The following is a 287,001-nucleotide window of genomic DNA, read 5'->3' as shown; positions in this document are numbered from 1 at the left end:
CTTAAATCTTCCCAACAACCTCGACTTTCTGACACCATGGATTTTCCTTCCTTGGTGGATCCTTCCCAAGTCTTGGATCCCCCCGTGAATGACCAGGTGAGAGAGCCCCCTCCCCTTCCTCCGACGGCTGCCTCACTGCCACTCCCAGTTTCGCTTGGTTTGGACAATCCACAAGTGGATGATCAGGATACCCAGTCTAGCCCTGTTCAAAATGAGTTACCATCTCCACTGTCTCAGTCAAGTAAAAAAAGTGACGAGAGTGATGAAGAGCTAGATGGTAACCTAATCATAGAGACATCGGATGGTGAGAATAAAAGCGATAGTGACGACGAAGAAATTGACAGCGAGCAGACACCTGATGACGACGGAGATAGCGAGGACCATGGATCCTTCCCTCTCTCAGAGGCGGCATCTCTGGCTCTTGCTTCGCTACCTGGGGAAACGAAAGTAAAACGGAAGACCTTCTTTAGTGGAAGTCACCCAGCCCTCAACGAGCTCGTCAACGAGGATACGAGAGGAAGCAGAAAAAGGAGCGTTTCTGCTTCTAGCTCTGGAAGAGATAAGCGGAAGGATAATAGACCAAGTCCTCCGTGAGTAATATTTCTGAGATGGTCTCTCCTTTAGTCAACCTATGAGTAACATCAAAATAATAACATTTAATGTCAGAGGTCTCCAATCAGATAAGAGCAGGAAAAGGATGGTTGATTTCTTAAAAAGACTTGATTATGATATTTTGTGCCTTCAAGAGATGAGATTAAAGACACACGTAGATGTATGTGAATTAAATAAAATGTGGAACACTGCTCATTCAATAATATCGATAGGGGAAGACAGCTCTGATGGAGTGGGTATTTTCTTCAAAAAAGATGCGGTGAATATAATCAAAAGACGAGACATAATACCGGGACGACTCCTCCTTGTTGATTGCTGTTATTACGGGCAAAGGTTGCGTATTATTAATCTTTATAATGCACCGGAACGAACAAATAAGATACAATTATTGAAAAAACTGAAGTATCTATTAGAGATTTGTTTTAATATAATTATATGTGGAGATTTTAACATTGTTACTGAAGCAACTGACAGAATATCTAAGGTTGAATTTAGAGAACTGCGAGAAAGCAAATTGTTGGTTAAAGTAAGGAAGCAGCACTTCGTGATTTATACAGGCACTTGCATCCACATACCGTCCACTACACTAGATTCGATTCGTTAACTAAAACAAGGATTGATAGAGTCTACATATCACATAATGTTCAAGGTCTGAAATATGACACTCTTTTAACAGACTTTTCTGATCATATGGTGGTTATGGCAACAGTATCGTGTTGTCCCCATGAATTTTTGAACTATTGGAAATTGAATACATCCTTGTTAGCAGACGAGTTGCTTGTGTCCGAAGTTAAATCTGAAATTAAGAAAATATTACATCTTAAGATTTTTACTACTTCTTCCTCTGAACTTTGGGAGCTTCTTAAACGACGTATGTGTCAATTTTTTAAATTTAAAGCGAGAGAATTAAATCATGCAAAGAATGTAAAATATAACGAAGATGTGAGTAGATATATATATTTAAGAAATAAGAAGGAGAAGGAGGAGGAAAATCAAATGATGTCTCTTAAAGAGGACATTGATCGGGTCAATAGAGAAGTTTTATTTAATATGTTGCGACGTACTGACTTTCACGGGAACAGCGATTATATGATTCTTAATAATCAAAAGAAAAGTCGAAATGATTTTATTGTCTCAATTAAGGATAAACATGGAAAGTCAGTTTTTAAAGAAGAGGGGAAAAGACAAGTAATTAGAGACTATTGTTCAGAGATGTTTTCATCCATAGTTACAAACAGCGACGCTATTAACAATTTTTTGAGTGAGGTTGAACCATTAGATTCTGTCATTTATGAAACTTTGATTGGAAAAATTAAAAGAGAGGAAGTAGAGTCAGTAATTAACCAACTTAGTACCGATAAAACACCTGGTCTGGATGGACTCCCCTCTGAATTTTACAAAATTGTGAGTAAAGAACTGTCTGAATTATTAACTCAGTATTTTAATGAAGGAATAGAAAGAGAAACAATGGGTAAATCGTTTTATGAGGGAGTTATGTGTTTATTATACAAGAAAGGTGATAGAGAAGATATTAACAATTATAGGCAACTGACAATAATGAATGTAGATTATAAGATTTTTGCTAAAATAATTATGTCCAGACTAGAGGATGTATTAGATATTATCATTGAAAAAGAACAAACATGCGCAATTAAGGGACGATTGATGTGGGATAACTTAAGTACGTTAAGAGAGATTATTTATAATGGAAAGGATTCAGAACTCTGCATTTTAGGCTTAGATCAAAGGAGGGCTTTTGATTCTGTTTCCCACTCCTATTTATGGAAAGTAATGAAAGCTTATAATTTCCCGGACCAATTTATTTCTATTATTCAATTGATTTATAAAAAGTCCTTCGTGCAAGTTAAGGTAAATGGAAAGCTCTCACCCCCTTTTAGTGCTGAGTGCGGGGTTAAACAAGGATGTCCTTTGAGTGCTGCGTTATATGTCCTTGCAATTAACCCCTTATTGAAAAGGATAAATGATGACAAACGGATTAAGGGATACGTCCTTGATAAATCCCATAAAATCGCAGCTTTGGCGTATACAGATGACGTGACGGTGATAATTAGAAACCAAAACGAACTGTCTTCAGTTATGGAGATATTACACCACTACGAACAGGCATCAGGTGCCAAGCTGAACCAAGACAAAACTGAGGGTTCGAGGGAAAGAGGAATTGTGGCAAAAGAAAAGAGGCAGGGCCAGAGCGGGCGTTCCATACCCAGAGCGTTCTCACTCCCGAGGCGTAACATGCCGACGTTTTGTCACGTCCCGCGGCGTTCCTGAGGAACGCGAAAGGAGACCTTCGGCGTTCTTATGGTACGCGGTGGGTTATGGCTGGAATCCAGTGCAATGACGCTCCCGCGGTAATAGACGTTCCAGCCCTGTATTCCAGCCCTAAACCTAACCTTATCCCTAGCCCTAACCATAACCTTATTCCAGACCGTAACCAGGACTTTAATGATGTTAAATAGCGTGTTTCTAAGCGATTTGAAGAAAAAGAGCGAACATGTGTAGGTTCAGTCCAGACGGTTCTCATATTTCCTCTTTTTCCGAGGTCGTCATTTAGGAACGTGGTGGGTAGCCGAAAACGTAATATGGTGACGATTTGTCACCTAGCGTAAAATGTTACGCTTTGGGAGTGAGAACGGGTTGACCATACCACAGAATTATGTTTGGTGACTTATCAAGTCAATGGGAACAATATAGTTTAAATATTCTCCAAGATAATACGAAAAATATCTATAAAAAAATTAATGAAACCAAAAATGAAGGTGTAATTCAATACAAGTATGCAAATGAAGATGAAAATCTTTCAATAGTTAAAAATATACAAGATAAATTATTATCTGAAAGCATGAGAGACGTGGTATGGCTCATCTGGCTCGGGCGCCTCCCTGTGAGAGCAGTGGTACAATGGAGTTGTTTTGTTACCACCATGAAATGCCCTATGACAGGCTGTGATGAAGATGAGACCCTAGAACATCTTCTGTTGGCTTGTTATAGGACAACTGAGATAAGACAGAAGATGACAGAGATTGATATTAACATCAACGTCATAGCCAAAGCAATTAAATATGGTTTGTTTAAAGAAAAAAATGGGTGAAGACAAAAGGAGACTCTTTTGGTTAGTAATGTGTGTTATAAACACACATATTTGGAAAACCCGTGCCAAAGGAGTGTTGGAACAAAGGATGATAAGTAGTGATGTGGTGAGTAAACATATCATTACAGATCTGCAGAGAAGACGAACAATGGACCTGAAACTTGGGAAAGTTTTCCCCTGGAACGAATTGAAACTGTAAGTTTTAAAAGCGTTTTGTGGACTCAGATGCTAGATTTTCCATCTTGTTCTCCTTTTTCATTATTGAGTGGTGTGTGATTACGGTTTTGTATATGTAATTGTATGTGTAAAAAAAAAAAGAAAAAAAAGAAAAAAAAAAAGAGGACCTTTGTTGCCGTTGTTGTTGTCAGTGCAGTAAGCTTAACCACCAAAGCCGTACAGAGTGCGGCCCTGTCTCTTGAGAGCGTACACCACATCCATGGCGGTGACGGTCTTTCTCTTGGCGTGCTCGGTGTAGGTGACGGCGTCGCGGATGACGTTCTCCAGAAACACCTTCAACACGCCACGGGTCTCCTCGTAGATCAGACCAGAAATACGCTTCACACCACCACGGCGAGCCAGGCGGCGGATAGCTGGCTTAGTGATGCCCTGGATGTTATCACCTTACGGTGACGCTTTGCGCCTCCTTTGCCGAGTCCTTTACCTCCCTTTCTTTTTTTGGGCCAGGGTCACAGGGAGTGCAGAGTCCCACTTACTTTTCCTCTTCTGGGTATCTGTGGATGTAGTTGTGGTGTTGCTGGTGGTGGAGGCTGCTGTGCTGGAGGGGTTGGTGCCCTTCTTAGTCCCCGTGACAAACTCAATCTTGGTTCGTTCCTTCATGGCTTTCTCCAGTTTGTCCATCTCCACCTTCTGAGCTTTGGCGAGAGCTTCATAGTAAGAGTCTTCCGACCAGGCATGAGGATCGAACATATCTTTTGGGTAGTTGGTTCCCAGTTCATCTATGGCGCAGAACTGAATGAGCTTCTCGTAAATACTTGGGTTTCTAAATTTCTTCTTTTGCTGGATATGGGCGTTTGTGTCAAAATCTCCATGGAGCTTCCTCTTATACAGCTTATGACCCAGCCAACATGTATATATGGGCCCCACCTGGTTTTTGCTCGGGCTGGATGGGTACCATATGGGCATGGGCTCAAACTGGGCTTTTTGTATGGGGCCTACTTGGGTTCTTCACATTAAACCCATATGGGCAATGCCAAGTGGGCACTTTTAGTAGGTCCTAGCTGGGTCAAACATGGGAAACACTTAACTTGGTCCAAAATGGGAAACACATGTAGGACCCACTTGGGTTTTCCACCTGGGATAGACATGGGCAAACACAGTAATTTAAGGATAGGCTGTTGTTGTGTGCCCCAGGTGGGGCAAAGTGAGGTAATCAATATATGTTTTTAGCACTGATGACACAGGTGGGGCCCACCAGGTCAAACTATATGGGTCACACATGGGCAAATGCAAGTCAGACCCTGAAAACATGTCTATGTGGGCCCCAAATGGGTTATGTTAAATTAATATGGGCATATATTTTACATGGGCTCAAGATTGTTTAGTATATATGGGACCCACTTGGGTTTCTCACATGAAAGCCATATGGGTGGGTATCCAATGTAGGTCCTAGTTGGGTCAGTGATGGTAAATGTGTACATGGGTTTAAAATGGTAGCACATGCTGTGCATTTTGAATGTGAGGATTCTTCTTCTGTGAAGAGCCTGAGAAAGTGTTATTTGAATAAAGGAGGATTTATTCCAAACAAGCCCATCACAGATTGCACACAATCCAGGGAGTTGTGAAAGTCAAATTTTAAAAAGAATCTCAAAAGGAAGTAAGAACATAACTCTCTTTTATAACCTGCAGACGGCACCCATGAGTACCATTCTCTAACAAATCACCCTAACTTTAAAATATTTGGCACAACCTTAGTCTATCACTTCTGATATCCTTAGGCACAGTCAAATATTCTTTACTTTTCATTTTTGACCCTCTCAGTTTTTAGCCTCAGTATTTGAACTTTCAGTGCTCTGCATGGTCAGGCTCAGATAAGATAAAATAAGAACTTAATTGATTCCTCTTGGGGATATTCACTTGTCACAGCAGCAATAAAATGTGATGAAAACGGACATAAGAATAGAAAAAAAAACATTATAGCATGCAATATCAAGAAAAGCAAAAAAATACACATTAAAACCTAAGATATAAGTGAATTATACAGAGAAAAATACAGATTTGCCATTTTGTGCAAATTCAGGATTTCCAGTTGTTCAATTAGGACTGTTCACATTAGCAAACATGCAGTTGACGATTTCCAGTAAATCAGACACACTATACTGCATTAGAGAAAAGACCATTAGCTATATTACATATGTGGAAGCATAACTCACTTGAAAAACTAAAAAGACTGTAGAAGTTGAAAGTTTTGGTTGATCAGATCCAATATGTAAAAGCTCCTCAGTATAAAGCTTACTCTTCAACTTGAGTCCACAAATTATATAACCAGAAATAATTTATATTTTCTTTGAACTAATGCAAAGGGAATGCAGCCTTTCCAGCAGTCACGCCTCAACTGTATGGTGTATTGACACTTGAAACTTTTCAAAAGAACTTTTCAAAAACCTTTCTATTGTTTATTTAGAAGAGCTTTTCACACCACCTCCTCCCACCACTACTCTTCATATTCATGAAGCAGATGTGAGGAAGCAGTTTAAGAGTCTGAATGCTCGAAAAGCTCCTGGCCCAGACGGTGTGTCTCCTGCCACCCTCAGACACTGTGCAAACGAGCTGGCCTCAGTGTTTTCTGGCATTTTCAACTCCTCACTGCAGGTATGTCATGTGCCTGCCTGCTTCAAGTCCTCTACCATAATCCCTATCCCCAAGAAACCTAGGATCACTGGAGTAAATGACTACAGACCCGTGGCTCTGACATCTGTGGTCATGAAGTCATTTGAGCACCTGGTTCTCTCCTACCTCAAGACCCTCACGGCCTCCCTCCTGGACCCCCTGCAGTTTGCATACAGAGCCAACAGGTCTGTAGATGACGCCATCAACATGGCCCTACACTTCATCCTGCAGCATCTGGACTCCCCAGGAATCTACGCCAGGATCCTGTTTGTGGACTTCAGCTCTGCCTTCAACACCATCCTTCCAGACCATCTCCAAGGCAAGCTTTCCCAGATGAATGTGCCTGATCCCATCTGCCGGTGGATCACTGACTTCCTGACGGACAGGAAGCAGCAGGTGAGGCTGGGAAAGAATGTCTCGGACTCCCGGACCATCAGCACCGGCTCCCCTCAGGGCTGTGTTCTTTCTCCTCTGCTCTTCTCCCTGTACACCAACTGCTGCACCTCCACCCACCAGTCTGTCAAGCTAATCAAGTTTGCAGATGACACCACCGTTATTGGACTCATCTCGGACGGGGATGAGTTTGCCTACAGGAAGGAGGTTGAACGTCTGGTGTCCTGGTGCAGCGACAACAACCTGGTGCCGAATGCCCAGAAGACAGTGGAGATTATTGTGGACTTCAGGAAGCACACAGCCCCACTCCCCCCCATCATCCTGACTGACACCCTCATCACCTCTGTGGACTCATTCCGCTTCCTGGGTACCACCATCACCCAGGACCTGAAGTGGGAGCCCACCATCACCTCCGTCATTAAGAAAGCCCAGCAGAGGATGTACTTCCTGAGGCAGCTGAAGAAATTCAACCTGCCAACACGGACGATGATGCAATTCTACACCGCAATCATCGAGTCCATCCTCACCTCCTCCATCACCGTGTGGTACGCTGGAGCCACTATCAGGGACAAACAGAGACTGCAGCGTGTTGTGCGCTCTGCTGAGAAGGTGATTGGCTGCAGACTCCCATCTCTGCAGGACCTGTACACCTCCAGGACACTGGGGCATGCAGCTCGGATCTCAGCTGACCCTTCTCACCCTGGACACAGTCTGTTTGACCTGCTCCCCTCAGGCAGGAGGGGAGCCATAAGAACAGTTTCTTCCCCTCTTGGACACATGAACAATAACCGTATGACTGTTCCCACCACTAACACATGACCCTACTGCATCACTGCATCATTCCATGTTTGGCATTGATCACCACCTGCACTCATGTATATATCTATCTACTTAGCACGTTTAATTCTTATTCTTATTTTTATTTTTATATCTATTTAAGCATTTATGACAGTATGTTTGCACCAAGCACTGCAGCAATTTCCTAATGTTGTAAACCTGCTCAACATTTGGCAATAAAACCCTTTCTGATTCTGATTCTGATTCTTTTAAGTGAGGTGTTGATATTGTTATCATTATGATATATTCTGTCAATTATGCTTTTATTATTATGTTGTTTTATTTTTATGTTATTTGACAATAATTACATATGATTTTTTAAAACATATTAACCATTCCTATACTTAAAAAACTAAGCAAAACTAAAATTTATCTTTTTAACTTGTGCATGGTTTGCCTTTTAAAATGTTTGTATCAGGCATAAAATGACTTTTTATTTTTATTTTTTTTATTTTTTTTATTTTTATTTTTTTTTGGCCTGTCCCGTTTGGCTCTTTTGCCCTCAGAATCGTTGTCTAAAGGCAAAGAAAGATGCCCAACGGATTTACTTTACCAAACTGACCATCCCAGCCTTGCCGTAATGGTCCATTTGATTCACCTTTTATTGTTTATTTTATTTTCACTTACTGAATACGGGACAGACTTGACTGGGGGAAAGAAGGGGAGAAAGAAAGAGGGAAAGAGAAACAGCTGAGAAGAGGGACGGGGGAGAAGGGCAAAAGACAAAAACCAACAGAACGGGCAGAGAAAAAAAATGCATATATCAATCACCTGGATCACCTGCTGAGAAAGAAAAAAGAAAACAAGCAGAAGAGAATAAGAGTAATAGAATAAACAACATCCCAATGATATATGGGAATATGACAGTAAATACTAAATATTAAACATTATTGTGCAGCACATAAGATCAACAGAACAGTGTGCTTTGAGGTAGGAGCCAAAAAGGGTGTAGTTTGTGGGTGTGATCACCCGTGTGTACACCTGTGAGCATGGACGCGCTTGTTTTTTGTTTTTTAAAAGGTTCCTTCATGTAATGATCTGCTAGAGGGTGTGGAGGGGCCACAGCCCCGTCCTCCAGGGCGTGAAGCAGGTGTGGAGGAGATCAAAACTCCAGACATCCAGAGGCCCCCAGAACACAAGAGACCAAGGAAGACCAACAGAGGGGCAGCTGCGCCACTGTCCCGGAAAGAGCTGAGGAGAGTCCCAGATGAGGGCTCACTCAGCAGCCGCGGAGCAGAAGCCAGGGAGAGTTGCAGTGACGCGCCCGTGAGCTCCGCCGGCAGCCAGCTGCGCCTGAGTGACCGAGCCCCAGGCCGAGAGGCCGGGGGCACCCCACCTCCGAAGTGGCCCGAGCGAGCCCCAGGCTCCAGGCCCCGATAAGCGGCCGCCAAGGAGTGAGCCGGTGTGTACCTGGACGCCCATCCCCGGACACAAAGAACCACCAACGCACCGATGTCTGAGGGGGTCCGCCACTGGCAGGGGAAGTGGTGGTAGGGGGAGATAGGCCTCCAAACCTTGGAGGGCCTGAGATGTCCCCAGAGAGGTGGCGTCTGACACCCAACCTGACATATAGACACAGACATACAGGCACACACAGACACAAACATCCATTCCCACCCTCATGCTCTCATATACACTTACTCCACACTCAACCAACGTGGAGACAGACATAAAGAGACGTTGTACACACGATCACACTCCCCAAGCGTACTCTACAAACCGGGTCTAGGTGCCCCCGCCCCTGGAGGGGGGAACTGCACCCAGACCCAGGTGGTGTTTCCCTTTTCCCTGTGGTGGGGGGAGGCAGACCGCCCCGACTCCGCAGCAGCAGGAAGGCTCCACACTCCAGACCGCAGTCGGACGGCCAACTCCTCCTCCTAGTCCTAGCCCCCCTGCTCCAGCAGGTCGCAGAGAACGGGGGTGAGAGAAGACTCCAAACCTCCCTCCACCCGCTCATTGTAATGTTGATGCATGTGTGTTCTAAGGTGCATTTAAAACCCAGGAGGGCATGGAGCTACCTGCCAGAGAGCAGCAGGTAAGCGCATAGTCCCTCCTGCTAGCCCTCAATGTCTACGTGTATTTAAAATTGAGAGGTGGGCAACGACGCCGGGGTGAGGTGTACACCCTGATGGTACTTTGGACTCCGTGTATCGTGCCCACCCCCAAGATCCTATATGTATGTGTAATGAGAGTGTGAGTAATGTGAATGTCTAAGTTGTGGGATAAAATTGAGGCAGAGGCAGCCAGAAGGGGACAGGGGGGGGGGGGGGGTAGCCTCCTCTGCATCCTGGTGACATACCCCTACTCCAAGGCCCTGCATGTGTGGGTGGTTGTGGTGGAGCGGGAAGAGGGAGGCAGCTGGAGATGGGGAGGGAAGGAAGGGAGGGGCAAGTGACCCCTCCCTGGGGCCAGCTCCCCCGCTGACCCCAGTAGGCACCCCCATACTCCGCGACCCGCCAGGGAAAGGGGGCCCAGGCCCATCCAGACCGGGCCCAGTGCAGCAGCGCCGCCCGGCCCCACAGAGCCCGGGACAGTCCACCCAACCCCACCACAGAGAAAACTGCACCCACCCCACCATCCACTCATCTTCCAGACTACATAAGACAATAAACACCCAGGCTGAGATCTTCCTCCACCTCTCCTGTATCTCCCCCTCCTGCAGACAGTTCCTGAAGAGAGGAAAGCTCCTGCAAGATGTGACAACCTCCCCCACCAGTTGAAGAGCCCCCCATAAAATGACTTTTTAAATAAAGTTGTTTTTTAAAGTGAGCGGCAACCAGTCTTCGCGGTCTTTTTTGTTGAAATGAGGGAGGAGCAGATTGCGCCGCCTATGGACTAGTGTGGTCTGTCCTCAGTTGTGAGCAGATTTTTGACTTGCTGGTTCCTGGAGTACATGGAGGACATCGATTATTTAAAGGAATTTAAAACTAACACCAAGGTAAATACTGAAGGTTTGATAAGTTATCATCAATGGTTATTTTAGTTGCTTTCTATACTTGTCCTAAACGGTATAAGGGAGAGAGGCATATAACATCCTTAGCTAGCAGGTGAAACTGGGTTAATTTACTGTCATTGTCTTTGGCGAATATAATTAAAAGTTACTCACAAAACTCCTACTGCCTATATTCTACTCAGTAAAGTACATTTTATCTTATCTTATTCTGTTTCCATCGCACCAATATCTCTATACAGTTTGTGAATTTAGGTAATATAATGTACACCGCGTTTTTTCTCCCTCTGTGCATCTGCAACCAGCTATTTTTAATTAATTCAAAAAGTAATGATTTTTTTATTTTTTTAGTACTGTGCTTTAGTGGATTCCCGCTCAGGTAATGCGGCCATTATGCACTACTCAGTAAACAAAATGGCAGTTAGTGTACGTGACATACATGTGCAATGTGGCAAGCTCACTTTATAGGGGTGTAAAATATGAGATGATTAAATTACTGCAGTACATGCCTGCAGCTTAAATGGTAATGTTATCAGATATGCATTTATGGTGTGCAAAAAGAAGGGGGGGACAAACACAGCTTTTTCAGCCTAAACACTGCCTGGATCACTCTCTTAGGCTACGTCCACACGTACATGGGTAATTTTGAAAACGGACATTTTCTGTTTTCGTTTAAAAAAAAAAAAAAAAAAAAAAAATCCCGTCCACTAGTAAAAGCCAAAACGCTGCTAGGAACATGCCAAAGCAGCAGGTGGCGATATATTCCTAACGTGTAGAAATGTTGGCCAATCAGAAGTCATGAAGCCTCGGTGGGAAAGAGTAAACAAAGATGGTGCATAGAAGCAGAACTGAGTCCTATGTGTGGAGGGACAGTAACTGTGTATATGTAAGCATTGAAACACTGCATAGAGTAAAATTAACAGTAATGGTATTTTTTCTAAGTCATTGTAGAAATTCATTTCACCGAAGCAATAACCTGGCACATGGTGTGATGTCAAAAAAGGCACAGACCTTTGATGCTGCGTTTCCTCTGTTTCCCTCATCCACACCTAAACGCAAAAACGGTTTTCGAAAATCTCCACCCTGGCATGAATTTCAAAAAAGTCTCCGCTTTCAGTAACCGTAAATGCCGTTTACGTGTGGACGAAAGGTGAAAACGCACAGAAAAATCAGTTATTGGTTACTGAAAAATGTCCAAGGCAGTTATTAATTTAATAAGTAAGTGCAGCTGTTCAGATCAGATGGTGATGTAGGAAAATGCAGAACATGTTACTATAGCTGAATGCTGTGTAAAACACTAGTATTAAATCTAACTCCCATTGATGGCTTAATTAACTATTTAATAAAATGAAGTCTTTCACTAAATATCCCCCTATGCATAATTAAGTAGTCTATGTAGCAGTCTACTGCAGGATGTCCAAAGTGCAGCCTGCAGGTCATATGTGCCCCCCTAAGTGATTTTGTGTCATTCAACTGTAAATGAAACATGTTAAAATTTTATAGTGCTTGTACAGCACACAGTTGCTGAAGATAGACAATTAATAATATTTTTATGTTCAGATTTGTTCTGGGATATGTCACCATTTATATATATATCTTCCCGTGACTTTAAAGTCTGTCAGCTAGTTAGGTACATTTTTGCACTGCCAGTGTTTGCTGTTGGAGTTGATCAGTTTACCATATAAACACTTGCAGTGCATTTCAAACTTATAATTACACTGTTCATTTTGTGCATTAGTAAGTAAATCTCCTATATTGAATTATCCTGGAAAAAATGGAAACGTTTGCAACTTTTTCTTTCTCATGTACTTTCTTTTATTTCCTTATGACATTTAGATTCTTTGGGATCTCAAACACCATCTTTGACATGTAAGTCATTTTCATATTATTTGTATTACTTATTAGCCATATTCAATAGCTTGAACGGATTATTTTGAAAAGTGATGGTTAATGGGACATCTGTGAAAGGAGTGCATTACTATTTTTTTTTCTTCTGGTAATCGGTATAAATGTTTATTTAGCTGCAGGAGTCAATGACCAATTTCATAATTAGACATCTATTGAAATTTCAATGTTTTGTGCTAACATAATGCCAACAGTGCTCTCTTCACATGTCCCACAACTCTGACAGTTTTGCTCCTCCCCTCACAATTGGAGTTCTCTCTGAGCTGCTGCTGTCAGGTGCATCAAAACATTTTACATTCCCTTGTTATTCTAATCTCTGAGTTTAGGACTCCAAACATTCACACCTGCTGTCAGTAACCAGAGCTCACAGGACTGTAAGTAGTGCAGCTCATTAAGGTGAATTGAATTGAAATCTATACTTTATAGGAAGGTTTTTACTGATAAAAGTGGTAATAAACATGGTAACCAATAAAAATGCAGTGCCGTTTTAAAAAAAAAAAAAAGAAATTACTCCTGTAATTTCTAACAGTTTTTTAGCAGCAGGTGTGAGCATCCATAGTTGTTAAGCTTTGGTAAAGATTTAAAAATAACATAACATTAAACATTAAATAAGTTTGATGGTGTTGACAGCAGCAGCTCAGTGTTAATCAGCGGATGGTGAGGGGAGCAGGAAAGCGTTTTTCGTCATAGTTGTTGGAGTTGTTTAAGATGCTGGTATTCATAGGAACAAAAATTAACTGAGTTGTTTTCCATTCTATAGAAATTGTGTATCTACTTTTTAATAAGTCTTGATAATTAAGAACATCAGCATAATGTATTACAGATTTTATTTTTAAGCAACAACATTTTAGCATGCAATCAAAGCATGCCTTACAGTACAGTTTTGTAAGCTGTGCACACAAACAGACTGTTAATTTACAAAATTGATCATTCAACAAATGTAAATCACTGCAGATTTTTTGTTTTAGGTGCACTGTATGGGCTCAAAATGTGGTCATAAATATTTTGTACTTGTAAATCAGGATTTGTGTGTGTGTAAAAAAAAGATTTGTGTGTGTAAAAAAGATTTGTATGTGTAAAAAGAATTTGTGTGTGGCCAAAAAAACCCTGCACGTTACAAGTACGAATTTTGACCCTATTTTTCTTCCTTTCATCTGATTGGTCAATGTCATGTCAATCACAAATGTAACAATCCAATCAGAGAACAAATGGGTTTGGCTGTCGGAGGGGAGCTTTTTCGAACTGCAGGTCCTTGAAGGGTGATACAGTTTGAAGCTGGAGGATCTCTATATAAATATCCGATAGCAGCTAGGTCACCTAACTTTCAGCAGCTGTTGAAAGGATAAAGTTGTGGTATATCACTGGTTAGAAATACCATTATTACTTTAGGATTAGTTTAACACAAATTCAGGGCTGACCCGGGACCATTGCTGTGAGTCACAGTGCGCAGCATAAAAGTGCTTTCATATCAGACACAGGATGTGCTGCTAATGCTAACTGCTAACTAAAAGCAAAGGATCCAGAATTTGTAGCGCTGGCTGCTGGGCTCTGTGGGTTTTTGCAGCAGCTCTACCTGTACTAGATGCACCTGCTCCTTGTCGTTTCTATCTCTGACTTTATGTCCTCTACAAGAGTTTCTGGTTTTTTTTGCTAGTTCTTCAAATGTTCAATAAAAACATGTATGCTAATTCATAATGGAGAAAGCTTTGTAATGAAGACTGTCATTTCCAAAACACTGCCCCCCCCCCGCAGCGCTGTTGAAAAGGCTGTGGAAGTCCCTGTATTAAGCACGTAGACCTGTGACACAAAAATCACCAAAGTCGGACGACCACAGACTGTTTTCCTTCGTGGTGATGAAGGAAAACGCTGGGTTGGCATGTAAAAGGGCATTTATTCCCTTCAAGGACCTGCAGTTCAAAAAAGCGCCCCTCCGACAGCCAAACCCATCTGTTCTCTGATTGGATTGTTACATTTGTGACATGACATTGACCAATCAGATGAAAGGAAGAAAAATAGGGTCAAAATTCATACTTGTAACTTGCAGGGTTTTTTTGGCTAAGTCAGCACACAACTCTTTTTTACACACACACAAATTCTTTTTACACACACACACACACACACACACACACACACACACACACACACACACACACACACACACACACACAAATCTTTTTTACACATACAAATCCTGATTTACAAGTACAAAATATTTATGACCACATTTTGAGCCCATAGCACTGTAACAGCTAGAAGGAACTCCTCAAAATTAAAGGCAGAATAGGGAAATACATGGAAATAACCATTTTCCTTCAAGCACATCAGCAAAGTTAAATTGGTATACTTGATAACTGTTGTTATAAGTATCACATGAATATGAATCCCCACAATTATAGATTTTAATTGGGAAGCAACATGCAGATGTACAGAAGGACTATAAACAGCAATTTCTATCACATACAACTCTTTGAGAAAATACCAGCAACAGTGATAATTTATCACTTGCTGATTTATACATTTTACAGTGTAGATTGATGGAAAATCTCCACTCTGGCTGAAGTGTTTTTTACAAACAATGTTTCCAAATACAGTGGCTTGCAAAAGTATTCGGCCCCCTTGAACTTTTCCACATTTTGTCACATTACAGCCACAAACATGAATCAATTTTATTGGAATCCCACGTGAAAGACCAATAGTGGGGATGGTGTGTTCAGAGTGATGTGTAGTGTTAGTTTTCCGCCACACAAAGCGTTTTGCATTTTGGCCAAAAAGTTCCATTTTTGGTCTCATCTGTCCAGAGTATCTTCTTCCACATGTTTGCTGTGTCCCCCACATGGCTTGTGGCAAACTGCAAACGGGAGTTCTTCTGGTTTTCTGTTAACAATGGCTTTCTTCTTGCCACTCTTCCATAAAGGCCAACTTTGTGCAGTGCACGACTAATAGTTGTCCTATGGACAGATTCCCCCACCTGAGCTGTAGATCTCTGCAGCTCGTCCAGAGTCACCATGGGCCTCTTGGCTGCATTTCTCTCTTTCTCTGCAGCGCCCTCCTTGTTCGGCCTGAGTTTAGGTGGATGGCCTTGTCTTGGTAGGTTTACGGTTGTGCCATACTCCTTCCATTTCTGAATGATCACTTGAACAGTGCTCCGTGGGATGTTCAAGGCTTGGGAAATTTTTTTGTAGCCCAAACCTGCTCTAAATTTCTCAATAACTTCATCCCTGACCTGTCTGGTGTGTTCTTTGGACTTCATGGTGTTGTTGCTCCCAATATTCTCTTAGACAACCTCTGAGGCCGTCACAGAGCAGCTGTATTTGTACTGACATTAGATTACACACAGGTGCACTCTATTTAGTCATTAGCACTCATCAGGCAGTGTCTATGGGCAACTGACTGCACTCAGACCAAAGGGGGCTGAATAATTACGCACACCCCACTTTGCAGTTATGTATTTGTAAAAAAATGTTTGGAATCATGTATGATTTTCATTCCACTTTCACGTGTACACCACTTTGTGTTGGTCTTTCACATGGAATTCCAATAAAAATGATTCCTGCTTGTGTCTGCAATGTGACAAAATGTGGAAAAGTTCAAGGGGGGTGAATACTTTTGCAAGCTACTGTATTCCTCTTCAGAATATCTTCTGCAATTTTTTGGATTGCTGTATGTGTGAAAATGGCTCACACTTCTATTCTGCACACAATCTTCTGTGTATTTTAGTGAAATGGATTACCTTCTTGCCAAATCACGGACGAGGAGAAGGAGAATTAAAGTTATAGTTCAGCAGCATTTACAGAGCCTTGCTTTAGATGCTGTGGAACTTGCAGAGAAGGCTGTGGACCAGGCTTTGCAATACACTGAAGATGTGGCGAACAAACATTCGATTGTGGATGAAGCAGTGGAAAATATTGAAGATATAGAAAATAAAGATGAGACTATCAACAAGGCAGAGGACAATGTAGAGGAATATTCGAGTAACAGCTTGGATGAAGATTTACCTCTGGATTTTAATAGTAATGACTTTTACATGGATAGTGAAGCGGATGAAGAACAAAACTGTGACTTTCCTGATGTGGAGTCAAACTCTGATGCTAAGAGGAAACTTGCTGAATGGGCAGCAAACCGAAATGTGTCTCATTCTGTGTTGTCAGAGCTCTTAACCATACTTTTGGAGCTTGGTCTAGATTTGCCAAAGGATCCCAGAACTTTGCTCAGTACATTAAAAGACTGTGAAGTGAAACAGATTGGCAGGGGAAGTTACTACCATTTTGGTCTTGAAAGTGCAGTATTGTCAGAACTGAAAATGATAAATCAACATGAACTGAAAACTGATACATTAACCATTCGTGTGAATGTTGATGGTTTGCCTCTCTTTAAGAGCTCTAATATGCAACTGTGGCCTATTTTAGGTAAGATAGTTGAACTGCCACAAGCAAATGTTTTCATGATGGGTATATATGCTGGTCCCTGCAAACCTGAGTCGGTGAACGACTACATGCATGATTTTATAGAAGATGCAAAAAATGTCACAAATACTGGTATTGTTTTCAATGGAAAACACTTCAATGTACCCCTTCCAGATGCTTTTATCTGTGACACCCCAGCTAGAGCTTATTTAAAATGCATCAAAGGTCATGGTGGCTACAGTTCTTGTGAGCGCTGTACACAGTATGGTGTTTATGTTGATGGGAAAGTTATTTTTCCAGATATGGATTCAAGTCTCAGATCAGATTCTCAGTTTGAAGAAATGTTAGATGAAGATCACCACAACTCCAAATCACCTCTTCAAGAGCTAGGCATTGGCATGGTTTCAGCCTTTCCCTTAGACTATATGCATTTAATTTGCTTGGGTATTGTACGTAAATTACTTGCCCTGTGGATTAAGGGACCATTGCAGTGTTGGGTTCCTACTTCTACTCTGTCTGCCATTTCAGATCACTTAAAACAGTGTAGGCAAAGTCTGCCACGCACGTTTTCCAGAAAGCCATGGTCCCTAATGGAGTACAGACAATGGAAAGCTACAGAATTAAGACAATTTTTGTTGTATACTGGACCAGTTGTGCTTTTCCAGAAACTGTGCAATCCACAGTACAAGAACTTCCTGGTTTTGTCATCTGCTATGAGGATACTTTTGTCTCCTTTGTGTAAAGAGTACTGTTATTATGCAAAAAATTTATTGAGATGCTTTGTTGCCAACTTTGCTAAGATTTATGGGACTAAATTCTTAGTTAACAATACACACAGTCTTTTGCACCTAGCAGATGATGCTACAAAGTATGGCCCTCTGGATTTGGTTTCATGTTTTCCATTTGAGAATTATTTGGGACAGTTAAAAAAGATGGTGAGAAGACCACAGGATCCTGTACAGCAAATTGTCAGACGAGTTTGTGAAAAGCAATTGTATCCTCACAGGTCTTGCAAAATGCCAGAGGGTGTACTCACACAGCCACATACATCTGGACCTATGATGACTGAATTTTTTGTCCATCATTCTTTTCAGTACAAGATGTACAGACATGGAAATCAAATAATCTCCACCTCCAATGGAACAAATTGTTTTGATCTTGAAGGCAAAGTTGCAGTTGTGCGGAACATTGTGCTGTTCATCGGAGAAATACATGTTTTGTTTGAACTGTTTGAGACTGTAACAGCGTTTTTTAACTACCCTATTGATTCAACATCTCTGGGTGTACATTTGTTGTCAAAACTGTCAGGTCATCTTGCTAGTGCTCCTGTAACTAAATTTACAAAACCAATTATTTTGTTACCTTTTCGTAATGCATTTGTAGCTTTGCCTCAGCTACACAGCATGTAACTCAATGGCGTTTACAGGATGTCTTCATTCAGTGTGGTCGAGTTTGTGGATGAAGTTGACTCTGATGGCTGCAAGAAGGTAGACATCATTCCATCAGAGTGGTTCCATGACGCAGAGAGAAAATTATGCTGGTGGCCTCCTGCCTCATTGGTGAATGTGACAAAGGCTGTAAAGGAAGGAACACCACCAACCAGCAACTGGATACTCTGCAATGTCCGTGTCATGGGAAATGCAGGTAAGTTTGACTTTATTTGTACACTACATCTGTATTTCCTTTTCTTTAAAAGTTTATACATGAACTTTTTTTTTTACTTGGAGGCTTTTGAAAATGTAAGGCCCTGTATTACTGTATTATTGTATGTTTCTGTTCTGTGTCCTGTGTACTGTTTGTTTGTATATGTGTCTTCCTGGCTGCTGTTACAACCAAATTTCCCCTTGTGGGACAATTAAAGGATTATTCTATTCTATTCTACTGGAAACCATTTTTTCATTGTCATTGTTTTTGCAGATTTATTTCTTCTTTACATTGTATCTTACATGTTGTATTCTGTACAATTTATGTTATAGCAACTTATGCAAATGCCAGGGCAAAGTTGCATCAAGCAGAGTATTCATCAGACTTGACGGACAATGAGAATGGCTTAAGAAAAAGAAAGTAAGTGGTAATAGCATACAAACAAGATGAAGTTTATTTCCTGCAGTGTCATAAATGTTCTGTGCTTAACCTTTCTAGGCCAAGTGTTAAACCGATCAATCAACTGAGCAGCCACACTGAATCAAGTGAGCCTTCTGATTCAGATGAGGAACTTCCACCCACGCCTCCAGAACAACTCCTTAAGCGACCCTCTGGAAAAAACAATAGTGTAGTCGCCAGCCCCGCTGCCCGGAGTGCCGCCAGCCCCACTGCCCGGAGTACCGCCAGCCCCACTGCCCGGAGTGTCGCCAGCCCTACTTGTGAAGCCATGTTCTCGAAAGTACTTGCCATTTTAGAGGAAGTGAAGGAGACTCAACTGGTTCATAGCAAGATGTTAAATGCCTTGCTGAATCAGAAAAACGGTTCAGTTACGGAGGTCCCTGAAGGGGTTGTTTTACCTCTTAAAACCCAAGACGATGTTGAGGCTCTTAATGGAAAACTGGAGGACTCCAGTCGCATGTCTGCTGTAGTAAGTTTTTTTTCCCTCCCCATTCTGCTTGCCACTGTTCTTTATACAGTAGTCAGAAAACATTCTTTGATATATTTTCTGAAAGACATTCTCCTTCATGATTTTTTTTGGTATACAGCATAATTGGTTTCATTTAACACAGCAAGTCTTACTGGTCCTGAGGCAGCAAAGCAGGCCAGAGACCATCACATCTGCTACCATGTCTTTCTGTTGCTATGATATATATATTTTTTTTCTGAGATGTTACTTTTATACCACATGTTTACCTTCCAGAAAGTTACATTTTTTTATTCTAATGAAGCATTTGATTCTGATTTTGATAACGGGTAGATTTCTTATATTTGTTCTGCTATGATAGTTTATGCAAATTCTGGCCAGTTCCTATTTATTTTAACCTTTTAGCCCCCAACCCGTCGCCGATGACAGGTTTTTCCAACCTGTCTCTTCCAACCAGAGCTCTACCAGGGGCCCAACACAGCTGGACTTATTTAGAAGAAAAGAGATGCCCAAAAACAAACCACAGGGCCAAAGGTCACAAAATTGTTTTTGTTCTGTTTTACAATTAATAATTCAAATTGCCTATTCTAAATCTTTTATTCATGTACATTATGAGTCCCTTTTTCAGTTAAAAAAACAGTAAAATTTCAAGTTTGTTTTTTGCCCTTTTCTGTTATTAATCCCCGATGACACTCTTATAGTATACAGTAGAGAAAAAAACCTAGCAGATGTGGAAAGTAGAAGTAATCCTGAAAAAAGGGATAAAAGCACACACACTCACAGCTGATTTTATGACACTTTTACAGCTAAAACAACAAAATATTCACAGGTGTCCTGCTTAACATTATGGATAAATGATAAAGGGGTAAGGAATAGGGGTGGGTTTTGATTAGAGATGGCACGATACCACTTTTTTATGTCCGATACCGATACCGATATCATAAATTTGGATATCTGCCGATACCGATATGAATCCGATATAGTGTTTTTTAATCAACAAAACTTGTTTTTTTTAATATCTTGCTGCATTTTGTATAAGTTCATACTCAAGTTTAAAACAACAACTACACTAAAGCTAATCTGTTATACCTGTATGCAAAAAAAAAATGTTTCATAGTTCAGCAATACTGATCAATCTAATAAACTTAAACCTACACCATCCTCCCTATTCTGGTATTTTAAAGAGTACTTAGCGTAGATATTAAGCAACCTAACTAATAGGGTTCCAACTCCCAGCAACAACAATAAATAAATAAAAAATGGGGAACCACCCCTCACGCTCCACCTCATGATGCTTAATCGACGTAATCAACCTTAATTTGATGCAGTGTGAAAAAAAATGCACAGAAATCAATTATTTTTCAAGAAATATTAAATAGATTCAACATCTTTCTTCAACAAAATTGCAGACTGCACAGATGGTACCTTCCCAAAGGAAAAAGTACTATAGCTTACTAGGGTATATATATTAGACTTAATAGTTACTATATACAGTAATTGACTACTATTCATTTTACATCAAATTAAAACTTTGGGTGTCAGATAATTATTTATTAAAAGCTAGACATTTTAAATGAGAATAAGAAAGAAAAGTATGTCTTTGTGCCCCCTTTTCCCTGTTAATGCCCTGTCGGCCCCCCTGGCTAAACTTTGCTAGATCCGCCCCTGCACAGTTACCAGCGTCAGCTACGTAGAAAAAGATCCTCGAGTAGAAAGTAATATTAAATACATTCTAACAACAGCTGATCAAGCTTAAACGTGCTGCTGTTGTTCAGCCGCTGGTTTCCTCTTTCTGGTGCAAAGTGGGCCAAAAACAAACAAAAGACACGGACTCCCGACAGAAAAGCCGATCAGCTGATCATTAACCAGTTTCATGATTGAAGTAGCAGCAGGAGAGGCAGTCGCTCCATATATCGCTTGTTAAGCTTAACGCAGGAATGCTTTACAAACATTCAGAGATGGGCTTACACACTTGCTTTACTTCTCTCGGGGATAACTTTGTCGGAGATGAAATGCCGGATTGCTAGCGAAGCTCCACATGCTATCCAGACCACCGACAGGTCCTACATGCCACAGCCACTCTATCACGTGATGCATACTGCTCAGACGTGCTAACGTTCTGAGGTGAGTTACGGCGTGTTGCAAGTTTTGTGAGGTGCTTTCGTGATATTTAATGGATCGGATTACATTTTTTATTTTTCTCCGATATCCGATCCAGTAATTTAGGTCAGTATCGGACCGATACCGATACGTAATATCGGATCGGTCCATCTCTAGTTTTGATTATAGATTTATCAAATAAAACCTATTTTAGTTTGGAGAAAGTAAATGAGAGCAGGCACACGCATTCTGCACAAAAATGTAAACACAAAGCGCGGACCCGCCGACAGATCAGAATCAGTGAGATGTGGCCTTTCTCAGCCGACGGCACTTTGTGTTTTTTGTGCTAGATTCTGAAGCTGCAGGTTTTATCTTTCTCCAAACAATATTGACTGAACCAGCAGCAAAAGAAGATCCAAACTACACTGAAAATTTCGCTTCACGTAAACATCGTCATGAATTCCCTCTTACTTTTGCTGTTTTGGTTTTCCACCATGGTGGTTGTCCATGACGGTACTGGAATATTTCTAACATTTTGAGTTATTTTCCAGTGTTAGAAAATCAGCACTGCTCAGTGTTAGCCATTGTTAATCTTCAAAACTGACTAGGTTACTTTTAAACATATAACACTGTCAAAAGTGTTAATTTAACACTCAACAGTGTTGTATTTAACACTCAGAGGTGTGGACCCATATAGACACTCTCCAGTGTTAATTTAACACTGGAGATTTTGCTGTGTAGTATTTTTTTATCTCCACACAATTAACATTAAGTAATATGTAAAGCGTCCATTTATCCTCCATTCCTGGTCCATTATCTTAAGCTTAGGCTGCTCCCCCTGTGACCCAATCCGGTACTAAGTAGAGAGGCCCAGACTTCGCTCTCTCCAGTCACTTGGCCCTGCTCCTCCAGCGGAATCCCAAGGCATTTCCAGGCCAGCAGAGAAACATAGTCCCTTTAGCATGTCCTGGGTGTTCCTCTGGGTCTCTTCCTGGTTGGATGTGCCCAAAACACCTCCCCAGGGAGGCATCCTACCCAGATGCCAGTATCTAATCTGTCCTTTTTGTATGTTCCCCTCAGGTTGCCATGGTAGCAGATATAGGGGGAACAAGTGTAGATGATGCTACAAGGAGAATGATGAAATTCCTCATATCACCCGAGCTTGCCGTGGAGTACAACTTGCTTGGCCGACATGGGAAGAAAAAGTTCCGAGATTTGCGCCTCTTTAATGTTGTGTACGGTAAGTTAATTTCACGTGAGACACTTTTTTAAATAAAGTGTTTGAAAGTGTAAGTGAGATTGGTTATTGTGCCATCTTATATATTTGAGGCAAGAAAGTGAAATAAACATTGTTCTTTGTAAATCATTACCAAAGGAAGTAAGCTACGGTTACCTTTACTTTGGCTTACCCATTTTTCCTCTTCATTTGCAGAGGCACTGAAGAAGAATTCTTTGACTGCAAAAGTCAACCTGCAAGAAGCAGAGAAAGCTCTCTCCAAATGGTTCACTGGAGCTAGAGACAGAGGAGGACTGAGGGCTGCTAGGGGACAAAATAGACTAACGGCTCTGTAAAAAAACATAACAGACACCCCTGCTGATTCAAGACAAGGTTCTGAGTTTCCCTTCTTATTTTTTCCCATGTTGCTACAGTTCCAACTCTAAGCAATTTGAATGTAGTTTGATATTTCTAGTTTTTTAAGTTCACACTCCTTGGAATACAGTTACTTAAACCCACAGTTGTGTGACAAAATAAATGTGAACAAAATGTGTTTTGTGTCCCCTCTTGATGTTTCTATTTGCAGTCAGCTTTAATATATTTAGTGTCTTTGCGTCACAGAAGCCGTATTGGCCGTCTGTTAAATTGATTTTGTGGCTGTTTTTCTACATGGGACCCGCCCAGTGCCAGAAATTAGCCAATTCAAACAAGAAGTAAGATGCAACTACAGAACCCACTGATAATGCCATTCCAACTTTTTAGCTCATGTTTTCCTCATGTTGTACACACTAAGAACTTGAAAAATGGGGCCCGGGTGGGTTTCTGAGTACTTTGCCCAGTTGGGGTCCATTTAGTTCCCAGATTTTACCAATATAACACCAAGATGGGCATTTAACATGGGGCCATTATGGAACCCGCGGACAATCCCACTTAAAACCCACTTTTTAGCCTATGTGGAACCCACATGGTACCCACAAAAAACTTGAAAGATGGGGCCCGGGTGGGTTTCTGTGTATGTTGCCCAGTTGGGGCCCATTTAGTTCCTAGATTTTACCAATATAAAACCAAGATGGGCTTATAAAATGGGGCCATTATGGAACCCGCGGACAATCCCACTTAAAACCCACTTTTTAGCCTATGTGGTGCCCACATGGTACCCACAAAAAACTTGAAAGATGGGGCCTGGGTGGGTTTCTGTGTATGTTGCCCAGTTGGGGCCCATTTAGTTCCTAGATTTTACCAATATAACACCAAGATGGGCTTATGAAATGGGGCCATTATGGAACCCGCGGACAATCCCACTTAAAACCCACTTTTTAGCCTATGTGGTGCCCACATGGTACCCACAAAAAACTTGAAAGATGGGGCCTGGGTGGGTTTCTGTGTATGTTGCCCAGTTGGGGCCCATTTAGTTCCTAGATTTTACCAATATAACACCAAGATGGGCTTATAAAATGGGGCCATTATGGAACCCGCGGACAATCCCACTTAAAACCCACTTTTTAGCCTATGTGGTGCCCACGTGGTACCCACAAAAAAATTGAAAGATGGGGCCCGGGTGGGTTTCTGTGTATGTTGCCCAGTTGGGGCCCATTTAGTTCCTAGATTTTACCAATATAACACCTATATGGGCATTTAACATGGGGCCATTACGGAACCCGCGGACAATCCTATATGGGGCCCATTTTTCAGCCCATTTCCAAACCATATGGGCCCCACATATAAATGTTGGCTGGGGAATCTTCTCCTGTAGATGGCTGGAGCAGCGTCCGGGGGGTTCGGGGGGGATCTTGATCTCGTCAGGTGACATGTTTCTCACCTTTTCTGAAAACGGAGCAACTAGCTCCTTGGGGTCCTTTTTTTCTGCTTCTGAGATCTCAAAGTCATCTGCGTCCCTCCCCTCGTCAGATTCGTCCACTTCCGAGTTGTTTTCTCTGCCGTCTTCATCTGCAGACTCTGGGTCCACAGTTTGGTTCAGGTCATCCTCATCATAGCGATATACAAGGCTTCCTACACGCCCCCCTGATTCTTCTTGTTCAGGGTCAGAGTCAGGCTCCGAATCATCTCCATAGACCGCTAAAGAGGACAGCAGCATACTCTTTTTACCGCTCGCCATTTCTGTGTAGTATCGCATAAAACCTCCCTTTCTTTTTTTTTTTTTTAACTTTATTTAAAGTAAACAAGTTTACATATAAAATGCACATACACATACAATTACATATACAAAACCATGAGCACATACAAAAAGGAGAAACAAGGAGGAAAATCTAGCATTTGAGTCCACACAACGTTCACAAGACTTACAGTTTTAATTCGTTCCAGGGGAAAACTTTCCCAAGTTTCAGGTCCATTGTTCGTCTTCTCCGCAGGTCTGTAATGATATGTTTACTCACCACATCACTACCTATCATCCTTTGTTCAAGTACTCCTTTGGTACGAGTTTTCCAAATATGTGTGTTTATTACACACATTACTAACCAAAAGAGTCTCCTTTTGTCGTCACACATTTTTTCTTTAAACAAACCATATTTAACTGCTTTAATATTAACATCCACATCATAGCCAATCTCTGTCATCTTCTGCCTGATCTCAGTTGTCCTATAACAATCCAATAGGAGATGTTCTAGGGTCTCATCTTCATCACAGCCTGTCATAGGACATTTCATGGTGGTAACAAAGCAACTCCATTTTACCACCGCTCTCACAGGGAGGCGCCCGAGCGAGATGAGCCATACCACGTCTCTCATGCTTTCAGATAATAATTTGTCTTGTATATTTTTAACTATTGAAAGGTTTTCATCTTCATTTGCATACTTATATTGAATTACACCTTCATTTTTGGTTTCATTAAATTTTTTATAGATATTTTTCGTATTGTCTTGGAGAATATTTAAACTATATTGTTCCCATTGACTTGATAAGTCACCAAACATAAGTCTGTGGTATGGAACGCCCGCTCTGGCCCTGCCTCTTTTCTTTTGCCACAATTGCTCCTTCCCTCGAACCCACGGGGCACCCCGAGAAATTGCGCTTTGAGTAATTTTTATAAAAGGAATTCGCAAAACAATCTCTAAGTCTGGGGCTCCCAAACCCCCGTGCTTCCTACTCTTGTACATAAATTTTCTCTTAGTCACTTCTCGATTGGATCCCCAGATAAATTTAATGCACATCTTACTTATTTTCATTACAGTTGTTCTCGGAGGAGGAAAAATTGCGGCAAGGAAAAGAAGTTTCGAAATTATGTGTGTTTTTACAATATTAATACGTGTTTTATAATTTGTATCTTTGTTTTCCCATTTCATAATTTCCATTTTAATTTCATTTTCTTTCTTATTCCAATTTAGTAAACTAGAGTCAGTATTATCAATCCATATACCCAAAATTTTAATCTCCCTACAAAGAGAGATCATCATTTTAGGTTGTCTGGTCGGATGTCCAAGCCACACCCCTTCAGTTTTGTCTTGGTTCAGCTTGGCACCTGATGCCTGTTCGTAATGGTGTAATATCTCCATAACTGAAGACAGTTCGTTTTGGTTTCTAATTATCACCGTCACGTCATCTGCATACGCCAAAGCTGCGATTTTAAGGGATTTATCAAGGACGTATCCCTTGATCCGTTTATCATCATTTATCCTTTTCAATAAGGAGTTAATTGCAAGGACATATAACGCAGCACTCAAGGGACATCCTTGTTTAACCCCGCACTCAGCACTAAAAGGGGATGAGAGCTTTCCATTTAACTTAACTTGCACTAGGGACTTTTTATAAATCAATTGGATAATAGAAATAAATTGGTCCGGAAAATTATAAGCTTTCATTACTTTCCATAAATAAGAGTGGGAAACAGAATCAAAAGCCCTCCTTTGATCTAATCCTAAAATGCAGAGTTCTGAATCCTTGCCATTATAAATAATCTCTCTTAACATACTTAAGTTATCCCACATCAATCGTCCCTTAATTGCGCATGTTTGTTCTTTTTCAATGATAATATCTAATACATCCTCTAGTCTGGACATAATTATTTTAGCAAAAATCTTATAATCTACATTCATTATTGTCAGTTGCCTATAATTGTTAATATCTTCTCTATCACCTTTCTTATATAATAAACACATAACTCCCTCATAAAACGATTTACCCATTGTTTTTCTTTCTATTCCTTCATTAAAATACTGAGTTAACAATTCAGACAGTTCTTTACTCACAATTTTGTAAAATTCAGAGGGGAGTCCATCCAGACCAGGTGTTTTATCGGTACTAAGTTGGTTAATTACTGACTCCACTTCCTCTCTTTTAATTTTTCCAATCAAAGTTTCATAAATGACAGAATCTAATGGTTCAACCTCACTCAAAAAATTGTTAATAGCGTCGCTGTTTGTAACTATGGATGAAAACATCTCCGAACAATAATCTCTAATTACTTGTCTTTTCCCCTCTTCTTTAAAAACTGACTTTCCATGTTTATCCTTAATTGAGACAATAAAATCATTTCGACTTTTCTTTTGATTATTAAGAATCATATAATCGCTGTTCCCGTGAAAGTCAGTACGTCGCAACATATTAAATAAAACTTCTCTATTGACTCGATCAATGTCCTCTTTAAGAGACATCATTTGATTTTCCTCCTCCTTCTATATTTTACATTCTTTGCATGATTTAATTCTCTCGCTTTAAATTTAAAAAATTGACACATACGTCGTTTAAGAAGCTCCCAAAGTTCCGAGAAAGAAGTAGTAAAAATCTTAAGATGTAATATTTTCCTAATTTCAGATTTAACTTCGGACACAAGCAACTCGTCTGCTAACAAGGATGTATTCAATTTCCAATAGTTCAAAAATTCATGGGGACAACACGACACTGTTGCCATAACCACCATATGATCAGAAAAGTCTGTTAAAAGAGTGTCATATTTCAGACCTTGAACATTATGTGATATGTAGAATCTATCAATCCTTGTTTTAGTTAACGAATCGAATCTAGTGTAGTGGACGGTATGTGGATGCAAGTGCCTGTATAAATCACGGAGTGCTGCTTCCTTACAAATTTTAACCAATAATTTGCTTTCCCGCAGTTCTCTAAATTCAACCTTGGATATTCTGTCAGTTGCTTCAGTAACAATGTTAAAATCTCCACATAGAATTATATTAAAACCAATCTCTAATAAATACTTCAATTTTTTCAACAATTGTATCTTTTTCGTTCGTTCCGGTGCATTATAAACATTAATAATACGCAACCTTTGCCCGTAATAACAGCAATCAACAAGGAGGAGTCGTCCCGGTATTATGTCTCGTCTTTTGTTTATATTCACCGCATCTTTTTTAAAGAAACTACCCACTCCATCAGAGCTGTCTTCCCCTATCGATATTATTGAATGGGCAGTGTTCCACATTTTATTTAATTCACATACATCTACGTGTGTCTTTAATCTCATCTCTTGAAGGCACAAAATATCATAATCAAGTCTTTTTAAGAAATCAACCTTCCTTTTCCTGCTCTTATCTGATTGGAGACCTCTGACATTAAATGTTATTATTTTGATGTTACTCATAGGTTGACTAAAGGAGAGACCATCTCAGAAATATTACTCACGGAGGACTTGGTCTATTATCCTTCCGCTTATCTCTTCCAGAGCTAGAAGCAGAAACGCTCCTTTTTCTGCTTCCTCTCGTATCCTCGTTGACGAGCTCGTTGAGGGCTGGGTGACTTCCACTAAAGAAGGTCTTCCGTTTTACTTTCGTTTCCCCGGGCAGCGAAGCAAGAGCCAGAGATGCCGCCTCTGAGAGAGGGAAGGATCCATGGTCCTCGCTATCTCCGTCGTCATCAGGTGTCTGCTCGCTGTCAATTTCTTCGTCGTCACTATCGCTTTCATTCTCGCCATCCGATGTCTCTATGATTAGGTTACCATCTAGCTCTTCATCACTCTCGTCACTTTTTTTACTTGACTGAGACAGTGGAGATGGTAACTCATTTTGAACAGGGCTAGACTGGGTATCCTGATCATCCACTTGTGGATTGTCCAATCCAAGCGAAACTGGGAGTGACAGTGAGGCAGCCGTAGGAGGAAGGTGGGGGGGAGTAGAGGGAGGGGGCTCTCTCACCTGGTCACTCACGGGGGGATCCAAGACTTGGGAAGGATCCACCAAAGAAGGAAAATCCATGGTGTCAGAAAGTCGAGGTTGTTGGGAAGATTTAAGTATATTCACGTAGGACTTGGGGCATTTAAAGAAAGTGTGCCCTTTCGCACCACAGAGGGAGCACTCACTTTCGTTTTGGCAAATTTTAGCCTTGTGGCCCAACTCACCACATTTCCAACATTTGACAGTGGGGCATTCTCTCGCCTGGTGGTCTGGACCTTGGCAGATGAAACACCTCACCGATTGGCCCGGATAAATAATCCTGCCATTGTAGGGGCCCAACGAGATGGAATTAGGGATAGAGATTATATGTGCAGCTTCGTCTCTACGCATCCGAACTTTGTATTTTCGGACTCCATACCAGAATCCGAATTTATCCACTGGCTTTACTGGGGGTTGAAGAATCTCGCAGTACCTTTTAAGATATAACTCGATATCTTGGTCTGGAATCCTTCCAGTCCAGAACTTAACAACAAGAGTCACTACCTCTACCTGGACAGAAGACTCCACTTGCCAGTCTTTCCATTTCGGATGTGATGCGTTGGAAAGAGAGATCTCTAAGAAGCGACGTAAGGGCGCCTCTTCGGTGAAACACAGCTCAAAATCCCGTTTACTGGGGAGAGCAATGAAGGAGTATATGTCCTGCACATTCAGCCATGATGTTTGCAATATCAGCTCTTCAGCAACATAATCACGGGTCGGGGGGTCCCCGTCTCCGATGTACTTAAGTCTCACCCATAAATTGCTGAAGTTTGAAGCAAACGATAATGGGGCATACGGGGGCATGATTACATAACTAATAACCAATTACTCCGGTCTTTCTGCGCCCACTCATTTTGACAGGTTCTTTTCTTCGTAGTATCGAGACTAAGAGAAAAAAAACCCATAACTAACAGACAGAAACAAATGTGAGGGGTTGCTTGAAGGACTCCTGAATTTACATCTGATTTGTGGACGTAAAAGAAAACAGGAGTGCTTGCAACTACGCCATCTACTGGCCTTTGGCGGAAATGAGGAACAGCATGACTGTGCCTGGGGTGCAGTAGCTGTGTACTGTACACGATATGAGATTGAGTACTACATGTGTCACAGAGACAATCCAACAGTTTATATCCAGTTAATATCTTTATTAAAGGCCAATAACCAGTGGTGCCTCCAACGGAGCCAGATAGGGGGGGAAGGTCATGCCATGAAATATTATTAGTTGTCCCCAGATCAAATAGGTTGTTAATGAGGTTTTACCTTGAAACTCTGAATACCAGAACGTCCATACTTCCAGAATCAATGTAGTTTTAGAAGTGTGTTTATATTGGCTTTAGTACATGCAATAGCATTCACAGATGATCGCAACAGATTATTCAGAATGTCAATACTATATTTTCTGACTTGAAAGCGGCGGGGAGTCATACTGTGGGAGCACTATATCTATGATCTCTACTTGACTGGACTGATCTGGACAGCTTCACAGTACAATTTTTCTGTATGTTATCAATGTTAGTGTCAAAGTCTGAACACAGTTTGTGCAGTGAGATTAGTTTAACAGAGTTCCCAAAAGTCAGCTTCAATGCAACATCAGCGATGTGGCCTAGGTATTGGATCAACGCCAGCGGAACATGACGATGCTGTGTTTCCATGCTCAAAGTTAGTTCAAAGAATTGTGTTAAATTGTTAGTTTTTTATACATGTCTGGAGTTTTGATCTCCTCCATACCCGCTTCACACCCTGGAGGACGGGGCTATGGCCCCCCCACACTCCCTAGCAGATCATTACATGGAGAAACCTTTGGAATGCAAGCATGCTGATCCACACAGGTATGCACACATGGGTATTCACAGACGCGGACTAAAGCTTTCTTGGCTGCTGCCTCAAAGCACACTGTGCGCTGTCTATCTTGCGTGCTGCACAATATCGTTTATTATTTAGTAAATATTGATATCTATGACTAGCTAGTTTATTGTGATGGTGCTTTGTTTTCTCTATTATTATGTTGCTCTTTGTTGTTTGCTGTCTCCTCTGTTTGTTTTTTTTTGTTTTTTTTGTTTTTTTTGTTTTTTTTGTTTTTTTCTCCATACAGGTGACCCAGGAGTTCTTTTTTTTTTTTTCTCTCTCTTCCCCCCCCCTTCTCACCGTCTCTTCTCCCCTTTGGTTTTCTTTCTTTCTCTCCCCCTCTTTCTCTCATTCATTCCCCCTGTCCTATTTATTTAAAAAAAAAAAAAAAAAAAAAATGACAAAGGATGAACTGAAGCTCTGCCATCACGTAATGTCGCATACTGCTGTTTCTGATGTCATTAGAAAAAAGAAAAAAAAAGAAAAAAAAAAAAAGAATTGTGTTAAATTGTTAGTTTTTTATACATCTTTGGGGAGTGAAAAAAAAAAAAAACAACCGCACCTGTGAACTGAACATGAACTGTGAAAAATATCTGATCCATGTTAGGCTTATTGTTATGTACATTCATAGTTTATAGCCAATTTAAACAACTCTAAAGGTACTTTAGAGCAGGGGTGTCACAGTCTTCTTCTACTGTAAGTAATGTAAACTTATGTGTAGCAGGAAAGAATTGGAAGTACTGGTGCTTAGATCAAGTTACTGGATGCCACCTTCATGCCAAGCATATGGCTTCTATTATATAAAAAAAAAACTGTCTTGTACTGTCTTGTATGAGGTTAATGTTATTGTAAGAAAGGAGCGCGCTCTCTGTGTGAGTGTGTTGGCTCTGAAAAGAGCCGTTGTTTGTAGGAGGGCGTGCAGACAGCTTAAGCCCTCTCTCCGCGGATGCGGCGAGCCAGTTGAATGTCTTTGGGCATGATGGTGACCCTCTTGGCGTGGATGGCGCACAGGTTGGTGTCCTCGAAGAGTCCGACCAGGTAAGCCTCGCTGGCCTCCTGCAGAGCCATGACAGCTGAGTTCTGGAAGCGCAAGTCGGTCTTGAAATCCTGAGCGATCTCGCGGACCAGGCGCTGGAAGGGCAGCTTGCGAATGAGCAGCTCGGTGGACTTCTGGTAACGGCGGATCTCGCGCAGAGCCACGGTGCCGGGCCTGTAACGGTGAGGTTTCTTGACGCCTCCGGTGGCCGGGGCGCTCTTACGAGCGGCCTTGGTGGCCAGCTGCTTTCTGGGGGCTTTGCCGCCAGTGGATTTGCAAGCGGTCTGCTTGGTTCTTGCCATTCTTTCTCTCTTTGGTCGTGTCCAAATTCATGGGCTGCATCCTCCTGAGGCCACATTTGTAGACCGATTACGTCACAGCGACGCGCCGAAGGCTGTCCAAATTCGTAGACTCCTCCGAATGCAGCCGACAAATGCGTCCTCCTTTTCCCCGAATTTGAAGGATGGGTCGGGTGTGTCCTTCGTGGCCTACCATATCCCAGAATTCATAGCGCCCAGCCAAACTCCAGTTTCCAGCAATGCTACTAAGTTTTAAAATTACTCATACTAATCTTTCTGGGTCACCAAATAAACTTTTAACATATTTTCAGGCGAAAAAGTAGCTGTGTAAACATCAAATATCTGCTCGGTTTATCAAGATATCGCATATTTGCAAAAGTGCTTCGACGTTTTCGGAGATGTCTGCTACCCACCAGCTCGACAGCTAACCGGGAGCTCGAGGGTTAGTGATGCGGCTGAGAACGGCACAACTCCCGGCACATCATTTTCAGATCACCGCGGACTTTCGCTGCTCGGGTTAAACGTAATATATAAGTCACTTAGACAACCTAAAAATGTTATTGTTGGGCTTTTTTCAGTGTTTTGTTTGTTCGTAAGTAAATCGGTTTGGCTGAGATTAAAGTTATTAGATTAGATTAGATAAAATAAAACTTTATTAATCCCCCGGGTGGCATTTACCCTGGCATTTGGATGCACCACCGCGGGAGTTGCTGTGTGCCCTGACGGAGGACTACGTGGAGTATTTGCGTCACGGCGCTGTGCTGAAAGGACTCGAAAAGGCTGTCGCTCGCTCCAAATATGAGGAGGACGTGCTCATCAACAACCACACTTGTATTTGGGGTTCCTACTGGAAAGACGGCTTCTAGGGGTACAAGTGTTGCCACTCCATGGTCAAACAGAGTTACTGCACAGGATCAGCTGGAATTGGAATTAACAACTCAGAGTGCACTCCATTTGAAGAGGCAATAACTGAGCCACAGGAGGAGGAACAGCCCAAGACTCTGCTAGAAATGCATCAAGATAAGATGAAAGAGAAGAACAGAAAGAACAAGAAGCTCGACTCCGACAGCAGTGATTCGGAGGATGAGGAGAAGAAGAAGGAAAAGCTGAAGAAGGCTCTAGAAGCAGAGGACAAGCAGGTGAAGCAGGTGGAGATGCTAATGCAGCTGGATGAGGGGAAGAGGCCGTACAACAGCTTGTTTGAAGTAAAGGCGCCCACTGAGGAGGAGATGGTGTTACGTTCCCCTGGGGGGGTCTAGGCGGTGAGGGGGAAGTAACAAAAGTGACCGGGTCAGAAAAAGGAATCAAGGAGGCGAAAAGTTAAATAAAACAGTTTTATTGAAGTAATTCAACTAAAAGAGACGGACAAGCCGCTATCACCATAAAAGTAACACAAACAAAACTCAGGCGTTGGTCAGTAATGCAAAAAGTCAAAAGGAAAACGCAGCTCACTAGCTGAAAACCACAAAACACAGCTCACCAGCTGGAAACACCGAAAAGCCACTCAGCTCACTAGCTGTACCCACACAAATGGCACTCTGGCCCAGAGCTCACCCTGCTCTGGGCTTAAATACCTTTAATTGCTGATGGGAGTCAGCTGTACAGGAGGGAAAGGTGGCACCTCAGGCAGAGGAGGTAGTGGGACATGCCCACACAGGCACCTTCAGGAGAGAGAGAGAGGCCCTGCTAGGGCCGTAACACCCCCTCCCATAAATGCAAACCCATGGTTTGTCAAATTTACGATAACACAAAGTGACTCCATAGCCGTTTCATGAAGAAATTGCAGGTTTTCCACCTACCAAACCCCATAGCACCGGTTAGGCATTGCCTGCGGAAACTGCCAATCCCATCTCAGTGGGTTCACAACATTCCCAGAGAGTGGCCCCAAACCCTCGAAACAGTGTCCCATGGGATAGCCAGGGCTTCGAACTATCACGTGTGGAGAACCCAGCAGGCAGCTAGCGGGCTTCACTGAAACACAGACATACTTGTTAGCAAGGGGTGCAGATCTGAAGGGTGGTTTTGAACATGAACCGGAGAAAGGGTCAACCAGGGGCAGCTCAGGGTTAGTTGGCCTCGTACCCTGATTACGGGGTGCTACCGAGCAATTGTGCTCCAGGTTTAGCCTTTCAGTAGGCCTGGCAAGCTTGTCAGTTTGAGAGCCACGACTGACTTTTCTCAAAACAGGCCCCTTTTGTGTTGAGTGGGCTTTCTGTTTGAGTGCCAGTTTGACACAATTGGCAACCACATGACCAGGCTTGTGACAGAAAAAACACAGTTTGGGCCTAGGTCTTAAAACCATAACTGCATTTTCCTTATTAGCTGGCCCACTCTTACCTGTCCAGGATGCGCTATAGTGCAGATGGATATCCTATCCGACAGCACTTGCTTTATGAGTCAGCTTAAACTCATCTGCCAGGGTGGCAGCTTGCTGTAAAGTTGTAGCCCTCTGTTCACTTAAATAAAGGGCAACAGACTTAGGAACAGAGTTTTTAAAGTCCTCCACCAGCATAAGCTCACGTATGGACCCCACATCATTAACCTGGCTTGCAGAACACCACCTATCAAAGAGCTTTGCCTTCTCCCTAGCGAAGTCAAGATAGGACTGTCCCTGTGCCAACTCCAACCCTCGAAAATGCTGCCTATAGGCCTCAGGTACCAGTTCATAGGCTTGGAGGACGGCACTTTTGATCTTTCCATAAACTAGGCCATCCTGCCCAGACAGAACAGAACAAGCTTCTTGAGCCTTACCTGTCAACCTACACAGCAACATCACCCCCCACACATCTTGAGGCCACTGCAGTGCAGTTGCTAGGTGTTCGAATACACTGAAAAAGCTGTGAACACTGGATTCGCAGAAGACTGGAACCAGGTGAATATTATTGCTCACAAACGAGCCTCTAGACACCTGTACACTAGCAGCTGTGTCATCCATTTTGGGGATGGTGAAGGGTTAGAAAACACACCCTTAATTAAGACAATTAACAGCCAACTACACAACTTACTTTAGCTGACCAACTTACCTCTCGCCACGCACCCGTTAACAAAAACAACTTACCCAGTTCCAAAACCTTGCCCTGCCTATCTTCCGGAGCGTGCTGGGCTCGAGGCAACTTTAAAGGCAGAACTTCAGCGACCGGAGCCCTGAATTGCCTACCCCCAACAGAGAATTAATCCCCACCCAGGATTACTCCAAAAATAACAAAGGCAAAATAACAAAAGAGTGCCCGAAGGAGGAACTTAAAAAGCTCAGCTGGACACTCACCTACCTTAACTGGGAAGTTAGGAATCTCTAAAAGGTGCCAAAGCGAGATAAACAACAAAAACCAAATCCAGCACAGAATTCCTTGTTCAATTATCCCGGACGAGCCCCCACTTGTTACGGTCCCCTGGGGGGGGGGGGGGGTCTAGGCGGGGAGGGGGAAGTAACAAAAGTGACCGGGTCAGAAAAAGGAGTCAAGGAGGCGAAACAATTGAATAAAACAATTTTATTGAAGAAGTTCAACTAAAAGAGACGGACAAGCCGCTATCACCATAAAAGTAACACAAACAAAACTCAGGCGTTGGTCAGTAATGCAAAAAGTCAAAAGGAAAACGCAGCTCACTAGCTGAAAACCACAAAACACAGCTCACCAGCTGGAAACACCGAAAAACCACTCAGCTCACTAGCTGTACCCACACAAATGGCACTCTGGTCCAGAGCTCACCCTGCTCTGGGCTTAAATACCTTTAATTGCTGATGGGAGTCAGCTGTACAGGAGGGAAAGGTGGCACCTCAGGCAGAGGAGGTAGTGGGACATGCCCATACAGGCACCTTCAGGAGAGAGAGAGAGGCCCTGCTAGGGCCGTAACAATGGAGGCCTTCCGCATGAAACGCAGCAGGCCAGATGATCCCATGGCTTCCTTCTTGGGACAGTGACCTTTTCAGTCACGGCAGATTCCCCTAAACTCTCCCCAAGGACTCTACTAGAGCAGCTACTCAGTAAAATATAAAATCCCACATTCACTCAAGTTTTGTGTTTTGGAAAGAAGTGCTGGAGAAACTGTACAGTATTTTGTAAAAGTTAATGTTAACACATTGTTTTGAAACTGCATGTCCATAAAATGTAGAACAACAATAAAAAAGGTGTTTCACTTCAACAGGAGACATTTAAATACTTTCAAACCTTTCAAATTCAGTCTTTACAGGAAACATGAGAAACGTAACTGCATTTCTTTTTATAATAAAATCCATGAGGAAAAAAAAAAAAAAAAAAAAGCAAAACCGGAGACAAAGCCAGAACTAAGGCTAAGACCCGTTCATCCCGTGCCGGGCTCCAGTTCCACGTGGGTCGTGTCCACAGACTGCTGCGCAAAGGCAACTATGCGCAGCGCGTGGGTGCCGGCGTCCCCGTCTACCTGGCAGCTGTGCTCGAGTACCTGACCGCTGAGATCCTCGAGCTGGCTGGCAACGCAGCCCGCGACAACAAGAAGACTCGTATCATCCCACGTCACCTGCAGCTGGCTGTGCGCAACGACGAGGAGCTCAACAAGCTCCTTGGCGGAGTCACCATCGCCCAGGGTGGTGTGCTGCCCAACATCCAGGCCGTGCTGCTGCCCAAGAAGACCGAGAAGCCTGTCAAGGCCAAGTAAATGCCAAAGCCTCTGCTTCACGCACGAAACAAATAAACAAAGGCTCTTTTCAGAGCCACACACTTCTTTCTGAGCAAACATCCTTGTGTATATGGAAATGTAGTATTACCTTATTCTCGCCGACTTCCGTGTGTGTGTAAGATAAGATAAGATAAGATAAGATAGAACTTTATTAATCCCTCGGGTGGGTTCCTCTGGGAAATTCGATTTCCAAAAAAGCACAGCACCGACAGAAGTTACAGAGTTATACACACACACATATATATAAATACAGAGACAATATAAATAAAATATACGAAGGGGATAAATAGAATAAATAGGAATAAAAATAAAAATACAAGTGAATTGCACATTTCAAGTATTGAGTCTATTGCACCGTTGACTATTTACAAAAGTATTGCACAAAAGGTATTGTACAGTGAGGTGAAGAGGCACTACAGCTTAGTTGTTCCCTCCTTTGTCCTCCTGTTTCCCCTCCCTCTCCCCACCAGAGAGGAGTTAAACAGTGTATGTATAATCATTACCTTTTAGTTACTTACCTCTTATTACTCTTTCAAAATGATTCCAGAAAATATTTCTTTTCAGCAACTCATGTAATACTGAACACTTCTTCTTGGATCAAAACCACTTGCAGTCTCTCTCGCAGCGTGACCGATGCCCGTGCCTTTTTGACCTCTGTTAGCTTGTATCTTTCAGAAATCTGTCACCTATTCTAACAAACTTGCTCAGGTCAAAAGATCACGTTCAACACAACTGACTACATCACATTTTTACGGTCTTAACAATTCGGAGCTACTCATTACTGACATGCTAACTACGGCCGTAGAAATGCATCATGGTTGACATTAAAAGCAGATCCTAAGCTCGTGGAAACAGACACGACGTGGTTCATGACCAATGTTCCCTCTAATTTTTCATGTGTCTGAGCGAACACACAAACTCCCTGAGCGGACACTTGGACCACTGTGAGCAACAGCAGACATGTGCACTGTGGTCACGCAGGCATCAAATCCATCCAAGTTACATGGTTTAATAAAGTAATCAAATTACAGCATTTACATTTATGTTAGACTACTTTTAATTAAGTGCTTTAGCCCCACTTACAATGAAAATTAAAAAAAAATCTTGTTCATGACCTGTGTAGTATGCTAACACAATTGGAAGTAAAAATAACTTGAACTCCAACTTTGAAAACACAACTTTTTGTTTTTTTAATATAAAGCTCTGACTTGTATTATGAGTCTGTGGTCTGGGAGAGAGTCCTGTAACTCTCTGTCTGCAAAATACAGCATACAATGACCAATGTTGGGCAATTAATTATATAGTTACTTCTTCAAAAAAGTAACTGAGATTTGCAAATTTTTTTGCAGCTGTTTATCTAAAAATGCAGCCAAGGCGTTTTTTTAAAATAAACATTTCAAACTTTCTACAGAACAATCAGCTGTTCTGCATCAAATCTGAATCCACACAAATTATTTGTGCCACTCCAAAAAATAATTTCTGTCCACTATGAGATGAAGGAGAACAACAGCCTGATACCTGCAGGCCTGACAGCAGCAGATGTATCACTGCTGTAACACCTGTAACATTCAGCAGTCGCCTCGTTGTTCTGACACACACAACAAAACTATTGACTACACTACACACTACACAAGATTTGCGCTAAACATCGCAAATCTCTCACATCTCAAAACATTCCTAAAACTTTTCCCCTTCCTAAACAACTGTTGCCATATCATTTTTTCATTGGTTGACACGGTACATTTTTTGACCAATAGGAAAGGGGGTGTTTTGTTTTTGCTCACAGGCTTTCAAGTGTTTTCCTTATAAAACGCCGTTTTTAACGTTTCTTCCCGCAGTAAATATAAACAACGACAGTATTCAGGAAGAAAACCAAACATTGCAGATATTTTATCATAACTGGTTTTATGTGGCCGATCAACACAATTTAAAAACTGGTATAAAGTCCACACTTTTTCCACCAATTGTTCCGTCTGTCCTGCTCACATCTCCAAAGATTGTACATGTTGTCATGACCGTGGCTTCACTCCACATCAGCCACGCCGCTTTGCTAGCTAAAACACCGGTGTCAGCACATAAGGACGCTGTCATAGCCTGTCAACAACGTTGATTAGCTGCGTATATACGAATGTGAATCACATTATCGGCTGGACTATGGGATAAGGTGGCATTGTTCTAATCCCATACGGGAGCAGCCAGTCACTTACTGACTAACACTGCAAAACAGAATTGTTAAAGTTTTAATTTTAATTTCAATTCAGGTTAGATTTTTTTTGTGCGCAACGCAGATTTTCTGTGCGCAGAGACTGTGCCAGCAGTGCGCAATTACGCATGCGCGCAGCTTAGAGGGAACATTGTTCATGACACATGAGGCAAGACCACAAACTTTGTCAAACGCAAAAGCCATAACACAGAAGAGGGGGAGGGGGACGTGTGGTGGACGTACTCTGGTGCTGCAGGAACTATCCAGGTGCAGAGGGAGGAAAATGTGGAGCCATTTGCGACGTGTTCAGCGCTGCTGCTGAATTTGGGAAATTTTGGAAAGTCACTTCCGTCTAGGCTTAGGTTTTTGTGTCTATATTTTGAAATAATGGGAATTCCCCCGCATCCTTAACGCCAAGGAAGCCCATTTGTTGAAATGTGCATTAATCAAAATGGTCATGACATTAGTCATGAAATAAATACATGCAACAACAAATAGCTGCATGGGTTCAGCTTGGAGTAAAGTGTGTGCTTGAAATCACCTAATATCAGTTCAACTGGCCTAGATTTAGTCAGGTCGGGTTGTAGAGTGGAGCATTTAATTTGATTATATTGGCTCGGTATTCTTAAAATATACAGTGTGTTTCCACTAAAACAGCTGTTTAGAAATAAAAATAGAAGGGAAAAATATTCCATACGTAGATGATAATAACATGCATCTATTAATTTATTTCCAGTCATATTTGTTGTTTATTAAAAAAAAAAAGATGTAGGTGATGACTTTTAAAGGTTTCTTGTATTATAATGCTTCATAGTAAGAGATAAGAAGTGGTTTGATGTATTGACTATGAAGGTGTGACTGTAAACATAGTTGTAGATTTCTGAAGACACAGCACTCGTGTACATATGACCGTTCCCACCACAAACACGTGACCCTATACTGTGTTCTCTGCATCTGTTCCATTGTGGCGCTGATCATCACCTGCGCACATGTACACACACACACACACACACACACACACACACACACACACACCTCCTGAGCACTTTTAATTTTTAAGGGTTGTTTTGCACCAAGTATGGCAGCAATTTCCTAATGTCATAACCCCCCCCCCCCCCCCCCCCCCCCCAATTTGGCAATAAAACTGTTTCTGATTGTGAAATGTGAGCCATGATAGTAATACAAGCTGCAAGTGTTATGAGAAAAAAACAAACCCAAAGAGTATCTTATCTTGCTTTGACAATAATGCTATTATGCGTGGCCGCCTTCTTGGCTTTGGGTTTGGCGGCCTTCTTGGCGGGGGCTTTCTTGGCTGCGGGAGGCTTCTTGGTGACCTTCTTGGGGCTCTTGGTGGGCTTCTTGGCCGCCACAGCGGGCTTCTTGGCCTTCTTGGGGGACTTCTTAGCGGCTGCGGGCTTCTTGGCTGCCGCTGGCTTCTTGGGGGACTTTTTAGCGGCTGCTGCCGGCTTCTTGGCTTTGGCAGCGGCAGGCTTCTTGGCTTTGGGAGCGGCTTTCTTTGCGGGCTTCTTGGCTTTGCTCTCAGTAGCCTTCTTGTTCATCTTGAAGGATCCGGAGGCCCCGGTGCCCTTGGTCTGCACCAGAGTGCCCTTGGCCACCAGGCTCTTGATGGCGGTCTTGACGCGGGCCTTGTTCTTGTCCACATCGTAGCCTCCGGCAGCCAGAGCCTTCTTGAGAGCGACTGTGGACACGCCGCTGCGCTCCTTGGAAGCGGCCATGGCTTTCACAATCAACTCGCCCACGCTGGGGCCCACCTTCTTCGGCTTGGAAGCCGTCGTCTTCTTCTTGGCCGCCTTGGCCGGGGCGGCGGCAGCAGCAGGTGCGGGTGCTTCCTCTGACATTTTCCTCTTTCCTTCTGATCGAGTCACGGTGCAGTGATGGCAACTCGGAAGCGTCACACTGCACTTAAACGCACCATGAGAACCGTGGAGAGTGAATGTAGCGCGCGCCACTCTCGCGTGCGCCACGCAATGCTTCAGTTTGTGTTTCGTGTCTCGGGATCAAAGAGCTCAAAGTGAGTGTGTGAGCAGCACTGCAGGCCGACAGTGGAGCAGTCCACAGCGGACTCGTGTCGGGCTCTGGTGCTCTCTGCTCTTGCTTTGTGGAGCCTCCAAAGCTCAGCGACTCAGTGCGGAGCTCAGCACTGCTCGGCGGCTTTTTGCGCTCTTTTCTTTCCTAAAACAAAGGAGCCGCAGCACAGCTCCGTGAAAAGCCCTTTTCCAGCTCAGACACATGTTCGTTCGCGCACTCTGACTTAAAAGCAGCATCTGGTGAGCGCAGCTGTGGGACAAAGTGACGCCGCGAACTCCCAGCAAACACACCGATGCAGCTGGATGCCCACGGTGCAGCGAGACGTCTGTGAGAGCTGCTCACTTCTAACCAAAGCACAGCGGCCTCGAGTTTCACTCACGTTGTTGTATATCAGAAATCACCATTAGTTAGTCACCTTACGGCAGCTCACTTCCACACTTTGGCCCTGATCTCTTAGTCTGCATCAGTCCGTTTCCTTCCAGCTACAGTTACCGACTCTACTATAAACAACAACAGCGAATGAACACGTGAATACACACATCCACCAACTGATCACTAAGTATCTCAATGTGCAATACTCAATACCTGCTAATACTTGGCTCTTGGTGAAGGCGGTCGCACTTTTCTCCTCTCCTCCTTCCCCTTATCTTCCCTGCTTAGCCTCTTGTGTCCTTGTCTTGTCTCGTGTGCATTACTTTCCCTGGAACAGTCTCTCACTGTCGTTCTCTAAAACCTAAAAGAGAATTATGGATTTGATCAACTGGTCTCTGAATGCTATTGACACCCTCTTCTCAACGAGAAGTCTGGGCTCGGGAGAGCCTGAGTGCCCTGGAGGGACTTTCCCTGCCGGATACACGATGGATAGGTGGCAGACCTGGAGGATCTTGTGCCTGGCGGGACTGTCTATCGAGGACGCTGAAGACATCTACCTATTCGGAACCATGATAACAGGGTTCTTGCTGATCGGAGCTGGCTTGGCCCTGACCTATCGGAGAAATAAGAGAGCGGAACCAGCTGTTTAAACCCCCCCAAGGCTGACCGCTGGAATTGAAGCGACGGGACGAGGCGCGACCTCTCACAACGAACGCAGCATGGTTAACACCTTGGAGACGCTTACAGCTGCCGTGAAGACTCAAACTAACACCATTGAGCGTATGATGGGATACATCAGAGAGGGGCCTGCTCACAATGACACCCTTGAGCGAAAGTTGGAACACATCGCAGAACGGCTCACTGCAGTGAGGTCTCAGAATCAAAAGAATGACAACACCACGGAACAGAAGTTTGATACCATCATGGGGAGGCTCGCGGCTCTCCAACGGGAGATCGAGAGACCAGTGTCAGAGTGCTAAATTCGCTGCTCGCATAAAGGAGAAATCAACAATATTCAACATATGGACACCACGGCGCCAGCTGCTCAGGCCCAAGGCTGGAGCCCACCAAAACAACTCCCTGATAACGACTGTGTGATGACTATTCTTCCCATCCCATGCAAGGCCACCTGGGTTGGCTGGAAGACTGTTTACTTAGCCTGATAGGGCGAAGGACACTGTCTCAGCTGAACTATGGACACGCACACACTTACACTTACACTGATAAGCACGCACTCATCCCCCTCCCTTTCCAAACGCCTTCGATGCTTGTTTCCTGCGGGGGAAGACGGCGGGTCTGCGTGCCGCGCTGAAATGGTAGCGCTGTGTAGGACGACTGCTGTGTTCCTTCGGATTACCTCCCACCCCCCTATCCACCCCTGTGGCTAGTCACGTGCTCTAATGTTGTGATGTGGACATTAATGTGCTCTCTGTGCAGAGGAGTTTTTTTTGTTTCCTGTTCTCATGCTGTCCTCCCATAGGTGCCCAGCGTGTGAAGAGGTCTCTTTTTTTCCTCTTGTACTTTTTCCCATTGTTGTGTAATTTTTCAGTGTTTTCTCTGCAACGCTGCTGATCTCCGACTGTATTCCCATGTGATGTCTTTGTTGTGTGTGTAAGTCGGGGGGGGGGGGGTCCTATTTCTCTGCGGGGCAACCTGCATATGGCCAATAAAGCATTCAATCAATCAATCAATCAATCAATCAAAAACCATCCAACATCTCACTATTAAACATTCTCTTTTTGTCGCTACTAGTCAAACGTATTTTTATATCTATTTCATTTATTTAATCAGAGTAATATTGCTCTTATTTTTTGGCATTTAATAAAGGGACTAATAAACTAATAAAGCTTATCTTATGTCCTGGATAGCGACCTCAGTCTAATCTAGTACAGTGCATTTAATTATGCCCAGTATATCTGTGCTCCTTTTTCTGGAGGATTCTATTATTCTTCCACCCACTAAAAAAATGTAACCACAGATTGTTGTCCAAGATAAGTAAAATGCTGCACAATACCTCCCACTCTCCCATCGTGTGCTTGACCAGTCACAGAAGAGCATTTAGTGAGAGACTGAGATGACCAAAATTCACCTCTGAATCAGAATCAGAATGGGTTTTATTTCCTAATGTTGAGCAGGTTTACAACATTAGGAAATTGCTTCGGTACTTAGTGCAAAACACACTGTAAGACAACACTTAACTAAACATAAAAGACAAAAGTGCTAAGCAGATAGATATATCTTATTCACAGCACTTGCTACAATAGTTGTACTATCTAAAGGCATATAGAAAGGTGGCTACGGAGCCAACAAATTATGAATTAGATTGAAGATAGCTTTGACGGAAATTCCTCTTTGAGCATCGCTAGGAAAGCTGGATGCGTAGGACACAGCAGAGCCTGCCTGTGGGATAGGCAGTATAGGCAAATGGTAAAGATGCCTTCCATCCAGGGGTACCACAAGTGGGGGAAGAGAAAACACATTGGACTCCTTTTCTTATAATAATAAATACAAAAACATATTAATAATAACTTAATATAAAAATATATATTAATGGTAGTAATTCATACCTTTCCTAGTATCCATTTGGACATCTAGGGTAGCTAATGTTTGCCCTCTAACAGGCCAAACAAACCACGCCTTTATCATAGTTGTTAGTCTAGTTGTGTGATTATAGTGTTAACGAGCACATAAAGTCAAGTGGCTTTGTGATTTCAACCATGTGCAGTGCTACAGTACACAGTGAAGCAAGTCAGCGTTCTTCCGTGGTGCTACATAGGACAATCAACACAGGACCACATAAAGTGCAAATGTACAACATAAGAAAAACGGCGCAACCCCAGATCAGAACGATACAGACAAATTGATACTAAATTTTAAGTTTACTGCTTCTTTGGATTCTGCTATGCAAATTTTTTGTGAAATGACAAACTTAACTTTGGATATCAGAAAAAAAAGAAAAAAAAAACACCCAAACACTTCCATTTTACACACAGTAAAGAAACTGTCAAAATGAGTTAACTGGCCAGAGCAACACTTGTGTTCAGGTATTTTGTGGAAAAAGTACTGTTTTCAATTTGGGTTTTTTTTGGAATTTTCTTTGTATTATATTATAACACACACACACACACACACACACACACACACACACACACACACACACACACACACACACACACCCCTTATCCCCAAGGGGCAAATAAGATACAATGGAGCAGCATGACGTTGAAGACAAGGACAGGGCATAAACAGGCAATAAGAATGAGATAATAAATACACAGCATATACAGTTTTAAAATTAAAGTGACTGAATAGGTGAATAAATAACTAAGTGACTAAAAGTGAATAAAGTGGCAGCACAAAAAGAGCGTACACTGAAAAAAAAAGTTCTTTCAATTTACTTGATTTTATTGTGTACATCGGTCCCACATAATATGAATAAGTATGACTGATTTAATTTTCCACTTTCCCTCAAGTAATTAATGCTTGTCAAATCAAAGTATTTTATTTACATCAGATTACTTTAAAAAATCATGTTTGATGTACTAATATTAATCTGTTATCATAATATCAATGTATTGTATAATGTCAATATATTTTAATGTTTAACACCAACTTATTTTTATTCGCCAGTGGTATGCAATGATATTATGTAATGTAAACACATTGCAATTATGTTCCTGCAACACAAATTATGGCTTTAAATCCATCCATCCATCCATCTTCATCCGCTTTATCCGGGGCCGGGTCGCGGGGGCAGCAGCCTAAGCAAAGAGGCCCAGACCTCCCTCTCCCCAGCCACCTCCTCCAGCTTATCCGGGGGAATACCAAGGCGTTCCCAGGCCAGCCGAGAGATATAATCTCTCCAGCGTGTCCTGGGTCTTCCCCGGGGCCTCCTCCCGGGACATGCCTGGAACACCTCACCCAGGAGGCGCCCAGGGGGCATCCTTGTCAGATGCCCGAACCACCTCAGCTGGCTCCTTTCGATGCGGAGCAGCAGCGGCTCTACTCTGAGCCCCTCCCGGATGGCCGAACTTCTCACCCTATCTCTAAGGGAGAGGCCAGCCACCCTTCGGAGGAAGCTCATTTCTGCCGCTTGTATCCGCGATCTCGTTCTTTCGGTCACTACCCACAGCTCGTGGCCATAGGTGAGGGTAGGGACGTAGATCGACCAGTAAATTGAGAGCTTCGCTTTTACACTCAGCTCCCTCTTCACCACGACGGACCGGTGCAGCGTCCGCATTACTGCAGCTGCAGCCCCAATCCGTCTGTCGATCTCTGGCTCCCTTCTCCCATCACTCGCGAACAAGACCCCGAGATACTTGAACTCCTCTACTTGGGGCAGGAACTCATCCCCGACCCGGAGTGGGCACTCCACCCTTTTCCGGCTGAGAACCATGGCCTCAGATTTGGAGGTGCTGATTCTCATTCCCGCTGCTTCACACTCGGCTGCGAACCGTTCCAGTGCGAGCAGTGCGGGTGAGGGCTTTAAATCCTACTTAATTTTTTCAATTGAAATATTAACTGATCATTATTGACAAAAAAGGCAAAGACTGAGTGCTACTGAACAATTCACCTTTATTAAACTGTAACAGCAGTGAAAGCAGCAATTCTGCCATGAACAAGTCCAAAATCACATCCATGTAAACTTGTTAACACATTTTTAAAGATAGCCTGCAGAAATAACTAAAAAAAAAAGTTAGAGAATATATTTGCAAATATTTCACAAAAAACTGACCTTAGCAGCAAGTAAAAGAAAGTGCTTATAGATGATCCTGTCATCTCTTACATATAACATTTGTATTAATTACACAATTGAAAAATGTAAATTAAATTAAGACTACCTGAAAAAAAAAGCAACACACTTTTATGAATAAACAAAAATTATACAAATATAACTGTATTATTTGATAACAGTTTCAGCTTCTGTACAAGTATTTACCTATACAAGATTTCAACTAAGTTGAGCCTTAAATGACATTGTTACATAACTAAAACACCTACATGAATTTTAATCTTCATTTTAAACATGTAAGCAGGACATTAAGGTTGACTTAGAACATATTGCTAAAAATTGTCAGTAAAAATTTCTTACAACATGATACCAAAAGGAAAAATCATCCTGCATTGCAGTCACATGAGGGGAAAGCAATAAAAAAATGAACACAAAATGAAAAACTGCAAGGAACTGCAGAAGTGCAGTCTTTGACTTCTCAATGAAACAGATGGTTTTTGAAAGCAAGAACTCTAGAGAGTTTAGCTCCATCCAGTTCCATGAAAATCTTCTAGAAAACGTCAAAGTTGTAGCGAAGGTCAGCAGGGTAGGCAAGGTTTAATGCATCCATGAGTCCAAATAGCATTATCACAGCAAATGCTACATTATCCAAATTCTTCACCACCCTGATGCCTGCAAGGACAACTCTTGTTCATCTTGCTCTTTAAGAAGATAAATTTGAACAGTGGTGTCTTCAACAGTCTCACTGATGGCACGTTCTTCCATGCCCTGTAAAAAAGAAGCCATGTTAGTCATTTCATGCCAAGTAAGTAATATGACACTGTGGAAAGTCCGAAAAAAAAAGACAAGTACATACCACATACTCCTGGATAAGCCAGCGTCTTCACCCATGTAGATACACACTTCCTTGACACACTCAGCATCAACATCAAAGTCAAAGTCAAGTCAAAGTCAACTTTATTTGTCAATTCTGCCACATGTACAGGACATACAGAGAATAGAAATTTCGTTACTCTCAAACCCTAGATGAAATAGCAAATGAACATTTAAATATAAGAGAGTGATTAAAAAATGCAAATAAAATAATTAAAAAGTAAAAATTTAAATAAATACAATACAATTTAACAAGAAAGCTATGCAATATACAATATACAATATTCAGGTAAGGGTAAATGACATTGAGTGTAAACCAGGCAGAGTAGTGCAAATAGGCAAATAGTGCAAATGGAGATTTAGTAATGTACGGTAAGAGATAGTGTAACAACAAAGTCTTATGAGGTAATGGCAGTCCAATGCTCCACAAAGTGACTGGTAACTGGTGCAGGCCAGTGAGTCAGTCAGAGAGAGAGTTGTCGTACCATAGGCACGAGGAGTGTGTGTGTGTGTGTGTGTGTGTGTGTGTGTGTGTGTGTGTGTGTGTGTGTGTGTATGTGACAGAGTTCAGTGAGACCATGGAGGAGAAGAGGGGAGGGAGTTAAGCTTCCTGACAGCCTGATGGATGAAGCTGTCCTTCAGTCTGCTGGTCCTGGCCTGGAGACTCCGCAGTCTCCTCCCTGACGGCAGCAGCTTGAAGAAGCTTTGCATTGGGTGCGTGGGATCAGCCGCTATGCAAAGGGCTTTTTTAGTGAGACGGGTGCTGTAAATGTCCTGGAGGGAGGGGAGAGAGACACCAATGATCCTCTCTGCAGCCCTCACTATGCGTTGGAGGGTTCTATGACAGGACGCATTGCAGGCTCCAAACCACACAGTGATGCAGCTCGACAGGATGCTCTCGATGGTGCCTCTGTAGAAAGTGTACATGATGGGGGCTGGTGCTCCTGCTCTTCTTCACACTGAAATGAAATTCATGTAATTAGCATCTTCATTCAGCCCTTGTCCTTCATTTAAGTTTTAATAGTGTACTTTACATAAATGTTTTTAAAGTAAAAGGCACACAAATTAATAATAGGTTTCCTGGCAATTAATAATAAGTTGACAAAGTGAAGGTTAAAAAAAACAAGCAGATGTAAAAATACAAATACAAATTTATCATGGGAAAACATTTGAAATCTTCCACAATTATAAAGTTTCATCCAAAGAGGATCATGTTAAGTGAATGTTGAGGCTTTATCACTTACATTATCCATTTATGCAACAATTCTTTTCAGTATTAATCCAAGCTCTCCTCTTCTGTTGACCAACTTCACCAGTTTGTCCAAGTGGAGAGCCAGCCGAGCCACGAACTTTGTTTGAGGGGGGATGGTGGCAATTCTCTTAAACTCAGCCTTGATCTGAAAACATGAGCACAGAGGAATGAGCTTCAAAGGTTTAATACCTGGAAGAAGGCTGCAATCACTCATGCTGAAGAAATGGGCTGTCAAATAACAACTGTGCCTTAACCATTTAGGCTAATACCACAAGAACACCGTGTATGAGGCAAACCTTACCTCATGGAAATCAAATAGAGCAGGCCATCTTGCCATGAAAGCCTCCACCATTGGTGCATCACGAACAACTTCATGTCTTCTGTATGAAAAAGTCTTTTCCATCTTGAGTTTCACCAACTCTGTTACTCTTTTTTATGTTCATGTGGTGGGCTTTGACATGTCAATAGCTTTAAGAGTCCCCTTGTCTGCTACTTCTGAAACTGAGGTAAGGTTAAGAAACTCATTCCCAAACAAGGAATCCATAAACTGAAGTCTGAAACTGCCCTGAAGACAACACTGTCTCTTGACTTCAACGATGAGATCCTCAGTTGATTCAGGCGCTCCATTAGAGAGTGAGCCTTCGACAGGTTCCATCAGCCAAAACAGTCTTTAGGACCATAGGACTCCCCATAGGACTCTGTAGGAAAAAAAGAATTACATATCAGACATTCAGAAAGAATCATTTCAGTTTAGTTTTCATGAAGCTATCCATACCCAATAGTCAAAGTTATAAAGATCAGACATAAAAAAAGAAGAATTTATCTAATGAAATACATGCGACTGAACCTATTACACTTATATGAACACCTTTTATTTCTATATGCCTTTTTAAAGTCACAATGTGGACTGATCCAATCTCATAGTCAACCAATGGATAAGTATCAAGGAGTTCACAGAGTGAAGCGAGAGTGAATATTCTTGTGGATACTGGGCTGAGCTCAAACGCTCTGTGGTGCTCTCTGTACCAGCCACCAAGCTCTCTGACAATGTAGAATATGCTGTGGTACAATGCAGATACGGTTTTTCAGTATTCTGGCAATCCACCTGCTGCCCGCCCTTTGGGCCAGTACCATTCCTTTTCTATAAGTTATGCCCTTTAATGTCACACACTGTGCAAGGTCAACCTCTAGAATGTCAGGGAATACTGTATGTACCTAATGAGTTAAGCTATCTCCTCTTTAAGCAAATCCACTAGAAAGGCCGATACAGCTGAGACCTCTAATTCAGACTTGCCAAGAGGTGGGGAGTTTAGATGGTAAGCTATCATCATCTGATGTTTTGACTTCTGTAATCATAAAGGTAAAAATTCCACCATCACAAAAAAAATTAATTTTAATTGAAAAAAAGTATTCCAGTCCAGAAGAGCATCAATGGTTTCTTTTAAGTACCAATCTTTCTCATTTATCCACAATGTTTTGAGAAGCAGCTCACATATGTTCTACACAAAGTAGAAAAAAAAGGGGGGGAGGGTCCTAATTTTTGTTAGGATGATGTTGGAAAATTCACAATACATCACTTAATAAGACATACTCTGTTGAACCAACTTATCTCCTTGTAGATATCTGCTGTATTATTTGGGCGTGACCAATAGAATAGTCAAGTAAGTTACACTTCACCTAAAACAACTAAATGGAAAAATGATTTGGCATTTATGGGTACAGGTTCTCAAACCCACGTCTAAGGTGGCAGGATCCTTAGTATAACTTGAGTGTGTGTCAGCAGCAAGAATTAAGGTATGGCACTGTGGGGCTCCCAGCTTCTTAAACTCTGACGGTTACAGCCGGACTAATTAGCCACTGTAGCCATAACTAGCACGAATAACACAAACACTATTGCGCTCTCTCAGTGACGTTTTAACTTGCTAAGCCATCAAAAACGTCAGTGCTCTCTGTCACATGCATAAATTCCATATCTGACTGACAACAGCTGCTTTCTCCCGACTATGTGCAATTTGTTACTATTTTTCAGCTTTAGCCACAGAGCTAATACCAACTTTAGCTAGCACTGTAAAAACAACATGCAGATGCATTACAGATTACTTTTCATATAGCATGCACTACAACAATTCTGTGAAAATGTACCCAACTAAAACAAATGTATTTAAATTACTTACCTTCTCAGTATGCCTGACTCAGTGCCAAAGGTTGCATGTGGCTAAACAGTCTTCCAGAATCTGGAGGTGAATTGCGCTCTCCTTAAATTATGTTGTTGTCTTATTGGATAAGACTCTAGGTCTTATTATCCAATCATATTTAGTTGTTGTCTTTGAATATATTGCATCATTTCCGGTTATGGTCAAATATGATTACAATGGTTTTAGTATTCTAATTTAGTCACTTTAAATCAATGCAAGAAAAATGAGTAGTCTCAGTATTGTTTATAATCAAGTAAATGGTACTTTATTTAATCATGTAAATAAGAGAAACATGAAAGGTTTGTGTAGCATTAACTAAATTCATTTGTGCAAATTCAAAAGCCTGCCAATTCCCATTTTTTCAGTGTAGAGTAGTTCATGTTTACAGGTGTGGGAAATGGTCTTAAGGGCTGGAGTTAAAAAGCAGAGTGGCTTTGGGGACAGAGGTGGCTCTCCTCCTCTCAGTCCTGCAGGAAATGCAGCGGAGGCGCCGCCCACAGGGGAGCCATTGAAATGCACTGAAAGACTGTCAAACATAAAGTGGCATTAATGTTGTATTTGTAGTTACTTTGTCATCGTTCCACAACACACACAAGACATTTCCTGAGTCTGGGTCAATGTAGCGGATCAATAGCACCTAGTGACAAAGAAGCATTTCCGCGATTGCAGTAGTTGGCAACATAGTAACTGCACGTTTGAAGGTAGAACGTATGCTCTTCAGGACAGAGTGGGTGGCTCAGAAAAGAGCCGTTGGGTTGACTGACAGCAGGATCAGTTTACTTGGAGCTGGTGTACTTGGTGACGGCCTTGGTGCCCTCAGACACGGCGTGCTTGGCCAGCTCACCGGGGAGCAGCAGGCGCACTACGGTCTGGATCTCCCTGGACGTGATGGTGGAGCGTTTGTTGTAGTGGGCCAGGCGAGAGGCCTCGGCAGCGATGCGCTCGAAGATGTCGTTGACAAATGAGTTCATGATGCTCATGGCCTTGGAGGAGATCCCGGTGTCGGGGTGGACCTGCTTCAGCACCTTGTACACGTAGATGGCGTAGCTCTCCTTCCTGGTCTTTCTCTTCTTCTTGCCGCCCTTGCCGGCGGTCTTGGTCACGGCTTTCTTAGAGCCCTTCTTGGGCGCGGACTTTGCGGGTTCAGGCATTTTGTTGAGCTAGTTAATAGGTATGCCCTCGTTGTCATCTGTTGTGATTTTATTTTGAAAGGATGCTTCCTGTTATGCTGCAGAGTGCACGCGAGAGTTCAATAATAAAAACTAAGTGTTGTTCCGGTGAAAAGCCGATGCCCCACGTGTGATTATTCCTCCGTCTAGACAATATAAGTATCTTCAATATTCATGCAGATTCTGCTGGAAGACCCGTCTCTGCTAACAGGTTATGGGCCCAGGAAAACATTGAAGGTACGCCAGGGGAAAGTTTACCACCAGAAAAGTCGCAAAGTACAGCGTGTTCGGTGAGGACTAGCGTGCTAAGTTAGCACCATGAATAAGCGTGCTGGTGAACCCAGTGGCCGATGGGCAAGGTTGGTTTTTGACGGAGATGAGAAGAATTATGAACTGTGGGAGACAAAATTTTTGGGACATCTTAGATTACAAGGTCTAAAAGACACAATATTGAAAAGTGATGACGAAGATGAGGATGACGAAGATAAAAATGCCCAGGCCTATGCAGAGTTAATACAGTTCCTGGATGATAAGAGTTTATCGCTCGTGATGAGAGAAGCTGCCGATGATGGACGCGAGGCACTGAAAATTTTAAGAGACTATTATGCAGGAAAAGGTAAACCAAGAATTATCAGCCTTTATACCGAACTGACTTCTCTGAAGAAAGCAAGCAGTGAGAGCGTCACGGAGTACATCATACGCGCAGAGACATTTATTACAGCCCTGAGAAATGCTGGAGAGACACTTAGTGATGGTCTGCTTGTAGCGATGGTGTTAAAAGGTTTACCAGAAACATTTAAACCTTTTTCCGTTCACATTACGCAAAGTGAATCAGAAATCAAGTTTGCGGAATTTAAAACGAAACTCCGCAGCTATGAGGACACTGAGAAAATGCGCTTAATGGAACAAGAGGATAACATCATGAAGGCGAGAGTGCAACCCAGCACGAGACCCGCAGCAGCTGCTAATGACCACAGGAGAGACATGTCAGACATAGTCTGTTTTAAGTGTGGCCAACGGGGACACAAGGCCAGAGCATGCCACTACAGACAGTGGTGCGGTCACTGTAGGAGCAACACCCATCGAGAGTCGACTTGCAGGAGACGACAACGGAATGATGAAGCACGCACAGCCTCGGAGGAGGGCGACAACGCAGAGAGCGACGACACCTATGTCTTCCGGATGAGCGATGACTACGCGGCACCTCAACAGCCACAAGACATCAGGACCAAAGGCCTGATGGTGGATACTGGCGCAACATCACACAATGATAAAACAGCGTTCAAGAAATTTGATGACGACTTCCAGCCGGGAACGCACTGTGTGGAATTAGCTGATGGCACCAGGTGTAAAGGAGTGGCTGAAGGCAGAGGAGATGCAGAGGTGTGCTTGATTGACAGCAGAGGGAGACAGTGTAAAACAACACTGAAAGACGCCCTATGCATTCCCTCATTTCCACAGAATATCTTCTCTGTGAGAGCGGCCACCACGAACGGAGCCACTATCATCTTTAAGAAAGGAAGGAACGTCCTTCAACACAGAGACGGTACAAAGTTTCACATCCATGAGCACAACAGACTTTATTACCTTGAGACTGTAAGTGAGTACGATGATAAGTGTAATAATTGTTTTGATATGCAGACATGGCATGAAATTTTGGGACATTGCAATCATAGTGACATTCTGAAGCTACAAAATGTGGTTGAAGGTATGAAAATCAAAGGGAAAACTGACAAAGAAAGTTTGAACTGTGAGGTGTGTATTCAGGGAAAATTTGTCCAGACTAGGAATAGAAACCCTGACAGGAGAGCTGAGAAACCTCTCGAGCTGGTACATACGGATCTAGCAGGGCCGATAGATCCAGAATCACGAGATGGACACAGATATGCATTATTGTTTACCGATGACTTTTCCGGTGCAGTATTTGTATATTTTCTCAAAAACAAAAGTGAAACAATGCAAGCAACTGAAATCTTTTTGGCCGATACAGCCCCACTCGGGAAGGTAAAGTGTATCAGGTCAGACAACGGCACAGAGTTCATGGCAAAGAGTTACCAGGTATTGTTAAACAAACATGGAATAAGACATGAAACTTCAGCCCCATATTCCCCTCACCAGAATGGTACAGCGGAACGTGGCTGGAGAACACTTTTTGATATGGGAAGGTGCATGCTTATTGAGAGTGCCATACCAAAGGAATTATGGACGTATGCAGTTCAAACAGCGGCTATCGTGAGAAACAGATGCTTTAACAACCGGACAGGGCAGACACCTTACTTTTTGCTGACTGGGCGGAAGCCCAATCTATCCAGAATGCAAAAGTTTGGGTGTGAGTGTTATGCTTACAAGCAAAACAAGGGTAAGCTGGATTCTAAGTGTACAAAAGGGATTTTTGTAGGCTACGACAAAAACAGCCCAGCATACAAGGTTTATTTCCCAGACAGCGCCAAAGTGCAAAAGTTTAGGCTGGTTAAGTTTGTAACCAAACACAATGAGGAAAAGCAAACACAAACTGATACGACATCTGAGGATGAAGACATACAGGTGAGGGAGAGACCAAACGTGAACAGGGAAAGCCCCAGTACCAGTTCACAGGAACCAGATACTGACAAACAACCAGAAGTGAACAGTCAGATGCCACTTAGTGATGAGACTGAAAACTCCAGAAGGTATCCTTCTAGAACAAGAAAGAAACCAGATTATCTAAATGAATATGAGTCAGAAGAAGACATTGATGATCAAGTGCTGACTAACATAGACTACTGTTACAGACTGATAAGTAACTCACCCGTGACATTCAGTGAAGCTGCAAGGTCACCCAACTCTAGAGAGTGGAAAGCAGCTATGGATGAGGAAATGCAATCCTTAAAAGAGAACAACACCTTTACCCTAACAATCTTACCTGGGGGAAAGAAAGCAGTGGGGGGTAGATGGGTATATGTGAAGAAAAACAGTGGTGATGGATCAGAAAAATATAAAGCACGGTACGTAGCTAAAGGTTACAACCAGTGTTTTGGGATAGACTATGATGAAACTTTTTCTCCGACTGCTAACCTGACAAGCATAAGAGTATTGATGCAGTGTGCAATACAAGAAAACCTGATTTTGCATCAGATGGATGTAAAAACCGCATACTTGCATGCACCAATAGATTTTGAAGTGTATGTTGAGCAGCCAGAAGGCTATGAAGTAAAAGGAAAAACAGATGAGAAACTGGTCTACAAGCTGGAAAAGTCACTTTATGGGCTTAAACAGTCAGGCCGAAACTGGAACAGGACATTACATGACTATTTGATAGAGAACAGTTTCATGCAGAGTCCTGTAGATCATTGTGTTTACATAAGGAAAACCGGAAAAGAAAAAGTGATCATGGTCATATGGGTTGATGATATTATTATTGCAGCCAGTGATGAAAGGGTTTTGAAAACTGTGAAGGAAATGCTAACTGCAAGATTCAAAATGAAAGATATGGAGAAACTCAAACATTTTCTTGGTATTGATTTTGAGCAAACCCAAGATTGTGTAAAAATGTCACAAGAGAGATATGTAGAAAACATACTGGAAAGATTTCAAATGCAAGACTGTAAACCAAGATCAACTCCTTGTGAACAAAGGTTGAACTACAATGATGATGCTGAGAAAATGAACAATGTCAGAATGTACAGAGAGGCAGTAGGTAGCCTTATTTACTTGACCTCTTGCACACGACCAGATTTAAGTTTTGTTGTAAGTAAGCTGTCACAGCACTTCAAAGAACCAGCTGTGGAACATTGGACTACTGTGAAACATGTTCTAAGGTATTTGAAACAATCAAAGGACAAGACATTGTGCTACAGGAAAAGTGCAAATTACTGACCTCTGTCATCATTTTAGGTGGGGGAACTTGCACAAATGGTGGCTGACTAAATACATTTTTGCCCCACTGTAAATGGTAAACGGCCTGCATTTGTATAGCGCTTTACTCAGTCCCTAAGGACCCCAAAGCGCTTTACACTACATTCAGTCATTCACCCATTCACACACACATTCACACAATGGCAATGGCAGCTACATTGTAGCCACAGCTGCCCTGGGGTGCACTGACAGAGGCGAGGCTGCCGGACACTGGCGCCACCGGGCCCTCTGACCACCACCAGTAGGCAAACATAACACATACACATGTAAAACACTGTCAATATTTTCCATATCTACTTAAGTTTTGTCTAATTTCTTCATCCATCTGTTTCCTGTTCATATCTTTTCAGTAATCTACAGAACTATAGCCCTCACGTCTGAAGTCATGAAGTGTTTTGAGCGGAAAGTGTCGCAGCACACCAGAAACTCTCTATCCCCCTCCCTCGACCCCTACCAGTTTGCTTACAGAGCAAATAGGTCAACCTAGGACACCATCACCATCACCCCACACAGAGGCTGAGCCATCTGGAGAACAGGAGGAGCTAAGTGAGGATGCTCTTTGTGTGCTACAGCTCAGCATCAACACCATAAGCCTATATTTATTTTGTTTCCCCTCACATAATGAAAAGCAGAAACATGCTGTTTGATAAGACTCACTTATAATTCTGCACTGATTTCTTTTTGTTGCTCCCATCATGAGCAAAACTTGACAGAAAAAAACCATGAACAATAGCTGCTTTTACTAAAACAGAGGAGACACAAGGTTTCAGAAACAACTGAGGCAATGCACAGACTGTCAGAGTTATGAAAATGAGTCTACATACAGCAGAATTCTAGTCACTGTGGGTTATTGGATGTTGTTTATTGTAGGTCTTATCCTTGTGTTAATCAGTGTATTCTGCTTTTATGGCATATTATGACCAAGAAGTCTAATAAGTGTTTTGAGAGCAATTGTCAGGCGTTGTGTGGACGCGAGGAAGAAGGAACCCAAACGCAGGACTGGCAGGTAGGTGAAGGTTTATTATAGGGAATGGGTGAACAGAGGGTGAACGGACACTGACTGGCTAGACAACTGAACGGCTGACTGAACTGAGGGAACACACGGGAAGGACAACGTAGCATCAATGACACGACAGTGAACGAGTAGAAACAGAGTGCTTAAATACACAGACTTACCTGTTCAAGTCACTTCCCTCCTGGCAAAGCCTGCGATTGGAAAGACAACACGCAACAGACGAAGGATGGAAAGATCTGCAGATGCACAAAGACAAACAGACATGTGGGATAACTCTGACAGCGGTTCTGAGAGTGATTGCTCGGGGTACTGGCTAAGAGCACCTGTTGAAAGGACTGTGAGAAGGAACCTGGACCATGAGCAACACCCTGCATCTCAGTCATACCAGACCAAAGAACCTATTAGAGTGACAACAAACACAAAAAATGGACATTCACCTGTGCAGACGATGGAAGACATACTGACTATGCCTGAGCATTCACCATCCGTCAGCATTGAACAATTCGAAGAGGAAACTGGGAGAGAATGCTCACACCTGCCATGTTCTCTGAGAGAGGAGATGGAAGAAATGGAAGTGGGTAGTGACAACCTATCTGAACCCAGAGGGTCTGGTGAGGAGTGTGAAACTCATTCGCAGTCTAACGTACAGGTTCAACCACCGGGACATACTTGTACGGACATTAGAAGATCTACCCGTCACAGGAAGCCACGACAGTTTCTGACTTATGAATCACTGGGTAAACCCTCAGTGCAGTCACATGCGGCAGTTAATCTAGTTGGGGAACGCACAGCACCACAGTTACCTGCCACAACCATACCATTATACACTGTATTTCCATACCCACCATTGGCAATTGTGCCGCCCGTGTCCATGTCACAGTCACCAATGTACTGCACCCCAATACCATACTCACCATACCAGTATCACGCATCACTGACCCCATCTGCATACACACCACCCCCACTGCTTGTTTCATAACTAGTTCTTGGACTGATAAGAGTTAATAAGAATTTGAGAAGCAAAAGTTTAAAATGTCATGATTTTGTGAATGTTGGGAGCCATTTTATTTTTGTCACGGAGTGTGTGATACCCACTAATGTGTGATCACATTTATGTGAATTAATTTAAGTAATTTCACTTTCAATGTAAGTGATATTTCCATTTGGAAATGCCCTAAATAACTACAGTAATTGTAACAGGAAACTTGGTAACTACCCTGGGATATTTGTAGCGGACGCTTCATTTTTATACCAATAGGTGGCAGTGTGAGACCATGGTTTGGCCTGTTGTTAGCAGCCTGAAGCGCATGCTCCGCGCTGTTTTCTCATAATGGCGGAGTATTCAGGAAACGGCAAGCCACATCTCCCTGTCTGATCATTTCTTTCCTGTTTACAGGTTCGTATTGTGCCCGAAATAGAATATAATAGCAATCACATCCATTATATAGCATAGACTAACCATTACAGTTGGAAAGTGAAAGCGTACAACATTGTGTAGTACAGTAAATTACACTTTTGTAAGTATTTGCAGGGCTCGCAAAATCGCTAGCCCGACGTCCTGGGGCTAGCGATCTTTCCAGTCGGGCTACCAAAATCTATCTCTGCCCTGCCCGTCGGGCTATTGTAGGAAGGAAAAATATATGTCAATGCTTTTGCATTCTTTCGGAAATGTAGCTGGGTAATTATGTCATTGGCATCGATGAGCCACTGTCAATATGTGACATATTGAAATCGCGTTTGAATTTGCGCTTGTTTTTTGCTTTCACTTTGCAATCGCGCGAACTGTGTATAGAGAGCGACAGCACTGATCTGTGAGTGATGATAATTTGTGCACCAATTCCTCTGACATCGTCTTATCAATCGTTAGCTTACTACGCAAACATGACAAGTGAAATCTCCCGCAGCTTAAACATGTGAGAGGTTGATCGTGCAGAGAATCGCTGAGCTTATGTGTGTGTGTGTGTGTGTGTGTGTGTGTGTGTGTGTGTGTGTGTGTGTGTGTGTGTGTGTGTGTGTGTAAAAGCAGCAGGATATATATTTTAGTTCTGCTGAGCCAAATAAGACAGGTCAGGGTGAAGAAGTGACAGCCAAAGAAAAGCTTACCACAAAATGGAAAAGTTATGACAAATCAGACTATAAGGCAAAAAGAAAGTGCAGCTTTATGGTTTCATGGACAAAATAATTTCTGTGGCTGCAATATGACGAGCTAAATAACCAGGGCTGCACATAAGTGGTCCGCAGGTGCGCATTCGCTGTCAAAATAAAAAAAAACGCGCACAAGATATGAAGTTGCAACGGCTGTTTGCATACATAAGATTTTCTGGAGGAGGACAGACATTTGTTTAGAACTCTTAAAGATGTCGAAGAAGCTCCTTTAAGCAATTACTTTGGTGTTCCTCCACCTCCAAACGAATGTCAGAAGGAGTCCGAACCACAAAAGAAGCGCGTATTCTCAGAAAAGTGGTTGCAGGAGGTGAGCTGGCTTCAAACAAATGATGAACGCACAGATGTGGTGCGGAATGTGCCCTGAAAATCCCACTCTAGCGGACAAAAACAGTGCTTTTTATATGGACGCAAACGCGCGTTGCAACTTCTTATCTGGTGCGCCTCTTTTATTTTGACAGCGAATGCGCACATGCGGACCACTTATGTGCACTCGTGTAAATAACATAATGTTCTGCCGGGTGTGGTGTTGGTTTTCCCTCGATTTCTGAGTCGACAAGCGCCTTTGTTACTGGGACCAGTCATTTTAAGAAAGGCCCCCATTAGAACCCATGAGAAATGCAAGAAATGCATTATTGCTCAGTCTGCAATATCTTTCCCAGAACAAACACCAATTGCAAATAACATACTAAAAATAAACCTGAAAAATCTGTTTAGAACAGCGTACTATGTTGCAAAGAGTGAACTACCACTGGCACAATTTAGCAGTCTTTGCAAACTTCAAAAAGCAAATGGCCTAGATCTTGGTTCCACTTGTCTCTTACCCGTGACTTCAGTGGAAATTTCAAATTCAGGATCTGACACAGGCTGATTCATGTCCTACACAGTTCTTACAAGTTCATAGAAATTTCTGTTCAATTAGAACCAAGTATTTGAGTTGATGATTGTAATTTTTATACAATGTTGTAATTTGTTTTTCAACAATTTTTTGATTAATGTTTTGTTTCCTTTACAATATTATACATTAAAGTATAATATTGTAAAGGAAACAAAACATCAATCAAAAAATTGCTCTCTTTTTTATTCGGGCTGCTTAAATTTATTTTGGGCTACCAAAAACTGAAGAGTCCCTGCCCAAAGGGCTACCAGGGATTTTGAAATTTTGAGACCCCTGATTTGTTTACGGCTTTAGCAGCATGCTAAGGTTAGCATGTTAGTTTGGGTCGCACACCTCCTATGCTCTGTGATGTTAGTGATCGGCTCCACCGTTATTCTGTATTGTTTTAGTATCTTGTTTCTGCCATAAAGTGTTTCCGTGAATTCAGTGCACATGTCAAGATGGTGCTGATTATACCATTCTTTCAAGCTATTTGAGATTTATAGATTTGTCCTGTTGGAATTCATTTTGAACCAAGTCTTACAAGAAAATTGGTCATGTTTATAACATTGGAATGTGTTATGGAGAATGTGTGTGTGAGCTATGTTAAGAATAAGTAAATACACAGTTGTAATACTGTAAAAGTAATGAAAGGAGTGCATAATTGTGAATTTTAATAAATAATGGCGGAGTATTCAGGAAACGGCAAGCCACGTCTCCCTGTCTGATCATTTCTTTCCTGTTTACAGGACACATATATAGCTGTCTACAGGTGCTGCCACCCGGTACCTGTAACACTTACCTGCCCGTTGGTCTGGGGGTGGTATGGAGTGGAGACGGCATGTTTAATATTCAGCATGCTGAAAATGCTGTTGTTGAGCTGCAGTGAAATGAGCAAACTTGGCCTAAATACATCATATCATATCATATCAAGGTATGAATAACACTTTCACAAGTTTTACATGGTTCACAAACTCCTTTCCTTGTTCAGTGATGATTTTCCTGACCATGCCAAACGTGTATAACTTAGAGGTCATGATTGCAGAGACCTCAGCTGCAGTTGGACTTAAGAGGTTCTGCAATCACCCACTTAGTATACACATCGGTCATTGTCAGGACATATCGGTTCCCTAGACGTGATTCCGGGAGTGGTCCAATTAAATCCATGCCCAGCTCCTCCCAAGGTTCTTTTACCTGCAGGTCACAGAACTTATCAAATTAAAATTTAAAGCTACCCTGCAGCACAAAAGCTAGCATGAAAATAAAATTGGTGTTGGGGGATCTTTATGAAAATAGTATATTTAAATCATATGGAAAACTTGAAGAAGAATTTGATTTACCTAGACAGGAATTTTGGAAATATCTGCAACTAAGACATTTGATGGCCAATACATGTGGTTCATTCGCAAAGTTCCCTTTAAGCTGCGACATTCTAGAGGAAATAAAAAAAACCTTTGGGCGTGGACAAGAGGCATCAGCTTATTACAAAATGCTTTTATTAGCTTCTGATCCTAACACACTGTCCCTCAGAAGAACGTGGGAAATGGACTTAAATCTCAACTTTACAGTGGAGGAATGGAATGGCATCCTCAGGAATCTGAAAAAAATGTCACGCGAATTACGTTCAAGATTGGTCCAATTTAAGATTTTAAATAGAGTATACTGGACACCCTCACGGTTGCATAGGGTGGGTCTAGCGACTGATGATACATGCTGGAAATGCCAGCAAGGAAGTGGCACACTTTTACTTTTGCTTTGGGGGTGCTCCAAAGTCCAAGATTATTGGATTCATATTCACACTGTAGTAGAGAAGGTTGTAGGTCAAGGGGTCCCATTTATGAACAGTCTTTATGTATTAGGAGACCCTTCAGCTTTGAGTCACTTATCCACTTCTCTTGCTCATTGGGTACAAACGGCGATTATGCTGGGGAGGAAGCTGCTGATGAAAGAGTGGAAGGCCTCATCAACTCCTACCTATCTCTTTGGGACAAGTGGCAGCTTACAAAAGATTATCATATAGACTGCTAAATAGACTGGACGACTATAATGATAAGTGGGCTAATTACTTTTTACATACAGGTCAGTGACGTATCCGGCTAAAGTAGTTAAGTTTGGACTAAATAGGATAGCTGTAATCTGGTCTATGTGAAATGTTGGCATCACTTTTTTTTTTTTTTTTTTTTTGGGATGGAAATATGCATTGATGCTCAATTTGTTCTGTTGTTGTTACTGGGAATGTCCATTCTGCTATTTTTTGGGTGGTTTTTTTTTTTTTTGGGGGGGGGGGGGGGGGGTCTGGGTGTTTTTTTTTTTTTTTTTTTTTGTGTATATTAAAATCTAATAAAGTTTGAGTCATAAAAAAAAAGAAAATGAAATTGGTGAACAGGCTTTAAGATGTACCTTGATGGGATCTAATGCTGGTGCCACAGTCTTGATTGGGTCATTCATCTGGCAGCGATGACAGCATCTGACCTGAAAGATGTATCCCAAAAAATATTTCAAGGATACCGTAAAACAAGTTGATGTAAATTAATAACAATTTTTAAAAAAACAGACACACACACACAGAAACTAATGTTGATATGTAAGTGTGCAAGTAAAGACATGGTTCTGATTTATCTTGTTAACAGAAATAAGGACATACCCATTCACCGATGTCCTGGTTCAATGTTGGCCAGTAATAGCCAGCAACTACCCTGTTCCGGGTACCTCTGACACCATTGTGGTTCCCGGTACCAGGGTTATTGTGGCATTCCATCAAAACCGACTTCTTCTCCTCCTCTGACTAGAGATGGCACGATACCACTTTTTTATGTCCGATACCGATATCATAAATTTGGATATCTGCCGATACCAATATGAATCCGATATAGTGTTTTTTAATCAACAAAACAGTTTTTTTAAATATCTTGCTGCATTTTGTATAAGTTCATACTCAAGTTTAAAACAACAACTACACTAAAGCTATTCTGTTATACCTGTATGCAAAAAAAAATGTTTAGCTTACTAGGGTATATATATTAGACTTAATAGTCACTATATACAGTAATTGACTTGTATTCATTTTACATCAAATTAAAACTTTGGGTGTCAGATAATTATTTATTAAAAGCTTTTAAATGAGAATAAGAAAGAAAAGTATGTCTTTGTGCCCCCTTTTCCCTGTTAATGCCCTATCGGCCCCCCTGGCTAAACTTTGCCAGATCCGCCCCTGCACAGTTACCAGCCGTCAGCTACGTAGAAAAAGATCCTCGAGTAGAAAGTAATAATACAGTTTTTTCTGAATGCTTAAACCCTAACTGTGATTCCTGTAGCACAATCTCTAAAACTATTCAGACTTATAGCAAAACCACTCACTGAGTTTGAAAAACTAAAAGCACAAAAACTGCTTTGCACTCACTCAGTTTGCAATTTTGTAACACACACTTTGCAAAACTGTAGGCACAATTCACTGCACAACACTCAATTACCAAATTTCCAACACACTCCTAGCAAAAGTATACACATGTATGGCTATCATTAACACTAATTTGCCAACTGTCTGGCACACTTTCACATGTGAAAACTTTTTTAGATAATTAGTTCACTTTGCAATCAGCCTAAGCACTATAATACAGGTAAGCTGTGTGTGCGGAGTACAATGGAGGGAGCAGAAAGAGTGAGAAGTAGAGGAGGCCGAGGAAGAGGACGTGGAGGTGAAGAAGTAGGATGAAGAGGACGACAAGGACAAGGAGGAGCAAGAGGAAGACGAGGAGGGAGGAGAGGAAGATGAGGAGGGGTGAGAGGAAGGGTAGGAATAGTAAGAAATAGAATCACTGATGACATCAGAGCTACAATAGTGGACCATGTAATCAACCGTGGAATGACCCTGAGGGTAGCTGGCCAACGGGTCCAGCCTAACTCGAGCCGCTACACTGTAGCAAGTACCATAGGGACATCTTGAAGTGAGAATCGGTGAGTACAGTCACTTCGCACAAAGATTTGTAGCACTGCCATATGCCAATGAGAAACACACCAATACCATTGATGTAAAAATACTGAAATTGTTACTTTACAGAATTGCTAGATGACCAGATGCTGGGGCAGAGGAAGCATGTTCACTGCAGACCAAGTAACCCATATAGTCATTATGGCGGTTGCAAATAATCCTATACTTGGAAATAAACACTTGTGTTTGTTTTGATGTGTTTGAATAAACACCAGTACTTGAAGTTTGGATCCCTCTATGCTTATGGATCTATGACAGAAGTATGAGCTCAAACTGACATAGCCTACCTTGTGCACAGGGAAAGCAAAAGCCAGATGTGTTTTGTATTCATACCATCAGTGTGCAGTTGGCGCATTGTGTGCTTAGTAGATGATGGCTTGTGTGTACTGTTTGATACGGAAACACCATTTTTACGAAGGTGTGAAGAGTTAATCTAGCTGTGTTTGCTTTTGCAAGAGAACTACAATGTTTTGATTATTGGGTGACAGGTTTTCTTATTTGTGTGAAGAGTTTTGCAAAATTAGCCAATAGTTACAAAAAATGTGCTTAAGCAATCAGAAAAAACTGTAAATAAATTCTAACAACAGCTTATCAAGCTTAAACGTGCTGCTGTTGTTCAGCCGCTGGTTTCCTCTTTCTGGTGCAAAGTGGGCCAAAAACAAACAAGAGAGACGGACTCCCGACAGAAAAGCCGATCAGCTGATCATTAACCAGTTTCATGATTGAAGTAGCAGCAAGAAGAGGCAGTCGCTTGTTAAGCTTAACGCAGGAATGCTTTAAATTCAGAGATGGACTTACACACTTGCTTTACTTCTCTCGGGGATAACTTTGTCGGAAATGAAATGCCGGGTTGCTAGCGAAGCTCCACATGCTATCCAGACCACCGACAGGTCCCGCATGCCACAGCCGCTCTATCACGTGATGCATACTGCTCCGACATGCTAACGTTCTGAGGCGAGTTACGGCTTGTTGCAAGTTTTGTGAGGTGCTTTCGTGATATTTAATGGATCGGATTACATTTTTTATTTTTCTCCGATATCCGATCCAGTAATTTAGGTCAGTATCGGACCGATACCGATACGTAATATCGGATCAGTCCATCTCTACCTCTGACATGACTACCAGGCGCATGCACTGCATACTGGGGCCAGTGTAGAAGAGTCTGTTGTCTGTTATAAGATGAAAATGAAAAAAGCTAAGAGAGTTGCTGACGACATTAAATAAAATGTCTGATAAAGTTTGGGACAATGTATCGTACTGCTACTAGCTAGCATGACGGAGTTTCTATACAGCTGGGTGGGTGCTATGATGTTACTGATGTAGAACTTTATTTTGTTCATAAGGTTAATTATTAGAGTTGCCAACCATCCCGTAAAAAACGGAATGGTCTCGTATTCAGAGAAAATATTACGCGTTTCGTATTGAGGTGAAAAGGAATGCAGTTTGTCCCGTACTTCAGCTACAATGAAAAAGACACAAAGCTGGAGTTACTCTGCGTCTTTACGCTGCACAGCTGCCTCTTCTTCTCTCATTCTCTCCCCCCTCCCTCTCCTGTTGCTACTTCAATCATGAAACTGATCAATGATCAGCTGATCGGCTTTTCTCTCGTTTGTTTATCGCCCACTTTGCACCAGAAAGAGGAAACCAGCGGATGTAGCGCTAAACAGCAGCACGTTTAAGCTTGATCAGCTGTTGTTAGAATTTATTTAATATTAATTTCTAGTATCAGCTGATGTTTGCTGGAGCCACAGCTGTAAAGCTGCTGGTCATGATATCGGTTTGAATATGTGGTGAGAGGGAAACATGAGGATGAAACCAGGAGATGTCCTTACTGAATCATCAGAGCTGAACAGGTGATGGAGAAACAGGTTTACCTTTTAGGTGACATGAATGAGTTGAAGGGAAGTTATGAACTGTTTCTGAGAGACAAATAACACCAGGATCCTTTTTCCGATCGGGTTTCTGGTACGGATCGGGTAGCGACACCCGACACAGGTATCGAAGCTTTGACACACAGGACACATCACTAACCGACTGTAATTTAACTTTCTCAAATATCTAGGAGTTTGTAGCGGCGTTGTATAGTGAGGAAATCCGTGTGCCTGCTGAACTTGCAGCGGGACTTCCAAGCTGTGCGTGTAATTTAACACTTTTAGTTTAAGGCTGTTTTTGCATCAGCAGAAATTGTTGTGAATGTGTCTCAAGGGATTCACACATACACACAACACAAGTGGAGATCAAACAATCACCGGTGTCACGTCTGCACAGCTGTTCTATATGTGAGCTGTGGGGCGTAGCCGGGCGTGCCGGGGTGTCTTAAAGAAATATCCACACGCCACATATGGAATATGTAACGGTGTGGAGAAATAGTCTCTCACTAAGAGAACTAAGAGAACCAAAGTTACTCCGTAACCGTACGATTAGTTCCTCAAAGTTTGGTCTCCCTTGCTTTTTTATTTGCCAGATGAATTGTCCCAATTGTTGAGAGGGGCCAGTTGTCTTTAGTGTGCCTCCAGGTAAATTGGAAGTCAGCACAAAGGATGGGAGTTCACTTTTGTCTCTTATTTTTTGAAATCTGTGGGGGGTTTTCACTCAGGTGGGGGTGGGGGGGGGGGGGGGGGGGGGGGGGTCTTTCTCTCCTCCTTTTCCCATATATGTGTTTTGTTTGTCTCCTTATTTATGAAGAAGGAGTCCTTTTATGATCTACAACGTACTTTTATTATTCAATCTTAGCCAGCCGGAAGAACAAGAGTATCTCACCGCTTCTTAGCTCGCATGCCCATGTTAACAGATAGGGCCACCTTGTGGTATGGCATGAAACTACATTAATTTACAGCAACAGCTGCTGATCATTACAATATGTATCTGTAAATGTACGTAATGATTTGAAATGTATGGGATTCTGTTTGTTTTTCACTTTGTGCTGTTAATGAATAAAAACTGTTGAATCATAAAGGGGTTTGGATAATTAGCACATTCCCTAGAACTGTTTCAGCTGCTCGACAGGCTTAATTCAGTGCAATGTACAACAAAATGAAAAGAAGTGTTTTTAATGTTGATAATCACAGGTTCCCATCTGTTTTGCACCAGTTTTTAATCTTTCTCAGAGTTCGTGTCATCAGAATTGTCAAGGCTAGAAACTGTTTTCAGTAAGTTCAAACGTAAGTATTTAAATAAGAGACTGTCTGAAAAGGTAGCATTCATTAAATTAGCGCAGGCTTCTTCTGACCTATCGCAACAGTCCACTTCACTGTACACTGAAACGGACAGAGCGGCTGCTCTCGCACTGCTGGTTGAGTCATTGGAGCCTCAGGCAGAAGTCATCTTTATGGCAGTAATCTTTTGAAGAAGCCTGTATATAATTACACTTTATTTAAAGTAAACAAGTTTACATATAAAATGCACATACACATACAATTACATATACAAAACCATGAGCACATACAAAAAGGAGAAACAAGGAGGAAAATCTAGCATCTGAGTCCACACAACGTTCACAAGACTTACAGTTTTAATTCGTTCCAGGGGAAAACTTTCCCAAGTTTCAGGTCCATTGTTCGTCTTCTCCGCAGGTCTGTAATGATATGTTTACTCAGCACATCACTACCTATCATCCTTTGTTCAAGTACTCCTTTGGCACGAGTTTTCCAAATATGTGTGTTTATTACACACATTACTAACCAAAAGAGTCTCCTTTTGTCGTCACACATTTTTTCTTTAAACAAACCATATATAACTGCTTTAATATTAACATCCACATCATAGCCAATCTCTGTCATCTTCTGCCTGATCTCAGTTGTCCTATAACAATCCAATAGAAGATGTTCTAGGGTCTCATCTTTATCACAGTCTGTCATAGGACATTTCATGGTGGTAACAAAGCAACTCCATTGTACCACTGCTCTCACAGGGAGGCGCCCGAGCGAGATGAGCCATACCACGCCTCTCATGCTTTCAGATAATAATTTGTCTTGTATATTTTTAACTATTGAAAGGTTTTCATCTTCATTTGCATACTTATATTGAATTACACCTTCATTTTTGGTTTCATTAATTTTTTTATAGATATTTTTTGTATTATCTTGGAGAATATTTAATTTATAATTACCATCTCCTTCCTTTAATACTAAATATTTGTTACCCACGTGGTACATTGAGCTTTCTGCAGTGAAGTTCTTGACAAAAATAAGTTGCAAACACATTCAGAATTTGTGTGCTGCATGTCATGAATAGTTGCTGATTTGGATGCAGGTCACGTGGAAGCCAGACGAGGGAGATGTTACGCAGAGAATAAAGCGGTGACAGTAACCTGAGAATATGGTGTCAGACACACACAAAAGAGATAGGATCAGCTCTACAGAGGAGATGGGTGGTCCTGAAAAGGACCTTTGTTGCCGTTGTTGTTGTCAGTGCAGTAAGCTTAACCACCAAAGCCGTACAGAGTGCGGCCCTGTCTCTTGAGAGCGTACACCACATCCATGGCGGTGACGGTCTTTCTCTTGGCGTGCTCGGTGTAGGTGACGGCGTCGCGGATGACGTTCTCCAGAAACACCTTCAACACGCCACGGGTCTCCTCGTAGATCAAACCAGAAATACGCTTCACACCACCACGGCGAGCCAGGCGGCGGATAGCTGGCTTAGTGATGCCCTGGATGTTATCACGAAGCACCTTACGGTGACGCTTTGCGCCTCCTTTGCCGAGTCCTTTACCTCCCTTTCTTTCTTTTTTTTTTTTTTTTTTTTTCTGTTTTACAGGAATTTATTGGCTTTTTCAAAAAGTGACAATAGCTTTTGTCCATAAAACTAAAGAGTCACAACATTGGCTTGAATTAAAGCACAGCTTGGAGTCTGAATACAATACCGATGAGCAACATGTACTTAACCCCTGATCTAGTAGTTCAAATACATTTTGTAAATAGGCAAAAAATATAACTGTAGCAAATTCTAATCTTAGTTTTCAGTATATGATACATGTACATGCTATCAGCATTAATTACAAAAAGCTAGGATTGTGGGGAGATTAAAGTAGCATTAACTGCAGAGGTAATAAACAAAAGATATTCATAGTGTTAGTTTAACAATACAGTGAGTGAGTCTAACTTCTGTGAAGAAAGATACAAAATAGTCAGATCACATGATTATAACAAAAAGATGAGTACACTGTATACTACACCATAACCGACAGTAGCTTTGTTACTGTTATTAGCAGGCATAAATGCTCTTTTAGTGACATTGCTTAGCCAGTAGTGATGCTAAAAATAAAAATAACATATATATCAAATGTGCTCCACAAAAAGGTTTCGGATAAATGCCCACAGAGCATTAAAGGCTCTCTTGTTCCCCATCACCAAAACACCTGAATATTTCTCTTCCAAATACAAAAATCAAGTTTTCAGCTTCGCACTCCTGGGCAGCCATACAGTCGAGACACTTCTAGGGGGAATATTGCAAAGAGGAAAGAAAAAAAGATACCACAAACACAACGGGTCCAATTGGAGCCAAATGCACAAAATACTGGAGATTTTTCAGGGATTCGTAGCACTGTTGGTGTCAGCAGACCTTTTCCCCCAGACTCAATTTTTTCTCTGTGCTTCAGGCTTCATTCGATCCATAAGAATGAATTAACATGAATCATGTTAGGGCCAAAATTTAATTACTGGCAAAAAGGTTATGGTACATAAAAAATGGAGGCAATTAAATTTCACAGATTGTTACTTCAAGGTGTTTGTTGATAGCAAGGAGTGACGACTGCCTTCATAAAGAGAAAGTGAAGTTTTTGACTTTTAAATGGTTGATATGAACAGCAGGGAAACAGCAGCAGACTGTCAGCTGTGTTTTAAAGGTTTGAGACGACAGAACAAAGGATTTCTTTTCGGCTAAAATACAGCATGTGTGCAGAGTGTATTTAGCAAAATTTCTTCCACTTCAAACAAACTACCAAGACTGTAAACAAAAAACAAACCAAAAAACTGGACAACCAGTGGAAGAAAAAGTTGAAGACATTCCACGGTCCGTTCTACAAAACATCCAATCCGTTTTAGAAGGCCTCAAGAAATTCAGTCTCGTCTATACAGTATACATTGTTAGGAAATAACTAGGGTCTAAAATAGTCCACACTCTTTTACCCTAAACCTGACCCTATGTTGGAGTTTTCATGGAAACGGTTGGTATAACTGTTGCAGCTACACATATAGAAGGACAGAATCTGAAATACATTGTTTTTGTGTGTCTGTGTGTGTGTATACTGGTGTGTTTCTCCTGTGTCGTTAGCCACCCTCACCACTAGCGGTCATGCTCCCCTGTAACTGTTCCAGTGAAGGAAGTCTTAGAGGAGAGAGCACTTCTTCCCCTTCTTTTTCATAGGTGGAGGGCACAGGACGGCCCGGATGGCCTCATCGAACACAGTTTTAAGGCCACGCTGAGTCAGGGCTGAACACTCTAGGTACTTTACAGAGCCAATCTCTTTGGCCATGGCCAGTCCTTGGGGATAGGTAATGGGAGAGAGTTTCTTCTCCTTCAGCTTCTCCATGGTATCCTTGTCATTTCTCAAATCCAGTTTGGTGCCCACGAGGATTATTGGAGTGTTGGGACAATGGTGTCTCACCTCAGGATACCACTTGGCACGGACGTTTTCAAACGAGGCAGGACTCACAAGCGAAAAGCAGATAAGAAACACATCTGTCTGTGGGTAGGAAAGTGGGCGGAGTCTGTCGTAGTCTTCTTGTCCTGCTGTATCCCAAAGACCCAGGTTCACCGGCTTCCCATCCACCATAACATTGGCGGAGTAGTTGTCGAACACTGTGGGGATGTACTCTCCAGGAAAGGCATTGGTGGTGTAGCTGATGAGCAGACAGGTCTTACCCACAGCTCCGTCTCCGACCACAACACACTTTATGGCCTGCATTGCTACGCGGCTAGAGGAATGCTAAGTTAGCCCGGGAGCCAGCTAACGTTAGCTAGAGTCTCTTTTCCTTTGTCCGGGATTGCTCGCTGGTGAAAAGTCCCAACGAGCGTCTTTCTCCGCCGACCTGTGCTGCTACAACCGAGCTCCTGGGACGCGAAACAACTTAGGGGGGACTTACACTAACTTATATCAAATTCACAATTACAAATACACATAATACAAGCACCATGCACAAATTATTCACATCTTATTTTACATATTACAAAAATAAAAGCTCCCACGGCAAATCATTTCCTAATTTCATATCTCTCGTTTTTCTTCTTCTCAACTCAGTGACAATGTTTTTACATACGGTGAAACTACTTATCATTTTTTGTTCTATAACACATTTAGCTCTTGTTTTCCATATGTGGACATTTATAATACACATCACCAACCAAAACAATCTTCTTTTATTTTCACTCATCTTTTCTTTAAACAAACCATATCTTACTGATTTTATATTATTTTCAATATTAAAACCTAGTTTTTCCATCCTCCTTCTTATTTCAACCGTCCTGTAACACGATATCAAAAGATGATCAAGAGTTTCGTCTTCATCACAATTCTCCATAGGGCATTTCTTAGTGGTAACGAAGCAACTCCACAGAACCACAGCTCTTACTGGGAGACGTCCGACAGAGATAAGCCACACTGTATCTCTCATGTTCTCGGATATTACTTTGTCATATATGTTTTTAACTATTTTCTGATTTTCTTCTTTTTCCACAGCCTTATATTGTATCATACCTTCATTTTTTTTTAGATTGATTTTATTATATATCTGTTTTGAATTTAATTGTAAAAGATTTAAGTCATCCAATTTCCACTGATCCACAAGATCCCCAAACACAAGTTTAAAGTATGGCACTCCCGTTCGGGCTCTCCCTTTCATTTTTTTCCACAAAGATTCCTTCCCTTGGATCCAGTGGGTGCTTCGCTCAAATGCGCTATATACATTTTTTAGAAAAGGAATCATCAAAATAATGCTAAGATCTGGCGCTCCTAATCCTCCATTTTCTTTTCCTTTATACATTAATTTCCTCTGTGTTACTTCGCGGTTTGTCCCCCAAATCAATTTGGTACACAATTTACTTAATTTAATAACAGTTTTGTGAGGAGGGGGAAAGACAGTAGCCAGAAACAACATCTTTGAGACTACGTGTGTTTTCACGATATTCACACGCGCTTTATAGTTTGTATTTTTATTGTCCCATTTAGCTACTTCGTTTTCTATTTCACTCTCTTTCTTTTTCCAATTCAAAAGACATGGATCATTTTTAGTAATCCAAATACCTAAAATCTTCATCTCCTTGTTAGTTTTTAAATCAATTACAGGTTCTTTTAAGTTTTGTACAAACCAAACTCCTTCGGTCTTTTCCTGGTTTAGCTTAGCACCAGAAGCTTGTTCATATTTTGTTAGCAAATCCTTGAGTATTGATAGCTCCTTTTGATCTTTAATAATTACAGAGACATCATCTGCATAAGCAAGGGCTGTCACCTTGTAGGTGTCATTTAGGATGTATCCAGTAAAACGGCTATCACTATTGATTGTTTTAAGTAACGGATTTATTGCCAGAACATATAAGGCTGCGCTTAAAGGACATCCTTGTTTCACTCCACATTCGACATGGAAGGGTTCGGTCAGTCTTCCGTTTACTTTAATCTGGACAAGGGATTTTTTATATAATACTTTAATCATGGAGATGAAGGTTTCAGGCATATTATATGCTTTCATTACTTCCCACAAATAAGAGTGGGAAATGTAATCAAAAGCTTTCCTTTGGTCGAGACTTAAAATAAAAAATTCTGTGTCTTTTCTACTGTAAATTATTTCACGCAGAGTACATAAATTATCCCACATCAGACGACCTCTTATTGCACATGTTTGCTCTTTTTCTATAATTTTATCTAATACCTCTTCAAACCTATTCATAATTATTTTAGCAAATATTTTGTAATCAACATTCATTATTGTCAATTGTCTATAATTATTTATATTATCTCTTTCCCCTTTCTTATATAGCAAACACATTAATCCATTATAAAAGGAGTCACCCAAAGTTCCCTCATGCATGCCTTCATTAAAAACAGTGGCTAAAAATTTGGATATTTCATTCACAACTATTTTATAAAATTCGGACGGAAGCCCATCTAAACCAGGGGTTTTGTTTATGTTTAACTGACTGATCGCACATTCTACCTCCTCTTTAGTAATATTTCCTAAAAGTGAGGTATATTGGATGGAGTCCAGAGGCTCTATTTTACTTAACAAATATTTTACTGCACTTGTTTTTGTAGATAACGGAGAGAACATATGGGCACATAGCCTTCTGATAACTCGCCTTTTATCTACTTCTTTTACGAAGGAGTTTCCTCCCTCATCTCTTACAGAAGAAATGAACTCATTATTACGTTTCTTTTGGTTAGCACCAATCATATAATCTTTATTACCATTTATATCACCTCCCATTGATTTTTGTATGTTAAATAATATTTCATTATTTACTTTTTCAATACTAACTCTAAGTTCTTCAATCTGGTTCTCTTCATCCTCCTTTCTAAATATTTTATTCTTCAACAATATGTATTGATTTACTTGTTCGTTATACTTTATATTTTTTGCATAATTTATTTCTCTACATTTAAATTTAAAAAAAATTTCGCATCCGTTCTTTCAGTATCTCCCACAATTGTATATCAGATGTTGTGAGTTTTTTAAGTTGCAAAACTTTCACAATTTCTACCTTTAATTCTGAAACTAGTGCCCCGTCACTTAGACAGCTCGTATTTAATTTCCAATAAGTGGAAGGGGGGTCAGTGCCACACAAAATCGTAGCTCTGGCTACCTTATGATCAGAGAAATCTGTTACGAAATCATTATATCTTAAAGCTACAATCTCGGAAGATATATAAATCCTATCTATTCTAGTTTTAGAGGATGAGTCAAACCTTGTAAAATGAATTGTCTGAGGGTTTAAGATCCTATATAAATCCCTAAGAGATGCGTCATTACATATTTGTGTAAGTAATTTGCCTTCCCTGGACTCTTTGAAAATTGTACTAGCAATCCTATCATTCTCTTCCGTAACCATATTAAAATCCCCACATAGAACAGTATTAAACCCACATTCCAACAAATGTCTCATTTTCTTTAGTAATTGCATTTTTTTTGTTCTTTCTGGTGCGGTATACACATTAATTAACCGAAATTTTTGACCACCATAATGGCAATCAACAAGTAAAAGCCGTCCTGGTATTATATCTCTTTTCTTTATGATGTTCACATGAGTGTTTTTGAAGAAAAAGCCCACCCCATCTGCACTATCTTCCCCTATTGAGACTACTGAGTGGCTTGGACCCCATAATTTAATCAGTTCTTCAATATCTTCCTTAGTTTTCAATCTTAATTCTTGTAGGCATAATATGTCATAGTCCAGTTTTTGCAGAAAAAGCACTTTCTTCTTCCTTAGTCTTTCTGATTGTAACCCTCTAACATTCCATGTTATTATTTTAAGAATGCTCATATTTATGTAGTAGGAGGGTTATTCAGTAGAGGGAGGGAACATTGTAAATTCAACAGTACCTTGCGGAGGGCTGGATCGATCGTCTTTTCTTTTATCTCTGCCATAAGACGCCATCGAGACACTTCTTTTCCTTCCTCCTGTCGTTGTTTCATTGACCAATTCCTCCATCGCAGGATGCTGTTTGTTAGAAAAAAACCCTATTTGTGGATCTACATCATCTTGTCCTGCAGGATCATCTGTAGGAGAAATCTCCACAGGAGTCGAAACGGGTGATTCTTCACTATCACTTGCACTTAGATAGCTTTCAGATGAATTTTCTTCCTCGCTTTCTCTTCGCTCGTCATCGCTCTCACATTCCACATCAGAGGTTTGTGAGAAGGATTGGTCTCCCGGTTCCTCTCCACCTCCAACTGCCATTTCTTCGGGTTGTCTTGAAAGCGTCAAATCCTCTTTTATGTTGTTATTGTGTGTCTGCGGCTCCGTTACTCCCGGAAGATTTGTTGTTTTACGACTGCCTGGTTCTTGTCCTGAGGCAGCATCTGAGACAGCCAATGGATTTATCAAGGACACATTTCCATGTGCGGGCCTTTCCTGTAGCGGGGCTGGATTTGAAGCCACTGACAGCGCTGAGATGGTTGGAAGGTTCGTGCGAGAAGCACCCGTGGAGGGCTGCTGGGAAGCTTTAGTTATATTAGCAAAGGATTTGGGACATTTAAAGAAGGTGTGTCCCTTCAGTCCGCATAGAGAACACTCGCTGTCATTTTGGCATTCTTTAGCTTTATGACCCAACTCCCCGCATTTCCAGCACTTAAAGGTAGGACAGTCTCTTACTTGGTGGTCTAAAGCTTGGCAGACGAAACATCTGTTTGCCTGTCCAGGATATATGACACGCCCATTAAAAGGGCCCAAAGAGATGGAGTTAGGGATGGAAACAATATGACCTGCTTCATCTCTCCGCATTCGTACTTTGAATTTTCTTACTCCGTACCATAAGCCGAATTTGTCAACCGGCTTCACAGGAGGTTGCAAGACTTCACAGTACCTTTGTAGATAGAGCTCAATGTCTTGGTCTGGAACTCTCCCTGTCCAAAATTTCACCACAATTGTTGTGACTTCTAGCTGGACTGGAGATTCTACAGACCATTCCTTCCACTTCGGGTGATTTAAGTTGGTATGATGAATTTCCAAGAACCGTCGTAAGGGGGCTTCTTGAAGGAAGCACAGCTCAAACTCTCTTCTATTGGGTAACGAAATGAAAGAATAGATGTCCTGGGGGTTTACCCAAGAAGATTGGAAAAGGAGTTCCTCCGCCACATAATCGCGGGAGGGTGGGTCGTTACTTCCACCATATTTCAACCTTACCCATAGGTTGCCAAATTTAGAGGCATAGGGCAAAGGCACATAAGGGGGCATGTTCAAGAACACAAGGGCTACAAGCAGAAGGGAAGGGATAAACTCAGGCAACAAAACCTCCCTTTCTTATTTTTTTTTTTACATATAAAATGCACATACACATACAATTACATATACAAAACCTTGAGCACATACAAAAGGGAGAAACAAGGAGGAAAATCTAGCATCTGAGTCCACACAACACTCACAAGACTTACAGTTTTAATTCGTTCCAGGGGAAAACTTTCCCAAGTTTCAGGTCCATTGTTCGTCTTCTCCGCAGGTCTGTAATGATATGTTTACTCACAACATCACTACTTATCATCTTTTGTTCTAACACTCCTTTGGCACGAGTTTTCCAAATATGTGTGTTTATTACACACATTACTAACCAAAAGAGTCTCCTTTTGTCGTCACACATTTTTTCTTTAAACAAACCATATTTAACTGCTTTAATATTAACATCCACATTATAACCAATTTCTGTCATTTTCTGCCTGATCTCAGTTGTCCTATAACAATCCAATAGGAGATGTTCTAGGGTCTCATCTTCATCACAGCCTGTCATAGGGCATTTCATGGTGGTAACAAAACAACTCCATTTTACCACCGCTCTCACAGGGAGGCGCCCGAGCGAGATGAGCCATACCACGTCTCTCATGCTTTCAGATAATAATTTGTCTTGTATATTTTTAACTATTGAAAGGTTTTCATCTTCATTTGCATACTTATATTGAATTACACCTTCATTTTTGGTTTCATTAATTTTTTTATAGATATTTTTCGTATTATCTTGGAGAAAATTTAAACTATATTGTTCCCATTGACTTGATAAATCACCAAACATAAGTCTGTGGTATGGAACACTCGCTCTGGCCCTGCCCCTTTTCTTTTGCCACAATTGCTCCTTCCCTCGAACCCACGGAGCACCCCGAGAAATTGCGCTTTGAGTAATTTTTATAAAAGGAATTCGCAAAACAATCTCTAAGTCTGGGGCTCCCAAGCCCCCGTGCTTCCTACTCTTGTACATAAATTTCCTCTTAGTCACTTCTCGATTGGATCCCCAGATAAATTTAATGCACATCTTACTTATTTTCATTACAGTTGTTCTCCCCGAGAACAACTGTAATGAAAATTGCGGCAAGGAAAAATTGCGGCAAGGAAAAGAAGTTTCGAAATTATGTGTGTTTTTACAATATTAATACGTGTTTTATAATTTGTATCTTTGTTTTCCCATTTCATAATTTCCATTTTAATTTCATTTTCTTTCTTATTCCAATTTAGTAAACTAGAGTCAGTATTATCAATCCATATACCCAGAATTTTAATCTCCCTACAAAGAGAGATCATCATTTTAGGTTGTCTGGTCGGATGTCCAAGCCACACCCCTTCAGTTTTGTCTTGGTTCAGTTTGGTACCTGATGCAAATGTGAGTCGTTGCTTGACGGACTCCTGAATTTACATCTGATTTGAGGACGTAAAAGAAAACAGGAGTGCTTGAAACTACGGCCATCTACTGGCCTTTGGCGGAAACGAGGAACAGCATGACTGTGCCTGGGGTGCAGTAGCTATGGGGCGCCGTTTGTAAAGTGAAACATGCTGAAATTAACGGCAACATTTTTCCACATTTAGCTCAAAAACAAGTAATTTTTTACAACATTTAGTAAAATATTTGTAACTTTTCATATTTAAAACAGAATTTTAAATGTTAAATCTAAATGTTAAATATTCAATCTAAATGTTAAATCTAAATATTATATTTAAATCTAAATGTTAAATCTAAATGTTTAGGCTAACATGCAAATTTATTGCACGGATCCGCGGAAATACCAAAATAAAAGCTTTCCGAAAACCTCCAGTGCAAAAGTGTGCCGGTAGTGGTCAGACACGTTCTCACTCCCAAAGCGTAATAATTTTCTCTAGGTGACAAATTGTCAACATGTTATGCTTTTGGGTACCCAACACGTTCCTAAATTATAGCATCGGAAAAAGGAGAGCTCAATCTACACATGTTCGTTCATTTTCTAAAGATCGATTTGGAAAACACTATTTTACGTCATTTAACTGCTAGTAAAGGTTATGAATAAGGTTATAGTTAGGGATAAGGTTAGGTTTAGGGCTGGAACACATGGCTGGAACGTCTATTATGGCGGGACCGTCATTCCACTGGAATTCAGCCATAACCCGACCATGAGAAAGCACGTCCGGCGATTTAGCTGAAAACATCGGAAGATCCGTTTTGTCGGCCATCCAAAGGTTCAGCAGTAGTGCACTCTTAGCAGCTGCAGTCTCCACTTCACAATCGCTGCAGCACATGTCCAGCAAAATCGCTGGACATGCTCGTAGGCAAGAAGTGAAGCAGCACATGGCGGGGAGAAGTGAGGAGGAGAACAGACACAATGTTGCACCGGAGGTTTTCGGGAAGCTTTTATTTAGGTATTTCCGTTGATCCGTACAATAAATTTGCATATTAGCCTAAACATTTAGGTTTAACATTTAACATTTAGATTAAGATTTAACATTTAGATTTAAATATAATATTTAGATTTAACATTTAACATTTAGATTTAAATATATTTAGATTTAATAGTTAACATTTAGATTTAATATTTAACATTTGATGAAAAGTTACAAATATTTTACTAAATGTTGTAAAAATTACTCGAAAAAATATGTTTTTGTAAGGTTTTGAGCGAAATGTGGAAAAATGTTGCCGTTAATTTCAGCATGTTTCACTTTACAAACGGCGCCCCATAAGTAGCTGTGTACTGTACACGATATGAGATTGAGTACTACATGTGTCACAGAGACAATCCAACAGTTTATATCCAGTTAATATCTTTATTAAAGGCCAATAACCAGTGGTGCCTCCAACAGAGCCAGAAAAGGGGGGAAGGTCATGCCATGAAATATTATTAGTTGTCCCCAGATCAAATAGGTTGTTAATGAGGTTTTACCTTGAAACTCTGAATACCAGAACTTCCATACTTCCAGAATCAATGTAGTTTTAGAAGTGGCTTTAGTACATGCAATAGCATTCACAGATGATCGCAACAGATTATTCAGAATGTCAATACTATATTTTCTGACTTGAAAGTGGCAGCGAGTCATTCTCTGGGGGCGCTATATCTATGATCTCTACTTGACTGGACTGATCTGGACAGCTTCACAGTATAATTTTTCTGTATGTTATCAATGTTAGTGTCAAAGTCTGAACACAGTTTGTGCAGTGAGATTAGTTTAACAGAGTTCCCAAAAGTCAGCTTCAATGCAACATCAGCGATGTGGCCTAGGTATTGGATCAACGCCAGCGGAACATGACGATGCTGTGTTTCCATGCTCAAAGTTAGTTCAAAGAATTGTGTTAAATTGTTAGTTTTTTATACATCTTTGGGGAGTGAAAAAAAAATATGCACCTGTGAACTGAACATGAACTGTGAAAAATATCTGATCCATGTTAGGCTTATTGTTATGTACATTCATAGTTTATAGCCAATTTAAACAACTCTAAAGGTACTTTAGAGCAGGGGTGTCACAGTCTTCTTCTACTGTAAGTAATGTAAACTTATGTGTAGCAGGAAAGAATTGGAAGTACTGGTGCTTAGATCAAGTTACTGGATGCCACCTTCATGCCAAGCATATGGCTTCTATTATATTAAAAAAAAAACAAAAAAAACTGTCTTGTACTGTCTTGTATGAGGTTAATGTTATTGTAAGAAAGGAGCGCGCTCTCTGTGTGAGTGTGTTGGCTCTGAAAAGAGCCGTTGTTTGTAGGAGGGCGTGCAGACAGCTTAAGCCCTCTCTCCGCGGATGCGGCGAGCCAGTTGAATGTCTTTGGGCATGATGGTGACCCTCTTGGCGTGGATGGCGCACAGGTTGGTGTCCTCGAAGAGTCCGACCAGGTAAGCCTCGCTGGCCTCCTGCAGAGCCATGACAGCTGAGCTCTGGAAGCGCAAGTCGGTCTTGAAATCCTGAGCGATCTCGCGGACCAGGCGCTGGAAGGGCAGCTTGCGAATGAGCAGCTCGGTGGACTTCTGGTAACGGCGGATCTCGCGCAGAGCAACGGTGCCGGGCCTGTAACGGTGAGGTTTCTTGACGCCTCCGGTGGCCGGCGCGCTCTTACGAGCGGCCTTAGTGGCCAGCTGCTTCCTGGGGGCTTTGCCGCCAGTGGATTTGCGAGCGGTCTGCTTGGTTCTTGCCATTCTTTCTCTCTTTAACTTTCCTGCGTTTAAAACAGAAAATGTAACAAGCGGAGGAGACTCGCCGCTCTTAAAGTGTGTGACTGGCTGTGACGCGGTGCCGCTGCGGCTCGTGATTGGTGAGGGGCTCCGCGTGATGCTCAGCACCGCTCAGAGGAGCCCCGCCCCGCCTAAGTGTGCGCTGCTCATTGGAGGAAGGTGCTTTGAAAAGGCGCGCTGCCGCGAGCCTGTCTGCGATTGGTGTGTGACGAAGCCGCCCGCGCTCTGCGGAAATATAAGCCAGGCTCGGCGCCGATCGGGCCACATTTCCTTTGAGTGTTGACACTGCGAAGAGAAGGTTCAAAATGAGTGGGCGTGGCAAAACCGGAGGCAAAGCCAGAGCTAAGGCTAAGACCCGTTCATCCCGTGCCGGGCTCCAGTTCCCCGTGGGTCGTGTCCACAGACTGCTGCGCAAAGGCAACTATGCGCAGCGCGTGGGTGCCGGCGCCCCCGTCTACCTGGCAGCTGTGCTCGAGTACCTGACCGCTGAGATCCTCGAGCTGGCTGGCAACGCAGCCCGCGACAACAAGAAGACTCGTATTATCCCACGTCACCTGCAGCTGGCTGTGCGCAACGACGAGGAGCTCAACAAGCTCCTTGGCGGAGTCACCATCGCCCAGGGTGGTGTGCTGCCCAACATCCAGGCCGTGCTGCTGCCCAAGAAGACCGAGAAGCCTGTCAAGGCCAAGTAAATGCCAAAGCCTCTGCTTCACGCACGAAACCAATAAACAAAGGCTCTTTTCAGAGCCACACACTTCTTTCTGAGCAAACATCCTCGTGTATATGGAAATGTAGTATTACCTTATTCTCGTGTGTGTGTGTGTGTGTGTGTGGGGGGGGGGGGTTCTTTCGCCTCCCAACCAGATCTTCAGGTTGTTTTAATTTATTATTAACAATAATATAAAATTATGCACAATGAATTACTAATGTAAAAATAGTTCAAAAGTTCAACACTGCCCCTAGCATCCTGGAGCACTTGTGTTGTCTTTTGTAGGTGTTTTGGAGTTTTTACGTGTTTTGTCTGTAGGGGCCACCGTAAATATACTTTTATTTATTCACTCCACATGAAATGTAATAAATCAACTATAATAAAATCCAACTATTCACATTTCAACTTTTAACTATTTAAATTTTCAGCTTTTTCCTTTTACAAATTTAAAGTGAAACAACACAAAACACTGCAAACCACAACACAATTAAATAGAAATTATAATATGAAAATAAAAAGAAGATGCATATTCTCTGTCATATGGACCTGCATGAATAAACTTTGTCCCTGGCTCTCTTTCTCTCTGTCCCTCCTGCTCTGTTCACTTTCTGATTGTGAAATGTGAGCTATGATAGTAATACAAGCTGCAAGTGTTATGAGAAAAAAAACAAACCCAAAAAGTATCTTATCTTGCTTTGACAATAATGCTATTATTGTGAATAAGAGAATGTTGCGTGATTGTGAGGAAGGAGCTCTGGCGTGTTGCTGTGGTGGCTCTGAGAAGAGCCGTTGTTGAGTGCGAGAGTGTTGGCAGCTCACTTCTTCTTGGCTGCTGTGGCCGCCTTCTTGGCTTTGGGCTTGGCGGCCTTCTTGGCGGGGGCTTTCTTGGCTGCGGGAGGCTTCTTGGTGACCTTCTTGGGGCTCTTGGCTGCCGCCTTCTTGGGGCTCTTGGTGGGCTTTTTGGCCGCCACAGCGGGCTTCTTGGCCTTCTTGGGGGACTTCTTAGCTGCTGCGGGCTTCTTGGCTGCCGCTGGCTTCTTGGGGGACTTTTTAGCGGCTGCTGCCGGCTTCTTGGCTTTGGCAGGGGCGGGCTTCTTGGCTTTGGGAGCGGCTTTCTTTGCGGGCTTCTTGGCTTTGCTCTCGGTAGCCTTCTTGTTCATCTTGAAGGATCCGGAGGCCCCGGTGCCCTTGGTCTGCACCAGAGTGCCCTTGGCCACCAGGCTCTTGATGGCGGTCTTGACGCGGGCCTTGTTCTTGTCCACATCGTAGCCTCCGGCAGCCAGAGCCTTCTTGAGAGCGGCTGTGGACACGCCGCTGCGCTCCTTGGAAGCGGCCACGGCTTTCACGATCAACTCGCCCACGCTGGGGCCCACCTTCTTCGGCTTGGAAGCCGTCGTCTTCTTCTTGGCCGCCTTGGCCGGGGCGGCGGCAGCAGCAGGTGCGGGTGCTTCCTCTGACATTTTCCTCTTTCCTTCTGATCGAGTCACGGTGCAGTGATGGCAACTCGGAAGCGTCACACTGCACTTAAACGCACCATGAGAACCGTGGAGAGTGAATGTAGCGCGCGCCGCTCTCGCGTGCGCCACGCAATGCTTCCGTTTGTGTTTCGTGTCTCGGGATCAAAGAGCTCAAAGTGAGTGTGTGAGCAGCACTGCAGGCCGACAGTGGAGCAGTCCACAGCGGACTCGTGTCTCCTCGGGCAGGCCTCGTGTCGGGCTCTGGTGCTCTCTGCTCTTGCTTTGTGGAGCCTCCAAAGCTCAGCGACTCAGTGCGGAGCTCAGCGCTGCTCGGCGGCTTTTTGCGCTCTTTTCTTTCCTAAAACAAAGGAGCCGCAGCACAGCTCCGTGAAAAGCCCTTTTCCAGCTCAGACACATGTTCGTTCGCGCACTCTGACTTAAAAGCAGCATCTGGTGAGCGCAGCTGTGGGACAAAGTGACGCCGCGAACTCCCAGCAAACACACCGATGCAGCTGGATGCCCACGGTGCAGCGAGACGTCTGTGAGAGCTGCTCACTTCTAACCAAAGCACAGCGGCCTCGAGTTTCACTCACGTTGTTGTATATCAGAAATCACCATTAGTTAGTCACCTTACGGCAGCTCGCTTCCACACTTTGGCCCTGATCTCTTAGTCTGCATCAGTCCGTTTCCTTCCAGCTACAGTTACCGACTCTACTATAAACAACAACAGCGAATGAACACGTGAATACACACATCCACCAACTGATCACTAAGTATCTCAATGTGCAATACTCAATACCTGCTAAAAAACATCCAACATCTCACTATTAAACATTCTCTTTTTGTCGCTACTAGTCAAACGTATTTTTATATCTATTTCATTTATTTAATCAGAGTAATATTGCTGTTATTTTTTTGGCATTTATTTAATCCTGCTCTGTCCACGTTGCTGCTGTAACAAGGTGAATTTCCCAGCTCTGGGACTAATAAAGCTTATCTTATGTCCTGGATAGCGACCTCAGTCTAATCTAGTACAGTGCATTTAATTATGCCCAGTATATCTGTGCTCCTTTTTCTGGAGGATTCTATTATTCTTCCACCCACTAAAAAAATGTAACCACAGATTGTTGTCCAAGATAAGTAAAATGCTGCACAATACCTCCCACCCTCCCATCGTGTGCTTGACCAGTCACAGAAGAGCGTTTAGTGAGAGACTGAGATGACCAAAGTTCACCTCTGAATCAGAATGGGTTTTATTTCCTAATGTTGAGCAGGTTTACAACATTAGGAAATTGCTTCGGTACTTAGTGCAAAACACACTGTAAGACAACACTTAACTAAACATAAAAAATAAAAGTGCTAAGCAGATAGATATATCTTATTCATAGCACTTGCTACAATAGTTGTACTATCTAAAGGCATATAGAAAGGTGGCTACGGAGCCAACAAATTATGAATTAGATTCAAATAGGCACAACTTTAGTTTTTTTATTTCTATATGATGAACTCTGCATTATTAAGTGATAAGAACAAGTAATCTTATGTCCTGTAATCATTATGACGCTATAATTTGAGATACAATAAATAAAATACGTTTTTGTACAAAGTATCGTATCGGATCAGTATCGTCGATACCACCCTGAATATTACTCGTTATCGGATCGGAAAGGAAATCAGTGGTATCGCACATCACTAGTGATTATAGTGTTTACGAGCACATCAAGTCAAGTGGCTTTGTTATTTCAACCATGTGCAGTGCTACAGTACACAGTGAAGCAAGACAGCGTTCTTCCAAGACCGTGGTGCTACATAGGACAATCAACACAGGACCACATAAAGTGCAAATGTACAACATAAGAAAAACGGCGCAACCCCAGATCAGAACGATACAGACAAATTGATACTAAATTTTAAGTTTACTGCTTCTTTGGATTCTGCTATGCAAATTTTTTGTGAAATGACAAACTTTGGATATCAGAGGGAAAAAAAAAAAAAAAAAAAAAAAAAAACAACAACACACAAAACACTTCCATTTCACACACCGTAAAGGAACTGTCAAAATGAGTTAACTGGCCAGAGCAACATTTGTGTTCAGTACTGTTTTCAATTTGTTCTTTGGAATTTGCTTTGTATTGAATGTATTTGGAAATCAGAATATATATGTAAAAAAATAATATAATAATCAGCCCTTATCCCCAAGGGGCAAATAAGATACAATGGAGCAGCACGACATTGAAGACAAGGACAGGGCATAAACAGGCAATAAGAATGAGATAATAAATACACAGCATATACACAGTTTTAAAATTAAAGTGACTGAATAGGTGAATAAATAACTAAGTGACTAAAAGTGAATAAAGTGGCAGCACAAAAAGAGCGTAGAGTAGTTCATGTTTACAGGTGTGGGAAATGGTCTTAAGGGCTGGAGTTAAAAAGCAGAGTGGCTTTGGGGACAGAGGTGGCTCTCCTCCTCTCAGTCCTGCAGGAAATGCAGCAGAGGCGCCGCCCACAGGGGAGCCATTGAAATGCACTGAAAGACTGTCAAACATAAAGTGGCATTAATGTTGTATTTGTAGTTACTTTGTCATCGTTCCACAACACACACAAGACATTTCCTGAGTCTGGGTCAATGTAGCGGATCAATAGCACCTAGTGACAAAGCAGCATTTCCGCGATTGCAGTAGTTGGCAACATAGTAACTGCACGTTTGAAGGTAGAACGTATGCTCTTCAGGACAGAGTGGGTGGCTCTGAAAAGAGCCGTTGGGTTTACTGACAGCAGGATCAGTTTACTTGGAGCTGGTGTACTTGGTGACGGCCTTGGTGCCCTCAGACACGGCGTGCTTGGCCAGCTCACCGGGGAGCAGCAGGCGCACTGCGGTCTGGATCTCCCTGGACGTGATGGTGGAGCGTTTGTTGTAGTGGGCCAGGCGAGAGGCCTCGGCAGCGATGCGCTCGAAGATGTCGTTGACAAACGAGTTCATGATGCTCATGGCCTTGGAGGAGATCCCGGTGTCGGGGTGGACCTGCTTCAGCACCTTGTACACGTAGATGGCGTAGCTCTCCTTCCTGGTCTTTCTCTTCTTCTTGCCGCCCTTGCCGGCGGTCTTGGTCACGGCTTTCTTAGAGCCCTTCTTGGGCGCGGACTTTGCGGGTTCAGGCATTTTGTTCCTTCGATACTCTGCAGCAACGAATGAGCTGTGTAACAGAGAGTAGCTCCTTTTATACAGCCTGTATGCTAATATCACTGCGCAGGCCCTCGGCTCTCATTGGCTGAGCTGCACAGTGGGCCGGACATTGCATTGGAGGAAATCTATGAATTGTGCTACAACAGGCGCGCGTCTAACAAAGAAGTGGTCTGTGTGATCGTTTCCTCATTTGTTGGAACGGTCATTTGTATTAAATGAGCAGTAAATGTAGTGCTCTGTATGGCAAATATGGAGGATTTAGGGAGACACAGACTGAAAGCTAGAAAATGCTTAAGATGTGACTACAGTCTACAGTAGTGAATTGGGCCTCAGCAGCAGCAGTGTTTCTTTGGGGCAGTGAGCTTTGTTATCTTCACACCATGCTGGTGTTTTCAGAGTGATGATGATGACGACATTTACAGTTTTTTCTGATTGCTTAAGCACATTTTTTGTAACTATTGGCTAATTTTGCAAAACTCTTCACACAAATAAGAAAACCTGTCACCCAATCATCAAAACATTGTAGTTCTCTTGCAAAAGCAAACACAGCTAGATTAACTCTTCACACCTTCGTAAAAATGGTGTTTCCGTATCAAACAGTACACACAAGCCATCATCTACTAAGCACACAATGCGCCAACTGCACACTGATGGTATGAATACAAAACACATCTGGCTTTTGCTTTCTCTGTGTACAGATGTCAATTTGAGGTCACACCTTGTCATAGTGTCATGTAAACATACAAGGATCCAAACGTCAAGTATTGGTGTTTATTAACACTCATCAAAACCAAGACAAAGTCAGAACACAAAATAGGAATTCCACAAATAAAAGGGGAAAAAAAAAAAAAAAAACAAAAAAAAAAAAAACAAACACACACCACCACACACACACCACACAGACAATCAGCCTACATCATGTCGTCTTTCTGGGTCCGGCCACGTCGCCTGCGATATCCTCCAGTCCAAGGCACCGGGGAAAATATCTCCTTGAATGCTGTATCCAGGCCTGACATGATGCCTGGTCAATATCTCCACATGCCTCCTCCATTGCCTGTAAAAGGGCTACCTGTTGATGAGGATGACGGTCATACACTTTCCAGCGCCAGGCAGAGAAGAACTCCTCGATGGGATTCAAGAATGGAGTGTATGGAGGGAGGTTGAGTGCCATGAAGGATGGTTGGTCTGTAAACCAGTTGCGGACCAAAGCAGCCCTATGGAAACTAACATTGTCCCATATGATGACATATCGGGTCTGCTCTGGTCTCTGAACAGTGAGCATGTCATGCAAGGTGTCCAGGAATGCAATAATGTGTGCAGTGTTGTATGGGCCTATGGTTGCATGATGGTGAACAACACCATTTTGGCTTATAGCTGAACATGGTTATGTTACCACCACGTTGTCCTGGGACATTGATGATGGCACGGTGTCCAATAATGTTCCTGCCACGTCTCCTGGTTTTACTGAGGTTAAAACCGGCCTCATCTACAAAAAGTAGCTCATGTCCCATTGCATCTGCTTCTAGTTCCATCACTCTCTGGACAAGACAAAACAAATGCAACACATCAGGCCCATGCACAGCACTACAGTATGCACCTCCAAATTCAGAACCAATGACACTAGCTTACCTGCACGTAGTCATATCGCAGTTGCTTTACACGTTCTGTGTTTCTCTCGAAAGGAACTCTGTAAATTTGCTTCATTCTTATTCTGTGGCGCGCAAGTACACGACTTAGTGCAAGCATTTCTGCACTGTGTATATTACTCTTACTGCTCCTTCCATTGTACTCCACATAGACAGCTTACCTGTGGCCTGTTTATAGTGCTTAGGCTGATTGCAAAGTGGACTAATTATCTAAAACAGTTTTCACATGTGAAAGTGTGCCAGACAGTTGGCAAATTAGTGTTAATGATAGCCATACATGTGTATACTTTTGCTAGGAGTGTGTTGGAAATTTGGTAATTGGGTGTTGTGCAGTGAATTGTGCCTACAGTTTTGCAAAGTGTGTGTTACAAAATTGCAAACTGAATGCAAAGCAGTTTTTGTGCTTTTAGTTTTGCAAACTCAGTGAGTGGTTTTGCTATAAGTCTGAATAGTTTTAGAAATTGTGCTACAGGAATCACAGTTAGGGTTTAAGCATTCAGAAAAAACTGTAAGCCCTCTCTCCGCGGATGCGGCGAGCCAGCTGAATGTCTTTGGGCATGATGGTGACCCTCTTGGCGTGGATGGCGCACAGGTTGGTGTCCTCGAAGAGTCCGACCAGGTAAGCCTCGCTGGCCTCCTGCAGAGCCATGACAGCGGAGCTCTGGAAGCGCAAGTCGGTCTTGAAATCCTGAGCGATCTCACGGACCAGGCGCTGGAAGGGCAGCTTGCGAATGAGCAGCTCGGTGGACTTCTGGTAACGGCGGATCTCGCGCAGAGCCACGGTGCCGGGCCTGTAACGGTGAGGCTTCTTGACGCCTCCGGTGGCCGGGGCGCTCTTACGAGCGGCCTTGGTGGCCAGCTGCTTCCTGGGGGCTTTGCCGCCAGTGGATTTGCGAGCGGTCTGCTTGGTTCTTGCCATTCTTTCTATCTTTAACTTTCCTGCGTTTAAAACAGAAAATGTAACAAGCGGAGGAGACTCGCCGCTCTTAAAGTGTGTGACTGGCCGTGACGCGGTGCCGCTGCGGCTCGTGATTGGTGAGGGGCTCCACGTGGTGCTCAGCACCGCTCAGAGTAGCACCGCCCCGCCTAGGTGTGCTCATTGGAGGAAGGTGCTTTGAAAAGGCGCGCTGCCGCGAGCCTGTCTGCGTGTGTGACGAAGCCGCCCGCGCTCTGCGGAAATAAAAGCCAGGCTCGGTGCCGATCGGGCCACATTTCCTTTGAGTGTTGACACTGCGAAGAGAAGGTTCAAAATGAGTGGGCGTGGCAAAACCGAGAAGATGACCAGAGAGGATTGGCATGACAGTGAAGATGAGGATGAAGACAAATATGCAGATGACATCGACATGCCCGGTCAGAACTTTGACTCCAAGAGACGAATCACTGTCAGGAATCTGCGTATCAGAGAAGACACAGCTAAATACTTGAGAAATCTGGATCCAAATTCAGCGTACTACGATCCAAAGACGCGAGCAATGAGAGAGAACCCGTACTCCAACACTGGCAAGAACCCTGATGAAGTGGGGTAGGCTGGAGACAACTTTGTTCGCTACAGTGGAGCCACAATTTCCATGGCTCAAACACAATTGTTTGCCTGGGAGGCTTATGAGAAAGGCTCCGAGGTGCATCTGCAGGCTGACCCCACCAAACTGGAGCTGCTACATCGTTCCTTCAAGGTCAAGAAGGAGGACTTCAAAGAAGAACAGAGGGAGAGCATCCTGGAGAAGTATGGAGGCCATGAGCATTTGGATGCACCACCGTGGGAGTTGCTGTGTGCCCAGACGGAGGACTACGTGGAGTATTCGCGTCACGGCGCTGTGCTGAAAGGACTCGAAAAGGCTGTCGCTCGCTCCAAATATGAGGAGGACGTGCTCATCAACAACCACACTTGTATTTGGAGTTCCTACTGGAAAGACGGCTTCTGGGGGTACAAGTGTTGCCACTCCATGGTCAAACAGAGTTACTGCACAGGATCAGCTGGAATTGGAATTAACAACTCAGAGTGCACTCCATTTGAAGAGGCAATAACTGAGCCACAGGAGGAGGAACAGCCCAAGACTCTGCTAGAAATGCATCAAGATAAGATGAAAGAGAAGAAGAAGAACAAAAAGAACAAGAAGCGCGACTCCGACAGCAGTGATTCGGAGGATGAGGAGAAGAAGAAGGAAAAGCTGAAGAAGGCTCTAGAAGCAGAGGAAAAGCGGGTGAAGCAGGTGGAGATGCTAATGCAGCTGGATGAGAGGAAGAGGCCGTACAACAGCTTGTTTGAAGTAAAGGCGCCCACTGAGGAGGAGATGGAGGCCTTCCGCATGAAACGCAGCAGGCCAGATGATCCCATGGCTTCCTTCTTGGGACAGTGACCTTTTCAGTCCCGGCAGATTCCCCTAAACTCTCCCCAAGGACTCTACTAGAGCAGCTGCTCAGTAAAATATAAAATCCCACATTCACTCAAGTTTTGTGTTTTGGAAAGAAGTGCTGGAGAAACTGTACAGTATTTTGTAAAAGTTAATGTTAACACATTGTTTTGAAGCTGCATGTCCATAAAATGTAGAACAACAATAAAAAAGGTGTTTCACTTCAACAGGAGACATTTAAATACTTTCAAAGCTTTCAAATTCAGTCTTTACAGGAAACATGAGAAACGTAACTGCATTTCTTTTTATAATAAAATCCATTTGCCTGGAAAAAAAAAAAAAGCAAAACCAGAGGCAAAGCCAGAGCTTCATCCCGTGCCGGGCTCCAGTTCCCCGTGGGTTGTGTCCACAGGCTGCTGCGCAAAGGCAACTATGTGCAGCGCAGGCACGTGCAGAGGGGGGGGGGGGGCTAGAGGGGCTTGAGCACCCGCCCCTTTCCTGATGGGTACCCAAGGTGCCCTTTTGTTGAGGCAACTTTTTTTTTAAAAAATTCTTTTTTTTTTTTTTTATGTATGTGTGTGTGCGTGCGGAGTCCTGTCTGTGCCCCTCAACAATAATATTTAACTAGTAATCACAGTTTTGCTAAATAAAAGGATCTGGCTTGCATCAGTCACATGATCACATTTAACCAATGATCGCCCTTGACGGCAGAACGCGCTGGTTACGAGCCGGGAACGAGCTCACTAAGAGCACGCGCATTTTTAGCGGTCCGGAGCTGTAGGAGAAACACAAGTTAACTCAGAGACACAGACTGATGCGACAAAACCAGTAAGTAGGTGTGTAGCGTAAACTGTAGTGTGTAGCACCCAGGAGTATTGGCTTATTGGGCGACAGTATGCCACGGAGTATGTGGCACGGACTACGCACCATTACGGACTACAAAGCCAGGGACACTGTGCCGATCAACGCCGACTCTGCATTCACCAACGAGCTGAATCGGTTCTACGCCCGTTTCGAGGTTAACCAGGCGGCTAATGCTATCTACCGCCTGGCTACCGAGGACAGTGACGTCATCAGCGAGAGACCGGTGACCAGCATCGCGGAGCATGACGTCCGAGCGGCACTGAGGAGAGTGAACACAAGGAAAGCGGCGGGGCCAGATGGCATCACCGGCCGTCTGCTGCGCTGCTGTGCTGACCAGCTAGCAGGTGTGTTCACTTACATCTTCAACGAGTCCCTGGCGAAGTCTGTGGTCCCCACATGCTTCAAAAGATCCACCATCATCCCTGTGCCCAAGAACAGCAAACCCTCATCTCTGAACGATTACCGGCCAGTTGCACTGACCTCGGTAGTAATGAAGGTGTTTGAGAGGCTGCTGAAGAACATCATCTCCTCCTCCATCCCAGACACCATAGATCCGCTGCAGTTCGCCTACAGATCCAACAGATCCACAGAGGATGCCATCGCCCACGTCCTACACACCACTCTCAGCCACGTGGACAAGAAACAGGGTAACTATGTGCGAATGCTGTTTGTTGATTACAGTTCAGCGTTTAACACAATAGTGCCCTGCAGACTGTTCACAAAGCTGAGGGATCTGGGACTTAACAGCCGTCTGTGTGCATGGGTGTTGGACTTCCTCACTGGCAGAACTCAGGTGGTGAGGGTGGGCAGGTGCTTCTCCAACAACATCACCATCAACACAGGAGCACCTCAGGGATGTGTCCTCTCGCCACTGCTCTACTCCCTCTACACTTCAGACTGTGTGGCCACCCACGGCTCCAACACCATTGTGAAGTTTGCTGACGACACAGTGGTGTTGGGTGCCATCTCCAACAACAATGAGGCGGCCTACATGGATGAAGTGAAGAATCTGGCATCGTGGTGCCAGGACAACCACCTCCAGCTGAACGTCAGCAAGACCAAGGAGCTGGTGGTGGACTTCAGAAGGGGTCAGCACAGAGACTACAAGCCCATTATCATCAATGGAGCTCCAGTGGAGAGGGTGCAGTCCTTCAAGTATCTTGGTGTCCACATCTCCTCAGACCTGACATGGGCTGCCCACATTCAGGTCCAGACCAAAAAGGCTAGGCAGCGCCTGTATCACCTTCGACAACTGAGGAAGTTCAGGGTCTCTCCAAAGATCCTCAGGATTTTCTATACAGGCGCTGTGGAGAGCATCCTCACACAGAACATGACATCGTGGTTCGGGAACAGCTGTGTGAAGGACCAAAAAGCTCTCCAGAGAGTGATCCGTACAGCAGAACGCTGCTGCAGGATTGCTCTCCCCCCGCTTCAGGACACCTACACCAGGAGATGCCGGACTAGAGCAGCGCAGATACTGAAGGACCCGTCCCATCCTGGCAACAAACTGTTCCAACTTCTGCAATCTGGTAGAAGGTTCCGCATCTTCCGGGCAAGGACAGAGAGACTCAAGAGGAGCTTCTATCCCCAAGCCATTCGTGCCCTAAACACACACACCCGCCCTCTCACATCATCTATAATTGACTGAGACAGGACTCTCTTCCAGACACTAAACCAAGGCACAATGTACATTCCAAATTCCTTTAATTTTAAATATGTTTATATTGTCTATCCTGTAAAATAGTCAGATGTCTATTCATATTAATGTACAGAATTCACCTGCTTGCTGCTACTACTGCACATTCACCCAGTGTATATACTATATAGGGTGGCTGTAGCTCAGGTGGCAGAGCAGGTCAGCCACTAATCAGAAAGTCGGTGGTTCGATCCCAGGCTGCCTCCTGGCTGCATGCCAAATATCCTTGGGCAAGATACTAACCCCGTGTTTGCCTACTGGTGGTGGTCAGAGGGCCCGGTGGCGCCAGTGTCTGGCAGCCTCGCCTCTGTCAGTGCGCCCCAGGGCAGCTGTGGCTACAATGTAGCTTGCCATCGTGAATGTGTGTGTGAATGGGTGAATGACTGAATGTAGTGTGAAGCGCTTTGGGGTCCTTAGGGACTAGAAAAGCGCTATACGGATGTCATCCAGGGAAGGACGGACGTTGTTTTGCTGTGCTGTATTTTAATGTGAAGTGTACATATTTATTTTTTATATTGCATGCATTGGTTATATTTTTGTGCAGTGTTTTATTTAGTTTGCATGTTTTAGTTGCCGGCAAATTGTCCTGGAGAGACTCCGCCTTTTCCCCCGTTTTTACTAATTGGACACACCTGAGAGAAAAGAAAAGGTAATTTACAGAGTGCTCAAGGACACATAAGAGGTTTGGAGCCGGTGTTCAACAAAAAATGTAACACGGAGAATGCGAGACAGACAGAGGAAAGACACAGACGATCAGAGAGTAGAGATGATCAGATGGAGCAGACGACCAGCGACTGGGAAGAGAGATTACCAGCGACTGGAAAGGGGAAACGATCAGAGGAAAAAAAGGCAGATGACCAGCGACTAGGGACGCGTAGCGGCAGTCTGGTGGCAATAACGACAAGAGCCAGCTCGTGCACTGCGGGAGAACAGAAGCAGTGAGACCGCGGTGCCGATTGTAGTTTGAGGAAGCGGCGGGCGGAGTTGAGAGCTCTGCCCACCCGGGTAAGTCTTTGACTTATCCTTTTTATAAAGTAAACTGCCAAAGGAATAGTGACTGCCGCTCCCTCCCTTTCTTCAGTGCATCAGGACGTGGAATGCGGGGAGGAAGGCGAGGACTCCGCTGGGTTTCCCTCTTTTAATACTACGCTGGACCTCTTAGTTTTCTGTGACTTTTAGGCCGTGGTGGATTCCACTGGACTTTTAATGTTGTGTGTTATTGATTTTTATTGTGTCTTCCCTTGGCCAAGGTTGTTTTAATTCATTTTATATTTTTAACTATTTAAACATAATAAATTATATTTTTAATTCTACAGTTTTGTTTCGTGTGCTTTTCCCTCGGCGGCTCCACTGCTCTGCCCGCTTTGAGGAAGGTTTCCTTCCTTTTAAAAAACACAAATCACCTGTGGAAAGAAGATAAGAGAAAGATAAAACTCAGCCTTTCCGCACCGGTGTCACACAAATGCAGGATATATATATATATATATATATATATATGTTCTTCCTCTACACCCCCCCCCCCCAAATTTTTGCACATGTCGAGGAGCGTGTCAGGCCACATTTCACTGTGTGTTATACTTGTATAACTATGCATGTGACAAATAAAGAACCTTGAACCTTGAACCTTATTACGTACACGTTGGTAAGCTGTCTTGTTGCAACTGATGAACTGAAACAAACGAGCGTGCTGTGTGTGCAACAGCGTGACAAACATTACCTGTCCTTTTATTAACTGCACAAGTAGTGCTGGTCATAGCTGCTGGCTACCTGTGTAAGGCTGTCATGGGTCTGCAGCTCTGTCACCGTTTTAGGGAACATATTTAGTTTTAAAGTACGTTTCCGGGCTTTTCCTGCCTTTCTGGAGGGATTATATTTCACTAAAAACGATCTAATATGCATGTCCACATAATAATTATTATAATTATAATATATTAAAAACACACGCTGTATTTTAAAGAACATACATTAAGAAGCAGATTATATCAGATTTATATTTTAAATAAGACAAAATTTGGATTTTACAGCAGTAAAATTATTGTATCTCTAGAGTTTAAACATGTAATAAGCTTTGCCCTGCACAGAGTGGATAGTGAAACAAATTGAATCATCATAATGACATTATTTCATATTTATTACTTCCCCCTCCTCATTGCTTTATTATTGTAGCTCTAGTAATAAATAATAATGTAAGGATTCTGGATCAGCACCATGATGCCCATAGTATATACAGTATTCTGAAGAAGATCTAAAATGTCACTGTGTGTGCATGTGTGTGTTTTATTTAGATGGATTTAAAAAAAAAATCTCTCTCCCACAATCGATATATGATCCATTGTTGATCTGCACACAGCTGTTGCCACCAACGGCGCACTCGCTTACGTCACTGTCGTGAGACATTCTCGCAAAAAAATCATGGTTTTAGTAACACAGTAACGCAGCGTTCCTACGGGAAAGTAACGGTAATTTAATTACCGATTTTGCAATAGGCAAGGCAAGGCAAGGCAAGGCAAATTTATTTGTATAGCACAATTCAACAACAAGGTGATTCAAAGTGCTTTACAGAGACATTAGAAACAAAAACAGATAAAAGTTTGTTCCAGATATAAGGAGCATAAAAGCTGAATGCAGCTTCTCCGTGTCTGGTTCTGACTCTGGGAACTGATAAAAGACCGGATCCAGATGACCTGAGGGATCTGGAAGGTTCATACTGGGTCAGGAGGTCACTGATGTATTTTGGTCCTAAACCATTCAGAGCTTTATAGACCAGCATCAGGACTTTAAAGTCTATTCTCTGACGGACAGGCACCCAGTGTAAAGACCTCAGAGCTGGACTGATGTGGTCCACTTTTTTGGTCTTAGTGAGGACTCGAGTAGCAGAGTTCTGAATGAGCTGTAGTTGTCTGACTGATTTTTTAGGTAGACCTGTTAAGATGCTGTTACAGTAATCAAGCCTACTAAAGATGAATGCATGGACTAGTTTTTCCAGGTCCTGTTGAGACATCAGATCTTTTATCCTTGAAATATTCTTGAGGTGATAGTAAGCTGACTTTGTTATTGTCTTAATGTGTTTTTCTAAGTTTAGGTCTGCATCCATCACTACACCCAAATTTCTCGCCTGGTTTGTGGTTTTTAGATGTATAGATTGAAGTTCTCTGGTGACCTGTAATCGTTTTTCTTTGGCGCCAAAGACTATTACCTCAGTTTTGTTTTTGTTTAGCTGGAGAAAATTGTGGCACAACCAGTCATTAATTTCCTCAATGCATTTACCAAGAGCCTGTACAGGGCCTCGGTCTCCTGGTGACATTGTGATATATATTTGTGTGTCATCTGCATAGCTATGATAGTTTATTTTGTTGTTCTTTATAATCTGTGCCAGTGGGAGCATGTAAATGTTAAACAGAAGGGGTCCCAAGATGGAACCTTGGGGAACTCCACATGTGATACTTGTCTGCTCAGATGTGAAGTTACCTATTGATACAAAGTATTTCCTGTTTTCTAAGTATGTCTTGAACCAGTTTAGTACAGTTCCTGAAAGACCTGTCCAGTTCTCCAGTCGTTTGAGTAATATGTTGTGGTCAACTGTATCAAATGCTGCACTGAGATCCAGTAAAACTAGGACTGACATTTTTCCACTGTCTGTGTTCAGACATATGTCATTAAACACTTTGGTCAGAGCGGTTTCAGTGCTGTGGTTCTGTCTAAAACCTGACTGGAAGGCATTGTAGCAGTTATTCTGTTTTAAGAAGTAACTGAGCTGTTGAGAAACTGCTTTTTCAATGATCTTACTTAAAAATGGGAGATTTGAGATCGGCCTGTAGTTGTTCATTTGTGTCTTGTCAAGATTGTCCTTTTTCAGTATAGGTTTTATTACAGCAGTTTTTAGTGATTCTGGAAACACACCTGATAATAAAGAAAAGTTGACGATCTGTAACAGGTCTGACTCTAAAGTCTTTGAGACCTTTTTGAAAAAACTTGTTGGCAGGACATCTAAACAGCAGGAGGAGGAGTTCAGTTGACCTAAGATGTCCTCCAGGTCTTTGCTGTTAATAGGTTGAAACTGTTTCATGGTGTTTAAACAGTTTTTTGGTGGACACAGTACATATCCTGGATCTGCTGTTGATGTACCAATTGCTTGTCTAATTTTTTGGATTTTTTCTGTGAAGAATTTGGCAAAGTCATTGCAGGCCATGGTCGAATGAAGTTCAGCTGCCACTGACACAGGAGGGTTTGTTAGCCTGTCAACTGTAGAAAATAAGACCCGAGCATTATGGCTGTTTTTAGTGATGATGTCAGAGAAGTAGGACCTCCTTGCACTCCTCAGTTGTAAATTATAATTGTGAAGTTTCTCTTTATAGATGTCATAATGAACCTGGAGGTTTGTTTTTCTCCATCTGCGCTCAGCTTTCCTACACTCTCTTTTTTCATTTTTCACCAGTGTGGAGTTTCTCCATGGAGACTTTTTCCTTTCAGAGATAACCTTCACCTTAATGGGAGCAATAGTGTCCATTACATTTAACATGTTAGCATTGAAGCTATTGACGAGCTCATTGACTGACCCTCTGGACAGGTCAGGTGTTAATGGGAAGACCTGGTTAAAAATTGCACTACTGTGTTCAGTTATACACCGTTTTGTGATTACTGCTGTTGATATATTTGTGTGGGCTGAGATTTTACTTTCAAAGAAAACACAGTAATGATCAGACACGCCCACATCAGACACAGTAATGTTTGAAATGCTCAGGCTCTTGGAGATCAGTAGGTCAAGAGTGTGTCCTCTATTATGTGTGGCCTCTGTTACTTGCTGAGTCAGCCCAAAGTTGCCCAGAGTGTTACTCAGGTCTTTAGTCCCTTTGTCCTGAGGGTTGTCCACATGGATGTTAAAATCCCCAACAATAATTACACAGTCAAAATCAACACAGATCACAGACAGCAGTTCACTAATGTCATTAAAAAAGTCTGTGCAGTATTTGGGAGGCCTGTAAACATTAAGAAACACAACTTTGGATGGGGCCTTCAGCTGTAAAGCCACATATTCAAAAGACTGAAAACTTCCAGGAGATAGCTGCTTACATTGAAATGATTCATTAAATAAGACAGCAACCCCTCCTCCTCTCCTGCTCACCCTGGCCTCACTGATAAAACTGTAGTTAGGAGGGGTCGTCTCGATGAGAACAGCTCCACTGTTACTTTGGTCCAACCAAGTTTCAGTTAAAAACATAAAATCAAGGCTGTGCTCAGTGATTAAATCATTAATTAAAAATGTTTTCCCAGCTAGAGATCTAACGTTTAATAAAGCCAACTTAAGTGTTTTAGAGGCATTACTTGTCCCCTCATGTTTGGGAGCAGTCTGTGGCACACAAGGTATGTTTACTATGTTTAAAGATCTTTTAGAGTGCACCTCTCTGTGTTTTGACCAGGCCACATGTCTCCTGTCACCTAAAAGTACAGAGATTTTAAAACCTTCTAGTAAACAGGGTCCCCGCTTCTCCTGGGAAAAGTCACCACTGCCATAATCCTCGCAGCCCGGACCCTTCACACATCACACATCAGACTGCGGAGACAGAGCATGAAGGTGGTAAGGAGGAACTAAGGGGGGCGAGGCTGGGCAATGTGACTTCGATTGCTCTGTTGAGGGTGGGGCTCGATGGCGAACCTTTGGCCGCTCTGGTGGGGGTTTATGGGGGACAAAAAGGGATTGGGCCGGGGGGTAGATCTGAGCCCAGCATTGACCCGCTCCATCATCTCCTCAGTGAATTTCAGGTGTGGGGAGGAGGGAGAAAGGGAGGGGGAGGAGGGTGATGGCCTGTCAGGGGTTTGGGGGACTGGGGAAGATCGTGGTCCCTGGTCCTGGTCGTTGGTGTTGTTGAGAGAGTTGGAGGCAAATAGGGACCCCTCTTCTTGCCTCAGATGTCTCTCCTTTCTGAGGCTCTTCCCAGGTGGGGGCAAATGGAGCTCCTCCTCAAGGTTTCTGCTGGGCTTTGTCTGTTCTTGGAGTACTGTTTGTTCCTCTTTATGAGATAACTCCTCGTTTATCTCAGCCTTGGCACCAAGCACAGATGGATGACGTATGGAATAAAACAAGTTGGAGGTGAACAGTTTCACCCTTGACTTGTTAAAATTAAATCCATTTGCTTTGAACAGATGCCTGCGTTCCCAAAAAATATTAAAGTTGTTGATAAAATGCACCGAGTGGTCAGTACATGCTGATATAAGCCATTCAGTGTAAACAACCTGCTGAATCTCTCGTCTCCTCCTCTGACAGGTCCACTGATGAATACAGCTGCATTCAGAGAGTTTACAGTATTTAGTAATCCAGTAAAGTCCCGTTTCAGAACCTCCGATTGTTGTTTGGACACATCGTTTGACCCTGTATGCAGAACAATGTTTGTCACAGTTGGATATTCATCTGCAATTTGAAGAATTCTCTCCTTCAGGTTGTTGACCATATCCTTAGGAAAGCAGAGGACTTTAGTGTTCTTACCGCACATCCTTTGTACATCCTTTACGGCAGAGTCACCCACAATCAGAGTTTCAGGCCTAGCCTTTAGATTTCCCTGTGGTCTTTTACTTTTCAACAGATTTTCAGACCTTACTTCGCTGCTTTTAGATGGATGGTTGTCCGATATAGATCCAGGGTCCTTTGATAGTGGAGCAAATCTGTTGTGCAGTTTCACATTCAGTTGTTTTGGAGGTTTGTTGTTAACCTTCCTATTCACGGTTGTCCAGTCCTGTTTCCTCTCGTATACAGGGGTAGAAGAGCTTCTCTGTCTCGTAGGAAGTGAAGGCCAGTCGGTTTCAGAGATTTCAGCTCGCTGTGCTCTGCCCGTGATACGTCCTCCCCCTTCCAGGAGACATGATTTATGTCTTGGTTTTGCACCAAGACAGTCCAAGGGGGGGATTATCACTTGAGGATTTATAATAATGCACAGAGTCTACTTTCTTGGTCATGTTATCTGTGCTCCTTAGCTGTGTACTAGCTTGCTCGTCGCCATTGTTTTGAATCAAAGGCAAGGTTGTTTCATTTCCACACAGTCCATTTACCTCCACGTTTACTTCTAAGCGATGAATTTTTGTCTCCAGTACTACAATCTTCTGCAGGAGGCTGTGGTAGTCATCTGTGGAGAGGGAAGGCATCTTGTTGCTAGTTAGCCTAGCGGTTAGCACCTTTCCAGGCTATAGAGGCTGTTCGGTGCCCAAATGCTGTAATCAGGCTTCAGCTGTGTCTAGGCCACAGACACACGGAGCGCTGAGGATAAGGTAACTATAAAAATGTTGCTGTTTCTGTTAAGAACACTTTAGTCCTAATGATCTATAAGTGTCCAGAAGCTATCGCAGGTAAGCTCATACGGAAAAAAGGGAAAAAATCAGCATAAAAATCAATAAAAGAAGAAAAGAAGAAAAGCATTTAAGGAGCAGAGAGATGAAGCGTCCACATTCGCAAAAGGGGAGGGGCAGTTGTAATAGTAATCCCTTACTTTACTCGTTACTTGAAAAAAGTAATCAGATTACAGTAACGCATTACAAGTAACGCGTTACTGCCCATCTCTGCTAGGGAATAAGGAAATACATTTTACTTTACAAAAGGAAATTGAGGATACAAAATAGGGCTGAACGATATATCGCATTTGCGATAATATCGCGACATGATCAAGTGCAATTTTCTAACCGCAAAGGCTGCGATTATACTGCGATTATATTATACAATTCATGGGCTGCATCCTCCTGAGGCCGCATTTGTAGACCGATTACGTCACAGCGACGCGCCGAAGGCTGTCCAAATTACTACCATATCCCAGAATTCATAGCGCGGCCCAGCCAAACTCCAGTTTCCAGCAATGGCGGCCGCTACTAAGTTTTAAAATTACTCTTATTAATCTTTCTGGGTCACAAAATAAACTTTTAACATATTTTCAGGCGAGAAAGTAGTTGTGTAAACATCAAATATCTGCTCGGTTTATCAAGATATCCCATATTTGCAAAAGTGCTTCGACGTTTTCAGAGGCGTCTGCTACCCACCAGCTCGACAGCTAGCCGGGAGCTCGAGGGTTACTGATGCGGCCGAGAACGGCACAACTCCCGGCACATCATTTTCAGATCACCGCGGAGTTTCGCTGCTCGGGTTAAACGTAATATATAAGTCACTTAGACAACCTAAAAATGTTATTGTTGGGCTTTTTTCAGTGTTTTGTTTGTTCGTGAGTAAATCGGTTTGGCTGAGATTAAAGTTATTAGATTAGATAAAATAAAACTTTATTAATCCCCCGGGTGGGTTCCTCCTTGGTTTTCACACAGCTGACTAAATGTCAAACAGAAAACTTATTAAACAGAAGTATGAGACAGTCGAGAATTTACACCAGTGTCTGGTTATATTTTAGATAGCAAGAAGCAGACGGCCGAGTTTATTAAACTCCACCGAGACAGCGGTGACGCTAATCAGAACTAGACCGTCCAATTTCACGCCTTTAAACTTTAAAGGCGTGTTTGTGTGTGTGTTTATACAATTGCTATTATGTTTGCACTTTATGTGTAATGTTACTGACTACAGAGATCAGTAAGATGTGTGTATTTTTTATTTATTAGTTTTATTTATTTAATATTATTTTTTAATTGAATGACTGTCTAGTAGTTCACAGATGTCGAAAAACTGAGTGTGGTAAAGCCACTGATTTTTTTTATGTATATTTCTGCAATCTGCACATTGTACTGACTTTCATTTTAATGTTTTCACCAGGGTTCCTTGCCAGCACTTTATGCTCAGATGTTTGTAAGCTAAAAATAAACTATTGTGTATGTTCAAATATACTGTTGTGATTGAAGAAGTTAAATAAAAATGTCAGTCATCAATTCATGCATCACCTCATGTCATCATAACAGAGGTCTGTCTTCCAGGAAAGAACAGTTTAAAATTAATGTAATATAGTATTGGCCATACTATATGATGTATTGCTTGTCTTTGTTTAATAATACAGAAGACAAAGACCTTAAAAAATAATCGCATATCGCATCGCAATCGCAATATTGGGGCAAAAAATCGCAATTAGATTATTTTCCATAATCGTTCAGCCCTAATACAAAAGGTCAAATGATATGTGTCCAATAGAAGGCTTACACGTAATATTATGCAATATCTATGCACCAAATAAAGAAGATTACAATTTATTTATTTTTTTATGAAGTGAATAAAGTGTCAGGGGATATAGATCAACAAATAATACTGGCAGCATGAATACATCAGTGCTGCAAGACAAAAATGTGAAAACATTTGAAAATAGGCCCATTTGGGAGCCCTTCAAAGTATATATAAGAGGGAAACTGATTGCCCACTCTGCAGAAAAAAAGACAGCACGCTATTGGGATTAAGATATTAGACACTGAAATCATAATAAAAGAGAAAAAGATGGTGGAACAGTTCTCCCTATCACAATATCAAGAACGATAACATCTAGTTATCGACCACTCTCACTAATGAATGCAGATATCAAAATTATAACCAAGACATTAAAATCAGAATTGAGAGAGGAATTGGGCATGGAAATAACAGAATCAATGTGGGACAAATGCCTATCAAAAATTCATTCCTGCTCTGTTAACAGCAGACATCAATTAATACAATTTAAAATTGTCCATCGGCTACATTATTCCAAGGTTCGGCTACACAAAATTTATCCTTCAACTTCCCACATAAGTGACAGATGTAAAACACCAGAGAGTACGCTTTCTGGCATTGCCCCTCATTGACTAATTTTTGGTCCAAAATATTTGATTGGTACTCTAAAGCTTATGGAATTTCCATCTCACCCAATCCAGAAATTGCAGTTTTTGGCTGTGTACGTTCCAGAACTATCCCCGTGACTGTGCGGGTGCCAATCGATCTCGGAATGATGATTGCGAAAAGACTTATTCTAAAGGAATGGAAGTCCACTGCTCCTCCCCCCTTCAGTGTCTGGCTCAATGACATGTTATTCAATTCAATTCAATTCAATTTTATTTATATAGCGCCAAATCACAACAAAAGTCGCCTCAAGGCGCTTCATAGATACAGAGAAAAACCCAACAGTCATATGACCCCCTATGAGCAAGCACTCTGGCGACAGTGGGAAGGAAAAACTCCCTTTTAACAGGAAGAAACCTCTGGCAGAACCAGGCTCAGGGAGGGGCGGCCATCTGTTGCGACCGGTTGGGGTGAGAGAAGGAAGACAGTTATGTTATCAGTCATTCAACTGGAAAAAGTTCGATACCTGCAAACACCTGCAGCAAATGTTTTCTCAAAATCCTGGACTCCGTTTTTTACTCATCTTGAGAAAGCTTACGTTGTATAAACATGTACCATCCATCCATTCGCTTCCGCTTATCCTTTTCAGGGTCGCGGGGGGCGCTGGAGCCTATCCCAGCTGTCATAGGGCGAAAGGCGGGGTACACCCTGGACAGGTCGCCAGTCTGTCGCAGGGCCAACACACAAGGACAGACAACCATTCACACTCACATTCACACCTAGTGGCAATTTGGATTATCCAATTAACCTATCCCCACAAACTGCATGTCTTTGGACGGTGGGAGGAAGCCGGAGTACCCGGAGGGAACCCACGCAAACACGGGGAGAACATGCAAACTCCACACAGAAAGACCCCGGCCTGATGTTGGAATTGAACTCAGGACCTTCTTGCTGTGCGGCAACAGTGCTAACCACCGTGCCACCGTGCTGCCTAAACATGTACCATGGCACTGCAATTTCCCTGTTTATTACATATTCATGACATTTAATTCATCATGGATACTGGTAGTTTCTAATTTTAATGTTTTCTTTCTTTTCTTTGTTTTTTTTTTGTCTTTCTCTATTGATTATTATTATTGTGCTATTTCTTGTCCTATCATCTCAGCGCCGAGCAGTATTTGTTCGGCGATGGGGTTTTCTATGCTGAAAAAATTAAAATAAAATATTGAAAAAAACAAAAAAAATCAGAATTGAGAAAGTCATCTCTTTCCTATTTCACCCTGATCAAACACATAGATCTTTTAATTTAATGGTTTCAATACGTCATAAAAATTCAGCCATTATAACTTTAAATGCAGAAAAAGCATTTGATAAAGTAAATTTGTCATTCCTGTCCTTGATATTAAATACATTTAAATTGGAGATTCATTCATAAACTCGTTTAAACTATTTTATACATGACATTCTTGACCTCAAAGAACTTCATCTTACAAGGAGGTACAAGGCAGGGATGTTCACTTTCTCTGTCCTTTTTTTCCATTTTCATTGAACCTGCAATTCATCAAAACTCTACCATAAAAGGAATTAATTTAACAGAACATGAAATTTTGTTTATACGCTGATGATGTTCTCCTATATCCCATATCCCTCAAGGATATGGTTCTTGAGCTCAACTCACACGGAAGGGCAAGGGCTGTACTAAAACTTTGATGCTTTACGATGTTTTCGCTGATGTCAGCCTGTAATTGCTTCAGCTCAAGCTGTTATTGGTATCTACCATCACATAAAATTTGAAAATGATATCTTGAAAACTGTAGACCCTAGAATGCTATCAAACAGACAGACAAACAGAACCAAACACAAACTCACTCACTTCAGGGGATGGATTACATAAAGAGTACACAAGTCACAGGTGAACAGAATCAAACTAACAAGATAGGGATTGTGAGGGAGTAAAACTAAATATAAGGCACAAGAGATAACAGAGTACCAAAATAAAACAGGAAGTAACAAAACAGAAAAATACACGCTGAGTAACTAAAACTTGAAAACAGACTACAAGAAACAGAGGTAGGTAAAATCAATTGAAAATCCAAGGTGTCATGTAGACCCAGGACCATGACACAAGGACTTAAATATTACCTACAATGAAAGTAAAAAGCAAACCTGAAATACAAAACTCAAAGAACCATAAACTTTACAGAAATTAAAACAACAGGTCAACAATCCAGGACGGTGACAAAAGCAGAAACTCATAATTAGTTAATGTATGTAAAATAAAATACACCTGCCCAGTGAATACACTTGTCTAATATTTGTGTTTTAAGCAATTCCGTTTCAACCATGTTAAGTTTGAAAAAGAAATGTTTAAATGGACCTTTTAATATGACTTACTTTTATTGCATTATTTAGTGTCATTATATGTTAATTAATGCCATGTTAAACTGATTTTGATCACAACACAGTTCACCAAATACCAAACATTTCTCTCAACTCCTTCTCATATAAGTTGAATCTAGTTTGGCTGTATAACAACAAAGGAAGTAAAATGTTATTCCTTTGCACTGTTGATAAGGAGAAATGAAACTCGTACTTTGGCCTGATCCACTATCAATAAAACCTATAACCCTTTACAACCTGCCATAAAATAATATTACTGGGGACAAAAGAGGGCGAGGTAAACAGCAGGTTCCTCTTAACACCTGTTGTTCATGTGTTCAATTCAGTGTCGGTTTTCAGGTTTGGGGAAGAACAACTGTGCCGACATGGACACGTTGAATAAGATTTGTGTGGTCCTCATTCTATCCATTTTTGTTTGTGTCATCACTGGAAGTCCAATAGGTGAGTGCAGCCTGAATAGATGGAAAGAATGTTATTTTGTACCATAAACAGCTGGAAAAATGATGATGATTGTTTTCAGTCTATGCTGAATATCTTATTTTTACTATATACATATATTACATTATACTGATAATGGAATCATTAATCGGTTTTTCCAATAGTTACAAAAATCAAACAGAAATACATGGTATTTGTGTAGTTATAGATGATAAATTCTGACAATGGGATACCTGGATTAATAGTAAACATTTTGAGCTATCATTAAGTCCTGCAGGGTATCAGGCTATGCAGTGAGTAATCCATAGGTGACACCTTTTTCTACCCCATACTAAATGTACCATAAAGCTTTTTATTTCTGCTTAGACTATAGCAATGTCAAATTGTGCTGATAATGCTTGATTTCAAACTCATTTCACATTTCAGTATTTGTGTTTCAAAGTCCAGTTTAGACAAGATTGTGTTGTAGTGTGTGAGAGAAAAGCTACATTGATCATTTTAATGCCCATAAAAAAAAAATCTAGACTATTTTTAACTCTCACTGGTGCCTCAGTTCTTGTTTGTTTGTGGGAACTGAAGTAGCATTTGGATCCAATATAACTAACAACATTAAGCTTAATTTAGCAGTAAGGATCGATTCTAATTAAGTGCTTTTATTTTTCATATGTATATTTTGTTATTAATAGTATTTGTTTTTTGTTGGATTGTTTGTTTGTTTCTTTTATGTTTGTTGTCTAAAACCATGAACGTGATATTAGGACCGGAGTAGGCTACTAACAGATTTTGCAGTTTTGTGTTGGAGTAAATTATTCACAGATTTTTCCCTGTCAGTGTGTCTTGTTTGTGTCATGGAAGTTTGTTTAATAAAACACAAGCACTTGATGAGTGTCTTTGAAATGGGTTTAATTACAAGCTGCAGCTTCCCCCAGGAGGCCCCCTTCCTCTTCAAGGGTGAGACAGGGGTCTCGAACTCCAGGCCTAGAGGGGCAAAAAAGTATTTAGTCAGCCACCGATTGTGCAAGTTCCCCCACCTAAAATGATGACACAGGTCAGTAATTTGCACCAGCGGTACACTTCAACTGTGAGAGACAGAATGTGAAAAAAAAAAAAAAAAATCCATGAATTCACATGGTAGGATTTGTAAAGAATTTATTTGTAAATCAGGGTGGAAAATAAGTATTTGGTCAATAACAAAAATACAACTCAGTACTTTGTAACATAACCTTTGTTGGCAATAACAGAGGTCAAACGTTTACTATAGGTCTTTACCAGGTTTGCACACACAGTAGCTGGTATTTTGGCCCATTCCTCCATGCAGATCTTCTCGAGAGCAGTGATGTTTTGGGGCTGTCGCCGAGCAACACGGACTTTCAACTCCCGCCACAGATTTTCTATGGGGTTGAGGTCTGGAGACTGGCTAGGCCACTCCAGGACTTTCAAATGCTTCTTACGGAGCCACTCCTTTGTTGCCCGGGCGGTGTGTTTTGGATCATTGTCATGTTGGAAGACCCAGCCTCGTTTCATCTTCAAAGTTCTCACTGATGGAAGGAGGTTTTGGCTCAAAATCTCACGATACATGGCCCCATTCATTCTGTCCTTAACACGGATCAGTCGTCCTGTCCCCTTGGCAGAAAAACAGCCCCATAGCATGATGTTTCCACCCCCATGCTTCACAGTAGGTATGGTGTTCTTGGGATGCAACTCAGTATTCTTCGTCCTCCAAACACGACGAGTTGAGTTTATACCAAAAAGTTCTACTTTGGTTTCATCTGACCACATGACATTCTCCCAATCCTCTGCTGTATCATCCATGTGCTCTCTGGCAAACTTCAGACGGGCCTGGACATGCACTGGCTTCAGCAGCGGAACACGTCTGGCACTGCGGGATTTGATTCCCTGCCGTTGTAGTGTGTTACTGATGGTGACCTTTGTTACTTTGGTCCCAGCTCTCTGCAGGTCATTCACCAGGTCCCCCCGTGTGGTTCTGGGATCTTTGCTCACCGTTCTCATGATCATTTTGACCCCACGGGATGAGCTCTTGCGTGGAGCCCCAGCTCGAGGGAGATTATCAGTGGTCTTGTATGTCTTCCATTTTCTGATGATTGCTCCCACAGTTGATTTTTTCACACCAAGCTGCTTGCCTATTGTAGATTCACTCTTCCCAGTCTGGTGAAGGTCTACAATACTTTTCCTGGTGTCCTTCGAAAGCTCTTTAGTCTTGGCCATGGCGGAGTTTGGAGTCTGACTGTTTGAGGCTGTGGACAGGTGTCTTTTATACAGATGATGAGTTCAAACAGGTGCCATTCATACAGGTAACGAGTGGGGGACAGAAAAGCGTCTTACAGAAGACGTTACAGGTCTGTGAGAGCCAGAGATTTTCCATGTTTGAGGTGACCAAATACTTATTTTCCACCCTAATTTACGAATAAATTCTTTACAAATCCTACCATGAGAATTCATGGATTTTTTTTTCACATTCTGTCTCTCACAGTTGAAGTGTACCTCTGGTGCAAATTACTGACCTCTGTCATCATTTTAAGTGGGGGAACTTGCACAATCGGTGGCTGACTAAATACTTTTTTGCCCGACTGTAAATATTTTTTTTCCAGGTAAGTGAAAGATTAACTTTGAACAAGGAGGATTTCACATAATATCAGTCACTATTCCATCCATTCCGTTCCGCTGTTCCGGATATGTGGCGCGGGGGGGGGGGGAGTTTGGCTCCTATCCCAGCTGTCTTAGGGTGAGATGCAGTGTACAAACACCCTGGACAGGTCACCAGGGCTAATCACAAACAGATAATTGGCACTCACATTCATCTATCTACTGGCCTATCCCCACTGAAATCAATCAAATCTGACAAAATTTTCCACCTGCTCTATTCCAAATCAACTACTTTTTGGTTAAATAACTTTATCATAGCTAATAAAATCACGCAAAATATTATGTTCATACTATTAAAATTACAGTTACATGCCCTCAAATTATATCAAATTATATAGTTATTTTATAATATTTGTTAAATATTAAATGTGAGATTTATTTATTTACTGAAGGAACTAAAAACCTTTATAATGATGATTAAACCTCATACAGCACGTACAAAGGGTGGGGTTTGTACGTTAAACCTTGGCCCTTTGCTGATATCAGGAGCAATGTGCCCTGTTCTAATAGTCATGATGTCATGGAAATAGAAATTTCCACTTGGTCATCATGAGTGTATGAATTTTAATTGGTAACATAAAGTCACTATACATGGGAATATAATGGAAATATAATGTGAAGAGTCAATTGACAAACTAAATCATTATGGAGTTCTACAGTTGGTGTTTTCACAAACATGTCTCCCACAAGCTAACTTGTGGCACATATCCTAAACAGCCATAGCAAAAGCTTTTGTGATTGAAATGGAGGAATGATTAAACACCTTGTCATACAGCTAGTGATGTGTCAGTCGTGAACGAAACAGCTCTTAGTAGTGATGGGTCGTTCGCGAACGAAATGGCTCTTAGAGCCGGCTCTTTGACGTGAACGACGCGAGCCGGCTCCTTATCGCGAGCAGTCACGTGTTTTGTTTTTTTTTTCTTTCTCTCACCCTCTCTCTCGCACTTTTTTTCCCGCTTCACTCTGCACGCGAGCCTTGTGCTTTACGCTGGGCAGAGGGGGGAGGGGCGGTAGTTACACTCGCAGTAGCACAGAGAGAGAAAGAGAGCAGGGACAACAACGTCACATTAGAAAGGTATAGTAATCATCCACAACTATTTTCGGTTGCAGATGATAAAGGATTCGGAAAGTGCGGATTCATGCGGGCCCATATGACAGAGAATGTGCATCTTCTTTTTGTTTTCATATTATAATTTATATTTAATTGTGTTGTGTTTTGCAGTGTTTTGTGTTGTTTTCACTTTAAATTTGTAAAAGGAAACAGCTGAAAATTTAAATAGTTAAAAGTTGAAATGTGAATAGTTGATTTTTGTATTATATGATTTATTTATTACATTTTATGTGGAGTGAATAAATAAAAGTATATTTACGGTGGCCCCTACAGACAAAGCACTACAAACTCCAAAACACGTACAAACTCCAAAACACGTACAAACTCCAAAACACGTACAAAACACAACAGAAGTGCTCCAGGATGGTAAGGGCAGTGTTGAGCTTTTGTTACCTAGTGGCTACACAAGCCAGGAAGTACCAACGACCAGATTTGGTGTGTGGTAGTAACAGGTAAATGAACATTTTTTTTTTTTATTTAAATATATATGAGTGCTTGTGTATAAATACACAAACAATGCGCATATGCTTTCAATTGTGTAATTTAAGTGATCTAGGTAGCTCTGTTTTGAAGTTCAGTTAATGCTAGAAATGTGTTTGGGAGGTTCTTTGTCTCTAGGGGCCACCGCATATATTTATATATAAACATATATAAATTAAAACATGTTTTTTTTACATTAGTAATTCCTTTTGTGCATAATTTTATATTGTTGTTAATAATAAATTAATTAAAGCAACAAAACAACCTGAAGAGCCGGTTGGGAGCCGAAAGAGCCGGTTCTCTAAAAAGAGCCGGAAATTGCATCACTACAACCAAAAGTGTTCATATCAAAAGGAAGACAGAGTAAGTGCAGTAAATCCAAGGAGCCAAACCAAACTGAAAATCAGGAGGGTGTCAGGCAAAGAAAATACAACCATTGTCCATATCTGAAATATTACTGCAGCAGCACCGGTGGTGCCTTTTAAAACAATGCATGGTACCTTGTAAGAGATTAGAAGTTAACACCATCAGAGAGAAGAAAGTGTTAAATAACAATATTGGCAAATCATTTTAGCACAGAAGGAACCACAGATAAAAGAAAAGCCTGGTATCAGAATGTAAACAAAGCAAAACAAAACAAACAAAATGGAAAAGAAATCTCAGTGAAATGGACATGCCCAGTTACATCTGCATATCAGCTGTTAGAAATAGTGTTTTTATGTAATATCGATAATCTGTTCACTCGGTGCTAATTCATCGGTTTTGTTTCTGAAGGTTCTTCAACCATAAATTGTGAAGCGGTGACTCCTTCTAAAAATATAGGTGAAGTCAATGAAGGATATTCAGGTAAAGTGTCTTCTTTCATCTTTACTTTATAATTTTTTAATAACACAATAATCAAACATAGTATATTCCTGTGCCAACAATCATTTAGTCTGGTATGAAATGAATAAATGCGTGATGGTAGTAATACAAGTGTCAAGGATGCACTGTGTGGCAGGCTGGGTGAGGACCCAAAAAAGGAGTGAAATGAGGGAGGCAGTTTTATTCCTGTATCAAAAATATTAAAACATGTACAAGTACAAGTATTATTAACCAAAAACGCAAAAACTAGAAACAAAGAACTAAACCTAAGAAACTGCAAAACTAAGACTGGACCAGAGAACTAGGGAGGTAACGATAGGATGAGAAACAGGAGGGAAACACAGCTGGAACAGATCTAACACGATGAGAGAGGTAGGAAGCAAAACAAAAAACAATAACACAGGACACGAGACTGTCCAAGTAAAACAGGAAACAGGAGACACACTATAAGACACAGACTGAGTGAACATAGGGGACAGAGGAAGTGAGAGACACGACTGGGAAACAGATGAATAAACACGGAGACAGAACTTAAATTCACAAGAGACATGGCAGACTCCCTCAGGGGAGGCAAGGAAACAGAACCAGGAAGTATACTGAAGAATATAACATTAACCGGAAAGCACACACACTGCGTCACACACCCAGGATTGTGACAGGAAGACTATGGCATGAAAGAAACAAGAAATACAATGTTTTTTTTCTCCTGGTCTGGAAAACTATCCATACTTACACATTTAGTGTTTATCTTGTATTCTTCATAATTCTCCATGATGCTGCAGGGGATGTGGAGAGGATAGATGGTATCGTGCCAGGAACCAGTGTGAAGTTAGTGGACTATGTCTTTCTTCCCCACCTTGAGTTTCTGGAGCTGAGTTTCACACCTGGGGACAGCTTTGCAGTTGTTCGCACCAAGAAACCTCTAGATGCAGATGCTCCGATGTCTGTAAGTTTGGGCAAACCTATTTCCCAGAAATTCCATATGTATTATAAATACAGCTTATTTTAAACATCAAAAGAAAAGGAAACATTTTCAGTAACTGCCAAATTAAAGATCTGCAAGCATACTCCTATTGATTGCAATACAGTATCTTCCCATTGCAGCTGAAGACCAATATACTAAACCCTTTAAAAACTTAATGGGAGCCTTTTGTAATAAAATGCCAAAAACATATGTAAAAAAAAAATATGTAAATCAGTGCACTAAATAACCACAGCAGCATATAGTCTTACACATCAAAACATCCAAGTGAAATTCTGCTGCACACACAATGGGCAACACTTAAGAAATTCTACAATTATGCAACATTTTATTATAATCAGCTGCAGTTTTTATTAGATTTCATTATCTTTTTTTTTTTTTTTATGCTGTTCGGTTTAGTTTAAACATAAATGACTCATTTGAAGGTAATCCACTGTGTTCCTGTCTTACAGAGTCCTACCACCCTGTATTATTCTGTCATGTGTGATGGTAATATTAAGGTGGGTGATATTCTGTGGTTGCAAAGTTTCAATATTTATGCATTACAAATATACATTACAAATGAAATATGTCAAATTATTTTATTTCATTTTTTATTTTACAGTACAATAACACTCGGACACTGAAAATCATAGATCTCAATGACAACGCTCCGATATTTGAAAAGAAACTGTACTCCAAAGATGTCTCTGAGGTTAGCCACTAAAATCTGTTAAAAAATGGAATGTAGACCAGTTGCATGATACATTTCTATAAATGTGAGAATCACACCTGTACTTAAGAGGAAAATTAAGAAGGATAGGATGGAACTACAAAACGTGTTTTTCTCTGGCTGTATATGATTTAACTTTTTCTTCTTTCAGACACTTAATCTGAATGCTGAGGTTATTCGAGTGACAGCTGTGGATGCAGACGCCACCTCACAAAACAACAGAGTGACATATTCCATTGTAAACACATTTAAAATTTCTTGAAAAGCTAGTGAGAGTATGTGTTTCTTAAGTAACGTGCAGTTCTATTTACTTGTCACTTCAGTGTTAGCTGAGAATAAAGCTCTTCACTAATTTTTGTGTTTCTTTTTTTGTGCATTTTTCTATGTAAAAAAGAAACATTTTTAATGCAAATGTTAGTGAAAATTATATAAATAATTAAGCTTTCACATAAGGTAATTCATACTGGTCGTCGGTAACGTGTCTGTATTTAATCTGTCATTATAAAAAGTAACAATAACAACATGGTGATGATGTTTTGGGCTTTTGTTGCTTTTTCATAAGACACCAGCCACAGAAGACTTTGAAGTTACTGACTCAGGGGCGTTTATGTTGAAAAGACGTTTGAACTACAACGCAGTCCAAAACTACCACTTTACTGTAACGGCCAAGGTGAGTTAAAATTATTTCGAGCAACTGAACTACTTCAATCAAGAACATCTATATGATTATAGTCTTACTATCCTTCGCTGCAGGATAACGGAGGATTGAATGACACAGCCTCGGTGGTGATTAATGTAGAGGACTTTGATAACTTGAATCCCTATTTCAGCCACAGTCTGTACCAGGCCTTTATTTCAGAGAACCAAGTAAGTCTCAAAATTTTAATTCTGTACACGTAGTGTTTTAATCACAGTCTTTAAATATTAATTCTGGAAATTTTGTTTTTTCCAATATGTTTTATGTTCCTTCTGAATTTCATGTCTACAAGACATGGGGTTTTTTTTTACAAACAGATTTGATTTGATTTTATAGCCATGTTTACATGATGAACACAGTGCAGTAGTAAATGCAAATAAAACTATACAAAGACAAAAAAAACAAACATGAACAAGATTCAGAAATGCTGATGCTTTCTGAGAGGATAAACTCAGCCAAAACCAGCCAGAAGTCCAGAATTTTCTTCTTCTTTTTTTCTTCTTTTTCCTTAAATTTTCAAAACATCTAGACTAACATCACAAATCAGATTTCATTTACATATCTTCACTTTTTAAATTAAACATGTCAAAATCTGTTAGTTATTTGGGGCCCATCCTAGCTGTTATAGAGTAAAACGCAAGCAACGCTCTGGAAACGTCACTGCGGCAGCTTTGAAATACAGAATGTAACTCTCGTGTGTGTTGTGTACTTCAGCTTGGATTATTCCATACCATTCAACCAGAGACAATAAAGGCACAAGATGGAGATATTGGGATCAACATGACTTTAACTTATACCATCAGTGCTGGTAAATGCTTAAAAAAATGTGTTCAGTTTTTTGTTTTACTAATACGACATTAAACCTGTGAAAACCTCTAAATTATTTATGTTTGTTTAGTTTCTCCAGACAAATATCAAAGAAACTTCAACATTGACCCCTCCAGTGGAGTTTTGTCTGTGATTGCTGCCTTCGATAGAGAGGAAATGAACAGCAGCATGATCTCTATCAGCATCAAGGTACTGACATTTTAATCTATGCATTCATTAAGAGTAAAAAGGTCTGTTGTGTCAAAATGGTTCAGTCTTAGCTGAAGGCTCATCAAAATTTAACACACTTTTTTTTAAACACACAATTTTCACTTGTGTTACATATAGAATTTGCACAAAAGTTAAGAACGTGGCCCATATGAACAAACACTGCTATTCGTTATCTAAATCTAAATATCGCTCTGCTTTAATACTCTTCAGGCAGCCCAAACAGACGACAGTATGAAGACAACTGAGACAGTAGTGTCTGTCACTGTAGAGGATGTTAATGATAATGCTCCAGGGTTTGATGAACCCAGCTACTCTGTGACACTTGTGGAAAACTCGCCTGTTGATGCTGTTCTGTTCAAAGCTCCTGTCACTGATCTCGACCAGGTAGTCTACAGTTACAATACACATATGATTTCGAGATATATTCTGTCAGTTGATGCTGTTAATAATATATAAAAACTGCATGTATATTTTCATTCACTCTCTTCATTTTCATATTCACTCCTAGGGAGGGTTTGTGGGAACCATGAGGATCATCCCAGAGTCTGCTCCTTTCTCTATCAGCTCTGATGGGACAGTCAGAGTGAAAAACTCTACAGCTCTCGACCGAGAGACCACTGAAACAATCACATTTCAGGTCATTTAGATTTAAGATAAAACAACTGTCAGTATATACTGGGTCTTAATTCATGTTTAAAAAAAACTTGAAAACTCATTTTGAGCCATTCAGTTTTAAACAGATTAAAATAATTGAAACGTGGGAGAAAAACTGTGTTTTTCAAAGAGTAAAGTTTGTCCCAACTTTCATCTCAACTTTGTTCTTCGTACTAATTTTAAAGGTAGAAGCAAGAGAGCAACATGAACCCAACAATGTTGCAACAGCACAAGTTACTGTGACTCTTCTGGATGAAAACGACAACATTCCTAAATTCACCAGCGGCGTGTATGAGGGAAAAGTGTTTGCAAATCAAACAGAGGGATTGTTGCTGGTCCAGGTTAGTGAGTTCTTCTCAATAAGACATATAACTGCATGTGTATTTTTTTAATCACTTCAATTTACTCTTTTGCTTGCATTGCATTCAATCATACCAACTCAGAAAAATATTTTTTACAACTAAAAAAGATAATAACTTTCTCATGGCATTACTAAATCATATTTTATGCATATCATCCAAAGATATTGTTTTTTGTTTTTGCTGTTATCATCTTGTGTTTTGTTTTTTAATTTCCGTGACATTTAAACTGTGATTTGTATTATGTGACTCCAAGGTTAGGGCAGAAGATCCAGATGTCGATGCAAATGGGCAGATTAAATACTCTATTGACTTTGGGAACAGTAAAGGATACTTCACAATCGATGAAAACACCGGAGAAATTACACTAGCTAAAACCATTCCCCTGCAGGAAAACCAGATTTTGGAGTTCCCTCTCTATGTAACAGCAAAAGATGGTAGATTTTTTTATTATTATTCTTATTATTGTTGTTGTTAATATTGTTGAGGTTGTTGTGGTTGCGGACATGGCTTGCCAGAATAGGTTATTCAATTTCAGAATCACTTATTCTGACATTCACTAAATCATAACTTACACACTGTGATTATTTGGCATGTATGCAGCACAACTGCAGCATATGTGCACAACTTCACCGCCTGCTTTCTTAGTTGCTATGCCTAAGTGTAATGTCATAGCAATCAATCCACTTTAGCATCATAACATTGTTACCTTGCATGTGCCAAGGTTTTTAATCTCATATGACTAATTCATATTTTTCACAGAACTTCATTGCTTTCAACAAGGCATTTTACAGTCAGTTCTGTCACCTGAGTAACTTTAAGATGGAAGTAACTACTGTTACATAATCTTAAAGTAGACCAGCTGACCTCTTAATGCCTGCCATCATTAAAGTAGCATAATATTCTTCTTCATCTGTCCTCTAGGTGGCGTCATACCTCGCTCCTCCTCAGCACAAGTGAATATTTTTGCTCCTGGTGATTCAAAACCTCAGTTTTTACAAAAACTTTACCATTTTACCATAGAGGAGGAGCAGGAGCCAGGAGTTGCAGTTCTTAAGGTATGTTTCCCAGTGAATTTGTGTGCAAACCAGTGTTTTTATCATCCAAATGTTCCTGTGTCAAATGCCAAGTTACATTTAGCTACTCACTGTTGTTGCTATAGTTAACTTTAAATGTCATAGTAGGATTTTGTCAATTCTGTATTTCTTTCAGGTTCACTTCCTTGCAGTACCTCCAGCTATTCCAGAGTTTTTAGTTACAACAGAAGGTGACAAATTCGAAATCTCCAACAGTGGTGAATTCACCACCAAGGTTAAGCTTGACCATGACGAAGGCCCTCAAAACTACTCAGTAGAAATTACCATCACTGACGGAACAACCAGTGACAGCGCCGTGGTTGAGGTCCAAGTCACTGACATCAATGACAACAGTCCAGTTTTTGCCTCCAGCTCAGTCACCAAATCTGTTCTGGAGGATGCAGAGGTAGGATTCAATGTTACTGCAGTTCCAGCTACAGACAAAGACAGTGGCTTCAACAAGGAGATCAGATATTCACTGAGAGGAGGAGAAGGGAGCTTTTCTATTGATCCTGTGTCTGGGATGGTCAGTTTGGCCGGCGCACTTGACAGGGAGACCAAGGCAGAATACAGCCTGCTGGTGGTGGCTGAAGATCAGGGTCGTCCAGCCAGGTCAGCCACAGCCACTCTGACGGTACAAGTATCTGACATCAACGATAACGCACCAAAGTTCTCAGTGGCTGAGTATCAGGTTGAAATCTTAGAAACAGAGTCAGTGGGTGCAAGCTTGCTCACCTTATCAGCTCTAGATCCTGATGAAAGTGTAAATGGAATAGTTACGTACAGCATTTTCCAGCAAAGCCCTTCATCAGACCCTGCTGTTTTTGATTTGGAGTCATCCACTGGGATCCTGCGACTGGCCCAGCCTCTGGACTACAGTGAGGCAAATATGTATACCCTAAAGGTTCAGGCAACTGATGGGGGAACACCCTCTTTAAATGGGAATGGCTCAGTGGTGGTGAAGATAAAGGACGTGAATAATAACCCACCTGAGTTCAGTAAGGAAATCAATCACATACTCATCTATGAGAACCTGCCCGGTGGTGCATCCATCCTGGTGCTGGAAGTTACTGACAAGGATGAGGTGAGTTACATGACCGGGTCCAGCTATGATAAGTTTTGGTTCTTATTTGGTCTACTGTGCAAAAAGACCAAAGTGTTTTTCCACAGTTGTACTGATATATCAGTATATGCACCTGATTTGTTCTTAATAATTACCTTTGGTTATGAAGACGTCTTATTTAACATAACTACCTTCCTTTTTAGGGTGGCTTCTCCAATGGCTACTTCCTTTACAACAATGACACTTTTGAGATCAATAAGCAGGGAGTCGTCTCACTGAGAAGAGATGTAGCCTTGGACAGAGAGACAAAAGACAGCTATTTGTTACAGGTAAATATACAACATATGTATCGATACTGAAAATTGTGATATTATATTGTCTTGCACTATTGTTTAAAACGTAATTAATACATGGCATTCTTAGATTGCCATGTATTAACGTATACACACATCAAATATTTTCTGTTTTTAAAACTTAAATACTTATAACCCAATGGTGAGCCACTGAACCATTTTTGAAATTATTACATTGGGAATAGAAGAACGAGAGGCACAGAATCAGTTCAGCAATAGTTTTCTAATTTTTTCATTATTCAGTCCTCTTTCCATTTTCTTTTTATGTGTAAAAATATAACTTTACTGTAGTTAATTTGTGCAATGTTAAAAAGCAAAAATAACAATAATAATAAGTTAAAGGGAACAAATACTATGTGCCCAGGCTAAATTTTATGTTTTTTGGTTAAAAAAAGTAACTTGGTGTCTAAGAGCTAAAGTTAGTAGAATCCTGTGGGGGAGGTTTCAGTAACTTTCTGTGTTTTCTGTGTCTCTATTCAGGTTGTCGCAGTGGATCAGGTGACTGATGGTCTGAGTTCCACGGCTCAGCTGAATATCACAATCCTTGATTACAATGACAATTCTCCACAATTCCCAAGCATTCCTGACCCACTGATGATCATTGAAGGCGATTACTCAGTGGAAAGCCCAGGAGAAATTTTTACTATCACACCCACAGACGCAGACCTTGGGCTAAATGGAGAGGTCACCCTCTCCCTTATCTCCCCCCACCCAGTCTTTAGATTCAGAGAGGTGAGGCAAAAGGGAAAAAACAGCTGGGAACATTTTCCAACATGCCAGAATTCCACTTTTTGTCTATTATAGCGACTGCTTTACCTGACATGATGTTATATATTGCCACACACATATTAATTCTGTTCATTTGTATTAGCGCAATCTGAAGTCTGAACCTTTGGCACAAAATGAGCCTTATTTAGTATGCAGTATAAGAGGACATAAACTTCTAAAAAAAGAAAGAAAAACAAATAAAGGAACGCTTAAAACACATCACATATCCATGGATACACCTCCACAGACAGGTATGCCGTTGGCTAGCATGGCGTTATCCATGCTTCTCCATACCCTTTCTTGTTAGGCTCAGGGTGAATTTGCTTTCAGCAGGGTACAAGTGGTGGACCTGCCAATTCTATGGCAAATTCTGATCAGGCTCCACAGACAGTGCCAGACAGTGAGTACAGGGCCCATTAGATAATGTTGGGCCCTCAGTCCACCCTAATGAAGTCTGTTTCTGATTGTTTGCTCAGAGACATTCATAGCACTGGCCTGAAGGAGGTAATTTTGTAGGACTGACAGTGCTCATCCTGTTCCTCTTTGCACAAAGGAGCAGATACTAGTCCAGCTGATGGATTAAGACCTTCTATGGCCCTTTCCACTTATGTAGAGTAACTGCCTGTGACCTGGAATCTCCACCATATTACTGAGACTTTATGAGACACAGCAAACCTTCTGTCAATGACACATGTTGATGTGCCATCCTGGAGGAGTGGTAATACCTGTGCAACCTCCGTAGAGTCCAAGAATCACCTCACACTGCCATGCTACTGATACAAGCTGAATGTAAACCCAGTGAAAAAACAGTCAGAAAATATGTTGAGGGACAAAAGGTCAGTGTCCCCCACCTGTAAAACCATTCATTCATGTTTTGGGGGCTTCTCTCCTTGTTGCTCCTCTAAAGCACCTGATGATAATTCTGTTAACACCAAAGCAGCTGAAAATGATTAACAATCCCCTTTGCTACTTAACTGACCAGATCAATATCCTACTCTGATTGAAAAAGTTTTCCTTTATTTTATTTTTATTTGGTTTTATTTTAGTGTATATGACAGAAAATAAGGAAAGTCATACTCACAATAGAAATGTATAATAGGGCCTTAATTAATTAATCAATTACAGTAGTTGTGGGCTCTACAATGCACTGTATTGGGAAGCAGCAACAAAAGTTACAGTATAGACATTGTTCGCAGTGCTGCATATTTTAGGATTGGATGGAAAAATCTGTCCTAAAGAGGGGCAAAATGATTGTTTCACTATTATGTGAGTGCTCTTGGGCTGGTTGTAGTTATGTTGTAGGTATAGTATAATTATGTTGGATGTGTGTTGCAGTTTCATGTGTTGTGTTACAGGATGGGACATTGCTGGCTATTGGTCCTTTGGATCGGGAGAGCAGGGAAACATATGACCTGACTGTGACGGCTTTAGACAAAGGCAATCCTCCAAGAGAGGTAACTACAGAAAATGCTTACAGACCCTGAAACAGCCAACATTCCAAAAAAGTTCTTGTATTTTACAAAATTAGGTCTACTTTTGGTCCAGTTGAGTATTTTCACATCAGAAAGGCACTCTTAAGTTGTACTTGACAATTACTATTGTAATTGAACTTTGGACTTTGAACACCAGAACTTCACCTCGATCAGAGTGAGCCTAGCTGACCTGAACGACAACAACCCCGTTTTCAGTTCCAGCGACTACGTCAGCACCATCCTGCTGAAAGACGCAGAGGAAGGAAAGCTTTTGCTCACGCTGTCTGCTACTGACAGAGACACCGGGAACAATTCTCTCGTCACCTACAGGTCAGTTCAGATGGACAGGACGCTTTTGGAATGTGACTGCAAAGTCATTTCACCTTCATTATGTAACAAATTGAAAGTTGGAAGGCTTTGGGAAATTTCAGGGACTCTGCAATTATGTTTTTTTGTAACACGATAATACATTACAAACTATAAATACTACGAGTGTTATTCTTTTTTGGGCTGTTTTTAAACGAACTCCTATCTTTATGATTCTGACTTTTCTGTTTGATTCTGGTTTCCTTATATCATTCTACTTCTCAACAAAAACGACTCTACAATATTAGAGAAAAAACACTCAAACAATCAGGCAATCCCTGATAAGCAAGCACCTGGTTATGGTGTAAAGAACACATTCAAGGAGGTGCAACCATCTGCTACATAGGAAGACAAGGACAAAAAATCATACTATGGGAGAGAGGAGTTAAAAGTTAATGACATGAGGTAGAAGCATGTAAATGCATCGTGAGTGAAAAGAGGAGAGGAGGAATGCTCAGTGCATCATAGAAAAGTCTCCCAACATTCTAGCAACTCTGCAATGGCAGAGTTCAGGGTTACCTGATCCAGCTCTAAGTATAGGTTTAATTGTCTGTGTAGTAAAGACCTGGTACCACCAAAGTGAATGCTGTTGCGTTTTATTGAACAGGGTTTTGACGCAATTTCTCGCAGTTTCTGCTTTCCAACATTCACATTGCAGTCACTGCAATGCAGTGACTGCATCGTCACGCCAGGGCATGTTTCAAAATGGTGCTCTATGTGAGTGGAAAGACCGGGCAGGTGAGAAACACATCTCCAAAACGTTGTTGCAATGCAGCAACATCTGCTCTCTGAGCCTGTGTGAGATGGTTGTCACAATGGAGTGAGGATGGAAGCTAAACTTGGCACTTCTGGCCCCAACTTCTTTCTTTCCTTAAATCGGTTCGCCAGAGATGGATTCAGCCTGTCTTTATGCTTTCAGGAGGCTCAGGTGATATGATTTGTGTGGCTTGCTTGATTTGGTCACAAATCTGACGCAGGGCTAAGAGCAATTTATCTCCCAGTGAAAACTGTCTGAGTTGTAAATGTTGTAAAGTCACTGCTGACATTCCTGGGCCTGGAACAAATTCTCCCGTGACAACCTGCGCAACACTGGCGCACATCCCCTCAGATGTCCAGCTACTAAAATTGGGCAATGATTTACTCCAGATTTTTATCATAACTCTGGAGTAAATGGAAAATAGCCTGGAAAATAAATTCCCGCCTGCTTTTAGGCACCAACAACTAGGCGTGCTCTTCCTGTGTATGAGTCTCATGACTAGGGATGGGTACCGGTGTCCGGTGCCATGATGGCACCGGTTCTGACATAAACGGTAGTAACCAGACCGAAAAGCAGTGCACATTTCGGTGCTTTATTTCTGTGCTTTTTTTTTCCTGAGCTGTGATACACTTCTAGCCAATCATTTTACGTTTCCGAGGATAGTAGGCGGGGCCAGGTACGTACGTTCTGTTAGAGCAGAGCTACAGATTAAAAATGTCCAAGGCGAAGCGGTCAAAAGTCTGGCTGTACTTCACAGCAAAATATGCAAACTCAGCAGCAACAAGTGCTTTAAGCTGATACTGTCAAAGGAGGTAACACCTCAAATCCGATGAAACACCTGGCGACGCATAGCGTTTTTTTTAAAAGCCGAGAAATGCACCGTATTTGATGGCAGCAGCAGCCGTTCTTCTCTGTTGTTCGCGTGTAATTTACGCTGAGTAGGCTAACCACGTTATTACATTAATGCATGTAAGGTGAACTAGCAAACAGCGTTGTAGTTAGATGCGGCTGTCTTCTTGTTTGATGGCAGATGCTCCCTTCACCCTGGCCAAAAAGGCTAAAATGACCAAAGAAAAAGAGGGAAACAGCTAAACATGAGAGGTTTTTGGACAAAGTTTGTATTTTTTCCATTGTTTAAGCACTGCTTCCAGCCAAGAGTGATACCATATATGCCCCATAGCTGCAGAAAAGGCTAACATTGTTATCTTTTTACATAAAACCAGCTGAATATGAGAGGTTTTTGGACCAATTTTGTGTTCTCCATTCTTTAAGCACCGGTTCGAGCACCGTTTGAGCACCGGCACCGTTTCAAAAGTACCGATTTGGCACCGGTATCGGATAAAACCTAAACGATACCCATCCCTACTCATGACTCACTCAATATAAACTGTCACTCATTACAAAATACAGAAATTTCAGTGCTACATCAACTTTGATCACTTGCTGAAAGGCTGAGCTCAGACTGTCATCACTGCTCTTGTGGGAAATCTTTTGTGGAGCAAATCACCGGAGCCAGTGGGCTCTCACGTGAAGGCCCCACCATTTCTTCTTCCCCAGAGTTGGTGTCTGATGACTTCGAGGTAACAACTGAGCACAGCACAGGCATACATACTTCTGTATGTTTCTCCTGGGCTGGGTGAGGGTGTCAGAAGGCTGGTGGTGCACATCATCTGCGCAGCTTCCACGAGTGGACATTCTTGGCAAATGTTTCCTGGCCACCCACACGTCCAGCACTCCTGCCCTAACTGTCATGCTGCTCCCGGTGGGCAGGGCACAGCATCCATAGCCACAGCAAAACATATGTGTGCAACCAAAGTCCACAGTTGAATTAAGTAGATCCAGCATGTTCTTGTTTTCAGCTGAGGGAAGCATGTATTTTTTTTCTATAGTATTGTATAGGCGGAAGAGTCATTGTGTACGTGAATATTTTTTTGTTTGTTTGTTTGTATTTAATTTTTTTATCTATTAAAATGCATGGATTAAACATATTCCAAGATAGTTTAGTGTTGTTGTATGTTGTTGTAGCAGGAGTATTTATTAAGGTTCCTTAAATGTATTTTTTTCATTTTTGCTGTTTTAGTTTCTCTGGAGAAGGTTCTCCATACTTGGACCTAAACACCCAGACTGGGAATGTGACTTTGACCTCTAAATTTGCTGATTTAACAGAAGATACCGCACTGGTGCTGACAGCTGTGGCCACAGACCACGGCCAGCCCCCTTTGAGCACCACGGGTCAGTCTAACGGCTCTTGGCATCATTTGGTTATTTGAGCTTTATTTTTTGATTTAACTGTAAACCATAACATCATAGTATGCATGCATTTTAACCTTCCCAAGTTTAGAAATAAATGCATTCCTGCTTTGTATTGGGAACAGATTGATAGGAAAGGAAAGAAGTAAAACTGAAATGTTACAGCCCTGCATGGGGAAAATGTGAGGCATAAACAATCTAGAGTTGTGTTTTTGCGGAAAATTCATCTTCAAAAACAGACTGTGAAAAAAAGGAAGTTGACATGAAGAGATAACAGTCTAACGTTACAATTTACAATTGACATTTAAAGTGACCTTGAAGTGGTTTAAAGTGACCAATGTAGCAGCTTTAAAGTTTACAGTATGAGTGAAATAAAGTGACCAACATGAGCAGGATTCCTGAGTGTAGGATTGTCTATAGAGCAACATCTGTATTTACAAAGGCAGTGGTATCAAAGGCTGTTGAGGTTGTTGGGCTTGACAGAAAAGTGTAACTCTGTGTTATCTGCATAGTAATGGTAGGAGATTCCATTAAAACCATTAAGTAGGTGACCCAGTAGTCTGTCAAGGGTGGATTGGACCACCCTTGACTGCTGCCTAACACACATAGCACCTGACCCCTATGGTGCCTCGTGCTATTGGTGGAATTACAGAAGGGCAGGCCCATGACTCCTCTAAGGCTGCACCCAGCCAGGCTCCATGAGCAAAGGGGGCAAACAGACGCTCTTCCTTGAGCTCCCTTCTCAGCTAATTGTGCCTCCACTCTGGGGGTGGGGACACAATAAGCTTATCCCTGGCAGGGTAAACTGGTTCCTTGGTTAATATCTTCTCATAGGTGTCATCTGCAGTATGTAGAAATGTGTAAAAATGTTTATGAATAACTCAAACACTGGACACATTTGAAAAACGTATGTTTAGACATAATGCTATATTTTATTAGTCTTCAGTTCCAGTCACTGCTTGATCAGGATTAGGAATAAATTAATAAATAATGATTTATTGGAAGTTAACATGATTTGACTTTAAAAGCATCTTTTCACAATGTTAACCAATTCAGTTCAGTTCAGTTTTATTTCTATAGCATGGAAAATTATTCGACTCAGCTACGAATTACACAAAAAAATCGACAGAAATTTCAGTATGTACTAAGAAATCCTAAATTTTGTATGGACCGTTAAGTTTCTAAAAATTAACAAATTAATTGTTCATGTGAAGATCCTGTTCGATGCATTTAAAAAATTAGCTTCACCTGTGTGGGAGTTTAACCCATGAGCATTCTGTGCTATAATTTCCCTGCAGCTCGTGTTGTGGTGAATCTACACATTTCCAGTCTGACTGAGACTGTGGCCTTCCTGAGCTCCTCCTATAACTTCAGCCTGCCTGAGAACCAGGAAGCAGGGGTTTTGGTAGGCAAGGTCACTGCCTCCTCAGGAAGCAACCTTTACAATGTCACGTATTCGCTGAATACACACAAAGACCTGTTCTCCATAAACCTCAGTGGAGCTATCTTCACCAAAGCACAGCTCGACAAAGAACAGCAGGAATGGTACTTCTTGGAAGTGGAGGTTGTGGACACACGGAATCCACCTACATCAGCAATGACGACGGTATTGACTTTAACAAAAATGAGCTATTTCAATTCAATTCAATTTTATTTATATAGCGCCAAATCACAACATAAGTCGCCTCAAGGCGCTTCATAAAATTCACTGATTGCAGAGGAACAGAGGAAGGGAACAGAATTAGATAGAAGGTATGTCAAGATGGCACAGCAAATGTGATCTGGTGTGTCTACAACAGACTAGCATAAAGTTTTCATGAAGTGTTACTAGAGCTCCTTGGCAATCCAAGCATGACCAAATACGTGTCCTTGTATTTTAAATTTTAATTAATTAATTGTAAAGTAATCCTTTGAGTTTACTTGTAGTGTTATTAACATGAGATTAGTCTCAAAGTCAGGAAATTTATTATTACAGTAGCAGAGTGAACACAGCAGGGATAAATACATACAGCATAACCTAACTACAATAATACTATACCAAAACAATACTGTAGTACTGTATTGCAGAGTTTTGTTTTTTGTTTGGTTCTGTATATCTGTGCATATGTATATACACAGATATGATACAAAATACAGTTGATGGGAGAGAGAGAGAGAAGTCTAGCAAAAACTAAATGCTTCATAGTGCAGTGGACAGTGTTGCACATTGAGATATGTACAGACCATGTGTGTATCCTCATGTTCATTTCTGTTAGACATAGTAGACTCTGGAAAAAAAAGGCATCCAAAATCTCTCCTGGGTACGGCAACCTGTCACTGAAGGAGCTTCTTAGTGCTGCATGAGGTGGGAGGTGTTCTCTAACAAGGATGGTAGCTTAGCTACTGTTCTCCTGTTGCTCACTGTTTCCATTGAATCAAGAGGTTATCCCAGCATAGAGCTGGCCTTCTTGATCAAACTGTTTAGTTTCTTTCTGTCCCCAGCAGAGCTACTGCTGCCCCAGCAGACTACACCATAAGAGATGGCTGATGCCACCACAGAGTCATAGGAGCTATACCTGCACTCCAAAACACCCAAGTCTCAGTAGGAGATACCAGCTGTTTCTGTAGATGGCATTTGTGTTAGTCGTTAATAACCATGTACTTATGAGTCCATGATCTCAATATCCGTTCCATGGATGGTTTCTTCTGAAAGTGGAGGATGTTTGGCGCCTGCAAAAGTCCTTGTTATACCCATGGGGGACATGGCCAACAAATGAGTCATCAGAGACTCAAAAGCAGTTAGCCGAGTTGTAGAAGTATCCGGTGCATATAGTGAAAAGAAACGGATCCAGGACTTCTGCTTGTTGGTCATCTATACTGCCGGGGAGCCCATCACCAACACAATTCTCGATCTATATGTACTGAGGCCTGTTGGTAAGGTAGTCCAGAATTCATGTGGTGAGGTGATGGTCCACATCTTTGTACTCCTGCCATGATTGTGGGTATGATAGTGTTCAAAGCAATAGGAAAAGATATACTCAGTTATGCTGATATACTCAGCTATGTACTGGAGGTCAGGGGCAGCACACAGGCAATGTAGTGGATAAGTGTGAAAGGAGTTAAGGTGGGATGGGCAGTCACTAGAATGCCAAGATGATGATGGTTGTGGCAGTAGTTGCTGCACTGGGAGCAGACCCGGCAGATGATGAATCTGCCTTATCTGAGTTTACTCACCGTAATCCAAACAAGCAACAGAAAATTCTGTTTCTTAAAGCCCGAGATTGAAGGTGTTTTCCCCTCCCCCTCTCCTCAGCGATCTCTTTACAACCTTCATTTCTTCCTTGATTCCTCACTTGAGCGTGGACTTGATTCTCCTTTTCTGCTTAAGGGCAGCCTTGATATTATGAGTGATCCACAGTTTATTGTTAGAGAAACAAAGTACAGTCCCGGTGGGTATGGCATTATGTACACAGATATTAAAGTAGTCCATAATGCAATTGTAAGGTCAAATACCTACAGTCATTCAAATCATGCTTTACTTATCGCCTTGTTTTTAAGCTCTAGGCAAGGTTACCTAAGCATTAAGATAGCCAAAGACTCTCATTGCCGTCTAATCATTTTACAAACTAGAGGAATGTGACATTGAAATGCTTTAAGCATTGCACAGAAATTCTCTTCAATGTTTCTTTCTGTCTCAGGTTAGAGTTCAGGTGAAGGATGTGAACGAGTCACCACAGTTTCCCCCAGAGGTTTATAGTGCCTCTGTATTCAGCATCGCCCCCTATAAAACTCCCGTCATCCAAGTGAAGGTAAACACACCCAACTTTTTCAGTTTCCATCTGTCTGGAAATAATATAATGGTTCTGCGAATGTTTGCCTCCTTTGATTTTATGTTTACATAAAAGGCATCTGCTATCATGCAATGTACTTTGAACTGAAATCCACTCAGTAATCTGTTCATGGTTAATGTGTCTGTGAGTAGCAATGAAACACACCACATCACCAGGAATCAGAGAAAAGCATTCACAGAAACACTTCCTACATCTTCCAGTATGTCAAGTGTCCTGGCTGAGTAATCACCAATGAAAACACTAAATCAGTCAGTGTGACGTGTGCACTGCCAGTAAACACAGCGACAAGAAACATCTAGTGAAGTTAAAAAGATAAAACTAAAAGCTGTTTCTCCTAAGTGGAACGAGTATTAAGCTTTTATTGTGTATTAAATGAAAATACAGCAATATTATTGGCTAACTGTGCTTAGAATATAAAAAGAACAATTTGCAAAAGAATGACAATTATTACAAATTTAAATAAATTACATTGTTAAAACTGAAGCATAAATGATTAAGCAGCATTATACTGCTGTCACTCACTGATGTGCAGCTAGTTTGGATAACTTAGTTTTAGACTTTTGGTTTAATCCAGTAGCTCACAAATTAGTATCAACTACAATCGACTACATTAGTTCATAAAGGTTTTAAGTGCTTTTTTTGCTCTCTACCTCCAGGCTTCAGATCCTGATGTTGGAGATGTGGGGCAGCTGGTCTACAGTTTGACAGCAGAAAGTCCTTATTTTGACATTAACCCATCCTCAGGTCTGGTCTATGTGATCTCAGCAACAGAACTGGCTGGACAGACAGCTAAAATGGAGGTGAAGGCCACTGATCCCCACGATCTTCATGCTACCGCTGTAGTGGAGGTGAGTGTTTAAGACCCCCCCGCTTTCCTGTCCACTCTGCTCCAACAAATAAAGGCAAAAGTCTTTATTAATAATAATTACACAAAAAAGAACTGATAGCTGATTTTCATATGCATAAATACAAAGTATTTCCTTTTAATTCATCTTCTTGTTTATTTTGTTCAATAAAACAGGTTAATAAGAAGTTAAATTCCAAGTTAAATTAATCTCTCTTCTGCCCCCAGGTGATGGTTCAGGCAAGTGCAAGCAGCTCCAACGTTGTGACCATCTCACTTAATCAGCCTGCTAACATTGTGGAGAAGAAAGTTGAAGATTTATCGACGTAAGACAGGTTTAGCTGGTGTTAAAGATTGCTTTCTATAATCCACTTCTGTTACTTCTAATAGATTTTTGTGTCTCCCAGGTCTTTGGGCAAAGTTCTGGGCTGGACTGTGAACATCGTTCAGGTGTTCAGCGCTAACGATGGATCCACTGGCACCCGAAACCTGAGAGTTTCTGTGAGGACTTTGGTCCGTTTCTTTGCTGTAGATGGAGGGGAGGTTGTTTCCTCTGAAGCAGTCATAAAGTAAGAGACTGACTTCTAATGTGTTCTACATCAGGCCCATCTGTTAGACACTCAGTATTGTTTTGCTTTGGTTTTTAGCAAACTTGCCTGAAATTCATTAGTCTGAGTAATGTTGATTTTGAGTAATTTTCCACAGGCACCTACCATTTTGACCAGTTTGAAATCTAAACCTGGTCTCATAAAAATTAACTTCTATATTTAGATATAATCAGGGAAAGATCACCTTGGTGAACTGTGTAAAAAGGTCATGTGACAGATTTCTTTTGACCTCTTGCTGTCTGATCCACCAGGAAACTGCAGAGCCAATCAAATGCTGTGAATGCAGAGCTGTCTCAGTTGTTTGGGGAGGAGCTTCATTTTGATGTTGAGATGGTGGACCCTCAAGGGTCCACCTCCAATCAGGCGCTGGTCATTGCTCTGGGCGTCCTGTTTGGGCTGAGCACCCTGGGATTGATTCTTGCTGTTGCGTTTCTCATCAGGTGAGATTGCAGTGTTTCAACTGTTGCTACACATTTTCTTCAAATTGGTTAAATTGTTTTCTCGGCTCAAAAGCAGACAATAATTGTCCAAGTGGACAAAAAAGAAAATACTGCCGCTTCAAATTTGTAATTTAACTCATTATTTCTATACTGTTGTTTTTAAAAATGGTAAAGTTTACCAAAACAATTTGTATATCATTCAATTCAAATCAGTTTTATTCATATATTGCCAAGTCACAACAACAATCGCCCTAATGTGCTTTATATTGTAAGGTAATAACCCTACAACGTTAGAAAGAAACCCCAACATTCACACGACCTCCTATGAGCAAGCACTTGTCAACAGTGCGAAAGAAAAACGCCCTTTTAACATGCAAGCAATACCAGGCCAGACCTCAACTGGTTTGGAGTGGAGAAAAGACACACAGTGATTTAAAAAAAAAAAGTATGAATATATAGAATAAATTAACCTTATGTTGAGGTTTTTTTAATTCTCTGCCTGGCATCAGCTGAACTATTTCAGTACTTTGTAGAGTTTGATAACTGTTTTGCGACAGCTGTTCAAACTGCAAATAGTACAAATAATTTTGAGTCTATATTGCGTCACCTTAAAGATCATATTGAAGATCCCCCCTACCCAGGGGGAAATTGCACCCAAAAGCATAGCTTCTGGGATCACTGGAATGTATTAAGCCCTCTACTGCAACTTCACAGTGGGATTGATTTATGTGTTTATCCTGACAGGTTCCATAGGAAGGGGAAACATCAGAAGAGTTCAGACAAAGAACATCTTACCAAGAACAAACAGTCTGAGAGTTCCATGTAAGATGTCTAAGAAATTAATTTTATATCACAGTTGTGTATGTCAAGCATTTTTTAAATGTTGACTTCCTGTTATATTTCAGAAATAGTTCTCGAAAACCTTCACACACCTCTGAACAGGTACATTTTACCCAAATGTAATCCAAAAACCACAGTTTGCTTCAGCTGCTGCTGATCGGTGATTTGTGTTACAGAAAAGCTCACATGAGTTTATTGATTGATGTGTTTATCCTGACAGGTTCCAGGGAAAGGGGACACATCAGATTCCAGACCTTCAAGTCCGTCGTCTGAGTCTATGACCAGCAGCCACCATTTCTGAGCTGAAAGTGTTTCTACATGACATAAGAATCAACACCATAAACCAGGGGTGTCAAACTCAAATACACAGTGGGCCAAAATTCAAAACTGGAACAAAGTCAATATTTATTGAAAAAAAAATCTTCCTCCAGATATAAGAATGAATCTTTTCTTATGGACTCAAATAAGTTTTGCTGGAAAACTGAATATGGAACAAGCAAAGCTTAATACTAAACAATATATATATTAGCTGTATAATACCAGTAGGCCAGCTCTGATAGTCATTTGGTATGGCTTCGCGGGCCAAATGTGATTAGGCTGCGGGCCAGAGTTTGACACCTATGCCATAAACACAATAACTGAACATGTATTTAATTTTTCCACTTGTCTTGATATTTTATTTTTTAATGAATGAACATGAATGAAAATGAGAGTGAATAAAAGTTGAGAGGCACTCGGTGTATGCACAAGATGTACAGAAATAAACTACAAGAATGATTATTATTTTCTGAAAGTTATTCATAACACAAATGCAAAACTTTGGCTATGAAAAGTTTAGCCTTTCTGAACGAGAATATTCTAGATATGCAAAGGTTTTAGTGCTCCCTTTTAAACACTCACACCAGACAGAGCACATACAAATAGATAAAGAGACACTGACATACAGAAAAGCCTATGAAGAGACTCAGGGAGGGCCGACTCTGTCTGTTCTAATTCTTGAATAGGAAAATGAATCAAATTATAGTAGAATTTGTTTTAAATAACACTATGCATTATGTAAACAGAGTTCAGAAGTAAAGCAGCAATGAAAATATGCACAGGCTCATGGAGAATTTTGTTTTATCCAAGTAAGGCACACACTGATTAAAGCAGAGTATAAGAATATATACAGTAAAAATAATCAAAGTTACTGTAACTGTTGAACACCACGATATCAGATCATCCCTCTGTTCCTGTGCTACTGCGAGTGTAACTACCGCCCCCCTCTGCACAGCGCAAGGCACAAGGCTCGCGTGCTGAGTGAAGCAGAAAAAAAGTGCGAGAGAGAGAAAGAGAGAGAGGGTGAGAGAAGGAAAAAAACCCCACGGCTTGCAATAAGGAGCCAGCTCGCGTCGTTCACGTCAAAGACCGGCTCTAAGAGCCGTTTCGTTCGTGACCGACACATCACTATACTGTCGGCATCAGGACCAGCAGAGTCAACCTGATGATCTTCATTATGACTGAACTCAGTAAAAATAAGACCACACACAGCAGATCTGTGTAATGTACAATTTGGTCAACACATTAGTTTTATTTGCGGTGCTGTGGTGGCACAGACTTTGTATGTTAGTTCACATGACTGTATAATTTATTTTCATTGACTTAAAATGAGCAACATCCTTTTTTGTTATCCTTTTGTTGTTACTTTTCCCTGGCACACTCTCTCACAGTCTGTTCTCTAAAACCTAAAAGAGGAATTATGGATTGGATCAACTGGTCCCTAAATGCAATTGACACCCCTTTCTCAACGAGAAGTTTGGGCTCGGGTGAGCCTGAGTGCTGAAGATATCTACCTATTCGGAACCATGGTAACAGGGTTCTGATTGGAGCTGGCTTGGCCCTGACTTATCGAAGAATTAAGAAAGCAGAACCGGCTGTTCAAACCCCCACAAGGCTGCCCGCTGGGATTGGAACATTGGGAAGAGGCGTGAGTTTCTCAAAATGGGCTCATTGAGTCAGCACGGATAAGATCTTGGAGAGGCTACGGCTGCTGTGAATACTCAGAATAAGATCTCTGACTGCAGACTGGATGACATCTCGGAGGGGCTCGCTCGGAATAAGATCTCTGGGCGCAAATTGGATGACATCTCGGGGAGGCACACTGCCGTGAGTTCTCAGAAATCGGCTCCTTGAGCACAAGAAATGACAACATCACAGAACGCAAGTATGGAGAAGCTCGCGGCTCTCCAACGGGAGATTGACAGACCAGTGTTGGACTGTAGAACTGCTTTGAAATTCATATGAGCTGTTCTCAAAAAGCCATCTCTAGACCCAGCAGTCTTAGCTAATTATAGGCCAATCTCCAACCTTCCTTTCATATCAAACATCCTTGAAAGAGTAGTTGTCAAACAGCTAACAGATCATCTGCAGAGGAATGGCTTATTTGAAGAGTTTCAGTCAGGTTTCAGAGCTCATCACAGCACAGAAACAGCTTTAGTGAAGGTTACAAATGATCTTCTTATGGCCTCTGACAGTGGACTCATCTCTGTGCTTGTCCTGCTAGACCTTAGTGCAGCGTTCGATACTGTCGACCATAATATCCTATTAGAGCGATTAGAACATGCTGTAGGTATTACAGGTACTGCGCTGCAGTGGTTTGTATCATATCTATCTAATAGACTCCAGTTTGTGCATGTAAATGGAGAGTCCTCTTCACACACTGAGGTTAATTATGGAGTTCCACAGGGTTCAGTGCTAGGACCAATTCTGTTTACATCATACATGCTTCCCTTAGGCAGCATCATTAGAAGACATAGCATACATTTACACATGCAGATGACACCCAGCTCCATCTGTCCATGAAGCCAGATAACACACACCAATTAGTTAAACTGCAGGAATGTCTTAAAGACATAAAGACCTGGATGGCCGCTAACTTTCTGCTTCTTAATTCAGATCAAACTGAGGTTATTGTACTCGGCCCTGAAAATCTTAGAAATATGGTATCTAACCAGATTCTTACTCTGGATGGCATTACCTTGGCCTCCAGTAACGCTGTGAGGAACCTTGGAGTCATTTTTGACCAGGACATGTCCTTCAACGCACATATTAAACAAATATGTAAGACTGCTTTCTTCCATTTGTGCAACATCTCTAAAGTTAGAAATATCCTGTCTCAGAGTGACGCTGAAAAACTAGTTCATGCATTTATTACTTCCAGGCTGGACGGCTGTAATTCATTATTATCAGGAAGTACAAAAAACTCACTGAAAAGCCTTCAGCTAATCCAAAATGCTGCAGCAAGAGTCCTGACAGGGACTAGAAAGAGAGAGCAGATTTCTCCTGTTTTGGCTTCCTGTTAAATCCAGAATTGAATTCAAAATCCTGCTCCTCACATACAAGGTCTTAAATAATCAGGCCCCATCTTATCTTAATGACCTTGTAGTACCATATCACCCTATTAGAGCACTTCGCTCTCGCTCTGCAGGCCTACTTGTTGTTCCTAGAGTATTTAAAAGTAGAATGGGAGGCAGAGCCTTCAGTTTTCAGGCCCCTCTTCTGTGGAACCAGCTTCCAGTTTGGATTCAGGAGACAGACACTATCTCTACTTTTAAGATTAGGCTTCAAACTTTCCTTTTTGCTAAAGCATATAGTTAGGGCTGGACCAGGTGACCCTGAATCCTCCCTTAGTTATGCTGCAATAGGTGTAGGCTGCCGGGGGATTCCCATGATGCATTGAGTTTTTCCTTTCCAGTCACCTTTCTCACTCACTATGTATTAACAGACCTCTCTGCATTGAATCATATCTGTTATTAACCTCTGTCTCTCTTCCACAGCATGTCTTTGTCCTGTCTCCTTCTCTCACCCCAACCGGTCGCAGCAGATGGGCCCGCCCCTCCCTGAGCCTGGTTCTGCCGGAGGTTTCTTCCTGTTTAAAGGGAGTTTTTCCTTCCCACTGTTGCCAAAGTGCTGCTCATAGGGGGTCATATGATTGTTGGGTTTTTCTCTGTATCTATGAAGCGCCTTGAGGCGACTTATGTTGTGATTTGGCGCTATATAAATAAAATTGAATTGAATTGTTCGCACTAAAGTAAAAAGCACCATCACTTCATGCGGATACCCCTTTGGTGCCAGTGGCGGTCTCGAGGCTGGAGCCGAAAAACAACACCCTGATAACGACTGTGTTTAGTCTGTTCCTTCCCATTCCATGCTAGGCCACCTGGGTTGGCTGGAAGACTGTTTACTTAGCCTGGCAGGGCGAAGGACACTGTCTCAGCTGAACTATGGACACGCACACACATACACTTACACTGATAAGCACACACTCATCCCCCTCCCTTTCCAAATGCCTTCGATGCTTGTTTCCTGCGGGGGAACACGGCGGGTCTGTGTGCCGTGCTGGAATGGTAGCGCTGTGCAGGGCGGCTGCTCTGCTCGCTTCAGATTACTCCTCACCCCCCACCCAATCCTGTGGCTTGTCATGTCTTTCACAAAGTTGTGCTGTGGACATTTATGTGCTTTTTGTGCAGAGGAGTTTTTTTGTTTCCTGTTCTCATGCTGTCCTACCATGGAAGCACAGCATGAGAAGAGGTCTCTTTTTTTCCTCTTGTACTTTCCCATTGTTGTGTACATTTCAGTGTTTTTCTGTAACGCTACCGATCTCCGACCTGTATCCCCATGTGATGTCTGTGTTGTGTGCGTAAGGTGTGTGTGTGTGTGTGTGTGTGTGTGTGTGTGGGGGGGGGGGGGGGGGGGGGGTCCCATTTCACTGCAGGGCAACCTGCATGTGGCGAATAAAGCTTTGATTGATTGATTGATTAGTTGCCAGGTAGAAATCCCTGTTCTTACATTGTGAAAGTTTCAGTTTAGATAGAAAGTGTCAAACTAACTAGCCATAGCAGTCAGATGTCCTCTTATGTTGTGGGCTTTGCAATAATAACTCCCACTATGTCAAGTGTGAAGTCAGTGAAGTTTCCTCATGATGCTTCTGCTGAAGTCTTCATTCTCCTTGTACCTGGTATAATTAGCTGCTTTGTTAGTATTGCTAAAGAGTCACTGAACTGTGTGTGGGGAAGCTTTGGAGCATCTGTGGGACAATGTGAGGAGAAACAAATTAATATGAGATAAGAGTTTGTTCTCTTTTTTCTTTCTAGATGCCAGTTATGCTTAAGTAAATGCTGTGGAGGACCAGGAGTTGAGCTCATCAAAATAAAGCATGTATGGATTAATAATTATTTGTACTGTAAAAAATGCATTAATGACTTAATTTACTATAATTCTCTTTATTTAGACATTAGTAAAATAACTAAACTATGTAAATGATTAGCAAAGATTTAGGGGCGCATTTATACATAGAATGATAAAGATATCTCTCAAACATCTGTTAGGGTGTTAATAAAACCTGTCCCTGGATTAAACTGGGATGTTACTGCATTACATTAAGAAGCTCCTAAATAACTGGCTCATCCTTGATGTAACTCTTCATTCAGAAACTTGGATAAAAAATGCTGTCTTCATTGTAAAATGCATCAACTAATTATTTATTGGTAAGTATTAATTCATGAAAAGCTTTATCTCAATGAATACAACTCTCCTGGCCACCCAATCAAAATTGCGCTGCGAAAAAAAATGAAGCAAACATTTGATCATCACAGTACAACACCAAATCATTTAAACTTTAGAGATATCATTGTGTCCAGTTACAAAAAGCATAAACCACTGTGAATCCATAGTGGTGTACAGTCGTGGCCAAATGTTTTGAGATTGACACATATATTGGTTTTTCCAAAGTTTGCTGCTTCAGTTTTGATTATAGCAATTTGCAGATACTCCAGAATGTTATGAAGAGTGATCAGATGGATTGCAAAGTCCTTCTTTGACATGAAAAAACCCATTTCCACTGCATTTCATTGCTGCCATAAAAGGACCCGTTGAGATCATTTCAATAATCTTCTCGTTATCTCGAATGTTGATGAGCACAAGGCTGGAGATCATTATGTCAGCTGATTGAGTTAGAATAGCAGATTAGATGTGTTAAAAGGGTGACGCCTAAGATCCTTGTTGTTCCTGTTAACCATGGTTACCTGCAAAGAAACACGAAGGAGCATGCCAGGGCGAATTGGAGAGGTCAACACTGCACGTATTGACTCTTTGCATAAATGTGATGTAATCGTCAATAAAAGCCTTTGAAACCTATCACGTGCTTGTAATTATACCTCAGTACATCACAGAAACAACTGACACAAAGATCTAAAAAGACTGAAGTTGCAAAATTGGTGAAAACTAATATTTTTGTCATTCTCAAAACATTTGGCCACAACTGTAGTAGTAGTGTTATACTGTGATGACTGCAGCAATTTGTGTAATATAACCCAAAGCAGAGAAAATACGCATAAAGATGTCCAAAAAGCTCATGAATATGGCAAAAGAATCTGTTGGGCCTGGGTACTTTTACCCCTCACCGTGAATGTTTGAGTGCGGTTGCTTAAATTTGATCTGAAATTACTTTTCTATGCTTCGCCCTTCTTCCTCTCAACTTTTGAGTCAGTTTCTTTAGCAATAAAGTTTAATAAATTGGTTCATTTCATACACAAAAAATGTACAGAAGGGTTTAGTGTTTTAGCAGTTAAACTCTCCAGTTCAATATGTGAAATTGTCATTAAGTCAAATTGGTGATGGAAACATTTAAACATTTTTGCCAGTTAGCAACAATCTGCCGACATCACTTGAAAGAAATACACAGATACACCTGTGTGACTTCCCTTTAATGAATATTAACATGAAGTTTTTTGTTCCGTTTTCCATCCCAAATCCATTTCGAGTTTCCCTACATCAGTCTACAGTTGCTTATAAGCAGATGTTTAGTTTATTATACTTTTAGATGAGAAGTTCAGGAAAAGATCAACAAAACTTTTTCTCTTAAAACAGATTAGTCGTGAGCTAAGATTACCAGCTTTTCCCCCTTTCAGAACAAATGCAGAAATCCTTCGTCATCAGACCATCTACAGTGTTAGTTTAACAAAACAAACAAAAAAGCCTTTTCTGAGTTTTAGGAGTCAAGATAACTACATACAAAGGTACTTTTGGCTGTTTCCTTGGTTCTCAAAGGATCCCAGCAGATGGATCTGCATGTTTAGTTTGGCACAACCATCCTTTAAATCTGGATTTGGGACCAGCATGAGTACACTAGCAATAGCCGCTGAATTTCATTTTTTTTTATCTTTTATGTGCAAGACAAATGTGTTAACTCCTAAACTATGTTAACAATGTACACTATTGACACAGTGATTCTTTAATAACGAAGTATTGATGTGAATAAATAATTCTTTTTTTGAAGGCTTTGTACAGTTACGGTGCCAGACTCAAACCCAACTTGCCATTAAAGAAAGCGGTCACAATTTTTTTGGTGGCTTGGTTGCCGTTTTCTACATTATTGTGAATTTTTCAAAATCACAATAATTATGAAGAAAACAAACCCAAACCTAACCCCCACTACTGTACGTGCATAATAAACACACAGTTGAGCTTGCCATAGGCCTAGATTCTGAGCACAGCCTGAAGAAATTGACGAGCTACATTTATTTTGGATATGATGCAAAGCAAACAAAGGCAAGAAATCAAACCTCACAGCTCGAGAAGAATTTTAGTTCATAATTTTTCATATTAAAACTGTCTTTATTAAGTTAATCTCTAATAAAATAAAAGGAGGAAAACCAGAACACAGCAGAAGCCAAAAAACAAAAAAACAACGAAACAAATTGGAATGTACTTCAGTAAAGAAAATAAAAGCTCCAGCTGGTCCAACAGGGGGGCTTTATTTCAACCACAGTCAAATAAAGCACCGCTTTTATTTATATATTTTTATATATATATATATATATATATATATATATATATATATATATATATATATATATATATATATATATATATATATATATATATATATATATATATATATATATATATATATATATATATATATATATATATTTATGGTTTTCATATACACCTTCAGGCAATGACTAGAGAGGATTCTTTACAGAATCAAGTTTCTTGTGGTTCTCTTCATTTACAGGTAAACTTAGTTTCTGGATAATTAAACCACAGAAAAACTCAAGGCAACTTTTCTTGCCTTGTTCATAAAGTACAAAACTGGCACAGAGGACAACCTTTTTTTTTTGTTTTTTTTTTGTTTGTTTGTTTTTATACACAGTAAAAATGCAATAAAATTAAATTACATACAGAGGAGACAAAAGTTCTGTAAACCTTTCCCCTTTACAGCAAAGCTCAAATAAAATCAGTATAAAACACACCAAGAAAAAAAACCAAAAAAAAAAAAAAAACCCCCACCAAGCCCACTCACCCACCCACCCTTTAAAAAAAATGTGCTGTAGTCTGTACTACTTTTTCTGCTTTTCTTCTTTATTTCTCAAAGGAGATGTTGGCTCTGCGTGGAGTCGCAATCTTATAATGCGAAAAGAGCGGCGGGAGCTGCTGAAGCTGGAGAAAGCGTCCGACTGAACATCGGCAGAAGGCAACAAACAGCAGCACAAAACCAGCAGAAGAAGAAGAAACATAATGAACAGGAGAAAGTTTGTTTCCTCTGAGCTGAAGTCAGACGTCCATAGCAGAGAGAAAAGGGGGGGAGGGAATTCAAGATATGGCGGTGGTCAGTTGATGATGTCATGAAGAGGGCTGGCCTTTAATAGAAAGTTTGGTAACAATGGCAATGGTGGCTTCCACCGTCCTGTACAGCATGTCCAGCGTGTCAGGTGGGGGGCCAACGCTCTGGAACATCTGTGAGGAGGAGGAGGAGGAGTGGCTGCCACAGCCATCTGGACCCTCCCCCACCAGCCCTGATGGGAAAGCAGCATCCTCTGAAAGGGGTGGGGCCGGGCTGCTGCTGGTCTTAGAGCTCATCTCCTTCTCTTCCTTCACCTCCTCTGAGCAGGTAGACACGGCCTCATCCCTTCTCCCCTCCCGTTGATCTCCCACCTCGTCGTTCTCCTCGCGTGGCACCACATGTTGCTGCAGCTCAGGCTCCTCCCCCTGGACAAACCCCTCTCCCGTCTCCTGCAGCAGGGAGGAGGAGGAGGAGGAAAACGAGGAGGATGACGACGAAGAGCCCTCCATCTTTTCCTCTTTGGGAGAGGAGTCCAGATTTCTAGAGGAGGTGGGCATGGGGTCAGGAGAGGGCGGATCCTGCTCAGTGCCTGGGTCGATCAGTGATGAGGAATCTCGTGTTTCCGTGTCTGAGGTGCTTGTGGGTGTTAGCGCCTCCTGTTGGTCAGGCTTTGGATCACTGCAGGGCGGAAGAGTTGAAGAGGAGGTGGAGGCGGCGTAGAGCTGGGCTCCTCCATCTCCGGCTCTGTCGTCATCACCGCTCACCCTCCGCCGCTTCACCGGGGTCGCCCCTTCATCCTCAGCTGACAACAAACAGACTGTTACTGAAAGGAGCCACTATTCTACATCATTTACAGCACTGACTTTAAATTTTTCACAAAGTCTACTTTGTTGAGTCATACTCCAGATTATTCTGCCTAAATGGTCAACCCAAAGAAATGTGCTCAAATTGAGGTTGTGTTTTGGTTTAGTGATTGAATGGCATGTTATACCTTTGCATTTGTGGTCTTTGGCCTCCAGCTCTAGAGTGCTGCGTTGCTGGAGACAAGCACGACAGCAGCTCAGAAGCTCTTGCAGGGCTGGGAGGAAAGCTGGGTCAATGGCCTGAGAAGGCTGCACAGACAACAGCAACATCAATGCCCTCAGGTCCTGACAAAGAGAAGAGAGATCAAACAATGAGAAAACAGTGGCACCATGTATCAGGAGGACTGTTCTATGAGTGTGTGCATGCATGCATACAGCATTGAGCAGGCTGCTGGTCTTGTTAAGCTCCAGGCGATGAGCTGCCAGTTCAGGCTGCAGACTGCTCCGTTCACTCAGCAGGTTTGTCACCAAAACACCAATGAGGTTGGAGCAGCTGGGACCAGACAAAACCTGGACCTACACATACACAAATTTTTATTCTCTATTTAATTACAAATTAAAATGCAACATCATTTGGACAATCAGTACAAACTGGGTACAACCTTGATCAAATGTAGTGACTATTTAGGATTCCTACAAGAAAAGCTGAAACTTTTTATACCTTGTGCAAAAAGCAGTTAAGGAAGGTGTAGGCCACGTTGTTGTTCAGAAAGGTCCTCTCGTCCATTAGGATACATTTAATGTACTCGCTGAAGGCTGGGTCTTCACAGAGCAGCTTCACACACGTTTTAGCCATAACAGACTGAAAGAAGAGCGAGATGAGAAGGATTTACCATTGTGCTGCTGTCCATATCCAAAGAGCCCGAGTCTATTAACAAGGCCTGACCTTAAAAATGGTTGAAATGAGTGAAATCAGAGGAACGCAGCTGTACCTGTGACTGACAGAGCTCTGTCCACAGTTTGGGGAAAAGCGCAAGATGGAGGGGAAGTCCTTCATACGCTATCAACACACCTGAGAGGGAGGCAGAGCATTAACATGGAAACATCTATGTTTCTGTGCAAATTCATGTGTGCTTGCAGACAATTTACGGTTTGATCAGTATGCTATAATGATAACAGTGGAAATACAAACACGTACTTAGCTTGACAAGTGTATCTGTGAATTTCTCACAGTTGATGGCAACGCGACACAGCAAGTGAATGAACTTATGGTAGGACAGGAAATAATCCAGCAGCATTCGATCGTACACCTCATCTTTACCCTGAGATGGACACAAACAAATATTACCACCAACACCAAGCCTCTGCAGGTACTGAAGGTTTTCTGTTGAGGTTTCTTTTACTGCTGACACAAAACGATTTGGAGCAGGAACAGATAACCGTACCTTGCTGCTCTCCACCAGTGAAGGCAGCAGACACATGTTCAGCTCTGGTCTTGGAGGTCGGATGTTGTTTTTGGCTCCCATAAGTTTGAGGTTCTCTCTGCATGGCAGGTAAGGACCAAACGACACTGCACAGGGACAATTAAAAGTCAGTGAAAAGAAAGCCAGATTTTTAATTTAATCTGAAAGAGTTTAAGTAAAGATGAACCAGAGATTTTTAAAAGTCGAAACCACTGAAGGTTTTACTTAAAAACCTTTTGGATTATAAAAGCTTAACTTGAAGAACATCAGACAGTATATTTGTCAAATATGTACTGTTCAAACGGTGGATGATTATCATTAAAAATGGCCCAAGTTTCAAACACTGAGACAAATGTTCATGTAAGTAATCTCTGTTCTACTCTTTGGTTACCGTTTGATGTCACTGTGAGACAACAGGCCTCATATACTGATGTTTACCATTAATATTTTGTTGTTACCACGGTGCGTATGCTAGTAAATCAAAATTGAAAAAAGAAAAGAAAATATAGAAAAAGGTTTGGAAACAAAGCTGATATGAAAATGACTAACAGTCAAAAAGAAAAAGAACATTCAAGGAGAAGCTGTGACATCTAGCAATGAACGGCATCATGCAAAGCTACCATGTTCTTGGGGATCCATTTTAAGCTATAAAACAAGAATGCAAACCAAAAGAGGACAATCAACATGAATAATGAGGAGAAGACTTACTGGGGATATTGCTGTGGTGGTATGTGCAGTGGTTGTGTTGTAAGAAGGGGACTAGAGTGTGCAGGAAGTCATGAGGACTCAGCAGAACGAGTTCCTTCAGCACATCTGCAACAAGAACATCACGTTACAGGACACTTTCTAAAACTTCCAATTATTTCTACATCTGACCCGTTACATTTTTAGAGAGACGCAGATATGTATTCTGCTAGCCAAATTCTACTCTGTCTCAGCTGGAACAAAGGATGATTTCTGTTTTCTAGAGTTTGGCTACAATAGTTGCCAAAAATGTACACACAATCACACAGAGTCAAAAGTGTTCATAATACTCAATTCAATGTGATCACTGGTCTTTAAATTGTAAGGCAGAAACCCTTCAAAAATCAGACAATCCCCTGTGAACAAGCACTTAGTGAAGATTAAGAAGGAGCGCAGTAGTTTTTCCTTCCCACGCTGAGCTCTTTGGACTTTCCCATTGTTCTGAGCATTGGTGAGTCCAATGAATGCTGTCAAACAAATCTTTCTCATCCTGGCAAAGACAAACTACCAGTTGTAGCCAATCACAATCACTAATGAGATCACAGGACTTGGCTTTATCAAGTTAGCACATTGTAGGAACAGTTCAAATAAATGTTTAAAAGCCCCAAATTACCAGGACATACATGTCCATAATAAGTGTATATAAACATCTGACCTAACTTAATATACTTGAATGTTAGCTGGTGGGTTATCAAAGGTGAGTGTTACCCAAGCAGGCGTTGCGGAGCTCAGGTGGGCTATAAGAGTTCAGCAGAGTGAGAAGCTTGTGGGCAAAGTCAATCCTCTCCTGCCACTGGATCAGAGCCTGTTTCACATCTGGGTAACAGGAGAGAGAAAAAACAAAAGATCAGCACAAATACGAGAACACACATCTGCAGATATTTTACTCTAATACAGCCCTTTGTAACCAATGGAGTTGGTACACTGTACCAGAGCTGCTTCTTGGATGTTCAGAGTCAGATTCAGGGACATTTCATGTTCACTGGTTAAAGTTTGTGTATCATAATTTCTAAACACAAAAAAAATTGTCATTTTATAGGAGCTAAAAATACAAAGTGGCTGAAGTTAAAGCTATCCAGAGATCAGAGCCAGCTGTAAGCCAGCAGCCTCGGCATGAGCAATGGAAGAAAAGAAAAAAACCAAAGCAGTTATGGGAAAAATGAAGACTATTAAAACGGTGAAGTCTGGTGAAATGATGCAAGTAGTTAACATTTGTATTTACTATATGAATCTGTAGCTGTCAAATAAAGAAGGATGTACAGCAACTCATTTTTTCCAGTATCAGAGCACTTTTGTTTCACTTGTATCTACTTGTTGAGCAGATACTAAAGTCACTGCTCAGTTTTGTTATGAAAACAATATTTCACATTTGCAGCAGTAACTGCCCAAGAAAAGTGCAATCAGTGCATCTCCAAATATGTTTCAGGCATTCGTTGTTTTCCTGACATCGTTGTATTATACTCAGTCGTACATAGCATTTGTATTTTATTCTATTCTATTGTGTACAGTTGATTCTTATCCTATTCCAGTGTTTTTCTAATTTTTGCTATGTAACTTTGCACTGTCCACTTTCTGCTTTAACAAAACACATTTCCCACCAATAAAGGTTATCTCATCTCATCTCCCCTAAGGTCACATTTTTTGCACATTCATTTACTTCATGCCAGACAGATCAACTCTTCTGTAGTGTAATGCTGTCCTGGGGTTTTATGTCTTAGTATGATTTTTGCCATTAAAAAGGAGATGACCAAAGTAGTGATCGCACAACAATCATCCAACTAACCACACCTCTTTATGAACAAGAGCACAGCAACTTCAATTAATAAGACTAAAAAACTACCGGATCCAAAGTGACACTCCTGTGCTATGAGTCAGTGTAGCTCACTGCTGCACTATTTCAAATCTGGCAAAATAACCACAAACAGCTTCTAGCTCTGCATACGTACTATCAACAAATTTCCCACGTGTGGGACTAATAAAGGTTATCTTATCTTATCAAGTGAAAACTGGAATTCACCTACAGAGCCTAACTTCTTGCTAACATGTTGCATTAACTACAGTTTCATTTTACAGCGCCACATCACAACAGCAGTGGCCTCAAGGGCCTTGATATTGTAAAGATCCTGCAATTATAGAGAAAACGCCCAACAATCACATAACCTTCTTTGGGCAAGCACCTGGTGCCAGTGGGAAGGACAAACTATTAGTTTTAACTGTTTAACCTGTGTTACTATTACATGTGTTCGCCCTGTTAAACAGTAGGGGATGGTGCACACCTTTGCGCTGCAGGTATGGCCTGGTGGCTTTGAGGACAGAAAGAAAGATGGAGAGCAGCTCCACCAAGTCTCCAGTGACGTGGCATGCTGTCGCCTCATGGTACATCATGTGCAGAGTGTTGAAGGACTGCAGGGAACAAACAAACAGTGCACATAGCTTTACTTATTAGATTTGGAAGGGTTTAAAAAAAAAATGTAGTAAGCAATGAAATGCAAATTTTATTTTCATGTACATATACATATTTTAAATGCACTTGTAATATACTATATTTAATTTTATCTTTTTAAATCCAGATATTAATGATTCCCTTTGGCCTGTTTTAAATATAATGCCAAAAAAGGCAGATGATGCATGAAAATGAATTGGATTATGGCAGCATAGAAAGATGAGACGATAGCTTAATTTAGCAATTCTTTTTGTAATATTTAGAAGAGACCTGGATTGTACCTCAGTCATTAGGATAAGTCCTCTGTTGAAGACTACCAACAGTCGGTCCTCGTCATTCTCCAGCAGAACTCTGAAGGCACTGAGAGGAACAGCACAGAGAAAGGTCAACTTAGAAAGTAACGTCAGTAAACTTTCCAAACTGATACAAAATGGACAGTTTCTGTGACAAACATCTTCACCAGGTTACAAAAACAAGCTTCACAAGACCTTCAGTGATAAAAGTGTGTGTGTGTTCTTACCTGATAAGTGTGGTCCAACAGGAGCGCCCATCCAGACAGCGGAGGTAGCAGCTAATAGTGGTCTTCTTAAATTGTTTAATGTCCTCCACTTCCTCTTCCCTCATCTCAGCTCGCTGCGCCACAAACAGCTGCATCAAATTGAACAGTTCCTCCACTGCCTGCAGGGAGAAGCACATCAGCGGTTATGATTTTTACATTATCACAAATAAACATAACCAAGGCAAGATCTTTAACCCTTTAAGACCTACCATAGAACCAAGTCCGCCAGAGCTTACTTTATATTTTTACATGCTGTAGTGCCATTTTTGGGAGCATTTCAAGTTGCTATACATCAATACAACTGTTATAGCCCAGATTTTAATAATATGTATGCATTAAGTCCATAGTAACTACATTAATTACAAAAAAGTGCAATAAACTACAAAAAAATTGAAAATTGTTTTTGTTTTTTTTACATATATTTCTACTTGGAGAAATTTAAGAGGCTTATCCCTCAAAACTTTAAATACAAAAAAGTTGCAAAAAATAGAATAGAAATTTATTTTTAGTGTCTTCATAGTTTTATTTTGGAGATACACCATTTTTTATATACTGCAGGAAAAACGAAAAACAATCCTATGATGCAAATTTGCAAAGAAAACAGCAGGTGCATCAAAATAAACTATTTCCAGCAGTGCAATTCGAGTTCTAAGCATCCCAGCAACTATTCAGAAAAGTCAAACATGACTTATAAAAACACCAGTATAGGCTCTTAAGGCCTACAAATAAAAAACTACATTTTCCGCGAAAATGACGTCACTTCTGGTTTCGGCCAGGAAATGGTGGACATGCGATAGTTCGCGCTGACGTCTGTTTCACTGTGGGAAGTGTTACGAACAGCTGATCGGATCGGCAAAGCGTGTTTCTGGAATATTGTGTTTTTGTTCCTGCAAGCGCTTTTTATGCAATTTTTGCAAAGCTTTATGTGGAAGGAAACCGTGACCGAGGACAAGCTGATGGCATCAGATGTAAGTACAACTCCTCCGGTTTCATATGCAAAACAAATTATTGCGCTAGCTTACACGGTTGCAGTGCTACTGGGATTTAAAAATAGTTACGCAAAAAGGAGCGTGCCCGCTCCAACCGGCTTTAAAGGGTTAACAATTAAAGACTTCCTTTATGTTTTGCTTTTAGGTGGGGAATTTTCAAAGTGCTATGGACAATAAAGTCACATCACTGCTAGAAGTCTGACTGTCCTCTCACCCCTGGATACTGGCTGGCATGTGGAGTCAAGTTCTTGAAGGCCCACTGGATGTTTTGGTGTGATGCTAGTTGGCGGGTGAAAGCAGTCGACTGCTCGCAGCACATGCGCAGGATGCCATAGTAGGCAGGGAGCATGCCGCGGTTGAATAGCACCACCTCCTGGTCATCGTGGTCAGCCAAGATATAGTTGAAGGCAATGTTTTTGGTCACCACAGGGTTCTGCACCACTAGCCGGACGTTCTCCGGACAATCCACACAAACGTTGTACCAGAAGGACAGCAGTGCCTGCTTATTGTGGTTGGTTGCAATGGCTGGCTCTGACAGTTTCGGCTGAAAACGTGAAAGAAAAAAGTTCTAAATTCTGCACCTAAGACTCGGACACGCACATTGAAGTGTACAATCGGTACAAATCTTTAAAAATATCTTCGCAGTCAAAGAAAGATGTACCTGGAAGAGGTTCCAGAGGTCCATGAAGTAGCCAGAGAACATGAGTTTCTCCGTCTTGGAGATGAGGCAGTAAGTCATGAAGCTGAAATACTGCACCAGTTTGGTAGTACCATGAACACTGGCATCCACATACAGCTTGGCACGTCCCAGCAGCCCTAGCAACAGGTTGTAGACCTGGTGGAGAACCACGGTGGTGTCGGGGGACAGTGGGAGCTCACGGGTCGGCAAGTGGAGGGAGCGTGTGGAGCGGAACATCTGTCGAAAGGAGTTGCTGGGGATGAGGGAGACCAGGAGGTATGCAGCAGCTAGAGGGAGAATAGAGAGTTAACTGCTATCATAAACAAAGGACTACTGTGGCTGCAGTGGTACCTCATGTTAATTTAAACATGTTGTTTTTAAAGGTGGTCTTTTCATTATTGACAGAATGCTCTGCTCTTATTAAACAGGCTTGAGTTTTTTTGGACTTGAATGGTCTCATAGTTTGCAGATATTTTTTTTGGTCATCTCAGACATCGCTCTGGTAGTCAATACAGAAGCCCAATCAGAAGAAATTTAGCTTACAGGGAGCTAAAACCGCTCATTTCGACAATGGATGAACTTAGTGCTGCAGCAACAGCCACTGTAAGACTAATGAGGAAATGTGAATCATGCAAATCTCTTTAACCATCTTTATTTAACCATCATATTTAATCTTGAGATTCTTTTCTGTGAGAGCCCTGGCTATTTTAAGAAGCAGGTTACACTATTAGTAAAGTTCTATTTACATTAACAATAAAGGAAGAATGTATATCTATATAGTCAAAGTAAAAATTGGGTTGTGTACACTAAAGGGCTGTTTAATTTAATAATTAGCATTTTTTTAAAAAAACTTAACGTTATATTTGTTTTGGCTTCTAAAGTTCTCAGTTTTCAGAATTTAATCCACCTTTTTAAACACTGGCACAATGTCTTTTCATTCGTAGTTGGTTTAACTCCCTGTTGAGTGTTTGTTAAAAAAAAGAACATGAAACTAAATACAATGAGACAATGCAGAGGCCCTTACACGTGCGGACTCGGGGATAGTTGTGTGCCAGCAGGAAGCGTTCTACCCAGTTCTCCATGTTCTGCAGCACCCAGCTGTGGGCCAGTTTGTTCCTGGGAGTCTGCACAGCCAGCCAGTCCAGACATTGGGATGGATTGTACTCAATCACCTGACAGGAGGCACACAGATGAGACAGCATATATTTAATAAGGACTTTATAAGCAGTATATTCATTTTAAAATGGCAATCCTAAACACTGACCTAATTTTTTCTGTTTGGTTTTATTGACTTTTGATCCTGCATGTGGTGCAAGTTTACTTTATTGATAAATAAGATGTAAACCAGTTGCAACTACATGTATGGATCTCATTCCATTCATCCATCTTCCACCACTTATCTAGGGCTGGGTCACAAGGGCAGTAGCCCAAGCAAAGAAACCCAGAAGCCCGTGTTCAAAGTCACATCCTCCAGCTCATCCAGGGGAACTCTCTCCAGGATGCCCTGGGCCTACACCTCAGGACCTTATCCTGGTAGGACATGCCCAAACCACCTCAGCTGGGTCCTTTCAATGTGGAAAAATCGTAACTCTATTCTGAGTGCCTTGCAAATGACTGAATTTCTCACCCCTCCTTGAGAGAAAGCACAGCCACCCTTTGGAGAGAATTCATTTCTGCTGCTTGTATCTGCAATCTCATTCATTTGGTCATATACGTGAGGGTGGGGACATAGATCAACCGATAAATCGGCAGTCTGTCAATCTCCTGCTATACTCTACTCTCACTCGTGAACCAGAAATACTTATATTGATCTACTTAGTGCAGCAACTTGTCCCTGAGCCAGAGTGGGAATTCCACCCCTATCCAGCTGAGAACCATTGCCTCAATCTGCTATGAAACGCTTGGTGCAAGGTGGAAGCCCCAACCTGATGAAGCCAACAGAACCACATCATCTGCAAAAACCAGAGCTGCGATTCCGCCATCTGGCTACGCCTAGAAATTAGGGGCAAAGGGCAGCCGGAGCAAAATCCCACACCCACTGAAAAGAACGAGTTATTGCCAGTAATGCAGATCAAGCTCTCGCTGCACTCGTACAGGGATCTAATAGCTCCTAAATATCAGCCAGACACCCACTATTCTGTAAGGACCTTGTACAGAATCACCTGAAGGATGAGGCTCAAGTCTACAAAGCACGTGTAAACTCCCACATGACCCAGGTACATCTTTCTTTGACACATCCATGCATGGAATTATGGTTAAAAAAAACCCAAATCATTAAAATAGTGATTGGGGTTTATAACAAAGCCAGAAACAGAAATTTTCTGAGCAACCTGAAATGTTGAAATGAATGTTGGAAGCAACTATTGAACTATAAACAAAGGAAACCATATTTTTATGCAGTATAGTTTTGTCCAGCCTAAAAGGATCAAATTTTGGCAAAGCACCAAAATTATAACTAATATTATTTCTAGTAAATGACATTTGATCAACTTTTTGAAGACCTGTATTTAACAAAACCCAGAGAGGTTTTCTTTTGATAATGATAACTACATATTACATTAAATCCTTTTATTAGATCTAAACAAATGGAAAATATTAGTGTGTCAGGGTTTACCTCCCAGATCCTTTGGAGAATGTAGGAAGCAAAGGAAGGCATCCCCGGAGGTCCACCCGCAAACTCCATCAACATTGTTAGCAGCTTGAAGAAAGGATTGGCAGCCTAACAGAATTTAAGGGGGGGTCATGAAAAATCATTTTTGTATCACTACACCATATTTTTAAATGGTTTATTAAGCGTTATTAAAAAAGGCAAGTTAACAAACATGAATAGACAGAAGTTCAGTTTCTATCTATTCAGGAAAACAAAATGAACAAAGGCTAGATTCGATTGTTTTTTCAAATAAAGGTGATTTTAAGCCCAGTTTCATTTCTGTGGTGCTTACCTCAGGAGTCAGCTTTGCAATCGAGGTGAAGAGCATCGACACAATCTGCAGAGAGAAGCATTCAACATGAGAAAATTAAAATGGATGCATTTTACACTTGTATAGGTGGCAGTCATTGCAACATTTACTCAGTCCATTTCCTACAAACATACATGTTCAGCCAGCCGGTTATTATAGCGACAGAGGCTAAATATGAGGTTACAGGTCTGCCTGATGTTGATGCCATCTCTGATGTGCTGGAAGAGGAAAGGGAAGCCCTTCCCTCCAGTCAGCGCTGCCATGTCGCTCTGGGACAGAGTCAGATGTCTGGACAGAGAGGAGAGGAGAACGCAGTGGCTGCTTGAATGCTTAATTCTAATGAGAATGAATCTAAACAGAAAAATGCATGCATGTTGTATACTCGCACCTCTCAGAGCGAGACTGCTCCACCAGCAGAGCAATGAGTGCGATCATCTTCTCCAAAGCTGCAGGACGATATTTTTCTTCAGCCAGAGACAAGATGTCTTCTTCCTCGTCCTCCTCCTCTCCTTCCTCCTCTGACAGCACCTCTACCTGAGGCTGAGAAGGACGTTGGTTAGGTCCTTCTTATAATTAGGTCATGTCTTCTAAACACAATATAACTACAGGCTGGGTGTTACTTCATTTAAAAAAGACAAATAATATTACAAAGAAACAGAACCATTCAGATTAAATCTCTCTTTGATAATATTACTGTAAATAAATGAGTTGTGAAATATAAGCAGTGTGTAAGCTTACATTCTCAGGGCCTTTTGTTCCCATGTAGAAATGCACCATGATAGAAATGGCTTGTAGTGACAACAGGAACTGACTCTGTGGACACAAAACACAAAAAATATTAATCGTTTTTAACAAGGAAGGGGGAAAATAACCAAACCACATTTATGAAACTAAAAAAGGACTCAAAATCATGCTGTGTCAACTGTTAGCTGAGAAGAAAGACCCAAAGAAAAAGCAAAATAGTGTCAGGTTTCTTTTTTTTTTTTTCCACACTAAGTGATTTCAGGCTGCAAAACTCAATTTACCTCCTCCTCGCCCATCTTGGCAAACTCATACAGAAAAGCGAAGTACTCAGTCAGGTGTTTGCTGTGAGGCTTGACGCCGTGCTCCATGATAGAGAGGAGGGTCTTAACAAAGCGAGTGACACAGGACCGGCTGCCGATATCCTCCACTGGCCCATCCATGTCGTCAGAGCTGAACAGACACAGGAGCAGAGGTTCTGAGACTTAGGTATCTAATGACACATCTAAACTCTTTAGTTCATGTGGAGCCACAAGTTTTTTTTCTCAGAGTCTAGTGTGGCACAGACACTGAGTGACACATAGCTCCTGCTTGGATCTGTGTGGCCATCTGATTTCACAGACACAACACTGCGTTTGTGCTGCACACCTTGCATGGCAAAAATGTACCACATGAGATTTAAGTGGGTTGTGTTGCTAAGCAATAAAGATAGCAGGGATGAACTGTAAAATTCTGGGCCAGTGTTTTAAGTAACAGTGTGGTCGATTTTTTTCTTATTTTTGCTTTATTTGATCTTTATCCCAGTAGGAAAAGAAGTAAAATAAACAAAATGATACAATCTTAAAGGCTTTCGGTTCCTTCCGAAAAGCGAGAAGAGGTTTTTGAATGACATTAACGCTATGTCAGCCTATTATACAGGGAGGCACTAGTCCCTCCTGACATGGGTGTCACTTAGCCAGCCTGTAAGGCATAATTTAGCCATTTCAATCAGCTGTGTTGGATCAAGGACACATCTAAAACCTGCAGGACACCGGCCTTTGAGGCCCAGAGTTCCCCCACCCCTGCGGTAACGTCTGGCGTAATGGCATTTAAGCTTCTGATGAAGTCTCGCAGGAGGCAGTCTCATAGTGAGACACGAAATGAATGCTATGAAAGAGAACTATCAGTGTACATTCAGTACCGGTGCACGAATCGTCATAGGAGCGCACTTGCTGCCAAATGCAGTCATCCAGTTGGTCAGATCTATTATTTGGATAATAATAATAATAATAATAATAATAATAATTTGTCTAGTGAATTTACATGAACAGCTACATTAAGAATGGTTTAGTTGAAAACTATTTTTAATGCACAAAATATTTGCACAGACTTTGCATGTTCGGTGTGAAAAGGCCTTAATGGAAGACTTTGAGACTCCTAATCTTGGAGAAAATGTTTTGATCAGGGAAACCTGTCCCACAATAATGAGTGACATACCCATCCTCCATGCCAGGCTGCAGGTAGAGATGAGCATGAACTGGCCGCAACCTCTGGATAACGTGAATACACAACCTCTGGAACATCTGGAAGACAACAAATTAAAACAAGAAAATTTACATTTAAAAGTCAATTTAAAGACAAACTTCCACTGACAATAAGTTCAGAATGACGTAAAAAGAGTTACAATATAGCTATAAACATTGGGAAAAAATAAAATATAAGTACTTTTGAGTCGTTTTGGTGTAGTACTGTCTCCTCCACCTCAATCTAACCCTTTTCTTAGAATCACACATCTGCCTGTGTCTTCGTTCACTACATAAATGAACCTTCTGTTTTTTCCCCTTTAACTCCTGCCTGGGATCCAATATATCCACTGTCCCATATGTGCACATGTCTAAACATTCTCAGTCTTGCCTGTCTAGTTTTCTAATCTTCCACTACGTCGAGCTCTGCCTGTCTTTTAGGTCAGAGCCACCTTCTCCAAACCATACATCCTTCCACTCTTGCTGCTATCCTTCCGTCATGCCACATCATTTTGTCCCCTTTAGCTACACAATTAGTATTTTTGAGCACATTAGTCCAGTTTCAGTATTGTGAATGTTGTTGTTTTTTGAGGTTTGTTTTGTGTACAGTGATGTTTTATGACTTGTCCCTGACCTGTCTGACAATCTGATTGGGACACTTTATTAGGATCTGCATCGGCCACCAGTTGTCATCAGCCATCCGGTCTAAAAACCACTGAAACAGAAAAATAATGATCAAAGGTTGTGCAAAAAAAAGAAAAAAGTTTATTCACAGTATCCATTTACTTTGCTGTAATCACCAGAATAAAAAAGGTTTAAAACTCAAACCTCGCAGGCGGCCTGGCTGTTGTTGAACTGTTTGGTCAGCAGTTCAATCCACTGCAGCATGGTGGGCTGGAGGTAGCAGAGCAGAAAGGATTAACAGTCTATCAGTAACTTCCTTCCTCCTCCCCTTTCTTTCCACTTATCTTTACAAATTAACAACACTCAGAAAATGATAACAGTGATAAGGATGAGTGTGCATTACCTTCTCCTTGGAGTGAATGAAAGTCTCAAGGACAAAGGATGTGCTGAGCTGCAAATGAAAGGGGAAAAAACAACAGTAGAAAAGCAAGTTTTAGTTAAACTAATTAGCATTGCAAATCAGTGACATCACGCAGCATGGTATAAATATTTTTAGAAAATGCGGTCAGTTAGAAAGATGTTATTTTAATCTATTTTCTGAGTAAAAGATGCAGAAACTTTTACCCATTTTCATTTTCTAGATTGGGCTTCAGCCAGCTGTTATTCCAGTGTGTTTTATCCAAAACCCAAAGTAGCTAGGAAGTAGCTAGTTTCCTTATTTTAAGAGAGAACTGTTCCATTTTTAGTACTTTTGTAGTAGTAAAGTGAAAACAAAAAAGTCTTTTTATTTTAAAAAGTAATTCGCACAATTACAGTTTATACATTTTCTCAAAAATCCAGGTTTCAAGTCAATAAAAGCCAGAAAATAATAGCTAAATGCTTGTATTACTTCTCACCTTGGCAGTCATGAGGGAGACAGCTTTGGGGTCTGGCAGGGTGCTGGGGATGCTGCTGCAGAGCTGCCACATGAAGCTGAAACAATGACAAGTCGTGCCATTGAGTGAGTAGTGATCAAAAAGGCCAATAAGATGTGACCAAAAATACAAACTGATTTATGCTCACCCAAAGTAGGTGTGTTCAAATATGTTTTTATCCTGCAGAAACTGCATGTTGTCGTGCCAAATCCACTGAAAGAGAGAGTTGGACATTTAAATGAGGGATTTAATAGGAGTAATGCACAGAGATCTGCTACGTTTAAAAGAAAAAAAGCACAGTCAGTACCTCAAGTAGATCAGGAGAGACATCAAAACTAAAGTCCTTCCCATTGTCATCCTCCGGTTCCACTCTCTTGTAGAAGAGCATGTAGGCACTGTGTGTCTGAAAGTTTGATTATCATTTCATTGTTACCTTCTGGATCAAACACAGAGGATAAAAACTACAAAAATGGACCAGAAATTCTCACCTTCTCAAAGGAGAAGTCCATAAACTTGTCAGTGACAGAGTCGTAGGTTTTAGTCTAAAAGATAAATAAAGTAGGTGAAATTAGAGATTACACGTGGAATTAAGTGGTAGTATTTATCTTGCAACTCTCGCTCATACCGTCATCTCTCCACCAAAGCACTCAGAGGCCAGCTGAGCTGAGTCAAAGGGTTTTACCTCTGCATCATTGAAAAGGTACCTGGAGGACAAGATAAACCTTTGAGATGGTGGCGTCCTATGACAGTCACTCACTTTTTGGGTTTAAAGACTGATTATTAAAACTTTAATATGCATCATCCATCACCATTTATTGTTCTTGTAGGCATGGGGGTTGACAATGTCCCGGATGAAGCTGTAGTAATGGCCGCCATCTGCTGTGCCCGTGTGCACAGTGACGCCAATGAGGTCATACTCATAGCTCTCTGTGACCTTTGCTTCACCCTCCTCTCGAAAACCTGAGGCCCATGGAAGGCAACACTTGAAGAGTCAATTACAATCATCAATACACAATAAATGTCCGACTGGGTGAACAGAAACTAACCCTCTTTGCGCTCCCCTTTGCCCATGAGGAAATCCTCAGTGTAAGGCGTCATGTCGAGGCGCAGGGGGAAGGAGAAGTGGGTGTTGACCTTCTCCTTCATCATGGTCACCATGTTAAAGGTGTATCTCATTGTGTTGAAGCTCAGGATGCGAGGCAGTTTCTTAAAGCAGGCCCTGTGTAAAGAGACACAGTGAGACATGGTGAGACACTGTGTTGAGAGAGGGGCATTATTTTTTTCAGGATTTTAAATCGTTCTGACCTTTTCTCTGCGCGGACCTTCTTTCCACACTGTGAGCAGGTGTACATGTTGTCACCCTCCAGGGTGTCTTTGATGGTCACTTCATCCAGAGACTCCTGAGGAAAGATAAAGCACAAATACATCAAAGAAGGAAAAGTCTGCAGTGCACTTTGGTTTAGAGAACAAAAGACAAAAGTTTGTGTTTTCTCTCTTAGTTGGTAAAAGATGCATGTGACATCACTCCTTGTTGAGCAATGGCTTTTTCTAAACCCTCAAGATGAGCATTTAACTCATTTTGGGTCTGAATATGAAACTGATGGAAGCTGAACCATACTGCATCGGTATATGGTAGCAACCCTGCTTTATTCTTCTTTTTTATTCTAATGAGTATCATTTACATACAAGATTTCTGTATACAAAAAAACAAAACAAACAAAAATGGACTGCACTTTTCAGAACCATTGTGGTTTGTGCAGGACTGTTTATGTGGCAGAGGTTGATCTCCACTGAAGCTGTAAGAATCACAGGTGAGCTTCAAACTTGCGTAACATTTTCGCCCCACTCACATAGATGTTCTTCATGTCTGCCACCTGACATCTGACTGTGTAGAACTCCTCTGCAGTCTGACTGACATGGTCACAGTCCTGTGGGAGACACAGAACAGTGAGAAAAAACAATGGCAGAAAATGTACCTCACGCTGAGTCTGTGGAACCCTTAACTCATCTACTGTAACCTTTGTAGTTTTAAAAATAACTACATTTGTGTGAGGTATTAAAATAAACACGAAATTCAGCTGTGCTTTGTTGTTCTCAAAACAGTTTTCCTTCAATTTAATATTCCTCCTTTCAAAATCAATTCCCGCACTCACCAGAGACACCACATTGTTGGTGATGACACCTCCAAACAGAGTCTTCACTGTGTTTTTCTGTCAACGTAGATAATTAAGATACATCAGCTTATTAATCAACTTTAACATGTACTATGATGCCTGAACTATTACTCATGCTCTTAAAATTATCTTTAATATTGCATAATATTTGTGGTCATCATTTGTATAATAACAACATCTTATTTGGATATGTACTTTTTATACAAACAATCTACTTCTTAATATGTATAGTGCTATAGAGAGATTATTGTGATTTTCTGAATGGCAGAGATGAACACTAAAGGTTTTATGAAGATCAGTAATAAGTGGCACCTGCTCCAATCTGGAAATTAGTGTTTGAATCCTTTAAAGCATTAAATATATAATTTGTGTGTATGTAAAGATGTATGCTCACCAGCTCCTGGGACATCTCTTCTATCTTGGTGATGAGGTCGGTGAAGAACTCCGTCATGTCTTTCTGCTCGCCGGTGTTAAGAGGCTGTTTGTCCATTGTGTAGGTTTTACAAAATGGCCGGGGGTTGTATGCTTTTCTCTCACTCTCCTGAAAACACACAGATTAACACAGATAATCCATCTCACCAAACCTTCTGATTTTGCCGTCTGTGGTGCTCAGAAAAAAAGTCCAATCGTCCAGATCTTCAGAAACTGAACGGGTGTTAAAAGTTACTCTACTAGTGACTGTAGTTTTAAACAAATACGACAGACAGAAGGGAAGGACTAAAATCAAAACTCACCATGAGATATGTGAACATCTTCTGCAGCTCCAGCAGTGTTGTCTTGTGTTTGATATCTTCAGCGTACTGCACGCAAACACAGAGGGTGAGGACCTGTGTGCCATTTGAATTTTAATGACGTTATTGTAACAATCTTTCAGATACTGACCTTGGCAGTGAAGACAGCCTGGCGGGCCTCAGGGATCATATAGAGCTGCTGAATGGTAGAGGCCAGGTAGCATGTTGCTCCCAGGTTGGTCAGACCCACGAAGCGGCACTCAGCCCGGACGTCGTCATGGGGCCAGTAGTCCCACTTGTATGGAGCATGAGAGCCTAGAAGCAAAAGATTAAAAGAAAGTTTGAGTTCTGTGTCACACCTGTCCTTTTATTAAATTATTCAAACTGGCAGTTGCATTATTGCAGGGGTGTCAAACTCAAATACACAGTGGGCCAAAACTGGAACAAAGTCGCGGGCTAACGTTAATATTTATTGGGGGGGGGGGGGGGGGGATCTTCCTCCAGATATAAGAATGAATCTTTTCTTATGGACTCAAACAGGTTTTGCTGAAAAACTGAATATGGAACAAGCAAAGCTTAATACTAAACTATATATATTAGCTGTATAATACCAGTAGGCCAGCTCTGATAGTCATTTGGTGTGGCTTCGCGGGCCAAATGTAATTACGCTGCGGGCCAAAGTCTGACACCTATGTATTATTGGGTTGCAAATGGAATTTCCAACTCGCCCAAAACCTTTTCCGACATAATTACAGATGGCCTTAAAACAAACTAAACTTGGAGAACAGTCTGGTAATCTGGTTGTTAAAGCTATGATTAAAATTAGGCATGGTGTAAAAACATATCTAAAATTAAGTTTAAAATAATGATAGGATTCTGCACTTCTGTAGAGCTTTGTAGTTTCAGCTCATAGTGCTCTTTAAAACTCTTTCACAACAAAAAGTGTCCCAGTCTCTTCAGCATTAGTCCCAATTGTGGGTCAATGTCTTGTAGAAGAAGACTGGATTCACTGTGGCAAAGCTTACATTGAGTCAGATCACTGACCTAGAGGACTACTGACACAGAGTGTAGCTTGCATATACAGACAGAAACACAGTACACAGAAGTAAAATAAACTACAGAAAGAGCACTACCAAATAAAAGTAATCAAAAAGTGAAGCTCTTCACCCTGCATGTGCTGAGACATGACCCAATTATGGAGCAGCCGATAGTTTTCTACCGAGCCCTTCACCGTCTCCACCAACAGATCATAGGCGGCGGCCCTTGCAGCGTGGGACTTGCACTTGGGCTGAGCACGGTCAACCAGACTGGGGAGGAGGAAGAGGAGGTTGTAGACATCCCTCAGAAACTCCTGCCCCTCACGGGAGAACTTAAAAGGAGGCTTGTGTTTGAGGACGCTGGTGGCAAGACGAAGGAGCCCTGTCAGGCCATCGTCTTCGATTGTTCCATCTTGTTGGTCCAAGATCTCACGGCTGGAAGTGAAAGAGTTATGTTTACATCAAAGCAGTATCAATTGTAGAAATTTGCCATTTGGTTTAATTTTAAAAGCCACTGCCATCAGTAATATTGTCAGCATGAACTTTCAGCAAAATGCAAACATCCTTTAAATCTTTGTATACGGAGCATAAAATTCAGTTTGTGACAATCAAACCTCCTAATGCAGTCGGCAAGATGTCGGGCAAGAGCATCCAGGTCCAGCAGGGTGGTCTGCATCGAGCCGGCCAGCGACAGAGAGGGAGAGACCTTCTGTGAGTTCAAACAGATCAATACTAGCAGCAGCTCAATACCAAAATCAAAACGTTACTACAAACTCAAATCTACTAAATCAACAGGTTGGTATGATCATCAGCATTGTGGTTTGACGTTCCCACCTGGCTCGCATCTTTAACGTGGATGTTATCGATGAGTTTGCAGAGCAGCCAGAAGTATTCCTTACAGCCCGTCCTTAACAGAGGCTCCTCTTCATAGTCTTCGACCTGCAAATATAAATGCACAGTTACTGCTTAAGAACATCCCAATGAAACGTTAATTCATCAACTCTTAAAGTCTCATGATGTGATCTAATAGAGTGCATGTCAGGTTCTGCTGCATTAAACCAATGTGAGAAACAAGGCTTAGTAGAAACAAACCAGATTCAAAGTAGCAAAGGTCAAACTGAGTCCAACGTTGCCTCTGAGGAGTACTGACAAGCGTACCGCTTCCAGTACTTTAAGAGGCTGAGCTACTTGAGTGCGAGACCTACCCTTAGTGGTTTGAGGGCCTGGGCGTCAGGCAGGAACTTGAGCAGTGTGGAGGCGGCGAGCAGCAGGAAGGATCTGTTGATGGACTCTCCTCCCTCCAGACCTGACAGAGACAACTTGTACAGGCCATTACATGCCTCGTGTCTCACTGCCGGCTACAAAGAAAAACAACGCACCTCAACAAAATGATGATAAAGTGAAGCATACTGACATGCTGATTAAACGACTAAAGTCTGAACCACAATCTTGCTTGTGCTCTACTGCCCTGCTGCTAATACGGCGAGGACCCGACAGAAGTATGAAACAAACTTGAAGCATTCAGGTATCACAAACAACTGAATTGCATAAATTATCCTCAAAGAAATGTGAACTTGTCGCCCTCATCAGGCTGTAATAGTAATTACAAAAACAACTGAATTGAGTGTTATAAAGATTTCTAAAACAAGTCTGGAACAAAATTCATGAACATTTTAACAGAGGTGTGACTGGGACCAGTTTAGATGTGAATGATTTTTAAAGTCCACCTGAGGATTAAGGATTAATATTTTTGACATCCATTGTCCCGGTAAAATGCTACTGAGAGCTCAAGAAAGCACAAAAATGATCCATCTATACGGTCATACAACATCACAAGACCATTAAGAAAACTTCTACCTTTTTATGGAGTAAATTAATATCTCTTGACTTGTGATGGAGCTGTGGATGTTAGACTCACCTCAGGAATCAGGAGGGTGAGTTTTTTCAGCCAGTCGTGCAGGTGGTCGCTGTCAGCCAGACTGGATTTCACTGTTGAAGAGCAGTGAGCCCAGCTCACCAGCAGCCACATGGAATAGTGAGTCACTGTGGGTAAAACATTACTGTCACACTCCACCAGCTTACTTCTTTTAACATTTTTAGCATGATCACCGTCTGAAAATGTAAAATCCTTACCTTCGTGTCGAGACCTGTGGTCAGACTGAGCCTTCAGAACTCTGCAAACAAAAACAAACAAAAACAACAACAAACATGTCAACTATGCTGTCCATTTAAAAGTAAAGAACACATTTTTGAGCTTTTGTATGGCAAACCTGTGTGCAAGGTTGTCGTAAGTGTAGGCCACATTGATTAGTCGCTGGATCAGGTTGGTGCCTTGAACAAGGCTGAGGAACACCTGCGAACAGACAGAAGAGCCGATGATAAAGATCCAGAAGTCAGAAACGTCCTGTTGGCAGTTTCTGCTACAAAGCATTACAAGTCAGCTGGAATAGTTACTTCAGTCAGTCGAGGGATGTGCAGGCCTTTGCCATGATCTACAGTGGATTTGCGCGATTTGCCTGGCCATGCCCTTTTACGTTGGCTGTCGGAGAGGCCTGACCAGGAGAAGACATCGTGGTAGGCTAAATCCAAGTCTGCAGGGTCTACAGCAAACTGGCAGATCAGCTTCAGCAGGCAGGCCAGACAGTCCAGCAGCCACTATAGATAAAAGGACATCAAACCAAACACTTACTTATATTAGTCTGTCCAATAATATGCTCATAAAATACATCTACTATCTACTGAAAATGTAGAAAATGACAAAGGTAGACTAAAATGTCTCACCACTGTCCAGGATTCTTGGTCTTTGGGTTCGAGGATGCCCGAATTAAAAATTTCCAAAAGCAGCTGTAAACCTCCAGATGAAACAAACTAAAGAAGAAGAAGACAATTAAAGCCAGGATTGAGAGGAATTTGATTTCCATCCTGCTTGAGTTAGTGTTGTGCTGTACCTTGCAGCTCCAGGTGTTTTTGCTGTTTTCTATCTGATCCTCACTGGAGTCGTCCGAGTCTGGATACAGGTCACTATAGCTGCCCTGGGAACGAACAAGCAAGAACTAAGTAAAATAGTAATACTGTCACTAACACAATTTTACGTTTTTGAAACGATGATGCCAAGTTCTCCATGAAACATGCATTGCACTGTAAAAGTATCATTATTTATGGAATGTTTTTAATGCCGGCTTTAGTCCAAATAGGGGGAAAGAAACTACCCAAACTTTTCTGGATTTAAGGGCCAATTACTTTTTTACGTAAGTCTTGTATAGCTTTTTTCCCTTCAAAAATGAACTCATGATTTAAAAATTTATTTTTATATTTTCTTGGGTTATCTTTTATCAATTTATCAATCTGAAAAATTTAAGTGTGACAAATATTTAAAGAAAGGGGCAAAAACTTTTTTCACTGTACTGTACAGAGCACCCAGCATATTGATTTTAGTGACTTTACATTTAAATATATTTGGGATTACAAGTTGTACCTCAATTTAAAAAACAAAAGTGTCTACAGTCAGACTATAGTCGCAGTAATGGTGCTACCACTTAGTTAATTTGTTTTAACTCGACTCGTGTCCCTATATTAACATCTACAGATTCCACACTTGGCAGCGGATCCTGCGGACAGAAAGAGGCCATCAATCCTTTATCTGTCTTACTGTTGACTCTCTGTGGATGCGTCGATTGGGCTTTCCCAGAGCCTCGATGATCTCTAGAGCGTACAGCAGTTTGTGAGGACTTTTAATCCTCAGCAGCTCCTTCCAACACAAACCCTCGCCATTCTTCAGACAAAATAAAAACACAAAATTAAAAGCAAATTTAGTTATTCTATGTTTGTGCGATCAACAACAAACTCTTGAAGAGCCCTTATTTAAACAGGATGACTGACCGTATCATCTGAGATGTTCTGGAAGGCCTGCAACATTTTGGGACAGGTGGGAAGCAGCATGAGCAGCTCCCAAACTCGACGAGACAAATTCTCTGCGTGAAGGTGAAGCTCCTCGCATCGTGCGCTCTGAGTTTAACAACAAAACAAAACAAAACTTTAGTTAGCAGGGATGTTCCTGGTGACTGTCTTGATGCTCATCCAGGTAACTAAATCCCTAAAGGTTGATTCTATTCATCTGGACGTAGCGTTCTCAGTGGGAGAAAGGTTTCGTCACTCATCGAAGTGACTGAGTGAACAATGGGCTGTCAGTTCAGTTCCTTGATCATTAATATGCAAATTGTCATCACCATTGATCAACAAGCACAGATCAAAGACCTTGAATATCATTCACAGAGAGTTGGGGAATGGCTGCAATGGCTGGTGATTAATTTACTTGCAGATTAAACAGAATTTATGTCAAGTAGTCTGCGAAAACTGAAAGAAAATAGCCAAAACTGAGTACAGCCCTCATGGACAAAGTTAGGAAAGGACATATTCAAGAGCCTTAAGAAATCAATGATTCTGATCTTCCAAAATCAAACAGTGTTTTAACATTTTGTTATTTGTTATTTTATAAACACATCTGTACTGAATTTGGTTATGCTTTGTTCCAGTTAAATGCTTTTATATCATTTCACGTTTGTCAGTTTATGTAATTTCTCCTGAACACCTACATGCAACGGTTCATTTTTTCAGCCAAAGAACTGTCGAACCCGTCTTACTTTCAAATTTGTCTGTTTACAACTTCCTGTCACAGAAACACGCTGACAATGCTGCCTTCAGGCGATGGAGTAACCAAGGATGACACCAGTGAGTAGTAGGTGGCAACATAACATCTTAGACAACATGGTGTTGTGCATTAATTAAATACAAATAAATAGTCTAGCATATTTCTAATACTAAGGCAAGAAATGTTAACCATTTTGCATACTTGAGGCATCTCTCTTACCCACAAATGTAGTTATACATGTGGATGAACATGACTGTGAACATCAACTAACATAAATCAAAGGTACACCTTAAAACAGTTTTCTGTGTTTCAGTGACCTCACCTCTCAAACTGGGTTTCAGTTCATACCTGCTCTTTTGCATTATTACATGTGGTCTAATATTATACCTAGTAAATACAATTTTCCATACATTTTAGCCAATATAACAGCCATATGATGTATACATCCCTTCAGGAGTTCTTCCATAACTAATACCCACCTCTGGGCTCTCCTGGACCTTCTCTGTGTTTGGGCTGGGTGGTTTGAAGCAAGCCAGCATCTCCAGCAGGTCGAAGAGTGTGGTGAGATGTGGCTCCTGAAGGAGCAGTAGCATAGGAATGTGCTCTTTCTGAGGAGGTGGAAGACAGGAGGCAGGCAATTGGATGCCCTCGCCCTTCCTCTCCCTCCGTGGAGCTCCCAGAGACACAAATACCATCTGGGATCAGATAAGAAGATGGTTCATAAAACTCATCTGCACTGAACAAATGTAATCAAAATTTACATGATTAGACAACAACGTTAAAAGATGTAAAACAATCTTTCAGACTTGAGCTGAACTGCAGTCTGTCCTACTGTTGGCCGTTTCTTATACAGAAGAGAAGTCAAACTGTTACCTGCATGTCTTTAAAGCCCAGCTCATGCAGAGTCTTCTCATCATAGTCTGTGGTAAGTTCATGACCAGAAGAGATCATCCTGACCGGTCCCATCAAACCACCTGCAGAACACGAGACAACATTTCACTAGCAGACTCACTCACACATTGACACACAAACAAAAGCAAGGGAGAATATTTTATGGAGGGACCTGACCTGGGAAGTCTCCTGGCTGCCGGCCACTCTGGCCAAATTCCTGCAGCTGAGCCTGATGGTTCATCTGCTCCTTCTGCAGGTTCTCGTACCAGTGGGTCACCTCAGCTCGCAGGTCAGCTACTTGGTCACTGGGATACATCTCAATGGTCATCTGCAGAAATATGTAATGGGTAGTGGGTCCAAACATTTGACTTGTACTGTAGAAGCACATTATAAGTATTTATGCAATAAGACTTATTTGCTTTTAATAAAGTGTCACCTTGTCAGGCAGGCCGGCGGGCTGACAGACGATCCTAAGAGGTAGAGACTGTTTGTCACTCAAAGCTTTAAGGTGGCTGCTGATTCCCGTCCCCTCGATCTGCCACTGTCGCAGGTGGTAAGCAAACCTGCCACAGACCAGAGACGAAACGATGTGCTGCAATACTGTTTGTTTGCTTTTTTTTTTTTCCCATATAAAATGATTTTGACCACTGAGTTTTTCATAATGTAAACATTCCAGGTGTGTGTACCTGCGCCGGAACGCCTCCAGGTGTGTTTTGAGCATGAGCAACCCCCTCTCAATGCTGGTCAGACTGGAGTGGGCATCCTTCTCCAAGTTGGCAGAAGCCATCAGGAGGCTCTCCATACATTTCCTTATGAACTCTTGTTCCTTCTCCAGTCCTGTTTTACCAGCTGGAGACACACAAAAGTAGAATTAATAGATTAAGATCAGCAATTTTTCAAAGTCTTCTTGTTCTTATTGGTACGGAAGAACAAAAACAACAATTTCATAACAAAGCATATGACTTCATCATAGTGCAGTGAGTAAAAACTGACCATTGATGTAGTAGGAGTTGATGTACTGTATAGCAGCGCGGCTGATATCAGCAGATTGAGCTCTCAGAGCGATCCCCCACAGCTGGTCCATCCCACACAGCTGGCGGCACAGACATTCCTCAATTAAGCATCTACTCAAATGTGTCTGAAGACAACATGTCTGATTACGAGCATCACATGCTTTTGTTTCCATTTACCTCACAGCTAGAGGCGTTGTCCAGTGCAGTAGTGGCAAGCCGGGCCAGGTTACAGAGGTGCTGAAAGAGGTTGAGGCCTGTCATGCTGATAGTCTCTGGTTTCAGCTGTGGCATCTGGAGACACACAGTGACATTAACAAACACAAAGTAGTCAACATCAACACACGGCTGCTGCTCGTCTGAAGCTGCCCAGAGGGTCGTGATTGTGCTCCACCCCAGCTGAGTTTAAACCCATCCAGTTGAATAAACGTATGAGAAATAGTCTGATAAATTCTGTTCCTGTTTTTTTTATTTATTATTTATTTCCAGCTCTAAACTATAAACCTGAGGCTACAGTCCCACACACTTACACAAAACCCTATTCTAATGAGGACACGCATATGATCTTTCTTTTAGTATTTAGGTATGAACACAAAGCGAAGATGGGAAAAAAAGCACAAAGAGACTTTAAAGGAATCGCCGCTGTACAAACATGAAGAGGTAGGAACAGTGGCTGCAGCCTGACTGCTCATCACTGCTTTTGTTACCCGTTGAAGTTCAGGGGCTGGCTGCTGGGCTGGGCTCTAACATCACTTTGTTCTTTTGACTAGCTTAGCATTAGCATGCTGTCTGTGTAAGTGGTTGCAAAGAGCTGAAGTTGTGTTAGCAACACATCATGCTCTTGTCCTCTTGTGTAACATTTCCACCCTGTAGACTGCCATACTATATGCACAACTACAGACAAACTAAAAAAAAAATCTAGCACAAGTGCAAATGGAGCTGATAAGAGAGCTCGATAGCCAGGCAGACTAACAGATCGCAGAAATTGAACTAGAAGACAACCAGTTCATGTACAGAACCTGTATAGTGAAACCAAGAAAAGAAAAGAAAATCTTAATGCTATGATTCTTTTCCAACTGAAAAATTTCCTGCCAAATTAACGTTGCACAGCACAGGAAATAAAGGGTATTTTGTCAAACATTTAAGAGATTTATGGAATTAAATTTATGTCACAAGTTGTACACGAAACGGGCACAGGTTTTTGCCCCGTCCCTCCACTTTGGAATTATCTATAATTCCACAGCCATTCTTATTCATTACCCATGGGACACCCATAAAATTCTATAATCCACGGTCTTTTTACTACCTTCTCCAGGAAGAGATGTTTGTAGGTCTCCATGCCCATAGCATGCTGGTCTTTGCTGCGGACCTGGTTGAGGAACCAGTGCAACGCATCATCGTAACATTCAGCGTCCTCCACCAGACAGTGCCACAGAATGTCCACTTGCTCCAGACTCAGTCCTGACAAATCCAAACACCAAAATAATTACAAACTAGAGTTCAGCGATGTCAAACGCAGACCGGGTTCATATAACGCAGACCACTTTTCCCCCTTATCTTTGGGCTTTTGGCCATAATTATCTGCTTACGTTGCACATCCATACATAAGAGGCTAAGAGCTTCTAAAGGGGATTAAAAGGTAAGAGACACATTTTCTTTTATTATACGTAAACACGCTAAAAAGGTGGATAATTTTAGAGATCCCCAATGTAAAATGAAAGAACCCAACAAGAAAGGCTCAGAAATCAAGACTGAAATGCAAAGTGCTAAAGACCACGAAACTTTAAGAAAACACTTCACTCCTTTAAATTTTTTTTCCCTCTTTTGGGGTGTAAAATATTCCTCAAGAAGTGAATGGTGTGGTGTGGAAACACAGCAGAGATCAGGGTTATGTTATGAAAACCACAGCTGTTATTTACTAAAGCATAATATGGACACCTCTACCTCTGTGCAACTCTCTGGATAGGTGCATGTCTTTTAAAAGCATCTTAGTTCACAGAGAATATTACTCTAGTACATAAATGGTATCGGAATCTTACTGAAGTGGTCGGGAGATCCCAGTGTGGAAAAGACACAGGTAAGGAACTGCAGACGGACCTGGACCTCTGCACTGTGACTGTACCTGCACAACACAGACGAGTTATGTGTCAACAGTGAAGAAAGTGAACTGATGTCTGAAGATCACAGTTTGCAGAAGCTTCCAACTGCTCTCTCAGAAGTATTGACACCAAGCACACTTCTGCTAACGCAGTCTTTGAGATGCATGTGTAAATAATTTAAATGAACAGTGGCTGCTATCATGGGCACTCCAGAAATATCACACTAGTGGGCAATTACAGTGTCATTAAAGGTTAAAGCAGGATAATAACTGCACACAAGGGAACATTAAGCAAAGCAATCAAATGGAACTAAAGAGGTGTTATGCAGATAATGTGAAGATAAAAATGAATTTGCTGGTGGACAGAATCATGAGACGCATCTTTGTTTTCCAAAAAGCAAAAACTCAAACACTTGGCTAGTCTCAACGAGGAATTGTAACACTGATGCTCTCACAACAAAAACTGAAATTTTAAATTGGGTACAGGAATTCCACTGTCAGCATGATTTTTCTGAGAAGTGACTTTAGTGTCCAATTCTTCCTAAATGTGGAATTATCAGGTGGAAGGTGCTTTGTTTTCTAGCCATAATTAAGAGAATAAAACTGTGACTCAGAAAGCTGACAAATTAATTACAAACAAGAAATGATAAACTGAAAAAGGAAGCATTGTTTAACTTAAATAAATGAACTAAGGTCAACCAATTTTTTTTTTTAAAAAGTGTGCATATATGAGTCTCTTAATTTTAATAAAGAACAGAAAGTATTCAATGACTACTAAAGTAATGTGGCCTAAAGAACTTCATAGAAAGATAAAAGTCATTATTAACAACTGCAAAATCAAGCGTCCCGTTAAGTACAGTTATAGAAGTTTATTGTCATTTCGTAGTGTTACCCAGCCTGAAACGAAATACTGTTTCTCACCAGCTTCTACAGTGCAAAAAGCAATACAGTTTAAAAAGAAGTTTAAAAAGAATAGGTTTAAAAAGAGCAGTAAAAGAGGCAGTAATGAATTGCAACAACAGTTATGGATAAAGAAATAACATAAAATCTAAGTTTTAAAACAAACTCAACTCACATTTGTCCGGGTAGCCAGCAGTCCTTTCACGGAAGGGGGTGGTTAAATAGGTAGTGTGTGTGTGTGTGTGTGTGTGTGTTAGTTATACACAGTATACAAGGCAAAAACAGTTTGGACAGTTTCTAACAAGTTGAAAGCGAATATTTAGTATGACCAACTTTATTCTTCACAGCCTGAACTCATAATTTCTTTAAGTCATCATGAGGAAAATTTCTCCAGGCTTCTTGAACCACATTGAAAGGTCTGCTTCTGTTGTTCTTTATCACACTGTCGACAGTACCATTTTCTCTTGTCTTCCAAATCTCCAGTTTCCCCAAGATATATAAAGTTTCCAGCTAATAGCAGTTTGTGAATCAACTTGTTGGTGCAAAAGTGATATTTTATTCTTGTCATACTATCATGTCGGGCCTTTTTTGTAGATTCAACTGAAGAAATGAGAACAAATAATGTGCTTTTCTAACAGACAATTTGATACGAAGTTGTCTGTAAAGCCGACTTCACACCTTGAATTACAGCAGGTGCTGCTGTTTTGCTTGAATTATTTATATGTCAGTGGTAAGTGACTTAACTTGTTTCTGGACAGGAACAAAGATGGGATTGAGTGAAAAAGCAACCAAAGAATTTCAGAAAGACTGGAGAAGCTCAGGGAACACTTTAAAAAGAATTACGAGTCCGGCTTCTTGCAAGCAAAATATAAAGAAATAAAGGGAGACTCAATATTCTGTATAGTAGTGTCGATATGTAGTAGTGGTGTAAGACAGACTCACAGTGCAAATTTGTGCCGGTGTTCTCTGACTTCTTGGATGTAGTGTTGCAGGTTGTCGAAAAACAGTTTCATCATGTGCAGCTCCTTTTCAGCCCACCTGACAGAACCAACAACCAAATCAGTGCAAGGCTCACAAAACAAAACACTTCAATACTCATATTTCTATTTTTTTCAGAAAGACTCAAATATTTTGACTCAGCTTTGATGAGTCATGTAATTGTATCTGAAACTCCATATGGTATTTGACTTTTGCACTCTGAAGAAGTGGTGTAACTTACATGGTGATCCAATGAGTGTCATAGCTGGAGCCAAATTGCTGGAAAGTGCCAAAAAGTTTAGGGAGTAGACGCAAGGAAACCACAACTGACCTGAGAGAAGAGAAGAAGACAGAGTCCAGTTTTTCAAGATTCCCAAACGAGAATAATTACAAAAATAAATAAGATGAACATTTTAAATGCTCAAGAAATGATTATCTGGTGTTGATAAATCAGTAGTTTATCTATGCACAGGAAGCTACAACATGCAACCCTTTTTATGTGTGCACTGCAAGAACAGGTGCCTACCAATTATTCATTTTCAATACATTCAATCAGAGGTAAGTCCTAAACATCATAAGCGTGTTGTATTTATACATTTATGCACCAATTTAAAACATAAATAAAGAGGTCACTCTTACCGGTGATGGGCCAAGTTGTCAAGACAACCCTCGATAAAGCGCATTCGAATCTGTCTGTCAGTGAACCAGCAGACCAGCGAGCACAGCAGTTTCTCAGCTTCATTGATAAGACCTTCAGAGAGATGAATCTAAACACACAAGCAAATTATAAAATGAATTTTACACAATCCTACTGAAGCTAGCTGAAGCACCATCTATCAACTCTGTGAACATAAAGCATTGTCTATAAGGAAATATTGGAGAAGTGGAAGTCGTACCGCATCTTCATCTTGTACCAGGTCCCAGAGCAGAGTGTTGCCCTTCTTACAAACATTATCCAAGTTGATGTCAGTCACAGCGTGGCTGCTGGAGTACTGATGTTTATGAACAGCTGGACCTGAGGGGATAAAGAGCATTCACATGGTCAGATTTACTACTATTATTATTATTATTGTTATAAATTAAACTGTCCTAGTTCCATAGTGTGGCCCACCTTGCACCAGATGCTCATGGTAAATGGAGGCCAAGTTGGGAAGGTGCTGCTGCAGGTGGGAGCTGAGCTCAGCATGGGAGTTTATCTGGACTAGCTCCTCCTCACAGCCCGATTCCTCCCCGTCAAAATCAGCCATGTTCTTCTCTGACTTCGCACTGACCTGAGAGCTGCTGCAGCTAACGTCATCAGCACTCAGCATGTCCTCCACCATGGGTCTGAGGGAGGAAAGTAGGGTTTATAGATCAAGGATAGACTGACAGGTACATTTAAAAGAGAAAAAACAAAAACACTAACATGTATAACTACAGAGAGTTTCCTAGCACAGATGAAATTTGTGATTTAAGACAAATATGCAAAATAAACACCGCAGTCAATAAAATGTTTTACATCTAAAACCAGCTTTAATACTACAATATGTGCTGGACATAAGCTGTACTCAGAAGGTAAAATCCTATACTTACCTATTAATATACAGTATATAAACACACAAAAATTGCTATATGCAGAATACCATGAATGTCCCTCCATTTCTACCCTAATTTGAAACTATGTGCTCAGTAGACAGACACTCTGTGTTAGCCATTCATAAACAGAAGTGTAGCAGTCTTACCCTTCATGATGGTGGTGGTGGTGATGATGATGGTGATGATGGTGGTGGTGGTGCTGAGGGCCAATGAAACGACGGCAGTTGAAGAGTTCACTGCTCATGGCCTCTCCTAGGAAGTCCCCGGGTCGCGGGAGACAGGGAGGCTCCTGAGGTCCCTGGACAATCTGAGAAGGGCTGATATCTGGCGGCTGCTGCTGGGTCTCTGTCCCATCAGGCCGAGCAGATGACGATGCTGAACAAGTGTCAAGCATTCTCATGCGGCTCTCTAGAGACGCTGTCGCCGCTGTTACCATAATACCAGAAGTTTCTGGGTTGAAAGGGAGAACCTTGGATTTGGCTCCTCCCCCTGGGCCACTCGGCCCTGCCCCCTCACCAAGAGCATCCCCGGCTTTCCTTTTCCTTGACTCAGTCTGCTCCCGGGGCTCCTTTTGGTGCCCACCTTCAGCAGCTGAGCGGTTACCCTCATCTTCATCTTCTTCATCGTCATCATCCTCCTCCTCTTCGTCTTCTTCTTCATCCTCTTCCTCCTCCTCTTCCTCCTCCTTTAAGGCCTCGCTATCTGCCATGTCATCAGAGTGCAGCTCGCTGCCTGGGCTCCCAGCTGACTGGCTGGCTCGACTAGAGGCGGCTTCGTTGCTGGAAGCCTCGCTGCGGCCACTGCTGCTGCCTGGTCCGCTGCTGCCTTCCTCCACGCTGTTGGCAGTTTCATCTGAGCTGCCCTGCATAGACTCCTGAGGAAACAGCAGCAGCTCTTTTCACCTGGTTGTGCATTTTATGTTAACAACCTGGCTTTAATTAGACATTACAGAAAGACATTAGACAAAGAAACAGGTCATGGTATAAGATTTAAGGGCCTCAACTCCCTTCAGAATACGTCATTTTAATCATTTCAAAAACTGGACTGAAGTTTTGACCGAAAGTAAAAATTATTGTGGCCAGAAAAGTCAAAGTGACCTTCATAGTGCAGAAGGTCACAAGGATAGGACAGACTTCAAAACAATCATGACTGTTACAGAGGAAAATAAGTCAGCTGCTCTTTATTCTCTTGTTTGTATGGACGGGTACTTGCATACAACACTCAGCCAATCGTACCCACCTTCCTACAGCACTTTCTAACATTCACACACATACTCTAATAGATGCACTGGGGGCAACTTGAGGTTCAGCATCATGCAGACTGAAGTCAGGGGTCGATCCACTGACCTTCACATTGGTAGAACACCTGCTCTACCACCTGATCCTAGTTCATTGTGTCACCATATGTGCTCTATACCTCTGTGTCAGATAGTCTTTGCTGATTCCTCTTGCTGCCAGTCATCATCTGGTCATCCATCTCCATGTCGCTGCCTCCACTGTGTTGCGTGTCGCTATTGTCACTGCTGTCTGGACTTGCGGCCGGTGAACCTGAAACCACATTAGACGACAGACTGAGGACCGTGTATAATCCTGAGGCTCAATAACGCATCGACAGTCTGAAAGTGGAATTGACCAGGTCTAATGAAGATTCAGGAATTTATTGTGTAAAAACACCACTCATCCTAAAGTCATAACCAAACTGTACATATATAGAGGAACGATAACTAATGATGAAGATGCAAATATCTGGAAATCACACTGCAGATATCTGCAACTTAACTTTAGATATTGCCAATGGAAATCTGCAGACACGCGGCAAAAATGATGTCAGCTGTCCTAGAATCACATTATCAATTATCCCGACAGGTGCGACTGAGTATATAATCATTTTAGCCACTATTGAATGAAATTAAAAACTTGTTTCTTGCTTTTCTTTAAATCAAGTGGCAGGAAATCTCTTGGGTTGTGGAACATTTTGTATTTTGGAAGAAATTTTATCCTAAAATTATCGTTAGTGAAGAAGGCAGGTCCAGTTATAAAACCAGAAATTAAAAACTACATTTCTGGTAAACAGCCAGTCCCACAGCCAACTAATATAAAACATGTTGTCTTTAAACTAAAGCTCAGATACTGAAGTGGTAAGAAAAAGCCTCAAAAATATTATACTGTTTTTTGGTGGGGGGTTTTTGGTTTTGTTTTTTAAATAACAGGCTTCGTACTGAAATGCATGCACGCTGACCTTTCTTGTTGCCCATGGGGATGTTGGTGTTAAGCAGGGAGGCGAAGGAGCTTTGTTTGGAGAGCTGGGCTTTTGCTGCCAATGCATTATTCCAGAGGGCCTTAATCAGCATAGAGGCCAAGTACAGTGTCTGTCCGGGGAGAGTGGGGAAACACAGAAGCAATTCATCATAGCGACGTCACAACCACTTAAAGACAATGTTGGTGAAACTGTGCCCAGTGCTTCAACTTCAGAATGTTTTGTACCTGCTCGGTGTGAGTGCTCGGATGCAGGCCTGATACCAGGTTGAGGACATGACGGAGAGGCACAGGATCGAGGTTTTTAATGAGAGACGGGAAAAGGTCGTGGATGTAGCGGCTGCAATGTTTTAACTGATTTTTAAAAGCAAAAGAAAAAAAAAAACAACAACAAAGAAGCTGTTATTGTTGTTAAACACAAAACGCCCACAATCTCATCAACTCATCGCAAAATACTGAAGGGAACATACTAATTCACCTGAAGTGTTTCCATGATTTCATCACAGTACAGTTATTATATATAACACAGGCTAAATATAATATTGCATTAAATCACAGAAGAATTTGAACCATTTAAAGTTAATGAAAGAATAAATTAAAATCAGATCAAGTTCCCACTTCATCTGCAGATGAAAAATGGCTTCTTTGCCAATTCTGACATTCACAGCAATGTATGTTAATGTGCAGTGTCCCTCTTAAATGCATAAACCATTTAGTGGCATATACACCCCTAGTTTTTAAAAGTTTTGTTCCCAGTGCTTCTGACACAGAAAAATCCACCAATACAGAAATACCAGCACTTGGTATGACTGATGTTTGACTGCAGGCTGCCCCATGATGGAGTGGAATAAAGCTGTACAGTCTCTCATTTTACCTGAGCTGCAGCCCAGATGCAGTCTATGTGCTGTGTGCTGAGCCGGCCCTCTGCAGCCAAGAAATTCAGGATCACTTGGCACTGTTTAATGATCTACAAAACACACATACACAAATGTAAATGTGCAAAACTGGGGGAAATGTTCTCCAGAATAGTTTTTTCATTTTTCATTACTGGAACCAAAAGTCTCACCTCAATGTGCAAATTTGGGCCAAATATGTGCTCCACTACATTGTTGTGGATCAGCCAGTCGGCTAGTTCCTTTGCTATGGACCTGAAAGAAAAAAGCAGAATCATAATACGCTGTGTGAACCATTTTATTTTATTTATTTGTTTATTTATTTATTTTTAGCCCAAACTGGTTTAAAATAGCACCACATCCTTCCTGTTTGCTTGCATTTATGGACAGGCATCTTTTTTCTTTACACTAACTTACGTTTCTGTGTCAGACACCAGGGATTCGTTGTTACACACATCGTTGAAGGTGTGCAGCTGATTCTGAAGAAACACAAACATGCCCCGCAATAAGTGAAGGAATGAAGCACAACCAGTCAAATTAATAACTGCAGCACCACTGGCTCATAGCTCTTATTTAACCATCTAGTGGACAGCATAGATAATAGATGTTTGTTTTTGATGTTATTTCCCTCAATTAGGAGTATACTTAGTGAAAGTATTCTCAATTTTAGCACTTAAACAGTTTGTTTGTTTGTTTTTAAACCTGGACTGCATTTACTTGTGTTCTTTCACCAAAGAGGAAATTTACAGATACAACACAATTCATCCCTCTATTTCCCACCAAATATTACAGACATCTCCAATTGCTTAAATATGACAAAAGGTCCACAGAAAACTAGAATCAGCCAGACCTACATGAGGGTGTGAGAATGAGTTAAATCCGTTTGGAGTCCGACTCACTGTGATTTGGCTAAGTCCGGCCAATCTCATCGTGAGAGTGGGTGACATGAAATATTTGAAGGCAAGATCCAGGCTCTCCTTATCAAAGCACAGTGCGCTGTCCAGTGGTTCCTTCACCGTGCTCCACATCAGGTCTGCCATATTGCGTGCTGCGCTCTGTCGCAGCTCCTGGTCCGACAGCTTACACAGATACCTGCAGACGCATCCGACTGACAGATAAGCTACTGAAAAACTTTTATGTTTAATACTCTCCCCAAGGGTTGTACAGTATTGCCAGCACTATTTACGTATTATTTTAAAAACCCACAGTATTTGTGACCACTCCCCCTCCTACATTGTACAAACTGCCCCCTCTCGTCAGATCTTTGAAATTCACCAATCATTACTTCTGAGAGGAAAAACAAAGGACCTTTAGGGTACTATTAAAACAAACTTGTCAGCATCCCAAAGCTAGAAAAAAAAAGTTTCATAAATCCTCCTCTAAAACAGCCAAGTTTCATTTTGAAGAAGAACTCTCACTTAAGGTTGGCTGTTTTGAATCAGACTTTTGTAGGCGTACGCTATAATTTTCCAATAAACAACTGTGCTGCTGACTCATTTACTCTCCACTCTGGATGGCTGCGTTTGTGGTTTTTAGAGGTGTAGCTTGGAGAGTTGCTACTGAAGTACTTTGTGTTCATTTAAATAAAAAGAAATCTTTAAATAGAATGGAAAGTTACCATGATGTGAAAACTGTCCTAATTTGGGTTTTTGTTAACGTACCTTTTTATCTTTTAATTGTTATCATGTGAAACCACTTCTCTACTGTTTGGATGTGTTCCTTATGGTTGTGCTAATCAATCATTTTTATAGAGGTATACAGCACAGTCTGCAAGGCAGAGCTTAAAATATTCAAGCAGCTTTACAAACATTAGCATGCCAACCTACTCACAATAACAATACTAACACACTGATAAACTAGTAAATATCAAATACTGTGTTCACTATGGAAGTTTAACATGTGTTTAATTAGCAAAATCCTAATTGAAGTACACTGAATGCAACATTATTACATTTGCAGATTTTTATTTGTATACTATAGTATTAGGAAAAATATTGACTTGTTAAAGCTGGCTCCAATTTTTCACTCTTTGGTACAGAAAATGTTACCAAAGAGTTAACTTGGTAAAGTCGTATTTTTTTTGTTTTGTTTTTTAAATACAGTAGTTTATTTAGTTACCAAGCTACTCAGACAAAAGAGGCAATACGGTAGCAGAGCATCAGTCTGCCTACATCACATGCACTGCCAACACTCTGCCTCCTCTTGGGTCACGTGAAGAGACACTGACTGGAAGTCTGGCAACTGTTGCTATGGCAACAAAGGCTCTTCCTAGCAACAAATGTATGGCACTTTAACAAGAAGAGAAGAGGCTGCGCTGCCTGACTGAGACAAATGGCGAGCTCTAATGCAGAATCAACAACGTCTGGCTTATAAATAATAGCAAATCTTGACTTCTTCAGCTGGGAAACAAAGCTGGACACTGAATCTAATATTCAGAGCTTTGCAGACAAGATTAAAAATCTGACAGTACACAAGAATACTGCAGTAAGAGTGTTAGTGACTGTCTTCAGGTTCAGAAAGTGTGGTGTTCAACAACATGGCAGCTCCTGAGGCACTTACAGGTCTTTTAACCTGCACCTGAAAGCAAGTGCAACTGGTGAGAATCACCCGTCTCTGGCTGAGGAAGATGCTCTATGTTGTTACATGTTTAAAGCCAAGAATTGTGTGTAAACTCACCGTATCACATAGGTCCGGAACGGTATGATGTGTTGCATGACGGCAGGAATGTGCAACCATATTCGGATCTGTGGGAAGATCAAATACAATATGCGAATAATTAAACTTTTTTTTTTAAGTATAAATTTCAGCTGAGAATCTGCCTTGCATCTTAAACAGAAGTTCATGTTCAAAGTTGTGCGTTATATTTATTACAGGGACATTATAAAGAAAAAAAAGGCAGTTAGCCAAAATATCTTCAGTACTTGCCTCCAAAAAAAAAACTCAAACAGATTAACAATTTCATCTTAAATTTAGCAATTATCAAATTTAAACCGATCACAATTTACTGCTGTTACCACTATTATCCAAGTTGTTTTTAAACATACTAATTCGTATGAGAACTGGTTCTGCTAATCTGTGGTTTTTGAAATAACAGCAGCGGTTTAGATTGATAGCACTCACATTAGAAACTATGGTGATGAAGGCGTGGGCGATAGGGAAGGGGAGGCTCTCTGGAGTGCCAAACTCGAAGCACTCCTTCATCAGGGAGAGGCCGTGTTTCCCACAGAACAGGCAGACGTAGCGCAGCAGATGCAAAGGTACCTCCACATCCTGGACAAGAGTAGAGCAGGTTTACAAACGGTCATCCACTCAGAAGCTCATTTACCTTTTTTTCCTTTTTGTGTGTGTAATCTGAGCTAGCCCTGTCAACTGTGATGAAGTGCTGTTGCAACAGAAGACAAAGCTGTTGAATGCATAAAGACAGGGCAAAATGACTTTAAAGAAGCATCTTCTATTCTAAAGAATATTCACTGGTTTTGTTTCTTTGTGACTTAAAGACGACTGTGTGGTAAAAGTATACTGCTGTGCCAAACTCAGCATACTATGAACTTGAGACTGAAAGTAGTGAATTAAAATAAAGCGTGTAAACACTTATTTCCTATAGGTATGAGTTACTTTTGCTAATAAAAACCAGAAAAGCCATTAGTTTCCAGATTTCCAGCTCTGGAGTTTTTCATAAAAATGTCTTCTTCAGGCCATCTTAAACCCTCTCCTCCCCCAAGCCTAATAAAAACTTTATCATAGTGGCAAAGTGAACAAAGATAATCCAGGGACACATTACTTCTCTCTGGGGCACTGTAACATCATCTACAGGAATTCACAGCACAAGTTCCCAGAACAGCTTTAGTTTCATGTTGACAGTACAGAGCTAACACATGAGCTCATTTACAATGTTTACAACCCTTACAATGCTCATTTCAGAAAACAACGAGCTTCAACAGGACCCATGACCAATAAAACCCTGTTACCATGCATTTTATGAAGCTTAGAAATTCTCTTAATAATGTAAGCACATGTACGAAAAAACACAAAGAGAGCAGGAAACTGGGACAACACTTAGCTAAACAAAAATGTAACCCCCCCCAAGGACTACCAAAACAGTGACGTGACCACTGTGAGTCATCTGGTAGGAAACGGAAAGAAGGTAAGGACCAGGGTTACATGGTTAACAGTAACTGTACTTTAAAACTCAGTGTGTGGGGACTGTAAACCAATCAAAGATGGCATTCTCTCAGAGACAAAGGTAAGCCTAGCCCTAACCTTACCTATGTAACATCTACATATCAGAGTAATTGTATTTATATGGTCACTCAGTTAGCAGCATCTTATCTACAAACCATTCTGGGCACTCTAAGGGACAGATGAGACGGCTGTTTTCAACATGTGATGGTCATGATATTTACTTCACAGTAGGATATAAATATCATCTTGAGATGTTACTGGTATACATACATCTCTTCCTACTGTTATCTATGCAGCGATGAGAAATCTGATCTGCTGCTGCCAATTTTCCAAATTACATTTAGAATAGTCACGTGAGCTGACCCTCTGAAATCTGCTTATGGAGGAAGTAGAATAACACTTAAGCAATTTTCTTCCAGGTCCCACACATTAGACTGGACACCTTTCATTACTCTTTTTCTGTTTAAAAAACAAAACAAAAAAACAAAATCATAATAATGCCCCAGTGCTATAATTCAACCACATCAATCAAAATGCAAGCGCGAGTGAAACAAAAGTCCACCACAATCGACAAGAAAAGATGTGACAATAAAACGTGACTCTCTTCACCAGACTCGTGACACTGTCACGGCATATACATGTTGTTCCCTAGGGCTGGGTTTTGATGACCGATTTATCGATTAAAATCGATTCTGGCTTGGATAACGTGATATCGATTCATTAAAATCCTGAATCGAAATTTATTTTTGCCAGAATCTCAGGTGAAACGTCACAAAATTTCAACAACCACCAAACAGCTAAAACCGTAAATGTTAGCAGGAACACGGACTCTGCACAAAGACGTAAACACAAAGCGCGGACCCGCCGACGCATCAGAATCAGTGAGATGTCGCCTTTCTCACCCGACGGACACGGTCGGGGCTGAAAGCCGACAGCTCGCTGATTCTGATGTTTCGGCGGGTCCGCGCTTTGTGTTTACGCCCTTTTTGCGCTGATTCTAAAGCTGTTAGTTTGATCTCTCTCCAAACAATATTGACCGAACCAGCAGCAAAAGAAGATCCAAACTACGCTTCACATAAACATCGTCATGAATTCCCTCTGACTTTTGCTGCCACCTTGATAATAAAAAAAAAAAAAAAAAAAAAAAAAAAAAAAAAAGACACTTCATGCACAGCTCTCTCTCTCGCTCTCTCTCTCTCTCTCTCTCTCTCTCTCTGTGTACTTGAAAAACAGTTTCCCGTCTAAAAATCTGTTTTCTGCATTATTCGCTTGCTTGTTATGCACAAGTCTACCGTTATTTACAGCGCTGTCGGGCGATGTTTTTTTTTTTTCCTTTTACTTACTTCCGAAAACAAAGCCTCATTTCTGCTGTTCAATAGGCTTCTGAACAAATTTAAACTTTTTAAAATTATGCAAAATTTCAAATCGCTCAGCTGTGTCTCTAATAAAATCTCTGCAACTTTGCTCTGCTTCACTTCAGCAGCATCAGCTAATGTTCATATGTTGATTAATGGTTTTCTTTCGCTTTTGATCTACTGCAGAATATTTTTATAAAATCCCAGGCCAGGAAAATCACCTTCACATTTTCTGTGTTTTATCTTCAGCTACTTTGACACAAAGGCATCTGCTGTGATGCTCACACCTTTGATAAAGTCTCACAAGTGTCAGCTTTCTTTTTATAGATATAAAAATATGGAAACGTACTGATGCATGATCTGAATTATAATATTTCTGATTGTCTGAGGCAAAATTTCCCCGATTCAAATCGAATCATGGATCGAATCGATTTAGGACCTTGTGAATCGGAATCGAATCGATTCTAGAAATCAGTGACGATACCCAGCCCTATTGTTCCTGTCTTACAGCTATTCCCAACCCAAGGCCTACACCTACCATCACCCCTGCCGCCCTCCCTCTAATGCCCTGGATGCACCACAGCTGTCAGGTTTGGAAGTAGAAGATGTGAATGCAGCTCTAATCAAAGAGTTTCAGGGTGGAACAAATGACAGAGGCAAAACTGCCACAAGAACAAGACAGCATGAGAAAACCAAGTACAATTTAACCATTTTGAGGATACAGCTGTCAGAACAGCTTGTAAGTCTGATCATTTCCCCCCTGTGGGAGGATCCAGTTAATTAACAGGAAACAACTTGTAACCAATTTAAAAAAAAAAAAAAAAAAAAAACCTATGACAACGTTTGGTTCAGTGCAATAAGGATAAAGTGTATTTCTTACATTCATGTCACAGAAGGAGCCGAGGATGTTGCTTTCATGAGCCGATATGTCCTGAAATTTAAAAAAAAAAAACGTGTAAGACCAAAATGAGTTTTAACCTAAAATGTAAGATAAGATAAGATAACCTTTATTAGTCCCACACGTGGGAAATTTGTTTTGTCACAGCAGGAAGTGGACAGTGCAAAAGTTATGAGGCAAAAATTAGAATACAATGTATTCTAATGTAGAAGATCAGTAAATACAAGTTTCTTAGTCACAGCCCACACTTGTCACAATCAAAGCATTTTTTAAGGTGCTTAAAGAGAAGAATGTGTTTTGGCACTGCCATCAGAGAAAAGACAATGCATCTGTGTTCATCATATAATCTCACATAATCTAAGAAGAAAAACACTAGGCAAAACATAGCCTTAAGAGCAAAACCATGTAAACTGCATAAATAGATATGGTATGACTGAACGGCCACATTTAATGTGGTGATGAAGCCAGGAGGTATTTGCTAAATGTGTCAGCCAATAACTAAACATAGTCTACAGTAGAGAAAGAGGAAACCTTGACCACTGTGGGTGTGGTGATGTGTCAGGTGTGTTATCCAAGACTCCTCACCTCTATGGTGGGATGTGTGTTGTGTTTGTAAGCTGTGTAGAGGGGGAACTGGATCTGGAAGATCTTGGCTGCACATAGCAACAGTTTCTCCCTCTCCTCCGTGCTCCAGGAGCTGAAGGGATCTTGACTGTCCTGGTTACTTTCAATGCCACATGCCACATCGTCCCCACTCCTGGATTCAATGCTGGCATCCCCAGATCCAAGAACATCTACTTGAGATTCAGCAGACTGGTTCTGGCCCTGATCCTGGGTCTGGGGCTTGTTCTGGTTTAGGTCTGGCGTATCAGCATCCTCTTCAGCCGAGTCTCTTTCCACATTCACAGGCTCGTCTTCACCAGGTGAGTGTGGCTGGGGGAGGGTGACAGGTGCAGTCTCACCTCCACTCCATTCAGACCCCGCCCCCTCTGCCCCAGATACGCCTCTTTTGTGAGTGTGGTCCTCAACGCTGAAGAGTCTCTCTCTCAGGCTGCTGATCTGAGCAATGACCAGGTTGATGAGGGCGTAGACTAGCTGGTTAAAAACCTCCAAATGCTTGTACTCCTTGAAGCAGCAGAGACATTGCCTGGATACAAAAAAAAAAAAAAAAAAAAAAAAAAGCACACATACAAAAAAAGAAGCAATAAACACAAAGGAATCAGAAGCTTAAAGAGTGCTCAGAGGATTGAAATTCCTTGTAGTATATTAAAAATGAACAACAAGTTTAGAAGTGTGAGGCCTTTTGTTACATTCCTCATGTTATTTTGTAATACTACTGTTTTTCTGCTATTGTATAAGAGAGGTGAAGGGTGATAGTAAAGAAGAAAAACAATTTAACAAAATATTTTATGTATTTGTTAATCTCTATTTATCTCTGTGTCATTTTGGCAATTTTGTAATCATTTATGGATGCGCTAGATTTTCTTCAGTCGCTGGCTGTCACAGTGTAAGTATGAAAGGGGAGGAGGAGCAGAGCATACCGTGCTCATAACAGCTCATAGCACCAAACACTTCCAAATAAATGCCTTAATTCATTTAAAACCAAAGATGGGCAGAGGACCCCCAATTACAAAACAGTTATCCTACTGGAAACACAAAACAATGCTCTGGTAGACACCATCAGTAGACACCATCAGTAGCAAAAAAGAAAACTCTTTATTATGAGGACTCATAAAAGTGAGCAAAAAAAAAAGCAGTGGGAATGTAGAAAAAATACCAAAAAAAAAAAAAAGTACGCTATGGAGCCTGACCAGTGACATAAACAAATAACCATAAATCATTAAAAAAATACAATAAAATAAAAATAAATAAAGGAAAGAAAAAAAATGTTGGGTGCAAGAAAAAAAAGCCACTGTTGAAAGAAACCAAGTCTATAAAATCCCAGTAAAATAAATTTAAGTTTGTGGTTCAACATTTGATTGATTGATTGATTGATTGGTAATTTATTTCAACATGTGAACAATATACAAGTACATTTAGAAAAGACATGACAAACTGTGGAGAAGTTCCAGGGTTATGAATACTTTTTTTTGTATGTCCTGTCCAGCACTGTAGCAATGAGAATCTCTGAATCTCTTATTCTCTGAAGACTAGGGCTGCCACAAACGATTATTCTGATAGTCGACTAATCAGATCTTGCATCCATTGGACGTAAAACGTACAGTTTATTGCACCAGCAGCATCTGCTCTTATATAACTATCATTAGCTTAGCACCTTAAACACTTAAAGCTGTAACTAAAAATAAAGACAAGATGATAGTTTATTAAATTGTAATGAAATTTGCAGATTGTTTCGGTGAAGTTTAATAAACTCAGCCATCTGCTCCTTGCTATCTAAGATATAACAGGACACCGGAGTAAATTCTCACACTTCTGATAATCAGCTGTCTGCTTGACATTTATTCAGCTGTGTAAAAACTATAATTTAATCTCAAGTTATCTAAATTACTTATATATATATCATGTTTAACCTGAGTAGTGAAAGACGGCGGTGGGTTTGAAAACGATTTGGTGTTCTCAGCGGCTCTAGTGAGCCTTGCACCCCGGCTAGCTATCGAATTGGTGGGTAACAGACGTCTCAGAAAACGTCGGAGCGCTTTTGAAAATATGTGGTGTCCTGACAAACTGAGCAGATATTTGAGGTTTACACAGCTACATTCTCGCCTGAAAATATGTTAAATGTTTATTTTGTGACCCAAAAATATTAAAACTAACAAGCAGTCGCCATTGTTGGAAACTGAGCAGGGCCGCTATGAATTCTGGGACACAGCTTCTTCTTCTTTGGGGTTTAACGGCAGCAGTCATCCTTCTTCATGCAGTGCTGCCATCTTCTGTTTCAGTCCGCTATTACACTCTTAAATCCTACTACTTATTCCTGCCCTTTGGGATCTTACAAAGCTTCAAACGGCGCGTTGACAATTAAATCGGTCGTGGACAATTTTGATAGTCGACTAATCGTGGCAGCCCTACTGAAGACCAATGCCTTTCTGAAGTAGACCATCACAGCTTTTGCTATACTGATCCACTTGATTCTCATATTTTATTTCAGCCTTTACTATTGTTACTTTTTTTTGCCTCCACCCATTTTGAGTTATTACAAATCAGAACAGACAGGACCGGGGGACAGGAAAGAGAAAGATAGAGGTTGGGAAAACACTTAATAGAAGGAGAAGGGAAGAAAAATAGAGGAGAAGAGGGATAGAGAAAGAGAAGACAACGAAAATCTATTTGATCACCAGCTGAGAGAAAAAGAAAAAAGGCAAAAAGAGGACAACAGTGTCGGGAAAACCACAGCAACCACCAATATAAGCATCAGTAACAATAAATAATAAATCTTGAAGGAGCAGCATACAGTACTAATAATGCATGAGGTTTAGAGGCAGCAGCCAACCAAGACAGTGTGTGTCTGTGAGTACCTGTTTGTACACCTGTGTGAACACTTGTGTCACATCTGTGACTATGAGTGCGCTTATGTTCAGAAGATTTCTCCATGCAAGTATTTTCTAATGGTGACCCTGCAACTGCCTCTGTGTGCACACAACCATCAAGTCACTAAGCTCCTGGACCAGGCACCCAGGAATATTCTGCTTAGGTGGACAGGTGTCTGTCCCCCTCAGGGAAGACCTGCAACTAAGCAGGTAGCTGAAATCCTTTGATTAGATTCTCCTCAAACAAGTGTATTGACTGTCATGTTACATTACATTAGGGTAGAAGGAAGTTCAGCTTTAAATTTCTTAACAAATTCTAGAAAAATAAAGTACTTGTGAGTGGAAATAAACTGTTGAAGTATGAAGTAAAAGTATTGATTTATCAGGAAGCCTGCTATTTTAACTCTAGAAAGACTAAAGAATTACTCAGAACGGCACAAATCAGAAAAGAAAAGAGTTTTTGGTAGTGTTGGCTGAATGATTTAACAACTCTGGGATGTTCAGTTCAATCACCAAATATAAGCAAATGATAAACTACAGTCCTTCTATATAAGGCACTTTTGTCATCAGCTGACCTCGACCATCACCCAGATTAGACCGTGTTCTTCTCTCACAAACGAGGAATGCTTCTCTTTGGAAATAAAAGTTTTCAGAAGACCATGTTTTGAATATTTATTTATCTAAGTGAAGGTTATCAGAGAATGGAGCTACAGATTTATTACAGCAAAGTTATTTTGATACCTGAGACACCAAACCAAAGGCTTCCATTCCTCTACCGCTTCACCGCCTTGCTCAAAAGCAGCTGAACTATGATTGCTGTTCTTCAACATGACTGAATATATGGGTATTCAACCCTGCAGCAGGCATATAACTGGAGGTTATGTAGCCTCTCCTCTCTGACGCACACACACACTTATTTAAAAGCCTTGTTTGTTAATTGTTTACAGTAATAAAGCATAAATCTACAAATACGGTACCAATGGGCCAAAAAGTCTGACCCACAGTGTAAGAAAAATACTACGCTGAACACCAACAAACCAACAAGAACAATTCAGCAGCTAGTGAAGGGATTCAATTTCAGATATTTCAATCTTACCAAAAAAGAAGAAGAAAAAAACCCACACCACACACACAATGAAGAAAAGCAGAAGCATGATGACTGATTTTCTGAAGCACTGACCTCTGAGTCCAGGAGCTGATGTAGCCCAGCACTCGGAGAGCATGTTCCTTCTTCAGCTGAAAGCTTCCTTCGCTGCTGTCTGCATCTGATACTGAGGAGAAACAGTACAGAATACTTATCAGAGAACAGCTAGACAATTCCCTTCGATTTACTACAATCAGAATCCAACCAATGTAGGATTCTTAAGGACGATACCAAGAGCAATATCCAACGATTTAAAAAAAAAAAAAAAAGAAAAAAGAAAAAATATGCAAGATATCAACTGACATTTTATTTTTCCTTTCAGACACACAAAGCATAAACACATATGCCAAACATTTGTTATTGAAGTTACTTATGAGTCATTAATATGATATGACAAAATGTAAAACTCAGCACCAAGTCTCCAACATCATAAATGTTATGTGCCAATGTATGAACACACTGTTGATGGATGCTACCATAATATTTTTGCTGACTTGATAAAACACCTACAGAGCACAAAAAGATCATAGTGAAGTTTCCCCACACTGTTGTTGGTCTTCTTAAGTCGCCTGTGCAAGTCTTTGTGTGTGTGTGTGTGTGTGTGTGTGTGTGTGTGTGTGTGTGTGTGTGTGTGTGTGTGTGTGTGTGTGTGTGTGTGTGTGTGTGTGTATGTATATATCTATCTAATATGGTAAATCTGGATAAATTCAAGGGCAATATTTAAACAGTAGATCAAGACCCCCAAGTTTCCATCTGCCTTGTTTATGTCTTTTCTTTCTATTCTAAAATGTAAAACAATTCAAAAAATTAAAAGAGGAGGACAACATCAGAATACCACCTTTATCATTTAATTACCACAGAGTATTGATATTAGCTTAAAAAGGATTCTATCAGATTTGGAGTCCAGATTGAAACATGTTAAACACTGGCACCATACTTGGACTGTGTCTAAAGTTTCTGTCCTTGTATTCAGTTCCACCCAGCTCAGGGGATTCAAGTGCCTTCTGCTGAATTGCTGACCTCCTTTGGCAGCCAAAACAGACAAAAAGTGTCAACAATAAGAGTTTAATAACCCATCTCAGCAGGACTCCTCAATCAACCTGAAGTGAATGTCCTCAGCTCTGTATGTGAACAGAAACTCCTCAGAGGCTTCAGGAACAAGATCGAGCCCGCACTATTTCGAGATGGGATGAGGGATGTCATTTTGCTGCTTTCAGCTCAGCATGGATATAGATATAAAGCAGGAGAACACCTGCACTGTGTGATCACACTCCTCAGCAGTGACTAACATTCAGTCACACTGGAAGCATTTTAACACGAATGTTCCAGGTGTGACACTATAACACATGCATTTCAACTAAAATGTATTTTTGAAAGGAAACAGAGGTTAAATGCTATTGGCAACAATACTCAGCTAGGCTGTGACATTAAGGCTACGTTCACACTGCAGGTCTTAATGCTCAATTCCAATTTTTTGATCGAATCCGATTTTTTTTTGTCTGCTTGTTCACACTACAAATAAAATGTGACAGCAAACGCGCTCTAGTGTGAACCCTCAAAGCGGCCGCATGCGCAAAAGAAGACGTCACACACAACGCGCTCTGTTTAGACCCAGTTTCCCAATTTTGCTTTAAGTTATAAAGTTATTTTGTTATTTACATATGGCCAAATAACTACTATACTACTACTATCCTTATAGCTGTTTTAGAGAGGAGCAGTGCGTCTACACTGGATAGCCAGGAAGCCTTCACGATGTCTCCTCGGGCGCTTCTCCTGCGCTGATAATTGCCGTCTGTCTTGTGTCAGTGACGTAAAAGACGGACTCAATGCGACATGGCCATTCAAACAGCAGTCGCTGTATGTATCGGATTCAGTACCACATACGAAAGTGACCCAGGTCGGATTTGAAAATATCGGATTTGTGCCGTTCACACTGCGATACCATGAATGGGTCAATATGGGTCAAAAAAGTCAGATTGATGCGCTTTCGCCTGCAGTGTGAACGTAGCCTTAAACAATGCTCACTTCGTACAAAAATGATCACCGACGTCATTACAGTCACTGGATATTCTCTTTTTCAGGCCACCCTCAGAAAACTCAGCCCAATCTATGTGGTGCCTACAATCATGCCAAATTTAATAATATAGTGAATAAAATATTGTGTTAACAATAAAACCTTTACCTTTGTGCCTCGGTATATTAGCTGATATTTTCAAAGATAAGTGTTTCAAGTTAAAGTTAAAATAAATTGGGTATATTCAGTCTTGATATTGGCAGAATGTCCCCCACTGTATCTCTATCTCTCTTCTTGTGCAGTTCTTCTGTTCTGTGTGTTACACAACACAGCTAGCAAATACTGTTATACCTAGTGGATAACGTTACATTAATCTTGTGCAGCATCACCATCTCTCCATCCTATGACTCTTGGTATTTACAGTCCTGTCAGCGCACAGCCTTCATTGGTAGTCATATCAATCTCTGGTTTTGAGGTTGATTATCACTGGCCTGGGTCTGAATGCCTCTTTAGTCAATCTACTCACCACTCAAAATGTCGAAGTGAAACTTATAAAGTTTGTTAACAATAACCATGGAGAAGCTAACCCTGGCCATCAGCGACATACCAATACAGCATCCCAACAATGATAAAGATGCTTTGGTAACCTAGCAACAATAAAAGACAGATGCTCTTTTTGAAAAACTGCTCTCTGTGGTCACAGACCCTTTGCTTGTCTATTAGAAATTAATCAATACTGCCATACAGAGGAATAAACCATGTAACTATGACTTTAGCAGTACAGCCCAATCCTAGATTAGAGTATATGACTGTGAGTTAAGAATTTGTGTGGTTCAGAATTTGGGTGTAAACATTTGCTTTCCATTTTACAGAGAGGTAGAGATAAACAAAAGCAATACTGGTGGCTTCTACAAATCACGCACACTGTAAGTGCCGCCTTGTCCTACGGCCCTACAAGGCGGTAGGACAAACTACGAGCACACTTCCTTCTGCATCTTCAACGTGATTAAGACAATTTTGTTGAGTTTCCTACCTACTTTCTTGAACCATTTTGTTCATTACTACTATTACTACTTAGAGCTTTCATCTAAAAGGCAAAGTGTCCAAAAAATTATTTTTTTAAGCAGCGTCACGTCACGTGACTTGTTACGTACAGCACAAGTGCCAAGCCGCACATGTGTATTTGTTTGGGAAGCAGCCAGCCGCCGTGCCGCCCGGGTATTGGAGGAAATGAGTGTGCTGACTAGAGAAACATCAACTGAGCGTGACCGAAGGTTACCGAAGAGAAAACAGATGATGGTTCCAATGCCGGAGATTGTCGAACGGAAGAGCCATAGAAGTTCCGTAGTGTGAAGGTATTTCGGCTATTTCAAGTCTGACAAAAAACAGAGTAGCGTGCACTGTAAATGTGCCGAAAGCAAGTCTGGAAATACAATAAAGCGGTGCAGCTCAATCTGACTGGAAGCGCTAATTCGTCATTCGGCTTTTGTCAGACTAAAGTAACTGTTAAAACTGTTTGAAAAGCTCAGCTATACAACAAGGAGAGATTGAGAATTTCCTTTTAGTTCTCAGTTTATTTGATATTGACAAAAGTTAGTCAGTTTTGTCTGTTCTTCTGTAAAACAAACTAAGATTTATTTTTAGAATTAATATTTTGTTTCTAAGTGGAATTGACAGTTTAGTCTGTTTCGTTTGTTCTATTTTGAAACTTAAACGCTTTAGCGGCTGCCTTTTGTGTAGTTTGCAATATTTGCCTTTATTTATCTGAAAAAGTCTCATGTTCCTTAAGTACATCTACCCTGTTGAACTTATTATGGGAAATAAATATTTAAATCAAAACAAGCTGCTGAGTATTTCACATTTTACTTGTGAGCAACGGCACATTTAAATCTTACAAATATAGTTATTTGGCTTATATCGTGATAGATATCGTTATTGCCTGAAATGAAAAAAAACATATTGTGATATGAAAAAATCTTATATCGCCCAGCTCTAGCACAAATTAGAGCCAATATGTTCCTCCTCTGCTTTGACTCTTCATAAAGTGTGAGCTGCTCTGCTGCTTTTAGCAGTCTGAGCCTGTTTCTCTCATTGGTAAAGAAAATTATAACTTAGCTTAAGCCAGCTTCTTGTCCCAGTCTCACTGATGTAGTCTGCTTTTTAAAAGCTCTGGGAAACTACTGGGCCAAATATTAAAACTATTATTAACACCAGTCTCACTTCTGGAATTGTGCCTGCTTACTTTAAACAAGCTGTGATGCAACCTCTCATTATACAAAACAAATTTGGATCCTTCTGTTGTCTCTAGTTTTAGGCCTTAGTGTTTTTTCTGGCTCTTAAATCAGAATAATACTGATATGTTCTTACCTTCTATTTATTGTTTTATTAATTAAACCGTGTGGTGTTTTCTGCCTTATATAGCACTCTGTAAAACTATTGTGTTAAAAAATTTACCTTTAAATAAAATTGGATTGAATAAACTGGAAGTGAAGGGAGATGCAGAAATTGTAGTGACTCCAATCATTTGTCATATCTGTATTTTTACGGTAACATTTTTTAAGACAATAGTGCATTTCCAGCTTTTGGGGAATGGTCTGGGTTTAGCCCTTTCCTGTTTCAACATAACAATGTCCCCAAAGGCAAGCCCACAAAGAGCAGTTTTTCTCACTTTGCTGTATAAAGAGCGTATAGTTCGACCCCAGCAAGCACCTCTGGGATCGAATGAAAATGCAACCTTTGACTAGTATCTGTTCTTTAACTCGCACATTAAGGAAATATCTAGTATTGCATTGTGTTCTTTCATTTGTGCAATATTGCTAAAATTACAAACATCCTAAAAAACTAATCCATGTGACTTCTTCACATTAGCAGGCTGTTCTAAAGCCCCCAGAATACTGACAGGGTCTAGAAACAGATTACATAATACCTTCTCTTCACCGACTCCCTATTTAATCCACAATTGAATTTGAAATCCATAAAAACATATAAAGTCATAAATGATGATGAACCATCATATCTTTAAGATGTCTTGGTATCATATGATCCCAATGGAGCATGTTGCTCCCAGACTGCAGGCTTACATGTAATTCTCACATTTTCCAAAAGTTAGAAAAATAAAAATGCACCTAGTTGTTGCCCTGATTTTTCAGGCTGCTAAGACACAGACACAAAGTAAATTTTGGTATCACTGTTGTCCTTTTCAAAAGTCTATTTATACTTCTCTAAACTAAACCACAACTCTGAAGTTTTCACACTAAAAAAAAAAGCAAGATCTCTGTTTTAGGGGTCCTAGTGTGGCCAATAGACATATACACTGCTGAAACCTAACAATTATATGAGTAAACCATTTGTGGATTTTAGTGCCCCATTTAACAGCAAAATAAACAACATGTGCTTTGGTTCCTCAATATGTAAGTATCTGACTTCTTTACCAGACGCCCACAGCAACTTTGAAAACAGCTCTTTAACCACCGTCCTGAACACACAAAACTCAGGTTATGTTCCCAGTTCAAAACTGTTCAACCTCTACTCATCAATGCAAATTTGCAATTTGGTCTGATCACTGACAATGAAACACCTTACAGGTTTCAAATGGCACGTTTGGCATACTGCTGTGAGAAGAGCAGCCTGGTCCTTAAAACTTATAAAAACCAATGAACTGATCGAAGACTGGGAATAGGAACAGGAAGTATAGCCCACCTGCCCCTTCACATATGTGGCAAAGTAGTAGAGACTGAAGTTCCTTGGATTTAACTTGCCCAAACCTTTGACTTGGACATTCAAAACCCAAAGCCTGGTCAAAAAATTCCAAAGACTATTTTTCCTAAAATATCTGAAACAAGCACAGCTCTCTGAAAAACTTCGGCTAGCATTCAATAGAACCACGACTGACAGTATCCTTACAAACTGGATCACGCTGTGATACAGAGTCTGCACAGCTGCTAAGCTGAAGCCTCTACACAGTGTAATGAAGACTGCAAAGCATGTGATGGGGTTGGAACTCCCAAAGCCAGAAGACATTTACATCAACCATCTGTGGAAGAAGGCTGAAAGCATCATGTCAGTCACTTCACACACCCTCTATTTGATCTTTTGCCACCAGGCAAACGATGCAGATCAATAATATCCCATACAAACAAACTGAGGAACAGCTTTTTCCTGACCAGCTGTGGCCTTCGCCAACCCCCAATACACTACAATAACTTGCACTGCCAAGAACTTTAAGGACTATCCTTATATACCCTATATATACACACACACACACACACATATATATATATATATTCATCTTAATCTGGAGTAATAATCTATTATTATTATTCATTTATTATTGTTTTTTCCAATAGGATAGGCTCTCTTTTGCGGGATGCCAGTCTATATTAAATTTACTTGCATAACCACAATAAAGTTTACTCTGTTCTATTCTATGAAAGCAGTTAAAGGTCTGCCTGTGCATTTGTACTGTAGTATATTTCTAAAAGTCTCCCTAAAAGGAGTTTTTCCTGGCTATTATTCGGCTGTTATGACAGCATTCAATTGTCACTCATGTCTGTAGTGTTTTCACTTTGAGTAATACACTCCACAGCTAAACCCTAAATATTTGGAAACACACGCCGTAAAGTCTTCTTCTTTGAGAGATTACAGCTTGTCAAAAGGAAGTTATCTACATTATCTTCTGTTCCATTTTAAATATGATGTAGCACGCCACGCCGCAGTCAGTCTGTAAAAGGAGCTGTCTCCAGAGCCTCCAGCAGGAGCTTTCAATTCACAGACAAGTTTATGGAACAAGGGAAAACCGCTAACAGTCCGTCTATCAATTTATGTAAAGACTTTGAAAAATGATCGACTTTGTGTTAAAAATCGTTTTCCGATGAGTTTCGGACACCCGTAAAGTCCAGCAAGGCCCAGTTAGCAAGCCTAGATTAACGGCTAAGTTTTTAGCAATAAAAGCAACCTTGTATTTATGTTTGCTTTGCTTAAGCTGACGTTAGCCGTGAGGGTGACATGGAGTTCCGTGGCAAGACAAGAATGACCAACAAAACAAAGAAGAAGTTAAGCTAGTGTGCTAAAAACATTAGTAGAGAACAAATAAGCAAGCTACCGAGGATTAACGGCGTGCTATATGCCAAAATATGCGCCTCGATGCAGCCGTTAATTTGGGGGGGGGGGGGGGGGCTAGCTTAGTTGCGGCTAGCTTAGACTAACATTTTATAGACTTGGCCAAAACACACATAAGAAATACACATGTTCCTCTTCGTGTCAGCACTATTAACCATGGGCGTGTTGTGGAGAAGCAGGCCCATTCAGAACTGTGAATGTGGCCGTCTGCAAAACAATGGGTGGCAGCGGAGAGGACAGCTAGCAGACTGACCTGACAAACACATCAAACAAAGTCAGCCTGCTCGCTAGCTGCACTAGCTAACTTCCAAACCCGAGCAACGCGCTTTTTAACAACATCGACATCTTTCAAAATATCTTATGTACTCCCTGTCCAACAGATTTGAAGTATTTTAACACAAGGCTGTAATGTCATGCAGAAATCCGACTGAATTAATTAGATATTTGAAGCTAGAGTTTTGTGAGCAGTGTTTGACGGGCCCAAAACTGACTGCCAATGTGAAAGAGAAAATGGCATTTGTATTTATACCAAAGCAATGCTGTCTCACATGAAAATACTACTGCAAAATAAGCTGCTGAAATGTCATTGTTTCCAGTGTCTTATGGCTGGATGTAAAGGACAGCTAACCAAGAAAGCACACAAAGTTACATTTAGTTAGCCAACAAGCTAACATGCTTCCATCAAGCTTCAGTGGACAGCGATGCTAACACCAAGCAGCTAGTTCAGCTTTACGTAAATGACACGATTTGTTTACTTACTTTCATTTAAAACCTCCACCAGCTCGGCGCAGTTTTCACACATTGTTCATGAAGAGGCAAACTAAGTACACCAACTCAAACCATTGCACTGGAAACAGTTTTTGGCTGGCAGTTAGTTGTTTTGAGGATAAAAGGGCCCACTGGAAGGAGTAATTGGTGAAGGTTATTCCACTAAATAAAACCAGGAGGAGCAGTGAAGTGCAGAACGGGATTTGCATCCAAACGAATTTGATGTACACCAAAAATAAAGAGGCTCTGTAAGGAAGAGATCGAGTCAGTCTCCAATCTGTGCGATACTTCAGAGCGCAGGCAGAGCAGCCATGTTGGAAAAGGAGGGGGGGGGGGGGGGGCGACACAGCATGGAGACCGTTCGGGACTTTACGTCCTCTCTCCACCGCCAGTTCGTTTTTCTTCGGCTGTCTCGCGATAACTTTCAAATGAGGTAATATTCACAACCTCTAATCACAATCTCAAGGGCAAATGGAGTGAAAACAGCATGTTTCCACAAAATATGAATAGTTGGCCCCTCTTTTTAGACAAACACGCTTTGTGTTTCTATATTGTTATAATTTAGGGAAAATATTTATTAAAATGTTAAGATAAGATAAGATAAGATAAGATAAGACTTTATTGATCCCACAACGGGGAAATTTTTGCATCACCTCAGCTCAAGTACAAGTTCCTCTGTTTAAAAATTCAAATACCTTTTAATTCATTAGTTAGTTCATAGTTCATTTGGTTACTTTAGTTGAATTGAATTATTAATGTATTCAGTTCAAAGAGCAGAACATCACACTGTTCGAGCAGTGTCTACATGTGCTCTGTGCATTTATTCTACTACATTTGTGCATACTACTGTATACGTATTGTCTGATATTACAGGTTTTTCTGCGCTGACATTTAATTGTATGTTTATGAAATCACCTTAAAAACCTGGGCAACCCTCTTTATCCTTGTTTTTGACAGAAAAGCATGTTTATTGTTGTTTTCTTTGTAATGACATTAAATGGATCCGAAATATTATAAATGATTAATGTAATCATTAATCATCAATCATTCATGACTTGTAATGGAATATATATGTATATACAGGTTTACAAAGAACCATTTTCATGATGTATGGTTTCGAGACAGTGGTACCAACAAAAAGACAGGAGGCCGAGTTGGAGGTGGTCGAGTTGTGTGGCTGTGGCTACAATGTAGCTTGTCATCCCCAGTGTGTGAATGTGTGTGTGAATGGGTGGATGACTGGATGTGTAAAGTGCTTTGGGGTCCTTAGGGACTAGTAAAGCACTATACAAATACAGGCCATTTACCATTTACCATCCGACTAGGTAAGGCTGAAATGGTTTCAGCATGTGCAGAACTGGGATAGTGGATATTTTGGGGAAAAGATAGTAAATACAGAGCTGTCAGATAGGTGGAAAAGGGGAGGGAGGACCTCATATGTCTTTGCTGGGTTGGTGTGACAGAAGAGGATTATAGGGATAAGCTGAGATGGAAGGAGATTTTAGTTGGTCTCAGCTGTGTCCACCCCAAAAGGAAGCAGCTGGAAAAAGGAAGGCGATAATCTTGCTAACCCAAACCTTGATACTTTTGCAGTACAACTTTTATAGCAGAACCTATTATGCTCATCTCCAGCAATATATTTGTATGTGTGACCCTACTATAGTAGCTTTGCATTGATTAACAGCTAAAAAAATAATCCTTATTTATATTGTACTGGGCCTTGGGGCAGCTGTTTTCTTCCTTCCACCTCCGTTTAATCCAACTTTCCTCTGATTGGTTGACAATCCAAACACCTGCTACAGCCAGAGATGTACATTTTAGATGAACATATAAGGATTTCCCCCTGTATACAAATCCAAAAGTAGAAGAAAAAACAACCTGAAACAGAGAACTTGTTTTTTAAAAAAAGATCTTGGGTGAGCAAGGCTATGTGGCCGGAATGCAGTAGGCCTGGGTTTGAGTCTGACCCGTGGCCCTTTAATACATGTCTCCCCCCTCTCTCTCCCCAATTTCCTGTCTATCATCACTGTCTCTGCCAATAAAAAATCTTTTAAAAAAAGTACAAACTTGTACATAGGCTGACCAAACTATTTAACATGAATATTAGAGCAGCACTTAGCAAACACATCTGATCTCATTGGAAAGTCTTTTATACCTACACTGATATGGAGTGAGTAATGCACCAAGAACAAAAAAATGCTACATCGTTTGATGAAAATGATCAACCTACAAAGTGCTGCTTCAAAGACACCTACAAAATCAAAGTGAAAAAGTATGTGGGTAGCTGGTCCATTTTGCAGAAATTTCATTGCAGCAACTCAAAGTAATGCTCTGCAGTTTGTATGCCTGCCATGACAACATTGGAGAATGCACCTATCTGCTCCCCGAGGAGCTCCTGGACAGTCTTATGATGCCACCAGGCTGCACCTCATGTGTGGATGGAAACATAACATTCCACGTGTTGTATAAAATGTAGATCAGGCGTGTGTGGGGCCCAGTCATGCTAGGATGCCAGAGTTGACTCAGTGTTGTTTTTTTTTGTTTTTTTTGCCTGTCCCGTTTGGCTCTTTTGCCATCAGAATTGTTGTCTAAAGGCAAAGAAAGATGCCCAACGGATTTACTTTACCAAATTGACCATCCCAGCCTTGCCATAATGGTCCATTTGATTCACCTTTTACTGTTCATTTTATTTTCACTTACTGAATACGGGACAGACTTGACTGGGGGAATGAGGGGGAGAAAGAAAGAGGGAAAGAGAAACAGCTGAGAAGAGGGACGGGGAAGAAGGGCAAAAGACAAAAACCAACAGAACGGGCAGAAAAAAAAAATGCATATATCAATCACCTGGGTCACCTGCTGAGAAAGAAAAAAGAAAGCAAGCAGAAGAGAACAAGAGTAATAGAATAAACAACATCACAATGATATATGGGAATATGACAGTAAATACTAAATATTAAACATTATTGTGCAGCACATAAGATCAACAGAACACAGTGTGCTTTGAGGTAGGAGCCAAAAAGGGTGTGATCACCCGTGAGTTGACTCAGTGTTGCTCCTGCAACGAAAGCAACTCATTAACCCCCTCTGCTACCTAACTGACCAGATCAATATTTAAAAAAAAAAATGAATCTAGTTAATTTGATGCTATACTCAATTAAAAAGTGGTCATTTTTTGCGCAGGGTATATCACAGAAATCAAGTATAATTTATCCATTTTAAAATGTATAACAAAACTTGTTATTACTCCTTCTGTAGTATCAAAGAAGTGCTATATTTGGATAAATGTGCAAGTTGATTTAGTTCAACATCTCCAATGTTTCATATATGCGTGCTGCAAATAACTGACTGGGGCACCACAGTGGCTTTTTAAGTGTAGTGATTATTCACTTAAAAACTGCATCTCATCTGACCTATCAGTAGCACCTGAAGCTTATCTATTTTAGGTCCTTAAGGTTAGGCTTACAGAAAGAAGAGAATCATACAGAATGTTTTGTAAAAATAGCCAACTTTATATTTTCAGAGTACTAAGACAGCTTTACAAACAGGATGATATGCACGCACTCATCCAAAAGCAGAGGAACCGAAGCCCTGAATTTATCAGAAAGCCAAAACAAAAGAAAAGAAACAAAACAACCACACTCAAAAACCAAAACAACAAACACAGGAAGCAAAGGAGTACAAATGGACCCCTTGAACATCACATTCGTTCTGCACAGTGCACATGGCACTTGTGAAACTGGAGCAATCTGTCACATAACCATTGCAAGTGTTTCAACATTATATATATATTACATATTAACAAGTGGGAAGGAAGTTGAAATAAGCATGTAGTAGGTTAAAAAATAACCATTACTTCTTACAACTTCATGCAGGTTTAAATGAATGCATGGCCAAACAAAGCTTTGACAGCAAGAAGGTAACAAAAGATGGCATGTTACATAAACAATGTATATAAAAGAAGCTGGTGGTGGGGAGGAATCTGTGCCAGAATTGGGGGTAGTAATAAGGGGCGATTCTCATTTACATATTGACAGAATTTGGTCGACATACAACCGAGTGCCGGGTCCCCCTCTCCAATTCTCTTCAACACACACTTGCACACAACCACACTTGGAAGGAAAACAACAGGAAATGTCTTTGCTCCCTGTTGAACTTTCTCCCTTCAGAGTTGGTCCGTAGGGGCTATGGTCACTTTAGTCGCACATCTCCTCTGGCAACTCATGGGGGTTGAGGATGCCGGGCACAGACATCTGGAGCTTGTGTTTTTCTTCCTGGGCTTGGCGCAGAGCTGTCTCTCTCTCCTCCAGGAAGAGGTCTGACGTGTCCTCACCAGCAAACTCCTGCAAGACCACACAAGTGGACGGTTTGGAAATTTGGATTCATTTGGGTGTGTTGTGCTCCTTAAACCACACAGTTTCAACACCAGTGCTTTTAAATTCAACTCTTCTACTCTTAAATTCTATTCTTCTACTAAGAAGCAGGTGTCTGCAGTGTTTTCATTGATGAATAATATCTTTATGCTCATGTAAATTTGAGCACAAAGGTTGGCATACTTTGGATCCAAGCTAAGAATCATTGCTCATTGACTTTTGTGTTGGCAAAGTCAATTTCTAGCTGACAAGTTTTTTTGGCCATTTTCTCACCTTGATCTGCACAAGGAAGTCCCTTAGGTGCTCCTTAAAGGCTGGGATATCCTGATTGAGGCTGAATAGACCCGTCACAAACACCTTCACCTGGGCACTGTAGATAAAACATTCAATGAGCCTCAAGTCTGGAAAGTACAACTTGTAAAACTGTGGTCAAAAATAACATCTGTTGTAATTCTGCAACAGTTTAATTTTTTGGCCTCATATTCAAGAAAAAAAGCACCTTTCAAAACACTCAAGGACACTTTACAGAACAAATAAGACAAGCATAAAAACAGGAAATGAACACAATAATAAAACAAAGCAACTAAAAGTCCTGCCCCCCACGGTAATACAATGAAATGAAGGAACAGAAAGAAGAAGAGAAGAGGAGGATCTGAGGCACCGGGATGGGATGGAGATCTGTACCATGTCAGAGAGTTATGGTGGGGGGAGAGAGAATGAATAGCCTTAAATGTGTGGAGGAGTATTTTGAAATTAATACGGAGTTGAACCGGGAAGCAGTGAAGCTGCTTCAGGATAGGTGTGATGGTGAGTAGAGGGAGTCCTAGTAATAATACGGGCAGCAGAGTTCAAAGCAAGGTTCAGCTGACTTACTCTTGGAGGTGGGGGAAGGCTGTCTTGAGCAGGTTGGCGATGTACTCCTGGACATGTCCCTGATTGTTGGCTGGGCTTGCAGCACTCAGAGCAACACTAACTTTCCCCTCTTCCACCAGGTTAAACATATACGCCAAGATGGTGGCATGCATCGTTAATCCTAGAGAAAGGGCAGAACAACACGATGGTTATTTAGTTACTGGCTGGTCTTATAAAAAAACTGGCTCCTGACTACACTGAAAATGGAGTGCTGCATCATTATTGTATTTATATAAAGGTCAAACTGAGAAGCCTTTATAATTGTGTGATGATACATTCATAATCTCTTTACCTGCAGTGTGAGATGTATCCGTGACCACAGAAAAGATGTGCTGCAGAATGTCACAGAAGTACGTCTGGTAGAAGCTCTGCGCTGCTGCTTCCTCTGCAGAAACATTCTGCAGGAGAGTATATAGGATCTGCAAGCCTGCAAAAGAGGATGCGACATCCTTTAGATCAGCAGAGATTTGAGAAGAATCTGCACTACATACACGTAAGGTCAGTTTCAAATTTTGCATATTACTTGATATTGTATTGTGTGGTATATTACTTTTATTTTGAACTGTTGTGCTCCATATTTCTATTCCAGCACTGCACTAGAATAAAAACACTAACTGTGCATCATATCTTCAGCTGTTCAATATTTTTATCCCATCCTTACTTATCTTATACGTAGTCTCACTTCATTTGTTGAAAAAGTTTAGATTCTCTCTCTTTTAAGCATTTTTATACCTATTGGCTGCCTCTTGTTAAACCCCCCCCCCCCAAAAAAACCCCCCAAAAAAACTAAACTAAACAGGAACAGCTTGTGAACAGTTTATGGCTCATATGATCAGTCTCAGAGCTGATCACATTAGGGATACCCGATCTCAACAACATCACATCGAATCAAAAGCAGAAAAAAAGCATCTCCCTCTGTGTTGTCTGAACAATCTAACAGGGTTAGTGCTTTCAGACCTGTGTCAGCCACATTTCTCATCGTATGCTTAAAAGCCCAGATGATGGAGTCCAGGATCAGTTTGAACTGAGCTGGGGCAATAGATAGGAAGGCTGGGAAGCACTGGGAGGTGGCAGCCTGAAGGAGGTAGAAGAAATGGGTTCTGTGTTCTGGAAATTCTTCAAAGTCCTACAGGCATAAATGGAAAACAAGGAGTTAAGAAGGGTTATAAACTGTTCAACTTTAAATTTTTATTCTATTCTATCAGATACAGTTAAATCAACTCAGTTAAACCTTGTTTATCATGTTCAGAGTGCACTCGAAGACAGCGTCAAAGATCATGGGAATTTCTCCGGTGATATGGACTCCCAACTTGTTCACAATGGTTGCCATGGTGCTGAGGACCTCAGGCTCCCGGGCAGCTGGAACATTCCTCTGGTAGTCTATGAGCACAGCTTCCAGCAGGGGAGGCACAAAGTTCTCTGCCACCTGAACCAAAGGAACGGCAGCAATTATGATGGGTGTTTCACACCCTCATATTTTATTAATCCTTTATTTATCCAGGTAAAAAATCTCATTGAGATTAAAAATCTCATTTCCAAGAGAGACCTGGCATCATGGCAACAAAAGTCACATACCACATAGGTATATAACATTTAAAACAAATACAATATCCCATACAAACATGTGTAAAATATACAATAACAGATCAAATTAAAAGTACATTAAAAACAATCACACTGAGTAAAAGAGCTGTTCTCTCGTTCCTTTAAGACAGATATTAAAAGATTTTGAATAACTCTTTAGTATAACACACCATTAACTACTGGAGCCTTAAAAATATAATTAGAAGGTGAAAACTGACAACTCCTTTTACAATAATTTACTACATTTACAGACATTTGACTTTAACCATGACAGATTTTAGTTAAGCGTTTCATTAACACAATTTTAACATTATTAATTTGCACTCTAGCTTCAAAATAATAATAGTGCCCATTTTCCAGAGACAGTGAAGGTTTGAAAGAACATGCTTTGGTCATACTTAGGGTTATAGCAGGGAAAAAAATCTAATTTAAGCTTCTCATTGTTTCTGAGGGGAAAAGAAACCCATGCTTACATGCAAAGCAGTTATTACAATTTTCAGTTTGTTACCTGCAGCATTTATTTCTTCATTGCTAAATAAATGCAGGAGGGGTTTTATATGAATTACTGCTCGAAACAGAAGTCTCCATAAACACAGATTTGAATCTGTTTCATTAGAGAACAGACTAGAGGAAACAAAACAAGGCCAGGCTCACCATCTGAGGGTCATTGGAGCGACTGACCCAGCCAGAGATTAATTTTAGCGTCTCTCTCTTTACGGTCCTCATACTCCTAATCAGAGGCTGCTTAGTCACCATCTCACCTGTACAAACGAGAAAAACCAACAAGTTTAAGTGGCTGACGTCTCCAATGAGCACATACTGAGGATGAATAAACTTTCAAGGGTTTCATCAAAAAAAACTTGGCAGTAAGTTTTTGCACATTATTTTTTTGGTCAAAATTATTACTGTGATTTACTGGTTATATTGTCACAACAGTGATGCTGTGTGCTTGAATTCCCATTTCTTTACTACTGTAGGTTTTATGTGGTAAGCAGTCTAACAGTACTTTATTGATAAGGCTCAAACATTAGTCTGGTTAATAAATTGAGGGAGAGCCCATAAACTTACCATTGCTTTGGACGGCTGAGGAAATGTTTTCACTTAGACATTTGTAGACGTTGAGCATGTCCAGGTAGATGCGTCCTAGCTGGACAACAAAGGGATGGCCAACAGCTTTGCAGGCTCTGACGTTTGTCTTGAGGATGCTGCCCAGCTGACGCACCGTCTCTGCATCCTTCAGGATATCCACATTCTGTAGCACAAGTCCATGTTAAAGATTAAGCACACACTAACAAAACAGAAGTGGGCTGCAGGCTGCCTTATTGACAATGTAACAGCACTGGCACATTACATGGTTTCTCACCTTAGTGGCTTGCTGGATGATGCTGTCCCACACCTGATTAGGCAGCAGCATGTATTTCTCTATCAGAAGCTCTTGAACAGCCTGGTCTGTCTGAGCTCCAATCATGTAGCCCACTGCCTCATAAAATGTATGAACCTGCAGGAATGGGACTGGGCTTAATTCTAACATAGACCTTTGTCAACATGTAGGTTTGGAACTTAGCAAACGAAAAGTTCTACTGCAAAACACAATTTCCATCCCGTGAAAGTCTGACAGACGCACTTAAACCTATTTAACAGCAGAACTATAACAAAACCACGTGAATAAGTCCAGACACTGGGCAGGGCTCACCTGCTGAGGCTGCAGGTCACAAATGATGGTGTTGATGTTGTTCAGAATCTCATCTATAAAGGGCATCACCTCTCCCACCTGAACCTGCACAAAATGACGGCGGCACTTTTGGGCTATCTTGATGAAAGTATCACATGCCATGTCCTGAACGCCATCATGTGTCTCTGTGCGAGGAAAAAGAGAATAAGCCGAACAAAATCACAATAAGCCTTATTCATTGACAGCAGCCAATGAGATTTAGTGTAACAATGCTTTGCATCGTTTCAACATTCTCCTAACACCAAGCATCAGAAAAACACAAAAATTCAGCACAAAATATCTCACCATGCATAAACTCAAACAGCTTGTTGACGACCGTCTTGAGGAACTTCCAGTGGGCTCGCAGGAAGCGAGGATACTGACCCACGATATACATGATGTTTGATGCTATTATGGCCTTGTTGTCTTTGCCTCTTTTCTGCTCACACAAGCCAAGCAGGTCCTGCGATTGTAACACACCTAATCAATTTATATTGTTTGGTGTTACAGAGACTGACAAAATCTAAACATATTTTTCAGCCATACTGATGCCATACTGTGTTAATGACATGTGCTACAACAATGTATGTTTCACCTTGATGACAGTCACAAGGAACCTCTTTTCATCCTCCTCATGCATCGCTCCGCTGATGGAACCAATGGCCCAGCACAGCATGTTCAGGTTTCTCCACGACCACTCGGTGCCATTCACCTGGTTGTGAAGCTTCTCTGTCATGATGCGTTCAGTATCAGCATAGTCCAGATGAGTCAGATACACTGTGCACAAAGAGAGAGTTACTTAATACAAAGTGCCAATATAACCAGTAAGTGCTGCTGACCACACCATTTTAATAACAAGATGCCAGATCTTTTAATAAACCCATTTTTGGTTTTCATAAATTTAAAGAAAAAAAATTAATCCTCTTTGAGACCCCACAGGAGCAGCATACATTACTGAAGCATAAAATTACAACTGAAAGGTCTTAAATGTTGAATAACAGCCTGGTACATACAGGACGTAACTTGACAGTGAGAAAAACCCCTGAAAACTGCACAATTAAAATATTTTATAAATATAAATAAGTAATATTATAAATATAATATTTTATAGTTAGTCACAAAGACCGTTAACAACTTACCAAGAGTCTCTCTCATGTTCTTGTAAAGGTTGATTGCATCTGTGTCCTTCATAAACTCCCTGACCACTTCGCCCTGATCGTTCTCCACCACGAGCACTTCCTCTGGTTTGGCCATACGGCTCACCATCAGTAGACGCACCTGAAAGAAGACAGGGATATAGAGAGTCAGTTAGACACATCAGTTTTGTAAGAACAGTGTAAAAAATGCAATTATTTTGTTTTAGATGTTTGCAAGCATTTTATGCCATTTAAAAAAAAAACATGACCAATAAATAATCATAACAATATGATTGTAATGCTGTTCAATATAATCATAAGTTGCATTTGGGACAAGAGTGTGACCTCTTAATCCACTGACATTTTGAGGATACAATCTCTGTGTGTGCGTGCGTAATAGCAGCCCAACCTGGGAGAGCACAGGTAGGTAAAGGTGTCTGCGTGGTGGGACATCAGAGAGCAGTGGAGTGCTGGAAGTGGAGAAGGGACTCTCTCTGTAGAGTTCAGCTGCCAGGTGGTTCCAGTATTCCAAACAGATCTTAAAGATCTCCGTCTCCTCCACTTCTGACACCAGCAGCATGTAGTGCAGCGCCTGCAGACAGGACAAAGTGTGGTGAGGCTGGACAACTTTAAATGTTTCAAGTCAACTGATGAAACAAAGGGATGTATGTCATTATTCAAACTTCTATTCTTTTTTTAAAGTGGGGGTTATTATGTCATGACTCTTCTGGTCAGTCACAGACTAGTTAAATTATCCTGTTGTAGGTAAAATGTGGTGGTCATCCACAATTACATAACAATGGGTTCTCCAACATCAGACGAAAATAAAGAACCAGCCAGTCAAGAATCACAGCTCTCACAGATGAGAAGCTCAAAAGAAGCTGAAAGAAGAAAATCAGCTGTCAAAGAAAAGATTCTGGCATCTTCATGGACTCACTGGAAAAAGTCTGACTGAAACAAAACACTTTACAGTGGTTTTATAAATGTTGATTTCTTGTGTGTAAAAGTAAGTGATAAGGATTCCATTTCTTGGAATCAACATAATCTCAGGTGCATTTATGAAGATGTTTCCTATCCTTAAAATCTTTGTGCTTCAGAACAGATATAGGACAACTAGGTCTTCTCAGGTCAGTTATTCGTTCAGTATGGATGTACTCAGTGCTTTAGTACTGACATTTGCAAGACAGAAAACTTTTATAACACGATCAGATGCAATACACTTCTTTATAGTGAGCTTTTTAAAGTCAAAAGATCTCAGGATATTCCTCACTTTCTTTAACCAAATGTGGGACATAGTATGCCCTGAATTTGTTGGTTTCAAGCATAATCAAGTAGTCTTCATTGGCTGTCCTATAAATATAGTATGAAGATAATATAATGGTACAGTTTGTAATTTAAATAATCTCCCTTTTACTTTTTAAGCAACTTCCTGATTTCCTGGTCCACTTGTCCTTAGCGTTTTATATTTCATAAAACAAACAGATAAGTTATGTTTACATAATCAAAATTAATGAGCCTTTTTATGGTTAAATTGCAGTACAGATTACTGATATTTCCTATGCTACTCTCATTCTTCACAGTTCCCAGAACAATTAACTATCTATACTTATTTAAGTGGAAAAGAGAAAGGTCGACCATCCCAGTGTAATTGCTTCAAAATGTATACCATTGCAAAAGTGTAATAAGTAGGGATGGGTACCGGTATCGGCACCGGTTCTGACATAAACGGTAGTAACCAGACCAAAAAGCAGCGCACATTTCGGTGCTTTATTTTCCTGAGCTGTGATGCACTTTAGATTCTAGCCAATCAGTTTACGTTTCCGAGGATAGTAGGCGGGCCCAGGTACGTACGTTCTTTTAGAGCAGAGCTACAGATTAAAATGCCCAAAGCGAAGCGGTCAAAAGTCTGGCTGTACTTCACAGCAAAATATGGAAACTCAGCAGCAACAAGTGCTTTAAGCTGATACTGTGATACTGTCAAAGGAAGTAACACCTCGAATCCGATGAAACACCTGGCGACGCATAATGTTTTTTTTTTTTTAAAGCCGAAAAATGCGGCGTATTTGACAGCTTGCTGCGAGACCTCACACCGAGCGAATCTACTGCGGGTGTGGTGCCTGTTATCGGACCCAGAGTTAGCAACATCCCCAAAAACACGAAGAGGAGAGTCCTGGCCCCTAGCCCTGCCAGTGTAGCAGAAATGATGAGGATGATGATGCAGCAGCAGCCGTTCTTCTCTGCGTGAGTAGCTTAATGTTGCACGTGTATAATTTACGTTGAGTAGGCTAACCACGTTATTACATTAATGCATGTAAGGTGAACTAGCAAACATCATCATAGCTACATGCAGCTGTCCTCTTGTTTGATGGCAGATACTCCCTTCACCCTGGCCAAAAAGGCTAAAATGACCAAAGAAAAAGTGGAAAACAGTTAAACATGAAAGGTTTAGGACAAAGTTTGTGTTTTTTTCCATTGTTTAAGCACTGCTTCCAGCCAAGAGTGATACCATAAATCCCCCATAGCTGCAGAAAAGGCTAACATTGTTATCTTTTTACAAAAAAAAAAAAAAAAAAACAGCTGAACATGAGAGGTTTTTGGACCAATTTTGTGTTCTCCATTCTTTAAGCACCGGTTTGAGCACCGGCACCGTTTCAAAAGTACCGGTTTGGCACCGGTATCGGATAAAACCTAAACGATACCCATCCCTAGTAATAAGGACAAAATGCATGAGGAGAAAAAGAAAATCTGGCAGTCACCTGATACAGAAAGGGATGCTAATATAGACAAAATGACTGTAAGCCACAACATGAGAGTTCAGGGTCCACATGAAAAAAGAAACAAACAAACAAACAAAAAGAAAAACAGTGAAAATGTTCTCGTTTGTGTTGCTGTGTTGTCCGCCTACCTCCATGAGTGTCTCGCGTAGGTTGGGCCTTTTCTCAATGAGCTGGCCATGTTCTTTGAGGAAAGTGCAGAGGAACAAGCTCAGATTCTGAATAAAGTTTTGTTCGTCATCCTTCCCATTGGCGTACGCCACTCTGATGTTTGTGTTTAAAGGCAGCATCTGGCCAAACAGCAAAAAAAAAAAAAGAGAGAGAGAGAGAGATTACTGCAAAGCCTTATAATTATTAATTCATCTTCAAAGCTTTCATTGAATCCATTTGGGGTTTTGTTTGTGGACATTGCATTTGCTGTAATCAAGTTTTATCTTATACTCAACTATGAGACCACTCAAGATTCAACTTTAATCTAAAACTAGAATATAAACCACAAAGTTATACCAGAAACACTGCCTGTTAAGGAATACTGGGTGATAACGTTTAGTATAGTTTCATTTAAGGAATGTTTTAATGAATATCATGTAAAGTAAGGACCAGGTTTACTTATAACTTTAGAAATGTAAAATTTTCTGGTAACTAAAGAAACCCTGATCTTATATGCATTACATTTTATAATCTTCTGTTCAGATAATTTGTCAGGCCACAGCTACGCAGAAAACTTCTCCATCTCATGCACTAGCATCATTTTGTTCTTAGATAGTCAGAGTGGAGCCTGAAGTACTAAAGTACATAGAAAAGTACTTAGTACAGAGACTCTGGAGAGAATAAACGATGACTTATCAAGTAAGAGTTTAAATGTTTGATAAAGTACAGTTGACCTATTGATAGACACTGATGTACAACATAAAATGGGCTACAACGAAACAGTTCTACAGTACAAATAAAGCCTATGACCTGACTTGCTATAGCACCATATGTCAGTCTGCTCAATGTTACAGACGACATAATATTCTTGTGTGTGAAACACAGCTGTGATTATTACATGATTCATTCAGAAAAGCCTGATCTCATGCAATGGTCTCAGAAAGGATTAAACTCTTCACTTTAGCCTAAGGCACTCTGTACAAGCACATTCACAATACACAGCACAGTGAAAGTAGTTGGTTTTAAGGTGACTAAAAACTCTGTATTTTAATTTGTGAACAGAAAGTACTAAACTATCCACTGCTTCCTCTCATGCTTTGTGTATTTGGGCAGTTTTTGAAACTTATCTGCTGTTGTAAACAGAGCAACTCAGCAAAACTGTTGAATTCACACATACACACACTGAAAAACATTTATGCCCATTTCTGAATGGACTAAGGAAAATTTCTTACTTAATCTACATTTATTTTGGGTCTTTCTTTTACTGAGAGACTGACAGCCTGTGCTGCCTGTTGAGCTTTTGTGGAGGTGGAAGGTTGGAGATTTGTGTGTAATAACTCAAACGGTATTTGTAAGCACGTTGTAACACTGAGTGCAATTAATGCAAGAGGCACTCAATACTAATTGGGTCTGAGTGCATACCTGTTTGAGCTGGGACATGGTGAGGGTAAAGAGGTTGACAAACTGCTCCTCATACTGGTTCACGCTCACACCAGCGATCTCAGTCAGACATTTCAGAGTCACATTGCGAAACATGGGTACGTTCAAGAACTGAAAAAGAAAACACAGCAGGTCAGTGCTGACATGTCTATTTTTCTTGCTCCTATAATTTGTGATGAAGGAATGCATTTCTTACATGCATACAAGTTAGCTGGTTAACAGCCTTGACTCAACAACTATGATAGTGACAGACTCACATTTAGTCAGCTCAGGGCTCACAAAAATCGCTAGCCCCGGGACGTCGGGCTAGCGAGTTTTGTGAGCCCTGCAGCTGTAACCAGTTCAGATCAATTTGACGATTTTATGATCATTATCTAGCACCAACTGCTTTATATGCATGTAATAAATGACTGATTCCTGACCAAACCAATGACACAACGAGTTCTGGATTAATGGCGATATTTCCACAATATTGTTATGCATCTTTAGGATGAACCACCATAGCTCAGACGGTGGGATCCCTTTGAACTGATAAAGTTGTCAAAATTTAAGGTTAAAACCTTTTCGAAGTTTCTACTTGTAATTGATTCCATGTGCAAATCTGAGCATTTGTTCTTAGACACTTTGCGTGACAACATTAATTTAACTGGCCTTACCATGCCATGTCAGTGTTTTTCAGTATAACCAGACTCACAGACATACTGTATCACGCTGTATTAGAGCTAATTATTTCAAGTTTTATTTAATGAAAGAGTATCATCTGGTTTACCTTGTAGACCAACGTGCTGATGAGTTTCGTCTCAAAGATGTAACCTAAAGGAATCCAATTCAAAAAGCGGAGTAAAGTCTCCAGGGTAGCGTGGACCAGTGGGGCATTTTGGGAATTTTCCTATGGAGAAGAATTATACACATCAAATTGAGGTATTGAGACTTGCACAAAATGTTTTGAAAACAACTGCGAAAAAAAATTGTTTGTCTTACCATTACAAACTGGCACAGCTGGAATATTTGGGAGAACTCATTGCACATGCTGACAGGGAAAAGAGAGCGGAGTGTAAGTACTCATCATCTGGATTTTTTTTTTTTGTTTTTTTTTTTTAAAGCTCTCACCCTTTTCCCCCAAGTCTAGCGGAGTCTACCGTGGCACCCAATGAGCCAAATGACCAACAATCTGGCTTTGCGTTGACCAGATTAACAAATGGTAGTAAATTTTACATACTGCTGCTAAAACCAATTAAAGTGGAGTCTCACTCAGGATGTCAGAGTTCACAATCTTCCCAGCCTTCTTCTGGGATAATTGCTACATTTTGTTAACAAAAGGTGCAATCTTACATCTACACAGCTTTTTGGGGGAATCATCAGTATACAAATGCATACAAATTACAATATAACCTGCAGGTTTTGGAATGCAGTATGACTGATCGAAATATGCAATGGAAACGCGAGAATGCACAACATCAAAAAAAATATGATATCTCTAACTGTGCCTGATTGGACTGAAAATAAAAGACTCAAAATCAACAATGAACCAATATTTCTCCTTCTTTCAGTATTCAGTACTCAAATGTAAGACCTGACGTCCACTATTTGCTCGACATAAGTTATACAGTATATCAGATCAGTTACCTGTCTTTGAGATGCTTGGCCTTCACCTGGGTCATCTGGCCACTGGAGAAGTCAAACACCTCTTCACTGAGCAGTTTGAGGATGATCATGTTGTTCTGACAGAGGCTCTCACTGGTCCGACTTGCACCCACAATATCACTTATAAAAGTGGGCCAGTGTTTGGGCCATTCCTGCTTCAGGATCTAAAAGTCCAGAAATAGAGCTCATCATCAGCATCATTGCTTTATGTCAAACAATAATAATGTACACTATATCAAACATTAAATGCCTATTTACCTGTACAAGGATCATGTTGAGTTTTGAAATGTATACCCCCTCTTTCTGCAAATAAACATAAAAAAGGTTACATGTTATGTTAGCTGTTAACTATTAGCAACTACCCAATAGCCACATTAGCCATTTTTAATCAGTCACATAACAGCTAGCAGACTATGGTTAGAAAAAAGATTAATAAATGGTGCAGGGCTGACTGGGTCATGGATAGAATATTGAGCAGTAACAGACTGGATTACGGACACATGGGAAACTAGATGGGTTGCTGGCTGTGCAGAGCAGCAGGGGAACAGTAGCTGAACAGTGGAGAGAATGTGACAAACTACTCTGAGCAAATTTTGGAGGTGAAGTGAAGAGCTGCAGAGTGAGGCAGGACAGAGTGAACACTGGATGAGCAAGAGGTTGCAGATCCGGTGAAGAGAAGGCAGATGTGTACAAGATGATATACTTTTCTGCTTTTGGAATAATTTATCCATGTGTTAATTATGCATTTCTTATTTTGTTGTTGCCAGCCATAACTTCAGTTTTGAAGTGCAACCAATCAGTGAGTGATTGGTTCAATCTGCTTCACAGTGAACACTCTTGGTTTTTTATCGTTTTTATATTAGCATAAATACATTATTATTTGTAGTTTTTCTATAATCCTCTTTGTCTTCAATGATTAAAAAAATATATCTTGATATGTTAGGTATTCTGCAGTTGTACCCTTTATCTATTGATATGTTTTAAAATATATTTTAACTTCAGTCTATAATGAAATCTAAATCATTTGTAAAATTAATACATCAAGTTTTTCAAGAAATGATGTCTTTGCCATTACTTCTGTTGTTGCACAATGTGGTCAAACTTCCCTGTGGTATCAAAAATTGTGTCAAGTATTCTCCTGAACATCAGAACAGAGTTTGAAATTCTAATATCGGGACAACCCTATTACAATGACACGAGTATGTTTAAGTGCACCATATCACACAGGACACCTTACCTCCATGTTCGCAGGATCAGAAGAAGTCTTGATAATCAGTCCAACAACATACTTCTTGATTCCTGAAAACACAGACATGTGTTGTTCAGAGAAAACTGATTACACCTTTCAGACAAATAACATATCTGAGGAAGAAAACACACAGATATCCTGATTAATGTCATTAGGGTGATTTTTACCTTCACACTGATTTCTTGGAAGAATCTTCCAGCGTGTTTTGATGACTGTCTCCAGAATCTGAAGAGCATAATACTATTTGGGAGGGGAAAAAAGAAAAAAGAAAAGAAAAGATGAGTTAGAGCTCTGAAAAAGACTCAATCCTTTCATCACGATTTACAAGCAAAAACAAGAGCTAACCTCAGGAGAGTCTTTGCACTGTCATGTCTCCACGGTGACCCCATGTGGACAGCTTTGTGCAGCCCAAAATTGATGACCCATGGTCTTTAGACATTGATATTACTGGGGCTGTCAACGAATATTCTAAATTCAATTATGTAATGGAATTCACAAAGTAATTAGACATTTAATTGTGCAAATTATTTGACTGTGGAAGGAGAACCCAGCAATGGCTGTGAAGGTGCAGCTCTGGCTGCGGCAGAGTTTAGATACACAGCTACTGGTGCGAGTGAGAAGTGACCTAATGTAATTAGTAAACGTAAGTGGATAAATATCAGCTACCAAAGATAAACACTATTAAGTCATAATATGCTTAATAGAAAAACCTTTAGCTTAAATGAATCTTTCAAGATATTTATATGGGTGTATTAACATAGTTATCAGTAACAGGCTAAGGCCTAATTTAGACTTTTTCGGTGCATCCTACAACATAACCTACATAAGTGGCCAATTGTGCATGGTATAATATGTGTTAATTATCATATGGTTATATCCTGCTGTTTTATATATGGTGCTAGTAGATAAAAACAAAAAGCTGGGATTTCCCCCCTCATCATTTTAAAGTCCTTATTGATGCTTTGATTATTAATCCATATATTGAGATGATGACTGCTCTCTCATTGATAAACTCAAAAACTGCAGTGAAGAAGTTCAAAGGAATTCACATGATGAATCAAAGGTACTGAACAGGCCTTTCACAATAGCTGTGGGCTGCAACTTGTAGTTACATCTTTAGGGAGATGCATTTCAGGTTACACTGTAAAGTTTAAGAGATATTTGTGCTCATGACAGACTTCCCACTTAAGCTTTAATCCCCAGTTAGTTTAGATGTAGTAGTTTGTTTTTAAAATACACAAAGTTAACTCAAACTTGGTTTTACCTTTAATTTTTTGAAAAGCACCATGTGGTAATGACTGCAGAGAATTCACAAGCTAATTCTGCAGCAGTGACTTTACACCCACAGTCTTCAGGGAAATTTCTGATTTTGGTCAACTGATTGCAAAACAGTGGAACCTTAAATTTGCTGACTGATTTGGCTATTGAGAAAAGCTTCAGGCAGCACTGGTCCCTGATGGTTTGATTATGTCCTGTTATTTGTTCAAAAAGATCATTGCTGTTCAGCACATTGAATGCTTATTCTATATAACTTATAACTAATCATTTTATTCGGTTATTTTGTAATGTGCATTTATGTAACTTTCTGTTTAAATACATATACCAGAATATGTCTCTCACTGTACTACTTTGCCTTTTTCTGAGTGTGCAATATTCAAATAGTTGGAAAGTGTGTCTCTCTCTTTTTTCTTTTAAAGCAATAATCATACATGACCTTTGGTCAGTGTTGACAGGTAAAAAACTAATTGTAGACTTCAGCCACATATTTAGTCACTGTTCTTACACAAAATATATACAAGTGTGGAATTGGCATTGTTATAATAATTGAACTGTTATAAATGGACACATTAACCTTCAACACTTGCACCTCTCAAGCCCTACGAGTTAAGCATTTAACTCTCTTGCAACAGCAGCTGTGTGTACCTTAGACCAAAGACAAATAAGTGTGCATACTAAGCACAGTCTCAGAGCCATTATATACACAAATGGAGACAGTAGCAATGCCAAAAGAAGCCCAAAACAAACATTCTGACAGCACTGACAACTGAAGATAGCATCACAAGAGTCTTTAAATCCGTGATCTAGTAAAAAAAAGGCACAGCATGTAAGGCTGTCAAAAACTACTTATTTAAAGATAGTGACGCATGACCCATTGACTGTACAAGATATCCAGTAAACACTAGGTCAATCATAATGATTTCTCACACCTCACCTCCCTGAAAGCCTAAGCCTTATGTGGATAAAGCAATAAGCTTCAGCTCACATTAATACACTGGTCTTCAACAGTGTAATAATGTAGCTCGTCTAAGGCCCTAGCATTCCTTAATACATGCTTGTTATGCTCACACCTTAGTTTTCATGTTCTGAGAGAACTCCAGGATGGTGTCGACTCTCGTCCAAGCATCAGGGTGGTCCTTCAAGTTTGTGAGCACTTCCTGGGCTACTCGTTGCTAGAAAAGAGCAACATAGTAGCAGTGGGTTTAGAGCAACTTAAAGTATACTTCAATTTAACATACATGTATTTGCTACAAGACAAGCTCCCAAACCCATTAGGGACTTGAAAGTAGCACTGCTTTGACTGAAGGTGAAACACATAAAACACACCTGGGATCCAATGTCATGATACATGGAGTTGACAACATTGTCCAACAGATTTATGTCCAATTTCTGGCTGAAGTCCAGCAGCTGTCTGGCTGGGTGATCTGCCAACATTGTCATTTCTGCTGGCATAGAGATTCTGACAGGGGAAACGAAGCAACAGAAACCTTAACCCCAACTTTTCTTTGGGGGAAAAGTAACAAAAGAACTACCAAACACAAAAGAACCGCATCTGTGATTAAAATTTGCAGTACAAGTGCTAAAAACTAAGCCTTTTAGTGTTGAAAATTTACACTGTAAATACTAACACATACTAGATAAGTGGAACGTAAAAAAAATGGAATCGACAACCGATATTCTGGAGAAATAAATAAGTCAGAAACAGGTTATTCCGGTTTTGCCAGCCCCTCGTGGTAAAGTTATGACAGTCACTGAAACAAACCATAAACTGGCGAAACACGAAACAGCGCCGCCAACCCGCAAATACAGCATTCAACACACGTCCACTCAGATCCGTTTGCCACTATTGGGCGCAATTAAAGGTACCAGTTTACCAAGTACAATAACTTGTAAGACGTCTGAGTTCTATAACCGGTCATCATTACCAATGGTGGTTAGTTTCAAAACCGATACACCCTGACGTTAGTCTTAATAAGTTAATGGTGATCAGACGCGACTTACCTGATAGTTGGTGTCCGCTCGTCGAAAACTACTGATGGTTTTAATAATGTGAAACCGCTAAATACGATACAAACTAATTCGCAGCTTTATCTCATGGCACACGTTTACGTTACGCTGCCCTTAAAAGTCGTTAGCCAAAAGCTAATAGTAGCTTTCCTCGATTACACCAACAGTCGTAATTTAAAAATGCTGTCAAGCTGGATATTCATCGATTTTTTTTAGCGATATATTAAAGAATATCCGACGTTTCTTGTCTTTAGCCACTCTGAAACATAATTGGTAGGCTACCAGTTACATCCGACCAGGCTAATAGCAACTTAGCGTGCTAATGGAAAAGTCAATGATTTAGGTCCGCTGGCTAATGTAACATCAAGCTAAGCTAACACCAGAGTTTCACGTAGTCAGACTTGGAGTCGTATTCCGGGTCACAAAGTAAAAATAATCTCGTTTTATTTCTGGTTCTGTTCGCACACACTGTTGGGAAGCAAAGATGTTTAAGTGCGTGCAAGTGTGCTCTTCCTCTAAGCTCACGCTTCCAACCACGGACCGGTTAAAACCGGTTGAGACCGGGATATTCATTCTCGGTGTTTCGACCCGCCGAGCGCCGCGTAAAATTTGGACTAAGCACCCGCCTACTGAGCATCTAATTGGTTCAGCCATTGATTTCGTCACGCTTTATCATGGGCTGTTTGAAGCTGTCAATCTGGCTCATCTCCCTCCCCCTGTTTATCTTCCACTCTGACCTCTGCCTAAGGCCCAAAGCAACAAATACTGAATTACTTAAATGCTTAACCAAATTACACCATTTTTAGTTCTTAAATGAGTGGCTTTTTTTCTACACGAGTCGTTATGATATAACCGAGGCCATGTGTCCAGGAATGCCAGTCAATGAAATATTTCACATAACTAGAAATCTTTTATTCTAAGCCAATACAAAAAAGGACAGCTATCGATTAAGTATTTATATATAACACATTTTGACGTGCTAAAAGAAAACATGCACATTTAACAATTAAATAATATAACTATCTGAGAATATACTCCAAACATTCAAGTTACATTTTGCTGTTTCTTTATTAAGTTTATTTTCAGTGATAGTTTGATTTAGTTGAATTTAGACACTGCTTAAAAAGTGGGAAAATGTTAAGAACTAAAGCAGTACATCACAACAAAAAATATGAACTATTAGTACTAATTCAGGACACATTCTGATCATGGAGTGCTAGAAAAGACCAGTGAAACACAAGGTTCTCCTAACAGGGCAAGTCAAAGTGTGTGTTGTGACAATGGCTTGTGGCTGTGTCTGAAGTTACTTCCTCAAGCATGAAATTTGTGTTACTGTTATGCTTTCTAGTAAGTAAAATAAAGTCGTTATCTTAAATGTATGGTAATGAAATCACATAATGCAATCATTCACATCTGTCACAGCCATGACACAAAAATGATAGAAAACTAGAAAAAATAGTGAGTTTCAAGGGATGAAACAAGACAGCTCAAGCTTGAAAGTCCTATAATAAAGAAACATTAACCTTTCACAATTTGGTCAGATTTCTCTCTCAGAGAAAGAACACATGATGACATTTAAAATATCAGTCCTCTGCCTCCTGCTCCTTAGTGTCAGCAGCATGTTCACTGTCTTCTGAGTAATTCTCGTGATCGTCTGAGTATTGGTAACTTTCATCAGAATAATGGCAATCATCCCCAAGACAATCCTTCTCTGTGTGGTGACTGTCTTGGTAATTAGACGAGACCTCGTCGCTTTCCTCGTCTGCTCTTCCTCCCTCCTTCTCGGCTGGATCATCCACATCATCATCCAGGAAGACTTTCCTATAGTGAACTGGTTCATAACCCAGGTCTGCTTCCTCAAGGTCACTAATTATTAAAAGAACATAATGAGTAGTGTACCGACTACTTATTAACAGATAGAATACTGAGTTTAGTAAGTTTGTAAGCGTCACAGATTTACCTCTGCTTGCTCTCGCTGGATGGAGACAATTTGGGTGAAGATCCTAATTTGCCTGCTTTACTGCTGATAAACTCCTCTGTCACGTCACATCCATGCAGGGTGTTGGTGTAGTGTTTATCTGCAGCCTGTTTGGCATTCCTCTGTTACAGCAGGACAAATTCAAACTATTAGAATAATTAAAGATGTACTGTAAAGAAGGAATATGTTCTACTTAAAGAACATATTCCATTTAATTACTTAAGAAGTAATAAAGAAAGTAATATAAGTTAATGGCAGTCACAATTTTTATAAATATCATAAAATCATGATAAATTATGATATTTATGATATAACTCGGTAATAAGCAATAGTCATATGAACAAAAAATATATGATCATGAAAATATGGTGATGGAATAGGATGATGAACAGGTTGTTTGAGATAGAAATTCAAACTGTGGAATAATTCATATTTTTGTGCTGCTGTCATTTTAAACAAAAAGTTTACTTTTTTGACAAGAAATGCCACCTTGGCAGGACCCTGTTTTTGGGTACTTGTGTATGTGTGTGTGTTAAAATGTGTTAAACCAGGCCGGGTTTAACCTGATTGCTGTGAAACAGCTGTTTCACCCTCATTCAACCCCAGCGACTTTGAGTGACCAGAAGTTCTCGCCTGCCTGACTTTCACCTACCGGAAATAGCCCCCTGACTGTAACCCCTAGCCATGATCTTGAACTTCTCCCAGACCCATCAATAAAGTCATTTCAGAGAGGCAGGCTCTCGCTTCAGCCACTAAGAGACTGTGGGACAGTTTTGATCTGAATTTATGGCCTTCTGACGAGTTAAGTACGCAGAGTTTTTGAAATCAACCAAGACAGCTTTGCAGACTTTGCAGAAATACACAAGTCCTTACCAGCTGCTCCACAACTCAGTCTTGCTGGTCCCCTCACCACATTCAGGCGTATTCCCACTTACAACATTGCTCTTTCAGATTTTTTTTAATAAAATGCCAAAGAGCCATTTTTAACCTCCAGTAAAGAAGACTTTGCATTCATTTGGTCCCCAAATAAGGGTCCAATGTGGCATTTTTGGTCAAAAAAGTAAACCTTTTGGTTTAAAATGATAGCAGCACAAAAATATAAATTATTCCACAGGTTGAATTTCTATCCTAACCTCCTAAGACCCGAACTCTTCCACGGCATGCATTTTTGATTTCTCTTTGATATTTGGGCTGATTGGGACCCAATGAATGTAAAAACAAAGAATGACCAGATATTTTTTTTTTACCTGATTTTTGTTTCTAAGAAAAATGAGAACCACATATGAGGATATTTGTTTAAAATTTCGATAGAACAGTAGCAGTATAATGTCCTCGTAAGTGGATATCAGGCCCTTGTAGAGCAAAATTGAGTATTTTGGTCTAAATAACCCAAAATGTGATGTCCACATATGTGGACGCAGGTCCTAGGAGGTTAAACAGCTTATTCATCATCCTATTCCATCACCATATTTTCATGATCATACATTTTTTGTTCATATGATTATTGATTATTACCGAGTTATGAAATATTATAATTTTATTATAGTCATAAAAATGATGACTGCCATTAATTTTTATTACTTCTTTTATTACTTCCTAACTCATAAATCGTGGACGTAATTCACTGATTTGACATAGGGTACCAAAACCAGCAAAGAGAGGGGGAGAGAGAGAGAAAGTATCATAGTGATTGTCATAGTGTGATATTATTTTGTTGTTGGATACAATGTTTGTGTGTAATTATCAGTAGAATGAAGGAGTGAGGAGAATAGAGGGAGGGAGAGAGAGAGAGAGAGCGAGAGGACACACGGATTGTACAAGAGTGTGATAAGATAAGATAAGATAAGATAAGATAAGATAAGATAAGATAAGATAAGATAAGATAAGATAAGATAAGATAAGATAAGATAAAGACTTCATTTATTCAAAGGGAAATTCTTTTGTGAAGTTAGCTGGAAAAACAATAGTTATATTTCACCAAAAAGTTGAAATGCATTTAATGGATGCTTTGTGTGCTTTCCAGCAAGAAAAGATTTCTGCTAACATTTTACACATGAATATTTACTGCTTGGCTTCTTTGTAATTGTTCTTTCATCAAATTTAAAGCTATTTCGTTCTAATTTCCCTCACATTTTTAAATCTTTAGAGGCACATATATATCGTCATGATAAAACCCAAATGGTGTAGTAAAAGATGAAAGACAGCAGGTTTGTCATGCAGGTGATGATGTGATATGATGTGGCTATGTAGTGGTTACACAATCACCTGTGCAACTTGCTCCAACAACAGTGGCCTTCCCTTCACTCTCTCCTGCATTTCTTTGATCTCCTGCTTGTATTCCTTCCTGCGCTGAAGATCCTGTTTCCTATAAACATAAGAGTGCAGTGGATCATCTTTCTCATTAAAGAACATGGAAAAAGAAAAAAAGTGCATTTCCTTACTTTAAGACAAATATAAAACTCAACTTGAATGTACTGCATGGCCATAGGAACTTGCAACCAAGCGTTTCTTGCAAAAACCTGCTCAGCAAAGCTTAGAGTGAAAGTAGCGCTGTTTTCAGCATACCTGAACTCTTTGAGCTTGTTTGGATGGGTCTGTGAAAGAGCTAGGTGGGGGTCATTGGCCTGGGCACGTTTCAGAACTAGCCCCTGCAGCCTCTTCTCCCTTTGCATCTGCCTTTCCCTCCACCGCTCCTCCTCCTCCTCAGCCTTCTTCCTCTGCTGCAGCACCTTCCTATTCAGGTAGAAAATTTGGTCATGGATGTAGGAATGTTTACAGGTAGTGCAGGTAATTAAGCTTATGGGTGCAAAAACAAGCTATATAAGTGTATTTGGTTATAAGGGTTGCAGGGGAAGCTGGGAGGAGGCCTTCTTTTTAATCACGGAAGACAGCTGGTGAGGACTTTGTCTAAATGGGACAATTCACTGTCTCTACTAAAATGATGGAAGTTTTTGGTGCCCTAAGGTGGTACCTCACAGCCTCATGGCGCTTTTTTGTGGCATCTGTGACTTTGGCAGGGAGGACCTCCAGGCTACCTGAGAGGGATGAACAGAGGCTTGAGTTTGGCGTCCGGGTTGGCCCAGGGCTGATGTATGGCCAGCGCAGTGTTCGAGGGCTACTCTGCTCCTTCTCGATATCAGTCAGGATCCGTTCCCGGTGTGAGGAAATCTGTGATGTCCTCAGCTCAAATGGTTCACACGCAGTCGCAGGCTTTATCTCTTTTCGTTTCTCCAGATGCTTCTGGAAGCGCCTATAACTGGCATTGAAATCTGGTACCTCTTTGTTTATCTGCGGCCTGTGTGAAAAGCCATCATCCCCCCCGACTCCAGCTTTGACATCTTTGCGATTCTTCCGTTCACTGAGCCGTCGTTTGAGCATGCTCGGAGGCATGGAAGCATTGTGAAGCATCTCCTCAGCCCTCATCTGTATCTTGATAGACCGATACAGCTGCTCCTCTTTCATCTGCTCCCCTGATGCTGCTATGTAGACAGACTTTGGCACAGGCTTGGCCTTGAAGGGTTTCACTTTCTCCTGATCAGATGGTTGCAGGTGACGTAGTTGTCTCTGCTCCTTCTTCAGCCGCTCCCGCTCCAGGAAGCTGAATGGCTTCTGTATGGTCCGGAGATGCTGCTCTTCTCGCTCTCGCATGGCTCGCCGTCGTTCCTCGTTGCGCTCTTGTAGCTCATCATAAAGTGGCAGGTGAATGTGTGCAGGTACGGGGCTGGCACGGAACTTCCTCTGACACTCTGTCAGTTCTTCCAGTTGCCGTCGCAGCTCTATGTTTTCCAGTTCAATCTCTGAGCGTGTCTTTATGCCTCGCTTTCGCTGCTCAGCCTCACGTAGTGTCATCTGGAAAGGTTTTGGGACAGTTACTCTATCTTTCCGGTGCTCCCGCTCTCTATCTTTATTCCTCTGTTTCTTGTGCCCTGTTCTCTTTTGTGGTTTATTTTGGTCACTTGTTAGACTGCGCAGCGAAGCAGAGGACAGGTGGGCATGATAGGGGGACAGCTTAAAGTCCTTCCACATATTCTTGATGTGCTCTTTGGGGGAAAACAGTATGCCTTTTTCAACATTGTTGCTGGCAGTTTGATCTTCATCTGAGGAGTCTGAATGCCCAGAAACCCATCTGAGTTCAACAGCAGAGTGAGACTTCCTCAAATGACAGTGTGAAGCTGTAGCAGTAGCATGAACCCACGGCAGTCTAAAAAAAAAAAATAGAAGAAGAAAAAACAAACTTGAACAAAAGTCATCAATAATAATACCAATTATTCAATTTATTAGTTTTGTTTAAGAAAATGCTGTGAAAAATGTCATTCACAATTTCTCAAAGCTTATTTTGTCCAGTCAGCAGCCCAGAATCTAAACAAATAAATTCCAACTATATAAAAGCCTCATAAAATTCTTAAAATTGCCAAAAGTGTCAATATCACTGGTTTATTGTTGGATACAAAAGTTGTGTGCTTTTCTCTAATCAGAAAAGGACTATGGTCACAGGTTCACATTTGCATAGCTTCACTATATGTTTTATGGGGTTTTTGTCTGTTTAGTGTTGTTCCAAAAATTCTTTACATACAGAAAGACAATGAACAAGTGTTTAGTTCCTTACATAATATTGAACAAAATCCACCCACCTCTGCCTTCCATCCATCACTGTCATATCTAATGGCTCCATGGACTTGAGCTGCAGCTTTTGGCGATACATGCTCTCCAGCTCTGCCATGGTGTGCAGGTGGGCCTTCTTCAGTTCCTCCAGCTTGCTGTAGTACTCCTCATTGGAGAAGAAGATTTGACTGAGGTCGAGGCGATCTCCTGCTGCTCTATAATTGTTTATCATGAAAGGGCCTCCTGTCCCAGCGTAGTCCTCATCACAGTAATCAGAGCCTGAGTCCTCATACTCCATCTGAAATAGTCACAACAATCTCATACTGCAATCAGCAGCCATTTTATATCTAAATATAATAAGTGACCAAAATACACTGCACTTATACACTGCCCTGCGACAGACTGGTGACCCGTCCAGGGTGTACCACGCCTCTCGCCCTATGGCAACATGGATAGGCTACAGCCTCCCTGCAACCTTGCATAGGTGGAGGAAGATGGATGGATATGCTGTTCCAGTGTTGGATGCTTATGTTAAATATGATCAAAGTTAATAATGAGTCATAATAACAATAAAGAGGTCAGGTAATGTACAAGTAACCTCTGTGAGCCACATGAGATGTTTCCATTCTCGTTTTGTTTTTGGCTCTGTGTGTCAGTGATAGGGGATATCCTTATCTCACCAACACTTTTACTGTGGGTTCAGATGCTTCTTCCAGCTGCTGTTTATCTCTTCAATTTGCAAACGGCAGCAAATCATGAGAAGGTTTGCTGGCTTATTAGGGAGAGGAGCTAAAACAGCTTGTTTCAGACAGAGGATGGACTGAGGGGCTGTATCAAGTCCCAGTATAAGATGAATAGGTAATATCTGAGTGTGAATCGTGCAAAGCTATTCTAGAAGAGTCCAAGAGGCAAAATACAGAGGTGGAAATGACCAGAATAGGTCATCATTAGATAACTTTTTGAACAATATATGTTTGGATTCAGTATATTAAATGTTGCATGGAATAAATATACGAATTGTGAAGCTGTCACGTTCATCCATTTCATGTTCCTACATCTTCAAACATAATGGCTTAACCACCACTCATTGAGCACTCCTCCAGGACTAAGCCTATTATGCTGTCACAGCAGCGACACTGACCATATGTTGAGGCACGACAGGCAGACACACAATTTACATCAGGTGTCTGCCTTCACAACTTTTTACTAAATTATCAAGATCCTTGATGGAAGAACAGCAGAAGATGAGTGATTTTAGGATTATACACTAAATGTGACATCTGATAATGTGGCTGAGATGGAAGTCCACAAATAGTATGCTAAACAAATTAAACAGATCAAATCCCTTCCACCACACAGGCTGACCTTAAACTGTCAACGGCCTGTTGGAACCAGATCAGAAACAGTGTGTGGCTTACTTCACAAAGTAAAGTCTGGATAATAATGGAGAAAAAAACCTTTAAATACAAATAGCCGATTCTACTCTGTTCAGACAGACAGTTTAAACTTAATATTTAAAATACAATGTCTCAAATTGTAATATGTCAAAGATCCCAGTAACAATAAATGTAAAGGTCTGTATAGAATGACCGGGGGTCTATCTATGTTAAATTACTATTACTAAATTATTATTATTATTATTATTATTAAAAAAAATTTTTAACAATTGTCGGAACAATAAATTACTTTTTTTGCAGGATTAAAGTATTTACAGTGACTTAGTCTGCAATTTTTTCTCCAGCATGTAAGTAATGCACTTTCTGTGTGGATTTTCCTCCACCATTGAGGAAAAGGAAACATCTAAATTAACTATCTGTAAATTAACCAGAAAGCTACGGTTCATGTCAGTAAAAGGGGGCTGGCAGGCTGATTATTAGGGGATTTTTAAACAAAAGGCAGGTGTTGTAATTGATAATCGGAATCTGTACACAACAATTAAAACTCAGTAAAAATTACCTCTTTCTCGTAATCCCGGTTGTCGACGTGACCTGTAACCATGCACGGCAGGACTCTCTCGCGTTCATACGAAGCTAACGGCGCTTTGGTGTGCGGGTCTACCGGCGTTTTCAAACATGAAGTAACCAAAACGTTTTTCCGGTGAGCATTTGCCATGTTTTTGTAAATGTTGCTTTTTATTTATTTATTTTTTTAAGTTGCGTCACAAAATCACTTGTAGTAAGAGTACTCAGTCGAGATAACAAGCTCGCTCTCTATCCACATGCAGGTAGCAAGTGAAGCCCTTAGCAACAGAGAAGCTTGGTTGGGAGGGAAGTGACGGAGAGTGGCAGGAAATGAAAAGCCTTGGGCTCCATACAAATTAAAAGCACCAGAATTTGTGAAACGAATAGTTGAACAAAAAAAATGTTGCAATTGCCTTAATGTATTGATTAATACTATGACATAAGTTATGGATGTGGAAAAATTAATCCTCCAGAAGTACCCTTACTCACAAAATTGCAGTACCCCAAAATAAATTTTAAGTCTAAAGATATGGTTAAATCTTAAGTACTTTGCATCTGTGATGCAGATTACTTATACAAATTAGCTAGAACAATACATGATTATTTTTGAGACTTATGTTCTTGTCTGCTTTGCGTGATGGATATTTAAAAATAATTCCTTTTATTTGATTCAGTGGTGAAATTTAGCAGTTATTGTTATTCTTAACTGTAATCTTCAGTGTGCAAGTTTGCTACTTAGACATATGACAGGTATCTTGCATGCTCTGATTATACAGATTAACAGAAACAAGACAAAAGGCCAAGATGTGAAGGTTCAACTTGCTTTAAAAGATATAATCACACAGACAGGGAATGAATGTCAACAAAAAAAAAAAAACAAGTTGTTTTTTTTTTTATTAAATTATGCAACGTAACAACTACAGTGGAAATCTGAACAGAATGGTGTTAACAGAGTCCTCTGATCCCTTGCAGTGTGAGCAGGCTTGGTGACAAAACTCAATGGACAGACCTATCGGGTGTTCACCTGCAACAAGAAAACACATTTCCACTGGTTTGAACTGTAATCTAATAAACTCAGATTTTGCAAAAAGCCAAAGGTAGTATACAAGAAATTATCTTAAAATAATTTCACTTTAAATGTTTAAAAAAAAAAAAAAAAAAGATTAAGTCTTACCACATCATCAATCTTCAGGATGCTACGGACCGTCTCAGTGGCCAGTGTCAGTGCACTGATGGAGACCAGTAAAGGCTGCACCACCAGCTCCTCAAGGATGTTGGAGATCCCTCCCTGTTGCACATACAACAAATTGTTTGGTGTGTGTCTTTTGTGTCTAACTGTTCACATTTCAAAATTCATTTTACACTGACATTCAACAGGAAAAAGAAAATTAATGCACTAAAAAACAAAACAAAACCCCACAAAAAACAAACAAACAAGACAATAGTTTTATTGGAGAGCAACTAGAGAACATTTTTATTGGATAAGTAGCTTAAATATCTACTTCTGTTAGCAGTACCTTCTCCACAAAGTCAGGCTATGCTAACTTTAAAAAATAAATTAATAAATTAAAAGATCAACCTTGCGAACGTTGATGCCAGCCATCTTGTCTCCCTGTGCGTGTCTGTTACGGAGCTCCGTCACAGTGGAGATGGGGTTCAGGCCAGCATTCTCGGCAAGCGTCGATGGGATCACCTCCAGGGCATCAGCGTATGCCCGCACACAATAGGCCTCCATGCCAGCCAGTGTGCGTGAGTACTCTGCCAGACGCACAGCCAGCTCAATCTCTGGAGCACCACCTCCAGCAATGAGAGCCCTGAGAGACAGAGAAGGCAAAAATGCAAAAGCCATTGGAACTGATCCTATTACTGAGAGAAATTAGGATCAAAATAAAATAATAACAACTAAAAAGACATTTTCAAAAAAAGAATACATCTGTTTGAATGCTCTCCATCAAAGTTGCTGAAGCAACCCATTGCGAAAATAATGGCGAGCTTTCCTAAATACTGTTCCTCTTGTTTGTTACGCTCCTGCAGGATGCGTCAGTGCAAAAGCGCCTTTGTCAGAGGGCAATCGTACCTGTAACTGTATCTAAAGGTGTTCTTGAACAGTCCAACTTTGCCATGTGAGCCAGCATGGAGGGGTATGTTTTCAGGTTCGTTAAGAATTTTTTTAACAATGAAATTTACTCTTCAGAAATGACTGACTGACCTCTTCTTGACCAGGCAGCGGATGACACACAGAGCATCATGGATGGAGCGCTCTGCCTCCTCAATCACAAGCTTGTTGGAGCCGCGCACCACAATGCTCACCGTCTTCCCAGGGCTCGTGCAGCCTGTGATCTGCAAAAGGTGGCAAGCGAGGCACAGAGTTGTTTCAGCTCATTTTTTCCTCAGCTGCAAGTGAAACATTCTGTGTCCTTTAACTCAAAAAAAATCAACTGAGTTTCTCTGAGCAAAGACTCAACTGTACCTTGACTAGTTTGCCGGACCCATCCAGATTGACTTCCTCTGCTAGCTCTGCAGTGCCAAGCATCTCTGGAGTGAAGTGGTCGATGTGGGCGATGGGCTTGGTGCCAATAGTCTAAAGAAGGGGTGGGGGCTTCAGTTAAATGGTGTGCAATGCTAAACACAGTTGTCAAAACTAAATACTTGCTCACAAGTTAAAAGTGTACAAATCTTGTTAACTGATGATTAGTTTCCTATAAAATTTTAAAAAGTATAAAGTGCTGCCAAATGTGATGTAGATCTATATATGTCCATTAAATACTGTGTGAAAAACAGAGAAGCCGTGGTTCATTTGACAATACTAACCTTGCAAATGAACTCGATATCCTCTCTCTCAATCTCCTTCACCACCATGATCTTCATTTTGTTGAGGAAGTGCAGGGCGAGGTCACTAAGAGCATCTCTGTTACATGACAGTTAGTTGTTAGTGTGACAGATGTTTCGTGTATCAGAAGAAGACTGAAATGCATAGCAGAGTGTGTTTTTCTCGTGTCCTTCGCTCCCTGCATACCTGAGGATGGATTTCTGGATGAGCAGCACGTTGCAGCCAGCCTTCTTAATCTGTTTTACCAAGTTGAGGATGTAAGCACGCTCCTCCCGCAACACGCGGTCCATTTGGGCGTAGTCTGACACCACGATCTGGTTGTCCATCTACATGCCCCACAAAAACCCAACAGAAGGTCAGAAAAAGAAGGCTTTTCCTGAAGGAATACATAATGGTTCACAAGAACAGCACTGACAGTGTTTTCTATCTACTGAAAACAATGTCTTCTCTTCTGTATGACTGGAAAAGGAGCAACGATAGCAGTTGAAGCAGTCAAAACTGTAGCAGCAGTTCACTGTTACAATCTGAAGCTGAGCATAAAAAATAAGGCAGAAAGGGTTTTCTTGTCAGCAGATATTCATCAAGCGACTCACATCAGTCTTGGGAGGGGACAGACAGAACTGAATAAGGCCAATTTTGGCCTTTTCCACTCGGGTCACACCAGTGTTGGCAACTCTCTGGGTCAGCACAAGGCCGTCTACCAGCTCACAGTCATCAATGGTGCCTCTAAACACACAACACACACGTGATTAAGCCTAGCAAAAATCAGAAGAAAGTGCTTAAATAAGAGTAGAAAAACAAACAAACAAACAAAAACACTCACCCAAGCTTCTTGATGATTTTGATGTCCTGTAGGTCGACACCAGTGGCTGTGGCTGGGTCAATGACTCGCATAACAGCATCCACACTCATGGGTGCCAGCAGGTTTGAATACTGTGACACCACCTTGGAGCACAGTGACGTGGTGGCACTGTTGAGCAGCGTCTCACGGTCACTCAGCTGCACTGGCTGGCTCATGCCCGTTAGCACCTCCACGCCCTTATCGACTGCCTTTTGGAACGACTCCGAAATGATGGTGGGGTGGATACCTGGCAGGTGAGACAAGTAATTAAACGGGCTCAATTGTGCTCAATTAAAGGTTCATGTTGTTATTCTTCAACTTTTCCAGATACACAGCTCAAAACGATCCTTATTTATCTTGTATTGGGCTTTAGCGCCATCTTAAGTTCATCTGCTGTGCAAAATAAGCCTTGCAAAGTAAAGGGAGTCAACATGTCCAGTGCGTGAATTCAAAATGCGCATAAAAACAAACTACAAGATACAAAAAAGACAGAAATAATTCTACTATTACTCTTAAAAAAAGAGAAAAAAAATTAAGCTGTAGCATCACTTTTTCGATTTTTCAATCCCCTAAAGCACTCACCTTTCTGCAGCAGCTTGGAGCAGGCATCCAGCAGCGCTCCAGCTATCACCACCACAGAGGTGGTGCCATCACCAGCCTCAATGTCTTGGGCTTTGGACAGTTCCACCAGCTGAAACACATTTGGTTCAGGCCATATGAGTTAATCGCCGAATTAACAACAGTGTTTGGTGTTTAACGAAGCTTAAAATTATACTTAGAAAGGGAGCACTCATAGGTCCGTTTTAGTTGCAAAGCTTCTGTGCAGGCTGCTGTAACGTACCATTTTAGCAGCAGGGTGGAGCACCTGCATCTGCTTCAGGATGGTGGCCCCATCATTGGTAATGGTTACATCACCCTTCTCATCCTGGATCTGAAACCAAAAACAACAGCCATCGTTTAGATACAGGTGTGATGAGGGGCCTGGGTAAAGCCATCAAATCTGTTCACTGACCATCTTGTCCATGCCTTTGGGGCCCAGGCTTGTTCTGATGGCATCTGCAACAGCTAACAAACAACAAAGGGATGGATGAGAACACAGGTAATAACCAAGTCAAGCAAATTCCACTCATCTTGTCTTGCATTTTAAAAAACAGAAGTGAGGACTAATATTCAAGCTTCTTCTTGGTAAGCACAGCATATTCATGTTTATGAACTAATGAAAACATTTCAGTATCAATATCATTGATATAGCAGGAACCTCTATGTTGTACATTACCTATTAAAATCAAAGGGATCTTACTGAAAACTACAAACATGCGTAATCTAGTTCAGCTGACAGCTCAGCAGCATTACAACCCAACAATGAAGAGATTGTGCTGAATCATTAGCATCCTGTAGCAAGTGCTCAGTAGTGCTCTTTTTTTGTTTTTTAATTAAACCCTCAAATTATTATATTATTATTCATGTATTAATTTGCTTCTTTTAACTAATCTGGAAAAAGTAATACAAGCACCCATAATGGTTTATTCAACATTAGATAAAGATGTTGGATTCTTGTAAACTATTAACTGACCATTATCTGTTATGGCCGCTGTATTGTATTTATATAGCAAAGAAACGCCGTCAACTATAATGAATGAGATTTGGACTAGGCGGAAGGTACCGTCTATAGGACCAGGAATAACGGTGCCCAGCAAACAAGCAGAGCAGGTTGCTGTACAAACCCTGAATCCCATATTAGCTGCTTGATTAACTATGATTATATCAAAATACCTTTGGCGGCAGAAATGTTACTATAGCGAATCTGCGCCGGTTTGTCGCGGTCCACATACGCCCCTCCTTTGTTTTTGCCTCCGTTGGAAAGCTTCGGTGCTGCCATCGCTTCAGGCATCTTGACTTTATAATCGATGGGAAATGTTTAGGGGAGTCTTCAGAGTCAGACTAGTGAACTCCGGCGCTGAAACACCACAGTTCGGCTTCGGATGGACTCAGATTAAGGAGCCGATACCAGCACCCTAGTTAGAAGCTTCCAGATCGCCGGGTGCTGCAGCAGAAGGAAGGACCCGGCTGTCAAATTACCCGGCGCTTGGAGATGACGTTTGCAGACAGTAAAGATTGAGTATAGAGAACCCAGAAGTTATTGATTAGGGTTTACTGTAATTTATTAAAACAACATTTTTATCCATGTGATATCAATAGCATTTGCTATCACCTATGAACTTAAGTTTAGCCCTCGTCTTGTTGCGAGAGGCAAAATTTTATCCTGAAGCTTCTCCTCTTTTGATTAGTTTTGTCTGGAAGGGCTCAGACTACAGGAAAGGGACCCTCTATTGACGAACGTGCCTTACGAATAACTGATCATCACTGTTCATAAAAAACACTGTTCTGTCAGGTAAGTTTAATTCTGCTGTCACCCATAAGAGGTTGTGTAGATTGTCTGTAGATTATTAAAACTTGTTAGCTAGCTTAGAGTATCAGAAAATTGAAGTGAGCCGTGCTGGAGCTGCAGTTGTTGGATTGCACAGGCGTGTTTAAGATGATTAGCTGCAACAGTCGTTTTTTTTGTTTTTTTTACACAATCTCAGTCTTCCGATGGCACAAAATTCTTATAATTAATAGTTTATGGTTATTTTAAGATGTAAAACTTTTTATTGTTGGTTTAGATTTTTTGTTTTGTTGTTTGTTATGTGTAGACATAGCACTGGTTCACCCGTTGAGTTGGGAATATTTAATAGATCCGTGTTAAGTAGCTTAGCAAATAAACATTGTATGAACATGGTTAGGTTCAAAGGCTGGACTAAAAATGCGAGAAAAAGCAGCCACTGCCCAAAGAAACACCTTGAAAGCCTTTCAGAAAATAACTGAATAACTATTTTTCGAGATCATTTTAAAAATTACAAGACGTTCTTGCGCCTTGGGTACAAAATATACAGATATTTAGGAGTGGCTCAAGAGTTTTGGGCAGCACGTTAGAAAGCTAGGATCAGTGCACTCTGGGAGGATGTTAACGCTTCCTTAAACATATTTGCTGTGGGATCTGGTGAGATGGAAACTGCTGGTTTGAGTATCTGTTCAGACGCTCACACGTGCTCTCTCTGAGATTTGGGGGAGGGGGGGCTTTAATGTGTCTTTTTTCTTTTTTTTTTCTTCTGTTTTTTTAACACTATCTCTGACAAACATACGTATAACAAACAGGAACATGACTGCACAAATATTTGGAGCACTAGGTCTGAGAACAGCTGTGTAATGGCTCTCTACAGGCTGAACAACAGTCACAGATCTGCACTGTAAGCCTGTTGATGCAGTGACAGACAGCTGTTCTCCCACTTCCTGGAGCAAAAGCTGTGTTGCCTTTTTGTGTGTCGAAATATGCCAGACAAAATACTTCTCTAAAACAAAATGTGAAAATGTCCAAATGGTGAGAAAAAAAACTCATAGTACTTACAGTAAAAGTAAAATGAATCAGTTTATTATCTAACTGGAAACTGTGTGTTTTAACCATAACCAGGAGTTTCGATGTTCTCCCCTTGTTTGCGTGGCTTCTCTCTGGGTACTCCAGCTTTTTCCCCACAGTCCACAGACATCCAGCTGTAGGTGTGAATGTGGGGTGTTAATGGTTGTCTGTGTCTCTGTTAAACCTGCATCAGGCTGGTGACCTGTCCAGAGTGTACCAGCCTCTCGCCCTATGGTAGCTCAGATGGCTCCAGCCTGGATGGATGGTGTTTTAACCACAGTTAGATATATGCATGCTTATTAAATAAGATTATTTTCATGTGGTTTTTCATGCAGTTTTTTCTTTCTTTCTTTCTTTCTTTCTTTTTTTAATACACCTTATAATAAATATCTTGACACATGCTCAATCATCCAGGTGAGTAAATCCCAAAAGTTGATTCTGTTCATCTGGACGTAACGTTTTCAGTGGGAGAAACAGAAGAACATCATATCAAGAAGACCCTGAGTAAATGTGGTTATCCCAGCTGGACATTTGTCAAAGCTGATCCAGGAGAGCTCCAGCTGATCCAGGAGAGAAGGACAACTGTTGCCTAAGCAAAAACCCTTAGTGATCCCTTATGTGTCAGGGCGTATCGGAACGGCCCAAATTTCCCCTTGTGCAACAATTAAAGGATCATTCTATTCTAACAGCTGAGATGCATTTTTTTCTCAGCACTGCATCTCTGTGGCTTTTAAACCCCAAATCACACAACGCCAAAAATTGGTCCACCCCAAGGATCGTGTCCCCCAACACAAACAGAGTAACATAGTGTACGCTGTTAAGTGCCAGGAGGATTCCTGTGATTTATACATCGGGGAAACCAAACAACCTCTGGCTAAGAGGATGGCACAACACAGAAAAGCCACCTCGTCAGGCCAGGACTCTGCAGTCTATTTACACCTACAGGCCAGTGGACACTCTGGATGTACACAGGGAGGAACGCTGGTTTGAGCGCGGAGTCAAGGAGGCCATTTACGTGAAAAGGGAAAGACCATCTCTGAATAGAGGAGGGGGAATAAGGGTACATCTGTCACCATCTTACAATGCTGTGATTGCAGCCATTCCCCAACTCTCTGTGATGGTACTCATGGTCTTTGATCAATGGTTATGACAGTTTGCATAAATAATGATCAAGGAACTGAGCTCCCAGCCCATTGTTCATGCAGTTTTCAGTCATTGTGCAAATGCACTGTTTATAAGGTTGGGAAACCTGCAGTCAGCTGAGACTGCAGAAGTCACTTGGATGAGTAATGAAATATTTCTGCCACTCAAAACGCTGCGTCCAGGTGAACACAATCAACTTTTTGGGACTTGTAATAAATAACACACAGTATTTACAAAAGGCAGTTAACATCTGCAACATTTTAAGACAGAATAGCCATTTATCATGCCGAAATGTTCATGGTTCTCCTTTTGCACTCTGCAGTCATGCTGCCCCTGAAGGAGAAGGATAAACCAATCATCCAGAAGTTGCTGTCAGCTGGCTGCTGCGCTCGCTGTGTCCTCAGATTCTGCTGCGTGAGTGTGCAGGCGGCCTACCGGAAGCAACCAGAGGTGAGGCTCATGCTGCAGACGCCGCTTTTATACCTGCTATATTCTTTAATCGTCATCTTGTTTAGAAATTATTTGTTGGTTTGTTTGTATCGTGGCTTATGCAGAGAGTTACAAGGAAGAAAAGATTGTGAATACTTATCTTCTTGTTTGGGGAATGTATGCTCTCGTTGTCGTATTCTACAGATTTCGTCAGTTGCATTAGTAAATATGTCAAAATACATGAAAGTTCTAATTGCATTTTCTTCGACCTGACACAGGAAACACTTAAAGAACTTCAAATTTTCATCAATGATACAGAAAATGATAAATGTCAAGATTCAGTAGCTCTAGACTCCAGAGATGATTACAAGTCCAAAGATGCTGCAGAATCAGAAACATCTGAAGACCCTCCCAATAAAAGAGCAAAACTGGACACCAGTATAACTGATGTTCAGTCAGAAGAAGAGGCAGCCGCTGTGGTCAAATCAAAGGATGGGGACTCACGTGTATGTGTGGTGTGTTTGGGAATCCTGCAGGGACTATGTGGTACAACCCAGGCGATAAAGGTGTGTGCGCTCGACAGTATTCACTGTTTCCATTTACACTGCCGTCAGTGTTAAACTGCTGTTTCTGGTGTGTGTTCACAGATAGCAGAGGCAGTGAAGGCTGGAAACTACGAGTTTGACACACTGGTGCTGTCTGTGTCTCTGCCCGCTCAGCTCTGTGTCCGCGAGGTCAGTATGGTTGTGTGTGTGTGTATGAACCATGCTTACATATTTTGTGAGGACCAAAAATTGGAATGGTACTATACTTGTGGGGACAAAGTCAATTATGAGGATAAAATGCTCGTCGCCACGAGTTTGAAGACATTTTTTTAGACTTAAAATGTGGTTTTAGTGTCAGGGTTACAATTAGGTTATGGTTAGAGTTAGGCTGAGGGTTAGGTGTAGTAGTAATAATAATGATAATGATGATAACACATTTTATTTAAATGCGCCGTTCAAGACACCCAAAGACACTTAACAGTAGAGTAAAAACACATAATAGAACAAAGAACAATAAGAACAATATAAAATACACAATAAGTTCACAGTGAATAAGCAAACTTGAACAGAGAATCAGTGTTTCTTATATTCGGGGTAGAGAGTTCCACAGGCTGGGACCAGAGCAGATGAAGGCTCTGCTTCCCATGGTGCTGAGGCGGAAAGAAGGCACAGCAAGTGCAGAGGAAGATCAAAGTGAGTGGGCAAAAGAGGTAGTGCTTAATAGGTCAGAAAGGTAAGCAATGTTATGAAGGGCCTTGAAGGTGAACAGAAGAAGCTTGAATACTATTTGGAACGTCACAGGGAGCCAGCGACGTTCCTGAAGGACAGGAGTGCTGGTAGGAGGGGTTCTGGTAATAATGCAGGCAGCAGTTTTAAACCAGTTGAAGCTTATGGAGGGATTTTGGAGGGAGACCATTGTAGAGATAATTACAACAGTCAGTGCAGGAGGTAACAAGACTATGAACAAGGATTGATAGAAAGGGGTTAATTTTGCATAGATGGAAATAGGCAGAATGGGTGAGATCATTGATGTGTGATTGACGTAGGAGACGAGGTGAAGAAATGTGACAGTGTTGACTTCCCAGCACAAGTTAATTTGAAACAACCATTACTTAAGGCATTTTTGATGTCAACATTCTAACCTTTGTGGTTTTTGTGGATTTTTTTTCTGTGTCCTTTGAGTTTTGGGTAATTGAGATGGATGTCTTGGTACTCGCAATATCGTCCATTTGGTACTTCACAGTTTTTCACGTTATAAGTTCATTTCCAGGCATTCATACATATCTGTAATATTTTCACTGGATGTTCATTTGTATTTATTGCTTATGTAAAATATCTGCGCACTGTTTATGACAATTTCTTTTAAAATACTGCAGCACTCCTGTTGGCTCTACGTGAAGAAGGAAGTGAGGTAAAGTATTTGTCGGCTACGTTTTGAACATCAGTCGATGTACAGTCAAGAGTCACAAGGAATCAGATGTTTAATTTAATATTTTCAGAGAAAAGGGCTTAGTGCTCGACAAGGACGATGTCATCCAGGTCAAGGAGGCCTTCAAGTGGATCATGCAGGGCATGGTTACCAAGGAGCTGGGGGGCATTGCTGTGGTTACCAAGGTCAGCCCGTTTGAGGTCAGCGTGGAGTTCACTCATCCAGAGACAGACGCTGACTGCCACTTCCTGTGAGTCCTGAACTCTTCAAGATCACATGAAATTTCTGAAACAGCTCTTGGTGAAGAACATGAAGTTGGAGGGGAAAGGAAATATTTCTGAATTGCTAACATAAAAAATGACCAGTAATAATTAAGACATATCCATTTAATTTAGAAAAATCCATTAGAAGGATTCCCAAATTCCCTGAATTTCAAAAGCTAAACTGATTTTAGATTAAAACAGGAACAAGATGTGCTCTGAGTTTTGAAATGTAAAAGATTTATGGGTTAAACAATGTCCTTTTTACAGAGCTGCAACATGTCCTGACTGCTTCAAGCCCACCAAGAACAAACAGGTGAGGAAGCAGAGTTTATCCTTCAAAATAATCAGGACGACTAGTTTGTCTTCATAATTTAATTGAAAGTTCAGTAATAATGTATACTTTATTGATCCCTGTGGGGAAATTCCTCTCTGCATTTAACCCATTCACTCAGTGAAGCAGTGGGCAGCAGCGTGTAGGGACGGTACTTTGCTCGGGGGTACCTCAGGGTAGCCGTTTAGTGGATTCGAACCCCCGACCTTCCGATCACGGGGCCACCACTCTACCTACTGAGCTATCCCTGCCCCTGTGTGAATCTGTATCTTCTCTCTGCAGTCTGTGTTTACTCGGATGGCGGTGGTCAAAGCTCTGGAAAAAATACCCGATGCCAAATTTTTGAAGTAAGGATCCTCTTCATCTTTAACGAGTAAAAAGTTCTATGGAATGATTTTGAAATGACATCTTTTATTCCTTCATTTCCTTTCTCCAGGCACTACCCCTGTCCTCCAACGCAGCCTACCAGCAGTTGCAGCCCTCAGGTCCAGTGTCTGCACGTGTCTGTGTTTGTGGCAGGTGACGTAGGACATTAAGAACATCTGTTTGAAATGTTGTTGTCTAAAACTGACAGCATAATAAATAGCATAATGATGTCTCCTCGTGATGTTTAGGGAGATACAACAAGTTCTGTCGCAGCCTACCTCAAACTCCCTGGGTGATCGATGGAGAGAGGAGGATGGAGTCTTCAGTGGAGGAGTTGATCGCGGCGCCTATCCTCTCTGCCTTTAGAGCGGATGGTGAGACCACAATCGCAGCTTAAATGAAGACAAGCACAGTTTTTGGGGGTGTTTTGGTTTAGTTTGGGAGCAGGTTCATTTTAAACGTGAGCCAGCTCGACTTTTAAAACCAGAGATTTTGTGACACTTTTTCAGTGAGCAGATTTTAAACTGTGTAATAACTATTGTACATTTATTCATGTTTATTTATATTATTACTGTTTTGTTTTTTCAGCACATGACACGTGACTTGCCGTAGAATAAAATCTTTCTCTGTTTTCGGGGTTGCAGGTTTTAATTTCTCTTCATCTGGCAGAGAGGATGTGGATGTCAGGACTCTTGGGAACGGTAGGATTTTTGAAACTTTGAGATTTTGTCAGTTGTGAAGATTGAAGAACTGTTTATTTTATCGGGTTCATTGGTTCGATTTGGCAGGACGTCCATTTGCGATGGAGCTGCTGAATCCTCACAAATCCAGATTCAGCAAAGAGCAGATGAAGCAGCTCCAGGAGGTACAGATGTGTCCTTTCACTCCGTCCATTATTCTGCAGTCACTTAGTTGCTGAACTGAAGGTCTCAGCAGCAATATAAGAGTTTCCTTATTAAGCCTGTTTTACATTATGAGAAATGTTGCAGTGACTGAAAATATTTGAATTCAATCCCTGGGAATCTCTTCTCCCTTAATTATTTTAATTTGTAATATTTTACTTCAGCCAAGAACATCTTAAAACACAGTTATTTTCTTTCGTTGTTTAGCATTTTGTTAAAATGAGTTAGTCCCTGCATTTGATTTGAAATATGTTAAAGTTGTATATAAGTAGGAACTGACTTTATTGCATAGTACTTTTTTCTTTAGAGCATAAACTGTAATAAAAGATGGACATGGACACCTTAACATCAGGTATTGGTTTTGGCATTTTGAAGAGTTGACATTAACTCTGTGGAGGTTGCCATGTTAGGATTTGGAGCAAGAAGTGAGCTTATTTGGATTAGCGTTGTTGCTAGCAAGCTTGATTATTGCTTGCTCATGTGACCCTTTAATTAGCACTATGTAATAGGAAAAATATGGAACTTAAGGTACCAAAACAGAAGTGCAAACCTGTTGGACAGGCTGTACCACACAGCAAAAACCTAGCAGAGGGGGTCAGTTCAATCAATCAATCAGTGGTGGTAAGACCTATCAGATCAGTTATAGCTACCACACCTGTCAATCTTAGCCACCACACAACTATAGAAATCAATAATAAATTCAGATGGATTAGATATTAAAGGCATTTGGGATCCATACATTCCATCCATACACAAGGTTGTAAAGGGAAAATATGTGTTTTGCACCACAGTGTAAATTTTAGCATTTTAACGTGAGAGTTTGTAAATTTGCAGTTTTGGGCAATTGGCAGATCCTTTTTTTTCAGCCTCCTAAAAAAATGCTTGTTTCAAAGTTAAGCTGACAGAAATGTGCGTTCACTGATGCAAAGACTTTAGGCCTGCTGATATTATTTTTATTTTGTTCTTAGACCATTAACCAGTCGTCAGACAAAATCAAAGTGAGAGACCTGCAGATTGTTACCAGGTGAGAAAATGACTCATTCTGCATTTGTACAGCGACATCTCCAACATATGTGAAAGACTAAGAAAGTAGTCCATGTTTGCTGTGTGTTAAATTGCAGAGAGGCTATGAGTCGCATGAAGGAGGGAGAGGAGGAGAAGACCAAGTCATATACAGCTCTCGTGTGGACCCAGAAACCCATCCAGAGAGAAGACATCTCTTTTATTGATGACATCAAGGTCTAGTTGGTCTAATTCATAACCTGTTGAAATTGGAGTGTTTTAACACTCAAACATCAAGAATCAGCAGTGTGACTGTTGTGTGTCTCATCAGGATCTGACTCTGGACCAGAAGACCCCTTTGAGGGTTCTGCATCGACGGGCGCTGGCTGTCCGACAGCGAGCCATCCACAGCATGAGCACTCGCTTCCTGGACTCTCATCATTTCTACCTACGATTGAAGACGCAGGCCGGGACGTATCCTCACTTTAAATGGCACATCTGTGCGATGATGAATTATAACATTGCACCGGTCAGTCTGTTGTTAATTGAAACGATAAGCTAATAGAATATTTTACCCTGAATTTTATCTGAAACCTGCAGTGAGACAAAAAAGCTCCTTAATGCTCCGCCAACAGTTACATCAAAGAGTTTGTCCACGGAGACTTCGGCCGAACGATTCCCAACCTGTGCCAGCTGCTGAAGACTGACACAGACATCCTGGAACTGGATGTGGAGGTGGGAGAAAGTCACATCTGTAAAACAAATATTCAATATGTTTGCTTTTTTTATTATCATACAGAATATAACTGTCACTGTCTTTTCTGGAAATGTTATGTCCCTAAATTCCTACTTGTTGAATATGATGTTTCCCTTCTCAGTCTGTGGATGTGGACTGGCCTCCCCCTGTGCCAGAGTGAAAGCTGCACTGCCACGCAGACGCTGCTCTTGTCCTGTTTCTGAGAGGATTCGGCTTGGACTGCACTGGTTCCATCTGCTGCTGGATTCCTGTTAGACCACAGTGCTGAACTGTCAGCAAACGGGTTCTGACAGTTGTGGTGAAGCCATGACGGTGCTTGGAGGAGAGGAAAACACAGTTCTCTCGGTTAGCTAGTCTGCTTTGTCTGGATTTATTTTTCATCTTCACATCATCGACTGTGAATCTTGAGTCTGAAGTAATTTAATAAATAATAGTGCCCTTGTTCTGTTTTGAGTTTTTTCAGGGCCAAGTGGACAAAGTAGTTTGTATGTAAAGATGAAAAACACGCTCCTTCTATTTTTGTGTACATACTGGTGCTTATTTGCTTTCAATTAAAGTGTATCAAAAACTATCATTTGTTCCTTTGAAGCAGAATGTCAAATAAGACAGGCTAATGTGTAAAATGTAGTTATAAAACCTAAAAAAGCTCTTAAACCTAAAACATTTTATTAAATTGTATTCTATTTTTTCTGTATTGATTTTGTTTTCTTTATTCTTTTTAAGCAGACTTACCAAATTAGTAGTGGATTAAAAATCAGATAAGGGTAGTATGACAGATGTATATTTTTAGTTGGAGTGGCTGATGGAGAGTTCGTTTGGATGCAGATGTGATGCTGGTTATCAGTCTGCATCACTTCCTAAATGTTGCTAAAACAAACAAAGGCAGCAGAATTTAAAACATACTTTTAAAGAGTTGGATCTTAAAGAAGAGGTCAGAGGTCCAAATAATGTTACAATTAGAATCTCCATCTCCTATGTTGTCAGTGCATGCTATGGCAGTAAGAAACATTTTAAATTGCTCTGTGTAGCATTATTAGGACTTTGACCTTGAAGGAGAGGTCAGACTACAGGACCACCAAACCCTCCCCCGCATCCTCTGATGTCTCCTTCCTCAACGAGCTCAACAACGTTTATGCTCGTTTTGAGCGAGGGAACCCCACAACCACAACCAAAGCAGACATGACGCCAGACCACCAACCTCTGACTCTCTCCCCCACCGATGTAGAAGCGGTGCTGAGCAGGATCAGTGTCCACAAGGCTGCAGGCCCTGATGGCATCCCCGGGCGTGTTCTCAGAGCGTGTTCTGGGGAGCTTGCAGGAGTGCTCACAGACATATTCAACCTGTCCTTGGCCCACGCTGTGGTACCGGCCTGCTTCAAATCCACCTCCATCGTCCCGATACCCAAAAACTCCAACCCATCTTGCCTCAATGATTACCGCCCAGTAGCACTCACCCCCATCATCACTAAGTGCTTAGAGCAGCTGGTCCTAGCACACTTCAAATCCTGTCTCCCCCCCACCCTGGACCCCCACCAATTCGCATACCGCCAGAACAGGAGCACAGAGGATGCAGTCTCCATCGCAATGCACTCTGTCCTCTCACACCTGGACAACAACAACACCTACGCCAGAATGCTGTTTATAGACTTCAGTTCAGCATTCAATACAATCCACCCCTCACAACTCATCAAGAAACTGACAGACCTGGGTATCAGTTCCCTCATCTGCAAATGGTTACTGGACTTCCTGACCAACCACCCCCAACATGTCCGGCTGGATAACCACTGCTCATCTACCATCACGATGAACACCGGTGTACCACAAGGCTGTGTGATGAGCCCTTTCCTCTACTCCCTCTTCACCCACGACTGCAGACCTGCTGATGGTTCCAACACCATCATTAAGTTTGCAGATGACACCACGGTGATTGGCCTCATCAGTGACAACGATGAGGCTGCCTACAGAGAGGAGGTGGATCGTCTGGCTGAGTGGTGCGACACAAACAACCTGCTGCTTAACACCGAGAAGACCAAGGAGCTCATCGTGGACTACAGGAGGAATGCTGACCCACATCCACCCATCCACATTAAGGGGACGGCCGTGGAGCGTGTGAGCAGCTTCAAGTTCCTGGGAGTCCACATCTCCGAGGATCTCACCTGGACGACCAACTACTCCAAGCTGGTCAAGAAGGCTCACCAGGGCCTCTTCTTCTTGAGGACTCTGAGGAAGAACCACCTGTCCTCAGACATCCTGGTGAACTTCTATCGCTGCACCATCGAGAGCATCCTGACCAACTGTATAACAGTCTGGTACGGGAACTGCTCTGCCTCGGACCGGAAGGCGTTGCAGAGGGTCGTGAAAACTGCCCAGCGCATCGCCGGAGCACCACTTCCTGCCATAAAAGACATCTACAGGAAGCGGTGTCTGAAAAGGGCTGGGAAAATCATCAAAGACCCCAGTCACCCATCACATGGACTCTTCACCCTCCTGCCCTCTGGGAGGCGCTACAGGAGCCTCCGGACTAAGACCACTAGGTACCGGAACAGCTTCTTCCCCACAGCTGTCAGACTCCTGAACTCTGCCTCCTGACATCTGACCCACGTTAACACACGGACTGGACATACACACACCCACAATGGACAACTGTACCCTCAAACACACAATAATAACATGGACTGAACCACCACTCACAACCACTAGCACTTTATATAGCGTCTTAACTGCACTACTGCATAGTTCTGTGTAAATAATCATACGATAATTTTTAATTCTACAAGTGTTTACAACCTGCATAGTTCACATTTCTGTATAGCTGTATATCTCATATTTCTGTATAGTTTTTCATATTTATATCCTGTTCATAGCCTGTACATACTTATAGTTATAGCATATTCATAACATACTTCATACCGTGTACATATTACATACCGTAATAGACCCATTTCTGTAATATACTCACATATCTATATCATTGCTAATATATATTGTAATATATCTATATCACTAAAACACTTCTGGATGGATGCAAACTGCATTTTGTTGCCCTGTACCTGTGACATGTGCAATGACAATAAAGTTGAATTCTATTCTATTCTATTATTAACTCCGCCAGGAAGGTTAAGGTGCACATGAAAAACTGACTTTGATTTTAAAGACTTGATGATTTTGGTTTCCAGTGACTGTTAAGTAGATTTGGTCTCGGCAAATGACCCAGAATGTGTCAGTCGAGACTTTCAGCTAGAATATTCCACTCATCAAGAGTCCGTAGTTCATTTTAGTGAGTCCATCATTTCTGGGGCAGCATATTTTAGCTCTTTTAAGTAATTCACAGACAAAAAACCTGAAGCCACAGATTATCTACTAATCTTTACTGCAAGTGGTGTTTTTGCAAAAAAAAAACAAAAACTTTGTTTTACATCAAGATGATCCTGGGCAGTTTCAATTTATGAGATTTATTATTAAGTTTTTGTACAGCAGATAGTTTGATATTAGAAATGTAATATTTGGCTTTTTTTAAAAACTATTTTGTCTTCCATGTTAAAGAACCAAAATATTTTTTTGCTATATTAATCCAATCCAAGTGTATCTGTAAAAAAAGTTGAACTTTAGTTTTCTCAGATCTCTTTCTTCATAAAAGGCAAGATCTCATCTAAACAATAAAGAAAAAGGTCTGAAATCACCTGAAATAAAGAGTCACAACAGCAGAAACCCTGAAATGTATTTCTTTTAATTTAATTCAAAATAAATACTACCACGGCAATGCAAGTCCACTACTGGGTTCTTGCCCTAATGTTTTGGTAAGAAAACAAACAAGCAAATGATCGAAAAAAAAAAAAAATCAGTTATGCATCCATCATTCTTCAGCGACTTTCAAGAGGTGCCTTTTTAACAACATACAAGGTAACACTGTCTAGAATGACAAACATTAATAAAACAAACACTATGGTATAAAAAGGAGGGAAGGAGAAGGAATTGGGACTGAAGAAACCTGATGAAACCAGCACCGCACACACGCACACACACACAGGAAATAAAACAAACAAACAAACAAACAAATGACAGTCCTCCAAGGCTCCTCTTATAGTTTTTTAAGAAGGTGAAGGGAACAGAAGTACAGTGCAGACTCCATGTTACAGATGTCCTCACATTTCTGGAGTCGATCGTTTTCAGGGACCATGGTGACATAAGAAAGGCGGGTTGGGGTTCGTCTCCATGGAAACATCCTCATGAATCACAAAAAAAACCAAACAAACGCAAAACTGAAAAAACAAACAAAACCCAAACAAAAAACAGTGGAAGGGTCCATTCATTGACACGTGTTTATTTTTTCCTTTTAAATGTTTTTTTCTTCAAAGCAGTTTTTGAATCGTTTGCGGGTGGTTTGGATTTTTCGGTCACTATTCTCATCAGCAAGCTTAACATACAGTCACACAGAAAACAAATGTTTATGCCTCATAAGTGAAGACAAAAAGAACAAAAAAGGCATTGCATATTTACACCAAGAAGTTTGGGGCCACTTTTTTCTCGCAGTCCTCACAGTCTTCATACACGAGTGTCTCACGGCTCAGTTTTCTTGTGATCTGACATGATCAGTAAATTATTGATACTCTTACTTCAATTTAAATATTTGTCTGTGTGTAAATACATTTCTCTCATAATACTGACAAGATTAATTGGGTCAGGACCCCTGCGTCTGGAGCTGGAAGCCTCACTTCTGCTTAGCATCTGTGTGATAAATTACATTTTCTTCACTAAGATTTGTCATGTAAAAACAGTCTTTGTATCTGTGTTTGTGAGTCAATATTTCTCCTCTTAAACTGAAAACAATGTTTCTCTTTTTTTTCTTTAAAAAAAAAAAAATCTTTACAGCAATCTTCTTTTTAGGTTCCTGCACAGCTGCAAAACCCTTTCCCTTCACTTTTTACTCACTACTTGATATGTCTCGGTCGTACTTCTCTACCTGCGTCGTTACTTTAACACACAAAGACGTACCAATCCTCAGTTCTTCTTCTTAATCTTTCCAAACATCTGTAAATGTACAAAATACTTTCAAGTCGGCAGAATTCTCCAGCAAATCAGATCTGATGTGTGCTCACAGGTGAAAAGGCTGCTTCACAAGGACAGTTTAGCTGACAGTATTTGGGATGATTGGATCGCTTTCCCCAATTCTCCACAGTCAGTTCCACTTCTTGTAGGAAGTGTGATGCATCAGTCAGGCCACTTCTGGGCAGAACTCACTAAACATATGCTAATACTGCCAGTGTGGGAGCCAAGCCTGCGAGCTAGTCCAGACGAGCAAACTCCAGCTGCAGTGTCAGTAACACCAACACGGCCCCCTCACTTTCACTACACTCCAAACACACCGTCTGCTGGTGGGTTTAAGCCGCAAAAGTCCCCACACTGACTCTGGCAAGTCAGTACTGCTGCTACTCGTAACCATCGCAACATCCACCTGTAGGGTACCAGGCCATACTCTGACTATCCAATGCTGTAATAAATTCATCACTTTAAGCTGTAGTTGCCCAACTACTGCCTTTAGTTGTAGCTGCACAGCACATCAGAGGACTATCTTCTCATCCATATCATTTTTTTGCTGAACTTACTGTCTGAATGAGTTTGGCAGCTTTCTGATCACTTTCAACAGCAGCTGAGCTAAGAAACAATAAAATATCCACACGTCTTACTGTTTCCAATGAACAAAACACTTTTTCAGCTACATGTCAGAACACACATTGGAACAGGCGATACCAGAAGATTGTCAATTTTGGTTTCTGGATATAACAGCTAGGTTACTTGTGTTAAGGACTCACTATTTGGAGGCTATTGGAGGGGCCTCCATAATAGCAGAGGCCAGCAGGAATCAGTTCAGTGACCAAAATAACTAACACATGATGGGGACGGAACTGCATGAAGCTCAGTCTGAACGGTCAAAAACCTTCTTGTGACTTGATGCATGGAGTTTTTCCTTTGCAGACACCTTTCTCACTCACTATGTGTTAATAGACCTCTCTGCATTGAATCATACCTTATAAAGCGCCTTGACGCGACTGTTGTGATTTGGAGCTATATAAATAAAATTGAATTGAAATTCAAAAAGGAAAATAACAAAAAATGAAAAGTGGTTGTCCAGTGTATACTTTTGTATTTGGTAACTAACTGCAAGTAACTGCAGTGACCTCTTTAGATCGCAAGGCAGTTCCAAAGGTCGCCTGGTGGGAGGCAATCTGTCAGACGACTGTGGTCTGACTCAGAGTGACTGAAATCACTCAGATTTCAAAGGCTTGCACATAACCGCTGGATAATTAGAAATAGACTGACAACATGTTGCTTTCTGAGTCAGCCTGTGCCAAAGAGAGCCACTCTTCTGTCTCTGTGCAACAAGACACTTGTCTCAGCTGGTTGGCAACTGGTTGTGTTCTTGTACATGCACAAAGCTGCTGATGTCATTTTTAAAGTAAAATTGCCATCCCAAGGCAACTGAACAAATCTGTTTAACACAGTTAATTTGTGCAAAAACATTGTATCCAAGTACAAATCTGACCCCATTAAATTGCAAACTGAGCGGATACAGCAGACTGACTGCTTGACTCCAATCTTATTGTCAAAGTCTTGATGCACCAAAAGTGCTTTGAAGATGGCAGGTGACACAGTTGCAGTGATTCTGTTCATGCTTTGGACTCCAACCACTGTTTTCACTAGTGTGACTGTAGCAATAGAGGGTTAAATAAGCAACCAGAAGCAGGAACAGGCATCAGAACCAACTACAAAGCAACGTGCAGCAAGCAAACTGCTTGGCATGTAGACGTGACCTGAGGCTTGGGGCTTCTGCAAGTTGTGGAGCATTCTCGTGTCCCCATGTTTTGCAAAAACAGAAGAAAAGACCATCAAATCTCAGTTTGGAGTAAACTGCCGACTTCACTATGATCATTATAGACAACACTGCGGTTTACTACATCTGAGAGTAAGTGTGTGTGTGTTTCTGTGTGCTATGACAGCATATTCTTGACCCCCATTCAATCGCAAACTGTACATACATACATGAAGCCATGTTTCCCTGTGTAAACATCCATTCCATTCTAGTCCTACAGCTACAATGAAGAAGAAGAAAAAAAAAGAGGAGAGGTGGATGATGAGGAGGAGAAGAAGCGGCGATGCTGCAGAGAAAGGCCTCGTTCCCCTGCCGGCTGTGGAAAGCTGGAGCGGTTAAGCTGAGTTTGAATGCGGTTGTGCTCTGTGGCGCCTGAGTGAACTGTGCAGTTTCTGGCAGTTTAGTGTTTCTTGTTTCAAAGTAACTTCAAAAAAGCGCAAAAATAAAATAAAACAAGAGGGAAGTTACTGCGACGAATGAAAGGAATGATATAGATTCACCCATTCTCATCTTCCAGCTTCTCTTTTCTGTTTGTTTGTTTTTTGTAATCTGTAGGCTCACTGTGAATTTCATCACCATGGATTTGGGAAATGTGCGCTGCCATGGCAAATGTACGAGGAAGAGGTTTTTTTTTTCTTTCTTTCTTTTTGTTTTTTAATGAGTGAACCATGAGCCATGCACTTCTTCTCAACTATTTATGACCTTTCACATCCCAGAACCCACCCACCCTCTCCCCTGATGAAAAATCCCAATCCCCAAAAACAACAAAAACACCACCCTGTAGGTATGATGCAAAACATCTGCACACATAAGGCAACATTTTTGGTTTTTTGTTCCCTAAAACGGCTCTTCCAAACCAAGTGCAAAAAAGTTAAAAGAAGAACAAAAAATGGGCAGAAACAACAAACAAACAAAAATATTAACGCAACCTGGGTCAACAACTTAATACTGACAGAAAGAAAAAAGAAATAACAAAAACATTGCCTTCTGCAGTAAATAGCGCTGAAAATGTAGGAGACTTATTTTTTAGTGTGGGGAGACCGGCTGGAGTCTATCCCACTGTGCAAAAACCTCTTTTAAAGTCCCTAAAAAGACTTCTCCCCCTCTGCAAGGAGGCAGAGAAGAAGAAAAAGAGGGGAGACTGGTGTTTTTTTGTTTTTGTTTTTTTTTCCTAAAATGGCTACGCGTTTTCCTCAAAATGGCCACAAATGGGGACGATACTGCCTGGCTGGGCTGGAGCTCACTCTCGGCCACTGGCCGAGTAGGAGAACTGTGGGAAATGAGGCCTTCGCTCGTTGTCTGCTGCATCCATCCCGTCCTCATCGTCTGTAAAAACACAAACAGGAAAACATAAGAATGTTCCAATTATGGACAGTAAGGTTGTCCTTACAAACTTTAACGGCAGTTACCCCGACTCTCCTCAAATATTCAGTGTGTCCAATACTAATACTGTTTTCATTTGCAGTTGGTGTTTAGAGCCAGTGCCATGCAAACACGCTAAACTCACACTAGCTGCTGGCAGTGTCATCTCAGTCAGTTAATACAATGCAATAAATTACAGTGAATGTGCACTTACATTTTTCCGGTGGAGTGATGGTGATGGTCTGTGCTGTGAACTCTTCATCGAAGTAGCGCGTGTCTGTCTCAGAGGTGACCTGAGGCTGGAAGGGTGGTACCAACTGGGACGGACAGAAAGCAGAGAGCGGTGGTGTTGTATCACTGAGGGGTTCAGTCTTCAAACAGCTTCACATATGCTGTCGTTTCAACTGAAGGAACACTTTTTTTGTCAAATGACTTTTATCAGTCGTGCTAATATAACACAGATTTTAATAGAGCATTTTACCCTACAGACACCCTCTGTACTTTTAAGATTAGGCTTAAAATTCACCTTTACTAATTAGGTCCTGCATTTTTTACAGTTAGGGTTAGATATTTTTGTTCACCTTAAACAGAACTCAAATCAAACATTTAGAGCCTTTTTTTCTTTTTACTTTATTAAAATTATTTTGGTGAGTTCTAAACTTTTAGATAGTCTAACATACACTAATACAAAGAAATTATCACCAGACTACAGAGTGTGTTATGTTTCTTCATTAGACGTACAAAAAAGGCAAATTTCAGGGGAATACAGTTTCCTGGTCCAAATGTGAACACAGAAGAACTGGGGAACAAAATCAGTTTAAAACTTCACACCATATTGTTGTCTGTGTCTCCAATACGCACATGGGAGGCCTGGGTGGACACGTTATTATGAAAGCTCAAGTTGAGAAAAAAACAACATACAAATATGTATAAAACGACCTGGTGGTACTTGTCTGACTGTGTTATAGTGTTCAAATGAAATAAAGATGAGGTAATGTTTTGTCCTTTTCATTCCATTTTGGATTTTACATGTCAGCCAGACTTCTTTTGAAAAATACGGTAACCCTGATACCAGAATACCTCAGAAACACTGTTTGAATCGATTTCGATTGAAGTGACGATGACGTCTAGCAGCTAAATCCTGCTCTCACCTTCTTGTCGTAGACGTCCTGCCAGTCGATTGTGCCAAAGAAACTGTGCCGCATGATCTCCTTAGCGTCATCCGGTCCACCGCCCAACCTGTCAACCAACACACAGAATACGAAGGAGATGGCGTCAAAGTCATACATCAAATAGCGCTCTCACAAAGTCTCCATCAATGGAACCAGAATATCCACCTGCTACTGATCCCAAAATAACTTGATGGGGTGAACAAGTTCGCTCAGTGAAGCTGCAGTAGCCTCTTTTCACTGGCGTCTTCGTTAGACACAGAAAATGCTTCAGGATGATAAGAGTGGAAACTTGAACGCAGCCACCAGCTGGTTTTGCCTGAGAACATTTTAGCTGGGCACCCATTAACATAAAGAGTTTGTGCTCTCATCAAGTGTGCGCAAGATTATTAATTTAAGCAACTGTATGTAAGAACATGTTATCTGGATATGTAACCACTTTGCCAAAGTCTGGCAGGAGACGCAAATTCCACCTCAGGTTGAAATTAGGTAAAGTTAGGATGTTAAAGAAGCACAGAGGCTCAAGCCTGCCATTAACTGGAAACTACTGGAACACACAATAATAATAAGTTTTACATTGCCAGGGACAGAGAAGGTACTGACCAACAAAGAAGCACCTGCTCCAAAATCGACAGCTTCAAGCAAAACTATAATTTGCTGATTTTCACCCGTACAAGCCAAATGCCTTCTGGAGAAAAGTTTTATGGTCAGAGAAGATAAAGTAGGGCTGCACGATTTTGCATAAAATGAGAATCACGATTTTTTGGCTTAGAATTGAGATCACGATTCTCTCACGATTTTCTTTTCCAGTATAAATATTTATTGCACTTATTAACTGCACATCAACTTCGTAACAGTTGAGACTGAACATAAAAACAATAAATAAACATAAAAACAACAAAATGTTGTACTGCTTGAAATTCCGTCTCCACCGTTGCTCGACGCTGCGTGTATAGAGCAGGTAGTGCAACAATAGAAAAATAGTTGCGGGACGGCACTGTGTAGCGTTTGTCTAGGGTGTTGATCATTTTCCTAAATCCCTCGTTTTGCACAGTGTTGATGGAGCCATATCGTTGGTCAGGTGATAAGTGATAGCCTCCGTAATGTCTTTGTGCCTGCGGGAGTTCGACGGGTAAAGGAAAGCGCTGTATAAGGTTCCCGTTATTGATGTTTGGGTGGTTGACCGGGACGGATTTTCTCCTGTCACTTTCTCGTCATCCCTGACGTGCTCTCCGTGGTTTTTTCCCTGCTAATTTTAGCATCACACGGCACAGCTTCTGTATCACGTGGTATAAGGCTCCGCCCTTGTCATTTGTTGAGCAGGAAGAGTGAGCGCTTGTTTTCATGCAGAGTACGTCCCGGATCAAAATGCGGTACAATCGTCGTCTTTTTTTCTTTCTTTCTTTTTTTTTTTTTTTTAAATCGTTGTCATTTGGAAATGAGATCGCACATAAGTATGAATCGAGATCGCGATTTTCTAACGATTAATCGTGCAGCCCTAAGATAAAGATTAATTTATCTAGCCACAATGACATGAGGTATGTTTAGAAAAGTAAAGCTGAGGCTTTGAAATGCTGCTAGCAGCAAAATGCACCTGGTTGAAGTGCAACTTGCATGCTGCATTTGCCTGCCTGCCACATTAAGCACATCTCTCATACAGTTTAAAAAAATGTTGGTTAAAATTTGGTTTTCTTAGTTTTCTTATCCCTTTGAAAAGACCTGACAGAAAGGCCTGTTGCACCTGTACATTTTAAGTGTGCTATCAGTGACAGAAAACCGCTGAGTGAACCTCAGACAGTCAGCAGGTTTTCCATTCGTAGCTAAGTCAGTAGTGAAGTCAGGACTCGTAGAGAGTCTTTGTGTCAATGAGGGGACTCTGTCTAAACAGGACAGGGCAGTTAGCAATAAAAAGAACTTCACTGCACAGGTAAGCTGATCAAAATTACATTTGCATGCATACCGTTTGTTGGGGTCCTTAATGAGCAGCCCTGACAGGAGTGACTTGGCGTCAGCTGACAGGGTTCGTGGGAATTTTATCTCTTCCATGAGGATGAGCTCAAACAGCTTCTCGTGGTCCTGGTTGTAGAAGGGCAGGCGTCCGCACATCATCTCATATGTCACCACGCCCAAACCCCACCAGTCCACTGCACGTCCATAGTCATTGTCCTCTAGCACCTGAGGATTTACACAAAAACCCTTTTACTGTATTGCTCCCACTAGCCCCATTTGTATTTCATTCAGAAGAAGCCCTACATAAAAGGTTCTCCTCTAGTGACTGTTTATATTAAAAGCCACGAGGCCACTATCGTTATGATTAGCTCAACTGAGAACTTCACAAAAATTCTTTTTTCAACCTTTAACTGTGTGATAACCTCTTTCATATCCTCTTTATGAAGCAAACAACTTTCTAGTTCTCCACTGAGAACCACATTAAAAGAAGTGAGATCAGTTACCCACTGGAAAGAAAACCCTTCATCAGAGGAACTGCCTCCTAGGGCACTTCCACATTGGACCTGGTAGTTGCTGGGTGGTGACACACAGACAAACAGAGGATCCGAAAAACAGTTTCCTTCCTGAATTTGTTACAGAGGACAAACCGGATAAATTTGGTTTTGTTTTTTTAATCTTATGCTCTCTTTCTTGTTTTTTATAGCCATAGGAAGGTTTGTCAACATCTGAAACCCAAAATTCAGATAATAGTCTTTATGTGTATCTGGTGTGACCGCTGACCTCAGGAGCCAAGTACTCCGGTGTTCCACAGAAGGTTTTCATAGTGGCAGTGTCAGTGATGCCTTCTTTGCAGAGACCAAAGTCAGTGATCTTGATGTGGCCATCTTTGTCCAACATGAGGTTCTCCAGCTGATGAGCAGTTGAGGAGAAGAATAAAACCCATTAACCTTTACTGTATCCTTTAATAAGCAGGAAATTCAGAATAATAACGGACACTTCTCAGATCTCACACAGAGCAGGTGTACTTTACCTTCAGATCACGGTACACGATCTTGGCAGAATGCAAATAATCTAAAGCAGAGACGATCTCAGCGCCATAGAAACGGGTGCGGTCCTCTGAAAAAACTCTCTCTCTTGACAAGTGGAAAAATAGCTGTGGACAGGGAAACAATAAGAATTCATGCAGTTTAGATATGTTTCTCTTATCGAGTGATAATTCACTTGGTGAAATCATGACTCAATAGCTTCAGCAAGCAAACACAACAACTTTGAATTACACACAGTTTTAGTCCAAACAAAAGCAGAATCATTGTTCAGTTTAATAGAATAGAATAGAATAGAATGCCTTTATTGTCACTATACAGTTGTACAATGAGATACAGAGCATCTCCTACTCAGTGCAAACATGCTGGGGGGGGCACAGTTCTGCAGCACTATATGCATATGGACAGTATTAACAGAGAAAAAATATATAAAATGTACAAATATACACAAGCCAGTTTTAAAAAGTAATAAATAACTTTTTAAAGCAAATCTATAAAGGAGACCAAGTCTCCATGTCACTCACACATTTAATAGATTCAATATAGATAGAATTAAAAAACATCTACAAACACTTAAAGTTGCTTAAAATCATTTTATATATCATAATTGTCACTTTATGGTCATAAAATAAACTAAATAAACCCTGAACTGATTCGTGCTTTAAAATGATGAAACTATTACCACAATGGAACCACAAAAGTTCAGACTTCCCAGTCCAACGTGTTTCCCAGTGAAACATAACACTATCTAGTGAGAGACTGCTTGCTCTAAAAGCACTTTGGATCTCATACTGTCATGTTAATCAATATTATTCAATAATTTTTAAAAATCCTTGTATGTTAAACGAAAACATCTCTCATCAAAGTGCTATTTAAAAAGTCTCTGAGTGACTTCTTACCTCTCCTCCGTTGACATACTCCATTACAAAGCACAGCCGATCCTTTGTCTGGAATGAATACTTCAGAGACTGTGAAAAATATTGAAATATATTTTAAACCCAGACGCGCCATTTGTTTCAAACGCAACACAAAAGCTCTTTGAATCGAGTGCATCTTTCCAGCTGTTAGTCTTCACAACACTTCTTAAGAGTCTCTGCACAGATGCTAGTAGTCATGGCTTGTTTGGACAAAATGCAAATTACAACTTGGTTCACACAACTCCTAGCAGGATGTGGCTGTATGTGGTGCAATGATACATGCAATCTACCATACTTACAGTTAGGAATGGATGCCGAGTATTTTTTAAAACCCTACTTTCTGTGAGAGTGTGAGCAACTTCATCCTGTTCAAAAAGATTAAAGAGCAATGATTAGTGAGGAGTAAAAAGTACTGAGCTGAAATCTAAAATTTGAGAGAATGTTTGATATGAATGTGCTTCATCTAACAAATGCAAAACACCAAATATTAGAAGTCAGACATGCTGTAATTAGATTCAGATTAGATTAGTCAAATATGTAACAGTAGATTCAAAAAATACACCTCGTTACTGAATTATTCAGCAATAAGGCTGATCATTTAAAAGAGGACCTTGGCAATGATGACTTCTTTTTTGAGGATTTTCATGGCGTAGTAGGTGCCGCTCGCCTTCTCCCTCACCAGAATGACTTTACCAAAAGTGCCTTTGCCCAGAAGCTTCAAATAGTCAAAGTCATTCATTGTCTGTGGAAAGAAATATCAGGAAACAGTTGTCATAAGCATTTCTCCAGTCTTCAGTACACTTCATCTTCAAAGCAATATGCTTAAAGTAAACCAGTCAGCTCACAAACTGGGACATAGAAGAATGGTCAGATCAACAATACTGATTTTTACTGTATATCCCACAAACACTTTGTATTGTGAGTCCTTGATACTGTTTTAACCTCAACTGCTTTATTACAGTTGGACTTCTATGCTTCTTCTTATTTTCTGTCATATTTGTAGCGGTACGACAGTGGATGTTCAGGTTTCCGGAAATTAGGTCAGTGTGTGTAGCAGTAATCCAGATGAACCAAAAGCTCGGGTTTCACACTGCTTTAAACACTCGGTTTCAGTTAAAGAAACGAGAGCAGACACAGATATCTTGCTGTTCAGATTTTACGTTATTTAGAGGCACTCAATCAGCAGGGAGGCCTAAAGAGATTAAGAAGCAAGCTAAAACAGCTTGTTTCAGGTGAGAGTGGGCGTGCTTCAAGGCCCAGCATATGATGAACAAGGATTATTTTGAACTGTAACTCATGAAAAACTACTCTAGGACAGTTCCAGCAATAAAAGTATGAAGCTGGAAATGAGAATTAAAGCAGTCTCTACCTTTCGTTTGTAGTGGCTAATGGAGGTGTCCATCTCCTCCTCGTTGACGTTTTCAATCTGGGAGGTGGGGCTGCACAAGATGCCCTCCTCCTCCTGCTTGGCTAGTGACTCTGCTACCATCTGGATGGCCTCAGCCCACTCGTCCCTGTAGGAGATACGTGGAAACAACATCATAGATTAAACGTCAAAAGTCTATTTTCTAAATTTCTTAAATAGATAGTTAAATTAAACTATATGCCTTCCGTATGGGAAAGGTTAAAGTTTTCATAACGTCACTCTGCAAAGTATTCTTCTTTAGTTCGACAGCTTCCGGCTGCACATTTTTTTGTCAAGTTCTCAAGATTTGTAGTAGTAGTATAAATTGTTAATTCAAACAGGTAATCTCTTGGAGACTGACGCCTCTTTTTCAAGAAGAATCTGTCTGCAGAAAACCGTTAAAAAAAAACCCTGAGAAAAACAACTACATAATAATACTGTGATTAAATTCAATCAAGGATCAAAGGTAAGCATGAAATCTTTACAGCAGAGTCTTATAAATAACAATTTGCTGGGGGCCTAAATATGAGATACAATGGTGAGTAAGAACAGAATCACTGGTGATGAACTGTGAATTCTATCCTGATCTGTATGTTAATAATCCAAGTGGCACTCTGTCAATCTTTATAAATGTGAGCAATTGTTTTAAAATGCAACGTGAAAAAAATTACGAAACTCCGACTTCTTTGTCTTGCATCGTTTAGAGTCCTCAGTGTTCAGTTTAAGACATTTTCTTAAGATGTTTGTTACATTTTTTTCTTGCCTTTTAAAACTTTTTAAGGAACCTTTTGGATATACTTGGTCAGAACAAACTGTTCTTCAGGGTCTCTCACAGCGATCCACCATCCTCAAAACCAACCAAATCTGTGATAAAACCACCCCCACTCATGTGTTTTTAGTTTAATGTTGTTAGTAACAAATCATTTCACATCAGGTATCAGGTCTTTGTGCGTACATTTTTTTAGTGTTTACTTGCAAAACTTGACTTTCCATCTCAGTCCCACTCACTTCCTGACTGTCTTCTCATTGTGTTGATTGAATCCTGCTGTGTAAAGTAATTAGAATTTAATTCAACCATTTCCATAATCTGACCCACTCCTTTCATATTAGGTAATGACTCTCATATCTTTTTATTAAATATTATTTATTTTTTCTTCATAATAAATACACACAGTCAATGGAAGCCCACAATCTAATAAATTATTTACATTAAAAGAGCTGCAATGCATTTCCGTTTTCTCTGTCATACATGCACACTGTTCTAAACGCTGCTTTTTTTCCCTCCTACTCTTGGCTTTTTATGTCAGTGAGATAGGATATTGCTAATATGATTACTTCAACCCTAGAGGTATTTCTGTGAACACGGAAGCCTTACCGATCTGCCTTCGTAGATCTGCGTTTAATATCAAAGCCAATCAGAAGAACGTTCACTTAAAGAGAGAGATACTTGTTTCAGAAGGAGGGGGGGTTGAACAGTGGTGTGGTGCCTCATAGTAAGAAGGTTCTGGATTCAAGCCTCTCAGGTTTAGATTGATTTGTGATTCTAAATTTCCCTGCGAGGAACACAGACAGGGCAGCGCACCCTACATCTTGCCTTTGGTCAGCTAAACTTCAGCTCCGGCCCCGCTGGAGGCTTAAGAAGTTAAAAATATGAAAGAATGTATTGAGGCTCTATAACAAGTATCAAAAGGACATTATTTTTAACTATAAATCAGACAAAGTTATTTAAACAGAATCTACGTAACTTCTGTAATATTTTTTCTCCTTTTCCTTAAGATGTATACCTTTTTTTTTTTTTTTTTAAGAAGGATCTTCTTCATTATCCAAGGCTGCTGTAATAGTGAAATACAGGAATTTGTAAGATGACAGCTCACCTCTCATCAGGAGTGTCAACATGAAAAGTTCTTTCGATGACTGTCGTCCACTGCAGACAGCGGATGATAAAGGTGTTTGGCTTTGGCCGCTCCGTCTTCATCAGCTGGCATTCTGACAGTCACACAGAGAGATGTGTTGAGTCGTACAAAGTTAGTGATGTTTGAAACGTGCGATGATCTACTCATGGCTTACTTGCTACAGAGAAGTTGTTGAGTGGGTAGGCCAGGTCAGAGTCTTGTGGTTTGTCCTTGTAGCCGATGAAAGAGCCGTCTGTCTTCAGCAGAAAGTAGCGTGGTCGCCAATTCTTGATGTACTCTCCTGCAGGTAGGGAATAAAAGATAAAAATGGCACCAACAGCTCATACCCTGGTACTATCACGTCTTTTTAAACCTTTCATAAGTCTGTTCTATAAAACAGAATTAAGTACCAGTGCCAGCTCCTAATCCACAGATTACCACTAAGACCACTTTGGACTTTTATTTACTGGTGTTTTAATCATGAAGACCTCACACTAAACTAATGATAGCTGGGGAATGCTGTTCAAGTTCAGAAAGATCCAGAGATTACACTTTCAACTAGGATTAAAAACGTCTGCAAAGTCACAAACGAGTCATCCCTTTAAAACCTAGTAATTGTTATTTTGTGTCATTTTTTGTTTTACTCATTTTAGCTTCACCCCCAAACTCCATATAACAATTTATGTGTTGCTTCCCTGCTATCTGAGTCATATATTTGTGACATAATTACAACAAATGCTGTAATTATGCTGTGCTGTATCCATGTTACTTGGGTACATAGGGCGATCGTTGGGAGTTCGCCTTGTAATCAGAAGGTTGCCGGTTCGAGCCCCGGCTTGAACAGTCTCGGTCGTTGTGTCCTTGGGCAAGACACTTCACCCGTTGCCTACTGGTGGTGGTCAGAGGGCCCGGTGGCACCAGTGTTCGGCAGCCTCGCCTCTGTCAGTGCGCCCCAGGGTGGCTGTGGCTACAATGTAGCTGCCATCACCAGTGTGTGAATGAGTGGATGACTGGATGTGTGAAGCGCTTTGGGGTCCTTAGTAGTAGTCCTAGTAAAGCGCTATACAAACACAGGCCATTTACCATCTACCATGGATACATCCTATATATATATATATTTATATCTTGATAAATTAGAGAGTCATACTAGCAGCAGAGTTAACAAAGAACTGTGATATCAGTGATTAATATCTGAACCACTTTATGGTCTATCAAACAAGTCAAACCCTGAAGAAACTATGACATGTGATGACTCACAAGGCTTCAGAAAAAACAAAAAAAACAGTCTTATGGGAAGGATAAAGGCTTCGGCATGAGACAGACACCAAATATCTCTGTCAGTAAGATAACTGCCGCTGACAGCAGCTCTACTTTAAGGGTAAAGTAAGCAATTTTAGTGGGGGTCATTTATTAGAAAAAACAAACTCGACATTGTCGCAATTACTGTCAGCAGATTAAACGGGGAACCCTCCTGGCTCTAAGCAGCTGACACTTAGCTTGCTAAACATTAACAGCTAGTTATAGGCTAAAATTATGCCAGCTAATGTAAACACGCGAGCTTCACTGAATCATGAATTGATATCTGAACGTTTTACAGCCTCATTCAGAGTAAACAAACATGGTGATGCAGCATATTGTCAGCTGAGGTAAACAGTGGACTGACAGCCTACATTCATTACAGATGAATGGCGGCAAGAACAGCTCTTTGTCCTAGAGTGGCCAGCATAGCTAGGATTGTGCACTTCAATTGGGAGGGAAAACAGATTGTTGTCATCAATCTGACATCCATTGGTGAGATTTTACATACTGCACCTTTAAAGCTGGAGAAAGGTTTTTGAATGTATTTTTTGTCTCAACAGTCCACATCTCTGCTTAACAGAAACATGCTGTATGTCCAGATATTTGTACAGTGGAATAGTAGAACTACATTTTTTATATCAGTTGAGCTATTACTCATATAAATCTCTTCAAAATGTGTACTGTCTGGTCCTGCCCTACTTGACCTTTCAAACTGAATGATTTCCCATTAAGTTACAGTTTAAATCTATACCTGATCACATTAAACAACTTGCAGCTTCAGCTGGTCTTGCTTGGCCTCCCTCTTCCTTACTCCCAGGAGAGGGAACTTCCAACTCATTTACAACTTCTTTAGTCCATCCTCTTTAAACAAGCTATTTAAGGTTCTCTTGTTTTAAGGTCACCCTATCTGTAAGCCCCCTTCCTTCTGATTAACAAAAAGGTTTAAACAACAGGTTGGTGGGACCTCTGTGCCAACAGCCAGAGCAATGTGACATCACTGAATCCAAAAGTAGACCCCCCCCCCCCCAAAAAAAAAAACCCAAACAAACAAACAAGCAAAGAAATAAAAACACAGGCACACAGCCTGAAGCCCAAGTCTTTGGCTCACAGGGATACATTGTAGAGACACTAAAGTCTTTTTTTTTTTTTTTTAATCTTCAGCAATGTTTAATATAAACTTCTACCTTTATAGCAGCAGATATGAAAAAATGAAGGAGAGGTTAACAGATCCCTTTTAACATCTGTCAAATTAGATTAGAAAATTTAACTGATATGTGAAACATTTTACTTGCATTCTGTGAAAGCTAGCTATAGTGCAAAACTGTGCTTCCTCTGCTTTGTTTTAAACCAGCTATATGTAAAAATGTGTGTTCCCCACGCCCACTAATATGTAGTGTGGAAACTGTGTCCAAACTTTCCTGAACTTAATGTGAACTCTTGAGTTTTGATGTTGAAACAGCACAGAGAGCTTGTGAGGACAGCGTCCCTGAGACGGACATTAAGGCTGAATTATAAGAACACACAGAGGCGCAATAAACAATTCAGGGACTTGTGGGGGCCAGATAGGAAGGAACCAGAGTGTTAGGTCATCCTCTGTATGCTCATAGTGCCACTGAGAAACTTCCCCCTGCCTGCCAGCCAAAAGCCCTGAGCTCATACCAGACAAACCCACCTTCAGCAAACACAAACACACACTTACACAAACACAAAAACCAGTGTGGGAAATAAAACACACCAGCAAAGTGCAGTTCAGACTGGGCTGCAGCCCTGCAAAGCTTGCCTTCACTGCTCAATGTCTGGCAGGTAAACAACCATTGTTTGGAGGTTCTGTGCTTCAAACTGGCATGGTGGCTCAGGCCATGTCCACACATAGCTGGATAAAAACAAATCTATTATGACTGAAGCCGGTGTGTTGAAAAGCACAAGCGGTTTCTTTTTAAGCCCTCTTAGCAGTGAACTGATCTTAAAAATAAATTGGTAATAATAATAATCATTGGTTTATACGTTTAATAAGTAAAACAGCCAGAAGCAAAGTGAGCAACTAGTCAATGAGACAATTAGGACTTTTTTCAAGTGCAACAACAGTTGCTGTTGGTTCTAAGATCTTACTCTACCTTGCGCTACCCACCACAGACAGCAGCACCCTCCATTCCCCTCTCGCTTCTGTCAAAGAAAGTTCTTAACAAATAATGTGAAAAGTAAGACAGATGAGAGCCCCGTGAAACAGTGCAGCTCTAAAACACTCAACAGTCAGTTCACTGTGCTAGTCATAGGTAGGCTGAGTCAGATTAAAAGGGCATAAAGCCACATTCTGCACAGACAACATGAACCTTATCTTGCAACAAGGCTGCAGATCCAAACACCACTACAAGTTAGTTACACTCAACTAATCTAATACCGTAATTGTCGGGCTATAAGCCGCTACTTTTTGCACAAGCTTTGAACCCTGCGGCTTTTAGTCAGGTGCGGCTTTTCTATGGATTTTCCATGATTTTTGTGATATCGTAAGACGATTTGTTTTGTGTGTTCCGCTGTTGTACGGCACTACGTTGCCTGGCGGAAGGATCGGGGTTCAAGAGTGGTATGTTAGTCACATGTCCGTCCGCCAGGCAACGTAGTGCCGTACGAAGTAGCGCGAAAAACAAACTTCAAAGTAGCGCTACGCATTCAGCGGGAGGCGTGGATGACGAGCGGCGATAAACTTGCGAAAAGCAAGTTATGCCCAACTCCACCGGTGGATTCTGACAGCGTGGAAAAGTGCGAAAACATCCACGATCACCAACGGATTTTGAAGGGCTGGACTGCTGCATGATGGAGAGGAGGACACCGCCACGGCCCTTCTGAGGGTGTTCGACTCTGACACTGACAACGAGGATTTCTTTGGTTTTGAAAGTGACAACGAAGGAGAGAAGCGGAGAGTGGATGACGAAGCGATCCTGAGCCTGTTCGTTTCCGACATTGGAGAAGAGGACTTTGGTGGTTTTAGTGCGCAGGAAGAAGAGAAAGATGGTGAATGACTGACTTTTCTTCTTGTTAAAGCCGTGTCACTGCACCTGAGCCTAAAAGGTAGTCCGAATCTATTTTCCTGGTGTGCTGTAGGTTACTGTTATGTACTACATGTGCAAATATGTACCCATAACTTGTTTTTCAAAATATTAATAAAAGGGGTGTGTCTCCAAACAGCCATCTCTTTCCTGACAATTCCCTTTGTGCATATTCTCTTACATATGATAAGTCAACATTGAAACACCTGCGGCTTTTGGTCAGGTGCGGCTAATGTATGTACAAAACAGGATTTTCCCCTGATTTTAGCTTGTGCGGCTAATATTCAGGTGCGCTTTGTAGTCCGGGAAATACGGTAATTTATGAATGCAGAGTATACCATTTGAGTGGAGTAATTCAAGTAAGCAGGTTAGGAAATTAATTATATTTCTTATAGACATCCTAGTCCTTTTCACTACAGGTGTGATATGTGCGATACGAAGATATATATCGGTCGACAAAATGAAAACATCTATAGTTTCAAATTATACGCTATTGTTTGTTTCGTGGTGTCGCAAAATACACAGTTTACGGCAATATTTTTTCATCAGGGCACGGAGAATACCACCGTGGCCAGTGAAGACGAGCCAGAACCAGGTAGCTCCAAACAGAAAGACCAGTCAAAACAAATCGAGGACCTTATTCCTAAACAAGGGGCTACCTCAGTTGCATGGACATGGTTTGGTTATGAAACGTCCGACAGGGACCAGAAAACTGTACTATGCAAATTATGCCTCAAACCGGTCCCCACAACGGACTCAAACACGACAAATCTCTTCTACCACCTACACAAGAATCATGTGAATGGGGAGATGAGAAGCAAAAAAGAGCCGTCAGGCGCTCAAAATAAACCTTAGACTCAAACGTTAGAACAGGCTTTTCCCCGCAGCATCCCATGCAATAAATACTCAAAGTTTCATGCATCGGTCAAAACACTCGACGCCCAGCTGGAAACACTTCACACAAGTCGAACTGCCTGAGATTCACAGAATTTACAGAAAAAGCGCTATTTTGTGATATATATCGTTATCGTGATGAGAAACATCTCATAACGGGATATGAGATTTTGGTCATATCCCACAGCCCTCATGATCTATTTCTATGATGACATAAATGATTGCATTTTCCCAGTTTTGCAGAACTGCTCAAAGATTGCACTTTGTTGAAGTGAAATGCAGTTAATTATAACAGAACAATATAATAATATATAACAAAAGCACGAATAAACAGGCATTTAACTACATTTAGTAGTGAAATGTATGTTCTTTGAAACTGACAGTTTTTTCAGTATCACTTCAAACGTATATTGGTCATAACAGAATAACAACTAACTTAAAAAAACAGTTGGTCTCTAATAAAATTAGCAACACATCAGCATCCTGGGTGTAACTAAAAAGAGAAAAGGCAAAGTTTGTGCCAATAGCTGGATACGACTGTTTTACAAATGTATTACAAGCCTTGGAGCCTCTTGAGTCTAACATGACTCCCTCTCAGTCCATCCAGCATGATTTTGATTTTTTTGTTTTAAGATAAACTTCAAACATTACTTTTTCCGATGTATATTAGACTGCTATTTCCCTTAATTGTATTTAAACAAGCATGAACAAACAATTAAAAAGCTAGAAAAGAGATTACTGAACCAGGCAAATGTTAAGAAACTAATTAAATTAATAGTATTTCACTTGTACAACTGATGTCCATCCACTTATGTTAACAAATCAGGGTAGGCTAAACTATTGATCACTGTATATAAACAGTAATCAATATGATTTTCTGCTCTTCTGCTAGAATTTAAGAGCATACCAACTGCTTTCCCTTCAAAACAATCCCACGTGTCTCTCCATCTCCTTCATCTTTCCTCCTTGCACAGAGGTGCACATGCATTAACAGTACAGCAGTGAATAGCATTATATTAATTGTGTTTAACTCCTGTGCAGGTGGGTTTCTAACAACTTTTGTGCTGAAAACTCAAACACATTCACACCATGACTTTGTCTGCAAAAAATTAATAAACCTTCCAGTTCTATTTTTAAGATTAATCCACATTTGGTGCTCTAACAGGTATTTGGGACGAGAGTTTAGTGTATATGGGAATGACAACTTTGGACAGCAGTGTAACTCTGTGGGACACAACAGAGGAATAACACATCAGGCTCTGGTTACACTGCAGGTCTGATTCTTCACTAGGTCTACAATTTAGCATTGATTAACCTGCCAATTATTTCTTCAATTTACTGCAATGTAGGATAAGCATAACAAATAAATACTACGTTTTTGCTTGAAAATCGAATCCATGATCAAATCACCATTCAATTCATTGCAGCTCTATTTGGAATGCTCAGAGCTACAAGGTTGCCAGATGTGTTTTTAAAGACCAGAGTTTAGAATTCCTAATAGAAAAAGAAGGAAAACTTGCCTCTTTTCTGGACCCAGCCTTCCTTGACGACGTTCTGGTCGCTCATGGTGGCTTCTCCTCGTGACCAGTTCTCCCAGCTCTCCCAGTATGGTGACCGTGAAGGGACAGTTGTTGGAGGGTTAGCAGGACAGTGGGTTTGTCTGAAGCTCAGTCAGCTGTCCGTCTGACCGCTTGACTTATTCTCATCAGACTTTAAATTCTTCCACTCACTGCCTAATAGATGAATAATTATACTTCTCTTGTCCACTATCACTTACTCTTTCCTCCTCTTGCCCTTCTGACCCAACCTGACTTTCTCCTGCTGCCTCTCTTCCCGTCTAGTGTTCCTCACCGTCTTTACTTTTCTTGCTCCCTCTTTCCCTCCCTCCTTCCTTCCTTTCTTCTCACTCCCTCTTTTACAGTGTTCCCTTCACTCTCTTGTTCTCTCAGAGTTCTTCAGTTTTCAGGCGGTCCAGTAGTGAGTCAGCCTGGAAGGAAACAACGACAGAGAAAGGAGAAAACTGAGAAGAAAAAAAACCCACAGCAGGTCAGTGGATAGTTTCCTTCTCACAGCAAACACAGCAGGCAACCACTCATTGTTCAGAACCTTAGCACGCTTCCTGCCTCCTTAACTCCTTCCAACCTTTTCCTTGTTTCCTTTGTTACATCCCTTGCCAGACAATTTGCTATTTCTTTCATGTCTCTGGTTCCCAGCTCTGTAATTTTTTCATCTTCTCTTTCCTTTGTCTCTCTTCACTCACCTTTAAGTGAAGGAAATTCACGTATCTCATTCTCTCCTCTCCCATTTTCTATGCCAACTACCATTTAAGGTTGATTCTGTTCATCTGGGCGTAACGTTTTCAGTGGGAAAAATGCTACGTCCAGATGAGCAGAATCAACCTTTCAGGATTTGCTTGCCTGGATGATTGAGCATGCATCAAGACATCTATCATTTACCTGCTATCAACTTCCTGATGATTCTCATTTTCTTTTACTTCCTTTAGTCCTTTCTTGTCATGTTCCTTCTCTTCCTCACAAACTCATTTTCTTCCTGTCTTGTCCCCTCCCCATTCTGTCCCTCTCTTCATCATTTCTTGACTAGGTATACTAGTTTTTTCTCTTTCTCCGGTCCTTCATTCAGTTTCCCCATCCATCTCTCCCTTGGCTGACTTTTCCTCCTTCCACACAGAATTCCAGGACCTCCCAGTCTCACCCGTTTCCTTCCTTCCCTCCCTCCCCAGTTCTCACTCCTGCTTTCCTCCATCATTCATTTTAATTCTTTTGCCTCACTTTTTCAACTCCTGTCGCCCCCTTCTTCTTCACCAGCCCCTACTTTGATTCTTTTTCCTATTTCTATTTCTCTTCTCTCACCTTTTTCATCCATCCTCACATTTTTCCATCCTACCCCTCATAACCTTCTCTGACTATACCAACAGACTTCTCTGTTCTTAGGTAGGACTTCACAGTTGTGAGAATGTTGCTTGTTTATGTAAATAAGACTTACAGTAAATATGACAAGTTAATTGAGAACAATGGGACATATGTTTCTGTTTCTAGAACAATCTGCATTGTGTCAAACTTATGACTTAACTTATGTCTTAACTTATCAAGGTAACAACAACAAAAAGGCAGCGGCTACTATTTACTTTAATTCATTGATTTCCCAAGATAAATTGTTAGTCTTGAGTGTGAAAATGTACAATACACCAACAGCTGTTACATTATTTCATAGAACAGCTAAACAATTGGATAAAACTGTTTCTATATAAAATTTAAATACAGTGAAATAGTTTTTCCAGTTTAACTAGAAAAGGAGTTGGGAGTTTGCATATCATGTCAAAATAAATCAGATCCAGCTAGCTGCGGCTAAAGAGACTATTTCTCTCTGGGGATTAAATAGTCCATCCATCCACTGCAATTCGTCTGCAGCTGGGTTGCAGGGGCACCAGTCCAAGCAGAGACGCCCAGACCTGCCTTACCCCAGCCGCCTACTCCAGTTCTTCCGGAGGTTTCCAAATCAGCCAGGGGGTCTTCTCGTGGGGCATGTCTGGAATACATTACCTAAGAGGCACCAAGGAGGCACCCTAGTCAGATGACTGGTTCCTTTCGATGTGGAGGAGTAGCATCTCTATTCTGAGACCTTAATTAACCGAATTCCTCTCCCCATCTCTAATAGCCCTTTTCCATTAGTACATACTCGGGTCAGCTCGGTACAGCTCGACACGGTTTTTAGGGTTTTCCATCAGATGACAGAACCTGGTACCTGGCAACAAGGGAAATGCCCACACAGAAACAACACCGTGGTGCTGAGCCTGACAAAAAGCCACAGACCGAGCAGCAGGTATAACATCGCCTTGACATCCACCTTTGTTCATGTCACATACAAATGACGACACGGGATGTTCAGCCATGTTGCTATAACAACCCCATGCACATTAAGTGGTACTCGATTGTAATGGAAAACAAGTTGTGCCGCCTCGAGTTGCTTTGTGCCAATTCAAGTAGGTAGCAACGGAAAAAGGGCTTAAGGAAGAGCCCAGCCACGCTTTGGAGGAAACTTTCAGCTGTCTATATCCTCAATCTCATTCTTTTGGTCACTACCCAAAGCTTGCCACCACAGCTGAGGATGGGGATGCAGACCAACTGGTAAATTGACAGCTTTGCTTTAATGCTCAGCTCTCAGTTTTCCACAATGAGTGTCTCCATTACTGCAGAAGCAGTACCAATCCATTCATCAATCAAACACTTCCCTCACCTATGAACAAGACACCAAGTTACTTAAACTACTCCAAAAAGCAATGATAAGATTTTGAGGCCACCAAAGTGAAGACCTTCTGCCACTTGGCTTCACCAAATTATTCTGTTCATAAAAAATTATGCACAGTGACAAAGAGCAGGTCCAGTGCTATGCAAGTCAGGGTGCAGCTTTAGGTGAAGGCCCTAACAGTCTGATTTCTGCCTTTTGAAACTAGATGTTGAGACATGGAACAACAGCTTTCAGCTGGGGAAGAACCATGAGCAAGTTTGGTTGACTCTTAATGGACTGCATTCCACACCTCCATTGTTGAGGTGTCTGTACAGAGCTGTGGCTGCGAGGTAGCTGATGCCTGTCATCGTGGCAACCTCCTAAGTAGATAGCAGACACCAAATGTGAAAAGAACTGTTGAATTAAAGAAGACGTCCCATAGGACTTTGTTAGATCGTATATTTCCTGAGATACCTGGCAAGTACCAAAAGGCAAAGTGGACTGTAACTCTGGCAGTGACAAAAGCAGAAACTCAGCTGTGGGAAAAGTTTGGTAAGATAAGATAAGATAAGATAAGATAAGATAAGATAAGATAAGATAAGATAAGATAAGATAAGATAAGATAACCTTTATTAGTCCCACACGTGGGAAATTTGTTTTGTCACAGCAGGAAGTGGACAGTGCAAAAGTTATGAGGCAAAAATTAGAATACAATAAGAATAAATACAGTACACAACTGTACAGAATAGAATAAAATAAAATACTATATACAGTAGAATAAAATAAAATAAATATACAATAAGATAAAAATAGAATACAAATACAAATACTATATACAACTGAGTAAAAATACAACGATGCCAGAAAGGATTATTGCACTTAGTATTATTGCATATGTATGGATGTGTGTGCTTGATCAGTTAAAGTCTTTATTATGGAGTCTGACAGCAGTGGGGAGGAAAGACCTGCGAAATCTCTCCGTCCCACACCGTGGGTGCCGCAGTCTCCCACTGAAGGAGCTGCTCAGTGCTGTCACAGTCTGCTGCATGGGGTGGGAGATGTTGTCCATCAGGGATGACAGCTTAGCCGCCGTTCTCCTGTCACTCACCACCTCCACTGGGTCCAGAGGGCATCCTAGAACAGAGCTGGCCCTTCGGATCACCCTGTTCAGTCTCTTCCTGTCCCCAGCAGAGATGCTGCCGCCCCAGCAGACCACGCCATAAAAGATAGCAGAAGCCACAACAGAGTCATAGAATTTCTTCAGGAGTGGGCCCTCCACTCCAAACGACCTGAGTCTCCGCAGCAGGTACAGCCTGCTCTGCCCTTTCCTGTAGAGGGCGTCTGAGTTATGAGTCCAGTCCAGTCTGTTGTTCAGATGAACACCAAGGTACCTGTAGCTGTCCACAGCCTCAATGTCCATACCTTGGATGTTCAGTGGTTGCAGTGGAGAATGCTTGTGCCTGCGGAAGTCTACCACCAGTTCCTTGGTTTTACTGGCGTTGATCTGGAGGTAGTTCAGCTGGCACCAGTCCACAAAGTCTTGGGTCAGACCTCTGTACTCCTTGTCGTCCCCATCAGTGATGAGGCCGACTATTGCAGAGTCATCAGAGAACTTCTGCAGGAAGCACTGGGTGGAATTGTGGGAGAAGTCTGCAGTGTAGATGGTGAAGAGGAACGGAGCCAGAACCGTTCCCTGTGGGGCCCCCGTACTGCAGACGACCCTGTCCGACACACAGCCCTGAGTCCTCACATACTGTGGTCGGTCGGTGAGGTAGTCCAGGATCCAGGTAGTGAGGTGATGGTCCACTCCAGAGTTCACCAGCTTGTCCTTCAGAACCGAGGGAAGAATGGTGTTGAAGGCACTGGAGAAATCAAAGAACATGATTCTCACAGTGCTTCCAGCGGTCTCCAGGTGAGCGAGGGAACGATGTAGGAGGTGAATGACGGCATCATCCGCTCCAATGCCAGGCTGGTAGGCAAACTGAAGTGGGTCCAGTGATGAGCTTATTAGGCGCCGAAGCTGAGCCAGGACCAACCGCTCCAGGGTCTTCATCAGGTGGGATGTCAGAGCCACCGGCCTGTAGCTGTTGAGGTCCTTGGGGCGTGAAGTCTTTGGCACTGGTACAACACAGGAGGTTTTCCAGAGCTGTGGGACTCTTCCCAACCTCAGGCTCAGGTTGAAGAGGTGCTCCATCACCCCACACAGTTGGTCCGCGCAGGACCTGACGACCCTCGAGCTGATGCCATCTGGACCCGCTGCCTTCTTGCCATTAATCCTCCTCAGTTCCCTCCTAACCTGGGTGGTTGAGAGAGACAGGCTGGAGCCTTGTGTTGAGTGTGTATTGGATGCTGTTGTTGGGGGTGGGGGGGAGTGAGCAGGGTGAATAGAGGAGGTGTGAAGTGTCTGAGGTGGAACAGCAGCAGTGGGGGTGGGTGAGTCTGCAGCCGATGTTGCAGACTGCCTCATGGCTGAGTCAAATCTGTTGAAGAAATGATTCAGTTCATTTGCCCATCTCACATCCCTCCCAGGCAGAGAGTTCTGCTGTTTGTGGCCCGAGATGGTTCTGAGGCCTCTCCAGACTTCACCAACGTTGTTTTGTTGAAGCTGGTTCTCCATCTTCTGCCTGTAGCTGTCCTTCCCATTCCTTATCAGTCCCCTCAGCTCTCTCTGCACCCTTTTCAACTCCTCTTTGTCTCTGGATTTGAAGGCCCTCCTCTTCTGCTTGAGGACGGTTTTAATTTCTGGGGTAATCCAAGGTTTGTTGTTGGAGAAACACCGTACAGTCCTGGTAGGTACAGTGTTATCCACACAGAAGTTTATATAGTCAGTAATGCATGTAGTAAGGCTGTCGATGTCCTCACCGTGGTCATCACAAATCACCTCCCACACAGTCGACTCAAAACAGTCCTTAAGAGCCTCCTCGCTCTCCTCTGACCATCTCTGTACTGTGCGGGTGGCTGGTGGCTCCCTGCGCACTAAGGGCTCATACACAGGGAGAAGGTGCACCAGGTTGTGATCAGATCTGCCCAGGGGAGGGAGAGGTGATGAACTGTATGCCTCTTCTGCATTGGCATACAGTAAGTCCAGTGTTTTATTGACTCTGGTTGGGCAGGTCACATACTGGGTGAAGGTGGGCAGTGTGGAGTCCAGTGAGGCATGATTGAAGTCCCCTGATATTATGAGAAGGGCTCTCGGTGATTGTGTTTGCAGTCTGCTGACCACAGAGTGGAGAGAGTCACAGGCTGCATCCGCGTTGGCCGAGGGGGGGACATACGCTGTTATCGCGATAACATGCGAGAACTCCCGGGGCAGGTAGTACGGACGCATGCTAACGGCTAACAGCTCAATGTCTCTGCTGCAGAGTTGCTCTTTTACAGTGATGTGCCCAGGGTTACACCATCTGTCGTTCACAAAAACTGCCAGTCCCCCTCCTTTCCTCTTACCGCTCTCTCTGGTCCTGTCCGCTCGCAGCAGCTGGAATCCCGGTAGTGTCACGCTTGTGTCCGGAGTTAGCGATGTTAGCCACGACTCCGTTAGCATCATGATGCTACATTGCCGGTACTCCCTCTGTGACCAGGTTAGCGACATGAGCTCATCCATCTTATTGGGCAAAGATCTTACGTTTCCAATAATTACAGAAGGAAGAGATGGTCGATAACGTCTCCTTCTCGGGCGACGGCGCTCCTTCCCAGCACGACACCCCCGTCTTTTCCTCCTCAGCTCGCTGGGAATATCGGGTCTGTCCGCCGGCAGTACCGCTGCAGGACTCAGCGCTAACAGCTGATCCTTACTGTAAACAAAGGATCTCTGCTCTGGGTCCCCAGACACGGGTGAAAAAAGTAGAAATAAACTGAGAAAAACGACCAGGACTAGCACAAAACGGTAGAACATGGTTGCAGAGTCTAATTACTAATACGTTAGTTATAAAGAAATTACGAGAAAAAAGATAAGAAAGAAAGAAACTCAGAATGAGCAGAGCTGCTGTAACAGGCTGCCGCACACGGGGGGCGCCAGAAGTATAAGGCCATGGAGCAAAACATTTGATTGGCCTCCAAACAATTCTGTTGAACCATTATACAACTTAGGCCCTCCTAAGTTGTATAATGGTTCAACAGAATTGTTGAACCAGTACCATGCTCTCATGGTACTTTATACAGTGAGGAAATGGTCCTGCTGGCTTCAACTGAGAATTTAGTTGGGCAATTGAAGGAATAGTTTGAGGATCTCCTCAATCCTACTGACACAGCTTCCATAAAGGACAACTTGCTAGTCTTCCCTAAAAATGTTACATGCAGGCCGCCATCTAAATATGATTTTGAATCAAAATGAAATGTGGACAGCTATAAGTACAGTTACTTAATCCACCCGATTTCAAACCAACTTAACACCTGTGGAAGATTTTAACTAAACATTTTAGTCAGTAGTTCTGGTAGATTTTCTGAGACTTTTAGAAATAACACTGAGCAGCAACAGATCCATGGATGTGTAACTGTCAGTTCTTTTTGTTACTATTAGGGCTGCCACAAATGATTATTCTGATAGTCGACTAGTCACCTATTATTTTTGCGATTAGTCGACTAATCAGATCTTGCATCCATTGGACGTAAAACGTACAGCTTATTGCACCAGCATGCATCTGCTCTTATATAACTATCATTAGCTTACAGCTTTAAGTGTTTAAGGTCTGTGCTGACTAAAAATAAAGACAAGATGATAGTTTATTAAATTTTAATGACATTTGCAGATTGTTTCGGTGAAGTTTAATAAACTCAGCCGTCTGCTCCTTGCTATCTAAAATATAACAGGACACCGGAGTAAATTCTCGAGCATCTCACACTTCTGATAATCAGCTGTCTGCTTGACGTTTATTCAGCTGTGTAAAAACTATAATTAAATCTCAGCCAAACCGATTTACTCAGGAACAAATAAAATACAGAAAAAAGCCAAACAATATCATTTTTAAGTTATCTAAGTGGCTTATATATCATGTTTAACATAATACCTTTCAGGTTAAACATGATACCCACCGCCGCGAAAGACGGCAGTGGGTTTGAAAAAGATTGCCGGGAGTCCGGTGTTCTCACCGGCTCTAGTGAACCTTGAACCCTGGCTAGCTATGGAGCTATCGAAAATGTCGGAGCGCTTTTGAAAATATGTGGTGTCTTGATAAACTGAGCAGATATTTGAGGTTTACACAGCTACATTCTCGCCTGAAAATATGTTAAACGTTTATTTTGTGACCCAGAAAGAATAATAAGAGTAATATTAAAACTAACTACCTGCCGCCATTGTTGGAAACTGAGCAGGGCCGCGCTATGAATTCTGGGACACAGCTTCTTCTTCTTCGGGGTTTAATGGCAGCTGGCATCCTTGTACATGCAGTGCTGCCATCTTCTGTTTCAGTCCGTTATTACACTCTTAAATCCTACTACTTCTTCCTGCGTCTTTTGGGATCTTACAAAGCTTCAAACGTCGCTAAGACTATTAAATTATTCGTCAACGTAACCGTGACTAGTCGACTAATCGTAGCAGCCCTAGTTACAATTAGGGCTGTGCGATATGACCAAAATCTCATATCCCGATATAAGACATCTATCATCCCGATAACGATATAAATCACAAAAGTGTAAAATTTTCTGTAAATTCTGTGAATCTCAGGCAGCTCGACTTGCATGAAGTGTTTTCAGCTGGACGTCGTGTCCCTGGAGTTATGACTTTTAGCCGATGCATGAAGCTATACATTTTTAGACATAAGTTGTAACAGCCGCCGTTTTCTTTGTGAGTATTTATTACACGGCGTGCTGCGGGGAAAAGCCTGTTCTAACGTTTGAGTCTAAGGTTTATTTTTTAGCACCTAACGCCTCTTTTTTGCTTCTCATCTGTAAACACTGCATACTCTCTCACGGGATTTAGTTTATTTTGAAAAGTCTCAACAGGATCTTGAGCTTTATTGTGAAAGGTTAATATGCAAAACAAACAAGCAGACAGTGGAGCCACGCCATTGTTTTACCGTGGTGGTTGCTAACGACAACGCGTAAAAACAGTCGCTTGTCCGTCCATAGTGTGGTCATATTAAATATAAGAGAAAGAGAGAACTTTAACAAATTAATATAACCACTACAGTGACCATCAAAACGATGAAAAAATATTGCCGTAAACATTATATTTTGCCACACTACGAAACAAACGATAGCGCAATATGAAACGATAGACGTTTTTATATCGTCACCGATATATATCGTTATATCGAACAGCCCTAGTTACAATATATAGTTTTAGTTGAATATCTCTATTGGCAAATATTGGCCCTGTTGATTGATGTTTATATATCTAAATGCACGGCAGTATTTTCCGAAGTTATCTTTTTTTCCCCCCAATTCTAAATTTAAACATATTTTTAAAAAGAGAGGTTAAAACAAGTTGTCCTTTTCCCATGGATCAGAAAGGGAACTTCAAAATCCTTAGCAGCTTCAGCTATTGGGACTTTTTTCTGCGTGCTTGTGAATTTTTGAACAGTTTGTGCAGCCCTACCAAAAACACAATGAAGAAAAAAAAACCCCACCAGCATCAGCTCCTTGACTCACATTCAGAGGCAACATAGGATCTGAGATAACATGTATGGGATAAATATTTGACATTTAATAGTATAACTTTATTATGCAAAAGTTTGGGTATTTAAAGTGTTTAGATTCTTCTCCATCATGTAAAGATCTCAAGAAGGCATCTGATCATCTCAAATTCATGCTGCAGCTCAAACTCAAAGCTCAAACATCCAGCCAGATGCATCAAGCAAAAAGAACAAGGAGTCCTGCAACTGATGGCCCCTACAGAGCCCCAATCTCTACATCACTGATACTTAGACTACATTTACAGAACCAACACTATCAAGTGAAATAATGGATGTATGCATGTTAAAATGTTGAACACTGCTTCATTACAATAACTATTTCAGCATATTACCTGAAATTACTTTCACAGGTGCATATAAAGACATTTTCCATGATGATGTTTTGTAAATGAATGCAAAAATCATACAATTAAAAAATAAACTCATGTTTAGAGCAACTAACTGTGTGCAACTGTAATATAGCTCCTTGGAGCCAAAACTTGTCCCTCAGCTTAAGCCTTAATAAGACCCAGCCATTGCTCTTAACCACTTATCCAATTCAGGTTAGCAGAATGTAAGAACTTATTATATCAATTTATTTGTCAAATTATCCACTTTAAACACAGAAAGATAATGGATATCTATATGCTAAATTATATCACCCCAGTGACTATAAACAGAGGGACTACAATTAGCTTTAAATGGTTCTGTAATGCAATTCTGTTCCTTATGAAGATCACACTGAACTGCCTCTGAACAGAGCTATCTGAATGCTCTGACAAATGACCTTAGAGATAATTGTTTTCCTGATCAGTTTTACAGATGCAGTGATGATGATGATTCATAAAGGTTTGTCACTGTAATGTCTCACAAGTAACTGAATTTCCTATATGCCAGTAGACAACATGAGATGAGACTAGTAGGTCCACCTCTGCTATCATTTTACAAGTAATTTAACAATAAAACCTGATTCCCACATCAGTGGCTTCTCTTTCATATGAAAAAACGAACACATTGTGGGTAAAAATCGCATGCCTTATACTGACAATAATCATTCACATTTCAGCATTCAAACAACATATGGTACTGGTTGTGTTCTGATGACCGACTGGTCATGTTGCTTCAATGCATGGCTCACACAAGCACCATTGGGAAGATCCAGCGCTGGAAAACAAATGCTGAGATCTCCAATGACAACAAAAACAATGGCTGACAGGAGCAGGGGTTGTATATTTCAGAAGCCGGCTCAGAGCTGCGGCCCTCGGTGCGACAAACACTCCCCCCTCCCCTGTCTGTGATTTATTGTTCATGATTGTGCCCTGCATCACACACACAAACAAACAAATACTGAAACAACAGCTTTTGTTTCAAGGGCGTGTGGTGTCATTATCTGTTACATAACAACATCCGCTTGGCGTGCTCCATTATATTTTAATGGGCGAGCCGTGAATAAATGTCTGGCAACGGCTCTTATGCCGATTACTAACTGTTAGTGGCGATGAAATAGCTGGTGTGAGACGGCAGGATGGGAAGGTGGTTGTGTGGTTGGCCTGTGATGGCTCGGCTGGAGGATGCGGGTTAGCCAGGGATGCTAGCTGGGGAGGGTGAGGGGGGTGATGCTAGTGCTAATCTTAGCCGGTCAGCCAGTTCAATGCCTGGCTAGCATAGCTGGCTAACTGACAGTCCGGCAGTCAAGCTGTTGGAAGTGGTGTTATTTCTCAGATGAAACCACTCCGGTATCTATCATCTGCGATTTTTGTTTGTTCATCCTGAACTGAAACGAGAGTCTGTGGTTTATGAAGGCGGGGGGCGCAACGAAGAGAGCTGGGAGGGGGGGAAACGGGAGGTTGGGGGTGTAGTTCATAAGGACGATGGGCCGAAGCCAGACGGCCGGTACAGTTACCATTACTGGCCCTCCCCTCCCTGCTGCTGCAGCAGCGGCAGCATCCCAGCGCCGCATCCTTCCCAGCCCGGCGAATGACGAAGCAGCAGCAGTCCGCTAACTGCAGCTAGCTAGCGTGCTAACCTCCGCTCCGGGCTCGAGACAAACCCGCTGCCCGTGCCCAACAAACAACGACTCCCACTCCCCCCTCCTTATCACCCTTTTCACACAAACAACCCAAGCGTCCACCCCACACACATTATATCATATAATTATTTCACCTGGCAGTCGAAAAATTATAGGGATACCCCCTCCTCCTCCTCCTCTCCTCTGGGCACTGGAGCATCCGACGGAGTAACGTCGCTCAGTGTGGATAACAGGAGGACATCGATGGGTCCATAGCCGTGGATGCCGTCTCCAGACCGTTGAAGCCGTAAAGATGAGTTTTCGGGGGTGTATTGTTTTGTTTTTATATCCCAGGCAGACAGCGACTGCGGCGGCGGATAGACACACGAACAGACAGACAGACAGACAAACCCGCTCAACTCCTGCTCCCTCCGCAGCTCCGCCAGGAAACCTCGCTCGGCTCCGAGTCGGCTCGTCACGTTCAGCCAGATCTGACTGGGAGGACTCCTGCTGGCTTCAAGGGCTGTCGGAAATGTGATCTTTCTAAAAACGGTGACAAAAAAGTCGCAGCTAATCAAATAATTTGGGGTACTTTATCCTCGCCATTTAGTCGCAGCCACATTACTTAACTTGAATCAGACAATACTGCTTATGACATGTTGTTTAAGTGGGGGACCAAAACGCAATTTAAAACATAGATTATATTTCAGGAGCTTGGCTTATTTACTTAATTCAAATAGCTGCAGAAAAATTACATGTGAGGTTCAAAGGTAATTATTTATTTGGCATCAAATAATTTCTTCCTGTACTTTATAAGTATATGTGTTCAGATTCATTTAAAAGCTCAAAATGCTGCTTTTATGCAATATTTTTCCACATTCCACCTGCCTTATAGTTTATATATATTAAAATGCAGGTAGAAACAAGCTTTTACTCAAGTCCTAAACTTACATTTTAAAGTATTTATCAACAAATGGAGTCTCACTATCCATTTAGTAACCAATTATAGAATTAAACTCATAAGAAAACGGAAAATGAAACGTTTTCTTAAAGTTGTAAGTGGCATCTATTGGCTAAAAAGGGGCCATTCTTGGTGTGATTGAATCTCTTTGCTGGACCCTTGTTATGAAACCGTGGATAAACTCTAAAGGCGCTAAAATGATTTGAATCCTATTCGAATGATGGGGATTACGTTGTGGTTACAAAAACGTTTGTGGATTTCCACTGAGCTATTACTCGTAGTGTATTCTTCTCAGTACTCTAACTTTTTCTGCTTTATGTCATCTTTACCCTTTATTTTTATCTTGTGAAAACCCAGGTGTTTCAATTTTTGTTTTTGCACTTGAAAGAGACACTCGACTTTCCACGTTTGTTTGTTGGCTACATGTGTATGTGGTAAAAGAGACTTTACGAGGAACACGTGAATGCAGCATCTGTCTCCTCATGGCATCCTAGGCTTTTGTTGATCCCTGGCTTTTGTTCTCTCTCTCCCCTCTCTCTCTCCCTCTCTCTCTCGCTCTGTGTGTGTGTGTGTGTGTGTGTGTGTGTGTGTGTGTGTGTGTGTGTGTGTGTGTGTGAAGCGTTTGTATCTGTCCAGTTTCAGTTCAGTTATAATTCATTTCCTATGATTCACAGCAGATATAAGTGTCTTCTTTGTGTGTATATTTAAGTGTATGTTTTGCCCAACACAAAATATGTATTTTCGGTAATGTTTTGTTGTTTGTTTGTTTGTTTTGTTTTGTTGTGTTTTAAGAAAATGTATAGCAACCCCCCCTCTTTTCCTCCCCAGCCTTCCACTCAATGGCTGCTTTGTTTAAGGATCCGGTCCCAGTCTGGCTGTGGGAGTGATGCTCCTGTTGCTGGTGCTGGTGCTTTGCATTAATCAATTGGTGTCTGAAAGAACAATTCAGTCTCAGTCTCTGGTCTACAACGTCCATGAGGTAGTTTAAGGATATTGTTCAAAAATGAGATTTATTAATAGATGTAAATTCATTGTACACGTTGATTTTTTTTGTTTTTTATTGTTAGATCTCAGCACTTGATGCCATTATTATGATTGTGATTATGATGAAGATTGTTATTGTTATTGTATTAGCATATTTGTGAGCATATTTTAAATATTTTTGAAACCTGCTACAGAGCAGGTTAAGATCCAGATTAAAGATCAGCAGGTATGAAATTATCACCTACTGACCAAATAAATCTTCAGAAAATAGCATCAACATTCCTGGAAGGACCTCCAAACACAGAATACACAGCAAGGATACCTGTTCGACCAATAAAAAGGATTTACTTTTGATCTGCGACAAGTTGAAGCATCTCCTTTATTAGGCTGTGTGATAGTAAGCTTTAATGTTTAAATGGATTCAGTGTGAACTGCAGCCATCACATTACAAATAATAATCTGCAGTGAGAACGCACTTGGTGATAAAACTATTAATTGGAATTAAAATATTTATTGTGTGCACTAAATCGCCAGAATAACTAAAACATTTTCTGCAACATTTATCAGCATCATTTTAACAACAATATTGTATTTTACTGGTACATTTTTGTGATCTGTAGAGATTTATATCACCATTTGATAATATTTCTGCAGCAGGCGCCACTCATTGGGATCATTTTTTGTGGAAAACAAGTCATATGATCTGTGAAACATGCCTCTGTGACTGGTTAGATGATGTCAACCAATTACTTGGGTAAGTTAGAATAAGTGAAACCAGATAACACAAAGATACCCTAGGTATGTTGAACTCTCTTCGTCTGAACAAGTGTCAACTTCTGTGTTTGTACGCTCCAGGTATTATTCCTGTTTTGGAGATGTTAATATTAATTAAACTGAGGTCAGTTCAGCTCAGTTCTTTTAATGTAGCACCAGCTTACAGCAACATCCTTTCAAAGGCTTTATAGGGTAAACAGTGTGATAGCCTGTTGTCAAACTGTAGATAAGAAGAAGGACCAGAAGATATTTTCATGGAACCAACAGATGCTCTGCCATGACTGATTTGAGTAGAAAGAAAACAAACCGAAAAAAAAAGAAAGAATGAAAGAAAAAGTGAGACTAAGGACCAAACAGAAGACAAAAGTTCTGCCATTATAGCAAATAATCAACTAGTAGAAGTGCTTAGTGGACTGTGGGAGGTCCCAGCCTGTGTCTACAGCAGAATCTGATATTCTTTATGATAACCAACCCAGTCGCCATAATGTAAAAAAAAAATCGAACCTCTGAACTGAAGATAGAAACATTGTTTTACAGGAATTTGAAGTTCTGGATGAATGAATGTGTGTATGCAAGATAAGATGTCCCACATATTTCTCTGTGCAAATTACTAGCAGGTCAAATTGGAACTACAGGTGTATGCATGTGTCTGTGTGTGAGCAAGTGAGGGAGTGAGAGAGGCAGAGAGAGATTAAAGTTGCTAGTATCAGCTTTCTTTGTTGCCAGAGCACTTAGTGTTGGGTTTCTCTGTCAGAGAAGAGAAACATAGGATAGGAAATAGTGAGCAGAATCGAGTACATATAAGTATCTGGTCTCGGGTTGATAGGACGAATAGATGTGATGACTCTCTCATGTTAAGGTAAGGCTGCACGTCCTCCGCTGCTTTTTCAATTAACAAGGCTTTTCTTATGTAGGAAACATATTTCAAAGCCAAAGTTATTAAATAAATGAATTCATTATATTTTTCCTATTCTGTGCTTAAACTCACTAATGTGATTGTTTTTATATGCAGGCTTTGACTGCATTTCTTTTGCCTACAACTATACTTGGATTAAATATGCTGTACAAAATATAGTTATTAGTATTATTATTAGTATTATTAGTTAGTAAAATACTATATTTATATATACTAAAAATACGACACTATGAACATAACTAAAACAGTAACTTCTCACTAGCAACCTCAAGTGGTCAAAATAATCATTACCCATCAAAATATATTAGCACATGACACCAGAATACTGCACACATATATTACTTTAGAGGCTCAAAGATGACTGTATTTCTTAGGGTTGTCATTAGGCATGTTCACAGATTTAAAGGCTGACTGATGATATAGAAATGCATTATTCAGCAGAGATTATTGTGTCTCCTGTGTTTTCTTCAGGAAACTCTCAAACTTGAACTGTGATAGTGGATTCATTGTTGACCTTCACTGGGATCCGTTGCAGACATTAACTTGGACAGTGATGGCAGGATCCGGTGTCGCTGTGAGGCTGCATGAGTTCAGAGAGTCTCACAACTCCAAAGAGCTTGTCTCACCAGCTATGTTAAAACCAAAGTGAGTGGTCACTCTCTCAAACTAAATCTGGATAAAGTTCTCAAAAAACACTCTGACCTTTTGCTTAAGTAAAAGTATTAATGCCATAATGTGTAAATACTTTGTTACAAATAGCCCTCAAATTTACTTATGGTATAAGTAATAAATGTAAATTATACTGCTACAAAATAAAAGAAAGAAATAAAAAAACTTGTTAAAAAAAAGTCATGCTTATATCTATACTGAACTGCGCATTGTGTTAGGAACGGCAGGATGGCATCGTTTGATGGAAATTAAAATGATCAGCCTACAAAGGGCTGAATTCACACACAACCCCTTAATTCAAAATGAAATTCTGATGTGGCAGGCTGGATCATTTTTCAGAAATTTCATTGCAACAACATAAATAACACTCAGTAGTTTGTCTGACCCTGACATGCTTGTATGACAAGCTAATAAGATGGCAGATGGTGTCCTGGTGATTTCTTCCCACCACCAAACCGGTCATGCTGAACCATGTGACAGGGAGCACAATGTTTTCCACAGTTTCTCCAGACCCTGTTACATCTGTCTTAAAGTGCGTAGGGTGAGCATGCGCTTATTTGTGAAAAGCACAGGATGCCAGTGGTGGATCTGCCGATTTTGTCTTCATTGTCAAATGCCAATTGGTCTCCACACTGCCGTGGATTGAGCACAAGGCCCCCAAAAGAATGTCAGGCAATTCTTTTTGAACAGTGTAAAAGTGTATATATGTAAGTTTCAAAATTGAAAGGAGAAAGACTTCAAAAAACCTTTCACATCTCTCCTGCTGCAGTAGTGGAGTAACTATATATTTGGCTAACATCAGATCATTCTTGTCATAAAAGTATTACATTTACAGTAAATCCCAAATATATGCAGAAATCCAAGTAGAAGCAAATGCAGTCACTGTACTCGGCAGATAGCTTGGATTTGATTTCTCTATCTTGCTGGAGCAAAACTCTACTAGCCCACTGGAGAAAGAAATAACAACTGGCCCTATAGTTAGCTTTCAAAAATGTATTAGAAAAGTCTGTAACCTTATTGATTTCATGAACTTTCATGTGATCAAATGTAATTTTATTATTTTATATTTTTGGATATCTGAGTCATGATTAATGAAGTGTAGCAATGTCAGGAGTAAGAGCAAAAAGTTTTTCACACAGAATTTTGTTTCTTTTTCTCTACAGAAGATCACGTTTGGGGAGGAATGTGCATGGATTATATCCAGGACAGCTGGGCAGAGTACACACTATCCACTCCAAGGCCTGTGGGTAAGCTGGTTTTATATGAATCTTTGCTGTGGCGATTACAAGGGATTTTTCCTGTATTTCATCAGTGATTTACCTTGTTACAGCTAAAAGATAAAAAAGAAGGCATAAAAGCTTAAAATGTAAAAACAGATGAAAGACCATTTCTGTGTTTTTTTCTGTCATTATTTGCAAAATAGTTATACTTACATTATTTATCATTCTTTTTTGTACAGCACTTGTATATAAAACATACATGTTCTCAGTTTCAACAAAAATAGGAAAAATATCAAATGGACAAGCAAACATTCGATCCCAGTGGTAGGTTCTAGTTGACAAACACATGGGGAAAACATTGAACAGTGATTCAGCACAAATATCAGAAGATCAAATATTCTTCGGTTGAAAAATCAGTTACACTGTTGGCCTCAGATCGGAGGAAAAGGAAAAACATAACAAAACAAAAATATTTGAGGTATTTTGAAGATGTTCATTTGTTTCTGACAATAGCTCATTAAAATGATAATATTTTACTCTTTTTTTGACAAAAGTATTTCCTTTTTTTTTTTTTTTGTTGCCTGTCCCGTTTGGCTCTTTTGCCATCAGAATTGTTGTCTAAAGGCAAAGAAAGATGCCCAACGGATTTACTTTACCAAATGGACCATCCCAGCCTTGCTGAATGGTCCATTTGATTCACCTTTTATTGTTTATTTTATTTTCACTTCCTAAATATGGGACAGATTTGACTGGGGAAAAGAAAGGGGAGAAAGAAAGAGGGAAAGAGAAACAGCGGAGAAGAGGGACGGGGATAAAGGGAAAAAACAAAAACAACAAAATAAGCAGACAAAAAATACAAATATCGATCACCTGGATCACCTGTTGAGAAAGAAAAAAAGAGAAAACAAGCAGAAGAAAACGAGAGCAATACAATAAACAACATCACAATGATATATGGGAATATGACAGTAAATACTAAATATTAAACATTATTGTGCAGCACATAAGATCAACAGAACAGTGTGCTTTGAGGTAGGAGCCAAAAAGGGTGTAGTTTGTGGGTGTGATCACCCGTGTGTACACCTGTGAGCATGGACGCACTTGTTTTTTAAAGGTTCCTTCATGTAATAATCTGCTAGAGGGTGTGGGGGGGCCACAGCCCCGTCCTCCAGGGTATGAAGCAGGTATGGAGGAGATCAAAACTCCAGACATCCAGAGGCCCCCAGAACACAAGAGACCAAGGAAGACCAACAGAGGGGCAGCCGCGCCACTGTCCCAGAAAGAGCTGAGGAGAGTCCCAGATGAGGGGTCACTCAGCAGCCACGGAGCAGAAGTCAGGGGGGGTTGCAGTGACGTGCCCGTGAGCTCCGCCGGCAGCCAGCCGTGCCTGAGTGACCGAGCCCCAGGCCGAGAGGCCGAGAGGCCGGGGGCACCCCACCCCCGAAGTGGCCCGAGCGAGCCCCAGGCTCCAGGCCCCGACAAGCAGCCACCAAGGAATGAGCCGGTGTGCACCTGGATGCCCATCCCCAGACACAAAGAACCACCAACGCACCGATGTCTGAGGGCGTCTACCACTGGCAGGGGAAGTGGTGGTGGGGGGAGATAGGCCTCCAAACCTTGGAGGGCCTGAGATGTCCCCAGAGAGGTGGCGTCTGACACCCAACCTGACATATAGACACAGAAATACAGGCACACACAGATACAAACATCCATTCCCACCCTCATGCTCTCATATGCACTCACTCCACACTCAACCAACGTGGAGACAGACATAAAGAGACGTTGTACACACGATCACACTCCCCAAGCGTACTCTACAAACCGGGTCTAGGTACCCTTGCCCCTGGAGGGGGAAACTGCACCCAGACCCAGGTAGTGTTAACCTTTTCCCTGGGGTGAAGAGAAACAGACCGCCCCGACTCCGCAGCAGCAGGGAGGCCCCACATTCCAGACCCCAATCGGACAGCCAACACCTCCTCCTAGCCCCCCCGCTCCAGCAAGGCCGCACACACGGGGTGTGTGAAGACTCCAAACCTCCCTCCACCCGCTCATATGTAGTGTTGATGCATGTGTGTTCTAAGGTGCATTTAAAACCCAGGAGGGCATGGAGCTACCTGCCAGAGAGCAGCAGGTAAGCGCATAGCCCCTCCTGCTAGCCCTCAATGTCTACGTGTATTTAAAATTGAGAGGTGGGCAACGACGCCAGGGGTGAGACGTACACCCTGATGGTACTTTGGATTCCGTGTAGCGTGCCCACCCCCAAGATCCTATATGTATGTGTAATGAGAGTGTGAGTAATGTGAATGTTTTGGGATAAAATTGAGGCAGAGGCAGCCAGAAGGGGACAGAGGGGAGGATGCCTCCCCTGCACCCTGGTGACACACCTTTACCCCAAGGCCCTGCATGTGTGGGTGATTGTGGTGGAGCGGGAAGAGGGACAAAAGTATTCCTGAATTAGCAGACTATTTCAAATCCCCACATCTTAAAGTTCAAAGTTCTGTGTATTTCTATAGAATTAGTCCTCGATGAAACCCTGAAATCTTTTTGAGCCATTATATGGTCAAGTTTCTTGCATTATGAGCCCTTATTTTTCAGCATTCCCTTCAGACAGCTTTTTATACAGAAAGGTTAGGTTTAGTTATCTAGCTGGTCATTGTCTTTATTCAGCTTCAGTCTGTTGTCTTTTTATATTCTTTTTAGAAAGCACATGTTTTTCTGGCATGCCTCCCATGAAGGGTCCTGAAATCTTTAGATTCTTAGAGACATCAAACAGTCTGCTCTTGAGTTCAGTGTGTCTGACATAAACCACTTGGAGATGATCTTGCTTAGAGTGGAATAAATATAGCTGCCTTTTTGAACATAGCATTTTTGTTAATACTGTTTAAAAGTGTTTATGTATCTAAATATGTTTTTAAAAGGCCAACATTTTACATGTGATATTTACTTTTGCAGATGATTTATTTCATTAATGCAAAAGAAACATGTTCAGTTTTCACTGTTAGTGATTAAACTACTTCAGAAATATATAACTTTTATACTGAGAAATAAGTAATTTCTGCTACATGTATTTTCTAATGCTTCCATGCATGTAGTCTTAGTCAGGTAACTGTTGTGGTAGTTCTCTGTATAATGCAACTTCTCAAGTAACCCCTGCATCTTGAAAATAGACTCCAATTCCACCCTCTTGGACAGCATCAGGTGACAATAGTCGCTCTTTTGCTTTCCGTGAGACTGGAGCTAATGTGTCACCCCAACCAGAACCAAACATGGTGGAGAAAGGGGCCATTGCCTCCAGGTACACACCCCACATGTAGGGTGCAAAGAATTGAAAGGACACGCTAAAATCTGCTCAAAATGAGACCACCGTCTCAACTGGCCAGCTGTAGTCCAAGACCGTGGAGTCTGGACATTTCCACCTGAGCGGTCAGCCTTTGAGACAAGCAAAGCTATTATCAGTGACTTTAAGGTATTAATGCTTGTGTTCATGCTATTTTTCACCATGTAACAGCTATGAACACCACAGTGAACAGTCTCAGCACCTCCGTGCGTCTCCAAACCATCAACAGGAAAGCTACCAGCCGAGCTTTGATATTTGCACTCTGAGAGCTTTGAGTGTCCTTCGCCACAATGCGGAAGTCTGGGAGCAGCACCTTCCTTGTTCAGCCTGCCAGGATCATTTTCAGCTGTAGTGTGTCACTTTTAAATAACATCTAACTGTATTTTCTGCTCATTCATATTGTAAATGTGATATTCATGAATATGCAATCTTAACTTTACATGTCTGTCTTTGTTTTAATCCTTTTCTCCTGTGGATTGCAGTACATTACCATGTTTAACATTAAAACAAACTGAAATCATTCCAATAGACTTATTGCTTTTACTGCATTTTTGTAATTGGTGGTAATTGAAGAGGGCCACAGGTTTTGTTTTTCATGAAAGAATAGCTTGCACAGAGAGGATCACAGCATTGAGCCAAAGCAGGTAACTGGACAGCATTTCACTGCGTGAGCGGAGAGGTAAATTAGTCCAGGTAAGTCTGTCAGAAATGCTGTCAATGTTACTCCGTGATACTGGATTGGGAGGTGAGTGGAACAGCTTACTTTACATTGCAGAAGAAGAATCCAGGTGATGAAGCGGATGACCAAAGAGCGGGAGACCACACCTCCATCCAGAAGTAGAACCATGCATGCCCAACCCAAGCCAGACCACGGAGAGAGTGAAACCACAAAACACAAGAGCAAACCAGAGCCCTATTCCAGAAAGCAGGTTTAGCTAACAACTCTGAATTTGTCAACTTAACCCTGAGATGAGGGAAAATCCAGGCTTTCTGTTCATGAAAGACAATTAACTTCAGCTGGGGTTACCGGGGTAACTGATTATCTTCACATGCCAGCTGTCTGCTGACCCTCCCTCTAACTTAAAATCAAATTAAAAATAGTTAAAAACTGGGGAACATTCAAGCAGATTTTTATCCAGTAATAGCAGAAACACTTTGTATTTGTTCAACTAAAGTACATTTTTATTTCAGATACTAAACCAACGCAGTGCATGAAGTCCTTCTCTGAGCTGCACATTCGTTCTGATGTGAATCAAAAACGGAAGCACTATGATAACACGTCTGTATTCTCATCAGGTCATTGGCTCAAAAACCTGTTTTGTTTTTAGCAATCCAGGTATGTGATATGTTCATACATGTACTGTCTGGCATGATCCTTATCATTTCTGGCATTAACTACTTACATAAGCACAATATCTTCTTTAGTGCAACAAAAGCCCCACATGATCCGTCCACGAGAGAAACATGTGCACTTCTGCATTCATGCTTTAGAAATGGATTCTATCATAAGAAAACACTGCAGGAAGTTACGTGAATCGCTTGTAAAAAAGCCATACAAATACAAGAAGTATTATATGTTTTACCTCTCAATATGCTGCAACTGAAAATACATTAATTTAGGAACTTTTGAGGCTGTTTGTTGATGGTTTTACGATTTGGTAACATTTTCATTTATCTTCCGTCACTCAGTTACATTTCTCAGGAGCAGATTTTGATGGCTTTCTTTGCATTTATTATATCCTCTGTTTGTAGTTTCTGTTTATACTCAAGTTCATCTTCTTGGTTCTGTAGTTTGAGTTGTCTCCTTTTGTAATTCCATTCTGTTCTTTCTATCCTGTCTTGCCTGTTTCTCTTCTGTCTCTCAGGTTCTCGGGTTCGCATGTCTTAGTCTGGTTCTCAGTGTGTGTGTTAGTTTCAGTTTTATTTAGATAATCTCGTGTGCTTCATATTGAGTTTTATGTCTCCATTAACATTATTCCTGATTTTTTAGCTGAGTTCCCCGGTGTTTCACGTTACCTAGTATATATTAGCTCGCTCTTCACTCATCCATCTGTGTAGTGTCCATGTTCATATCTATGCCTCTTGTGATTCCTAGTTTTGATTATTTAGCGCCAGCTCATCTGACGTCCTTGTTTTGTGTTTGCTTTGAGAGTTTCTTAATAAATCTACCCACTGATTTTACATTCCATCTCCTGAATCCCACATGGGGGTCCTTTTCCTGTTTTCCACGCTTCTGAACCAAACCAACATATGTATATACAGTACATGTTATATAAATGTGGCAAGTCTGATATCTGCAGAAGTGCCTCCTGTCCAGAGGAGGTCGCTCTTTCTGTCCTAGTCAGGACAGGCCAGTCTGCTTTTACATCAAACTACAATGGAAAACAACCCAAACAATAAACACCATATACAGCATATAAGGCAAAACTGGGGCTTGTACAATTCCAACCAACGTGAAAGTCAATATTTAGTATGGCTGCTTTTATTCAGCACATCCTGAATTCTCTTAGGTAAGCTTTGTTGTAAATTTTAATTTCTCGTTTTCACACTTCTTTTTTTTTTTTTTTTTCTAAATGACATCAGAAACAGCAGTATGCGACATTACGTGATGGCAGAGCTTCAGTTCATCCTTTGTCTTTTTTTTTTTTTTTTTTTTTTTTTTTTTTAATAAATAGGACAGGGGGAATGAATGAGAGAAAGAGGGGGAGAGAAAGAAAGAAAACCAAAGGGGAGAAGAGACGGTGAGAAGGGGGGGGGAAGAGAGAGAGAAAAAAAAAACTCCTGGGTCACCTGTATGGAGAAAAAAACAAAAACAAACAAAAAAAACAAACAGAGGAGACAGCAAACAACAAAGAGCAACATAATAATAGAGAAAACAAAGCACCATCACAATAAACTAGCTAGTCATAGATATCAATATTTACTAAATAATAAACGATATTGTGCAGCACGCAAGATAGACAGCGCACAGTGTGCTTTGAGGCAGCAGCCAAGAAAGCTTTAGTCCGCGTCTGTGAATACCCATGTGTGCATACCTGTGTGGATCAGCATGCTTGCATTCCAAAGGTTTCTCCATGTAATGATCTGCTAGGGAGTGTGGGGGGGCCACAGCCCCGTCCTCCAGGGTGTGAAGCGGGTATGGAGGAGATCAAAACTCCAGACATCCAGAGGCCCCCAGAACACAAGAGACCATGGAAGACCAACAGAGGGGCAGCCGCGCCACTGTTCCAGTAAGAGCTGAGGAGAGTCCCAGATGAGGGCTCGCCCAGCAGCCGCGGAGCAGAAGTCAGGGGGAGTTGCAGTGACGCGCCCGTGAGCTCCGCCGGCCCCCAGCTGTGCCTGAGTGACCGAGCCCCAGGCCGAGAGGCCGGGGGCACCCCACCTCCAAAGGGGCCCGAGCGAGCCCCAGGCCCCAGGCCCCGACAAGCGGCCGCCAAGGAGTGAGCCGGTGTGTTTTCACACTTCTACAGTGGCCTACTTTGGTTAATGGTAACATCAGTAATGTCAAAAATTTTCTCCCCCTTAGCATTTGGCATTTTCCCAACAATATAATGTAATACCATAATCTAAACCCAGTCAATAAAACATAATTTTCTTAAGCAAACATCAGCAACCAAAAATTACCAGCTGCAAGATTAAGTCTCCAGCTCCACACTCTCATGTGAACCTCCAGTCTCTCTCTCTTCTCCTCCTGCCCCTGCCAAAAGCAAAGCAAAGCAAAGCATCCCCTTTCTCTTCCCTGCGTGGTTAATTGTTTGTCAACATTTACTCATCCTAACCTTGGTCCAGTCTTTGTCTCAGTGTCCGGTCAGTCAAAGATTCAGTCCACATCGTCAGTCCATCGCAGTTCTGTCTGTCTTCTGTCTTCATCAGGAAAGTGACTGTCCTTTAAGCTTCTTCTCAGGATAAGGACAGAATGAGAGGTGAAGCTGTCAAACTTTTAAGCCAAAGCCTGGCCTGTCTTCGTCCTAATTCTGTTAATCTATCATTTTGCCGCTGTACTCATGTTTTCAAGTTGAGAAGAGTCCATGGACACGTGTATTAACACACTAAAACATTTATTTAATATCATTTTCATTACCATTTCTTAACACTACCTAGATTTTTAACACATCTCTCTTTCTCTGGTTGCACACTCCACACATCCGCCAGTTTCCTTTTATGGGCATGCAAAGTTGTTCACTTCCTGCCAGACACACACACACAAATATACTCAGCTCTTTGCATTTGCAAGCATTCACATCAAAATCCAGCACACTTAACAGAGCTCTTTTGGCACAAATCCTCAGGATAATTAACAGTTTTTTTTCACACAGATCACCATTCTTTAGCTCGGTTTTGTAGCATCATTCACACAATACTTTCACACACACACACACACACACACACACACACACACACACACACACACACACACACACACACACACACACACACACACAGCCTTTCCTCTCAAAACAATGTGCACATTTAATCATTCATCCAAATAACAATTTTACACTTCATTTATACATTCACACATTTATAACAAAAGACTGCCACTGACTGCCAAGGTAAATTATTTCTATTACCATATCACATCTTCACTTCATCTTCAAAACCTCAGTACCTAACTTTTCGACTAATTTAAAAGCCTCTAAGGCCCAGGTTTGCCCACCCTGCTGGTCAATTTTACCCGCTTCGGGAACGCCCTCACCGATAGCAGTCAAATTTCTAGGCCCTAATTAATTTATAAGCGCTCCCCGCAGCTCAACAGGAAGCTTTTATATTTCATGCACTTATGATTGTAGAATAAGCCACTGTCAACCTATATAAACAATAAATTAACTTCACTTTGTGTGCAGAGTAAAGGTGAGAAAACTTTCAAAGACTTTTAAGCCCTTTATAACATCGTACATTGACTAGGCTATTTTTTAGGTTGACTTTGTGTAGCTTGAATTTATCTGTCAGATCATTGTTGCTGTTTCGTGCGTTTTGTGGAGACATAACCGTGATGCTTGCAGTAAATTTTACAGTTTTCACAGTTGACAGTTTTTTCCCTCGCTATTATTTTTAACCAATGACTTCCTTGTAGGCTTACAATGATGCCTGGGAAGAAATTATTGAACAGCAAACTGTGACTGTGTTCACGACAATCTGCTTTAAGGTTTCTTGACAAATATTTCAAATAAGCTTATTTTGTTTATCATGATAATCATCATCAAGCATTAAAACGTACTGCAGTTAAAGTCGTGAAAACCTGGCAAGCTTTTGTAAATTCGATTTTGGATGTTGACACATAAAGTGCATTCATTTTTGTTTCCTTTAAAGTTTCACTGACTTTAAAACAACTGATGATATTGTTCGTGTTATTTGGTCTGTTTACTGGAGGTAAGTTCTGCACAGCAAAATACACACAGGTCAGGTACCTGAATAAATATGCAATCTATGTCACGGTCCTGAGACTTTGACCCAGCATTTTGACTTTTGGACTGTGGAATATGAGGTAATGTTGCAAGTCAAATGAAGATGAGCACTGCTTGTATAATGTGTTGTACTTCTGGTTTCTTCTTTTTAGTCTCCTTCCTGAGTGAAGATGATTTGCTCTTCTTATGTTGCTGTTTTGCTGGACTTGTTATTGTTCTTCTTTTTGTTGGATATAAAATGACAGCTGCACTCAGGAATCAGGTGGCCTTATATTTAATACATTCTGTGGTTACTGTAGTAACACTGTGTGCTCAAACACCTGATCCTCTGAAATTATGAATCCTGATAATGTGATAATTCAGCTTCACCTCGTCTGTCCTTTACACTCTCAGCCAGGTCTTTTCAGCTACATGAAGGCATGCCCTATAAACAAGAAAAGAGAGTTTCAGGTAGACATATCATTTTCTTCCCACACCCTCTTTTGAGCTCAGAAGCCATGTGATATTGGCTGCTGGTGGGGATAACTATTGTGCTCCATTCAGGGAATGGCATTTATCTAAAGTGAACAAGAGATGGCCTATTGCCAGCGGCTCTGCAGATGATATATTCTAAGTCACGTATGCTCTTTGAGTCAGAGACGACAGATGAACTCAAGATGAGGGTACACAGAATATTTCTCCTGGTAGTGCTGGGCTGCAGCTGGGCCGGTGGACGAATTGTGCCAAAATGTGAACTGAGAGACCAACTGATCTGGGCAACCAGCAGCCTTCCACAGAAAGCAAAAGATTCAGGACTGGACAGTGAGAAGTTCGTGACCAAGAGTAAGTGGCAACGATGCACTGAAGTCTGCTTAGAAATGACATAGATTTAATTTAATGGATTTATTGAAACCAAGGATTGTGACGCATTGTATTTTAGGACTTCGATTTTATATTGATATTTGTTTTAAGTCTCGTATAGAGTCTTTGAAAGCTGATGAAATCAAAACATTAGACTTGTAAACAAACTGGGAGTATGACAAGAGTCATGCCTGACATCTTTTTTCTTGTATATCTTTAATATAAACAGTAATTTGGTGTTCACTTTAAATGGCAAGCTAGCCCAACTCACTCTTCTATCTTGCTCTTATGCTTTAGTTTCATTATTAAGGTACTTTAACTGTGGGCTCGACTCTGTTTCCTCTCTGAAATCCCATTTTAATGTGAACAACTAAGATCCGACGATTCACGTGAAATGACAAAGCAAACTCTCAGCAACTTATTAAGCACCACTGTGATAGCAAAGAAACATGCCAGATGGCAGCTGCTTTGTCATCTTTGAGAAGGATTCATATTGCAACAGGATAATGATCCCAAACACAGATAAATATTCTTCCTCCAGATCAACCAGATTAGTGGTAAAAATGTTAGGTGAAACTGGTTCGGGTTTGTTTAAGATATGTTAAAAGACATGTTTTGAAATGTTGGTGGTGCTAGGAAAAACTAAGTCATGGAATTATTAGCAACTTCTAGGAGCCATAAATATCCAGAGGAAATTAAACAGATATATGCCCAGTCGTTTGAAAAACATTTGTCAGTTTGCTTCTCTTTTCTTCTCCAGTCGTCTGTTTTGTGGAAAACGTATCAGAATTTAACACCAGTTTGGTCAGTAACGGGCTGAGAGATGATGGCATTTGGCAGAAGAACAATTCTTCTGGGGACTCGGACGACACACTCTATGGCATTTTCCAGCTCTGGGATCAGCTGGTCTGTGGTAACGGCACAAATTCATCACCAAATATTTGTGCGATAAACTGCATGGGTGAGTATCATTCATTACAGGCAAATAAGTACTTTTGTAGATTTTTAACATCTTTCACTTGTTATTTTCTTGAAATTTGATGGATAGAATATCAGATGTAATTGTAGCGTCAAGCCTAAACAATGTAAATAAACAGAATCTACATCTGAACTAGAAAAATGTTTGTTTCTTTTTCTCCTTCTAGACTTGATTGATGATGACATACAAGACGATGTCCGCTGTCTGATGAAGCTCTTCGTCGATCTGGTGTAGGTCTTTCTGTCTTTTCTATGTAATTTGTCGGTATGATGTCACAGGATGCAACGAACCAGCAAAGATCCACGATGACAACTGAGAGATTTTGTTGTGATCAGATTAGAAAGTTGAATGTTTTGTTTGCAACTACACCAATTATTAACAGAAGGAACCGTGAGTACTCAGTGAAATTCACTTCAGTGCCTATTTTCATGATTTCCACAGTGAAAAAGGTTTTGGGGCAGCCCATTGGAAGGAGCTAAAGAAAGAGTGAGTTATGTCTTTATCTGTTTTGAAAACATGACCTTTAAGATGAACTCGTTGCTCAGTGCATATGCTATTCCTAATAAATTGCAATATTTGAATACATAAACTAATGCAAATCTGTTCTCTTGCAGGATTAAGCTCATCTTGCAGGATAAGTGCAAAGATAAGCAAGCAGCTGAGTACTTTGCTGAATGCCATTAGTAATGAATCTTATGTTAACAGGAATAAAGTGATTTGTGAAAATAAAATAAAACTAAAGCATGTAAAGTAAAGATTTAGAGTTGTCTGGAAGAACTGAATTGAATCTAGGAAATGTGGATTAAGATGAGCAGTGTGAAGAGGAGAATACAGAAATGTTAACCAGTGACTTAGATAAGTAGAGATAATAATGTCCTATGGCACAGGTACTGCCATGGAGCAGCTCAAAGCACAAACAAAACAGTGAGACCACACAGATAATGGAGTTTTGAATAGCAACAACAAAACAATCAAATTCAATTACCATCAAAATATATGTGATGAGTTCATGAATGTGGTGAAGGTGTTAAAAGGAAGAAAGATGCTGTTAGCATCAAGCCATTTTTAAAACAGTCAGCCAGTAGGTGTACTTCCTTTAGGAACTGCCTCGCACACCCTGCCTGTCTCTACACAAAACCAGAAAGAGGACAGAGCAGGCAGAGTGGGAGCACTCATCACCAGTGTGAGGTTGATTACTAAACTTTAGCATCAGGAGACACAATATAGATGTAGGATGTACTCGACAAGTAAGATTCACTTTCAGCTTTGTCAAGAGCCCCAACAGTTCTAGCAGGACGGTGCAGAGCTATCCAACTTGTTCTTACTGCAAGGTGTCAAATACAGTCGGAGGCTGTTGGCCTCACAGAGACGAACAAGGTGTCCTTTAGTGTCAAAAATCCAGAACCATTTCATGTTTTTATTCACCCCAGTTGCTTTAGAAGCGCCAGTTAACTTACCCCTATGCATGTCTTTGGACTGTGTTAGGCTGCTGAAGTACTGGATAATATGCAAACTCCACACAGAAAGGTTGATCCCACCTTGATTCAAATGCAGGACCTTTTTGTTGGCAGGTGATAGCCCTTCAAGGGCTGTAGTTTAATTATTTTTGATCCTCAATAATGAAGACATCTTTTTGTTCAAACATGATATATGACGCAATAACAAATGCTAAAAACAATTCTGTGCTTCTTTCAGCCTGGCATAGTTACAAATAATACCACTATCATGGTTTCATGTGCAGTGTTGGGAACATAAATCAGATTTCTACTAAAGATTATGACCATAACATGTGATCGTGTACATCATACAGTGTATTAAAACCATATTAGAGTAAGCAAATTTGTTGATGTTGTCATTCTGGCTTGTTACCACTAGAGGTCAGTCTTTGATGCAGTTTCTTTAGATTCTTCATCCTGCACTTCTACATTTGTCTTTCTCTCTGTTCCACTCTGTCCTTGGGGACAAGTCACACACATGTCACGGTCACATGTCACAGAGGGGAAAGAAAATCCGAAACAAGTTGAGAACACAAACAAGTGTATTCACACATGCAGTAAATGTCTTGATGCATGCTCAATCGTTCAGGTATAAGGAAATCCCAGAAAGTTGATTCTGTTTATCTGGAAGTAGCGTTTTCAGTGGGCGAAACATTTCATCACTCATTCAAGTGACTTCTTCAGGCTCCAGGTTTCCCCAATCTTATAAACACCACATCCAGAACACCTCGGATTTTGACTATAGAGGCAGATGAAGCAATGGTCTGGTACGACATTACATCTCTCTTCACTTGTGTTCCAGTTACTGAAGCAGTGGAGGTAGTTTGTAAGAGATTACAGGGTGACCCCAACCTCAGCAACAGGACCACTCTCTGCACTTACCACATTTTTTTGCTCTTGGAACTGTCTTCATTACACCTATTTTAGAAATAAGGGTCAGTACTACAGGCAGAAACATGGCTGTGCCATGGGTTCCCCAGTTTCATCGATTTTGGCCAACCTGCAAATGGTAGAAGTGGAAAAGGGGGCTTTGTTATCCTACCATGGAACACCAACAAGCTTTGGATCAGGTATGTGGATGACACCTGGAGAAAATCAAATCTCAGGACATACCACAATTCACTGATCACATTAACACGGTGGGTCAACACAGCAAGTTCACCAGGGAGGATGCGAAAAATGGCAGGTTGGCCTTCATAGACCGTGAGATTTACAACAGTGTGGACATTTAAAAGCTGATGTGTGCCTTAAACCTACGGACACGGATCAGTATTTAATGTCTGACTCTCATCATCCACTGGAGCACAAACTGGGTGTCATCAGGACGCTACAACACTAACCCTTAGTGATCCCTTGTGTGTCAGGAGAATCACACAATCACAATTGAGACGCGTTTTCTCTAAACACTGCATCTCTCTGGCTTTTAACTCTTTCGTCCTGACCCCAAAACAGTTAGAAATCCATAAGTTTCAGGTTTTCTAACTGTTAAACTGGGGTTAAACTGACCTCCCAGCCCACTGTTCATTCAGTGGTGCTAGTTTCAGTCGTTGTGCAAATGTATTGTTTATAAGGTTGTGTAAACCTGCAGTCAGCTGAGACTGAAGAAGCCTGGATAAATAATGAAATATTTCTCCCACTGAAAACGCTACGTCCAGATGAACAGAATCAACTTTAATAAAGACAGTAAATAAAGACCAGCATGCAATTCATATCATTTGTTCCCTTTAAGTCCAGTTTGGCTCTTGAACAGCTAGATGGTCCTTTCCAGTATCTGTTTACACTGGCATGTGGTGTGTTTGCTTTATCAGAGATTGCTACTGCCCTCTGCTGCTAGAAAAGATATTACATGTAGTGTTGAGGAAAAAAAACACACAAGACTTGATGTGTACTAAGATCAAAACAGGAACCAAGAGAAGCTAAAGTTTTCTATTGCGCTGGAGAGTTGGATGATAGTTAAGTTGGCTGGGTCTGGTTTAGGACAA

At 41.1% G+C, this 287,001-nt stretch overlaps 17 protein-coding genes and 4 pseudogenes across 22 annotated transcripts; 7 read left to right on the top strand and 14 right to left on the bottom strand.

The window, feature by feature from the left end:
- Window positions 1-31,503: 31,503 nt before the first annotated feature.
- LOC112434975 (histone H3-like) lies at window positions 31,504-32,243 on the bottom strand. The gene has a single exon (XM_024802792.2). It carries the CDS (start codon window positions 32,241-32,243, stop codon window positions 31,833-31,835), a length of 411 nt encoding a protein of 136 aa, XP_024658560.2. The 3' UTR covers window positions 31,504-31,832.
- A 683-nt stretch (window positions 32,244-32,926) lies between these two features.
- Window positions 32,927-33,499, top strand: LOC112434929 (pre-mRNA-splicing factor SLU7 pseudogene; annotated as a pseudogene).
- A 2,594-nt stretch (window positions 33,500-36,093) lies between these two features.
- On the top strand, window positions 36,094-36,894 carry LOC112434976 (histone H2A-like). Its single transcript, XM_024802793.2, has 2 exons — window positions 36,094-36,155; window positions 36,500-36,894. Exons 1-2 carry the CDS (start codon window positions 36,094-36,096, stop codon window positions 36,870-36,872), a joined length of 435 nt encoding a protein of 144 aa, XP_024658561.2. The 3' UTR covers window positions 36,873-36,894.
- A 3,428-nt stretch (window positions 36,895-40,322) lies between these two features.
- LOC112434930 (histone H1.4 pseudogene) lies at window positions 40,323-40,972 on the bottom strand (annotated as a pseudogene).
- A 10,356-nt stretch (window positions 40,973-51,328) lies between these two features.
- Window positions 51,329-51,720, bottom strand: LOC112434974 (histone H2B 1/2-like). Its single transcript, XM_024802791.2, has one exon. The coding sequence runs from the start codon at window positions 51,718-51,720 to the stop codon at window positions 51,346-51,348; it is 375 nt and encodes a 124-aa protein (XP_024658559.1). The 3' UTR covers window positions 51,329-51,345.
- Window positions 51,721-68,071: 16,351 nt separating this feature from the next.
- LOC112434931 (histone H4-like) lies at window positions 68,072-69,968 on the bottom strand. Its single transcript, XM_024802700.1, has 2 exons — window positions 69,956-69,968; window positions 68,072-68,397 (listed from the first exon to the last, which is right to left on the bottom strand). Exons 1-2 carry the CDS (start codon window positions 69,966-69,968, stop codon window positions 68,096-68,098), a joined length of 315 nt encoding a protein of 104 aa, XP_024658468.1. The 3' UTR covers window positions 68,072-68,095.
- LOC112434973 (ras-related C3 botulinum toxin substrate 1 pseudogene) lies at window positions 68,590-70,759 on the bottom strand (annotated as a pseudogene).
- Window positions 70,760-79,282: 8,523 nt separating this feature from the next.
- On the bottom strand, window positions 79,283-80,043 carry LOC143418893 (histone H3). Its single transcript, XM_076884572.1, has one exon. The coding sequence runs from the start codon at window positions 79,737-79,739 to the stop codon at window positions 79,329-79,331; it is 411 nt and encodes a 136-aa protein (XP_076740687.1). The 5' UTR covers window positions 79,740-80,043; the 3' UTR covers window positions 79,283-79,328.
- LOC106674560 (histone H2A) lies at window positions 79,998-80,571 on the top strand. Its single transcript, XM_014407289.4, has one exon. It carries the CDS (start codon window positions 80,081-80,083, stop codon window positions 80,465-80,467), a length of 387 nt encoding a protein of 128 aa, XP_014262775.1. The 5' UTR covers window positions 79,998-80,080; the 3' UTR covers window positions 80,468-80,571.
- Window positions 80,572-80,782: 211 nt separating this feature from the next.
- LOC106674553 (histone H1) lies at window positions 80,783-81,966 on the bottom strand. The gene has a single exon (XM_024802776.2). It carries the CDS (start codon window positions 81,942-81,944, stop codon window positions 81,300-81,302), a length of 645 nt encoding a protein of 214 aa, XP_024658544.1. The 5' UTR covers window positions 81,945-81,966; the 3' UTR covers window positions 80,783-81,299.
- A 1,449-nt stretch (window positions 81,967-83,415) lies between these two features.
- On the bottom strand, window positions 83,416-85,120 carry LOC112434971 (histone H2B 1/2). Its single transcript, XM_024802778.2, has one exon. The coding sequence runs from the start codon at window positions 85,102-85,104 to the stop codon at window positions 84,730-84,732; it is 375 nt and encodes a 124-aa protein (XP_024658546.1). The 5' UTR covers window positions 85,105-85,120; the 3' UTR covers window positions 83,416-84,729.
- A 2,103-nt stretch (window positions 85,121-87,223) lies between these two features.
- On the bottom strand, window positions 87,224-87,703 carry LOC143419126 (histone H3-like). Its single transcript, XM_076885447.1, has one exon. The coding sequence runs from the start codon at window positions 87,691-87,693 to the stop codon at window positions 87,271-87,273; it is 423 nt and encodes a 140-aa protein (XP_076741562.1). The 5' UTR covers window positions 87,694-87,703; the 3' UTR covers window positions 87,224-87,270.
- Window positions 87,704-87,998: 295 nt separating this feature from the next.
- LOC106676150 (pre-mRNA-splicing factor SLU7 pseudogene) lies at window positions 87,999-89,253 on the top strand (annotated as a pseudogene).
- Window positions 89,254-104,149: 14,896 nt separating this feature from the next.
- On the top strand, window positions 104,150-129,246 carry LOC101485305 (protocadherin Fat 4). The gene is made up of 30 exons (XM_004562258.3): window positions 104,150-104,238; window positions 109,265-109,336; window positions 110,137-110,300; window positions 110,789-110,836; window positions 110,941-111,030; window positions 111,200-111,286; window positions 111,611-111,718; window positions 111,802-111,915; window positions 112,460-112,553; window positions 112,644-112,762; window positions 112,994-113,167; window positions 113,292-113,420; window positions 113,623-113,778; window positions 114,053-114,233; window positions 114,721-114,854; window positions 115,009-115,956; window positions 116,139-116,264; window positions 116,769-117,020; window positions 118,412-118,510; window positions 118,686-118,858; window positions 121,732-121,883; window positions 123,200-123,507; window positions 125,579-125,689; window positions 126,388-126,579; window positions 126,804-126,901; window positions 126,983-127,144; window positions 127,435-127,623; window positions 128,368-128,445; window positions 128,529-128,565; window positions 128,684-129,246. Exons 1-30 carry the CDS (start codon window positions 104,163-104,165, stop codon window positions 128,762-128,764), a joined length of 4,752 nt encoding a protein of 1,583 aa, XP_004562315.2. The 5' UTR covers window positions 104,150-104,162; the 3' UTR covers window positions 128,765-129,246.
- Window positions 129,247-136,387: 7,141 nt separating this feature from the next.
- usp34 (ubiquitin specific peptidase 34) lies at window positions 136,388-189,975 on the bottom strand. 2 transcript variants are annotated; one of them, XM_004562183.4, is made up of 78 exons: window positions 189,638-189,975; window positions 181,783-181,873; window positions 177,700-178,261; window positions 177,097-177,147; window positions 173,800-173,949; window positions 173,356-173,423; window positions 171,579-171,771; window positions 171,097-171,158; window positions 170,853-170,934; window positions 170,661-170,753; window positions 170,015-170,140; window positions 169,770-169,899; window positions 168,948-169,078; window positions 167,678-168,405; window positions 167,068-167,282; window positions 166,853-166,971; window positions 166,596-166,723; window positions 166,198-166,287; window positions 165,921-166,016; window positions 164,020-164,102; window positions 163,287-163,441; window positions 162,161-162,274; window positions 161,964-162,063; window positions 161,657-161,819; window positions 161,407-161,533; window positions 161,148-161,298; window positions 160,953-161,053; window positions 160,559-160,774; window positions 159,311-159,436; window positions 159,081-159,203; window positions 158,380-158,463; window positions 158,213-158,299; window positions 157,886-158,086; window positions 157,702-157,784; window positions 157,565-157,605; window positions 157,350-157,474; window positions 156,637-156,789; window positions 156,266-156,370; window positions 156,046-156,140; window positions 155,562-155,866; window positions 154,546-154,709; window positions 154,398-154,463; window positions 154,058-154,204; window positions 153,643-153,699; window positions 153,340-153,417; window positions 152,795-152,889; window positions 152,536-152,708; window positions 152,299-152,449; window positions 152,115-152,193; window positions 151,978-152,031; window positions 151,797-151,892; window positions 151,638-151,702; window positions 151,472-151,547; window positions 150,979-151,026; window positions 150,780-150,845; window positions 150,586-150,666; window positions 149,926-150,011; window positions 148,734-148,902; window positions 148,447-148,521; window positions 148,097-148,248; window positions 147,843-147,996; window positions 147,691-147,735; window positions 147,363-147,467; window positions 145,773-145,920; window positions 144,731-145,035; window positions 144,284-144,613; window positions 143,042-143,199; window positions 142,803-142,881; window positions 142,355-142,481; window positions 140,787-140,894; window positions 140,043-140,147; window positions 139,317-139,441; window positions 139,070-139,193; window positions 138,864-138,943; window positions 138,593-138,733; window positions 138,307-138,447; window positions 138,060-138,216; window positions 136,388-137,870 (listed from the first exon to the last, which is right to left on the bottom strand). In XM_004562183.4, the coding sequence occupies exons 1-78, from the start codon at window positions 189,678-189,680 to the stop codon at window positions 137,128-137,130; spliced, it is 11,049 nt and encodes a 3,682-aa protein (XP_004562240.3). In that variant the 5' UTR covers window positions 189,681-189,975; the 3' UTR covers window positions 136,388-137,127. The 2 variants fall into 2 exon arrangements, with proteins under 2 accessions (XP_004562240.3, XP_004562241.3); XM_004562184.4 differs by having other exon boundaries at window positions 156,046-156,101.
- A 3,157-nt stretch (window positions 189,976-193,132) lies between these two features.
- Window positions 193,133-210,499, bottom strand: xpo1a (exportin 1 (CRM1 homolog, yeast) a). The gene is made up of 25 exons (XM_004562185.3): window positions 209,896-210,499; window positions 209,221-209,353; window positions 208,965-209,066; window positions 206,784-206,856; window positions 206,605-206,666; window positions 205,626-205,670; window positions 205,350-205,531; window positions 204,705-204,753; window positions 204,493-204,612; window positions 203,706-203,834; window positions 202,265-202,423; window positions 199,769-199,951; window positions 199,363-199,501; window positions 198,819-199,000; window positions 198,530-198,686; window positions 198,206-198,369; window positions 197,876-198,010; window positions 197,581-197,764; window positions 197,167-197,273; window positions 196,160-196,354; window positions 195,886-196,054; window positions 195,221-195,355; window positions 194,890-195,049; window positions 194,290-194,386; window positions 193,133-193,986 (listed from the first exon to the last, which is right to left on the bottom strand). Exons 2-25 carry the CDS (start codon window positions 209,344-209,346, stop codon window positions 193,840-193,842), a joined length of 3,201 nt encoding a protein of 1,066 aa, XP_004562242.1. The 5' UTR covers window positions 209,347-209,353; window positions 209,896-210,499; the 3' UTR covers window positions 193,133-193,839.
- Window positions 210,500-210,800: 301 nt separating this feature from the next.
- Window positions 210,801-219,180, bottom strand: fam161a (FAM161 centrosomal protein A). The gene is made up of 7 exons (XM_004562192.5): window positions 218,438-219,180; window positions 216,511-216,779; window positions 214,851-216,080; window positions 214,445-214,612; window positions 214,145-214,244; window positions 211,862-212,001; window positions 210,801-211,767 (listed from the first exon to the last, which is right to left on the bottom strand). Exons 1-7 carry the CDS (start codon window positions 218,591-218,593, stop codon window positions 211,485-211,487), a joined length of 2,346 nt encoding a protein of 781 aa, XP_004562249.3. The 5' UTR covers window positions 218,594-219,180; the 3' UTR covers window positions 210,801-211,484.
- Window positions 219,181-219,295: 115 nt separating this feature from the next.
- Window positions 219,296-224,021, bottom strand: cct4 (chaperonin containing TCP1, subunit 4 (delta)). The gene is made up of 13 exons (XM_004562191.5): window positions 223,887-224,021; window positions 223,126-223,178; window positions 222,955-223,044; window positions 222,696-222,804; window positions 222,096-222,360; window positions 221,866-221,998; window positions 221,459-221,598; window positions 221,254-221,350; window positions 220,913-221,023; window positions 220,652-220,782; window positions 220,022-220,256; window positions 219,617-219,730; window positions 219,296-219,466 (listed from the first exon to the last, which is right to left on the bottom strand). Exons 1-13 carry the CDS (start codon window positions 224,002-224,004, stop codon window positions 219,452-219,454), a joined length of 1,611 nt encoding a protein of 536 aa, XP_004562248.1. The 5' UTR covers window positions 224,005-224,021; the 3' UTR covers window positions 219,296-219,451.
- pus10 (pseudouridine synthase 10) lies at window positions 223,074-233,428 on the top strand. 5 transcript variants are annotated; one of them, XM_004562190.6, is made up of 18 exons: window positions 223,090-223,212; window positions 224,402-224,505; window positions 227,033-227,160; window positions 227,418-227,705; window positions 227,787-227,873; window positions 229,061-229,095; window positions 229,184-229,363; window positions 229,644-229,689; window positions 229,990-230,054; window positions 230,144-230,226; window positions 230,322-230,447; window positions 230,718-230,774; window positions 230,862-230,938; window positions 231,944-231,999; window positions 232,097-232,214; window positions 232,309-232,451; window positions 232,613-232,712; window positions 232,856-233,428. In XM_004562190.6, exons 3-18 carry the CDS (start codon window positions 227,035-227,037, stop codon window positions 232,892-232,894), a joined length of 1,626 nt encoding a protein of 541 aa, XP_004562247.3. In that variant the 5' UTR covers window positions 223,090-223,212; window positions 224,402-224,505; window positions 227,033-227,034; the 3' UTR covers window positions 232,895-233,428. The 5 variants fall into 5 exon arrangements, with proteins under 5 accessions (XP_004562243.3, XP_004562244.3, XP_004562247.3 ...); XM_004562189.5 differs by lacking the exon at window positions 223,090-223,212 and adding an exon at window positions 224,090-224,221; XM_004562186.6 differs by lacking the exon at window positions 224,402-224,505 and having other exon boundaries at window positions 223,074-223,212.
- Window positions 233,429-237,039: 3,611 nt separating this feature from the next.
- Window positions 237,040-267,951, bottom strand: akt3b (v-akt murine thymoma viral oncogene homolog 3b). Its single transcript, XM_004562193.3, has 14 exons — window positions 267,594-267,951; window positions 256,098-256,564; window positions 249,516-249,641; window positions 249,323-249,434; window positions 247,413-247,557; window positions 246,654-246,785; window positions 246,343-246,408; window positions 246,026-246,094; window positions 245,114-245,236; window positions 244,864-244,992; window positions 244,094-244,308; window positions 242,116-242,203; window positions 241,179-241,281; window positions 237,040-240,928 (listed from the first exon to the last, which is right to left on the bottom strand). The coding sequence occupies exons 2-14, from the start codon at window positions 256,141-256,143 to the stop codon at window positions 240,843-240,845; spliced, it is 1,440 nt and encodes a 479-aa protein (XP_004562250.1). The 5' UTR covers window positions 256,144-256,564; window positions 267,594-267,951; the 3' UTR covers window positions 237,040-240,842.
- Window positions 267,952-282,324: 14,373 nt separating this feature from the next.
- Window positions 282,325-286,079, top strand: LOC101468119 (lysozyme C, milk isozyme-like). Its single transcript, XM_004562194.3, has 5 exons — window positions 282,325-282,526; window positions 283,305-283,505; window positions 283,690-283,753; window positions 283,965-284,009; window positions 284,138-286,079. The coding sequence occupies exons 1-5, from the start codon at window positions 282,325-282,327 to the stop codon at window positions 284,205-284,207; spliced, it is 582 nt and encodes a 193-aa protein (XP_004562251.2). The 3' UTR covers window positions 284,208-286,079.
- The last annotated feature ends 922 nt before the right edge of the window (window positions 286,080-287,001 follow it).

Source organism: Maylandia zebra, linkage group LG6, assembly GCF_041146795.1.
Source record: "Maylandia zebra isolate NMK-2024a linkage group LG6, Mzebra_GT3a, whole genome shotgun sequence".
In the NCBI taxonomy this organism is placed as follows: domain Eukaryota; kingdom Metazoa; phylum Chordata; class Actinopteri; order Cichliformes; family Cichlidae; genus Maylandia; species Maylandia zebra.
This window is presented reverse-complemented; position numbering and strand designations above follow the sequence as displayed.

What these genes read in the sequence shown, in the direction of transcription:
- akt3b (XM_004562193.3), bottom strand. Translation starts at nt 256,143, where the DNA reads ATGAGCGACCAGAACGTCGTCAAGGAAGGCTGGGTCCAGAAAAGAG. An exon ending in AGTATGTCAACGGAGGAGAG is followed by an intron (nt 245,237 to 246,025) that starts GTAAGAAGTCAC and finishes CCCTGTCCACAG; the next exon opens with CTATTTTTCCACTTGTCAAG. An exon ending in TCGTGTACCGTGATCTGAAG is followed by an intron (nt 244,993 to 245,113) that starts GTAAAGTACACC and finishes ACTGCTCATCAG; the next exon opens with CTGGAGAACCTCATGTTGGA.
- LOC106674553 (XM_024802776.2), bottom strand. Translation starts at nt 81,944, where the DNA reads ATGTCAGAGGAAGCACCCGCACCTGCTGCTGCCGCCGCCCCGGCCAAG.
- LOC143418893 (XM_076884572.1), bottom strand. Translation starts at nt 79,739, where the DNA reads ATGGCAAGAACCAAGCAGACCGCTCGCAAATCCACTGGCGGCAAAGCC.
- pus10 (XM_004562186.6), top strand. An exon ending in CTCAGCTCTGTGTCCGCGAG is followed by an intron (nt 227,874 to 229,060) that starts GTCAGTATGGTT and finishes AAAATACTGCAG; the next exon opens with CACTCCTGTTGGCTCTACGT. An exon ending in CTTTTATTGATGACATCAAG is followed by an intron (nt 232,215 to 232,308) that starts GTCTAGTTGGTC and finishes GTGTCTCATCAG; the next exon opens with GATCTGACTCTGGACCAGAA.
- LOC106674560 (XM_014407289.4), top strand. Translation starts at nt 80,081, where the DNA reads ATGAGTGGGCGTGGCAAAACCGGAGGCAAAGCCAGAGCTAAGGCTAAG.
- LOC112434976 (XM_024802793.2), top strand. Translation starts at nt 36,094, where the DNA reads ATGGAGGCCTTCCGCATGAAACGCAGCAGGCCAGATGATCCCATGGCT. An exon ending in ATGGCTTCCTTCTTGGGACA is followed by an intron (nt 36,156 to 36,499) that starts GTGACCTTTTCA and finishes AAAAAAAAAAAG; the next exon opens with CAAAACCGGAGACAAAGCCA.
- cct4 (XM_004562191.5), bottom strand. Translation starts at nt 224,004, where the DNA reads ATGCCTGAAGCGATGGCAGCACCGAAGCTTTCCAACGGAGGCAAAAAC. An exon ending in TCCACCCTGCTGCTAAAATG is followed by an intron (nt 222,805 to 222,954) that starts GTACGTTACAGC and finishes AATGTGTTTCAG; the next exon opens with CTGGTGGAACTGTCCAAAGC. An exon ending in CTGGCATCAACGTTCGCAAG is followed by an intron (nt 219,731 to 220,021) that starts GTTGATCTTTTA and finishes TATGTGCAACAG; the next exon opens with GGAGGGATCTCCAACATCCT.
- LOC112434974 (XM_024802791.2), bottom strand. Translation starts at nt 51,720, where the DNA reads ATGCCTGAACCCGCAAAGTCCGCGCCCAAGAAGGGCTCTAAGAAAGCC.
- xpo1a (XM_004562185.3), bottom strand. Translation starts at nt 209,346, where the DNA reads ATGCCAGCAGAAATGACAATGTTGGCAGATCACCCAGCCAGACAGCTG. An exon ending in AGCTGTGCCAGTTTGTAATG is followed by an intron (nt 204,613 to 204,704) that starts GTAAGACAAACA and finishes TCTTCTCCATAG; the next exon opens with GAAAATTCCCAAAATGCCCC. An exon ending in CCATGTCCCAGCTCAAACAG is followed by an intron (nt 202,424 to 203,705) that starts GTATGCACTCAG and finishes CTGTTTGGCCAG; the next exon opens with ATGCTGCCTTTAAACACAAA.
- usp34 (XM_004562183.4), bottom strand. Translation starts at nt 189,680, where the DNA reads ATGTGTGAAAACTGCGCCGAGCTGGTGGAGGTTTTAAATGAAA. An exon ending in CCGCCGGCCTGCCTGACAAG is followed by an intron (nt 161,299 to 161,406) that starts GTGACACTTTAT and finishes ATATTTCTGCAG; the next exon opens with ATGACCATTGAGATGTATCC. An exon ending in CAAAGACCACAAATGCAAAG is followed by an intron (nt 137,871 to 138,059) that starts GTATAACATGCC and finishes GTTTGTTGTCAG; the next exon opens with CTGAGGATGAAGGGGCGACC.
- fam161a (XM_004562192.5), bottom strand. Translation starts at nt 218,593, where the DNA reads ATGGCAAATGCTCACCGGAAAAACGTTTTGGTTACTTCATGTTTGAAA. An exon ending in ACCGGGATTACGAGAAAGAG is followed by an intron (nt 216,780 to 218,437) that starts GTAATTTTTACT and finishes TGACTATTTCAG; the next exon opens with ATGGAGTATGAGGACTCAGG. An exon ending in AACAAGCTCAAAGAGTTCAG is followed by an intron (nt 214,245 to 214,444) that starts GTATGCTGAAAA and finishes TTATGTTTATAG; the next exon opens with GAAACAGGATCTTCAGCGCA.
- LOC143419126 (XM_076885447.1), bottom strand. Translation starts at nt 87,693, where the DNA reads ATGGCAAGAACCAAGCAGACCGCTCGCAAATCCACTGGCGGCAAAGCC.
- LOC112434971 (XM_024802778.2), bottom strand. Translation starts at nt 85,104, where the DNA reads ATGCCTGAACCCGCAAAGTCCGCGCCCAAGAAGGGCTCTAAGAAAGCC.
- LOC101468119 (XM_004562194.3), top strand. Translation starts at nt 282,325, where the DNA reads ATGCTCTTTGAGTCAGAGACGACAGATGAACTCAAGATGAGGGTACAC. An exon ending in TGAGAAGTTCGTGACCAAGA is followed by an intron (nt 282,527 to 283,304) that starts GTAAGTGGCAAC and finishes TTTCTTCTCCAG; the next exon opens with TCGTCTGTTTTGTGGAAAAC. An exon ending in TTGTGCGATAAACTGCATGG is followed by an intron (nt 283,506 to 283,689) that starts GTGAGTATCATT and finishes TTCTCCTTCTAG; the next exon opens with ACTTGATTGATGATGACATA.
- LOC101485305 (XM_004562258.3), top strand. Translation starts at nt 104,163, where the DNA reads ATGGACACGTTGAATAAGATTTGTGTGGTCCTCATTCTATCCATTTTT. An exon ending in CTATGTAACAGCAAAAGATG is followed by an intron (nt 114,234 to 114,720) that starts GTAGATTTTTTT and finishes TCTGTCCTCTAG; the next exon opens with GTGGCGTCATACCTCGCTCC. An exon ending in AATTCTCTCGTCACCTACAG is followed by an intron (nt 118,859 to 121,731) that starts GTCAGTTCAGAT and finishes TTGCTGTTTTAG; the next exon opens with TTTCTCTGGAGAAGGTTCTC.
- LOC112434975 (XM_024802792.2), bottom strand. Translation starts at nt 32,243, where the DNA reads ATGGCAAGAACCAAGCAGACCGCTTGCAAATCCACTGGCGGCAAAGCC.